Below are 288,358 nucleotides of genomic sequence, written 5' to 3'. Positions count from 1 at the left end.
TGCATATTACCTCAATTAATTATTGTATTATTAAGCCTTAAGAAGTAGATATTATTCTTCTTTTCATATTACAGTATGGAAACTAACATAGAGGAGTGAGTTAACTTGCCCAAAATGAAAAAGATTGTAGGTGGAATGGATTTATCAGTGGAATCAGACATTTTGTTTTCTTTTTTCCTTAGAGACTACCCAGATAACTAGGATGACATATTGCCTCCTCACTTACCACAGAAGCCTTGTTCTCTATCTATAATAAGAGTTAGCGCCATCTTGAGGACATTGGAAGGCATTTAAGAAATACCTGTTTATGTCTGTTTTAGTTCCTCTGATGAGACCATATAAATATATGGAGGTTATTAACAGCAAAATATTGACATAAGCATTATAATACCATCAGAACCACTCACAAGGAACAAAAATAATAATGAGACCTCTTTGGTATTTATCCAGAGGTCTAGTGATTCCTTATGTTTATTTATTATGTTTATGTTTATTTTCCCATTATATGATTTAAAATGCAACAATAGTGCAACAGTAATGGCTCTGTCCAATCATGCCACTAGAAACTCTCCCTGCATATCCCATCTGTTTTACTTGCCAAGCAGTAAGCAGTTTGTGTAATGCATGAATGCACCTCGTCTGCAAAACGATTATCATTTACTTCCTGGATGACCAATTCAGGTACAATAATTAGAAAAGTAACAAGGTCAAAAGAAAATCCATTTATTGTGTGCTTATTTGCACTTTGTAAAATGAGACAAACACTATATATCTTTTGGAATACATACATAAACTCAGTCATGCCAAATTGTTTATTTTTGTTAAGTTATATCTGCAAATGAACGTGTATTAAATAAAATAATGAGCATCCTCAAATCTGTGAAATGAGAAGGTATAGTTAGAGAATAAGTTCCTGCTACCAAATGTTTTCTTAGTTGACTAGCTCAATGTTAAACTAAAACTTCCATAATTTTAGATAGATCCAGAAAATATTATTCCAGATCTTACCCCACAGGACACATATAGAGAATAGTTAGAGTATGTATGTAGAGTAATTATAAAACCACTCATCTGTCTTTCAGTGTTTGTTTTGAAACTTAAGCCTCTCATGAATCTAGTTTGTAACCAGAATAATTGAAATACCTTACGGCTAGCTAGAATACTAAAACAAAGGAGAGATTATTTAGCAAAACAGAAAGTGAGGGGCCAGCCCAGTGGCGCAAGCGGTTAAGTGTGCGCGCTCCGCTGCGGTGGCCTGGGGTTTGCTGGTTTGGATCCTGGGCGCGCACCGACGCACCGCTTGTCAAGCCATGCTGTGGTGACGTCCCACGGATGTTAGCCCAGGGCCAGTCTTCCTCAGCAAAAAGAGGAAGGATTGGCAGATGTTAGCTCAGGGCTGATCTTGCTCACCAAAAAAAAAAAAAAAAACCAGAAATTGGGACCATTAACAACATAAAAGTTAAGGACAAAATACATTTTATAAAACCCTTAGGCTTAATTTAGTTTAACTTTTACATTAAGTTAAAATATGTATGCAGACCTGTAGTTTAGGTGATAAAAGAATGTGGTTTTAAACAACTTTAATTTTAGATGCAATAGTGAATAAACATATCTTGTGTAGTTATCTTTAATCTTATAACATTTTTTTATTTGCCTCAATATGGGTGGCATATGAAAATATGTTTTTCTCAGTAACTTATTTGAACATGAAATAATTTTACAATAAAACTTTAATATGTACATTAAAAACCAACAAAAGTTGTATATCCTGTGTAATGCTTAATTTTATGTGTTAACCCGGTTAGACTATAGTACTCAGTTATTTAATCAACCACTAATCTAGGTGTTGCTGTGAAAGTATTTTGTAGATGTGATGTGAGGTAATAAAAAATATGTTTGATCTCTGCCTCCAGCTCTTGGCACAGAGCTCCTGAAACTCTTGTCATTTCCTAAGTAATAAGAGAACTAGGGGCACCTTTTATTCTAGTATTTGGTCTTTGACCTCAGTTCCTGACACAGGGCTCCTAAAATCTTTGTAATTTATTGGGTAATAGAGACATCTTTTGTCCTAAAGAAGCAACTCTGAGTAGATTCCTGGATGGCTGCTGGATGGGGGCTGGTCACCAGAAAGACCAAGCCATGATTAGAAGCTTGGAATTTTCAGCCCTATCCCCCATTCTCTTGAGAAGGAAGACAGGTTGGAAATGGAGTTAATGATCAATCATGCTTACATGATGAGGCCTCCATAAAAATCCCGAAAATATAGGGTTTAGGGAACTTCCACGTTGGTGAACACATCCACATATGGGGAGGGTGACACACCCAACTCCACGGGGCAGAACCTCCTGTGCTCGGAACCCTCCTAGACATCACCTATGTATCTCTTCCTCTGGCTGTTCATCTACATCGTTTATCATGTCCTTTAATAAACTGGTAAACATAAGTAAGTGTTTCCCTGAGTTCTGTGAGTTGCTCTAACAAATTAATCAAACCTAATGAGGGGTCACAAGAACCTCAGGTTTATAGCCGATTGGTCAGAAGCATAGGTGAAACCTGTACTTGCATAGGCATCTGAAGTGGGGTAGGAGCAGTCTTGTGGGACTGAGCCCTTAACCTGTGGGATCTGATGCTATCTCCAGGTAGATAGTGTCAGAATTGAGTTACATTATGGGACATCCAGCTGGTGTTGCAGAGGATTGCTTGATGAGGGAAAACCCCCACACATCTGGTGTCAGAAGTATTGTGAGTGTGGTAGTAGTGCAAGAGTAAAGGAGAAATACAGGAGGAAGACTGGATTGTTTCCACATGTGGTTAACATCTACAATCGGTTGACTTGAAGAAAAAGAGGTTACCTTCCATAATGTGGGTAGGCTTCATACAATCAGTTGAAGGCCTTACAAGTAAGAAATGAGGTTTCCCAGAGAAGAAAACAGCCTGCCTGAAGACTGTCCCATCAATTCCTGCCCAAGTTTCTAGGCTGCTGGTCTGCTCTACAGATTTCAGACTTGCCAGCCTCACAATTTTGTGAGCCAATTCCTTAAAATAAATTGCTTTATATAGATCCATATCCAAATCCAAATCTACAACTAAATCTAAATATCTATATATCTATATGTTATTGGTTGTGTTTCTCTGAAGAACATTGACTGATACAGATTTGGGTGCCAAGAATTGGGGTGCTGCTATAACAAACACCTAAAATGTATAAGTGATTTTGAAATTGGGTAATGGATAAAGGCTTGAAGAGTTTTGAGATACATGATAAAAAAAACCTAGGTTGTCTTGAAAAGACTGTTGGTAGAAATATGAATGTTAAAGGCCATCCTGGTGAGAGCTCAGGAAAAAGTAAAGAGAGTTGTAGAGAAGGCTTTTAGTCTTCAACAATATATATATCATTGTGGATGGAATATTGGTGGAAATATGAATGTTAAAGGTGCTTCTGGTGAGATCTCACATGGAAATGAGATCCTTGTTAATAAGTAGCAAAAAAATTGTCTAAATTGTGTTCTAGTGTTGGGTGGAAAGTAGAACTTGTAAGCAATGAGCTTGGATGTTTAGCTGAGGGGATTTCCAAGCAAAGTATGGAACACATGACTTGGTTTCTCCTTGCTGCTTATAATAAAATGTGAGAGAAAAGAGATAAATTGAGGAAGAAACTTAAGCAAAAAAGAACTAGGAACTTGAGGATTTTAAAATTCTCAGCCTATTTATATTGCAAAATATGCTAAAGCACGTGCTGGAGGGAACACCTAGAGGGTGTCTAGACAACCTTCTGCTGGAGACATTAGGTGTGTGACTCATGAATCCAAGCACTCACCTGGTAGAAGCCAGAAATAAAGATGGAGTCGTCCAGGAGGGATCTTGGAGAATCTTTGGGTCTCATAACGTGGATCCTTATGACATGCATGGATAATGCACAAGCGTTTTGAAAATGTTATATCAAAACAAAACAAAACAAAAAACTGCCAGTTTGGACTGAAAGGAACAGAAATGGAATAAAATGAAAGAAGGCTGTCAGACTTCTGGGGTTCTGTGGCAAGAGACGGGATAATAGAGTTACTCAGCTACAAACGTGTTATCCTTTAAGGAAAGAGAAGAATGACTCCTAGGGCAGATGAGATTTTAGATTTAGAGTTAATGCTTGAACAGGTTAAGATTTTGGGGGATGTTGGGGTAGGGTGAATGCATTTTGCATGTGGAATGGACTTGAATTTGGGGGAGGGCACTGAGGGCAGACTGTACTGGGTTAAATAGTATCTCTACACATTTGATAGGGTCTCCCAAAATTCATGTCCACCCAGAACCTCAGAATATGAACTTTTTTAGTAATGGGGTGGCAGTTATAATTGCTTAAGATGAGGCCATGCTGGATTAGAGTGGGCCCTAAATCCAATTGAGTGGTGACTTTATAGGGATAGGGAGATTTGACAACACAGAGACACACAAGGAAAGAGGCCCTGTGAAGAGGAAGACAGAGATTGGTGTTATCTACAAGCCACAGAATGCCAAGGATCGCCAGAAACCACCAGAAGCTAGAAGAGATGCATGGACCAGATTCTCCCTCTGAGCCTCCAGAAGGAACTATCACTACAGACACTGATCTCAGATTTCTGGCCTCCTGAACTGTGAGAGAGTAAATTTCCACTGTTTTAAGCCACTCAGTTTGTGGTATTTTGTTACAGCAGCACTAGGAAACTAATAGATCTTGTAGTAAAATTTAGTTTAATTTGAGGCTATCATCAATAAATTTACTATCCAATAAATAAATTTATTACTGCTTTATCAAGTAAAAGTAAGTAAAAATGAATTTTTTATACTTGCTAAGTCATGTACCTCAGGAAGACTAGAATGCATGAAAAACAAAAATTAATATTCTTTGTATTTGCACATTCAGTGGAGAAATATAATATTCTTAAATAATAAAATAGTGGTAAATGACCATGTCAATTTATTGCATTTTGATGAAAGGTCTGTTTAGAAATAATTCAACATGATGTCTTTAAATACTATTTTCCTCTAAACTGCTTTTTACCCACAATCAATCTTTTAATATGTATTTCTTTTATTAAATCCATAAAATCTAAACATGTTTGTATAAATAAAGCTTAGAGCTTAGCAATTTGCTGGAGGCACAGATGTCAAAACGGATACTTTTTAAATGAACGCTCATGAGGAATTTTAGCTGTATTTTTACAAAAGCACAAATTGAGTTTGGCAATAAACTAATCATTAATTAGAGCAGCTATTACACAACTAATAGAAATAATTCCTGATATGAGAATGTAATATATTCAATAGGATGGAAGGTCCCATTAGTATTTTGAGAACTGAAAAAGCACTGAATCTGTATTTTCTATTAAAATGAATAGAAGCTTATTAAAAATATGATTCATAATATTTTGCACTTGTCTCTGAGTAAGAAAAAGGGACACATTTCATTATCAAGCTTTCTTTTTGTCTTTTCCAATTACCTGCAGTGTTAAGAAAACACATTTTCCCAGTTTTAATTAAAGTTACACATGATCAGCTTTAACTGGTAAGCACAAATAAACCTTTGTAACTTTTATATTATTTAATGCATCTACTAATATCCAAAGTCTCTAAAATGTTTTGTTGCTGATAATAGATTGTTAAAATAAATTAGAACAATGTATAGGGTGATCTATTTTAATTTTTCCTAAATATAGATTTAGGGACTGAATTCAACTTGCCATAATTTCACCCAATGTAACAACTTAATCTTTTTAATTTTTGATGCATCACTTTCTTATTTTGACTACACTTTTATGCTGTAGAATGATTTTTAGGATGCAGAGTTTACCATCATATGCACTGTTAAGAAAATACTAACATTAACTACTTATTATGTACTGGGCACTCTGTTACATCCAGATAAATTAATACAAATCCTCTCTCAAGAGATGGATACAATAGATAAGTCATGTCTATGTTACCTTATAAAGGAGATAAATAAAAGTATGGCAGAATGTACTGGAAGCTAAGAGTTAAAATGTACTGAGTTACAAATGTTTACATAGAAAGAGATATACTCAAAATATTTGAAGTCAAAAGCATGGAGCTCAGGTGGTGACTACCACCATAATCTAAACAAGAGAAGATGATGGCTTGGTCCAGAGAAGGTAATGAAAACTTGTTTGATTCTGAGGGTTGAACTAACAGGAAATGGTGATGAAATACATATGGATTTGAGTGAGAGAGAATCAACGATGACTTTCATTTTATTTTTTTGCTTTCGAATATATTGCCTTTTACTGAAATTGGGAGGGCTTTGGGTGGAACGTGTTTAAAGAGAATCGAGAATTCCTTTAGTACATATTAAGCTTGGAATACTTACTAGTTATCTAAGTTGAGACAGAAAGTGGGCAGTAGACTTATGAGTCAGAATCCAAGAGAGATTTAAATTTGAGACTCATCAGCATTTAAAGCTGTGGGATTGAATGAGATCACAAGGGAGTGATTCTAGACCAGGATTTTTCAACTTTAGCAATATTGATATGGCAGGCTGGATGCTTCTTTGTTTTGGAAGGCTGTCCTGTACATTGTGGGATGTTTAGCAGCATCCCTGGCCTTTACCCACAACATTCCAGTAGCGACCCCTAGTTGTGGTAACCCAAAAGGGCGTCAGATATTCCCAAACATCCCGTGGGAGCACAATTGTCTCCAATTGAGAGTCACTGCTCTAGATAGAAAAAAGAAAGCCCCAGGACCAACGTTTATGATCTTCCGATGTTTAGGGGATAAGGAGAACTGGAGAAACCAGCAAAGTATCTGCAGAGAGGACAGAGAGGGAAAAGAAGAATCAAGCAAGAATGGACTCAGAAAGTCAAGTGAAGAATTGGCCACAAAAAGAAAAATAATCTGTGTCAACAGCTGTGGTTTGGTTAAGCAATAGCTGAGATAAGACTTGGCCACTGTTTTAGTAACATCAAGATGTCTAGAAATCTTACCAAGACCACTTTTGGTGGAGTACTGTGGGAATCTGGATATTTACATTATGCCAAATTACACCCCACAGATTGCATAAAGATTGTAGAATTAAAAGTTCAAATTGCAACAGAGATATCAGACTTCTATCACTTGAACCCATCAGTTAATTTCAGCATCACTTTAAGTGTAGCAAGTAGATAGCATGTTCCCGTGATTTGATGTCATGTATAAAGTATTATGTAATATTCTAGCTATCAGTTGAACCCAAATTTAATCAAGCCTCTACATATAGCTTACAGTTTACAGAAATAATATAACTAAAAGAATAAGTTAAATGACAGCCCAAGACAGTTAGAGAAATTTAGAAAATGGAGCATCCTACAGGGCATTTGACATCAGCAATAATTCTACGGCATGGCTATAAAGGGCAGAGGGATATTCAAGAATAAAATAGGCTTAAGAGACATAAAAATGCAATTTGTAGACCTTGTTGGATCCTGACTTTTTAACAAGCCAAGTGTAAAAAAATGAGACAACCAGAAAGATTTGAGTGTAGAGTGAATATTGGGCGATATAAAGAGTTCAATTCTATTTTTTTTGTTAGGCTTGACCATAGACTGTGGTTGTGTTACACAATGTGAAGTCTGTAGGATGTGTAATAAAGAGTCTGCCTCCATTTTTGGATGTTTGACTACTGACTTGACTACTGACATCTTCTATGTCTCACTGCTTCCTCTTCCCTTTATGCTTCCCTTCTGGGCAAGGTGATAAGAAAGACAGAGTGCTTCCTCTTTGGTGCTGGTGGGAGATTCAAAACATGCAAGCCCATGAACACCCACAAGAACCCTCACCCCAGTCCCACCCTCTGATCACAATAAAAACCCCAAGCTAGTCTCTTTTCCTTGCTCTCTCAAGCCATTTTTCAGACCAGCTTGGCACATGTGTCTTCTCCCCAAAATGCCTTATTATGTGACTAATAAACTTTTTCATAGACTTCGTGTGTGTGTGTGTGTGTGTGTGTGTGTATACTGCCATCAGTCTTGGCAACTGAACCAAATTTTGGATAGGGGTCCCTCCCACTTCTCAGAGTGTCTTCACCAGAATGCAATGCTATGGCCTCTAAAATTTATTGTAATGTACTCTGAAAGAAAAAATAAAAGAAGGAAGAAAGGAAGAAAAGAAGGCAGGCAATAAGAAGAGATGGACAAAGTTTAAGTGCGGCAACTAATTGCTAATGTGCTTCAATTTCATGATTTAAGTAATATCAGAGTGATGGTGAGGAGGGTATCGTCTACTGCTCTTCTCCAGTTTCTGGACAGACTTATTGCTATGGCTTCAATTTCTTTTTGTTCGGGAGCTCGTATCTGTTCTCACTACACCTACTAGGCACATTCAAGCATATACTGCTCTATGTTTGTTACTTTGTGTGTTGAAGTTAGACTGTTCTAAGCTCTAATAAGACATGGATTTATTCCAATGCCCAGGTAATTTAAGCACATCCCTGGTCTAACCTCTTTCCTAAGTAATGGCTGTAATTCCTACAGGCCATAAGCAGGCTCTACCCTCTCTACCTACGAAGCCACTCAATTTTTCATCTCTAACTCGGGTTCCCCTGGTTACTCTGAAAAACTCTGCAAGATATTCCCTTTCCCGAGTTCCAATCAAGGGAGTCAGAATAATCCTACTTTACACTAGAATGTTCATATCTACACAATGGTCTGTGTATCAACACCACAGGGTTAAGAGTCATTTAACACTCTCTCAGTCCATTATTTCCCCTCTCACTGGGCTCCTCTCCAAGTCTGGAAAGGGTTGTAGAGGCTTTCCCAGCCTGTTAGAAAGCTGGGTCTTGATCTATGCTTTATGGTATAACTCTATGTTCTGAGTTTACAAAACATTGGTTCTTGCCTCCTCCAACCTTAACAATGCCTTTGTAAATAGAACTTTGGCTTTCACAGCTATTCCTGTCAGAGACTATTTTCAAAGTCTTAACTAGACATCGACTCCTTTATTCTCTGTCAAGGCACCCTCCTTTACCTCTCTTCTCAAACCACTGCAAAGGATGCCTCTGTCTATACAGTCTCAGGTTGCAAGGCAGTAAGAATTACCACAAATTAAAATACATAGGATCTTATTTTAAGATCTATTCTGTCACATATACTTTTAGGCAATCACATTCTCTAATTACATTAAAAATCCTAGATATTCGCCCGTTGTGACATTAATCGCGTAAACAGCTTTGTAAATTAACTTCAAGTATGTCTAGTAAAAAGATCCTTTAATTCTTTGTTCATTCATATATTAATTCATTTATTTTATTTAAGAAAAATTTATGTAGTACCCACTATTTAGATATAATTTAAAAATTTTAAAGCTACAAAACTAAATAAAACACATCTTTTCCCTTCAAGGAACTCACAGTTGGGAGGCAAAACCGTTTAATGAATGGATAATTATGAAGAAACATAGAAATAGACATGTCATATACATAGGGTGGTTGAGGGGACATTGAATATTTGTACTTAACCTAGCCTTGAGGAGTTAAGAGGATCTTGACCTTGCATTTAAAGGAAGTTGGCCAGTTGGAGGGAGAAGAGGCAGTCTAGGGTAAAGGGTTACTGTAACTAGTGGTGGGTAAAACCATAACAGGATGAAAGTCAGAAAATGAACAGAAGGATGAGGGGTAGACTGAGACTTGAGGGACACCAGCAGTTAGGAGATTAGAAGAGGAATAGTAGTCTCGCAGGAGATCAAGAGAGTTTGTCAGAATTTGAACGTGGAATGTGTGGACTCAGATAAGGAAAGAGCGAAGAGCATTTCAAGTAATGCTCTCCCGTTCCTCAGGTCACAGACTAAACGCAAATTTCTCTAGATGTCTTTACTGACTCCCATAGTGAATTACGTCCTTCTCTAATATTTTTTAACAATTATCACAATTACAGTTTTTCTGTAATAACTTGTAAAGTATCTGAATTCCCTACTAGAAAATAAATTTTCTTTTCTTTTTTTTTTTTTTTGGGGAGAAGATTAGCCCTGAGCTAACATCTGCCAATCCTCCTCTTTTTTGGCTGAGGAAGACTGGCCCTGGGCTAACATCCATGCCCATCTTCCTCCACTTTATATGGGACGCCGCCACAGCATGGCTTGACATGCGGTGTTTCGGTGCGCTCCCGGGACCATAACAGGTGAACCCCGGGCTGCCGAAGCAGAGCACACACTTAACCGCTTGCACCACCAGGCCGGCCCCTAGAAAATAAATATTCTGAGGGCAGCAACTAAGGTTTACTACCTTTAGCGGGAGGTATAGTACCTTTCACTAAGATACTGCCTTCAAATATATTTGTTCAGCTAAAGAAAGATAGAAGGATGAGATGAATACATTCAAGTGCAAGTCATCTAGGATAATAAGTTGAAAATGTAACCTAGATTTGAAGTGGGTAAAAATTGGTGCCTTTGACAACATTTCTAGTAAAGTGATGATGATTGGCTTTAGAATGGACGGTTTGGAACATTAATGGGAAGTGAAGAATTGAGATCAAGAAATGTAGACATAGATTGTAAAAAGCTAGATGAGAATAATAAAGACAGAACAGTAGTGGGAGAAAGGAGGGGCAAAGGGAAGATTAAAATTTTGTGTGTGTGTTTTGTTTTCTTCTTAAGGATAGAGGCTTGACAAAAAGGAGTGAGACCAAATGGGTGTATTGAAGAAATAAATTAGCCTTAAACATGATGTAAACTTTATTTTCTAAGGCTAAGGGAAGGAAAATATTTATTTAAATCGAATTGAACTTTTTTGTTGCAATAGATATCACCTAAGGGTGTCAATTTTGTCTATAACACATGAGGTAGGGTGATAATCAAAATATTGTGAAGAATGGTAAATATTTGGAATATAGTCCTGATGGCAATAAGAGGTTAACATATTTGAAAGATAAATCAGAAGAAATCTTGGTGGTCCTAAGATTCTGGCTGCAGTTTGAGTCCACATATTCGTTTTTTCTCAAGTCTGCATCACTGTATAATTTCCTCCAATAGTGCTTAATCTCCCAGGGCTAGTAGCAGAGAAAATGGATTGTAGCATTGATTCAGAGAAGCCTAGATAAACCTGATAGATTGTGGAAGAGCCAAAGTGTTTAAGGTGCTGTGATGTTAATGAGTAAGTGCAACAAGAGTGAAATCATGAAAAAACTAGAAGGACGAGAATATGTGGGATACAAGATACTTATATTTTCTAAATGTAAGCTCTTCCAGATGCAAGGTATGACTGGTATCGCGGCTCAAGCATTCTATCATTTTTGAGAATAGTTTTTAGATAGATCTGCCAAAATTGGATGTTAAACTGTCCCTAAATTATCACAGGCGGGCCGGCCCCGTGGCTTAGCGGTTAAGTGTGCGCGCTCCGCTACTGGCGACCCGGGTTCGAATCCCAAGCACGCACTGACGCACCACTTGTCTGGCCATGCTGAGGCGGTGTCCCACATACAGCAACTAGAAGGATGTGCAACTATGACTTACAACTATCTACTGGGGCTTTGGGGAAGAAAAAAGGAGGAGGATTGGCAATAGATATTAGCTCAGAGCTGGTCTTCCTCAGCTAAAAGAGGAGGATTAGCACGGATGTTAGCTCAGGGCTGACCTTCCTCACACACACAAAAAAAAAATTATCACAGGCATTTGAAGTGATGACAAGAAAATGTTTCCGATTCCTATCTGAAAGATGTCATGGAATGAAGGGTACTAACTGGATTAGAGAAGACAAAGGAGCTTAAGGCCAGATTGCCTGAAACTCACAAGAGTATGTGCATATAACAGAGATCCAGAGAAAGAAATGATGATGGAGGGAGCATTGAAGTCCACTCCCGGCTCTGTGGATCCTGTTTGATGGGAGTAATTCCACAGTGGAAGACCACAGGAGAATGTGTTCTCAGGGGAGAATCAAGTCTTAGTCAAAGCTAGCAGGTGGCAGAAATTTGTGGAAAAGATGGAGAGTGATTGGGAAAGTTTACTTACAATGGCACAGGTGTTGCAAACAGCAGAAGTAAAAGGGTTAGAGGGGAATTAATACTGGAAGCCTCCTCGGGATGGAAGATTCAGTGCTGTAAGGAGATGAGAAAATAGAGAATGTAAAAATTAGTTGAGAATGGGAGGAATGGCTTCCAAAGGACTGAAAGGATGAGGGGCATGTTTAGAAGTCTCTGCATTCAAATATTACAATTCTGGCAGAAGTCGTTTTGGGGACAGAATGACTGAGAGTTGATCTCAAGTAACACTTGGCTTGCTGAACTGGTACAAATGGGTGACAACAGCCATGTTCATAACCAGGGATGTCCTGTTCTCATGGAAGAATCGTGGTAAAGGAGTAGACAGACCCCTTTTCTGTGCAAGGAATATTTCAAAATATTCAGAAGAATAGAGAGGGTGCTACTTTGAGTGACAGATACTGTTAAAACTTGAGAGAAGAAGTGAAACTGTGTCCTAGGATGGGGGTTAGAAATGTGTGTTAATTAAGAGCCATACCCTAAGAATGCTGCTTATTTGAGAAAGTGAACATCATTCAACGTATATCATAAATAAAGAAATAAAGATTAAGGCAATATAAAACCTAAGTTGTGAAAGATAATATTGTTTATAAATAATAAAACTTCAATATTATATAAATGCAATTTCTATCAGTTTTAATGTATGATTTTGCATATGTATAGTTGGGGTTCTCCAGAGAAACAGAACAAATAGGATATGTGTGTGTGTGTATATATATGTATAAATATACGTATATTTATACATATATATAATATACATATTATATGTATGTATAAATATACATATATATATAAAGAGATTTATTTTCATTGGGTCACACAATTATGGAAGCTGTCAAGTCGAAAATCTGCAAAGTGGGCCAGCAGGCTGGAGACTAGAGAGGAGCCAATGCTGTAGTTCAAGCCCAAAGGCCTTTCCTGTAGAATTCTTGATTTCACAGGGGACGTCAGTCTTTTGTTCTATTCAGGTCTTCAACTGATAGGATGAGGCCCACCCACATTATGGAAGGCAATCTGCTTTACTCAAAGTCCAATAATTTAAATGTTAATCTCATCCCAAAACACTCTCACAGAAACATCCAGATTAATGTTGGACCATATATCTAAGCACAGTAGCCCAACCACGTTGATGCATAAAATTAACCACCATACAGTGAAATTAATCTATAATCATTTATCATCACTGAATTTTATAGTTTATGTATATAACAGAAGAATGCCATTTTTAAACATTTGTGTAGCACCGTATACTTGCCAACGGTTATGATATAGATGATTCCAGTTTATCCTTAAAGCTACACTTTGAAGAGAAAGAGGGCTGAAAATTTATAGGACCCATTACGGAACAAGTAGCAGAAGTATTAACCTCACAAAGTTTAGAGAAAATGAGACCAACATGGTTAAAAAAAGCCTGCAAGATAAAACAGCCAGTGAATTAGCAGAACCAAGACTTGAATGTCAGCCTTCTGACTACAAGTCTAAGACTTTTACCACATCGCCACAATTGTGCCATAGAAAGAAATGCAGTATAGTTGGAATCAATTTAAAGAGTCAGAATATAGAGTCCCTTTAAATTTAAGCACAGCATCATCATTCTTCATTGGAGAACCAGCATGTGGTAGGGAACTGATTAACTTACAGCTGCTTTAAAGGCACCCACAGGTATTTATGTCAGCAGTGTGTTATTTACCAGCCACTAATCTAGAGGTGATCTTAATATGGAAATCCTTAATTTGAAAATAAGGATGATTTCATATTACATTCCAAAGAACGTAATTGTCTTTAAATTGCCCTTCTTTTCTCAGAAGATTTGATCTCTGAAGCCTGAAATGAAACTTTACCATTTGCAATTAAATTCAAGCCTTCAAGGTTTGGTTGAAACTAAGAAAATGATTTGTGGAACTCTATCTAAACTCTCTCTGAAATAAGCTTCAAGCTAGTAAAGTTCTAATTCTTAACATTTAGACCAGTTATAAGAGAGAAGCTCCTTAATACTGAACTTCTGACATAACATTCAAGCTGTGCAAAAAAAGAATAAAATATTTTTTGAATTAATCATTAAGATTGTATTTCAATATCTAAAATTTGAAAAAACAGTAAATGGCTTATTGGTTGCATGCATTGTTCAGGAGGTGGAGGCAGTGACAACAAATAAATAACCTTGCTGCCTTCTATTCCTTGACATCTAAGATTGTATGTACTGCACTTATGATACACTACATATTTTTAGTATTCTTTAAATTTTGCTAAGCATTTTGGGATATTTCCCTTTCAAACATCTCACAAAGCTTTTTTCTATCACATTTTTGGTTTACTATTTTCCAAGTGATAACACAATTTTTATCCTTTCAGGAATGAAGTGCTATTATGGGGTGATTTTTTTCAAGATGTTCAAAATGTGAGAATATCATGTAATCATATTCATTACTTCTGTTACCTTCCCTGTTATAACAGAAAATCGGACACTAATACTGATCACAGCATCTGCATTACGTTGCCACCAGTCTGTATGCTACAATACATATATCCTCTTTTATTTCTCCCCTCTTTGACCCTTTATATCATGTACCAAAAATCCTACCATTCCATTTTCACAAGACTTTTATAGAATTGCAAAATACTACTGAAAAATGACATAATCTTAAAGATCTTTCTTTTTTTGATTCTTAGTTTATTGGCTTGTTTATCCCAGAATAGATAGACATTCAATCAATCAAGAAGATTACAGATTGGAATGCTAATTCATAGGTACAAGTTTATGAATTAACTGTAACAGATGTCAAAGGAGAATGCAAAGAAACGCTATTTCATTACTATACTTGGACATCTTGCTAGGATTTGCACCTGGCCTTCCAAGTCTAGTATTGGATTTTTTAGGCTCTCTTGAATCTTGAATCTACATAAAATTTATGAATAAATATGGATACGAGAATATCATTAGACTCAGTGGATTCATATTGCAATGAAGTCTAAAAATCCTCTTATAGAACTCCATAAAACCAAAAGCGAGGTGGTAACAATTTAAGTAAGGAGGAAATACAAGCTTGATGTTTTGGTGCAAGGGAGAAAATAGTGCACAAAACTATGTGTTAAATAGAAATAGTCCATTATTAGTATGTAAACTGGAATAGCTGAAAAAACATTAAATATGAATTTCCAGATTCATCTTAATATATAGACTTGGGTATTATGTGTTATGAATAGTTACCATGCTGACACATTTCATTCTTCTATAACTTGAAATTTGTTATATTGTCTCCACTAGAAATTTCATAAAGAATTGGATTTAATCCTTTGGAAATAAAATGATTGCACAGATTTTAAGCTCCTGTGGCCATTTGCCTGTTTGAAAATAAAAGTCTTTATGATTACTTATAAAATGAAAAGAATAGCTGTGTAAGAAAAGTGTCAACATATTCTAAAGTAACTAATATCACTAGAATTTTCCGTTAAATGATTGTTTCTAACACCTCTCCTCCCTGTGAATTTACATTTCATTCTTTCATATTATGACTATTGTCACTCTACACCAGTTTGTACCATACTAGTAGAATTCACCTTAGAAAGTCAAAGCCTGAAGATTATTGCTCTTATTTAAATTATCAAAGAGAGGTGACCTTCCTACTAGCTTGTACAAAATCAACCTGATAATGGATGTATGCTGTTTCTAAATAAGGTGTTTAATATTCAAATATTTCCAGTGACTGGAATAAATTACCCATTTTATATCTTAATCTAGTACCAAATGCATAGCCATCTATATTGTGTCTAAATATAGATCTACTAGAGGACCAATAATTTAACATGTTAGTTAAATATTCTGGTCATATTAGTATTGATTTAAAGAAAGCTTCTACCCCATATTTTTGCACATTCTGTATATCATGACTTTGAAATGGTGAGTTTTTTCGGTACTCTGAGATTAGCTCAAAATAAAAAAATGGTAAGATTCAAAGTTGTGGTAACTCTAGGTTATTTTCAAAGCGAGAAAAATCTTGCAGTGTGAACTTCCAAACTTTAACATTTATTTTCTCATATACTTAATGCTATGTATAAATTAGCATGCATATGAATATCCTTATTTATGCATAATTTATGATCTCTTCAAAAATAACTGAGACAACTTACCACAAGTCAAACATACACCAGTACAGCACTATTAAGAATAAAGAAGGACATTAGAATTTATTTCTCAACAGAAGAGTTAACTGTAACAGTACTGGGAAATGAAAATAGACACTTAAAATTGAGTACTTACACCACCTATAAGCATTCCGATCAATCAGGAAATAAGAAAAAGAAAAAGGAAAGAAAGGAAAAATGGAAGACAGTTAGAAAGCAGGGAATGAAGAAGAAAAGAAGGGAACAACTACAATGCATTACATTGGACTCATTTTCAGTTTAAAAATTCATAAAAGCTCAGAGGGGAAATTCTTTGGCATTAGAATTTTAGAAGTCATTGATCCTTGCATTGTTATATGAATCCTGTTTTCTTATTTTCATCGTATTCTTATGTGTATTCTATTTTTCCTGGAGAGCTGTTTTCTCTTATATCTCTGAAAATAGCAAAAACACAAAAATTACATGGTCAATCTAAACAAATGGGGAACTGAATAGCCATAACAGTGTCTCCAACATATTTATTTGAGAAATACATAAATATTCTTTAAGTGACTACTGTAAAAAAGCGGTTAAAAAATAAAGAACAAAAGCAAAGCTCATCATGTGAAAGTATTTTGAAACTAAACATGCAAAATATCTTGGTATATTTCTGCCCTCATTCAGATCTTCCTGTCTCTTATCTGGATTAATGGAATCTATTTAATACTACTCTTTATTTATGTACCACATCCAACAATATAAATATGATTGTGTCAATTCTCATGAAAAAGTGGAAAAGAGAGGCAAAGTACTGAAACAACTATCTAGATTGTTATATAATATCTAAATTCTAAAGTTTGAAAGTGAAAATCCTTCACAAAATATCTCACCCATCACACACTCTACCATACCCTCTCCACCCTGGCCACCTTGTACTGCTCTTGGTTCTCTGAGCATGTCTTATACTACCTCCACTCCATGCTTTGGAGAGATGGATACCACAGACTGGAGTGTCCTTATCCCACGCCAGTCTCCCTGCCACACACACCCCAATTTCTTTATCTATCTGCTATATTTTTCATCTTCAAGGACCATCACAAATGTTACCTCTTCAAACTACAAATGGATCTTTAATCTTGCTGAATGACCTGTACAACTTAATATGAGCTGTATTGAATCAGCTCATGTCGTTTCTGGAGTCGAGGGTAGGAAAGTGGGAATGGGCAGGGTCTGAAATCCTGTTTATTGAATTCAAAAGACTCAGAATGAATAAAATGTTTTGTGATATTTTGGGGGAATTTATTTGATCATAACAAAACATTTTAAAGGAAGAAAACCAAAACAAACTACAAATGGAAGTAATCACTGTCTCCCCTGTACATTAACTTTCAAAGAAGCATTCATCAATTTTGATTCATTATAAAACTGAAAACTGCTTAGATTAAGAAAGATATTAATAGAATATATCTAAATAATAAGTCAATAAAAAGATATAAAGGAAAGATATTTAATAAATATAAATAAAACTAGGACTAAAACAAATTGTTTTTAAAATGTAAAATGAACATAAATTTTTCATGCTGTTTTTCTTAAAAGAACAGTAGTAAATTAAATATAAGATATAAGCTAAATACAGTCACATAGAAATTTAAGCATATTTAAGAGGGAAAACAGAAAGTTAAATACACTGAGCAGACATAAAATTTTAAATGCCACCTGTATTAATCAAGAAAGCATTACTAGACTAACAGATAAAGTTTTAGTGCCTGAAGAAAATGGAAATTTATTTCCGTCTCACACAAAGTCCAAAATAGCTCTTCTTGACCTGAGAACAGCTTTCCTACAAGTGATGGTTTAAAAACCCAGCTCCTTTCATCTTGTAACTCTACCTTTTGGGGGCTAGAAAAAGCAAGGCTTCCAAGGATAAAGAACACAGGAAAATAATGTGTGTGGCTTTTTTTATGGGTCATGTTTAGAAGTAGCATACATCGATTACTATTATCTCCTTTATTTTTTACATTAACAAAGCAAAATGGTCTGGGCTTTAGATTACTAGTAAAGAAAGGATAACTCTTCTACAAAAAGATGTTTCAACAACCACAGAAGCCATATGTGATCAGAGATAGTCTAGTTGACAGTGTGGCACCAGAGAAAGCACAACGATTTGATGGCATGGCATAGTGGATGTTGTGATATGCTAAACATACATATATCCTTTCAAGACTAAAGGATTTATTTCTCTAGTTGCCAGCATATATCTGGCTGATAACTCTCAACTGGCAGCCCTGTGGCCAATCTCCTTTGCCATAGAGAGCTAACTTGACTATGGCCAAGCCGCCTTACCAAGGGCAGCCTGCACTCACAGATTGGTTGATACAATGGTATAAAAGTTCGACCTCCTTGCTCCATCTTGGGACATTTCTGAAAGCACATTCTAGCTTGGCTGACACATTTTCTGAGGTTGTATCACATCCCACTCATGGGATGGCCTAGTGCTACTTCTTTTTTCTTATCCCACAGGTAAGCACTCCCTGATAAACCTCTTATATGCTAATCTTTTCAGGAAGCTTTGTAGTAGTTGATACAAGAAGTCAGAGAAAAAAGTAGGATATAAATTGGAACTTTCTAGCTGGTAATCCGTTGGCCAGATAACAATAGGAACCCTACCACTGGTAGTAATTGGAGCACAGTTAAACTCTGGTGCAGGTAGTATGCAATTGTTTAAATTTTCACAGGTGAAGGTCTTACATGATACACAGGAGTTAAATTATCATGCATTTGTTGTGCATGTAAGCAGTAGTAATTATAAGGATAATAGAATTGAGTAGCTGTTGCAGGGGGCAATTGATTTTTGGGCAAAGATAATGAAGACCTGAGAGTGATTAATTATCATCTATGGATCAGTGAGAAAATTAGGATGCCTCCCTCGCAAGATAAAAAGAGACTCTCATCTCACGCAGAGGACAAACAAAGCTAAGGAACAGACTCAGGGCTTAACAGTAACAGTAGAGCTAGAGAGAAGATTGATCTCTCAATATCGAGTATTCTGCTAATCCAAGATTAGAGCCCAAGTTGGGTATACATTTGAAAATCTTGACTCGCCTGATTCTCTTGCACCTGAAGAAACAGCCAATGTCTTCCTGTTAAAGTATGGAGCTGTCCTCTGCTTAAAGGAAGTGTGGCTGACAAGATAATGTACACCTTCCTCTCAGGATCTGCCATTACCTACTTCCCTGTCCACCAGACCAAAAACTAGAGTTAATTTACAATAACTTGTCAAGGTAAGCTGTACCTGTTAAGGAAGACAAGGTACCACGAAGGAGCTGCAGGACCTAGCCAACATGTGCTGGTAGGAATTGGTAGTGTGTATATGTGATAGGATATTGAGGTCTATATTAAGGTGGTCAGAAAATAAAGTTAAATAAGGGAGAATTAACATGTAAAGGAGCATTCTCCCAAGACTCGAGGTTTAATGCTCTGGTATGTAGCCAAGGACATAGTGCCTACAAGTTGCTAACATGGCTTTTAGAACCTTGAAAGACTGAGGGCCTATCATAAGAATTGGCAAAATATCCAGAGCAAATGATAGTAGAGGAAATCAAAAGGTTCAGAGAAGTGGGCAAGCTAGAGTAAATATACAATGTAAGGCCAGAAAATTCAACAAATGACTATGCTCCCTTAGAGGGCCTAAATTTACCAAAACTATAAGGAATGTGCTTAAAACAGTGGCATAAATATCCCTGAGAAGCTCAGTGTTGGCTCTCCTCTACAGACCGAGGCTGACGTTAGAAAATGCCATTATAAAACTGGATTCACTGACAGCAGTGGGGACAATGATAGGATTCCAAAATTGTAGAGGCCAGCTGGTAGTACCTAGCTGTCTGAGGCAAGGCAATAGCAATTATTATAATGTGAGTCAAGGTCAGAGTGACAGCCAGGGGGCCTAACCCACAAAGAGATATGGGAATGATTAGAAGAACAAAGAGTCCTTAAGGGCAAGATAGATGGGCAGCCATCAGGGGGATTGTTTAACCTCTACAAATGAAGGAAATCAAGGATGGATAATCAGGAGGATGAGAACAGCCAGTGTAATAGTCATAACTCCTTGATCACTTTTCAGATCTGAGCCAGTTTTCCAACCTGGATCCCACTGACAGAGGAAAGGTTAGATTTCTAGAAGGAAGGAGCTTGCAACACTATGGCAAGTGTACAAGGTAATAATTCCCCAGTCCTTCCCCCAGGGAATCTATAGTCATTTATTTAGGCAATTATACAGTGAAGAAAAAGGAATACCTGTGAGCTGTGAAAACTATGGAACATAGAATCCAAGTTGACATTTATACCATGCATGTGAAGCATTAATATGGCTCCTTTACTACAATAAGGGCATATGAGAATACTGTCCTAGGTTTGGGTTACAATAGACACACTTGTTTGACAGATTTACCTGGTGATCATTTTTGGTTTTTAAATGCATATTTGTAATGGTATACGTGGCAGTTTGTATAACACCCCCCCGCCCCAACCTTAGTTCCTAAGCAAGTGTACTTTGACTATTATACTGGGGATGACCAAGTGGAAGTTTCTGAAACTCCCTTACTCACTGTCTGAGATGATAAGTCATAACAATATTACATCCTAGGGGTATGACAGAGATCAGAGCCATCCTTAAAGATTTTAAGGATATGTGAGCGGTGGTCCTTTTCTTATCTCCATTTATTTAATGAAATTGGCCACTACAACCTCATTGACACATTAGAGATGGATCACTGAGGATGACTGTAGACCTCCACAAACTCTACCAAGTGAAAAACTCCATTGCAGTTGCAGTGTCAAGTGCTGTATCTTTGTGTGGTCTCAGACTAATAATAAATGGCCACTTATCCAATAAATATGTTCTTTACATTCATATCTGAAAGGCAAATCAGAAACAATTTGCATTCACTGTGCCAGAAGGTAAGGAATAAAGCCTATGAAGCCTTAGGGCCTGCAACATCAATGAAGTTTTCAAGAGGCTAATGATGTGGAGCACACTAGCACATGCCCTCTAAAGCTATAGTTCTCAACTGGGAGGAAGAGAGATTTTGTCTTTCAACAGACATGTGGCAATATCTGGAGATATTTTCACTTGTTAAAGTGAGGAAGTGTATAACTAGCTTCTAGTAGGTAGGGTCCAGAGATGCTATTAAACATCCTGCAATACATAGGGCAGACCCCAAAACAAAGGCTTATCTGGCTCAGAGTGTCAATAGTGCCAAGGTTGAGAAGCCTCACTCTAAAGTAAGGGACAATTTATTCCATCTCACACTTCCCATTACTGAGAAGTACTACTTTTGGAAGACCTCATGTTCTCTCATCTCTGAATAACTCTAAAAGGCTGTCTCTGCTTCAGAACTTCCTGTGTGATTGGCCACACCTTTACTGAAGCTGAGCAGCAGCCAAGTTTTCTCTCTGCCCAGCCCTACTTCCTTTTTTCCTCAATAGCCCTTGATTACAAGAACACACCCTAATAAGATTTCTGCTAATTAATCTCCATCTCAGAGCCTCCTTCCAAAGAGACTCAACCAGCAAGAACAGATAGATTCAAGTTCAATTTCTTACATATCTACTTAGTAGCTGAATGACCCTGATTTAGCTTCTCTGAACCTCAGGTTTGTCATGAATAAAATGGAAATAATAACGGTTTTATCACAGATTGTTAAATGAGGTAATATATTATACAACAGTGAGCTAATAAACGATTGTACTAGATTTGCATTATCATCTAGCTGAAGTCTTTGGGCTGAGAAAGGAACAGGAAAGAGATCCTGAATATTTAAAAGTAAATACAGACTTGATAGGTTTACAGTAATAGCATATATAGTAAATTTAGATAAAAAACACTGTAATTCTTATGAAAATTTACAATTTTGCTTAGTTCATTTAAATTAGCAAATCAATTGATCAAATTCCTTGTAAAACTCTTTAGATTTCGTTAGCAATTCCTTGTGTTCAACTTTCTGTTTCTATGGTGACAAGTGCCAATTTAGTTATTCAATCAGAGAACAATGCTATATTGTGTTTTTCAACCACAAAATAAGTCCTTTTAAATAGCTATTTACAAACAATAATTCAAGTAATAAACTCTAATCTGTGAACTTCTGAATTTTCTAGACAGTTTCTAAATATTTTGAAAAATACTTGAACCATGAAATTACATTGATTTCAAACCCTATCTAAATCAAAAGATTACACAGTTAGAAACTTAATAATATTTTGCCTGTTTGTAAGAAAAGTAAATTTTCCAAACATTACTAGTTTACCTAATTTTCTTTAACATACAAACAAGAAAGTATTTAATTAAATTTAATTAAAACTAATGATAATAAATAATAATAATAAATAAATAAAGAAATAAATAATAAAAAATAGATAATAAATAAATAATAAATAAAAATAATAAAGAGAAAAAATTAAATAAAAAATAAAAATAAAGACCTATTAAGAATAATTACTAAAGTAAATTCAAAAATTGAAAATAGTGTAATAATAAAGATCATTATAACTTTTTTAATTACTTCATGCCATATCATAAGTATAATTTCTAACATTTCAAATAAAGATGCTCTTGTATTATATTAAATTGATAACATCATGGCCTTAATATAAATACATAAAATGAAGAAAGTCTTTAATTTGGCCAAAGTTTTTCACCAAAATGCTTTATTCTAGTAGAAGAAATAGATTTGATAGATATTGAAAGGTGTAATTAAAATATCATTGAAGAGGAAAAATTTTTCTTCTATCTTCTACGCTCTTTGGCTGGTTTAATAATTAAACTGAAGTAAGACAGATTTTTCTTAGGAGAAAAACAAATTTAACTTTGTACATAGGGGAGCCCTATAAAAATATGAGACCCAAAGGCAGTCAGGGAATTGAGGCTTATATGCCATCCTGAGCTAAGGAATGGGATAGGGGCCAGGGGCTTCAATGGGGAAGAGGACAATTCACAGTAAGATGAGAAGAGCAGATGCTTGCTAATCAGATGTTTGTCCTTACGCAGGTAAGTCTTTCAGATAAAAACTTATCTCTGGTAATAGCTCTCTTTCTGGGCTAGGCCCCTGTTTAAATTATTTTAGACAGTTAAAGGAGAGGTAAAAGTTTTCCTGAGTCTGCTCGGTCTTGATTGCCTTCAGCTCAAAATAATCCACATGCCCCAGTAGTACATTTTGGGGTAGCATATTTTGCTCCTCTTCAGTATGACTTGCTAATAATCAGTAAAATGCCTAGTAGGAGAATGAAAGAAATGTAAAATAGTAATAAGGATAACTAAATAATATTGTTAATAGTAATTAGAAATCTTTTGTTAAAAAGTCTTGTCATAAAATACAACTTGATTTAAAAGCTGTTTTAAATTGTATTAATTGCTAATCATTCACAATTTTGTTTTTTGCTTTTTTAGTGTTAAACCTACTAATTATATTGGCATATATACCTTTTAACCAAAACAACTAGATAGTAAAATTCCCTGGGCAGGAAGGAGATGAGGGAAGAAATCTCAGTAAAATTGACCTAGGAGGAAAAGAAACTGCAGAATAATAATGTTGTGCACCTTTACACTCTGTTCTTTAAAGAGTAAAAGAACCTAAAGTTGAATAATGATGTTGGCTGAGAATTCCATTAACAATAAGGAGAAAATTAGTTAAGCACTTACTGAGTACCAAATATTAGTTCCCAGTCACTTAATTCGTTTTCTTTCTAATTTAATACCAACAGCCACCAATAATAATGACAAAGGTATTATTTTCATTAAAGATATGATAAAACTGAGGTTGAGTGAAATAACTCGATGGTACCAGATTGACTTTTTCAGAATTAAAATTCAACAGGCTTGATTATTCAATAGCCCATGCTTTCTCTATTAGACCAAGATTTTTCCATTTTACTTCTTTCATTTTTTTATAAAAATAATAGATTATTTTCTAAAGTTTACCTACAGCTAACAGAGTACACTAATTATAAGGGGGAAAGGTGGACTAGTACAATATGGTATATCATTGCTCCACTACCTGGGGCAAAATAGTAGCCACATGTAAGGCAACTATATTAATATTGTTCTCTCCTAACTTTGAACATTAGCTGGAGCTTGCACCTTAAACAACTCATAACAGAAGAGGGCCTAGGACATCGTGTTTTGGTTAGATGTAGCTAAATTTTGCTATTGCATTTTTGGTGAGGGAATAAAGCCCTATGTTCTCTTCAGCACATCCTCAGCATGAGACAAATTCGCTGATTGGCAGTTCTCCCTTCTCTGAGTTCCCATGACATTAGACCTTAAATATCCTCTTCTTGCTTTGCCTTTTCTTATGGCCATCTGTTCTGTGACATCTTTCCTCTGGAGTTAAAGCTCTTTGACGATAGTTAGGGATTGAGTTTGTTTTCTCTTTTGCATCTCTCACAGAATCTAGCAGTGCCTTGAACAAAATGGGAAACTAACAACATCGTTGATAGCAAACTTAACTGAAATTGCATATTTTGTTTGCTTTTAACCACCAATACTCACAATAGCAAATAACGCCATTCATTTTGTGCAGATAATACATAATAAAATAATAACGCATACTAAGGCAAGGACCATTATTCAAGGCTTTGTTGATATAATCTTGATGATGCTAACACAAAAGTTGCATTATTATGAAGACAGCTTCTCAGTTCAGGAAAAACAACCCTTTGTCATTTACCTTATTAAATGTAATTTGAGCTGTTTTAGACATGAACTCATAACCAATATCAGCTTTTAAAATTTAGCTATACAACAAAAGAATCAGTAAAAATGAAACTCAAAACTTTTGTTCAAAATATTTTCATCAAATTATGACTCTTGGAGAAGATTTGATTTCTCTTAAAATTGTTTTCTTAATTTTTTTCTAAATGCCTTTATTACTTTTTAGATATATGAAATGAAATGAATAAGACATAAATTTTAATTTCTTATCCAAGTTTTGCCTAAAATTTCAAATAATGGTAATGCATTTCTTTCCTGCCTTCGTGTTATTTAAAATTAAATGAAAGAAATGTAAACCAGTAGAATGGAATGAGGACTGGCTTTTAAAATTAGAAGATGTGTTTTCATTCAGTTTCTTCCACTCAATGAAATGTATTCTTAGCTAAATATTTTTTGTTTCCTTCATCAATTTAACACAGTTCGTATAGATTATTTATGAAAAGTAAATAACGTAGCAATGGTGAAAGTGATTTACATGCTGCAAGGTTTACATAACAAGTATTTGATTATTGATATCTAATATTTGCTTACTATGCCTTGGGAAACTAAGTAGAATTTTTGTCATTTGTGATATTAAATTGCATGTAATATTAATGTTGTACAAAAAGTGCTTATATTTCTAAGTTTGTGTTACTTTTGGGCTATTTGAAAGATCTAGGATTTGATTTAGAAAAAATGAGATGACAGTATTCATGTTTAGTTTAAGGCTGTCATCGTTTTATGTATTTTTTCCTAACTACTTTGCAAACAACAGATATTGGTCTTTTACTTCTTTGTAGGAACATGTTGTACTTAACTATGATAATCAGACAACTGGAAGCAACTAGCACCCTTTGAAATTTTGACATTTTATAATAGAGTTTGAGACTTATGGGCAATTTTGCTTTCAATTTTCCCTTAGAGTTGGAAAGATTGTACCTGAGTAATTGCATAATAAGGAAAGAATAGATTAGTCACTCTGAGAAATTAAATCATCAGTGAATATATGTACTTGTGCATTGTATTTTATCAACAAGTTTGGAAAGATATTAGCAATGCAAAACAGTCAGTACCTAGTTCTGTCCTTGAGAACAAACGATATTCATCTTTCTAAACAGCAAATGAAATAAATAAGAATAATAGATTAAATGGAGACTGAGAGTCCTTTAGAAAGTTGGTCCTGTAGAGTACCACTAGGAAGGAATAAATGAGAGGGACAGGCTCTCTCCTCCCAGTGTGTTCACCATTCAAAGGTCAAGATCCCAAAACTCAACAAAATGTTTAGTTTTTATCTGACCATGACTTGGTTCTTCTAAAATTTCCACTTACTCATGAGATAATTTCAATATTAAAAATCATTTTCAAAATATTGGGTTCAGTGTAATTTAGTTCCTTCTTACAGAAATAGATGAAGGAGAAAAGAAGACACACTACCAACTTAATAGCATCTGAACAGAATTAGATATTTTACTTCAAATGGTATCTGGCCTTTGTATTCAGAGTACTAAAAATGAGATTGTAGGTGAAGAAAACTTTTCCCTTCTCCCTTCTAGGTTCTTTGGCTGGTCTAATAATTAAATTGATATAAGACAGATCAATAGGACAATAACAAACAGAAGTTTAATAACATGTATATATTTTGTATACATGGGAGAGACCTAGGAAAACTGAGTAACTCCCTGAAATGGCCAAAAGCATCACCTTGAATACCATCTTCAGCTAAAGACAAAAGAAGATGTTGGGAGTGGGGAGCCCATTATGGGAGGTTACCATGAAAAGCACAGTAAAGAAAGGTAAGGTTATTATGCAGATTTAAGTCATTGCTTTCTCCATTGATAAGAGTTTCTAGAGATTCAGTTATTCTTCTCTTCCTGGTAAGGAGATGGAGACGTTCTTACACACGGAGATTTCCCTTATAAATGTAAATGGCTCTTACAAAAGAGTAACTTTTACTCAGTTTTCAGAGCTTCTCCCCTGTCTGCAGTTTCTTAAAAATAACCAGCTTAAAATAATCTTATGCCAAAGAGGCGTATTTTGGGGTGACAAATTCTGCTTCCCTTCAAGATCATAGAGACAATTCTTTAGAAAACCTATTTCTAAATCTCAGAAGGGAAAACGTGTTTAGTTTTTGTATAATTCAAAAACATCTTGGATAAAAACATCGTATTACTTTCAGTGTCAGACTCAAGCAGGTAGGAAGTTCTCTGAATCGATTTCTCACAATGGCTATTAACATTTTATTGTATTGTAGAACTTCCAAAATATCAGAGAAAAGACCTCCAAAAGTCTACTCCTCCATCAAAGCAGTGAGAAAACTGGCAAAACTTTTAAAAATCATCCTTTTCAGAGCATTTGAAATAAATCAAAAGCTTTCCTGTTTATTCAAAACAACTTTCTAAATCTCTGTAAGAAGAGTGATTTTTGTGGCATTTTAACTTGCTCTATTCAAACCTTTTCCCCAAGTTTTTTGTGGTTTTCAAATCCAATATCAACACAACAGTATGTGTGAAAACCAGCAGAATAACAGCTGCTGGAGGGGACAGAATGAGCATGAAGCTGTTACCGCCCAAAAAAGGAGTTCTATTCACCACAAGACAAGCCGACAGTCTAGAGGCATGGTGGTAGGAAAGAAAGAGTTTTTTATTACAGCTTGCTAGCAAGGTGGAAGATGGGGGGACTAACTTCCAAAAGAACCATCTTACAGAACAAAGACTATAGGCCAGTTATACAGAGGTTCATCTCTGGGGGGGGCAGGCAGACATCTAATCTCTGGGGGGGGGCAGACATCTGGTCCTAGTTCCTGATAACCTTTTATTTCACTGGATATGCATCAGAGACCAGAGCAATGCCCTACACCTTGATTTAGTGTAAAGATAATAAGAACACGATCTTTAATATCTATAGTAAAGATTACTGTTTACATGAGTGGTGCCAACAATTCTCCACAAAAAGTCTCATTCCCAGAGAATTATCACTGCTTGACCTGTCTGACAGCTCCCTGAACTGCTCCATTCTCAGGGCTTGTCTTTATTCAACGTAACTTTAAGCTTGCTCAGTACCAACAGCCTTTTCCTTGGGGTACTTGTCGAAAGAGAAAACATCTGTGGCAATTGTTGAACATTATAGCTGCCTGAGGCAGTGATGCCAGTTGGGGTAGCCAAAAATCTCAGAGGCAAATCAGAGTAATGAGATGAAAATAAGGGGCTTACAAATCAGGATACATTCTTGGTGATCTAAAAAGACATATACATGTACAATGCTTTGGGCATGCCCAGAAAAGTAATAAGGCCCTAATTTCTCACCTCTGGCCAGTGCTGAGGCTCTGAACAAGCAGGAAGTTGAGTCTAAGCCAGAGTTGTGAACTGCCAGAGGATTAAAGGCATGCCCCAACTAAATGCAGAGCTCCTCGGTCAAGTATGGGAGACATTGATTTAGAGCATTTAAGGAAATCTTTGGCTAAGCTGAGAAAATAGAGACTTCAGTGGTTGCACATGACAAAGACACTGACTTGACAGAATTTTCTAGGAAAGTCACTAAATAAACAAACAGCAGCAGCAACAGTAACAAACAGTAGAAACAGACACTGGTTTGGGGGAGGGAGGCAGATTTGAGTACAAGAGTTGCCACATTATGTTATTTAAAATTTCTAGTTTTCAACAAAGAATTATTACATTGTAGAGGAGGAGGAACTATTCCTTTACCTACTAGGTTCTTCTGTCTGGTCTAAGAATTAAATTGACATGAGACAGAATAACAGGAGAAAATCAAAGTTTGAGAACATGCATACATGGGAGAAACCCAGGAAAGTAAGTAACTCACCAAAATGGCAGAAGCCACCACCTTAAATATCATCTTCAGCTAAGGACAAAGGAGGATGTTGGGGGTAGTGGGTTGGGACTTCAAAGGGGAGGAAGGCAATTCACATGGAGATGGAAAAGCAAATGTTTGATAAACAAATGTTGACCATGCCTTGCAGAGACAATGAGAGATGGAGAGGACTTTGAGTCAAAGGCCCTTGTTAGGCTCCTCCCTGTCTATCACACCTAGTTTATATTAGACTACGGTTATTTTACAGTATTAGCTCCTTCCTGGGACAGGCCTTCTATCTTAAATTCTTTTAGGCAGTTGGGGGAAGGTCAAAGTTTCCTTCAGAGTACTTTATTCTCAAAAATAATTAAGCCAAAGAGAAACCTTTTGAGGTGGCCAATTCTGATCCCCCATAACATCAAAGAAACAGGAAAGTGTGGTCCATCAATATAGAAAAAAAAAAAGAGGTTAATAAAAACTGTCCCTGAGGAAGCCTAAACATTGGACTTTATGATAAACGCCCACTTTAAAACATCTATTATAAACATGTTCAAAAATTAAAGGATATCATGTCAAAACAATTAAAGAAATGTATAAGAAAGATGTCTCACCAAATACAGAATATCAATATTCTGTACATTTTTACTTAAAAATATATGCCCTTCAAAGTCTTTTACTTTTCTGATGCCAAAATATTGCGTTCACATTGTGACTTTGAACTATAAAAGTGAATAAAGTAAGAAACATCTTACTCAATTCTCTCAATTTTTAGTTCACTCATTTTAGAGATAGAAAAGTGAGCCACAAAAAAGTGAAGCAAGTAGCACAGATTTTGTGCAATCTACCAACTTACAGATCAGTGCTCTTTCATTACATTACCCTGCCTTCTGACACATCTGAATAATTTGCTAGTTATAGACAGATAAATGGAGGCTATGGATTGCTACAATTTTCAGTCAAGGCAAACTCAACCAATAATGTTACCAACACTATCCCCCACAGACATATTTATTACAACTATTCCCTGTTTTGTTCTGCATCAGCAGGTCCATCTGGCAGTAAAGGATTGACCAGGTGTTCTGGGGAAAAGTTGGCACACAAATGCCTTGATTATTACAATACTAGCAGGAGGGAGAGATTTAGAAAATGAAGGGAAATTAAATTATTCTTAGTATATATGAGCCTTACAAGACATTTTTAGCTGGTAACAATTATGGAACATCTTTTGTTTTATTTGTAGATGTGTTTTGGCTTGGTTTAAAAAATAAGAATGAAGTATAAATATTCAAGAGAAATACAGTGTCATACCAATTAGTGTAGTGAATAAACAAAAGTTTAGGTAAGCATCTTTGACAATTTGTAGCAAAATGAAAAAAGAAAATAATGTATGGCCTGTATCATAAAGTCTTTATTAGACTAAAGAAAAAAACACAACAAAATCTCTCTCTTGATCAGTCTTGATTAGTTGGTACCTGACTCAGATTTTTCCATCTGATGGTCACAATATTATTTACAAATGACTTTTGCCTTACATAATTGAATTTTGTGGCTTGAATTAGTTAATCCTTTCCTCAAAGTGAACAATTTCCTTTGTATTTTAGCTTATCTAAGACAATGAAGGTATTAAGAGAGCAGATTGCACTCTAATACTGCGGGACTCTGATTGAATAGCAAATGCAGCGCATGTCCACTGAGGCTTCAAATATCCCCTAAGAGCCTTTTACCAGGCAAAGAAACAGGGATTGTGTAGTACGTGGTGTAGTGCGTTGGTGTATGTTAATGAGAGACCTCCATCGCTGGTACCAACGCTATACGCCTTTGACTTTTGTTATGTGAGGATTAATACCATGGTCTTGAATGTGCACATGCTATATTATAAAATACAAAGCCATACAATATTGCTATGGTCTTTTAAGTAAGGAAAAAATGATGAATTTTCTATGATTTAGTTAATTTTTATTTAACATTATATATTTATATTTTATTTAACCTTTCTGCCATAACCTTTTGCATTTTATTTAACCTATTTCATCTTAAAGCATTATTTAGTGATTTTAGAAAAACTGAAACAAAATCAAAATTGATGATTCTACTATTTAGAAATAACATTTAAATGTATAGCTCTTTTTCATATATGAGCATATGTATGGGTTCCTCCACATTTTTGTAAATACAGATTTTATCATAATATTGTTTTCTAACTTTTCTCCAACAAATTGTTTATCATATTTTTTTCACTTATTGCTTGTATTAAGATTTTATAAAGTCATTATTAAAATATATACATATATATAAATTGAATAAAAAGGCACCAAAATTACACTTACATATATTCAAATGTAAAAGAATTTAGTGACTCCCTGGAATGAAAGTTTTCAAGGGCTTAGCACTCCTATATTTCTTCAACATCTTTACTGATCTTTAAATTTTGTTGACTCTACTGTTTTTATTTTGTTAGTAATCATAACACTATATTAACCAATCACATTCCCTCCAGGGTTTATTCTTGGTTCTATAATTAAATAGATTTAATGTTTATTCCCAATAAATCAATCAAATTCATCCTGAGTTTGTCATGTTATCTTTTAGATCATTGAATTTAATTACCAAGGATATTTCTCCAGAAGTACTCGTTTTACATTTCCTGAGTCTTTTAAATTATAGACTGTCAGCCAGTTGCTTTAATCTTTTATGAGCATGAGTCTCATATTCTTGGATTACACTTACTTTCCTTCAAGACTTGGCAGTCACTGCTTTCCTTATCTTCTGGTGAAGAGTGCTTATGTGGAGAAATCTAAGGCCAGCCTGATTTTACCCTTATATAGTCATGAGCCACATAACAATATTTCAGTCAACAACAGACTACATATGTGAAGGTGGTCCCATAACATTATAATGGAGCTGAAAAATTCCTATTGCCTAGTGATGTCATAGCCATGTAACATCTTAGTGCAAGGTATTACTCACGTGTTTGTGGTGATCTGGTGTAAACAAACCTTCAGGTCCTTCAGGAGGTATTCCAGAAGAAGGCATTGTTATCATAGGAGATAACATCTCCGTGCTTGTTATTGCCCCTGAAGACCTTCCAGTGGGACAAAATGTGAAAGTGATGTTGATGATCCTGACTCAGTGTAGGTCTAGTCTAATGTGTATGTGTCTTAGTTTTTAACAAAAAAGTTTAAAAAGTAAAAAAAAATTTTAAATAGAAAAAGCTTATAGAATAAGGATACAAAGAAAGAAAATATTTTGGTACAGCTGTACCATGTGTTTGTGTTTTAAGCTAAGTGTTATAAAAGAAAAAAAATTAAAATAAATTTAAAGCTCATAAAGTAAAAGCATTACAGTAAGCTAAAGCTAATTTATTATTATAGAAAGAAAAGTATTTTTTATAAAATAGTGTCCAGTAATGTCCTAGGCCTTCACATCCAGTAGCGTCCAGTAATGTCCCAGGCCTTCACATTCACTCACCACTCACTCACTGACTCACCCAGAGCAACTTCCACTCCTGCACGTGCCATTCGTGGTCAGAGCCCTATACAGGTGTAGCATTTTTTATCTTTTATATCATACTTTTACTGTACCTTTTCTAAGTTTAGGTATGTTTAGATACGCAAATAGCATTGGGTTACAATTGCCTACAGTGTTCAGTACAGTAACATGCTGTACAGGTTTGTAGCCCAGGAGCAATAGACTATACCATATAGCCTAAGTGTGTAGTGGGCTATACCACTAGGTTTGTGTAAGTACGTTCTATGTTCGCACAACGATGAAATCACCTAACAACGCATTTCTCAGAATGTATTCCCATTAAGTGGTGCGTGACTACAGGTGATTTTTTCTTACTACTCGTGATCTGAGAAATTACCTTTGAAATTCAGTGGTGTTGGTGTGTACAGCATGAACCTCAATTTTGATTTTTCTGTGTCATTTTTTCTTGGTATATAGTATATCTTAAAAATTTTCTTGTTTCTTTGTATTATTCTATATATTTATTCTGTGAATTTGTTTCCTATATAATTTAAGATATTTTTTCCTATTGTATCTCTGTGAATATTATTTGTATTGTTCACTTCAGGGACACCATTTATCTTATGTTGCATCATGTTTGTCTTTCATATAAATAATTTCCTTTGTATGGATTTAGTGTCTTTGACTTTTCTTCTATGTTCACTATGATTTCTGAAGCCTTCTTACCATAACAGCAATTTGGTTTTCAACTGTAGTTATTCTGTTTCTAATTTATTTCATAGATCTATATTGTTCTGCATTTCAGTTTATTACTTGTGCTACTTCCCTCTACATAATAGCCTATCTTTTAGGTATCTGTTTTGTGGTTTCACTTTATTAAAGTATAATTATTTTATTATTAATTTTTCTATAACTCAATGCTTCTAAGGAAGATTTCTTTGTCTGTTGTCTGCTATTTGTTTTGTTATTATTACTACTATTTTATGTGATACATTTGCTTATATTTTGTGATACTCTTTTTTCTCATAATCATGGATGGAATGGACAGCTTTCTATAGACCTTATTTTTTTTTATCGTAGGGCAAAGAATTCTCTTTGACACATTTCCTAACTTAGCTAGTGTTTCCAATAGCTCAAGGATCTGTGGGTAAGGGAGGAGGAAAGCTTGGCAAGCATGGCTGGGGACTGTGTTCTGGACTCTGGGACCCACTAGTGTGCTGGCTTGAGGGCCCATCCACTCTGCAAGGTGTCTGTCTTACCCCCTATGAGCTTTCACTCCCCCTTCTCAGCCCAGTGACAGATAATGAATTTAAATGACTAATGTACAAATTTAACACTCTGAAAAAAATTAGGTAAAGATCTTTTGCAACTTGAACTTAGAGTACAATGTATTCTAACTACAAATAAAGAAGTTAATAAATCCAAATACATTAAAATGAAAGACATCTGTTTATCAAAGTCACTTTAATAAAAGTAAAAACTGGCAGAAGTTGTGTCATAATAACTGAGAGAATTAAGATCAATATTATAAAGACTACATAGAATTTAATTTAAAAAAGGTTAACAGCATTAATAGAATATTGATCAGTAAACATGAGTACATTCTTCACAGAATAGTCAATACACATGGCTAATATACATATGAAGAGATTCTGAAACTCATTGGTACCAAGGAAAGTGAAAATCAAGATTATAGTAGGATTTTTTATACCCATTCAACTGGCAAAGAAGAAGTCTGGAAATGCCCAAATGTTGCAGCAGATACAGATAAATGGAATCTCTATGCACTTCTCAGAGTACAAATAGAACAATCATGTGACTTATTTACATCATTAGAATAAGAACAAAAGTGAGTGTATTAATTTGCTAGAGCTGCCATAACAAAATGTCACAGACTAGGTGGTTTAAACAACAGAAATTTACCTACTTATAGTTCTGGAGGCTAGAAGTCCAAGATCAAGGTGTTGGCAGGGTTGGTTTCTCCTGAGGACTCTCTCTATGGCATGTAGATGGCCACTTTCTCACTATGTCTTTGTATGGTCTTTCCTTCCTGCGTGCACATCCCTGGTCTCCCACTTCTATGAAGACACCAGTCATATTGGATTAGGGCCCTACCCTAATGGCCTCGTTTCATCTTAATCACTTCTTTTAAGACTTTATCTCCAAATACATTACATTCTGAGGTCCTGGGGTTCTAGACTTCAACATATGAATTTTGGGAGTACACAATTGAGCCCATAACAGTTAGGTACACCACTTCTGTGCCCAGGTTTCTAAGAAATAGCTGTGAAGCCTCCATATTCTCTTTGTGCTTCTGATAACCATATGCATATAACTATGTGACACAAGAAGAAAGAAACCTTGATCCCTGAATTACTGGATAGAGATTATATACCTGTCTTGGACTACTAAACACACAACAAATAAAAGTTTAATGGATTTGAGTCATTTACATATTTTGGTCCATTTGTTAAATCAGCTTAACCCACCATAATTAATATAATCCAAGCCCCATTGATATCACTCCTACTAAATGCAAATTTTGCGGTTAGCAACAATTGATGTAAAGAAGAACATTCTTCTTTACATCAGTGAGCAATATTACTCATAAGAGGAAAAAACTGGAAACAGTCTAAATACTCATCAACTTGGGAATGGATAAATAAATTGTAGATTATTAAAACAATGGAATATTACACAGCACTAAAAGTAAGTATACCAAAACTACAAACTTCAAAAATGGTGCCTTGTAGAAATATGAAGTTGAGGGAAAAAATTCACAGAAGACTAGGTGGAGTTTCCAATGCTTTTTGTAAACATAAAATATGCAAAACAAGATATATTTTAGGTACGCACATGTATTTGATAATGAAGAATCACAAGGGGATGATAAACAAAGATAGCAGTATCATGATCTCCTCTTTAGAAGAAGGAGGATGGGTTGTGTAGTGCAGGCGCAGAGATTAGTTTTTCTTTTTTGTAATGCAAGTGCCTAACTTAAGCTTTGATGCCTAGGCATCCACTCCAAAAATGGCTATCTTGAATAAACAAGTGGCCATCCACAGGAATAGATGAAGAGCCAGGCTGCCTCCCACTTGAGGGGCCTTTGTTTTAGAGATCTTGGTTGATTTAAATAACTGATCATTTGAGCCCCTTGTTTTTTCTCTTCGTGCCCTTTAAATTCCCACTCTTATCTTTTACATTCACCAATGAAGAGTGAATGCACAAAACTAGGTCACCACCCTTGACCCCAATTAAAGCAGAACCCCAGGCCCACCCTCCCTCTCTCTTTCTTTATCTGCAGCCTCTGTTTGTGACCCCAGGTGTGCTGTGTACCCTCCAGGATTCGTAAGTAATAAAACCTTGGCTTTTGTTTTCAAAGTTTCCTGATGGTTATTGCTGAGAGTTTCTTGCAATCATAAGAAGAACCACAAGAGCAGATCCAGCCACAATATTGGTTATTGATAAGCTGAGACCAGCATGCAACAGGTTCCTCAGGAAGTTATACAAAAAGTTATACAAAAAGTTATTATATCAAAAAGTTATTACAAAAGCTTCCTAGCTTTTGTAATATTGGTAATATTCTGTGTATTAACATTTTGTGTTGGGTTCTACTGGTTTTATTATGCTTCCTAAGTTGCATGTGATATATATGTATATTGTATCCAATGTACCCAATGTACTGTATTCAATATTACATAGTAATCAATTTCATCTGAATAATTTTAAACATGCCAAAAATAATTTGTGTTCTTTTGAAACATAGTAGTAATAAATTATAATTTACATGGATATATTTGTTAAATTCTAATAAAAATTGAAAAAATCAAGTTGTTCTTACAGACTACTCAGTAATACACCATATCATGGTGACTATAATTTTGACTAAAACAAAGTTGCCAAAAATAGCATTCAATATCATTTTTATCTATACATGAAAAGAGACGTAAAAACTAGGGTGGGATTCGAAAGTATCACATTTCTTATTTTAGGTCACAAGAATAGCAATTGATGATTAAAAATACCATACGATTTCACAAAGACTAATTATCTTTGCAAAGAACATTAGTTAACCAGCAGATAAACCTAAATTCTCATACTTTGATTTAATGATTTTCCAGGTAATGCTTATTGACTAATAGTTTACACGGATAAACTATTTGTTATTCTTACTATTCTAATAATTATATTATCAATTGTATATCTTGATTTAAATTAGAAAGGAAAGCGATAAATACTAAATAATTTAAGTATCTAATTGAAGAGTGCATACGTCTACTAGAGTCAGGTAAAATTACTAATGAATTCAATAATATCCATGTTTTCCATTAAGAAATCATGGAACATATACAGTTCTTCAAGGGATTAAAAAGCCAAATCTTGTGTAGAACGGATCCTGTGATAATTGAGATTTAATTGCAAAGAATATCTTATGATTTTATCTTGAAAGATTTTTCTATGGAATAATGATATGTATTTTACTAGTTCAATTACCTTGAAATGTTAAGGACATGAGACTTTCTTGGTTAAAGTTAGTCAACATGTAGGAATTGGATACAATTCATGATTTCTCAGTTCTTTGTAAGGAGGCATGGAGGAAAGTTCAGAAAATGAATATTTATAGGGGGATTTGTCTCAAGAATGCTAGATTTCAGAAAATTTCCATTATACTTTTAAGAAATGTGGTAGTATTTCAGGCTTATAGTAATGTTCAGATTAATTTGCCATCTAGAATATCTGGAGGGATATTTACTAAGGAGTTGAGGAATGCAGTTCCATTATTTCTTAAAAATTATATATATATATGCATATTTCTCAGTGTCTGTTGGGTCACAAAAGTACTCTTCAATATTGATATTTCTTGAACTTCTATTTGCCATCTATTTTTATTTTCTCTGCTCTTCTTTAGACTTCTTTTTGCCTTAACTTCTTCATTTTATCTCTCTTTCTCTAAAATGTTAAAAGAAAAGAATGAAGGAGAAACAATATTGTAGGGGCCATAGCTGTGTTTTGTTTTTGACAGCAAGTATGATATCCAAATGGAAAGTACGAGGTCTTTGATAACATGTTTTCACTTATGGAATCAGATATGTTTTATGTAAATTTGAACTTCAATTTCTTTATCTGTAAAACAGGGGTCAATGATATTAAATCAGAGTTACTCTAAGATTGAAAGAATATATGTAAAGCCCCTGGCACATATTAAATATTCAATTACTAGTAGCTGTTACTGATGACATTATTGGGCTCAGTATCACTATTGAGGGCAGGAAATAGAAATATACTATTCAATGTAGCAGTACAATTTGGAAGTCAACATGGATAATATTCAGCTTTCAGAGATTTTTGCAATTTTGTAGGATGTACCTGAAGCAGGAATTTGGAGAGTAGAATCTCTCCAAAAAGTAAGAACACTGGAGTCTCATTCAAGAGAGGTCTTTCACTGAAACAACTTGATCTTGAAGCAAGAAGATAAACTGATCTGGCCCACATGATCAAGTGCAGGATCCCAGGTGCTCCTGAGACACCTAAGGCTCGACCTTGACAGGCCATGTCTGGTCCTGGGGAAGCATATGCGCTGAGGGATAAGAGATCACTGACTATCAATGTTATTTCTGTTCTCAGAAAGCTTTTAAGAACTGTCAGTTCTTAAACTGTCAGAAGCCCATCAGTTAATCAGATTCAGGAAGAAAAGAAAGTAAAGGTAAAAAGGAAGACAATTTCTGACCTAGATAACACCAAGTCATAACTAACTCATTCTTTCAGTGAGGATTTCTTAATAGAGATTTCTGAATTTACATCTACCTGAACTTAATCTACCTGAACTTTAAGCCTCTGAACAGTTTTTACACTGTTGAAAACATGTATATACAAATTTAATATTATCTCAGACAAAGATAAGTCTTTCTAAAAGAGTAATTTATTTGTAGTGTTATGAGCTGCCAACTATTCTGATATAGAAGGAGTTTGGAGGAGTTAGATATATTGCACATGGATATATAATCCCAGTTCACAGTATTTTATATGCATATATTGGAGAGAAGGCCTATCTTCAGAGAATAGAAATGAGTATCATATTATGTCCAGGATTATTTTTAAATAAATTAAAGCTAACCTATTGAAATTTAGAGGATATACATTGTGAGAGCATTTTCAAATTATAGAGATATAAAATAAATATTTATTTAATGATCTGTTTTAGCATCAAAACTTACATTTACTGTGTAAACATAAAGAGCACTAATAGAAACAATGCACAAAATAAACAAAAATCTAGAAAATAATGTATAGTAATAAGTGAATGAACTTGGAAAGTAGAACAATGACTCAAACTATTTTGAGTATAGTTTTTTTTCTAATTATGAAACAAATGCATAAATATTGAATAGAAAGAGAGAAACACAAGAATCAAAAGATGAAAAAAAATAGAAAAACCCTACTACTCGACAAATGGAATTATATATTATACGATGGAGTTTTTTTCTATTGGTAATTTTACTCTTGTGTGTATTATTTTTTAAATTAATTGTGAAATATTCCAGAATAAAAACAGGTTTGAAGAAAAATATTACTATATCCCATGTGTCCGTGTGAAGCTGAAGAAATAAAACATTACATAAATGATTGAAGCCCCTTTGCTCTTCTCCAGAATTACTTTTGTTCTTTTTCCCACATAAACACTAGATAGAAATCAGTATTCATTGTTCCCTTATATTCCTTTTTACTTTCCCTACACAGTATTATGTGACTATGCTGTAAGTATTCCTCTGTAATTTATTTTTTATGCTTAACATTGTGTTTGAGATTAATCCAAGTTAATATGTGTCGTTCTGGGTCATTCATTTCTACTATTGCATCACATTCTATTGGGTGAATGAATATGCTGCAGTTTTTTCTTGCACAACTATTGATTTTTAATCCTTTTTATTTAAAATTATTTATTTAAAATATTACTAGAGATTCTTTAGAAATAGCATAGTAATGATTGTTTAACATTTAATAATAGGGATATACCATAATATGCCTAACAATCCTCTGATTATTAGATATTTGGAGTAAGGTGCTCTCTCTACTTCTCCCCAGAATTTGGAATATTGTGTAGTATATAACAGATGCTGAGTAAAGAAAATTTTTAATAGAGTGACTTTCCAGTTATTTGTTCACTGATATAATTAATGATTCAAATAGAATTATGCATGAATTTTCATCTGACTACTTGACAATTTTTTTATGCTGCATCACGGAGATTGTAGAAAAAGGAGTTATATAATTAGGCCTTTGCTTTTCTATTCTTATACTTTAGAAGTAGGATTTGGGGTTTAGATGCAGCCCTGTTACAGCCCAAAATGTTAGAAAGGAGAAGTTAACCATTGACTGCTGGCTAAGAATATCTTGTTCTTCTGGCAGATGGGTGATAAGCAACCCTTGGATCAAAGGCGTTGTCCTGCTATTCTGGAAATAAGGCATGAGATGGAATTTCAGGTTGAAAAAGTTGAAAGCTCTCTGCAACTTTTCCAGTGTGCTCAGATCTTTATATTGTAACAGGGAAAAACAAGTGCCAAACCATGTTGGCTTTCTAAAAATAAATTGAATAATGTTGGAAATCTAATTTATAAGAACATGTTTTCCCCTTGTGGCTTAACAAAACACTTTTATTTTCACTTAGGGTTAGAGTATGAGTTGTTGCAAATAAATAATTTTATTTGTCTTGAATTAATTCTTATTGGAAAAAATTTTCACTTCAAAAGAAAGGTTTAGGAGACATTATTGTCCAGCTGAGCTCAACATCTTAGGAAAAGAAAGAGATCCATGGAAAAATTTCCAGCAAGGATTACAAATGTGAATTTGCCTGAAGCAACCTACATGCCCCCCCCACCCCCATTTTATTCCTTACAATAAGTGATAGGTGGCTGCATGTAGCAGCTATCTAGTCAAGGTAAGAGAAACTTCATGAACACCATTCTTGCTATTGTGTACTGTCAGTGTTCTGTTAACCATTTTGACTTACTTTTACCCCAACACTTCCCACATTCTATCTTAGGACACCGTGACCTTATCGGATTTCTTCTCCATTTTTTCATATAACAGTGGTAAGTTGGACATCTTCTGGACTTGATGATCACAATTCCAGCTTTGACAGGTGGACCTTAAAATGGATCCCAATGACTTCCACCTCCTGTTGTTTGTGTCCTGTATGATCTTCTCCCCTTGAATGTGACTTGCTTCTAGCCAATAGGATATGGCAAAGGTGAAGAGATTTTGTAGATGTAATTAAGGTCTCAAATAAGTTGATTCTGAGTTAACCAAAAGGGAGGTTATTCTAGGTGGGCCTGGTTTAAAGAGGTGAAAGACCTTAAAAGAGAGAATGGGCCAGCCCTGAGGTGAAAGTCTCTTTCTCTCTGTGTTGCTCATTTTGAAGAAGTAAACTTCCGTATTGTGAGAGGACATATGGAGAGGGCCATGTGGCAAGGAACTGTGGGTGGCCTCTGTGAGCTGAGGGTAGCCTCTGGCTGACAATCAGCAAGAAAATGGGGACCTCAATTCCAGCAGCACGGAGAGAGTTCTGCCAACAATGTAAGTGACCTTGCAAATCGTTCCTCTCTGTGCCAGCTTCTGATGAGACTACAGCCTCAGTCAACACACGGATTTCAACCTGATGAGACCCTGAAGCAGAGAACGTAGCTAAGCTGTGCCATGACTTCTACCTTACAGAAGCTGTGAGAAAAGTGTGCTATTTCAAGCTGCTAAATTTGTGGTAATTTGCTTTGTAGCATAGAAAACTAATACACTCTGATTCCTCTTTCTGCAATATTTGTCTCCAGTAGTAAAATTCACATTTTGAGTCAACAGATATTTTGTGAGCTCTTATTTTGTACCAGTTCTGTTAAGAATTCATCTCACAATCACAAGTCAGTAAATAATAGAGCTCAGATGAGAGTTAAGGCCTTTTTATTGCTGGCTCAGTGATCATTCCTCTACAATAAAGAGCTGTGGGTTCAGTAATTAAAAAGTCAAGTGTGTAATTGTCTCAAATATTTAACTTATAATGAGTCAGAAATATCATCCCTTTATGTGTGCCTATATGTGTGTCAAATTTGAAGCTGTGCTGATTCTTATAGAGTACTAACCTAGGAATAGATTAAGTAAACAAACCTTTTCATAAATGGTCATCAATGTGTATAGAATACATATGTTCAACTTTTGCTTTGCTTGAAGGTCAGAAGAGAAGTGAGAATCACATGGTAAATCTACCCTCTTGAGTAAAAAGACACTCAGTGATTCCCATTTACAAAAATACTAATATCTATGAGATTTGGTTCATAACACTTCTGGATATCATCATTTAAACAAACTTCCCTATAAATTTTCCATTTTATTTTTGTGGGTTTGTAAGATTCGATTATTTCAAGTTTTAACAGAAGCTTGGATAAGTTGATTTCTCAGTTAAAATTATTTGAAAACTTACAGCCAGAAAATAATTTGAACTATATTAATGGAGCAGCAGTAAAATTAATTGAAAATTTTATGGACAATAAAATCATATATGAAAAGTTAAAACTAGATTTTGTTGTAATATAATAGCTTCTTTAGAAATCTATAATGTCGTAACAAAATACTGTAAAATGAATGATTTGGATTCAATTTCCTATATGATAGGATCTAATGATTATGTGGTGCTGAATAAAAAAGTACATTATAGATTTCTTTTACTTTAAATTTCATTGAGAACTACATGTTAGACTGCAATAAACCAAAGGTCAGATTCAGAGAATAGTTACATCTTACTAGTGGTAGCAACAAAAATATTAACCAGAATTTACTATAGTTTTAAAAACTTTTATTAATACCAATGACGGCACTGGAGAAACAATGATACCAATCAAATTACATATTTTCACCATATTTGATGTTTTGGAATAAATCAGATTATTCTAGGAGTTAAAGTTTATGCTTATTTGGCTGAAGACAGTAAAATCTGTTTCATTAATTAATAAATTGGCACACATGTTCAATTATAAATGATATTGGAAGCTGAAATATTTTGTTTATCAATGGATAAATCTTTATAACGGCTTACTTCTGCAAAGCAAAGAAAATGCATCTTTTACAACATGATTTCACCATTATGTAGATTGTACTGTAATTTAGTATCAGAATTGCTATTTATTCAATCACTTATGATTGACTCAGTCTTGTGATCAGAGAGTCAACTGGGAAAACAATGGTATTCTGACCAGGATGCTGAGGCTATCCTAACAGAGTGAGGGCAAGTGAAAGTTGAAGTCAAGCTGTCAATCACTAAATTTCTTTAGAATGCCTTGCTGCTCTATGAACCTTTAAAATAGAGTGAACTTTGTTGTAACAACTTTTGTTTCTCTGACAGCATATAATTTATTACCATTTTTTAGTTGATGCCTTCAGGATAAAAAGTCCATACACTTTTAGAATGAAGTACCATTAATCTTAAATCCTGAAAAATTATTTTGAGATAAAGAGATAAAATTTGATGAAATTCTACCACTAATAAAAGTGGGAAAACCAGTGAGTTTACACAAGATAGATAATTTGCCCGTGTAATGGATAACTTTTACTTTTTCCAGTTACTTGCCATTTTTGCCTCATACTGTGAGTTTCTTGAGTCAGAACTACATTTATTCCTCTTTGTCTCTTCAGTGATTAAGACAATATCTGACAAGTATTTTGATTAGAATTGAATCAGATTCTTAATCAAATTCCTGAAATGAGCCAAGTTTCCGTAAGGACTATGAAGTAACGAAACCTGTGTAATCGTTGCAAGATTAAAAATATGTTGGGGGCTTAGATCATCTGCTTTGCAATACTTCACTGTTCTTGATGCTCATGGCCTCTAGCTATCTGGAGGAGGAGTATTTTCTTACATGCACTAAGTCCTCTACAGTACATGACAACCTTTATTCATTCTAAAGTTTCATTTTTCTGAATCCCAAAATCTTCCAGCACCTAAACAGATCATAACTATTGTATGTTTTTCCAGCCAATGAGATATGTGCTGCCAACGCAGTAGTAGCATGTTCCTTAGTTCCAGTGAGTGAGATCCAATGGAAATGGCAGAGGAATCTGAATTCCAGGGCTAGCCAGGATTGAATCAGCCATTTGGTTTGTTAGATTCATATCCATTAACTCTTCCATTAACTGCCAATGTGATGGGCAAAACTATGATCTAGTCCATTCTCCACCATTTCCAAAATGGTATGACAAAACCTTACCTACCCTACAAGTGTTTCATGAAAAATAAAATGAGCTTTTTAGTTTGATGCAGTCCCTTTTGTTTATTTTTTCTTTTGTTTCCCTTACCAGAGAAGACATGATATTCAAAAAGATACTGCTAAGACTGATGTCAAAGAGTGTACTGCCTATGTTTTCTTCTAGTTCCATGGTTTCAGGTCTTGCATTCAAGTCTTTAATCCACTTTGAGTTAATTTTTGTGTATGGTGTAAGATAATGGTTTACTTTCATTCTTTTGCATGTGGCTGTCTGATTTTGCCACCACACTTATTGAAGAGACTTTCCTTTCTCCATTGTATGTTCTTGGCTCATTTGTCGAAGATTAGCTCTCCATAGATGTGTGGTTTTATTTCTGGGCTCTCAATTCTGTTCCATTGATTTGTGTGTCTGTTTTTGTACCAGGACCATGCTGTTGTGATTACTACAGCTGTGTAGTATATTTTGAATTCAGGGATTATGATTCCTCCAGCTTCATTTTTTTTTCTCAGGATTGTTTTGTCTATTCGGGGTCTTTTGTTGTTCCATATAAATTTTAGGATTCTTTGTTCTATTTCTGTGAAAAATGTCATTGGGATTCTGATTGGGATTGCATTGAATCTTCAAATTGCTTTAGGTAATATGGACATTTGAACTATGTTTCTTCTTCCAATCCATGAGTACGGACTATCTTTCCATTTCTTTATGTCTTCTTCAATTTCTTTCAATAATGTCTTATAGTTTTCAGTGTATAGGTTTTTCATATCCTTGGTTAAATTTATTCCTAGGTATTTTAATAGGCACATGAAAGGATGTTCAACATAAGCAATTATTAGGGAACCGCAAATAAAAACTACAATGAGATACCACCTCACATCTGTCAGAATGGCTATTATTAAAAAGAGAAGAAATAACAAGTGTTGGAAAGGATGTTGAGAAAAGGGAACCCTCATATATTCTTGGTGGGAATGCAAAGTGGTGCAGCCACTATGGAACACAGTATGAAGATTTCTCAAAAAATTAAAAATAGAAATACCATATGACCCAGCTATTCCACTTCTGGGTATTTGTCCAAAGAACATGAAAACACTAATTTGAAAAGATATATGAACCCCTATGTTCATTGCAGCATTATTCACAATAGCTAAGCCTTGGAAGCAACTCAAGTCCCATCAACAGATGAATGGATAAAGAAAATGTGGTATATATATACAATGGAATACTACTCAGCCCTAAAAGAGACAAAATCGTGCCATTTGTGACAACAGGGATGGACCTTGAGGTTATTATGCTAAGTAAAATAAGTCATACAGAGAAAGACACCATATGATTTCACTCATATGTGGAAGATGAATAAACAGACAGACACATAGATAAGGAGAACAAATTGGTAGTTACTAGAGGGGAAAGGGGGGAGGGTAAAGGGAGTAAAGGGACATACATGTGTGGTGACAGCTGGAAGCTGGACTTTTGGTGGTGAACACAATGCAGTCTATGCAGAAGTTGAAATATAATGATGTATACCTGAAATTTACACAATGTTATAAACCAATTTGACCTCTATAAAATACTTTTAAAAAATTTAAAAAACTTAAAAAATTAAAAATAAAAAATGAGACAGGTCATGGAATTACAGGAAATTTAAACTGTAACAATATATAATTTATTAATACTGTATTATCAGTATGATTATTAGCAATAAAGGGAATACACATATGAACAATTAAGAATCAATTATGAAGCTAACAATTATGTGATTATAATGTTAGCCTAAATCAATTAGGAACTCCATTAAAAAATATATTTGCAGATTTTTACATATTTTAACCTTAAAAGTCATGATTGGAGAGAATTTCCCAAAATTATAAAAGAAAATTATTCATAGGCATTCTGATAATCTCTAATAGTTGCCAGAAAAATGCTACTGGTGTCCTTGAGTGCTCAGTTATGTTATTCTTGTCTGGTATTGCAAGGATATATTTAGTAATATATCTAAAATGTTTGATTCTGTTGTGCATATACATGCATTGACTCTTTAGAACTCAAAGGCAGATATGTGAAAATAAATGTTAATATTTCTTAATATTGGGGATATTGATTACAATGTCTTATTGCTATAGGGTTTCACTTCCTCGGACATTAATGGATTGTGAAATATAGAGATTAAGTTGTCACTGTGAATTCAGTATACATCAGAATAATTATTATAATAAGATAAAGTCTTACTTTTAAAATAATTCAGAAGATGAATTTTTTGGTGGCAAACATTTGTAGGAATATATTGAGTGTCAACGTTGTTTGAAAGGTGATGGTTAAAACCCTTGTTGAGAGAGGCAGTCCTCCATGGGCCCTGAGCATCCCTGCACGTTCTCCATGAGTGTGTCACGTGGCAAGGTTTGTCTCCTGACAATGAGCGGTTTCTGTAGTCAGTCACAAAAGCAACCAAGTAGTTCAAAGTGATCACAGTGTGACTTGTAACTGTTCCTCCCCTGGGGAGGGGGCTGGCTTATTTGTGGCTGGCTACAATATTTGCTGCTTGCTACAATGCTTGCTTGGTGGTCTAGTGGTTAAGGTATGGCACTCTCACTGCCACCACCCAGGTTCATTTCCCGGTCAGGGACTCACACCACCCATCTGTCGATTGTCATACTGTGGTGGCTGCATGTTGCTGTGATGCTGAAAGCTATGGCACTGGTATTTCAAATATGAGCAGTGTCACCTGTGATGGACAGGTTTGAGCAGAGTTTCCAGACTAAGACAGAGTAAGTAAGTGGAAAAACCTGGCTACACACTTCCAAAAAAATTGGTCATGAAAACTCTATGAATAGCAGTGGAGCATTGTCTGATAGAGCACAGGAAGGTGAGAGGATGGCGCATAAAGACCCGGCAGGCTTCCACTCAATGTCCATGTGGTCGCTAGCGGAATTGACTCAACAGCACTAACAATAAACAATGCTGCTGCTTGATGAAAAAGTTTTGAGCCCTTGGCCCTGCATTCCTCACCTGCAGCACAATGCACTGTGTGCATAGCATCCATTTGGGCCTGTAGTATCTCCCCAGGGACTTGGGGGCAGAGGAATAAATACAACTATGCTGGTGCTCCTGATGTTGGCTGTGCTTTGAGTAAAAGACTATCTGGCTCTGATCCATGAAGTCTCATTTTCACTTTTCTTGAAGTAACCAAGCCATTGAGGCAAGCCAACCTTGCATGCCCGGTTATCTGCTTGTAGTCTTGTTATGCTTTGCCATCTTCTATAAAGTTGGGGTTCTTCCTAGACAACTCTGCTAGATATTTCTCTCTTCTATGTAAAAATTCTATCTATTTTTTTACTATCTTTTAATTATTTTGATTTTAGTTACTCTTTAATTATCCTTAACTTGCAACAGCAAACAAACACATAGAGATAGAGATTGGATTGGTGGTTACCAGAGGGGAAGGGGGGAGGGAGGAGGTAAAAGGGGTGATTAGGCACATGTGTGTTGTGATGAATTGTAATTAGTCTTTGGGCAGTGAACATGATGTAATCTACATAGAAACTGAAATATAATGATGTACACCCAAAATTTATATAATGTTATAAACCAATGTTACCACAATAAAAAAATATTATTCTCATCTTGTATCATATATGTTTCACTTCAAAATTACTTTTATAAGAATATTTACTGCAAACTGTAAAAAGGTTAATATGTGAGCCATATTAACATAGATTTTAATATTCAGAATAATGTTACCAGAGAAGCCATAGTTCCCTTGAAATAAAAGAAAAAGTATATAATGGCTCTATAAATCAAAGTGTGAAATGTGGAAATCTGTGGTTCAGCCACTAACTAGCCTGTGATTCTGTAACGCTCTGAAATCCAAATTATTTTTTATCTTAGTTTTCTCAAGAGGTTGCTTACAGCTTAGTGGAACATATAAAAGTGTTAATGATTTACTGCTATGTGTCAGGTGCTGTATTATGCTCTGCACTGTGGGCATTGGAATGAGTAGAGCTCAATGTGGCACTTAAAGTTTTCATAATCTCAAACATCCCTAAGAAATGTCAATTCATCAATTTTAGAACTCTATAAATATCATCATTGTCTTATAAACTACTGTGTGTTATTTATTTATGTCTCCTATTGATATTAATCAAACCCTGATCATGTGCCAGACACTGTGTGTGATGCTCGGGATCCAATCATCATCAATATGAACGTGATGTTTCAGCTCATGAAGCTCCTCATTTCGGTGGGAAGAGACAATTGTGAGACATATCACAAAGCTAAGTCCTGCGTGAAGGGATAAGAGAAGTACAGACTATAACAGTAACACATAATGGAGGCTTCCAAATATTTGGATTTTTAATATAGTAAATGTGTTCAGTGTGTACCTGTAGAATATGTTTATTTTGAGCTCGCTTCCTGATGGTTTCACTACAGTTTTACAATACAGATGTTTCCACTATAGTTTTGCAAAACAATGGTTTGCTACGATCAGTTGATATGTAGTTGCACATTTTTAAAGTTTACTCTTATGATTTTGCTTCTCTCTAATAGTATCTTCAGAGATGTTAAAAAAATGGTGATGTTACCCCTGGGAGGCAATTCCCTGTGGGTTTCTAGTGTTTCTGAAAGTCTTGTAAGCAGAGGAACAATGGCTTTTGTTCTGATTTTTCTTTTCAAATATGTCTGTAGAGCAAACAGCCTTGGATGATAGAGACGGTGTGCCCTGCTCCCCCACCATCAAAGCAGAAGAAGGTTTGTTTAGAGCCTTGGGGGATATAGTACCTCACACTGGAGCAAGGGACAAGCATGCCCACTGCTTGGTAATAAAAAAAGTGGGTTCTGTAACCTTAGTGTTCCTCTTCTATTATACATCCATAGGTGTAACCGGGCCCTCCAGGACCACTTCTACTGACCCTATCTTATCAGCAGAGTAATTAAGAATGGTTTTTTGAGGACTGAGAACCCTTGTCCAGTTCAGAACAGTTGAGACCACCAACCCACCAACACTGGGCCTGTGTGAATGTCTGACAAGTGACTTTTTTGACATCAAAGGGATGAAAAGTCCACCCTCAAATCATGCTAACACCACCATTTTGTGAGCATGAGTCCTATGAAGAGTCATGAAGCTTGACTACGCTTGCATGGATCGTCAATTACCTCACTTCTGCTTACCTCCAATCATCCATCTCCACATTTCAGACTGTCCTGCCCTTCATTCCATAAATTTTGCCCCAAGCCCTGGATCAGGAATGCAGATCTGAGGGCATATGCCCCCTGTCTCCTTGCAGATTGATCTAGCAATAAAGCTGTTTTCTTTTCCCAAAAGCTGATGTCATAAAAATTGGCTTTTTTTTAATGCTCCTCATGCAAGAGAACCCCAATTTTGTGCAGTAACGTAGGCAAGTGTCACTTCTCTTCACATCAGCCTGTGGAAATTGGGGCTTGAGGAACCAACACAAATGCTAATTCTCTGTCTTTTTGTATTGTAGTGAGTAATAAACTGTTCTTTGTTTTTGACCCTGGAATTTTAGGTCTTCTGCTAACATCTCTGAAACTCTGGTATGCTAACTTGTTAGTTTGCAGCAAAGGTAAAATCTCAGACTCTACAGAGTTCTTAACAGTTACATCAAAAGCATCAGCCATTGAGAAGCACGTATATGGGAAATTTTCACAAGTGGTATTACCAATCGTGGATGGAAAAGATATAGACAGATGAGTAAAAAGGTTAAGGAAAGCTGGTCTAGAAGTTTGAAATGTAAATTATAACATACTTCCATCTTTTTTCTCAAATTCTGGGAGGGATAAATATGCATAAAATAGAACTCAAGATTCTTGAAAGATTTCTTCCAGTTGAATTTTTCTTTTCGCCTTCACCATTCTGCTCTCTGTTTCCTTGCAAAGACTTAAGGACACTTGTGAAATTGAACCTGATTTGAGGAGTGTGTGTGTGTGCATGTGTGTGTGTGTGTTTCCTGGTGTGAGGGCAAATCTATATCATCATACCTTTTTTTAACATTTTCTTATTACATGCACAAATATATAAAAATTCTTTAAGCTCTTCATACTACTCTGTCAAGCTCTTGGGGTTTCTTGTATGTGTTAAAGAACCTGTTGGGAACTGGACTTAGTAGAATAGACTACAGAGTTCCCAAACTTCAACCAGAGCAGCTTTGAATTTCTTTACATACTGTATTTTGAAAAACAGGAGAAAGAGCTCTTTAGATTTAAAAAATTAGCAAATCACTACCTTACCAATTCAAAACTCACTTGATTGAATGAAACCAACATGTTTATGAAGCTTTACCTACTATTAGTCTGATGACACAGGTAACCACATCTATTTGTATTCATTTCTTAAATTTGGAAAGAATCCACTTAAAATTTTCACCAAGCAGATAACGGAATTATTTCTCTCTAAAAGACTGCAATTCTAAATTACAGCAGGCCTCTTAGAGATATCTCAATTGTAGGAGGGAGGAAACAATATCTCTGTATGTAAATTCTACACTTCTAAATATTAGTATTTTAGATCTAACAGTAAAATTCCATTGAATGAAGAACACTTTGACAGAGACTCAATTCTCAAAAAATATCACTTCCATTGAGATTAATCTATGAGCAGGGGACAAGCGAAATGCATGATTATCTCACTCACACTAATAAGGTAGATCTGTTTTTGAGAGTTTATCAGTATTTCCTTAGTCTTGTTGAAGATGGTCATAATTAAAATCCGATAATTTATGATTTATAATGTTCACAGCAGTTGCTTTTGATTTTTTAGTTATCCTTATTCCAGCTTCACTATGAATACATTTTTCTAATATTTTGTTTAGTAGTTTTTTCTGAGAATGTAAAAATTCTGTACCAATAATAACTTTTAAAACTTGTTATTTTATTAGGTATATAATGCTCACTTTGGAATGTTTAGCGGCTGTTTCTTTTGCCATCATAATTATTCAACTCTGATTTTCACCCACATGCCAAAAATAGAGGATTATTATGAGCTCCTAACCATAAATGAAAGAAGAGTTGATTTTCTCATTATTCAAGAGAACCATGGATCTTACTGTATATTAATCATTTTATCAATCATTAAGTTCTTTTAAAGTTTAGCAAATTCAAAATAATATTGAAAACTTTTGCAAAGAATGAAATTTGTCCAAAACCACTCAGAATTTCTACTAACTTTGACCATTATAACCAAAAATTAAATATACATATAAATAAAAACAAAAACACACTAAATTGATTTAATGGTCAAAAGTTCAACATGTCAAACACTGTTCACATAAGAGAGAAACTAACTGACAGATGAAATCACAGTCATGTTCATCTGATGGCCGCTAATAATCACACATAATCACCTAATATCCACAGGAAAGTTCTCAGATGTTTTTTTAAGGGGCATTCTATTTATAGCTAATTAAATATATTCAAAAATATTTATTGTAACCTTTTAACCACTGAATTTTTCTGGAACACCTTGGAGACTCCTGTTGTTCCTAGAAACAACTATGCCTACCTCTTATTTTTAAAATATGGAAAGTTATACTGATTTGCCTTACTCTATCCAATAATTACAGATAGAGCAAAGAATAGAATCCAAAACTTTTACATTTATTCCAATATTTTGGGGTACTTTTCCAGCTATATGGTAGTCATTTTAGCATGATAAGTTATTATCATCCAATCAGCATTGTAACTAAGTCTTCAGTAAGTCATCTCAATTTGTATTAGTCTGGGGATACATGGCAAGACCAATGAATTTCATGATAGTAATCTAATTCTCTTGCTTCTTTAGCTGTACAATGATTTCCTTATTCAGGAACAGTGTTGTGTTAATACCTTGATGCTGAATAAAGTATTCAGTAAGTCCAATGCAGGTGGCACTGAAAGAATTTGGGGCAAGCAAAAACACCTATAACCTAAGTCACCATTTTAATGAAGGTCAGTTATTGTCTCTACCCTTCTCCTCTATGTGATGGAAGGAATTAAATGTAACTCAACTACCATCAGGTATCAAGCTAGTCCTCTTGGGAAATGATATCCTATCAGTAATTCAGCATTGGTCTTTGCAGTTGGAGATTGGTCACCCAGTTAGATAGGCCCTTCTTAAGGAAAGTTCTTCTTATTGACTTCATGCATAATATTCATCCCTTCTGAATTTTCATGGGACTTATCTCCCAACGTTTGCCACATACTTCTTACAAATATTTCTAGAGGTTATTTGCTATATCCTGGCCACCAGATCTAATTTCTATGATATTATCAGTATGGTAAGATAGCATTATGTTCAGAGGGATGGTGAAACAATCAAAGTTCCTGTGTACTATATTATGACATAGAACAGAGCTGACATATTCCTGAGGTAATACAGTGAAGCTGTGCTATCTTCCATGCCATATGAAAGCAAACTCTCTGGTGGTCCTTCCTAATTAATACATAGATACAAGCATTCGCCATATTAATAGCTTTATGCCAGCTACTGACTTTCATGCTATTTGCTCCAGGATAGAGAACACATTTGAAATGACAGCTTCAATTGGAGGCAATTTCTAATTAAGTTTACAATAATTTCCTTTCATTCTCCAGCATTGATATTTCTTCACAGCCAAAGTGGCATTTTAAATGGAAATAAGTTAGAACTCACTAGTCTTGTATCTCTCAAGTCTTTGATGGGGGTATAATTCTTTGGGATTGCATCACAGATGATGTATTTTTTTTTTTTTTTTCCTTTCTGGATATAATGGGATCAGAGATCTCCACTTCTCCTTTATAACATAACAACCTTTACCCCACGGGCCAGGAAACCAATGTGGGGATTCTGCCAGCTGTGGAATATGGATATTTCAACTATTCCTTTGGAATTTGGAAAGTAATTACAGAGAGTTTTTGCAGATTTACCAAACACACTAAGAGATGGATTCAGGCCAACGTTTTATTTCTCAACTGACCTCCATAAGCCCCTACTCTGAGTAGAAGTGTACAGTGGCCTTTTGGATGATCAAAAATCCATGTCAGTTCAGAGCCGTGCATTGAGTAATACTTAAAAGGTCTGGATATTTCTCTTTGTCCAAAGCAAGTTACTCTGAAATGTTCACTGGTCCATTTGAGGAAAACTGGAAAGACTATTTCCATTACATATTTGCATTTTTATTACTAGGATCCACCTTTAAGGGAACCCAGTTTCTCCTTCATTCTAGTAGCTGTAGATTTTATTTATTGGTTCAAATCTGAGAATTAGGTTAGAGGCCCTTGATTCTCCAATTTGATGGCTCACTTCAAGCATCTTCACCCCACTTAGATATTTGTATTCCTTGTTCTTTTCTATTATACATATTATGAAAAAATTTACCAGGTTTCCCTTTGTTTTAATACGGGTTCAATCAGAGGAGCAAAATCAGTGGGATATTTTATTATAGGAAATGGCTTATGCAAGTATGGGAGTCTTTGTGAGGTGTTTCTGCTTCTCATGCTGGAGGCCGAAGTCCACAGGCAGGAAGAAAAGATAATAAGAAGGCTGGAACCACAGGAGGACAGACTGAAAATAACACTTTTTCTTGTTGCCTCTGACCTTGGTGATGAGGGCATCCTACAGAACCCAGAGCTCTTTGTCATGGAGTTGAACACACATACGCTAGACATGGCCCAGGAATCAGAGAAAATGAAGGGAAAGCAATTGAAGGGCCCCTTTGGGAGCGTGGTTAGTTTCGATGCATGAATAACGCATGAGGAATCCTCTGCAGATAGCTTCTCTCTCTAAGCACTATCATTTCCCCCTACATTATGTCCCAATTAAGTTCCAATATCTCAAGTTCATTTAATGTAAACCAACTTCAAGTCCAGGTTTCAGTTATCCACCAAGTAAATTATTAGAGATACTTATCACAGCTCAAACTACAATCCATATTAATCATTTGAACTCATCTAATGTTATGATTTTTCCTCCCTAAAATAGTATATATAAAATCCTTTCTTACATGAATTCTCAGGTTTTGGTTGATATAAACAGAACAACGACCAAATTATCTGCCAGATTTTTGTCAATCTCCTCTCAGGTCATAATTCATCTTAATTCTTCTGATGATATGCTGGTCATTTTATTCTGGGTCAAGAAGACATGAGAGATGTTACTTGTGGATCTTAAAAACAATCAGCATCCTCTTGAAAAGCATCTGCCTCAATGAGGTTATTAAAGAATCTTAAAGCAAAGGAATGCTAACAATCTCATCAGAGCAAGAGATTTTTCTTCTTAAAAGCAAAGTTAAAGAGGATTGGAGGTGGTGATGTAATGATATCGATCAGAATCCACACAAATTCTAACATTCTAATTTTCAGGGTTCTACATTTTTCTAAACATTGTTTTCACTTTTCCTTAAGAGCCCCAGAGAGGCTCAAATTTTGTTTGCATTGTAATCTTTTACTTGCAAAATCAAAAATTTGTCTATTTTGTTTTTTTATATCAGCCCCGTGGTTAGAGGAGATAAATATATTCTTTTAGGTTGGTTGTAGGAGCTCACAGAATCATTCATTTCCTTTATGTAGAAAATGTCTCCTCTTATCTTTCTCTCCCATGCATGCTTTTGTTCTCTCATGCTCTCTTTCACATCAATTTTCAAAATGATTTTTATGAATTTCAAGGTGGGATATGTATTTAATTCACTGTTGGAGAAAATATGGAAGGAAAGTTATCAGGCAGGTGATAATATCAGAAAATACAACAAGATGGGAATGAGGATGTCATATTTTTTCACCTATGTTCAATAATTCATGAATTATTTAAGTTCACTGATTATCAATGTTGTTGGCATAATTAAAATTCTAGTATGGTCCCCAAGATTTACACTCTTTGGTGTACATGCTTTCTGTAATTCCCTCATCTTGAGTGTGTTCAGAACCTGAGAATTCAATGGAATATTACTCTCATGATTATGTTATGTTAGATGACAAAGGAGATTTTACAGATGTAGATGTAATTAAAGTTACTAATCAGTTGACCTTCAAGGAATCAAAAGGGAAATTATATGGGTGGGCCTGACCTAAATGAGCTCTTTAAATCTGGATCTAGGGGTCAGAGTGAGAGGAATTGAGTTTCAAAGCATTAGAGGAACAACTGCCGTATTGCAGAGAGTGTGGAAACAGCAGGCAGCCTTTCAGTGCTGAGAATGGCCACTGACCAACAGCCAGAAAGAAAGTTGGAGCCTCAGTCTTATAATACAAAGAAACTTAATTCTAACCACAACTCGAATGAGCTTGGAAGAGAACCTTAAGCTTCAGATGAGATAGCAGTCCCAGCCAACACCTTGATTTCAGACCATGAGCAAAGAATTCAGTCAGATAGTGCTGGCTCCTGACCAATAGAATCCTGGAGACAATAAATTTGTGTTATTTTAAGCCACTTGGTGGTAATTTGGTACATGGCAATAAAAAAACTAACGTAATTAGTTAAGGTATACACTATGATACTATGCAAAGAAAATTACTCTAAAATACTGCTCATGAACACATCTAATGGAGTTACCATTTAATTCATTCTACAGTTGAATGATTGCAGTACTACAAGATTTTAGAAGGTCCGCACTGGTCAACCTTTTTTAAACAATGTTGTTTAAAACATATGGCAGAGCCGCTAACACCAGAGCAGATATTACTTAGGACGTTGAGTAGTTTTATCACTAAAAGGACTTTAGACCAAGTTAAAAGATGTGAAAAGTTCTCCCTTATCTCTATCATCAGTTTGTAAATGGAAAAGTCCCTTTCTCCCAGTTTTCCTCTAATTATTCCCTAACCAATTTAAACCTCTGTACTCCTGTCTTTTTCTTACTGCTCCTTTTCCAAATTTACGCTGTAACCTCTGAAAATGTTATTCCATTACCAACAAACCACCCAACGTCTTATTTAACACAGAGAGATATCACTCTGATGATTATGTTTTGCTACTTTACCTAAACTAAATCCCAGTTCTTTCCTTAATTCCTTTCTCTCTATCCCCACAACTCCCTGTCTAGGTTATTGAAGATTACCTCTTCCTGTTTAAAGTCTTCTCTTTGTGTATACATTAACCCATCCTAAATTCTTCTCCCCATGTGTCCTTTAGCTTATCCTCTCCTGGTTCTTGTAGAAAATAGCTTCATTGATCATTTCCTTTCTTTTCTGTTCTTTCCTATTTTAACTGGCTCCCTTCCCTTAGTGTATACATTCCTTAAGCCTCTTCCATTCATTCACTCCTGCCAAACTGGACCCTGTCTTGACTCTATAGTTCCCTGGATATACTCTCTAGTTTCTCTCCGGCCTTTCCCAAGTTCATAAAGCAGAAAATGACACATATTATGTCCAACATATCACACCTGTTAAACTCCTAAAGGCACTGAAGTTTGACTTATCTCACTAGTTCACCAAAACTGTCCTGCTAAGATCACAATGGATTTCCTAATGAATATTAACAGTTCTTTTCATGGGCTAAGATTTGCTGTAGTATTAAAAATTCCAGTGAAACAACAACATGCATTCAGCTATGAATAGTAGACAATGACTCAGGCATTTTGAGGCTTCATTTCAACAAATACTTTTGTGATTAGCATACCAAAGTTGGGGGGCGAGGGGAGTTGAGCAATTACTGGATTTCACTTGGAAGTAACAGGTCTCCATTATTTACATTTCACTGACCTAATCACGGCTGTTGTCCATGTCTGACTCATAGGGAGTGGGGAGTGAGTACAATCTTCTCACAGATATTAGCAAACAGCAGTAATGTCTTCAACAAGTTGTAGTGTACATAGATATCTCTGTATCTTTTTAAAAACTATTTTCTTCATGATAATCATTTTCTTTGTCCACCCTTTAGGCTTGCTTGCTGCCATTATTCCTTGCTCAGATTACTACCACTTCACTCTGTATACTTTCCCTGAGAAATTCTCTCCATTCTCATGGCTTCATCTAACATCTATTAGATGATGACTCAAAATCTATATTTCCAACCCAGCTATCTCCTTCCAGCCTACACATGCTTATGCCCCTGTTAATTGGGAATCTTTACCACATGCCCAAGTTGACCAACACATAAAATCAAATTATATAAAACTTTATTTTATTTCTATTCAAATGACACAATTTCATTACTACAATATCTTTCTTAAGCAAAGGGAATAACCTCCCAAATCTCTTTGTTTCCAGTCCTATCCCCCTGGAATCCATTTACACCATAGCTGAGAGAGTGATATATTGAAAAGAAAAAAAATATGACCATGTTGTCATAAAAAATTTTTCTGTAAATGTTTCATAACTCCTCATTATGTATAGGTTAATTCTCAAACTTCCTAACCAATTCTTTCATGATTTGGCACTTACTGACCTGTCTAGACTCTTTCTTTTTCAATCCCAGATTCACATTTTACATCCAACTACACAAAATTGCTTGTATTGCATCACCTGTACTATGCTGTTTCTTGCCACATTCATTCACTCTTGTGGCATTTTCTTCCTGAAATGCCCTTGAGCTTTCCCATAACTAACTTCTCTTCACCCTTTAAAAATTAGGTTAGGTACCAATTCTCTGACCAATCCGTACGCCAGGTCCTCTCTTCTCATGACATTCGGTGAATTTCTCTGATGCTGAAATTTGTTTCATAATAGTCTATCTGTGTGATGGTACTTCTTCAGGAAAGAGACTTTGCTTTATTCCTTTTTGATTCTATACTGCTTCATGCAGTTCCCATTAATGGTATACAGATGATAACAAATATTTATTGACTAAATAAATTCAGAGTGAACAGAGATTTTTTTCAAAATAAAGTACCTGAGGAACAAGGCTGCTGATAATCTTTATGATCCTGATTTTTAGAAAAATTATATTATCAAGTTTTATCAAGTTCTTAATGGAGAACCAATGGATATACAGAAATTTTACTCTGGATAGGAGATTTGACAGACCTAGCAGCATATTCTGGTACCAATTTTGCCCAAATAGTACACTTCTCCTTTCTCATTAAAAGGCGCCAAATTTATCGTGTCATCTCACCCCAAACCAGAATCTCAAATATCTTCTCAGGTGGCTCACGTGGCTTGTCCTCTGTATTCGATCAATGGCCATGGCTTTTGTTATATCTCCTAAAAGATTAAAAATCCTTTATAACTTCTCTATCAATATTGTCAATTTCTGTAGTTCATTTCTATATTATCATATATCATCTAGATTTATTCACTATCCATCAAAATATCATCCCTATTTTCACATTTACCTACTCAAATTCATCATCCACATTTTTCTTCTTCTTATCTTTCCAAATGAAAATCGGATGCCAAATGACTTATCCTTTAAGGCGCTTGATGTTCAGAGATCTATACAACTCACATGGGAAAGTGTTGAAAGTAGAGGTTGCAAGTTGACTTTTCCCCAGAGATGTGGCCTAGCTATCCCTGGCCCAATGAGCCTGGGTTGGAAACAACAGGTGAGCTGATTCTTCATTACTGGGAAGGTTGGAAGTAAAAGAATACCAGAGAGCAAAAAGAACTCTTCCATTTATCTCAGTAGAGTGGTGACAATCTGTCCTTAATCCACAGCTCCCCAGAAAAGGAGTCTCATTTGCCTCTGAGACCCTGAGGATTCTGGTTATAAAAGATATTCAAACATTAAAATCTAAGTCTCAATCCACTGGCAGAGTAAAATTGCAGCTTATCTAATAGGTCTCAGGAGGCAGAAAGAGAAAGATAAAATGGAAAATTTGAAACACATGGCAAGAGAAAAAGACCTACTAGAGGAGATAGATGGACATTTGATTTGTTTTAAGCTTTTAGGAAGATGCATTCAGAAATTGGATTAAATGAGAATAAATTGAGACTGAAATTAATGACTTAGGTTCAGGGAAATTAGCGGGAAAAGAATAGGAGTTTCAAAAAGGGAAAGGGACAGGTGGAGGATCAGGAATAACAAAACAATTGATGGAAGAAAATTCTCTGAGCTGAGTGAAGAGCTGTGTCTTTATTTTGAGAATTCCAGGCTGTACTGATGGGAAATAACACCTATTGGGATAAAATGCATGATCTCTAATGATAAAAAAATAATTTCCCAATTCTCTATATGTAAGGATAAGTTACCAGCAGAGGAAAATAAATGTGACTGACATCTTTGCGTTATCAGCAGTTAAACACAGAATATCACTTATAAACTACAGAAAGAAAAAGATTTAAGCCCAGGAATTCCAAATTTACTCGTTTGCCTCTCAGATGCAGAAAGATGTTTGAAGATAGTCAAAAATGTAATCTTCAAGTATCACGCCTAAGGAAAATATTTGGAAATAAAAAGACTACTACCAAACAAAAACTTAACCAAAACTGAAACCTCAAAATGTGCCAATGAAGAGAAAATGGAATAATACAATAATAGTGAATATGAACCTTGATATAAATAAATTGATAGATGTAGGCACATATATCATGTGTCTGTGTAAATAAATACATATATAATATATAATATACATTTTATTTATTATAAATTTATATATTATATGTTTATTCATAGAATAATCTCTTAATGGATAAATGTATACTTTCTGGTATTGTTTGAGTACTACGTAAGACTCACAGACGGCTAATTCTAAAAAGAACTGCACTCTCAGCCAATATCCAAGGTAGGCATGTAGCATGAGAGAAAAGAGGTTCAAGCTTTTCCATAGGTCGCACTTTATGAAAGGGTAAAATAGGAGAGATTTAAAGTGTTCAAACTGTATTATCCTAGAGAGAAAGGGAGTAAGAGAATTAGAGCATGAGGCAATACAAACAGTGCCTCTCAGTGCGAGAAGCAATTGTTATCTTGTAGCCATTAAAAGTAAAATTGCCTGATAGAGAAGAATGGTAAACATTAATTAAATGAGAAAGAAATACAGTAAAAAAATCCAAATTAGCACTAATTGAAAATAGAACGTTTAGGAACTGAGAAAGTCAGCACAGATAGAGTAAAGGAAGTTCCAACCTAAAATAAGTAAAATCAAGCTTGAAAAAAGTCAAGTATATCAATAGCTAAATTAAAAATGAAAGAACTGAATTGACAGACTGATAAGCTTTATTTATGATGATTTCAGCATCCTCTTCAACAAGTGAATGCATTTCAGTTACAAGAAAAATAATTTTACATTAAAGCAGTTAGAACATAAAGATTCGAGTAAGGTATGTCAGGTGTTGAGTGAAAAGAAAAAGGTATGTGCTATAAAATGTGTGAACCTGGAAGAAGCAGATGAGCAAATAAATGAGAGTTATGGGAATGCAATCGCTTATTTGAATAAATTGCAACAACAGAGTGATAAGATCACCTGACTTTAGGATTATAAAATCAGAGACCAGTCCATCTACATGGTAATGGAGTGTGGAAATATTGATCTTAATAGTTGGCTTAAAAAGAAAAAAAAATCCAGCCATCATGGGAATACTAGAGTAACTGAAAAGATAAGTTGGGCACTTCACACAATTCATCAATATGGCATTGTTCACAGTGATCTGAAACCTGTTAACTTTCTGATAATTGATGGAATGCTAAAGCTAATCGATTTCTTGGATTGCAAACCATATGCAACCAACCAGATACAACAAATATTGTTAAAGATTTTAAGGTTGACACAGTTAATTATAGGCTGCCAGAAGCAATAGAAAACATATCTTCCTCAAGAGAAAATGGAAATCAAAACCAAGGATAAGCCCTCAAAGTGATGTTTGGTCTTTAGGGTACATTCTCTATAAATGATTTATGGAAAAATGTCATTTCAGCATATAAATAATCTGATTTCTAAACCACATTCCACAATTTGGCCTAATCACAAAATTGAATTTTCTGATATCTTAGATAAAGTTCTTTAAGATGTGTTGAAGTGTGGTTTAATAAGGGACTCTAAAAAGAATATTTCTATTTCTGAGCTCCTGGTGCAGTGTATATTCAATTTCAACTTCACCAAGGTAATGAAATGCATAAGGGAACCACTAAAGAAATAAAATACATCCTGGACCAACATATTGGTCCAAATTCTCCCAATTCCATTCTGAAAGCTGTTAGAATTTTATGTTTTTATTTGTTTTTATTTCTCTAGAGCTGCAATGTCCTCATTTACATACAACGTACTTGCAAAGTCCATAACTGTTTGAAATTTTCCTCCTTTCTAGTATTAGTTGCTATAAAAATAAAAACCTAAATAACCAAATGAACCACTGCTCTATAGGACCCTTCTTCCCGTTAACCATCGTTGATGACTTCAATCACATCCTCCCAGGTTCCAATCATTTTCTTATAAAATGATTCTAAGGAAACTGTTATTTTTTAATTTATTTTATTGGGCCTTTATTTATTACAATTACCTCCATGCTAGTGAGTGCTGAAATTGTCCACCCTTCCTATAGTAACTACCTTCCTATAGTAACTTCTTCCTTAGTACTTGAAAAACAGCACTTAAACTAACTACCTGCTTCAATGTCAGGACCATAAAGAATGAAAATACCTATCATTCATTTCAGTTATCTACCCCTCCCATGGGCCCAGAGAAACACATAATTGATATTTATCCTTACAATTTTCCTCTGAAGAGATTTTAGCATCAAGACCCTCTTTAGATTATGATGCTGACCAACTTAATGTTTAGTCCATTAACCAAAAAATTTGAAAAGCTACAATTTGAATGTTGATCTACAGAGTCCTTATCCAGTGCCTTTTCCCACAATATTCCATCTCTAATTAGAAGCTATTCACATTCTGACCACTGTGTCTGAACATCGTGTCTTTGATGGCACAAGAAATGGCTTGATAAAGATCAGCCAGAGATGCAGGGAATTTTGAAAGCAAACCTAAGAACACATCAAAACTTTAAAACTCACAACACAGCAAATTTGCGATTATTTTTACCTTTGCTTCTACCAAAAGATGGAAAGTCCACAAGTTGTGGAGAGCCAGCCAAAATGCAATCTTCTGAAATGTGTTCAGACTTTCTAAACAAGATTTAAGAACAGTGAATAATGCTATATTTTCAGTGCTTAATGAAACTCTAGTTAAATTTTCAGGAATAACATCTGAGTAAAACATTTATGTGAGCTATTTTTATTACTCACTAAGAAATAATAAAGAAACACATCAATGAAATCCAATATCACTATCATCACCATCTTAAAAAAAAGATAGGTATGGCATATACTTGTGGCAAATACGCGAAAATTCATTTAGTCTACTCTCTTTCCAGATTGGAAAAAAAAAACAATTTAGCATTTACTGGACTCGGTTTCTAAAGTGTTCATATATACTATCCCATTTTCTATAATACCTTGATTGTCTTAAATAGTAAAAATGTCAACGTAACTGTTACTGCCAACAGGCTCTTCTCTAAAAGTTAATGTTCTACAGATTTTGGTAAGAGGGGAAATTTCAATAGATCTATACAGCCAGCATTCATTTTATTTATAAGTCAATAAACACCATTTGATGTCCTTTACTGCTTCTTTGCTAATTTAGCTTCCAAACATTTCATCTTGACCCTAAGGCAATCATTAGATAATTAAAATAAAGCTGACTTTCCTTCAGGTCTGTATCTATCCTCAATAAAATAAATGAAGGGTGGTTCAATAAGCCCAAATTTATTTGCTCTTTCAATAAATGTTTACCCAGTCTTGACTAAATACTTTGTAGAACAAATGAACATGTGTATGAATGAATGAATGAAGGAAGGAATAAATAGATAAATAAGTAGTTAAATACAGAGAGTTCCCCTTGACAATGAGTAATGTAAGCCAGTTTATAGATAGTTGTCTTAGTCCTTTCAGGCTGCTATAACAAATTACCATAGACTGGGTCACTTATAAAAAACAGAAAATTATTTCTCACAATTCAGGAGGCTGGCAAGTCCAAAATCATGGCACCTGCAGATCTGGTGTCTGGTGAGAGCCCAGCAGACATAGATGGCTGTCTTCTCCCTGTATCATCATATGGTGAAAGGGGCAAGGGAGCTCTCTGAGGCCTCTTTTATGAGGGCACTAACCCCATTCATAAAGGGTCCACCCTCGTGACCTAATCACCTCCCAAAGACCCCACCTCCAAATGCCATCGCATTGGGGCTTAGGTTTCAACATATGGATTTTGGGGGGACACAAACTTTTATCTAGAGCAGTAGAACATTTATAGCACTTAAAAATATTTTCCAGAACTTATTAAACATCTCTTTTGACATCCAAAATGGACATTTTATTAATATTTTCCCTCATGAAAACAATAGAGAGATTTCTTAGGACAGCCATCATTGTCATAGTTCTTAATTAGAGGTCCCTCAATGGGCTATGCGTATGTGTTTACTGTGTTCACAGAGGCAGGGCATGGGTCATGGAGCTATGTGTCATCCATGTGTATATGCATGTATTCATTTCTCTGGAGAGAAAGTTTCAGTTTAATTGAAATAGGGCCTTTTGTTACCTATTGTCTTAGTACAATTATTATTAGCATCCCCTTTGACTATAGTAAGAATCCTGAGTTGGAAGATAAATTAGAGTATCACCCTACAAAAAGGTAACAAAATAAAGCATAGGACCACTGATAATGTGAGCAGGGCAGAATTCCTAGCCATCTCAGTGGTACAACAATTATCATACATTGAAGCTATGAAGGCCTTGGTTGAAATACCACTATATTACATACCACTAAGAACGACAAAATACTGCCAATTAAGCTCAGATACCTCATCAATTTTAATATGAAACTCAAGTTTAGAGACACCAATAATGAAAAAAATGTGTATTTGAGAATCAATTATGTGTGATAATTTAGTTTAGAATGAATATATTTTTGAAATGGTTGAAAATTAATTTTTTAAGAGAAGTATATATCAGGTACTCTTTAACAACTATTAATGGCCTCTCGTCACAGTTTAAATATTAGATTACAATATCAAAAATTATTAGCAAATGTACAATTTGTAAACTTGTAAATGAACCCTAATCATTATTTTCAGTTAAATCTGAATGCATTGAGGCATTACACAATTTTTTTTTCATTCTCTGGATCACTGTTTTCTTTTTGGATTGAATAAATGTAAAGACTGTTAACAGTGAGATTTCCTTGGATAATTAAAGAGGGGTTGGCCCAGGCCTCTGACAGAGCGTTGTGCCCTCTGATTGCAATATTTCATTCTGTTCCCCCTCTTCTTGTCATGAGGTCAAAGGATTGCTCTTCAGTGTACAAAGTGCAGTCAAAGGGCCTTATGAGTAAACATCCTTTAGAAGTGGAACCTCGAGGTAGACCGTAACTTTTCTACCTTGTTGAACTCACCTGACAGGACAAGAAATACTGCTCCAAAGAGCTGTCGCCAGCAGCACTTAACATTCACGGCCAGACTTCCACTTCACTTCCCAGAAGCGATCCTTTTCCTTCAATCAGATACCTTCTCTCTCTCAGGTCTCTTTTGCTTTGAACTGTAAGAACGTAGTAAAATGGATATTTTATAAACAGACACATACAATGATAAGAAATAGATTACTAGTGACATTAGGAAGTACTGCATAGTAAATAATAGGAAGCAAAATGATACTTTTGCTGATCTTAAAGATATACAAGAAATATAAGCTTAAATAAAAGAAACTAAAAGCAATGAGACTGAAAACAGTGAGGTTTTTCCTTTACACCAGTGTTTTCAATTTTAAAAGTATGAAATAATCATTTAAATTTTGTTTTTAATAATAAATTTTATTTTAATAAAATTATTAATTTTAATTATTAAATTTTAATCATTTAAAATTATTTTTAATTTGGGCATTCTTCTTTTAAACTTGAATCTGTCGAAATATAATTTTCAAAATTGAAAACATCATTCTTATATAAATGTAAAATGAATACATATCACAGATTTTGTTTAACTCACTAATGAGGTGACCAGTAAGATGGGAAGGCTGATTCCAAGAACATTTGAGGAATACGTGTTTGCATAGTGTATTTGGAAAGACATTCAATGAGAATATTAGAATAACGTCAATAGGTTAGCTATAACATTGGTTCATATCCTAAGGGTCACTAAAGCCATAATCTTTGGTGATATCTTTTCTACTGGGCAGATGTCTACAAGTAAGCATGTAACCTTCCAGTGTTTAGGAATCAGTCAGCACATTAAGTCAAAACAAAGATCCATCCTTCTAGAAAATCAAATAATCCTTAGGTGGACCTGTTAACAGTGCAACATGACAAAGAAAGGACACACAGATATCCTTTTGCTTTATTTCCTCAGTTTAGATCATGTTTTTTCTTAAAAAGTTCTTCTATTAGCAGGTGATCCTCTGAATGCCACTTAAAAATTCTACTTTACTTTTATGATGGAGGTTGTCAAAACATGTGAGGCTGTTTTATAAAGGAAAAGGAGTTCACTTAATAAAGACCAATAAGTTAGTGTGTCTGCCAAGATACTAAAAAGGTTGTAGGTTGCATCTGCCAGTTACTTGGAAACTTCTGAAACACTAAGAGTTTTATATATTTTACGGGTGCCAATTCAAATCTCAAGAGGACAAAAGACACTCTCAAGTAGTTACAAGAATATCTTGTACAAATCTTGAATATGATGTTTTAATACAGTGGAAAAGGAGAAAAATACTTCATATATTAGGACTGATTGGCCAGGCTAGTGAATTGTGAAATATGTAAGAACTTATAATTTAAATTTTGTGTTTTAAACTTGTATAGTAATCAATATAATGTATTCTAATGAGATGAAAAGCTGTTTTCATATGTTATATTTCTCTGATAGTAGTTCTATGTTTTTTTAACAAATTACTTTTCCTTATGATATGTGTATTACACTAATAAAACTTCATGAAAATATAGACAGGTAATAAAATCATGGTAATTGGTTTCATTCTGCTCCTCCGGAAATAGTATTCTAATTAATATAAGCTTTTTCTTGGCAGAGGATGATGACAAGTACTTTGCTATAATGCCACTATGCTTATTTACATAGTAGAGAGAAGCATAAAAGCTTAATTTATTATTCGGTTATTAAAATTCTTTCCTCAAAAATATTTTTATGATATAGTGTGTTTTTTAGTTTTATTTTTAAACATTATTATAAGCCATGGTAACTTCCAGAATATTATTTTCTTTTTAAAATCCAACAGCAGTGTATTTATTTATGTGTGTGTGTACATCTAACATTTGATCATTCTAGAACAAACAACACAGAAAATAAGTTTGAAAAATATTACATTAATGAATAAGGTGATTGTATACAATTTCTTTTTTATTATTTCACTTCTTAAAAATTTTTGCTCCCATAAACATTCAAATTGACAACAAAAGAAATAAGTAATTGACTTGAGGCCTTTCACACAAAGGGAAGTGTTAGAGTGAACTGATTTTGTTTTCCTCAAGCTGGTGTAGAAGAATGGAACAAATGACGATTTTAAGACATCAGCTCAAACTGAGCTGTATTTTCTTTCCATTTTGGCTGTTTTTAGGAATTAGTCAGTTGAATTAACTAAAGTTGCTAGGATACAGTTTAACAAATATGAGTAACAATTTCTTTAATTGGGCAAAACTCATTTCAGGTTAGAAAATCAAATCAATACTACCACTTTGACTTTTAGTAAATTATTGCTGCTTAAGAGGTCAAGATTTTTGAAGTATGTAACTACTTGCTAGAGAGAAATCTATCTTTTCTTCCCAATGCTATCCTTGACTTCCTTAAACGTAGGGGAGGTTATAAAATACTTTGCTATAGTTGTTTATTTTTTACATAAAAATTACATGTTAAAATAATATTGAATGTTAAGAGCTACTACCTTGAGCTACTGTCTAATAATAACAACATTAATAAAATAATAACCATAATAATAACAGTAACAATAGTAACAATAGCACATATTGTATGCCAGATAACAGTAACAATAGTAACAAGAGCACATATTCCATGCCAGAGATTAACCTAGATGTGTTGTATACATTGTTCTATGCCTCATAATAATCTCTCAGGATGGTATTAGTGTCCACACTTTCAGAGGAAGAAACAGAACATCAAGGAAGTTCAGTGGTATACCAAAGTACCCAACTGGTAAACTGTTCATCCAGAGACAAAACTCAAGTTTTTCTAACTCCAAAACGTATGGTCTTTTTACTTAATCATGAATACAAATTAAAAAAACAGTCCGTACTTGTAAAGAAAATCACTTTTTCTATCACAACAGTCTATGCTGTGTCTGGGTACTCTGACCTCTTAAATGGCCAATTCAATCTTCCTTAAGTGATACTTCCATTTATACTTAGAGTAAAGGTAAACCGAATCTCTTGTAATTTGCTAGAGGTAGGAACTTTCAAATGTATTGTTTAATCAATTTTATATCACTCTCTGCTATACATTTCTTGTGCATACTCTTTAATGATGGGCAAAGGAATTTGGAATTTTTGGCAGTCATCACTGTTTCAGTCATTTACATAAGTTTTGAGTGATCATTTTTTCCCTCTAAAAGTAGCCTCAGGTGAAAGGTTTTCCTATTTAGGAAGAAAAACTATAGAAACAGTAAAAACTAACTTGACATCGTATTTAGCGTCAGGTCTTTCCAAATTCTATCTCAGGTATGCAAAGTGAGAGAGTGTGATCCTTCCTTCCCTTTATTCAGAACGTAACCAAAGAACCTAAATCAAAGAGAGTTTTCAATGAAGTATTATGCAAGAGAGAAAGAATTTTCACATTAAAAGCAAAAAGGCACATGTATGCTTAGATGGGTTTGTAATGTTTATGAATTTCCAACATTTACAACTTCTACTAACAAGCTAAGGGGTAAGTTTCTCCAAAGATAAGGAAATTAGCTGAAGGCCGCTTGTCAAAATGTGGCTGAGTTAGTGTTTTGAATCATGATTTACACTGGAGATGTAAGGTGACCCTGCAGTATATATTTCATGCTCTAATTACTCCTGCCTTTACCTTGTCAGTTAATATGATTGTTGAACTTTAAAGAGCCTGCTTCAAAATATACCTATAATGGAGCCTGGACTGATGGGAGTGAGATTTGTAATATAACTTTGAAAAGTTTGACAGTCAAATGAATGTGACATCTTTCTAAAAAAGAGAAGTGAACTAGATGTGAATTCAAAGAAAGGGAGAAAGAAAATATGCAAGGAAAATTGATTGAAATTTAAATTTACAGTGCCAAGTAGAATGACTGGTACATATGGGAATTTAATGAATGTTTGAGTAATGAACAAATAAATTCAATGCAATAATTAATAGGACTGATCTTTTCTCTGAGGGAAAGTTATCCAACATAGTAAGAGAAATAAGCATGCAAACAATTACCAAGCTCTTGGTTTCTTCTCTGAGAAGATCCCCTCTCCACCCATCACTTTTCACTCCTTTTGAAGACATTCTTGAAAAAAGGTACAATATAAGCTGAGTGAAGACATAAAAGTTTCAAACAGCAAAGCTCTTCTGCTTTATGATCAGAAATAAAGTATAGGCTGGCTTGTAACTTGCTTTCTCCAATTGAGAGTGTCAGAGGTGACGGGGAATCAGTTCTAAGACTGCAAGAGGTCTTTTCCACTTCTGCTTTCTCTTGCTTTTTCATGATCTTGAAACTGAACCCTTTAATCTCAGATCCATGCCCAATGCACAGTAGAGCCCAATCACTGAGACACTGGTGCTCGGAAATGGAGAAAGTTTTATTTGAATTGGCCAAAACAAGAAGGCAGGAGAACAGGTTCTCTCAGATCCACCTTAACAAAAAAAGAAAGCAGGGTGTCTTTAGAGGGCTAAGGGGTTTGGGAGATGGAGTTTCAGGGAGACTAAGGGGAAGTCCATGTTTCTTTCACTTCAGATAAGACCTTGAGCAACTAGACTTCTTGGTGTCAGCGGTAGCTGGGGTTGGGTTATTTGGTGGTCACAACTTCCTTAAAGGCATTCTTTTTCTTCTGCAAAACAAGCTCATAAATCCTTGTGACCATTGAGTCACTCCTCTGGTTAGACAAGAAGAACAGCAAATTAGCAAGCTATAATTATGCATGGGCTGTGAAGCTAGCATTTGGGCTCAACAAATACATCTAATGGGACTGAGGTTATTTATCTAGGATTTATGTGTGTATTAATTCTTCTCATCTGTGGCTGTGTTTGGAACAAGATCGAAGGGTAACTATGTTCTTATGGAACATTTACAGTAACCCCCAGGTACCCAGCTTCAATCTACTGAAACCATGTCTGGGTTAGCCTATTGAAGAGACACAAGAGATCATACGGGAAGAGCTGAGCCATCCAGGAGCAGCTGACCGCCAGCTAACCCCAAACATGTGAGAGAGAGCCCCGCCACGATCAGTAGAGACACCTTCCTAGCCTACAGATAGTTGCAGATATAATACTGAGCCAGCCAGGACCCAAAGAACCATCCAACTGACCTATAGACTTGTGAACAATAAAAATGATATTGTTTCTCTTATTTTGTATTTCTAAGAGGGAAAGCCTGAGACACGCACTCCTGATCAGTAATTATTAGAGGAATAAAGGTAAGCAGGGATATCAGCTAGAGACTATCTTTATTTTGATCCAGAAGGGAAGCCTGAAGCACAAATAGCACCACAGAGTTAATCTACATTGAGGGAAGGGGTGACAATCTCCTGCCCCAGTGTAAATCAGTCATTAGCAGAGGCCTTTCCTCCAAGGGGGATGGGACTGGGGTGAAGGGGTGGAGAGTAGCCTCCAGTGCTGGAAGGCTTCCATTTAGCCAAGGGATAGTCACCATAGACAGGGCAGTTGTAAATGATCAGCCTAAACTCACAGCAGCTGGGGATTGGGCATACCTGCCGCAGAAGAGAATTGTGTTGGGGCACCATCAGCAACTGCTACATTGTTTTAAGCAGCTAAGTTCAGCAGGGATAACTAACTAATACAATAACTATAATGTTTTAATCATCTAGGCACTGCTAAAGCTAACATTTCCATGTTTAACCGTTTTGTGATCACTCAATATTAGAGTAAGGAGTTTAGATTGTTTTTACTATAGAGTTGTCTTTTAGCTGTCTTCATGTTCAGAGAGAGTAATCTCTATTTCTTTCTCTTCTTATAAAACCACTAATGCCAACATGAGAGGCCCACCCTCGTGACCTCCTCTAACCCTAATTGCCTCCCAGAGGTCTCCTCTCCAACATAGACACACTGGGGGTTATGGCGTCAACATATGACTTTTTGAGGGAACACAATTCAATCCGTAGCACATCGTAACCAGTTTGATATGGAGACAGGAGGAGGAATTTACCGCAAAGAAATCAGAGGATACCATTTTAAAAAATTCTATCTGGATAGCAATATAGTAACAAATAGAAGGACTATAGAGGAGAGAATTGACTTGCAGGAGAAGATTATGAGGACCCATTTGGAATTTCTGAGTTTGAGCTCTTGACAATATCCAAGTAGCAATATATTACAGCTATTTGAAACATGATTGTAAAGCTTGGATGAGATTATGGTGTTGGATATTTAGAAATAATTGATTTGTTATGGTTTTAAAAATGAATCTTTTCAATTTAGGCTGATCATTTTGAAAAAATAGGTAGCAAGGATAGAGTTCTTGAAATTTCTGAAATGTTATGATCATGCAGCACAGGAAAAGACAGAATATAGCACTTTTCATTATGAAAAGTCTTGTATAAGTGTTAAATTCTGTGTAAATATTTCAAGTTGATGATCTTTTTAATTCTCACAAAAATTTATTAGGTAAGGTCTAATATTTTCCCTTTAAATAGGAAAAAATTGAGTGGAGGGGTTAATTTTACAGCAAGTTTACAGCATTATTAATTGAATGAGTCAGGATTTGAGCATGAGCCATCCGGCCCCAAGGCCCATGTTATTAATGTATTAAAAAAATCATAAATTTATTTTCTATGTTGACAGGTATATATCTATAATGTTATTTATATCTCTCGTTATATGATTATAAGATAGTTTATTTAATCACTGTTTTGCTTGGATTTTAAGTATTTCCCATTTTTAAAAATATCATAAGGTTTCATTAGCGTTTTATTGGTCATTCTTTGATAAACATATCTTTTTAATTTTCTCACTTATCTGAATATTTACATAAAATATATGTAGATAGAATTATGGGTACAAAGGCTTACAAACTTTTGAAAGCCTTTCCTATATAACGTTAAATTGCACTCAAGAAAGATTATACAAATTATCCAATTCTTTATACAAAATCAGTGATTTCATGAAAACAATCTTATTGGCATGGTGGTTCAGGAGTCATAATGAAACAGGTTTAGGTGTAAATGACAGTTTGAGGGAAAACACTGAGGCTGGTTTTGTATATTAAAGATGTTGATGATAGGAATAATGAGAGCAAATATTAATATAGTGTCAGGCGTAATTCAAAGTGCTCTTGTATTGTTTTTTCACTTAATCTACAAACCCTATAAAGTAGATATTGTTATTCTCACCATTTTTCAGATGAGGCTTACTGAAAAACAGAAAAGTGAGGTAATCTGCCTAAGATCACACAGCTAGAAAATGCTGGAGCCAGGATTCAAACCCAATAATTCTTTTCTGCAGGGCTCACACATTTAACCTCTATCATTAACTGCTTTGGGAGAGAAAGACGGTAGGGAAAAGTTCCGAAAGTTGTTTGGAGGTCCTCAGATATTTGAGAAAGTTTGTTGGCTAAGGTGGGCAGGAAAAAGAGTAGAGACTGAATTTATAGATAATAAAAAGAGAAAATTTTGGGGGCTGGTTTCTGAATACAGAAAGAACTAGCAGATGAAAAAGATAGTGGGATAGTAAACTTTAGAGAAAATACAGGAAAAATAAATCTGAGTAGGTGGATGATAGCTTTAGAATACAGTGCAGGAGAGTTGAGGGATTTATATGAATTCATAAATAAATATTATCAACGGTAGTTCACCTTTTTACAACCTGGCAAATAGGCAATTGAGTGTTCTCTTTGTAAGCTATCTTTGCAATAAATCATTCATTAGCCAGGATGCTTTCACTTTCAGTACTGGTCAGGATCACTAAGATAGTTGAACTAATGCAAAATTAATGAAATATGTACATTTTAAGCAGTGCATTAGATAGTTATTGATTGATAAGGCATTAATTTATGAGCTTAAATTAAATAGCTGCACAGAGAGCATATAACCTCTGTAAGTACTCAGACGCTTAACCTCAAGACTAATACAATAAACCAGAAATTATCAAATTATTTTATTTTTCTCAGTGTAAATGGACTAACAAAGAATTGCATGAGGATTATTTTTTCAATTATCAAAAGAGAACAAGATTCACTGGTAAAAAATATGTGACAGTGTATATTTAATATTATACACTAAAATTTAAAAGTTTAAGGCTCTGCTATAAATTCATTTCTAGATACAGGCTTTTCTGTTTCAAACTATTTTCTTCATTTCAAACTATTATCTTCATAACAGTTAGAATGTAAAAGATTAGGATGGAATTAAAACAAATTTCAGTAACTAAACCAAAAAATATGATTATTGTGCTCTTTTTTATTCTATTTAACTTATGTATTTATTCACTTTTATTTTGTTTAACTAGTACATTTTTTCATTTTTTGTTAAAACCTACAGAGAGCGACATATATCTTTAATTTCTAAAAACTACATTAAATCTGGTTGTGAGCTTTCGTGCTTGATGGGAACATGGCTTAACTTGTATGCATTAACTGTGTGACATTAAAAGGTGTCAAAAGGCAAGTTTGTTTGTGGGCCATTTTATCTACCTTTTCCGTTACAAATATTCTAGAGCATGCCTTTTTACATTACCATCTGTTCAAAACAATTCGAATAGCCTTAGTTGTGCCATGTGTAGTTAAAAATTTTTTGATTACAGTTTTCTCCTAAAAAAACAATAATATGGTATTGTAAGCAGTAAAACATTATGTGGGTGGTGTGTGTGTGTAATGATTTTTAAGTGGCATTTTTGACTGTGAAATTTACTTGTTCCAGCCAAGAAATCATCGACTTCTGCATTTTAATTGAGAGGGTTGCCTGTATGAGTTTAAAAAAAAAAATAATAAAACAAACAAAAAAATTTGCCACAACTGCAACCATTTTCTACTTGAGGTAAGATACCAGGGAACTTCTTGATATGAAAGAATAATGTCTAAATAAAATAATCCTCCTGTTATTGAGAGACAGACAGGGATAATGCTTTGTTGACTTTTACCTATTTAAACTGATCACCACATTCATCTTAAGTGAAATGAAAGGTAGATCTTCCTTTGAAAGTAATGACAGATTTGAAAGAAATTGAATGCTCCAATTTGATATACTATCTCTAAATATAGATTTTATTTTCATTTTGGTACTATTTTGCTCCATAAATTTCTGCAATGTTCTTCACTGGAGGCTCTTTTATTGCCAAAACTTCATATCCAACAGGATTCATTCTCCTGCTTCCCATTTTCCTCCAACTCATTGATCGCCAAACTTGACGGAAAATTCCCTTTATTTAAGCTAATGTTACATATCTATATCACTTTCCAATTTTTATTTACTTCACTTCAGGTCAAGTTCTCATATTACCAAGAATTTAAGAATCTGTTCTAACATCAACTTGTCCATCCTAGCACCAGCTGTAAACTTTAGAGATTTGCATGGCTGTTCTGTCTTTCCTTGGTGTCTCACCATATTTCTTTTTTTTTTTTCTTTTTTGTGGGGAGACTGGCTCTGTGCTAACACCCATTGCCAATCCTCCTCATTTTGCTGAGGAAGATTAGCTCTGAGCTAACATCTGTGCCCATCTTCCTCCATTTTGTATATGGGACACCACCACAGCATGGCTTGATGAGCAGTGCATATGTCTGTGCCCAGGATCTGAAACCCGCGAAAGCTGGACTGCTAAAGCAGAGCATGCAAACTTAACCACTATGTCACCAGGCTGGCCACTCACCATATTTCAATATTTTATTTAATCTATATTTATTGAATGTTTAGTTTTAATCTATTGCTATGTAAAACATAAAGAGGATAGAGTTGAATCAAATAGAATTTCGGACCTCTTCATTAGGAACACAGACAAAGAAATGAATGAAACAAAGTGTTATACAATCATGCACCACATAACGACGTTTTGGTCAACATCATATATGACGGTCATACATGATAGTGGTGCCATAAGATTAGCACCACAGAGCCTAGGTGTGTGGTAGGCTATACCATCTCGGTTTGTGTAAGTACACTCTATGGTGTTCGCACAACGATGAAATCGCCTAACAATGCTTTTCTCAAAACTATCCATCATTAAGCAATGCATGACTGTATATGATAAATACTAATGTACTCAATATTAGATTGAATTACGATTCTTGACATGGTTAAGTTTAAATTGATCGTCTTGATATTTGTCATGTATTTGTCCCATCTGTTCTTTGTTCCTTTTCCCTTTTTCTGCCTCCTTGGATTAATTGATTATTTTATATGTTTCCAGTGTATGTCCTTTGTTGGCGTTTTAACTATACTACTTTTTTAATTTGCTAATTGCTTCAGTGTTTATAGTAAACATCTCTAACCTATCACAGTCTACTTTCAAGTGATAACCCCTTCACACATAATATACAAACCTTACAGCAGTGTACCTCCATTTCTCCCTTCCCAGCGCTGATGGAATTGCTGTTTTTTCATTTTGTTTCTAATTGTCATATAAAACTCACAGTTCACTTTTGTTATTTTTGCTTTAAATTGTCAATTATCTTTCAAAGAGACTTAAGTAGTGAAAAATGCTATTTTATATTTACCCACATACTTATAATTTCCAATGCTCTTCATTACTTTTCATAGTTCCAGATTTCTAACTCGGATCATTTCTTTCTGTCTTTAACATTTCTTCATGTATTTTGGTCATAAATTCATTCAGTTTTATTGTATATTTCAAAAAGACATTATTTTGCTTTAAATACTGATAATATTTTCATTGGGTATGCAATTCAGAGGTGACTATTCTTTTTTTTAAGTACTTAAAAAATGTTGTCCAACTATTTTCTGGCCTGTGTTGTTCCAAGGAGAAACCTGCTATTATTCTGAGTTCTCTTCCTCATAAGCAATGTGTCTTTTTTCTCTGTTTTAAGCTTCTCTGTTTATCTTGGTTTTTAGCAATTTGTTTGTAATATAACTTAATGTAGTTTATTTTATATTTTTTTCAGCTTGAGTTTCATTTAATTTTTTATATATGTGAGTTTATAATTTTCATCCAATTTAGAAAAAATTTAGCCATTTTACTCCTTCCTTTTCTATCTTTCAGGGACTTCCGTTATTTGTAGATTAGGCCACTTGAAGTTGCCCCACAGTTCACTATTTCTTTGTTCCTTTATTTTGTTTTTCCAGGAAGATTGGCCCTGAGCTAACATCTGATGCCAATCCTCCTCTTTTTTGCTGAGGAAGATTGGCCCTGGGCTAACATCTGTGCCCATCTTCCTCTACTTTATAGGGACGTCGCCACAGCACAGCCTGAGAGGTGGTGCGTCGGTGCACGCCCGGGATCCGAACATGGGCCACCAGCAGCGGAACGTGTGCACTTAACTGCCATGCCGCGGGGCCGGACCCCTGAAAGTTTTTTATTGAATGCCAGACACTGATTTTTATTTTGTTGAGTGACGGACATTTTTGTAGTCTTAAAAATATTCTTGAGCTTTGTTCTGAGTGAAGTTAAGTTTCTTGGAAACATTTTCATCCTTGTGAGGGTAGCTAGCTTCCGAGTAGGTTGGCTGATGCCCCATGAATTATATGACTTTCCACTCTGTGTGGGTTCTTGGCACTGTTCTCTCTAATTCTTTCAGGTAGTTCAATCCCGGGATTGGCTGATTTCCTCACACGCATTCCCTAGCCACCACTCAGCTGATAACTTATGGGGGCACCTCTGGAAATCTCTAGAGTTGTCCTTTGATTTTTGTCTCCTCTCCCGTATTCTGCACTGTCAATTCTAGCCTCCTTTTCCTTTCCAGAGTCCCAGCTCTGGCTCCTCAATTTAGAGAGACTGCCAGGCTCCACGTGGATTACCCTTCCTGGCACTGTGGCCTAGAAACTCTCTCGAGACATTAAGTTGGGCTAATTGCAAGACTCACCTCATTTGTTTCTTTTCTCTTAAGCATCATTAAACTTTATTGCTTGGTGTCCAATGTCTTGAAAACCATTACTTTGTCTGATTTTATGTTTGTTTTAGGTGGAAGGAGAAATCCAACTCCTGTTTCTCCATCTTGTCCTGAAAAGGAGGTACAACTTTTATTGTTGAATATTTGTCTTGGAAGCATGTCTTTTACAGACATACGCAAAGAGACACTACTCAATTCAATGATTTTTTAATTCCCAGTACAGAAATGAGTACGTTGTGCCTTTGAAGCTAAAATACATGGCTTCAATTATGTTTCGAAACAAAGCACTTTTGTTTTAAAGTCGTCGTATTCTTTGTTAAATGACTCAGGTTTTAATACAGTTGCAATAATAACTAATGTTACTAATGTCATTATGATCCTCCTGTGTATCACAATGTGTATTTCTGGCTGGATGATGGGACTTTGGGCTTCCTGTGAAATGATTCTAGTTTAATATTCTGGATTGCTAGTTATTAACCTGCAGCTCAAGCAGCCTAATTATTTCTTGCTCCTTGCAAGCACATGGATGATTTTCCATTTTCAGGAAAACTTCCTCACCCCAGAGAATGATTGAGAGGTTGTCTTAGGCCTTTTAAAACCATGGGTGCTTTCAGAAGATGGATCAGCAGTTTTCCGTCTCCATAAAGACTTGGTTAACTCAGAAGATAGCTCCTGGAATTGTGTTGTGATATCTTTTGCTTTGTATAGCCATATCTGTGCAGATAAGTTTCTTATTTTTTTCTATTCAAAAAGTAATGTATTTTAAATATGTCTGTTTATACTTTCTATACCTTACCATCTTTCTATGACATCCAGATTTTCATAATTAATAATACCCCAGATATAAAATTTGTAGAGAATTTAAAAGATATCATTTTTAGTACTAATAGTTTAATTGTAAAAGATACAAGAAACAATCTTCCTCCAGAATCTTCCTGAAATTGTGAAAAGGATAATTTCATAGAGAAGAAATCTACAAGGGTACTTGAAAAAAGCAAGTAATCTACATGTCTCAAATTTGGAGGAATTTGAGCTAAGTATAGTGCAAATAAGCATTATTGAAAAGCAATAAGGAAGGAGCCCACAATTTCCCTTCCTTTAAATAGAGCACATACAGGTAGAAATATAACCATATCCACTATTTTGATGAGCTACAACCTGCAAATGAGGTTACATTTTTGAACAGAGAAAAAAGTTCACAGCTTAAAGCTTCTACCAATACTGAGGAAGAAAATACAGAAGCAGCCAAGACAATAAATCTGATGATAATATTAAGAATAGCTAACAATTATATGGACTAATCAGATTCTAGGAACTCTTCAAATTTTTCTTGTTCATGTAATCTCATTTGATCCTCAAATAACCCTATGAAATAGGTATTATTATTATCAGAGTCGATCTCAATCAGCAGTTTGATTTCAGTAGCTCTTATCAGAAAATGGGCCCTTCTTCTTTATGGGAATCTATGTGAATGACCCAGATGGTTCAGTAAGCAACTATAATCTGTTTCCACAGATGATGGCCCCAAAGAGGGATGGGTTTTTTGTTTGTTTGTTTGTTTGTTTGTTTTTGCTGAGGAAAATTCACCCTGAGCTAACATCTATTGCCAGTCTTCTATTTTGTATGTGGGCCACTGCCACAGCATGGCCACTGATGAGTGGTGTAGGTCTGCATGCGGGAACAGAACCCAGGCTGCCAAAGTGGAGTGCACTGAACTTAACTATTAGGCCACCAGGGCTGGCCTGAGGGGTGGATTTTTAATCTAGTATTCTGTAGTTTCCCATGTGACAGACCAGACATCTAGGTCATTGGCAAAAGAACAAAAGTCAGAGTTCTGCCTTCTGAACAGAGTGACCTCATCCAATGTTGGTTTTGCAAAGCTGGGACTGAGGCTAAACAGCTGCAGCATCCTAGCAGACATCTGGTTTCTGCTTAGCTGAACCATTGGTGAGCCAGGTCCAGGCATTTAGAGGAACCTCTGTGAATCACCACCCTAGTGAGCAAGTAGCTTTGCTTCAGGAGGTGGAGTCACACATAAAGTCATACAACCAAGGGATAGCTGCCAGTTTTTCACATAAAGCCAAGATGCCACTGGGGCCAAGCAGTTGTGTTCTTGAATATACCATTTCCATTTTGGGGCCTTTCATACTTTGTTAATCATTGAGTTTCTGTAGATCCACCACAAAATGGAGATATCAGGCCAGAGGGTCACATGGCCTTTATGGGTCAGGTGTTTATTTTCAACAAGAGCTCAGTAGCAAGCTAATAGCTGCTTTTCAAAAAAGGGGTAGCTGGTAGCTGTGTCAGGGAGACTCCAAGTCCAAAACCCCAAGGAGCATTTCTGGGTAGAGTGCCCTCTGCCAGAGGTGCTGGTCAACATAATCATCAGTCACAGAGACTTGCTCTGTCTCCATACCCAAAATGACCCACAAGGAGCTAGGCCTCCCTTTTGGTGGCAGAGGTCTGAAGAGACAGCAGTTTTTCCTTGATTGCTGGATGAACAATCTTGAATCTGCCCACACAGTCCCAAAAAACTTTGATACTTATCAAAGGATTGGGTTTTATCAGCTACCTCTGCTGACCTAGGTATGATGACATTGCAGTTAAGACAGTTGAGACTGCTACTTCTGATTTGCTAACCAACGGGACATCATCGGAACAATGAAAGAACTGGACAGCAGATGGTAAAGACTCTTATGCTAAATCCTGACCCACCCACTGGTGGCAAATGACTGGGAAGTTTGTCTTGCTGGTCTCTCTCCACTTGCAGTTCTTCCTTGATCAGGTCGATTGTCTGGTACTTGTGGGATGGGGAAGTTCAAGCAACCCATCAATTCCCACTACACATGCAGGTATAGAAGCAAAAAACCCACTGCAATGAATTGGCCCAAAAGGCCCCCATAGAAGGCCATGTTAGATTAGTTTCCCCACTATGAACCTTGCCTCAATCCCGTGTTGCATCCAGATGTTCCCCTCCTCACACAAGTCTGGGTAGGATGGAGATTTGGGCATCTGTGTCTAACGGAATCAAAAAGTTTGAGTCCCTCTTTTCCCCAAAGTATTTCCCCTAAATATTCCCCTAGAATATCCTTTCTCCTTAAAACAGTTGAGAAGAGGAACGAGAGGTCAAGGAGCATGGGGAGGGAGAGCAGCTTCCCACCAGTAAGTCAGTCACATTTACTATCCATTTCAAGCAGACAGATGGCTCAACCAAACTTCAACTGTTCTCAGTTTACCCAAAACCCTGTGTACCAGCTTTGGGACTCCTAGACCTATCCACCTTATGCCTAGAGGAGTAAAGAACAAGCAAAGCCTCATTTGGGTGGCTTATTTGAAGCTTACTTTCCACCTCTTAGCTTCATTAAAAGTTAGGACAGTGAGGGATGGCCTTTAACTGCTGCCCACCACTCCTTGCCCGCAACTTGAGAGCATTTGCCACTGGACCCTGGAGAGTTTTCTCATTTCCCCTAACCTGGCCTTTCCTCTTTTAGAAAGCCATGTCTCTATCAACATCCCATGCTCTAATCATCTCCACAATTGTCAAGAATGGTTTGAGATTTTACCCTACTTGCAAGCTAACAAGTTAAGCTATCACAATTTTATAGATACTGGCAGAAGACATGAGACTCTTGAGTCAGAGACAAAGAACTCTATCAGTCACGCACAGTGGCAGTATCAGCTTCAGATTTGCTTTGATTCTCCTTGACCCATAAATCCCACAGGGTAGGAGCAGAGATGCGCACAGGTAGATGCTGCACTCAGGGAGTTTGTGTCACAGCTGAGGGACTCTGAGCTTAGGAAACTTCCAATTTTATAAAGGGGGCTGCAAGCAAACCTACCTAACATTTGGACCAAAGGGAGACATTGTCTTTACTATTTTGGTCAGGAAATAATTCTGCCCTCTGTCCCTCTATCCTTCAAGGATTTTTGCGTTACAAACAAGGCTTTCTTGTCCAAGGCCTTTGCTATACAAATATCCTTAAAAGATAGTTTTGAACAAAAGCTGTGGTAGAAATATAGAAACACCATGAAGAATTGCCCCCAAAACAATATTTTCCATCCTCTTTCCTCAATAAGTGCCTCCAAGAAGAGAAGGCAAGAAGGGCGAGTCCTCTGGGCTATATTTAAGGTCTCCCCTCCCCACTTCAAATGGAGAAGTCATACTTTCTTATATGCTAGAGCTTTAAGAAATAATTATTGGCTTGTACAAAGTGTTTTGATATAAAAGTAACACTATAAAATTATTGATTTTAGGAAAAAAGGAAACAATTTTTGGTAAATCCATGGAATATAGTCTTTGCAAATATCTGTATTTGATTTTATGCATTTGTTTACACTTTAGACATTTGTGTTCCCTATAATTCTAATGTAGCCTGTACTTACTGTGCGCAGACAAAGTAATGAAAGAAAAAGGAAAGAAGCTAGAGGATTTAGTGAATATCTGAATACGATGAATCATAGGTAAAATTTAATAGAGATATTAAAACATCAGTGTGAAAGAAAAAATATAGATATCTGATTATTTCACAAACATCACATATTATGGATGGGAATAAAAGAGAGAGAAAAGATTTAACACAAATAAAAGAAAGAAAGGGGGCCAGCCCTGTGGCATAGTGGTTAAGTTTGGCACACTCTGCTTCAGCAGCCTGGGTTTGGATTCCAGGCACGGATGTACACCGCTCGTTGGTGGCCATGCTGCAGTGGCGACCCATATACAAATAGAGGAAGATTGGCACAGATGTTAGCTCAGGGCCAATCTTCCTTACCAAAAAAAAAAGAAAGAGAGAAAGAAAAAGTCCACTATGACATCTGTAAATCTCCAGATGTTGAGAGAGTAGCCGAGACGAGGAAGTTTGGGAAGGGTTATATAGGGAAAATATTTTTCAAACTATTCATGCCTTCTCACTCACTATATGTAATGAGTAATGCTAATTATGAAAATTATAAGAACGTGAATAGTATGCAGCCAGACAAAAGAGAAAAAAGAAAAAGAAAAAGTAATATTGAAGAATCACTGACAGGGCATTGCAGAATAACATACATCATTTAAAAAGTGAATTGGCTTCTTCTTCACTGTGAAAACGGGAGTCACTGGTGCCATTGCTGTCAGGGCTGCAAAGGACTCAAGTACTGAGGAAAACTGTACCATCTTTGATGCCCAAGATGTGAGTAAGAGAGGTCTTTTAACTTTTGGCACCCTAGTGCTTGCTTTATTATAAAAGAGGAAACAGAAGTATACTTGGACTTTGTCGTTGACAAACCCCTGAATGGAAAAATATGTTTGTACTCTGCCTAAGATGGCCTGATATGCTTCACGGCAAAGTCACCCTTTCCCCATTGATCCCCAGCATCAAGCAGTACTGTCAGCAAATTTTACCTAAGTGCCAAAAAGATGTCCTAAAATTCATGATTTATCATCTCTCCTTCCTTTTCCACTAAAGAATTATCCTGACTTTGTTTTTGTGCTCTCTCCTTTTCCTGTATCCTGCTAGAATGAGAAAGATGGGAGTGCCAGAAACAGAGATGCAAGCAATTTTTCTTTTCCTGGAGTGGGGGGCTGGAGGAGTGGGGATTCATATGCCTGTGGGTTTTATTCACGCACTTCTGAATATAAATGTTAATCCTTGCGTCTGATCTTTCTAAGACACTATAAAGCCTTTCAAACACTGTTTAATTTTAACGAGACGTTTACCTGTCAGCAATAAACCTTGAAGATGATTAAGCTAATTCCAAATGTGACTTAAAATAAACCTGAAAATACCTTGGAAAAATCAAATGAGATATAGTCATTCGTTCAGTTGCTCTGGAAAAGTAATAGCGATACTTGATATAAAGGACAAACTTGTCAGTCGGTAAACATTCAGTTAATATATACTTAGAGTTTATTTTGTGAGATACTTTGCTCTATGCGTCAGCAATATAACAATGGACAAAGGCAAAGTTCTGCTTTAAGGAGTCAGTATTTTGATAAATTAAGATAACTTATATGATAATACGTGGCACACAGTAGGAGTGAACCCATGCTTTGTCATTTTCTTGATATGTAGCAAAGAACGAAAATTTAGTCATTAAATATTAAGTTAAAAAAATAAAGCAAAGTCTTAGTTATTATTTCACACAATCTTAATTTTAAATCATTTAAGTAAATTTTGGGACAAATTGACTTATTCATATTTTAAGAACAATTGGAGGTTTATAAGTAGCAATTACATGTTTCACAGTATTATACATTGCAGAGTTCATTTCAATTAACCATAGCATCAAACCAATGTATAAAGGAACAACCACACAGTAGCAATTATTCTTCACATTAATGGAAATATAAATGTGTGGTAATATAATTAAAAATTTCAGCTATGAGTCACTCTTTCTTTAAACATCTTTATTGAGATATAATTCACATACCACAAAGTTCACTCATTTATAGTATATAATTAAATGATTATTAATCTATTCACAAAACTGTACACCTATCACTACAATCTAATTTTTGAACAGTTTTGTCACCCCAAAAAGAGACTCATACTCATTAGCAATCACTCTCCATCCCCTCCATTCACATTCCCCCACCATGAGGCACCCACTAATTTACTTTCTGTCTCAATGGATTTGCCTCTTCTGGACATTTCATATAAATGGAGTCATACAATATGCTATCTTTTGTGACTGTTTTCTTTCACTTCTAAGTCATTCTTAAGACATCTAGGAGGCTCTAAGGTAACTAAAGGTGATGCCATCATCTAAATTGAAAAAAAAAAATCCAGTAAGCATTCAAAAATCATTCTGTAGGTTAAGAGTAAAGATGTGAGAGCATGTCCTTTGAGGTACTGAAATTCAGAAATTGTCTGAATTTCTGTAGACACTGGGAATGTGCTTTGTATATCATTCCAGAACAATGCTGAGATGAGTTTCAGGAATACGCTGGTTGCTGCAATCCACATGCGTATAATCAAAATTCCTATGTAAGCAATGTTGCTTGAAGCCTCTCAGGTCCTTTTATTATAGCTTTCATTCTTCTTGACCTCAGTCTTTCCAAAAGGCACAGATGAGTTACAGCATCTAGCACAGTGTAGGAAACAAAATATGAACGAAGTATGAATAGTTTTAATTTATCTAGACTTCCTATAGTATTACTTAATTCCTCTTTACCATGAAATCTCTAGTAAATCTCAGTTGAAGTAGCCTACTCTGATTAACTAATTTAATTTGTAGTTTATAAATTTTGCACGGATTTAACCTTCCCAATCATATTTATAATAAGTAGGAATTTTTTAAAAAAGGATAAATTGGTAAATAGATACAGGCTATTTATTCAACAAATTATTATATACTATGTGCCAACTATTTGTTAGACACAGAGATTGTATTGGTGGACAAGATAAGAGTATTATCCTCTTAGATTTTATAAACAAGAAAAATATAAAATTAAACATGGGCTAGAAATAGTTCTAGATAATTATAAAAATAGGGTAAAGTAAGGAGTGCTATGTGAGCAGATACATTTAGTCTGGTAGGAAAGCTGAAAAATTTCCAAAATCTTTGTACAGAACTGTGTATTGTGAAGAAGTTTACCCTTTAGGAAAATTTTCTGAAAAGAGATTTATTTTCCTACCTGGGAGACAGTAACAATGACAGGGCATTTCTTAACTTTCTACTGCCTAGAGAGTCTTTTTTATATGTGAGTAAATGGTCATATACAAGCTATAAATGACCTTATTTCATTTGATAGCCCCCAGAATTGATCTTAGAAGTATTTGTTAATAAGCAAAGGAGATTTTGAGTTAAATGTGGGAGTTTGAACAAATGTGTTTTACTCCATTCCCTCTTAAAAATAAATTTAAAAAATTAAAAAGTGATATAAAAGGACAAAGAGAATGGGAGAGAAGATCATCATAGACTTTCAAGTGTCCATTTAGAAAACAGAAAGGTCAGTTGCCTGGTAATGCACTTAGCAGAGTTGAGAAAAGCAAAACAATTTCCTGAGTGAAGGAAGCCAACAAGAAGCGAGCAGATTGTCACTTCAGAACAGAAAGACCCAGCACCGAAGACATCAGGGAATGCTGAAGACAAGCGGAGCAAGATGGGGCCAAAAGCATTAAAGCAGAAGAAGTGATCAAAAGTATGAGTAAAAAAAAGTTAGATTCTTCCCTCCCCCATTAAGCCATGCTTCTATACATTTGCTACACGAGGAGAGAATTGGAGTAAAGGCTCATTTCTGAAAGAATGAATCCTAGAAGCTCTGAAATTGGGGACAATAGGCCAGCGGAGGGCAGAGTTTAAGTGCTATTCTTGTTTATGAACAAAAGTCTGTATATCAAGTGGTAAAACATATTCCATCCCATTTAGGATCCCAAGAGTGGGCATTCTGGTTTACAGACCCAAAGGAAGAGTTTAGAGTATTGGTATTTGCAGAAAATGATTGATCCAAGAGAAAAGATCTACAGATACAGGCATCTGAGACTCTCCATCAAGACTTGATTACCCACCCAATCACCACATAGTGAAGCTCACAAATATTAAAGCAGCCCCCATATTTCCAATCAGTTTTTAGTGCCTTCTTCCTAAACATAAGCAGGGAACTAAGAATTGTCATGCATTTCAGGAAAACCTCTGTTGTGAAAGGCAGTGATTAAAACAAAATGAAAAAAATCAAAAGAGAAAGAGAAGATGCTTGGAGCCAAAGAAAGCCTAAAGCAAAAAAAAAAAGCACTCTAATATATTCAAATAAAAGAATTTATGAATCAATAAAACAAAAGTAGAAAGCTATAAATAAAAATAACCCTCAGAAATCAAAGAGCACTAGGAAAATTTAAAAACAATGGCTTTTTTTTTTTAAATGATTAAAAGCTTTTGGGGATCTGAGCAGGCCCCACTGGAGTGCTGAACCAGTTGAGCAACTGACAGAAAAGAATAGCACAGATGGGAAAAAGATTATTACCTTCATTGCTGATAATGCTGATATTGAAGAATGTGACATATTGGTGGGCAAGTCAAGTTTGTAAAGCTAAACACCAGACAGACAGAACTACTCACATCACACTGGTAGCGCTGGAAACCTTTTGCTTCCAGAGATGGGGGCTGAGCCTTAACTAAAAGCATTTCTGGTGTGCAGGAACAAAACAGCACAATCCATACTCCCTTAAAGAAGAAGAAAGAAGGGAAAGAGACTGGTGAGACAGACTCCATTTATTTTTCAAATCAGATTAAATGACCCTTGCTGTCTAGGACAATAGAATGTAGAGGAGCAGAGTACCCAGGAATAAGATGCTAATGGGCATCTCTACAGGGAAGTAAATCAGCAACTGGTTATTTATGTATCCACCTGGGACCGTGGGTGGACTGTGTATCTTTTGGCAGCAGATGGCTCCGACATTCCACAGGGCAGTGCATCCATTGCAGTAATATCAAGCCAAAAGTTTACTGCATGTTGCATTTCTCACTACAAATTATGTCCAGACACACTGACCAAGACGTCAATTAAAAAGCTGTGAGAAAAGAAAAAATGACATCATAAAGCCACTGCAATAATAAAATATCAACATAGGGATGTCACAAATTTGAACATAAACTTCCTCTCATTATAAAATATTATGGAAACATTAAGTCCAAAGATTAAATTCCCTGGCAAGTTAATGTCCAAAGTTATATATTAAAAAAAACAAACAAGATATTAAAGATAAAAATCTAATTCTTGCCTTGATTGTTTAACAGCGCAATGAACTTAAAGGCCCCTCCCTCGCTGTTCAGTCTCTGCCAGAGTGGGATTAATGAGTGCTGGTTCCCTCAGCAGCTGTGTATCTGCCACAAGTTTGGGAGTGGTTCTTTCAAAGTCACAGGATTTAAATTATCTCATGTTGCTGATTCTTTTGGATTCTAAATAGTAAATTAGATGGAAAAGGTTATTACAGCATTAGCCCTGCACACATCAAATAGAAAACAAGCCAGTATCTAGGATTTAAAGTATTTTTGCCCATCCTCCCCCATAAACAGCAAACAAACAAAAAAACTTCCCAAAAGTCAGCACTTCCTGTTCTTGCAAAAGACCAAAGCAGAATCTCAACCATATCTGAACACAGGCAGTTTATGAAGAAATGACTGTTGTTAGCTTGACATGAGGCAGGTCTTTTGCCAGATGACCAGAGTCCACTTAACTGAAACTCAGTTTCTCATCAAGATGTCAAATTTTTCAGTAATTATTGGTGGGGGTGGGGGTGGGGATGAGCAGCATATCTTTTCATACTGTGTCTTCTTTCGAAGTGGCGTTTGGAACATTTCTGTCTTCTGCAAAATTTCAAAATTTATAGTATAAGCAGCTCCAATAAGAGGCCTGATTGCAGGAGCTTTTGTTCTCTATCCAGAATCTCTTAATTTCCTTTCTCTTTGAGCCCATATGTATGGCCACCTCATTACTATAGTGATGATGGCCTCTGTCTAGTGACAGAGTTCCCTGATCTATTTTGATCTGGAGCTTTCAGTTCTGGGAGACAGAGGCTGCTTCTTGCTATAGAGTTGATTAGCGTCTGTAAAAACTACTTCTAAGGAAAAGTTTCTCTCTTTTCCCGACATTTGTTTCAGCTGCAGAATTAGCTGCAGAAATTTCTCTAATTGAAACTTCCATTGATGGGCCGGCCCCGTGGCTTTGCGGTTAAGTGCGCACTCTGCTGCTGGCGGCCCGGGGTTCGGATCCCGGGTGCGCACTGACGCACCGCTTCTCCGGCCATGCTGAGGCCGCGTCCCACATACAGCAACTAGAAGGATGTGCAGCTATGACATACAACTGTCTACTGGGGCTTTGGGGGAAAAAAATAAATAAATAAAATTAAAAAAAAAAAAAAAGAAACTTCCATTGATGATTCAAAGTCCAACAACCTAAAGACAACCGATTACTTTGCTGTGTGCTCCTCAAGATTGCATCTTTATTCATCTTCTGGATAAAATAAATATTCGGAATAAAATATCCTGCTGCCTCTTTTCACCATTAATGGGATGTTCCTCCTTTGGTTTATTTGCCTCTTTCAGGAAAGTTCAGCTAAGGTTATATCAAGTTAACTTATATTATCATTTGGTCAATTTTCTCTAATTTTTAAATTTTCAAGCACAAATATTTAAATTCTGAAAAATTGCTATTAAGTCTGAATTCCTTATTTTTCTTATATTCCCACTTCTTGTAGCCCCATTATGATTTTTTTTCCTAACATGTTTCCATACTGACCTTTGGGCTGGCATAGTATTCACTGTTCAAACAAGTCCTCCCCACCACTACCTTCTTGAGTTGGATAATGGTATCCAAGAAATATGCTCCAATCCATAAAAGACTACAGTTGGTATATTTCTTTCTTTATGATCCCCCCTTAAGACACCTCCTATTTGCCTTAGACTCAAAATTCCATGGCTTAAAAATTCTAAAAACTTCTCAAGCTTAGACTCTCAAGTCCAAAAATTTCTCAAGTATATACCCTCAAAGCACAGGCTTTTCCTGTGTGTACATTTCCATAAGAGTTGTATCATTCTTTTTGTTGTTGTTGTTAGGAAGATTGGCCCTGAGCTAACATCTGTTGCCAGTCCTCCTCTTTTTGCTGAGGAAGATTAGCCCTGAGCTAACATCTGTTCCCATCTTCCTCTATTTTGTGTGTGACATTGCCAAAGCATGGCTTGGTGAGTGGTGTGTAGGTCCATGCCCAGGATCCGAACCCTTGAACCCCGGGCCGCTGAAGTGGAGCACACGAACTTAACCACTATGCCACCTGGCGGCCCCTTCATCACTTTTAAACTTGCCATTAACTAAATATTTTCCAATTCTTGAACATGTAGAAGAATTCAAAGTATCCCAATAATTTATTATTTGAGGGAGGAGAATCAACCTGAGATATAGCCTGATAGAGTTGACCATTATAAAGACATTTAGTTCTTTGCAGGAGACTTCTGTGATAAATTACAAAAGAAACATTAAAAACAAAGGAAATGAGGGCCAGCCCTGGTGGCCTAGTGGTTAAATTTGGCACAGTCTGCTTGGGTGGCCCTGGTTCAGTTCCCGGGGCGGATCTACACCACCCATCTGTCAGTGGCCATGCTGTGGTGGTGGCTCTCACACAAAAAGAGGAAGATTGGCAACAGATGTTAGGTCAGGGTGACTCTTTCTCAGCAAAAAAAAATAAAAATAAAGGAATTGAGAAATAAAGCAATTGTTAACTTTAGAGAATTCTAGATTTGTTCAAGAAAGTAAATATAGTTGTATTTTGATTTGTAACCCAGCTATACAAAATTATTACTTATGAAGATTCAGTTTTAGGGTTTTTTTCCTCTACTTCACTTCAGCCATCCTTACCCTTGACCAAACATGATCATTTCTGAAATCTATCTTATCTCTAAAATCTTCAACTCTGATGTCACACTTCTTATCCACAGGCTCTTTCATGGTTTATCACTCCTATTCTTACTTTACTTAATTTCTGAATTTATTAAGACTCCAGTCTCTTGACCCCTACGTTTTCTCTCAATTAATTAGTCCTCTCATATCTTTTCATATTTTATCTCTTCATCGTTGACCTGTGATCCATAATTTCAACCACCTTTTAAATCCTTTTGTGAACAGCAACTTCTATCTATTGTTCTTCTCCCACACGATCTTAACTCCAACCACAGAGAACTTCTAAATGCCCAGTATTTGTATTTCTACCTTAGGCTTCTGCACACTGCTGGAAAACAAAAGAGAACAAAATTAAACAACTGTGCAGAAAAGTGTCAATAAAAATCCATGTCCTATAACCATGTATGTCAAGGTTACCCAGTGTTCCTAGGAATTCCTGGAAACTTCCTTGTTCACTTTTTTTTTTAATTTTTTGTTTATTGCAGTAACATTGGTTTATAACATTGTTAAAATTTCAGGTGTACATCATTGTACTTCTATTTCTGCATAGATTACATCATGTTCACCACCAAAATACTAATTGCAACCCATCACCACACACATGTACCAAATTATCCCTTTCACCCTCCTCCCTCCCCCCTTCCCCTCTGGTAACCACCAATCCAATCTCTGTCCCTATGTGTTTGTTTATTGTTGTTATTATCTACTCCTTGTTCACTTCTTACTATAACTATTTCAAACTTTTAGTATTCTGTCAACCATCCACCTCCAACACTATCTAGAACAAACGAACTCAACACTTCACCACAATGCCTCTCCATCTGCAGGTTCACTGCATTGACCTCCAGGTCTAGCCATTTATATCTTGTATCAGGGAAAGATGTAGCCATTCTTTCCTTTACCTATTGCCAAATTTTCCAACTCACCTGCCTTCTTTTCTACAATCTCTCCTTTTCTTTCTGTGACAGAAAATAAAGTGTCCCTGCGCCTCTCAAAGACCAAGTCCTTTATTTGTGATCTGGATCCCATGATACCCTGTCTTCTATATATTTTATTTCACCATTCATCTCTCTATTTTACAATATTGATTTCTACTCTCCACTGGATCATTCTCGTAAGACCACAAATCTAATCTATTAGCTCCCATCTTAAAACAATATGCCCTCTCTAGCCCATCTTTCTGTGATGTTTTGTCTTCTCCATTTCTCTGTTCCATTGCATTATCCATTCTTTACTACCTGTTATAGAAAGAAACACCATAAAACAGTCGTTTATAATCCCTGTCTCTGCTTCTTCACCTCTTTGGAGCACATTGAAATCTATTACTCCAGCTGGGGCTGGCTACATGATTTGCAGGTCCCAGTGCAAAATGAAAATGCAAGGCCTGTTGTTCAATAATAATAATTTTAAAAATTCTATTAGAGCTACTAAAATATAAAGCTTTTCCTGAAAAATATGTTATTATTTATAAAATAGGGGTCATAGTGATACATAACAACATAAATTCATTAATTAAAAAATAATATTAATTTTGGTGTCATAATTTTATGTAATATAATAAATAATATTTTATTAATGTGATGATTGAGCATAAGATTTTTCTGACTCATTGTTCTGAAAATTCATTTATCATTTCATCAAAACTTATACATTTAGAAATTTAATTTTCAACTGATGTAATTCACAGTGACATCAGTTGTTCTTGGCAAATGGAAGATGGCAAACAATATTTGATATGTTTTTATTTTAAGAAGGATCCTCCCGCTGATGCAACTGTTACTAGAGCTGGTAAGAATATTTTATAAGTGGTGACAACATTCAATAGGTAAATAAATTCTGATAAATTATTTTTGAAATATAAATTTTAGTACATCTCGAGATGATTGTTCCTGTGGAACAATTCTAAAAAGAAGTAATTCTTCATACATACCAGTCTCGTGTCAATCTGAATTCGATTTTCAGTGTAAATTTATGGAACGACATTTTAATGTTTCCTCTGACATTTCCTATAAACCTTGCAGGTTGTGCAAAAAAACAAAAGTGACTTCCTGACTTACGTGTAATTCAAAATGCCAGTTAATGTATTTTATCACCATGTCTTCAATCACAAAGAAAAATTAATTTCAAAACTGTCTTCCTCTTTAGTTATTTGTTCATCCAAAGCATCTTATGAAAATAGTGTTCTTTTCTATTTAACTTGATGTTCTTTAAATGTAATTTCTATCTTTAAGCCTGTAGACGTTTGTTTTGCAATGTTGCAACAGTTTTCAAAACCAAAGTTCCTAAACTTGTTGAAGAAATCTAAGAACTACCTCATATACATTTGGCATTGTCCTATGAATGCTTTTTTCGTAAGAATGTACGGACAATAGTTACTATTTGAGCACGGTAGTTCCTGTTTTTGCACTGAGTTCATATTTGTGTAGACGCTGCATGGATGCTTCAGAGGAGAGAGGGTCCCAGCACTGCCCGTTTGCAACAAGCTATCTCCAGCAGCTACTGCCACCAATCTGGGCACCAATGACGTCCCAGCACCTCTGGAGGCTGCCTGCAGGCATGAGCCTGCAGACTGGGCCTCCAGGCCAATTGCTCTGTATTCCCATAGCCTGCTGACCTGCCAGCCTGAGTCACTCCCAATACATCTCAGCGGCTCGCACATATCCTCCATTTTCCCATCCTACTTCATATTATAGACTGAACTGTGTTCCTTCAAAATCCATATGTTGAAGTCTTAACCTCCAGTACCTCAGAATGTGACCATATTTGGAGATAGAGCCATTAAAGAGGTGATTAAGGTAAAACAAGGTCACATGGGTGGGCCCTAATCCACTCTGACAGGTGTCCTTATAAGAAGAGGAGATTTGGACACTCCAGGAGACACTAGAGGCACGCATGCACAGAGGAAAGACCACGTGAGGACACAGCACGTGGTCTGCCATTGGCAGGTCAAAGAGAGAGGCCTCAGGAGAAACCAAACCTGCCAAGACCCTGATCTTGGACTTCCAGCTTCCAGAACTGTGAGAAAATAAATTTCTGTTGTTTAAGCCACAGGGTCTGTGATATTTTGTTATGCGGTGTTTGTCTACCTTAGGAAACTGATATACTTCACTTACAACACACATGTTCAAGATAAAATTATTAAGAATTTTAAGACATTGACAGCACAACCATAAACCAAGTAAGCATTAAAACAAACCGTCTGTGTGCTGTGCCCCTTGAGATCGCGTACGTTTCACGCCTGTGAGGCTGGGCCTGACTCCACCAAAGCTATTCTTGGTACATAGCAATGTAACTTCTACGCTGCAACCCTAATGGACATTTTTATTCCTTATCTTAAATGTTGGTGTTCTGAGAGTTGAGTCCTTGGCCCTATCATCTGATTTTACATTGTCCTGCACGTTCTCAACTAGTCCTTTGCTTTGATTACCATTTATTTGCTAATTTGATTAAAGCTACAGCTCTTCATATCCATATGCATATTAAGCATCTCAACTATATCTCAACCCACTTTAACATAAAATCTCTAAAAACGAACGTGTTGTTATTCAAAACAGTGGCATTTTGCCTCTGTTTGCATAAAATAACTAACTTCTAAATATTATTATCTACCTCTTACACAAAGAACTGATTGTTTTACACACATTATTCCATTTAATCTTCACAACCACCCTATAAGTAAAGTACTAATAATATCCCCACTTTAAAAATCATGTAACTATAGATCAGAGATACTAGAAACTAGCCCAAGGTCATACAGTTAATAAAAACTTGAAATCTGGACCCAGAAGTAATATGTATTCAGTACACAAGGTCTTTGACACTCTATCTTTCCTTTTCCATAAATAGAGAAAGGGGGCATAGTATGCCCAAATACTCCAGGCAGAAAACTAAGGCACCACCCTTTCTTCATTCTTCCACATCCAACCAGGCACCAAGTCCCATTTTCTACTTTCCACCTAAGTCTTAAATCCAACCGTTTCTCATTTCCACTTCTGCTACTAACTGCTCCTCATCTTTTCTTGTCTCAATTACTGCAAAAACCTAACCACTTATCCTCTTCAGTTATAAAACCACTCCTAGATTTATAATAAAAAAAGGCAAATATAGTGAGATTCAAATAAGACAAGGTTTCAGCACGGCGTACCAGGCGTTTTGTGATCTGTTTTCTGCTGACCTGTCCAGCTCATCTTTAGCATGACCTCCCCATGCCTCAAACTGCTTTATGCTCCTGTGACACCTTGGTGTCTCTCATATTCTGCATAAGCTGCCTAGTCTCTCAGTGGGCCCCATCTCATGTCTCTCTACGTTGGCTAGCTTATATGTCACCTTCAAAGCAATCTTCCTTAATTCTCCTGCCTTCCAAGTCTGAGTTGGTGTCCATCCTTTATTATGTACAATATAGAGAGAGTATGAGAATCTTAACAGGAATCTTTTTTTTCTGTAATGGTTTAGTTGTCTCTGATATCTTTAGGGAAAGGGCTGTTTGTTTGCTTGTTTAACTTTAGAAATTGCATATCCAAATGTTGAAGTCATCAGCTTTGGAACCAGAATGTGTGTGTTCAAATCTTAACTATGACACTTAATACGTGTCTATTGACATTAGACAAGTTATTTTAATAAATCTGTACCTTAGTTTCCTCATAGGTACCATACGGATACACACTTCACAGGGATATTGTGAGGATTCAATTACTGAGTGCCCATAAAGGACTTTAGAACAGTATCTTGAACAATCTAAGCCCCCAGTAAATGACACCTTTATTTTTACATATCTCCAGTGCATGGAGTAGTATATATCGTGTACAGAAGGAGTTAGGTACTATAAACTCTCATCGATTAAATGAACATGCAAACACACAAAGAAAATGACTTGTTTGTTTATCTTATCATTCCCTTTAGGTATAACAACATAAAATGGGTTGTTGGCATAGTTAGACTGCTGGCAAAATACTCAAGGAGTTAAACAGATATAACACAACAATTAAGATTATTCATTTGGCTCTGGGCAGTAGAAACCAAAATGTGGAGATATCGGTGCTCAATGACAGGAAAACATCATTAGCAAGCAAAAGAAAGTATCTGTCCCCCGGGGAGATGTCTGTGGAACAAAACATTTTGTAGTGAATTCTTGATTACCAGATTTTTTTCCCTTCTTTCCTAGATGATTTTCTTGTCATGTCTTTGCAAACTGGGAAGTCTCAGGTAACCTCAAACAACTTTGAATTTTTAAAAGTAGTATAATAAATATTACATTTAAATTTAGTTTTCATTATTTTAAAAATATATGGTTTTCCACCTATGACATCAGTATATGCTTATAATAATTACACTAATATTAAATAAGAGGGTTGATATTGGCTAGCTATAACCATAATAATATAAAAAAACCAAGAACTCAAAATTTAGTGTTGTAAAAGGACGGCTAATGAAAGATGATCTATAGTCCTCAGCTAGCACAGCTTGATCTTGCTCAAGTGGTCCTCAAATCCTTTCAAATAGGCAAGTCTAAGCTTGCTGACATGGCAACAGGGCAGTTTTCCAAGAGATTGAGCAGAAATGTCCATGGCATTCTGATGCTCAGGCTTAGAATTGGCACACCACCTCTCCCATCGAATTCTATTGGCTAAAACAAATGACAAGACCAGTGCTGGTATAAGAGATGGGGAAAAAACTCTACCTTTGAATAGGAGTTGCTTCAAACTCATATTTCAAAAGTCATTGGTACAGAGAGTGGTGAAAAATTGGGGACATTTTTGCAATCAATCTTCCTTATCAGACGATACTAATCCAGAATGTAACAACAGAAGACTCAGCTTACAAAGTTGCTTATCTTTTGGCAATTGAGCAAGACAGCAAGGCAACAATAAATGATGTTTCAATTATTCAGGATTTGGACAATTCAGATATTTTCTGTATCATTATATTTAATAAATACTCACATGATGTCTACTGTTCTTTAAGTTAGAAGGAAGTTTTTTTGGGGGTACAAATACAATTTCAAATTTAATTTAAATCTATATGGTAACAGTCCTCAAAAAGCAGTAAGAATTATGAACATAAAAATAAAATGTTGGGGCCGGCCTGGTGGTGCAAGCAGTTAAGTGCGCGCGCTCTGCTGCAGGGGCCTGGGGTTCGCCGGTTTGGATCCCAGGCGCGCACCGATGCACTGCTTGGCAAGCCATGCTGTGGCTGTGTCCCACGTGAAGTAGAGGAAAATGGGCACAGATGTTGGCCCAGGGCCTGTCTTCCTCAGCAAAAAAAAAGAAGAAGAAGAAGAACAAGAAGAAGAGGATAGGCAGATGTTAGCACAGGGCTGATCTCCTCACAAAAATAAATAAATAAATAAATAAAAATAAAATGTTTTTAATACATGCATTTGCATCTATCCTCAAGTGATTGGTTTTACTTTGTTACCAAACTATTAATTTTGGTTCTCCATACCTGCTTTTCAAGATGAAATTAAATGTTTTTAGGTACATTCAAGTATTATTTTTTAACTTCTCCATTCAATCACTAGTGAGAAACTTATTTAAGAATCATAATTTGTATTTTCAGAGTCACTCTACAGGTAGTGCTTCCACGTGGTAGATGACATTTCTTATGCCCTTCCCATATATTTGCTTAACCTTCACGTGAATACATACAAACTTTAATTTATTTAAATTTTAGAACTTTATGCCATAGCCTTAACATCTCCTTAAAAGAGTATTCCTGTAAGCAGAACTGTTGTACCCCAGCCTGTACAGACTCGACATTAACGTATCTAGAAATACATGTTATTAAGAAGAGATTGTTCTGTACAACACTGTTTGGAAGTCCTCACCTTAGAAACTTTTCAGTTAATCATTAACAAGATCTAGTTTTATACGGTCCAATTAATTAACAAATAAGTGATCTACAGGAAGAAATTCACTAAGTCATTTCCTATAGTTAGTAGGTAATGATGGTGCTCAGGGCAGGCTGCCCCAGGAGGCACCACTCTGGTATGCAGATTATTTCGAGCTGAAGACAATAAGGACTCAGAGAACTCAGGAAGAATATTTGAGTTTCCCCTCCCAAACTGCCTAAAGAATTTAAAACAAAAGATCTGTTTCAGGAAGGAGTTATTATCATGATGGCTGTAAAGATAATGTAGGATAGAAGTTACAATAGGAAAGGCACCAAGCCCCTTTTATCAAAAACTCTATCTCTCCCTGACCACATTATCTATAGATGACCCTGAAAAGAATTGTCAGACAAACATTTGCATTTCTATCTCCATGTGAGTTGTCTTCTTGCCCTCTGAGGTCCCAGACCACTACCCACCCCCAATACCTTCCTCGCCTTCAGCTACAATACTTAAGCAAGCAGCTTAGACAGAGGGATGAGTTGCTCATTTCTGAGTTTCTCCCATGTATACATGTTATTGAACTTGGTATTATTTTCTCCTGCTAACCTGTCTTGTTGATTATTTGGCCAGCCACAAGAACCTTAAGGGAAGGGGCAGAGGGGGATTCTCCCTCTCTCCCTACAGTAACAACGGGGCTGCTTTTGTGATAGTAACTGAGAAGATACGTGTGTTTTCCATTGGGAAGAGTGCTAGCAAACTCATCCACGCTAAATCACTCTTGTATGAGAGGGGCAGACACAGAGAGAAAACTATAAAATAGGACAAAGAAAGGAAAAAAACTGAATTCAATAGCAGTGCAGTATTAGCCTCTCCCTACCTTTCCTGGGCATCTTCCAATCTGACAATGGCCCAATAAGCCTCTCAGAGCACTTTGCCCATTTCCAGAACTGGACCTTCACTCCCAGGGGCGTAGAACCCAGGAGTCACATACTCTGCACACTCCAGCTCTACGTTACCAAATTCCAGGGCCCTTGCGGGCTGTGTAAGATTATTCAAAGTGGGATGCCTTTAAGTTAAGATGCATCAATAATTAGTTCTAAAAATTGCACTATACTATATTTTCTCTTAAAATCATAAGCATTTGAAGTCAAAAAACATTTTAATAATTTGCAAGTCCTAATACACGTGTCCCATAACACACAACGTAGGTGCTCAGTAAACATTTGCTATAAGAATGAATATATTTGTGAGAAGCAGATCTCTCATGAATTCAAATAAGTGTGCTTTTCTATAAGAAAATTTGTTCATCTACCTGACAAGAACAGATAAAAAGAATGTTAAACAGAGGAGCATTATGAACTACTACCCATCTGCTCCCCAGGTAGAAATAATCATTCTTTCCTATATAAAGAGCCCTTGGTTTGTTCAGTTCGTATCATCCTGCTGGTAATATTTATTTACTTACAAGTCTGTCTTTATCTTTTTGGCCATGAGTTCCTTGAAAATAGGAATCTTTTTGACTTCTGTAGCATCTACTACAACTGCTGGGTATCGAGTGGAAGTTTAATAAACCTGTATGGATCAGAAGTTGGGACTTCTGGCCCACTTAAACTGCTGTTGCCTTAACTCTTATTAATGTGCTCAAATCTGGGAGAAATCACTGATTTCAAAAATCTTTGGTCCCTGGGGTTTGAGTTAGTAAGTCTCAGACATCTACGTTTTGAAATCTTCCTTGAATTATTTTGGCAAAATCGTATCTTACTCAAGTGAGTGTCACATATATCTTAAGCCCATTGTCAGTTGCATAGAGGCCTGATGCCCAAACTAAGACACAGTGTTCATTTAATTATTTTACTTCTAGTCACTGATCAAAAATGACAGAGGATAATACATCTGGTGAACATGGGTTTTATGTATCCTTGAATCTTGCAAAGTTTTATAGTCCCTCTGACCACCCACCCTGAATGAGAAAAGTGTTTTAAAATCTGACATCATAAAACATTAATATTCCAGGGTATAATGGTATGTTTGCAATGTCATTGAAAATCACTTTCTTTCTGGTTCAAAACTTTGTCATTGGGATTCCTCGTTTTGGACACCATCATCTCTTTTCCTTTCCCACAGAAGTTTCTACTTTTTCAAATTCCGTGTTTTCTCCCTCTAACTTGAACTTTAGTCTTCCAGATTAAAATCTAAGGGTGTGATGTTTCTGTTTTTGTCTGCTTCTCAAGGATATAATTCCCAGAATACTGCACTCTACTCTGTGCTGTGTCACATAAGAGGTTCAATGTTTGCGGACTGAATGAGAGATTGAAATGCATCATATCTGGTGGATCTTCATCTCAAGTACCCAATCCTATTTTAAATGAAATGAAAACATGCTCTGGAGTTCTGAGAGTAGAGGCATAACAGATCCACACTTGGGACTTCTGGATCTTAGGTCCATTATTATATTTTCTTGTAGAATATTTCCATTATTTAGATGTTTATATGAGAATCATTTTGAGTTAATTATCTTTATATTAATATACTGCTTGAAACAATAAAATACAGAGTCAGAGAAGAATTAAAGTTGTGATGAATGAAGGAAACTCTTAACCGAAGCATCCAAAACTTTAGAAAGGGTTGTTAAGAACTGAATTATATCATGATTGCTACATAAAAAAAGAACACAAATACAACAAAAAAGGCAACACATACACACAAATAAAATCTATAAGAACTTCTCTTCCCTGGTGAAAGAAGTAAACTATTTTTTTACTGTCAGAAGAGAAATATGGAAAGACATTTTGTGTACATTGAAAAAAAAGCAGTTTATCAAGAATCATGGAGCATTTTTCTATTGAACTTACAAAACTTTCCTCCTAGCTACCATTGGTATTAAATTTGATAAAATCTCCAAGAGTTCTTTGGGGACTCATTATTGGATAGAAAGGAGCAAATGCAAACAGTTTCCAAATGTTTATACCAATTGCTTTATGAATGATGTAATATAATTTTAAGCTTCTTTAACAAAAACAGCGTTCTCAGCAAATGTTTTATTTGAAGTACAATGAATCAGCGTGAAGTTACTTGAAAAGCAGTTGTTATCTAATAACCTCCTGTCAAAAACTCAGATTGAAATTTTCTTGTAGAGAAATGAAAAATATGGCAATTTTTATGATCTATTTTTTAAACCTTGATTACTATCTGTCTGATAAGAAAACACTTTGTAATTAAGAACATTTGATAACAGAGAATTAACTACTTTAAGAGCACATATAAATTATGGGAAAAGAAAAAAGTTGACATATTTTAAATATATGGCATAATGCCATGTTAAGTCTAATTGTTAAAGAAGATTCTTACGGGAACACTAAAAACCAGGAGCATACAAATCTTTTTTTTAAGAAGCAATATTCTTTAAGTGCCATCAAGAAAAGTGTTGCCAGAGAGACTGGTTACTTAAAAAATGTTATTGAAGATAAAAGATTCAGAAGATTATTAAGATTCATAGGGAGAAAGTACAGACTTGGTACTGAGAGCTGAGATGACACTGACAATACATATATGAGGCCTTGAGCCCGGGACACATTGGGATTTCTGACATTGTAAATTCTTAACACTTTCATTTACACATTTAAAACCTAAGAAAGATAAAACATACTGGCATAATAATATAGGACTTTGATACATAGTGATAGTTATATCTTCAAATATAGCTTAATAGTCAGCATGATAAATGATAAAAAATATTTCAGACGCTTACTCACATGGTACAAAGAGGCCAAGAGTGGCCCACCAATCGCATTTATTCTACTTGGTCTCACAGGACATGTAGGAAAACTACATTTCCCAACATCCGTTGCAGGGTAGTTGGAGACTGATTAGTTCCAGCCTTTTAGACATGGGTAGAGGTTTGTACCCCAATTCCAGCTAAATCTAACCTTGATCCGTAAAATTTTCCTAGAGATTATCTCCCCAGTCTTCATGGCTTAAAGGAAGAGCTAGAGTATTGCACAGCCACACAATTAAAGAAGCAGATATCCTGGAGTTACCACAATGACTTCTCCAGGAGGGACATCTGAAATGATGTGACTGTCGGCTGAGCAAGAAAAACACAAGCTGTTTATGCGACTGGAATTTCAGATTATTTGTTTAAACAGCAGATAAGTGTTACCCTAACAGACAAGCATTATCCTCACCATTTAGCAACAGTGATTCCATTACGTGTCCTAGAACCTATAATGTGTCCTAGCAAAACTAGACAAAAAACCTGGCATGGCGTCCAGATCTTTTCTGTCCATTGGTGGCTGTCAGGCTATTTTCATATTTCTCTTCTTCGATGTTAATTTAATTTTTCCTGGGAGCATGTGTTAAGAAATGATTGATTCTGTGGTCATACTTAGATAATCCATTTTTAATCACAATTTCATTGTCAAGGTGAAAGAAAAGGGTTTTCTTTTTTCTCCCTTTTAACAAAATGATTAAAAACCATCAGTGTCATAATCTCCTGCAAGTAACAAGAGTCATCAGAACATACCCTGACAGTACATCCATTTCAGTGTCATATTTCTATCACTTTGAGTTATGACTGAAAGTCATTAGAAAATTCATATTATGCTTCCAACTAATAGTTATGTGAACTTAATAAAGACTTCATTAGGCAACTCTGTTTCAAGAAGTATTGTAGGTATTGAGATACATATTCCTTAGTGGACCTAACTATGTAAGTAGGTGTTAAATATAAATGTAAGTAGATGTTAAATATAAACATTTAAGTCCAATTCAGTTACAACATATCCCATAGCAATAATTGGATGCATTTACAATGATTAGTCAGGGGAAGTATTATCCATATAAATAACTCAGTTCTGCTTAATCTTTGTAAATAGTGTGATATTATTTGAAACATCAAGAGTGTTGTACTTCTAAAATAAATTATATAAAATTATAAAATAATCAAAATAAATATGTCTTTTAGATTATTTCTGCTTCAAAAAATAATTGGTTATATTCTTAACTTTTCTGTCCTAGCATAAAAAAAGGTTATTATTCCCTGGTAATATGATAGACGTATGTACACAAACTCAAATACAGAAACATATATATGTGCGTAAATATACATATCTATACACACACACACATTCTCTCTCTCCCTATATTACACACACACTTTACAGATATGAGTTAGGTTCTATAAATGAGAAAACCAAATATCTCACACAACTGTCTCTCAGAACAAGGTTTCAATCCAAGACATCTGAGTCCTGAGCTCTTCATCACGATGCTAATGTTTTATCTATCCTAAGATATAATGCCATCTTTCCATCTGTAAAATCAGGAAACCTAAATCCTAGTGGCTGTTCTGATAACTATATGACATCAAATGACATGTGTATTTTCTTCCTGGTTCAATTCCTCAAAGAAAGCATTTGGATACCTGTACAAGAGAAATATTATTAATTGATTATCTATCAATGCATTTGTCTATTTAAATAATATATTACTTTATTTTCAAGGTAAAACACATGGACTCTCAACAGAGAAAATAGAAACAAATGTTTTATATATATATATGTGTGTGTATATACATGTGTGTATGTGTATATATATGTGTATATATATTATATGTGTATATATTTTATGTATATATGATTTTTTTGGTAGGAAACATGGAATTCTACCAAATTTGTCTCTCTTTAGCACCCCGGCCCTACACTGAGGCTTAGGGGACCCAATAAACACTAATGGGAAATATTTATATAGCACTTTCCATGTGCTAGACTTTGTCCTGTGTGCTAGACGAATGGATAGATAGATAGATAGATAGATAGATAGATAGATAGATAGATAGACAGACAGACAGATTTAATCCTAATAAAATTCTATAAAGAAAAATTATTATTACATTTTACAAATAAAAAATTGAGGTTATGTAATTTGCGTAAGGTCACATACTCAATAAAAGGCCAAGCTAGGATTAGAAGCTGGGAAATATATCTCCAGAGTGCACTCTCCTCCATATTATGCTATATTGGATCTTAAGTAAGGCTAGTTTATTTTTCCCTAGCCTGAATTTGCAATCAGTTGGGAGAGTTAAAGGAATAGCAATAGACATGAAATAATCATGTTTATTATCAAAAAGGTTGTTAGTGGAGAAATTGACTTTGATGCACAGCAGAAATGGAGGCTCTCATTATTATGCTGGTTGGAACCCCATAACAGACAAACTTATTCATTCTATCACGAGCAGCACTAGATCACCTCAGGCCTCTCCACGTGAGGCATGCCACATCAATCTTACAGCATTAGAAAAGGTGTACATATGCATACTTATTGAGGACAATGTACCCATTGAGAAGAGAAGGGCTGAGCTATTCATGCTTAGTTTCCACCCCCAAATATGTCAAATAGAGGGAGAAAGACCAGGATTGCAGCTCTGATGGAGATTACACTACATGCAAATTAGACATCATAGAAAAGACTGATACTTCCTAAATTCCTTTCTAAATCACAAGGGATTAGAGTGATAGAGGTTGAAAATCACTGCCCAAGAGCATAATAAAAACCCTGCTGATTTTTTTCTTATATATTATAAAGTTTTGAAATAATTTGAGACTTACAGAGTATTACAAAATAGTTCAGAGAATTCTGGATACCTTACACCCAACTTCCCTTAATGTTAAAATCTTAAGTAACCACAGTGCAATTGTTCCAACTGAGGATTAAGACGCTACAGTGTTATTAACTAAACTACAGACTTCATTCAGGTTCACTAGTTTTTTCCACTAATGTCCTTCTACTGTTCCAAGATCCAATTCAGGATTCCACTTAGTATTTAATTGTCATAGCACTTTAGTTTCCTCCAGTCTGTTACAGTTCCTCCGTCTTTCCTTGCCTTCCACAATCTTGACACTGCAACTCAGGTAATAGATAATACGGTATAATAGACATGCCCTACAAATACCATATACTGGAAGGATTAAACTAGATGGGGCACTTACTAGTATATAGTGCATGGTAATTGGTCTAATGCTCAAATAATGGTTAATATCAGTATTATTACTTAAAATGTAAATGTAAACTTTAAATTTGCTGAAATCTTACATATATTTTTCTTTCAACGCTCTCTCGTCTTATCTATAATGCACTTCATCCTGTTTGTTTGTTTTTTGTGAATCATCTTGATGTCTTTTTGTCTTTCCATGCTCTTTATTTTCCAAGTTTCTCATTATTATTGCCACCATGTCTTCTAGGTATCATTAGACATAGCATACAGTTTCTTGAATTTTTAAATTTCTATTCTGTGGTTACGTATTTTCAAAGGTATGCTTTTTTTCATTACGTATCTGCAAAAGCAATGAACACTAATAAATAAAATTACTACAAGGATATTGTGGGAAATAAAGATTAATCTCAAGAGTAAAGACTAAAACATTAACCAGCATTGAAGAAAATGAGCAAACAATAAAGTATTCTTATAGAATTAGGCTTACCTTAAATTACCTCTATTGAATGTTAAACAGTAGATGACAAGTAATCATTGATTAAAGTTTCTTATAAAAAATGTTTGTAACTTAAAGCTATGTAGACAAATTGTTTTTCATGTCAAAGAAAAAGAAACAGAAAAATAGGCTTAAATTTGCAATGTCTCACATTCCCTTCTTGAAAACCTGCTTAAAAATTTAGTCCAGTAAAATGAGAGGTGACCCAAAATCGAGAATTGAAGAATGGGAAAATTATATTGTTGGCAAGCTTTGAAATCTATTAAATAGATGGAATCATGATGGAATGATTTGTGAAAAAAAGTTGCAAAAATTTAACACCAAATCAAAATACTGTTGAAAATATTTATTTGGTATAACAATAATATTATAATAGCATGGTAGATCTATAAGCAGGATTTAATTAGACTATACAGAAAAATCTGGAGTCAGAGGCTGAGAAAAAAATAACACACTGATTTCCTACTAAACCAGAAACCAAAATATTGGTTTGTTTATGATGTATGTCTTTTATTAACTTTAATGGAACTGGAAGATAATTTAAATTAATAACATCATTAAAGAAAAGTAGTCAGAATTTCATAAATTGAAGAATATTGGAAGCTTGCAAAAAACAGAGAAAAATGAAAGTATTTAAATGTTTGAATAATCAATAAATCAATTATACATAGTTAAAAATATGTGATATATATATCACATATATATACACACATAAAATATGTGTGTATATATATATATATACAGTATATAAACATATATACTTATATAACTACATACATAGTTACAATTAATTTATTTAAACATATTTGTGTCACACAAACTTATATAATCTGCATATAGAGTGTGTGTGTGTGTGTGCGTGTGTGTGTGTGACAGGATGTTTATTTACGTCATCGTGGTAATATAAGTATTTTGGCATGAGTGAGAGTAAAAGTAATCCTGGATTATATCTTTCCCCATGTCCTCTCTCTCTTCCACATGCCACAATTTACAGAAAGAGAGAGCAAGACAAGGATAGGGAGTAAGAAAGAGAGAAGCACCGTTTTAACCAATATTCAAAGAATCAAAACACATTTTCTTAAAATAGACACAAAATCAGGGTTATGACTTGTTCAGAATCATATATCAATATGAATATTTTGTTTTCCAGTATTATTAAAAAAAACCCACCCTAAATAAATATTGAATTAGGTTACATGAGATTTATGCAATCTCAAAGTCAAATGGCCTGGTTCTGTGGTAATAGTCCTGGGTAATGAACCATGAAAAACTGGCCATGCTTTCCTAAAAGCTGGAAAAAAAACAAAAAGTGAAATTCTTGCACCTCAATCGCAGTGGTTTACATTCTGCTAATACTAGTGATGCTTTTTGACTGCAATGTCTTGGCTTAGATCAATGTAACATCCATATCCATTGCAAAACACATCCAAGGAAGACAGCTTGAGGAAGATAGCCACATCCTGAGATTCTTCTAACTTGGGATGAGAGACAAGAGGTTAAAATGAAAGCAAGTGGTGCGAACATTATTTTTCTCCTTATTGCCCCCACCACCTCAGCTTAGTTAATGAGCTTTATTCATTTTACTTCTTGTTTAGCGTATAGTGTTAAAGGGTATTTTTTTCATATAGACTACACAGTTTGGCAGGAAGTACATTATCTATAATACATATAAGTTAGGCCACCAACAAAGCCACCTTGTAATAATATACAAAAGTGAAATCTCTTCCATAGAGAGTTCTTTTTTTAATTTCCCATGTTACTATATATATGAACAGGTGAAACTTAAAATCTTTACAAAGAACTTGATAAAAATTCATTTTTCCATCTGTTCATTACAGATATACCAGACACAACAAAATACTAAATGCTATAATAATAACAAAATTGATAAAGATGACAATACACGTAGATAAAATGTATAAATTTTAAGTGTGAAGTATATTCTTTTTAAGCATTACTGAAAAGTTGATACACACATACAGAAACACACACAAAAAACAAGAATATTAATACCAAGAGTAAACTAAGCCATCAAACAAACTCTGAAATAACCAAACGTAAAAATTTTAGTATCTACCTATTAAAAAATCTTATTGATTTAAAGTAGATATTTTTTATATAAACCTTAAAAATGAATAACATCTTACTTGTACACATACTGAGCACTATTGCGTATTGCACTAAATTACATATTTACATACATATTTAAACATATACATATATATTCTTTATATATGTAAATATATATAGACAGAACTCGATGATAATACACCAGAATGTTAACAGTTTTCTTTTCTCAGTCTCTCTAGGTAACTCATTACAATTTGATCAATCTCTCCAGAAACAACAGTGAATGAGAAGAATCAATGTTTTAATTTCCGTGCCTTTAATGACTGCCTCTCTACAACCTATAAGAAGTCTTTCAGTCATGTTGACAAATGCAAGTAGATTAGCCTATGTATTTTCCCCTACTGAAAACTTTACAGTTCTAATGTAATATTATATGTCAATTAAAAACAAACTTCTTTACGGTTCAAACACAAAAAGAAAATGCTTTTTTATATTAAAAAAAAACCTAAATAAAAAGGAAGGACTAGTTAGAATGATTGAATATAATCACAATGAATTCAGTCTCTCTCCTTGAGAACATATAAAATGTGCTTCATCAAGAAACAAATCTTCAAATGTATGTGACTTTCAATCTTTAAAATCCCTAGCATTTATTTCTTTCTAATAGCCTTGAACTTAAGGGCACAGAAGACTACAGAAATAGATTTTTTTTCTGTTTCACTAGATTATTCTTCAAATTAAAAAACAAAACAAAGCATGTTTTATTATAATCAATTAAAATATAGACATATAAAAGTTAATTTTCTCTTACTACACAATTCTACTTCCTGTTAATATAACCAATGATAGGAACTCAATGTGTAACCTATCAATCTTTTTTTAGGTTTATAGAAACTTACAAATATATATAGGGTTTTCTTTGTTGATTTTGTTGTTTTGTTGTTGATGTTTATTTCCAAATCAATTTATCTTGTATAATTGCACTGCAACTTGAATTTTTTTCACTGCATATAGAGATAATTGATAATAGCATAATATAAACATAAGATAATCAACCAGTCCACTATAGATGGACATTAAAGTTGTTTCCATCGCTTCACTACAGCAAACATTTTAGTAGTAAGCATTTACATGTCCTTGTTACTGATTTATATTTCTGTGGGTTAGTTCTCTAGGCGAAATTTCCAAGTCAAAGGGATATAGGTTCATAAATATCCTTAATGTAAAAAGCTAGAGAAAGAGTGTTAGGAAATGAAGTTGAAAGGGTTGGCTTTGTAATTTAATGTAGGAAATTTGCTTTATTCTAAGTACACTGGGAAGTCTCTGGGGGTTTTAGGCGATGAGGTGATGCGAATGAATATCTTTACGAGATCATCATGGTTGTTGCAAGGGGAATTTTAAAAAGCTAATAATCCCTTCTTTGTTGTGAGGAACATTTCTCTATTGAACTGAAAAATTATTTTTGTTTGTTTGTTTTGGGGGGTTTTTGTGTGTATGTGATTCTCTGCACTGATTGCAGCATATCTCTCATATCAACAATAATATTCTATTCCCTTTATTTATTTCTCTGACTGGTTCTACTTACTAGATTTTGAGGTTCTCAAATCACTGAATCTTTGCATAGAGTAGCACAAGGTGTGGTGTCCAGTAAAGATCAGTTTGGTGAATGTTGATCTGAGAACATCTATAAAATAATCGATCAGAATAGTGATATCAAATAGTTAAAGGGATATTTGAACTTCAGTGTTGACTAAGTGAACATTCCTTCTAAGAAACTGATTTTATCTAAGACTTTTATGACCAGAAGGAGACAGACATGGAAAAATGGGGAATGAGGTTTTTAGGCTTAGAGAAGACCTAGTACAACAGATTTAAGGAGACCACAAGCATGGCGCAGAAAGAAGGATAAGCATATTTGTAATAGCCACAGATGTTGCTAGATGGTGTAATAAAAGGAGAATTATTATTACTATCATTTTTTTTTTTGTGAGGAAGATCATCCCTGAGCTAACATCCATGCTAATCCTCCTCTTTTTGCTGAGGAAGACCAGCTCTGAGCTAACATCTATTGTCAATCCTCCTCCTTTTTTTTTTCCCCAAAGCCCCAGTAGATAGTTGTATGTCATAGTTGCACATCCTTCTAGTTGCTGCATGTGGGATGCGGCCTCAGCGTGGCCGGACAAGTGATGTGTCGGTGTGTGCCCGGGGTGCGCGCACTTAACTGCTAAGCCATGGGGCCAGCCCCAAAGCAGAATTATTTATCTTCCTCCCCAAATCTCTTATTCTCTCAATCTTAGTAGACAGCACAACAATATACCAAAATATTCAAACCATCATTACAGGATTTATCCTTTCTTTCTTCATTCTTTCAGGTCACAGATGAATAGGTAATATTAACTCCTTCACTTTTCCGTGACCCTATATTTAGCAAAGGAGCACAGACCATCACCATCTCTCACCTGGTCTGCTGCAATATCCACACTCAGTGGCTTCCTGCAGCTGCCCCTTCAATCCATTCTGCACCCTGATTTGTCCCTCGCTTTTGTCCACTGTACCCCAACCTCGCTGGCTTTTATGTGAGCTGGAATTTGTTCTCCTTATTTATCATTTGACTTTTAAACTTAGTTTAAGGCATCCTTTGTAATACAGTTTTATTTAATTTCAAGTAGCCAAACCCATCAATCTTTTTGTTTATGACTTTGAACTTCTAAATCTTGCTTAGAGGAGGCATTCCACATCATAAGATTAAAAAAAATTTGGTTAGCCTCCTAAGATTTTGAACCCTTTATAGTTTACTTTTTCAAACAATTGTGCTGAGATACAATTTATATACCATAAATTTTACCTGTTTTGAATGGATAATTCAATGATTTTTAGTACATTTATAGAGTTTTGCCACCATTGCTGCAATCTGATATTGGAAAAATTCCATCACCACAAAAGATACCTCATGCACATTTCTACTTAATTCTAGTTTCCATCCCTAGTCCCCACTAATCTGGATTCAGTCGCTATAGATTTTCCTTTAAGGATATTTCATATAAATGGAATAATAAAATGTGTAGTCTTTATGTTTAACATAATGTTCCTGAAGTCCAAATCGGTAGTCAGTTCTTTTCATTGCCGAATAGTATTCCATTGGATAGATACACCTCATTTTTGTTTATTTGTTCACTAGCTGATGAACATTTGGATTCTTTCTACCTTTTAGCTATTATGAATAATGCTCCTATGAACAGTTGCATACAAGTCTTTTTCATTTTTCTTGGGTAAATACCTGAGTAGAATTACTTTAGTAGAATTACATTACTAGGTAACTGGTAAGTTGATGTTTAACTTCTTTAGAAACTGCCAACTATTTCCAAACGTTTGCATCATTTTACATGCCCACTATTAGTTGGTGAGAGTTCCAGTTTCTCTACATCTTTGCCTACACTTGTTATTTTCTTTCTTTTTGATTAAAGCCATTCTAGTAGGTAGGTGTGAAGTAATATCTCGTGGTTTTATTTTTTTATTTTTATTTTTATTTTTTTTGTGAGGAGGACCAGCCCTGAGCTAACATCCAATGCCAATCCTCCTCTTTTTGCCGAGGAAGACTGGCCCTGGGCTAACATCCATGCCCATCTTCCTCTACTTTATATGGGACGCTGCCACAGCATGGCCTAACAAGCGGTGCGTCAGTGCGCACCCGGGATCCGAACCGGCGAACCCCGGGCCACCGCAGCAGAACGTGCGCACTTAACCGCCTGCGCCACCAGGCTGGCCCCTCGTGGTTTTATTTTATATTTCCCTACTGACTGATGATGTTGTGTATCTTTTCATGTGCTTAGTGGCCATTCTTATATATTATTTGGAGAAATGTCTACTCAAATATTTCATTCATTTTTAATTGAATATTATCTTTTTATTGAATCGTAGGAGTTCCTTTTCATATTCTGAATACAAGCCCTTTCTCAGGTACATGATTTACAAATATTTTCTCCCACTCTGTGGTTCATCTTCTACTTTTATTACTCTTGTCTTTTGAAACACAAAGGTTTTAATATTTGTGAAGTACAATTTGTCTATGTTGTTGTGGTTTTTATTTTATGGATCCTGCTTTTGGTACCATATCTAAGAATTCTTTGCCTTGTATAAGGCTTCAAATATTTTCTTTTGTGTTTTCATCTAGAAGTTTTACAGTTTCAGCTCTTACATTTGTCTCTATTATCCATTTTGAATAAATTTTTGCATGTAATGTGAGGTGAAGGTATAAACTCATTATTTTGCATGTGGGTATTCAGTTGTCTCAGTACTTGATGAAAGGACTGTTCTTTCTCCCTTGATTTGCCTTGACATCCATGTCAAAAATTAATTGATCTTACACACAAGGATTTGTTTCTGGGCTGTCAGTTCTGTTACATTGATCTATGTGTCTATCTTTATCCCAGTAACATATTATCTTGGTGTGACAATAGCTTTATAGTAAATTTTAAAATCGAGAAGTGTAAGGCCTCCAATTTGATTTTCTTTTTCAAAATATTTTTGTATTTAATAGATCATTTGCACATCCATATAAATTTTAGGATAAGTTTGTTAATTTCTGAGAAAAACTGTCCTGGGAATGTGATAGAGATCGTGTTGAATTCATAGATCAGTTTGGAGAAAATTGCCATCTTAACAACATAGAGTTTTCAATCCATACACATGAAACTTATTCTTCATTTACTTAAACTCCCTTTAATTTCTCTCAGTAGTATTTTCTAATTTTCAGTGTAAAAGATTTGTACTTTTTGATAAATATACTCCTAAGTGTTTTTTTTGTTTTTTGGAAGCTATAGTGAATGGAATTATTTTCTTAATTTTAAGTTCATTGTTTGTGCATAGAAAAACAAAGTTCCTTTTTCAAACTCAATATATCTTTTCTTGTATAAATAATTATATGGAAAGCAGTGTGTAATAGGAAGAAACAGATTTTCTGGTCAAACAAATATTCTGTCATTATTATCTATGGAACATTGATTGTTATCATATTTGGATCATTTATAGTATTTCTACTAGAATATTAAAAAAAAAAATCTCTACCTTACAAGGATTCAGTAATTACTATTTGTGACAAACTTTGTAAAGCATCTTGCTTCTTTTCTAATAGGCAGTTAATTAAATGCCGTTAAAATTATTTTCTATGTATTTCTCATGTGAGATAAATTCTTAATTATTTTAAATAACTAGAATGAATACTCTTGAGCATATATCTCATTCCAACTTTTGATATGATAAATTATATATTTTATAATAAATAATATATGTATATAATATAAAATTGATATATTAATATAAATATATACAATATGTATCCAATATAAATTGTATAAACATGTGTGTGTATATATGTGTGTACGTGTGTGTAAATGACAGGAACTCAGAAATAGACAATGGATATGAATTCTGATAAAAAACCAACTCCGTTGAACTGAACACAGAGGCAAGGATTTATACAGGGAGGGGACAAGACAAAGTCATTATGACAATGTCATTACAGATGGCAAAAATAGTCAAAGTTGCAATTGACTAGTCAGGAAAAAAGAGTTTTTTTATGTAACTGAAATTCACACATCAAGTATTCCTAAATTCAACTTTACCTTTACAAGACTTGCCCTTATTATTCATGTTTACCTTTATTTCTCATGTACATTAACATAACTTTGTGCATTAAACTGACCCCTGCACTCTGTAGATTTAACTGTTTTTTTTAGCTGGACAGAAAATCCAAATAAAATTGACACATCATGTGAAAATAAATAAAGTTATATTTCTTATTATTTGCCATTTTAGACATCATAGGTAGAAAGAAACAGTGATTATTGTTTTTACTTAAAGTGGAACTATCCCACAGTCTTACTTATGAATATTTATTTTATACATCTCTGTAATTGTTATGTTAATTAGATTACTTATATCTAATCAGCTACTTTGTTCAGGTAACAATTTTCTGTAGAATAGTGTATTTCATTAGTACCTTTTTTTTTCAAAAATTTTATCAGAAGGAATTTCAAAGGCCATATTTTGTTGAAAAAACACTAGCCTTCTTGATACAGTGTTGTCCATTTCAGTCTAAGGCATGAAATAACATTTTGACCTATTTGCGGCTATGAAACTTCTCAGAATCCATCAGTAAAAGAGTCAAGTGCTCCGCCTTCCCAGGAATTTGAGCTTGGTGGAACTCATGCATCTGCACTCATCCTCTTGTGCGAAGGAAGTAATTACAAGTGTTCGAGCCAAATCCATAAAATCATGATGTGGTGAGAACTCTGGTTTCCTCTGATGTCCGTCTTAAGTGAATGCCACCTCAATGGCAGTTGATATCCCTAAACTGCTCTTGCAAACGGTTATTACATTTGATCTTTGAAGACTTTAAAGCAATTTGTATTCTCTGATGGGCTTTTGTCTTTGAGATGCCCTTCCCCTTGTGATCCAAACGGAATGTCAATGTGGGACCTTTGGTTCAGTCACATTCATGAAAGTAGCAAAAATAATCATATATTTTAAATCTCCACAGCAGTGCATTTCAAAAATACCTGTGCACCCACACACACACACACACGCCACGGATGTTTGTTCAAGTATATAGTACATAAATCAGTTTTAGAAATTTTTTTTCAATCTCTCCTTTTGCTTAATTTGCTGCCCAATATTAACTTTCCCTCTTTTGTGCCCTTTATTTATAGCTATTTATTTCTCCTAATTCTTTTTCCTTTGTCAATCTAAATAAAGAGGTAAACAGAGGCAAGCTCAAAATTATCAAAAAGATGAGTTTATTCAGGAATAGCAGAAGAATCGCAATTCGGGACACACAAGCTATAGCTACAGTGAGTCTGTTGAGGGTTTGGGGAGGCTGTATTTATGGGCAGGGAATTGGTCAGTGGTCACCTCATATCAATTTTGGGAAACAGTTCAAGTTTTGCTTATGATTTCCAGAGGCATAAGTAAGAAATGACCCAGGTCAAGTTAGTCTTGCAAAATAAGCTAAATTAAACTTTACATGACTCAACTGGTTTGTCTGCTCAGGGAATTTTCAAGGACGGTTTCTATTTGTTTTTGATTTTAACACCTTCCTGTCTCTAAGAGCAAAATTCTGAACACAAACTGGGCAATCAGCAGAAATAAATTTACGAGAGAGAGTATGGTTTAGTTAGAAGCATTATAGCTTGTATGAATTACAAAGGAAAACAGAGTTGTGCTCAAAACTCAGTTTTTCCATTGATTAGATGTATGGGCTTATCTTTCAAAACCTCAAGACATGTGGACTATTATAGCTTGTGTATGAAATGAATGATTAGACATCCTTTTTATTTCTGGACAGAACAATATAATGTTTGATTAATTAGGAGCGGTAAATCACTACATGTTGAAGATAATTTGCATGTGTCATTTACCACTCCTCTCAAAAAAAATCACCTAATGGAAATATTTTCATAAGAAAAACGATCCTTTCCTTTCTTTTGAAAAAACATTGAAAATGTATTTCTCAATGATATATTCCACTGTACTGACCTGAACTCTTCACTAAAATTAAGTTTATAAATCACAACATAATTTCCTGCTCTGTTTAAGCTCAAACACTCATATTTGAGGTAAAAGTGTAGATAGAAATAGGTAGTATTAAACACTTTTCGCTTCAATGTTTCCCATGGTGTGGTGACCAAAAACCATGTAGACCGCATTCCTCGCAACACTAATCAAGGGGAAAATTGTAAGTCATACCTTCCCTAAATTGCATGTCTTTTCCTTAAATTCTCCTTGGGAATTTGTGCTCAGTCATTAGGGCTAAAGAAGAGGCTTTAATTAATAACTTCCCAGAGCTATTTGTATTTTAAATAGAAAAACATAAGAAATGAAATTATCTTTAAGACTAAAAGAAGTGAAACAATAATGACAAAATTACAATTATAGGAACTCCTTTTTGTTACTGATAGTTCATGGGCGCCATGCTATTTATACATTGTCTTATGTAAACAATAGCCATTAAGCTATCTAGTTATCATATTACAAAGTAGAAAAAGGAAGATCAGGTATGTTAAAAATTTGCTGGGAATCGTATGGGAAATAAATGGAAAAGCTGGGATGTGAACTCGTGTTTGCTTTATTACCATGATTGTTAATTGATACTTTATATGGTTATTAACCCTTAACATACATTAACTTCTTGTCTTCCCAACTGCAATAATACAAAATGAGAACCCACAATACAGATGTTTAATCTGTTACTAATATAATTAGGAGGTAGTTACAAAAGTAAACATTTGGGGGGGGGCAATCCAGGTATTGAAGATGAAAAATGATGATGGGAAAAAATGAAGAAAGTGAAGGGCAAGCAGGCAAGGACATTGTGTTAGGATGTAGAGGTGGCAAGTGGGAAGAAGCAAATAGATTTAATTTTATTTTTTTCCCCCAAAGCCCCAGTAGATAGTTGTACATCGTAGTTTCACATCCTTCTAGTTGCCGTACGTGGGACACGGCCTCAGCACGGCCGGAGAAGCGGTGCGTCGGTGCGCGCCCGGGATCCAAACCCGGGCTGCCAGCAGCGGAGTGCGCGCACTTAACCGCTAAGCCACGGGGCTGGCCCCAGCAAATAGATTTAAAGTGCGATCTATATAAGTCCATAAACATTACACAATGGATTAACTTGCTATTCTGTCATATTTTAAATGTAAAAACACATTGCAAAGCTATCAAAGTTTTATTGATCCTTCAAGTGGATTATATATTAAAATAAAGTTTTTGAGTTTTGAGTCAGCTGGAAGTAGAGACCCAGCTCCCAAAATTTAGGTAGAATTTTATAGGATAACTTTGTTATTATTCCCTGTTTACTGCAAAAATCATAATCATGAAACTAGAGTAAAGACATTATAATACAAATATTTTTTAAATAATAACTTTGAAAAATTCAGACACCAGTTATACTGTAGGAAAATATTGGTCATGCTGTGAAATATGCTGATGAAATTTATTAAATTAGGAAGGCAATAAGAATAATTATAAACAATAGAATTGCACAATTCAAAATTCTTTTGCTTGCACAAAAAGAATTGGTGATTAATTGCACATCGGCAATTATTTACTAAGCAATGATTACCTCCATCTCTGTAAAAGTTAATTCTTCTACAAAGTGCTTAAAATATTCCCAGGGAGTAACTTATCATTGGCATATTCTAAATATTTTCTAAATTGGAAATTGCCTAGAAAACTGTCCGGTCGTTCTTTTTTACTATTTGTCACTGACAAGTTTTAAGTGCATTAGGATGGAAAAGGGGGCAAGCAAGTCATACAGCCACGGAGTGTTATTCACCTTCTTTCCACTTTTCTGAACAGAGTCATCTTGCTTATGTTTTATATGAAGTCACTTGGTTATACGGGATACATAAAGCATTAGTAAAAGTACACCAAGATTCTAGTGCCCTAAAAGGCTTGATTTGTTTGACTGCTTTATTTGTTCTACAAATAAAATTGTTGAGCACCTATGACGTATCTGGATTTGGTCTAAGAGTTTGTAATTATACATATCTTAGAAATAAGGATCTCAGATTGGGGTTCATTGATTCCCAAATGAATATTAGTTAAGCATCTTCTATTCTTCAGAAGGATTTTGATAAATGTGTATTCTTAGTGTCTGCTTATTCCAGGTACATTAGAAGAGAAAATTCATTTACAACTTTACATGCATTTTGCAACAATTAGTGTTAATTAAAACAAATGGCCTGGTTAAGTTAAAGCAATACTCTATTAAGAGCCCTGGGTATCTTAAAAACAATATTGAAGATTAGATATACTCTCAGGGGTATAATTAAGGAATACTAATAGACAAGGGGAAAAAATGAAAGTCAAGAGATCATTTCTACCCTCAACTCTGCAACTTCCTACTATGTTACAGTGAGTAAATGGTGTAGTTATTTAGAAATTTAGTTTATATTTTATAATCTGTGGATTATAGTATCTATTCATCTTAATTCACAGCTTCCTGTGCTTAGTACACAGAATTTCTACTTAGGCTATTTATGTGAAAGGATGCATTTATTTATTACGTAAGTGTTGTATAATGTGCTGGAGAAGTAAAGATTAGTAAAACCCAAAGCCTGCCTTTAAAAGACCCCTTAAAGTTCTCTTTAAGGCTTTTATAGTTTATTGGGGGGGAAAAAAAAGAGTCAATTACTATACCACGTGCCCAAACAATAGAGAAGATCGTGGAGAGATTTAAGAGAACATAAGAGGAATACCTAAACCTTGGCTTCAATTTTACACCAAAGGGATGATGACTCTCAAATATACAACTTAAGCCTAGATCTTGTTATTTTTTCCCCTGAACTGCAGACCTAAATATTCAACTTCTTACGGTATTTATTCCTTTGGATTTTTCACAAGCATCTTAAATGAACAGGTCTATCATTGAAATAATCTATCCTCCCAACAACTACAACTAGTGACTCCTCTAGTTTTCCTTATCACGGTAAATAGTATTAACATCCAACCAGGTGCTCAATTCTTGTCTAGTTTCCCAGCTGCTTCCAAAGCTAATCTTTCTTTTACTTTCTAAACTCCAGCTATATTGGACTACTTTTAGCCCTCTAACGTGCTCTCTCTCACCCCATTTCTTTCTCTCAGACTATTTCCTCCTAGGGAATAATTAGTTACAAATAGGGAAGGGTTTCATTTACTATGAGGCGTACTGCAGTGGCAGCAGAATTTGAAGGGATTTAACAAAGACAAAGTAGAAGACGTCAATAAGAAGGAGAGGTTGCAAGTACTACTTAAAGAAAGGAAGGTCTGGGTTTAGAGAGATTAATAGAAGCATTTTGTCTCATAATAGTAAGAGGATATATCATTCTTTTTAGGATGATACCATAGAAGTTTTAGTGCACTGCCTTTTCTCCTACTCTTCACATTTAAATCCATAAAAAGTCGATAGAGTCTGTCTCCTTAATGTTTCCATATCAATTCTTTTTACATCACTGTCAGAGTAGTTATCATGGTCCAGATCTTATCATATATACTTGCCTTACCTAAAGAAAAGGTTGCTCTATGTGTGTGTGTGTAAGCGCTTTCTTACTTTTGATTTCTACAAGATGCTCCAGGCTGTTTTGTATACTTCCGTCCCCAGTCCTAAAGTCAGCAAATTCTCCACGGAGCCCTGGTTCCTCTGTTAGAGAATGGTATTAGAAATCAAGACCTGGTGTGTTAGGTGTGCTCATGGCTACTAGGGTGTCAGTACTTCTAGGCTGTCTCAGCTGACACCAAATAAATATATGTGTGTGTATTTCAACCCATGTATATACATAAAACTGTACATGTGCCTATAGGTAACCATCTGTTTCTACATTAGTAAGCATGAGTTAATAATGATATATCCAATTCTGGTTCACTGCTACAAGGATTTTTTAGCCTTGTCCTCTTGTTCATCTGTCACCTCCTACTCCAACTATGAGAAACAGCTCCCACCATCTGTCATCTACTTAACTAATCAGTAAATTCCCCTATAAATACATAGTGATGTCTTAATCCATTCAGGCTGCTATAACAAAATACCACAGACTGGGTAGCTTATAAACAAATTTATTTCTCACAGTTCTAGAAGTTGGACAGTACAAAATCAAGGTGCCAGCATTGAACAAGCTGGGGATCTCTCTGGAGCCTTGTTTTTAAGGTACTAATCCCATTCATGAGGGCTACACCCTTGTAATCTAATCACTTCCCAACAGCCCTGCCTCCTAATCCTGGGGGTTTAAAATTTCAACATATGAATTTTATGGGGGCACAAACATTCAGACCATAGTAATCTGTATTAGAATTATTAACCAGAATCTCTATGGGAAACATCTTTATCAAATTGAATGCAGTGCTTATATATAGTTTCTTTAACTTTTAATCTTCCAGATCCCTCATTTCTAAAGGTCAGTGAACTTGTTTTATATACTGTAATATAGTTAGTTATTTTCACATTCTGCGTTCCATTTTGTGATCTCCTGACCGCCTAAATGACTTTTTAAAATTTTTGTACATTTAGGTTCATTCTTTGTGCTATAAAGGTATAGGAATTTTAAAAATGCATCATTTCATGTTTTTACAATTATAGTATTATACAGAATAGTTTTATGGTCCAAAAAAATTCCCTGTGACATAACCCGCAATCTTCTCTTTCTTCTTCCAAACGCTTGGAAACCACTGATCTTTTTACTGTCTCTGTAGTGTTGTCTTTTCCAGAATGTCGTATAATTGGAATCACAGAGCATGCAGCCTTTTCAGATTGGCTTCTTTCACTTAGCAATATGCATTTAAGATTCATCTGTGTCTTTTCATGGCTTGATAGCTCATTATCTATGTATGCATGTACCACAGTTTGTTTATCCATTCATCTTTTGAAGAATATTTTGGTTATTTCCAGTTTTTGGTGAGTATGAATGAAGTGCTATAAACATTCATGCACAGGCATTTTTTGAATATACGTTTTAAATCAGTTGGATGAACACCTAGGAACACAATTGCTGGGTTGTATTATGAGACTATCTTTAAAAGCTTTGTAAGAAACTGCCAAATTGTCTTAAGTGACATTTTGCACTCCCAAGAGCAATGAACAAGTTTTCCTGTTTCCCTACCTCCTAGCCAGCATTTCCTATTGTCAGTTTTTTGGATTTTAACCATTCTAATAGGTTTGTAATGAAGTCTTATTGTTTTGTGGTTTTTTTTGGTTTTTTCTTTTTTCCTTTTTTTTGAGGAAGATTGGCCCCGAGCTAACATCTCTTGCCAATCTTCCTCTTTTTCTTTTTTCTCCCCAAAACCCCAGTACATAGTTGTATAGCCTAGCTGTAGGTCCTTCTAGTTCTTCTATGGGGGCCGCTGCCTCAGCATGGCTTGATGAGCGGTGAGTAGGTCAGCGCCTAGGATCTGAACCAGCTAACCCTGGGCCACTGAAGCAGAACGCACGAACTTAACCTCTCCGCCACTGGCCCGGCCGCTTATTTTTGTTTTAATTTTCATTTCTCTGGTGGTAAATTATGTTGAGCATCTTTTCATATCTTTATTTTCCATCTATATGTCTTGGGTGAGATATCAGTTCAGAAATTTTGCCAATTTTTTAGTTGTCTTGTTTGTTTTCTTATTGTTGAGTTGTGAGAGTTCTTTGTATATTTTGGATACAAATCCTTTAACAGATATGTATTTTGCAAATATTTTCTACCCAGTTTGTGGTTTATTCTTTTATTCTCTTTATAGTGCCCAGTCCAAGAACATGGGCCCCCGTGAGTTACTTGCTTTCATGGCAGTCCACAGTCAACCTCCAGAAATTCATCAAAATTACCATCTAAGTGTTTCTAACAGTTTATGGTTCCAACAGCTTCTGCTGTTGAAGGTAAATTGCTTTCTCTATCATTGATTTGCCTGAGTTCAGCTTGATGTTACTTTTCTTCTTGATCTATTTAACATATAGACTCTGACATAAATGTATGCCTTGGCTAACTAAATATTGAATGTCTGTTAATGGACTGTACTTAAGAGATTCTTATCTCAAGATTTAGTAATATCTGAAAATGTATAATCAAACTATAAAATATTCATGAGTCCATACTGATATATATGACCTCAGTCTAACCATCAGAAAATCATCAGACAAATCCCAATTAAGAGGCATTCCAGGGGGCCAGCCCCATGGCCGAGTGGTTAAAGTTCCACATGCTCCACTTCCCGGGCCCAGGTTCATGGATTTGGATCTCAGGCACAGACCCACTCTACTCGTCAAGTATGCTATGGAGGCATCCCCCATACAAAGAAGGAACCTTGGCACAGATGTTAGCTCAGGGCAAATATTCCTCATGAAAAATAAAGAACAAATAAAAAAGAGTATTCTATAAAATTTCTGACCAAGAGTCCCAAAACAGCCGATATCATCAAAGACACACAAAGTCTGATAAACTATGACAGCCAAGAGTAGCGTAAGGACGCGTGATGACTAAATGTAATGTAATATCATGGATGGAATCTTAGAACAGAAAAAGGACATTAGTTCAAAACTAAGAAATCTGAATAGACTTTAAATAATAATGTATCAATTTTTGGTTCATTTATTTTGACAAATGAACCATGCTTTTTATAAAATATTAGTAATAAAATAAACTGGATCTAACATATACGGAAACTCTATACACTGTTGTTGCCATTTTTCAGTAAATCTAAAACTGTTGTAAAATAAGAAAGTTTATTTAAAAAAAGCAATGGCACGTAAGTTAGAACTGAGGGGAAGGGAAAACAAGGACAGGCAATAAGACAGAGCCAAGTTTGTGTCTAGTACATATAACTCATGTTGTGAACTGGAACATACCTGCTAGAGTTGGAAAACAATATTTAGTCAACTACGTCTGGCAATGAGAAATATGTGATCAGTTACAAGACTGAGTGGCTCAAAGGAAAACTAAACAGAACAAAACAAAATTCTTTAGAAAAAGAACAAAAATACCCTCTACTAAAAACTTATTGAAAGTTTTCAACTTAGTTCCTTACAGAGAGGAAATAAAATAATGTAATGAGCATCACAATCATCACATCTTTATAGTAAATAAATAGACATTTCTTTGCATTATCATTTGGCTTTTTTTAAACTTAACACTGCCATGTGCATTTAAATAATCACAATTAAGAATGTTTCTTTCACTTCTGAAATGGAAATATCTTGATATTATTTTCTGATTCTAAATATAAAACGTCATATAATACAAAACACTGTGAAAGAGAATGTAAATGTCCAACCACACACCCCCACCCAGACCACCACTCAGTCTGATTCTTAAAAGGTCACAAATTTAAGAAGTAAGACCCATCAGAATTTATTTATATGCTTATATTTTAAGTAAAAAAAAATACTTTGGAAAGCAATCATTTTATGCATAATCTTGCAAGCTGATTTTTTTCCCTTATATCTAACAGGATTCTTTCCCTGTCCATGCATAGACAACTGTTTCATCTATCATTCTAATATTTTTGTTTTAATCATTTAATTTTTTTTGTGTGTGAGGAGATCAGCCCTGTGCTAACATCTGCCAATCCTCGTTTTTTTTTTTGCTGAGGAAGACTGGCCCTGGGCTAACATCAGTGCCCATCTTCCTCCACTTTATATGGGACGCCACCACAGCATGGCTCGCCAAGCAGTGCATCGGTGCACACCCGGGATCCGAACCAGAGAGCCCTGGGCCACCGCAGTGGAGCGCGCGCACTTAACTGCTTGTACCACCGGGCCGGCCCCTCATTTAGTTTTTTATTTACATGAATATACTGTAATTTATTTAAGTGACTCCCTCAAAACGAATATTTAGATTGTTTTCAATATATCATTAGTTATATCCGATTAGAATGAATACTCACTAACATACATTTTGCACTTGATGAACGTTCCTGGGGGAGAAAAGACTCAAAAGTATAATTTCTTATTTGAAGGGGAGGCATTTTTTTGTTTGTTTGTTGAGGAAGATTTGCCCAGAGCTAACATCTGTTGCCAATCTTCCACTTTCTGCTTGAGGAAGATTCGTCCGGAGCTAACATCTGTGCCAGTCTTCCTCTATTTTGTATGTGGGTCGCCACCACAGCATGGCCGCCAACCAATGGTGTAGTTCCGTGCCTAGGAACTGAATCCTGGCCACTGAAGCGGAGCGTGCGGAACTGAAGCACTAGGCCATGGGGGCGACCCCTGAAGAGGAAGCATTTTTGTACATACCTGCAAATTTCCCTCTAAAAACTGCCTGTTTCCCCAACCCTGGCTAACACTATATCTTTACCAGTTATTTAATGTTACTAATTGTTTCCAATGAAAATGTTGAAAAATGACAATCAGTGTTGTGTATGTTTTCTCTTTTACAGGTAAACTTAAGAACTCACTATACATATATAAATATGTGAACTTTTTTCCTTAGATAGAGGCTGGAAATAATTAGAAGATATTAATTCTTTTAATAGAAAAATATGAAAATATTTGTAATTTATATTATTATTCAAGATTAATTAAAATACCTGGAGAAACAGGCTGTGTGTTAGTGGCAGAAGTATAGCTTTTAAAGTGTTACATTACTATAAATTTTTTTTAGGTACAGGCGGATCTGAAGGGCCTGAAATCTCTTACGGATTGTAAACACAAATCACAGGCTCTGTCCAAGGGTACAAGTAGTAAAATCTGTAACAGTTGATCCATTGATTCTGCCCACTCAGGTGGAAATCAATTCTTTGTAAGTGAACATGGTTGTGAATTTATATAGAGACTGAAGCATGCAATGAGCAGATGGAGTCACTCTGCCGCTAAGGCCTATTTCAGGATAATATTATCTGGCAGGCAAGTTTGTGAGTATGGTTAAAAAATAAAGGTGATGCATTAGTTAATTCACTTGGCCCCTACTCCTTGTTTCTCAAAATATACGTTTTTAAATTATCTGCAAAAAATTCACAGCGAAGGAAACCATACATTGATCTATGGATTAGCTGAATGTAGTAATCCAAATGTGTGCAATAAGAAATGTGTGAAGTATTTTTAAGAATTATAAAGTGACATTAAAATTAAGTCAAATGGGAAAGTGTGGCAAAAATGCCAACTAGGGCTCACATGTTATCTAAAACATAAAAAAAAAACCCAAGCTAAACCAAAACAAACAAACAAAACTAAACTTTTTTCCCTCCTGAAGGAGGGAAAAAAGAAGCAACAGAATTATTTTTACATCATGAATTCATATTCATGTTACTCCTTTTTACACTCTTCATTTCATACTTGATTCATTTTCATACTATTTTTAGATATCGAATCTATTTCTCTCAAACTACAGTTTTAAAAAATACAAATTTATGGTACATATTTACTCATATTTGTCTATTATACAGTGTAATATAATTTATCTTGTATTTATAAATTCAAAATAGAAAATTTTCCCTTAAAATTATCTTAATGCAATTATTATTGCATTTTTTTAACATAGCCATATTTTTTACTAAATTCAACAAATAAGCTATATTTTTTATAGCCTAAAAATATGATGATTATATCACCTTGTTATTTAATTGAAACTATTCATTCAGCTTGGAACAATCATGTTGATGCCTTAATTCATTCATATTAATATTTCTATCTTTTCTCACTAAACAACCACCTCTCAACATATGATGCATTTCCCAATTTGCTTCTACCACTAACGTCTCATTCACCTCAAACTAAACTTGTGTATCCTAGTCTCTAAAAAAAGAGGAGGAAAAAATTCTCAGCACAGTGGAAAATTAGTGTTTGGGCTTTGTATCAAGCGCAAAAACTGCAGAGTACTTGACATATGTCAGCTCCTGTGTAGCTGTTCTAGAGAATTCTTGGGCAATGCTACCTCAATTCTTCTTTCACTTCAAAACAGATTGGCTTGAAAATTTTTCATTGGTAGGGCAAGGATTGGGCCATTCCCTTCCTAACAGTGTATTTTTATAAATTTCAAATATAGGACTGAAGCTAAGAGATATCCTTCAGGATTTATATCTTGGTCAATGCCATCAAGACATGTAAATTTGCTATGTCACCATATTTCTATAGAACAACAAAGAAAAGATGATCCCAAATAAGAAGGGAAAAGAAGTATTTGGATATTATCAATGACGCTTATATCAGAAATAAAGGAAGGTCACCATACTAAGAGAAGCAATGTCCAGTCTTGCCTAGAGAACATGGTTATGAATTGACTTTTTTATTTTCCTCTAACATCAAGTGTGGAGTGTTGGGAGTAAAGCTTCATTTCTGTTTGATGTATAAAAATATTCAAGAAAAGATATCAGATAGATAGAAAGGGTTGGAAACCAATAACATTAATATCCCGTCAGTGCTTTAAATTATTGTAAGAATATATAAGGATATGTTTTAATTATGAAGCTTTCATTTGAAGCAATATAAAAAGAACCTATTAATTAATTTTGCTCTTGACATGAAAGCTTTTTTAAAAGAGGATCATATGAAAATAAAAATATATGTATGTCAGCAAAATGATGAAGCCCTATACCACAACACACAATGGCATATTGTATTTCTATCTTTAAAATACATATTTTACAGGTTAAAATTTGTTTTCTTTACAAATTATTCCTTGCTTCTTCTCATCCCCTTCTCTTTCTCTTTCTTCATTGTATTTTAACCTTTAGTATTGTTTTTCATTAGAGAACCAAGAGATTTAAATTTTAAAAGAGCTTAGATTAAAAAAAATTATTTCAGTTCTAAAATATTAAAAATATTATTTAATTCCTAATTGCATCTGTTTATTTAATATTCAATCCTAATATCATCATAAGGTCAAATTAAATGGAGATTGCCCAACTTTATTAACATCAGTATAATTACTGAAAGGATAAAATTTTCAGAGGTCATCCAACTCTTGTTCAGGATTATTTCTTATTGATTCACCAGGAAGTGGAACAATTTGTGGCTTTCCTCTAATTATTTAAAGCCCTCTCACTTATTAGATATTTATAATGTTTCAAATTAATGATGATGGTTATATCTTCATAATATTATTATAGAAGATTAAGCCTTTTCCTAATAAAACTTCTATAATTTCTTGAAAATATTAAAATAACAAAAGTAGAAAATACAGCCACTAACTTGGAAAATCTACAATCAAATACAGACTCATCTATGAATAACTTTAGGAAAACATAAAAATAAGAACTTAGAACAACTTGTTTATTTAAGCTTGTTTATTTCTAGAGAACAATAAACAAAAGCTAGTCTGTAACAAAAAGGGAACGATATATTTGCATCATCAGAGTCACTCATATCAGAAATAAAGGAAGGTCACCGTACCTAGATTCTATAATCCATATATAATATTATTTATTTATTTATTTATTTATTTATTTTGGTGAAGAAGATTGGCCCTGTGCTAACCTCTGTCAATCGTCCTCTTTTTGCTGAGGAAAATTAGCTGTCAGCTAACATCTGTACCTCTCTTCCTCTATTTTGTGTATGGGATGCCGTCACAGCATGGCTTGATAAATGGTGCCTGGGTCCACACCAGGGATCCAAAGCAGAGAGCATGAACTTAACTGCTATGCCACGGGGCTGTGCATTTAAAACACGCTATATAAAAATAAAGATGTTAGTACTATACAAATGTAGTACTAAAGCCTTTCTTCAAGGGGTTTACAATTCCCATAGTTGCAAGTGTGCTTACATATTTGCATTTTCAGTCTGTTTTGGGAATTGCACAAATCATTTTAAAGAAGTGATATCCAATAAATTTTTATAAGCAGACTTTTTGCAAATAAAATTTTATGAATAATACAAAATTAAAATACTACAGAAGAAAATGGAGCTATTTCTTTTTAAGTGTGAAAGCCTCAATCAGTCTGCTCCGGTGGCTCCTAATGCTTTGCAGTTGGACTCTCAGGTCTCTTTGGAATGCAAGTTTAGAGATCATTTAAACAAAATTGCATCTGCAAACATATGCGAAAGCATTTTGTCTAATTGTAAAACATTGTAAAATATTTGTAAAAGTATCATTAAAAAAATCTATTTCTGGACAAATAAGAATTTCAGTAAAATGAATAATACTCATATATTGCTTGTTTATTCTTTCTATATTATACGCAATATGTTCAGAGATTGCATTTTAAAGAGAATGCATGTAAAATTTTGTACCTAAGTTAGATATTTGGAGGTCAATTTTAAGCCTATTTTTTTTAACCGTGTAGCACTTTTTCCCATGTGATTGTATTATTAACTATTGTTCTGAAATTGTCAGAAAGGAAGGTACTATGGGTAAAAATGTAAAACTTCTATGACTATGAAATGAATTTTTTGTTTTATGACAGTTTCTATTTAATATGACTAAAGCTAATGAAGTATTCATAAAATTATAGGGATGGGAAAGACCTTGAGATTGCAATTAGTCTACCTCCTTTCCCGAACACTTTAAGACACTTTGTTATTCTATTTCATTCTCAGAACTCCAACGAAGACAACTTCATAATTTCTTTCAGTAATAATACATTTCAAGTCTTTCAAGGCAGTATGACAATTCTCTTTCTTCAGAGGTCTGCTGCTTCAAAGTATGTTTATTCTCTTACAAATGGTTTAAGATCATATTTTATACCCAACACAGCTTTTTCTCCTAGCCCCTCAATATTTACCCTTTACTTTCCTTATTTGTGGTCAAATACTCATTGAGAATGTGATTTCTTATTTTGAATATTTTTCTCTTTGTGTCTTAACATCAGTGACATCATCTCTCAAGTGATTCTTCCACTACTAAATAGATAATTTTATGATTTTTCTAATGTCAGACTCTTCTGCAAAAATCTATGATGGCTTCTAGCTGGAATAAGAACTGGGTTCTAATTATTATTCTAAGTTTCAAAGTCTTTGCAGAGAGTGATGTGTTAAAGGTAAGATTGCAAGGAAAATTCATGGAGTCCAAGAGTTGATGCAAAGGAACAAGCAGTTATATAAGCCATATTGTTCATAGAAACCCGACTGCCATCTAATGATCTGAGGACAGCTTGTAATTGTTAATACTAGTAGCTCAAATTCCAATACAGAGGCTGGCACGTGATGTCCATGTCTATAATTTTTGTAAAAACTGAAATCCAAAGATGCAATGCCTATATTCAAAAGAGTCTACAACAAAACTTTTCTCCCCATACTCAAAAGAAACTCTTTCTGACTTCCATATCATTCTTAAAAGTGGAATTTCCAACATACATTTACTTGAAACCTCTAAAATCCTATTTGGTTCCCAATTCTTTACCACTCTATGCCCATATTCCATCAATCATCATGTGCTGGTAATGTTTTCATGGCAGTTTTTATAACTTTAGGATATATCCTTAAGTTTGACTTTCAGTTTTAATGTTTAATATACAAACATTGAAAAAATATTTTCCAGTTATTATCATGAAGAAAAATGGGAAAAGTAGGCTGCATAATTTTTTACAGATAAGTGACATTTAACTTTTTTAAAAATTACCAGGCTCACTGTGTGGTGATTAATTAACCACTTGATGTCAGTTTCAAAAGACAAAATCTCTAGGAGCTGGATCATAAAGGCTCTGCTTTAATTTTATTCTCTTGATTGAATCAATGAATGATCCAGAGTTGTTCAATGCACAGTGTTGTGCTGAGTCCTTAGTTCAACAATAATATGAAAGTTTTGGAAATTGATGAACGATGGAAACGATTGTGTTTCCTGACCAGAGATAAAGGATAAAGTTGGAATTATATAGCCTTCTCTAGAGGTTGGTTGATTCAAAACATTAATTCTGTGTTATTATCCATCTCAAATTAATTCAGAGCGTGAAAACTGTTACTGTCCACATAGTTCTCTTTCACTTTATTTTGCCAACTCTAATTTGGGTATATAAAAGAAAATAACATCAAGGATCTTAATTTTTGATCATGTTACTTTATTAGAATTTCTAGAGCTTAATATATATGTAGTTATAAATTCTAACAAATTGCTTTTACAGATATAAGCTGTATTTGTACTGTCATCATTAGAATGTCAGATGGTCCAAAATTATTTTTCATGATCATTCATACTTGAAATAGAAATCATATATTTTAAAATGTTACAAAGTAAAGACAAGTATACTATTCTCAAGCCTTATATTTGTTTTCATTGAGGGATTACCATTAAGATTTAATTATTAATTTGTAGTTGATTGATGTTAATTCCTCTTTAACATTTCACTCTACCCTGCATAACAATAATTATATTCCCACCTAGGGACAATTGGTGCAAACCTGGGTAAAATATCACCAAAAATGGGTATTAGTACTAGTCTTAATAACTCATTATTATTTATTTGTTTGGGTTTTCCTAGAGAAGGGCAAACTGACATAACCATAGACAGACCCCCCTTCCTTCTTTTGTATCATTATTCATGCATGTGTCAAAAACCTTTCCATGTACTTCAAATTCAAGAACTTAACTTATCCAAATCTCCATAATATTCTTGTTAACTACAAGATATAGTTATAAGTTAATTTCTCCATTCAGAAAACACTGACATCACTAGGTTCTTTACAGTGTGGGGAAAGAGCCACGAAGAAGTTAGACACAGTCCACGCTCACATGGAAATTACAATCTATCCAGGAATGTAGATATTGAACATATGATTAAGTGCTATGGAGTCAAGCAAGATATTAGGGAAGTGTATAGCTGAGACACTTAGCTAGACTGGGAACCAAGAAAGTCTTTCCAAAGAGCACGAAAGCTCTGGCCTCGTGATGAGAGGGATTTAAGCGAGATAGCTTATGCATATGGTGCAGGGCTAGTGGGAGTTGGGTGGGCAGATGAATGTGGAGAGAAAGTGTGCTCCAGTTGGAAAATAACTGGTAACTGTATGAAGCAGGAGAAAAGCACAGGATATTTGAGGAACTGAAAGAAAGCTACAACTGGAGCATAGAAAACAAGGAAGAAACAAGTGAGATATAAGACTGGAAAGAAAGCAAGCCATAGAGTTTCCAGAAAACGTGTAAAGATGTAGTTCATACGAAGGAAAGGAGACAACCTCTAAAATGTTTTAAACAAGGATGTGTATAGTTATATTTGAGTTTTAAAGTTCACTCACACTCCATTACAGAGAAAAAAGTATGGGTTGTTGAACAAGAGTGGATCCTGTGAGACAGGTTAGGAGTGAAGATGGAGACTTCGATTCAGGGCTTGGCAATTTAGAGAAGGGGAGATGTGGAGGGTTTGAGATATTCAGATGCCAAAATTATCCTAACTTGGTGAGTGGGGGAGGGAGTCAAAGATGAGTCCCAAATGTCTGGCTTGAGTAATTCAGAAGATAATAGTGCCCTTTAATGTGGTAGGAAGCCACTGAAGAGAAAGTTATGTGATATAGAAAATGCCAAGTTTGCCTAGTTAAGGCGTGTGAGAATTCAAATACATAAATTAAACACTCAGATATCTATCTGGAGGAAATCAAAAGACAATTTTGAATAGTGATGCACTTTTGGAAATGGATAACTTGGAAGGAAAATGTTAAGTGAGAGGGGAGCCGAAAGCAGAATGTTCAAAATCTCCCACCCTCTGAAGAATTGGTTAGAAGAGGAGGAACTAAAAAATAATGAAAAAGATGAAAGCCACATAGAGATAAACAAAAAATCATGAGTAGGATGTGACGGAAGCAGAGGAAAAAGTCCACCATGTCTAATGTTGTCGATTTTTTAAGTAAGATGAAAATTAGAAATTACACAAGAAATTTGGAAAATAGTGGTTGAAATTTTGTGTGCCTAAATATTGCTGTATTAGAATAGTTTCATTGAGCACTTTTTTCTTTATGGAATATTACCAGGCTGTGTTTTCTACTTTCCCAGTTTCACTAGGGATATTTGAAGCAGGGAAAAATAACTTACACTCTCAAATTGTATGAGTAGATTCAATTGAGGCAAATGTATTATATTATAGATATATTGAGCTTTAAGTCAAGGAATGCATTTTGACCTTGAGTATTCCCAGGAAATCTCAATATTACAAGATCTTCATCTCAAGAATTTTTGCTAATTTCTTTTCCTGAGAACCTTTGAAAAATCTAGAAGTCACAAGTACTTGCATATTCAACCAGTCAATGATATGTTACTTTTTTTTACACATGTTGAGTATTGGATGTAGACTGTAATTATCTTTTAATCTTTTATCTTTTTCTTGAAAAGCGAGTAAACTATTATGAGTCAAAAGTTTAAGAGCTAGACAGCAGTGGGATTAAATTTTAGTTTTGTCTTCTGAAATTTAACTTAACCCACTCTTAGTTTGTTTATAAAATCAGGATCATGCAACCTCTTAGGTATGCTATAAAGAGTAATTGAGATAAATCCACAAAAAGCTTCTCACTGAGTCTGGAAAAATCAGTGTCCAGTAAAAACTCTAGTTATCATCAAGATTACCATCATCATTATCTGTTTTCCTCACATTGATTCAATTAACTGGTTATGATAGACTATGATTCCTTTATATGCTACTGACTAGGATTGCATATCCTACTTCCAAATAAAGACATATAAAGAAAATAAAATTAAAATCCTGTTTCTCTCATCGTATGGTATTATTACATTTTATGAGAAAGTTATTTTCTTCATCTAATGAGAATTGCAGGAGATTTTTCATACTTTAGTCTTCTGATATCCTAGTTTCTGCAAGTTTGGAGTCAAGTAAAGAATGTAAAATAGAAATAAATATCTGTAACACAAAAGGCAGAAAAGGATGTGTCTTAAGGAAAAAAACAGATAAAATGCTATAGGAGTACACAAAAAGTAGTCATTTTTTAGCTTAGAGAATTGAAGAAGCCTAAATGGAAAAAGGATCATTTGGCTTAATCTAAAAGGATGCTTAGAAATGTGAAAAGAGTTGGGGGAAAGCTATTTCATTTTGACAAAAGTATATTTTCAGAGGCATGAAATCTGAAAATAGCCCAATTTCGTGGGGTACATAATAGTTCAATTTGATTGGAGAATAGGAGACAAGAGGTGGGCCAGTGAAAAATAGTCTGCGTCAGCTTCCCCAAAACCTTAAACTTCAGGCATTATTTGTAACTTATTATATGAGCAATGCAGTAGGTTTATATTTTGATTATATTCCTGGAATAATCAGAATAAGAAAGATAAATCTGGCACAATACACAGGATGGATTGTGGAGGTGTGGACGAGATCCTGGGCTAGGAGAATGCCGATGGAGTAGAGAAGAATAGAGAGAGAGAGAATTTAGTGTTTCTCCAATACTCTTGTCCTAACAAGGAGAAGCCTGCTGTACCTATCCCAGCCTGGGTCTTTCTATCCTTTCTGGGCATGAGTGTCCAAACACGTCCAAAGGAACATTTATAAAGACAAATCTTTGGAAGAAGTAAAATAAAAAGGCAGACAAAGTGTATAAACAGTCATCATTTGTAACGTAAGTTCATTAAGTTCTTCTAGATGCTCCTTGTTCATAACAGTGTTCCCAAATATCTAGAATAAAATAGTATTGCTCAAAAATTTCCTGAATGTTTAGGGATGCTAGAAAGAAAAAATGTGGATATGAAGCAATGAGGTATAAATTGTTGAAACAAAAACAAAATCAGAAAGTTTAAATTGAGATAGAAAACAAAGAAGTTATCTGAGCTAAATAAAGGTGTTATTTGAGCTGATCTTACAGGATATCTGCAATCTCTAGGGAAGGTGGAAGGAAACTGGTAGAGACAAGCCATCCAATGAACCACTGATGTAGTCAGCTATACTGTAACTGCTGAGTTTCTTTGTAGAACTAAACACGTGTTCCACGGAAGGCATGGGCATATCTGGAATTCTAAGTTAAGAACTAATTCAAGGCAAATGCATAAATGGGGGACCAGTTTTGGGGCTTGCTTGCTGGACTTGTGTCAGATGACCTCATCTAACCAACTCTGCATGCCATTGGTAGTGAATGAGAGTACTTTTCATACTTAAAACCAATCAGAATCTCAGGCTAGTGTATACTCTCTACATCCGGGTGAAAGAGATTAGGGCTGAAGTTGAGCCCCTAGGTCAGCAGCCTGCTGCTGGATGTAGAAGCAATCTGTTTCAAACGTGGAGCTAAACTATGAGAAAATACAGAGAACTGCAAGTTAAGGTGAATCCAAGAGTGCTGGTTCTTTGAGCTCTTGGGTGTGAAATAAAGTAAATTCAGGTACTCTAACATAAATCTAAAACTTACCACCAATTATACTTAGAGGATACTCGAGGGTACTCAAAGGTGTAGATGTCTGTATTTTCATTCTGGAAAATATTCAGATTTTTTTCAGGGGCAAAGAACATACCTCAGTATTTTTTAATATTTTGTGATAATGATAGTGTTAAAATTATACAATGCTTTAAGACTTTTTAAAATATTTAAATTTGAAATCTCCAAAAATATGAACAAGATATCTAAACAAACACTGAAAGAAAAAGACATAAGCCATCAATTCCTGCCTTCTGTGATTACTTCTCTGTCATCCGACTTTGGGGAACTTTTGAAAAATGTAGCAATTCAAGAATACTGATGGCTTCATGTATTGAATCTGTAAGGACAAAGTCCCAAGTTTTCATGATATTTCACAGCTTTTTGTAATAACCCACAGTAAGTTTGTCCTCTGGTTGTTCTTAATATAGTTATTTTATTTTTTCTTTTTTTTTAACTTTTCTTAACTTGAAGTGACCCCAGGGAAATCTAGTTCACAGAACAATATTAGTGAAGAATTTTGCTTTTGTATTAAATGATCATTCATGAAAACACACACCCACTAGAGCCGTAAAAATCCATTGTGCTGCCCAAATGTGACATGGCCTCTCACTTGATCCATTCTGGGGGCAGGGCCCTGCAGGCTGTAGGCTCCTGAGAAGTGATTACTGAAGTGAAGTGGATTACTCAGGTAAGAAAAAAAGGTGAACTGTATGGCATTCCTGAGGGCACAGTGCATTCCCACTGCTCCAAAATAATTGGATATTAAAAATAAATTTGATTAAAAATAAAATAAAAAATTTGATAGCAGATATCAGCTCCCAGTAATACCCTAAAATTATATAGTTTGGTTAATCTTTGGAAAGCCGTAACAGCTTACACACACACACATACACACACACACACACACACACACAATACTTCAAATAAGAACAGATCATGTAACCAGAAAAAGCAATAAATGTTAGGATCTCAACCTACCCCGAGCAGGATCTCTACCCAAATTTTTAGCAACCACTGATTTTTTAATGTCTCCATAGTTATACCTTTTCCAGAATGTCATATAGCTGGAATCATACAGCGTTTCATCTTTTTTTTTCTTGTATTGACTTATTTCACCTAGCAAAGACGCATTTAAGTTTCCCCCATGTCCTTTCATGGCTTAATACTTCATTTCCTTTTATCACTCAATAATATTCTAGTCTCTGGATGCACCACAGACTTTCTACCTATTGAAGAACATCTTGGTTGCTTCTAATTTTTGACAATTATGAATAAGGCTGCTATAAACATTTGTGTGAAGCTTTTCGGGCAGTTGCAGTGTTCAACTTATTTGGATAAATACCAAGTAGGGTAATTGCTGGATCACATAACAAGAGTATATTTAGCTTTGCAAGAAACTGGGAAATTGTCTTCCAAAGTGGCTGTATCATTTTGCATTCCCACCATCAATGAATGAGTGTTCCTTTTTCTCCACATCCTTGTCGGCATTCAGTGAATTGTCAGTGTTTTGGACTTGAGCCATGCTATAGGTTCGTAGTGGTTTCTTACTGTTGTTTTAATTTGCAGCTCCCTAATGACATATGAAGTGGAGCATCTTCTCATATATTTATTTTCCACCTGTATCTTCTTTGATGAGGTGTCCATTCAGATCTTTTCCTCATTTTTTAATTGGGTTGTTTGTATTTGTTATTTTTGTTGTTAAGTTTTAAGAGTTCTTAGTATATTTTGGTTACCAGTCCTTTATCAGATATGTGCTTTGCAAAGATCTTATCCCATTCTATGGTGTGTCTTTTCATTCCCTTAACGGTGGATTTCACAGAACAGAAATCTTTAATTTTGCTGAAGTTCAACTTATTAATTTTTTCTTTCATGGATGGTGCTTTTGAGATTATATCTAAAAAGTCATCGCCAAACCCAAGGTCTCCTATATTTTCTCTTCTGTTTTCCTGTAGGAGTTTTATAGCCTTTTATTTTACATTTTGGTCTACGATCCATTTTGGGTCAATTTTTGTGAAAGTTGTAAGATTGGTTTAGCTTTATTTTTTTGCATGTGCGTGTCCACTTGTTCCAGCAACATTTGTTGAAAAGATTATCTTTTCTGCATTAAATTGCCTTTGCTCCTTTGTCAAAGACAACTTGCCTAAATTTGTGTGGTCTGTTTGTGTTCTCTGTTCTGTTCCATTGAACTATTTGTCTATTCTTTTATCAATACCATACTATTTTCATTACTTTATAATAAGTAATAATAAGTAGAATAAGTAGCTTTATAATAAATCCTGAAGTTAAGTAGTGTCAGTTATCTAGCTTTGTTCTTTTCCTTCAATATTGTGTTGGCTATTCTGAGTCTTTTGCCTTCCCATTATATATCCCTTTCTTTTTTTTGGAAATTTTTTTTTTTTTTTATGGATGACTTCAGTTCTCTTAGTTATCCTACTTATCATCCATGGAATATTTTTCATGATAAGATTTGCCCAAAACTCATAGGTATAGTATATCTGTGTAGAAGAAGGAAGACTCATTATATCATGTTTTATACACATTAATTAGTAGAGTATCAGATGCACATATTTATGTATTTTTTGGAAGATCCATTAAATCATTGACTTTCATGAACTTGTCTAGTACACACATTTTTTCCTCACACAAGCTCAGTGAGAGTTACCAAGTAGATATTAGAATTTGATTATTATTAGCTCTTTAGAGTGTATTTTTCAGGAATCTACCTTCAATATTCATCTCAAGGCACAATCGTCTTATCAATGGTAAAACAGCAACAAGAACAGAGCTGACTGTATGAAGTTGGGCTAGGTTTCAGCCAGCTGAAGACCACAATCGACTAAACTACTCTGCCCCATTTAGCACAAATAATAGGACTGCAGGACTGTAAAAAAGAAAGAAAGGAAAAGAAAGGTGAGTAGTTGAGAACAGCATGCCACTATACCTGTCTTAGTAAATGGTAGTAAATGGTTCTACAGGTCTATTCCCCCTTAATCACATTGTCTCCATTCGTTTGTTTTACAAGACTGAGAGGAGATGGAGGCTATGCCGTTTAAGGTGGTTAAGGGAATAGAGTATAGTGATAATTCAATTTTTGCTTTATCATTCTTATAGCCAAAAAGACAGTATCTGCTTTGCAAAACTTATAGATCAAGCAATCAATAGTAGATAAAAAATCCATTTAATTCTACACTAAATGAATGCAGCTAAATAAACAGGAATCTCAAATGTTACCTTTTCTTTGAAGCCGTCCTATCTGGCTCTATGCTAGTTATCTTCTGTGACCTTAGCTTTTTGTTCATGAATTTCTTGTTGCATGTACTGCGTTGAACCATATGTTATCTTTGTACGTAGCTTTTCCTTTCACTAGATACTTAGTTCCTCTAGGATAGCGAATATATCACCACCTAGTGCATAAGAGGTACACATTTATCAGTTCTGAAAGAATAAAGAAATATATGTTCTAAGGGGGACATCTTCAGTTCTAATCATTAGCATTAGCATTTTTCTTTCAATTGTGGCTCATAATATGCATCAATGTGGTCAACTTCTTAATTATATAAGTCTGATTGTATTGATGATAATTGCTTTCCGTGTCATTATTTCACATATTTGGACCTCCAAGGGGAGAATTAATAGCACAAATTTTATATCATTGAGTTATGTATAACTGAGATTCAGTGTTATGTTTTCTATAGGAGGCTTTGAAGAAAAGCTATATACACTCATATGTGCCTTTAAAATCACTAGACGAAATGAGAGGGAATTCATTATAAGAATTTCCAAAACTAACAATTAGTGAAATGTAATGGATTAAAGTATACACATATGCTACAAATATTTGCTATGGCCTATGATTTTGATTTTTTTTTAATTTATTTATTTTTTCCCCCAAAGCCCCAGTAAATAGTTGTATGTCGCTGCACATCCTTCTAGTTGCTGTATGTGGGACGTGGCCTCAGCATGGCTGGAGAAGCGGTCCAACGGTGTGCGCCCAGGATCCAAACCTGGGCCGCCAGCAGCGGAGTGCGAGCACTTAACCGCTAAGCCACAGGGCCAGCCCTGATTTTGAATTTTTTAATATCAGCTTTTCATTACCAAGTAAGCTGGTATAAACTTATAAAAAAAATAAACATATTTTTATATCTTACTGAAATTTTCATTTTTCTATTTTATGTCAGGTGCAAAAACAGTGTCTGTGATTTCTGTGTGTGGCTACATTTCCTAATGCTTTGTACTTGTCTGTGACAGGCTCTCAATAGTAAATAGTAATAGTAAATAGTGTTTACTGTAAAACTGCCAGGACCCGAAAAAAGGTAAAAATAAGGTACAAAAGTCATTCCTGCGATTTGGGAGAAGAAATGGAAATGAATTGACACTGGCTAGTTCACATGCTGTAACATTAAGGGAGGCTGGGACTTGAATCTAAACAGACAGATATAGTGTATATCACTGCTCTTGGAAACAGAGAAACAGAATATTATCTACATCTACTGCTTGCCATATGCCACCACATTTCCCTTGGTTTTTCAATAATAAGTTAAATCTAACGAGAATAGCACAAAGAGGTAAGTGAAAAGGCAAGCTAAAGCATTTGGCAGCATTTAAACAACATATTACAGGCTACACATACAGATGCCTTTGTAAGGATGAAAGGAGATCATATGGGAAAAAATATTCTGATTTTAATAACTGTCTCTACAATACTACATTCAAATGTTTTGCAAATAGATTCATGCTGTCCTAGGGACAACTGTGTCTTAAGGAACTGATTCTGTCTTTTGCTTTGACTTTAGCTTCAGAATTTTAATTACTACCACTTTATGTGGAGTCTGCAACATCAGAATCTCCTGATTAGCCCTCAGTGGCTGAGATCCTATTCATTCTATTTTATTTTTCTCTCTGGATACTTTAAAATTTACCATTAAAGTGTAGACAAAATGTGGCTTCCAAACTGTTAGAGTGCAGACTTTAATGCAAGTGTTGTTACAAGTAGATTTCATAATTAAGTGATGACTACACATGCTCCGTACTTCATAAATAAGTGTATCTGGCTGTTAACACTTTTCCACCCAGACTAAAGTGGAACTCATGTAATCCTTTGCTATTCATAACCTGTAACACAACTTCAGGAAAGTGAGATATACTGAAATCATAAAAGTAGTCCTTTAGTAAAAAAAGACAGGTATTGAATACCCTTCAAAAGAAACATCAGCAAGCATTTTTAGTTATTACTTTTCCAAATATCAATGGTTTAGAATTCAATGAGATATCACCTCACGCCCGTCAGAATGGCTATAATTAACAAGACAGGAAACAACATGTGTTGGAGAGGTTGTGGAGAGAAGGGAACTCTCATACACTGCTGGTGGGAGTGCAAACTGGTGCAGCCACTATGGAAAACAGTATGGAGATTCCTCAAAAAATCAACGATAGAACTACCATATGATCCAGCTATTCCACTGTTGGGTATTTATCCAAAGAACTTGAAAACACCAATTTGCAAAGGTACATGCACCCCTGTGTTCATTGCAGCCTTATTCACGATAGCCAAGACTTGGAAGCAACCTAAGTGCCCATCAAGGGACGAATGGATAAAAAAGCTGTGGTATATATACACAATGGAATACTACTCAGCCATAAGAAACGATGAAATCCAGCCATTTGTGACAACATGGATGGACATTGAGGGCATGATGCAAAGTGAAATAAGTCAGAGGGAGAAGGTCAAATACCGTATGATTTCCTTCATTAAGTAGTAGATAATAACAACAATAAACAAACACATTGGGACAGAGATTGGATTGGTGGTTACCAGAGGGGAAGGGGGGAGGGAGGAGGGTGAAAGGGATAATTGGGTACATGTGTGTGGTGATGGGTTGTAATTAGTATTTTGGTGGTGAACATGATGTAATCTATGCAGAAATAGAAGTACAATGATGTACACCTGAAATTTTTACAATGTTATAAACCAATGTTACTGCAATAAACAAAAAATTTAAAAAAAAAATAAAAAAAATAAAGATTTCCCAAACGAGTCTGAAGAGTTAGATATACCTTCTGTTTCTTGATAACTTTATCCATCTTTGAACTTCAAAATTTCATATATATGCTTCAAAATTTCATGTGATTTGTGAAATTACATAACACACTATATGCATATATACTATTTTGTATATAACTTAACAATAATGTAATTATTCAGTGAAGTAAGAAGAGGCTAATATGAATTAAAATAAATGGAATCATTGGTATATATGCCTATAGATACTCACTTAAATAACCAAAATATCTTCTGATATCCAGGTAAGTGATTATACTGTACAACATGGATGTAAAAATCAGTGCGGTACAAAATACAAAGAATAAATTATAATATTGGGTATATGTTTCATTCTGGGGATAAAAATTGTATTCTAAACTTGCTAATATGTAGTATATTACAGAAGTTACATAATTGTACATGTACATCACTGAGACTATGTTTTAAGTATTTCACTTATTAAACAATATTCCAAAGTCAAAGTAATTTATACCAATCCTATAAATACCAAATAAATAGTAGTAAATATTAAGTAAAGGACATAATAATCAATATTCTTCTCTAGAATTGAACAATAAAAATAATATGAATATATTTCAAATGTTAAAGTTCAATTTTGTGGCATTCAAATTTCCAATTTATGAGACTTTAATGTTGAAAATATGCAATTTATCATTTAACCTTTATGTTAGAGGGTATCCAAATTTAATATATGTTAGTACTAAAGCAATCATAAATATTATCTTGAATGGGAGGAAAATACCAGATGACTGAAGATTTAACCTAAGCTTTATTGATTAGTTTTTATTAATTCATTTCTAATAGACAAATCCAAATAAATGATACTGAGATTTTTAGGTCTGTTAATTGGTAGTGCTACCAGAGAGTGGTAACTGACTTAATACTTTACGGAAGCAATCTTTGGAAGATTTTATTTTACTGCATAATTTTTTCTAGATATCACTGGTCTATATGATATTATAGTTGGCATTTCTATACCATCAAGGATAATTCATTTATGTTTGTAATATGTCATAGAATATATTGTAAACCTCACTGAAAAGAGAAAAAGAGTTATAATAAATAAATAAAAAATAGCTTTGTTCTGGTGTTGGGACACAGTGTCACCATTATCCTCTCCTTTGCCTGTATCTTTAGCCTCTGTTTTTACTAACAGTACTCTTAGCATATGAAAATGTTCAAATCTTCCCATGAAATTTCACTGTTGTCCCTGCCTCCTCTCAAGAACTCCATGTCTCTCTCCTCCTACGAATAGTCAAGTTCTTTTAAGACTAAACTCTATACATTGTACCTACTTAATGTCATATACTGATAGTAGGAGAGTAAATTTAGGCGTAATAGTTTTGGAATCCTGATTGACTGATCTACTAAAGCCAAACATATGCATATCCATTGACCCAGTAGTTTTACTCATAGGTGTATTACTTCTGTTCGTTTTCTTTTTTATACTTTTTCCTAGCTTGGATTCCAAGCTCATTTTTGAGTGGGACTTCTTATTACTAGGATTTGATCACAGTGTTTATATTAATAACACAGCACATTAACTGACACATAATGAGAACTAAATAAGTGTACTTTTTTTTATTCTGGCTCATCATATTGTTTAAACAAGCAGGAAAAAACAAGAGCTGATTTTTCAAAATCAATTCTATGGTTTTGTTTTTATGGTAATTTTCATGTGAAATGAAATGGAATTTATCTCCTACTCAAGATCAGTCTTCTTTGGGCAAGTTTCACATTAGTTGATCACTTTTGTAATCACTGTTCTTGTATAAAATTGCAGCGGACACTGTTGTTGCCCCTTCAGCCTCCATTTCTACACAGCCTAAGCTTTACCTGGTTAATTCCACCCTCAAATCCAGAATTGGTCTGTGACTGGCCCAAGACAACCAGAAACATTCTATTATGCCCACTGCAATGTAATTATTTCAGGGGAAATCAGTTTGTTAAATAAGAATGAAGTTTTTGAACTTTCAATCAATTGTTGTGGAAAACCAGCTTTCTCTCCTTTCAAACTGTGATATAATAATGTGAAACCTGTACAGGTACATTGGTGTCTGTATCACTAACTTGAGGGAAACTCACTTAAGAAATAAAGAGGCCAAAAGAGCAAGACGTAGCTAGGAAGACTGCATATAAATAGAGTGAAAATCTTGATAAAACCGAGCTTAAAACTCATACTTCCTTTGAGATTTTCAGCCAATCAGCAATGATAGTCTCCTGTTTTCATCTATTGGTTTAGGACTGTGCACGTGAGTTAGGATGGCTAAATCAGAGACTATTCCAAGCCTCTTATTTTTTGTTTGGGAAAAAGAGCCTTCTTTTATTCTGCATGATCATGGATACGTAAGTGAGCCCAGGAGCATTGAAAAAATTTTGCTAAAGTAGAGGATAAAAAAAGTTGAAGAATGGAGAACTTGGAGAATCACAGAGAAAAAGCCCTAGTTTCTTATTAAATTTAACTGAAATCTAGCCAATCTATTAACTTTTGATTTATTTAACCTAACAAATTCCCTTTATATATTTAGCCAGTTTGATATTTTTTAAACAATCATGTCCCCTTGTCTGTGAAGATTGATTCATGTTCTATCATATATCATATGTCTAATAATACATGAAAGAGCACCCATCCTTCAAACAACTCTGTTACTGCTATAATTTATTTTTTGAGAAAACTCAGCCTTTGAGTAGTTATATGAGTTTCCTCAAAATCAGACAATTAATAATTGATAACTGTTAGATACAGCATTTGAGACAAAACCTTTTCATTTCAATCTTATGTAAGTTCAATCTTTTATAAATGAGGCCGTCTTATAAAAACCACATATGTGCGCCATCTTCATTATGACGCTGAAGTGGTCCCCACATTTTTGCACTCTGTAATTCGCTTATCAAGTTGTCTATTTCTTAGCCGATTTTAGACAAGATTGTTACTTCATTAAATGATTTAATATCGTTAAATCTAGATCCTCCCCATATTTGAAAAATGTTTTTTAATTTTTATTTTTATTTATTTGTCCATCTATATAAAATTTTCCTCAAAAATATATTCAGTTGAAATTTAAACTAAAATGTCATAATTTTTAAAATTTGTTTTGTTTTGTTTTTGTGAGGAGGACTAACCCTGAGCTAACATCCAATGCCAATCCTCCCCTTTTTTCCTTGAGGAAGATTGGTGCTGGGCTAACATGCATGCCCATCTTCCTCTACTTTATATGGGCCACTGCCACAGCATGGCTTAACAAGCATTGTCTCAGTGCGCACCCGGATCCGAACCTGTGAACCCTGGGCCGCCGCAACGCAGTGTTTGCTCTTAACCACTGCGCCACCAGGCCGACCCCCATTTTTAAAGATTAATTTGGCAAAAATTGATATCTTACAAAAAAATGCCTCAAGCTCCAGAGTCAGAGCTGGATCAGGAGTTAGAGTCTTGGCCAAAGACACTGTCAGAGAAGAGATGGGGTGAATGGGCACTGAGATCCACGGCTGGGGCCCAAAGCACACATTACTGCCAGGGGGATATTGACAGGCTTGATAAGAACAAATGCATGGACAAAGACGGAAGGCAGCCATGGCTGCTGCATCAGTAAAGCTCTGGGCTTATTATTAGTCTGCCAGTTGCTAAACTATTTTTTTTGGAACTCGAAACTCAATGATCTATGTCCTACTTTGCGATGCCGGGGAAGGAAATCTGCAAACTACATTTTCTTTTTTGCCAGATGGTTTCTCCATGATGTTACACTAAGAGAGGACGATAGAGGGAGATTGGAAGTTAGGAAGAGGGACAAGGACTTGCTTCTTCCTCTTTGCTTGCTGTTTCTGTCAGTGGCTCCCCAGTAGCAATCTTCACTGGCAGTAGCAGCTGGTTTTAATCTCTAGCTTATTTTGCTTCTTTCAGCATCAGCATCACCACACCCCTTTGGAAGCCAAGGTATAATCCACCAGCTGGCAAATGGGAGCCCCAGATCTGCAGAGCCACTCTCCATGGTGCTGAGCTCCATCGACATGCTGGACAAATGCAGACATAGTTGATTGATATGAGTTTTATTCCTTGATATCTTCCATCAAGTCTTAATCTTATACTTTAATTGAATGTATATGTTTATGTATATGTATGTAATATTTATTTGAATATATTTTGTAATATTTGGACCCTCTCATATTTGGGCTAAGGTTAAGAGTTAATGTTTTTAGTTTTAATTTGTAACTTTACAACTTATCACGCAATAATTTTGAACCATAGAAGAACTTGATGTGTTTTCAGAAACTTTCAATGTTTAAGACCGATAACATGATAGGAGCTTAATAAATGACACCAAAGGAAAGTCCCTTAAAAGTTGTATTCCAAAGCATGAAAGAACACTATTTTTTATTTATTTTGTTGCTGAGGAAGATTGGCCCTGAGCTAACATCTGTTGCCAATCTTCCTCTTTCGGCTTAAGGAAGATTCACCCTAAGCTAATATCTGTGCCAATCTTCCTCTATTTTGTATGTGGGTTGCCACCACCGTGTGGCTACCGATGAGTGGTGTAGGTCCATGCCCAGGAACCAAACCCAGGCCACCGAAGAGGAGTGAGCTGATCTTAACCACTAGGTCTCGGGGCTGGCCCTGAAAGAACATAGTTTTTAAAGATGACATATGTTATTCAGAGAGTGACTAGAATAAAATTCAAACTATCTGAATAACATCCATGTACTAACCTTTTATTTCAGAAATTATAATGTTATGTAAACCAGTGCCAGGAAAATGGAATTACATGTTTTTTTAGGTGTAATAATGGGAGTTTTATTTAGCCTTTCCAATATAATGGGAATAATGCAATGGTTTTGAAACCTGTAGTCTTTTTTCAACCTAAGTAATAGTACAATCAATATGATAAGTACAATTAAGCTTCTTGAGGAGGGATAATCATTTTATAAATAGAATTTACATGTAGCATTATAGTCAAATAAATTAAGCTAATGATAAAGCATCAAACTGATGGGAGAATTAGATGCAAGAATCAAAACCATAGAATTAATATGTGAAGATGCTCTCTACTTGAAATGTCTAAGAATAGGATTCGTGTTCTTGTCATATTCCACACAACAGTGTTATATGTATAAAAGAAAACAGTGATTTCCTCTGTCCAACAAAGCTATATGTACCCACTGATATTGTGAAGGAGACTGGCTTATCATCAAACTTCCTATCCTGATTCATAAAAGAGGGAAAGAAAGTGAGCAAATGGTTTAAAAAGTGGAAGAGTGGCTTAAGGTAAAATAAAATTTTACATCAGGATTAAGGGAATGATTTGGCCCAGAAGAGTGAAGTACCAATCATTTTTCCCAGGAAATTGGATACTAACTTCAGAACTAAATAAATTTCTGATCAGGTAATGTGCTAGTTGCTCAATGGTTTTACCTTCATTGGTTACTGTTTTCCGAAGACACCTGGATATGGCAGAGATAAACACGGATTCACACACATAGGCAACAATCAAACTCCAGAGTTTATTGAACATAATAATTCAGCCACACAATTCTGTCAACAATTGCATCCAACAAAGACACAAGTAATTTTGTTGGAGCCATAAAGAATTGAACAGACTATTAAAAAAAAAAAAAGAACAGACAGAAGATTCCAACCACAAAAAAAAAAGGTTCTAACATCACAAGCCTTCAAGTAGAACTAGGCAGCGATTTCCTGGTTAATGGGCTGTGTAATGAAAAAGATGCTTGAGCGTGAACTTTTCGATCCACATAACACGAGCAGTAGCCATTAAGGTGCTCCAGAAGTGTTGTCAGGGCAAAATATCTTCAGAAAAAAAGAAAAGCATCCTCTATGAGAGAACCAGACTATTGTTTCTGCATTTTATAAGTGCTGATATAGTAGTTCATTGCAAAAACCATTTTAAAATGAGTACTAAAATTGTGCTATGTTATTTGAACTTAAAAGAGTAACATAACCCTCATTTGTATGAAGCTTCAGTTACAAAAAAAGACAACAAAAATATACAGGGTGGAATCTTTTAATTGAGGTTTTTTATTTGCTTTTCTTTCTGGTAGAGAACATAATTAAGTTTTAAATTTCAGAAGATGTAGAAAGAAAATGGTGTTGACTGCCTAACAATGGAAAGTAATCAGAAATATCTAAAACATTTTAACAATAGCAAGAATTTTTAACAATGAGACTATTTTGTGACAAAAACAATGAGTACTTTGACATATGTAGATAACTTTCAAACTCCTTTCTCATCAATTATCTGTGCTGTTCTTAATGCTGTGGTCTTCCCACTGCTCCCCAATGCTACCTTTAGGGAACAGGAAGCAGGGTTAAGAAGGATATTAAGGAATTAATAACATTAGGGATAATTTTTATCACAAAGTTTTTGTTTTATTCTTAATGCTTTTATATCAGAAAAAATAATCAAGTCTTTGTCATAAGTTGGTAAAACCTCAAACATTTTTTAAACAACTTCTGAGGACACTAGGAGAGAATGTGGCTTTGAGTCTATAGAATAAATAAACTACTGTAGCCTACTTTCTGGAGGTGTGTTATGGATTGAATTGTGTCCTCCCCAAATTCATGTGTTGAAGACTTAAGGACTTGGGGGAGAACTCCATATGAACATGAAGGCAGAGATTGGGGCAACGTGTCTACAAGCCAAGGAGCACCGAAGATTGCCAGCAAACCACTAGGAGCTGGAGAGAGACGTGGAACAGATCCTCCCCCAGCGCCTTTAGAAGGAGCATGGCCCTGCGGATACCTGGATCTGTGAGATAATAAATTTCTGTTGTTTAAGTCACTCAGTTTATGTTACTTTGTCATAGCAGCCCTAGAAAACTAATACAAGGTGTATTATCAAAGAAGTCCCCTGTCTCTGCCAACTAGCCAAGGTTCTCTTTTGATGACACACAACCACACATATACAGTATCCTGAAGGACCAGAAAACTAAGCGATCTTAACATAGTAAGACTAAATCCAATATTCCATACCATTAAATTTTATTAAGAACAATGTGAAAATAATTGAGTACAAAGAGCAAATCCAGAGCATAAATATGAATTAAATCAATAAGATTAAATTAATTCACTTAAGGGGGAAAAAACACAGATGTAATGAACAAATGAAGCATAGTCTATTAATATCTTGAGCCTAAAGTTATATTATTAACTAAAGAGGGTTGGTTTGTTTTTAATTTTAAATGTGTAATGTTTAATAACAATAAAAACAGCAATAAAATTAATAGGACTATTATTTGCATTCCAAATCCAGCCAGATAGCCCATCACAAAATCAATTCCTTCCTGGTAAAATTGTGTTTAGACTCTGGCATCTGAACATATGCTACAAAGTAATTGAAAATTTTTTATTGATTTTTGAGTGAATATAAGGTTTTCTTTTAAACCTCTTTATTAATGTGGCAAAGGAAAGAAAATTTGAAAGACAAAAGAGTAAAAGAGAAAGTAGAAAATATAGGAAAGGATTTGCTCTTTTTGAATAAAGAACTCCGAAAAGCACCTTGCAAAGTTATTATAGTGACTGGTCAGTCTCTTGTGCTGTGAGTGTATTACAGTTGTAACTGGAGATGCCATCTTTAGTCTGCTGTGGTGTGGAAAACAATGCAAGTCACACTTGGGGATTTCAATTTATGTGTATGTCAGTATTGACAATGTAGCCATTTTATAACATGATTATGAATACCATCTAAATATTCTATTACTTACTCATCAACATTAATAGAATAGATTATGAGCCAAATTGTTATTTTCTTGTTTTTAAGACAGGAAGAAGACCCATTGACATAATAAATATTTAAGTGGAAAATAAAGTGTATTATACTTACTCAGTGATCTTAGCCATCCTGATTTCAGAAATGTTAAATGTGAAAAATGTGCATTTGAGAATTAAGAAAATATGGCAAAAAGAAATGTGTTTTTTCATTACAGATCAAATTTTCATTACAGATTAAGATAAATCAACTAGCAAAAACTTGAGGGAAATCTCCAATAAAAAGTATTTGGCAAACTATCTCTCTTTTCTTGGTCCTCACCACATATACTTTCATTTTATTTTATTTTTCTCCAAATTCCTACTACAAGGCAACAAATAAAATATAGGAATATGAAGGAAAAAACACAATTGCGTTAAAGGAGCAATAGTGAAGTATTTGGAGTTTTAACGGGAAACTGCAGAAGGACCCACTCTACTTGTTTTGAGATGTTGGATCATTTTCGTCATTGAAGGTGGGGCATCTGCAACTCCGCCTGTTTCATCCAGGCATCAAATTCTGAATTATTTTCTGTTGTAAATCAGGGTAGATATAAGGAACCCAAAGCTACTTTCAAATGCTCAGGAATGAGTCAATATCATTGCTAGTTTCATTCTGATCTTACAAACCTATTCTCACCCCAACACATCTTTAGCTATCCTTTTTGAAAGGGAAAGTAAAAAATATTTCCCAAAAATATATACCTTCATATTTACAGGAGCCCACATGGTCTTAGTCAATATCCTTTAACTAAGAAATATAATTGCATTTGCCTAGTTTAATCCAAAAACCAATTTATTAAAGGATATTGGGTAGTTTATCAAATTTTTAGGTGGTAAAAACAACTGGCCTTGGAGGACTTCTTATATGTGTTTTCTCACTGTGTCACTGGTGACACTGAACATGGGGCTCTGCGTCCAGGGCTTCTGTCACTACCCCTCCCAAGTCTTCACCTCACTCACTCAATTACAAACAGCAATGGGTTCTTCAACTTTTCTCTCTGCTAAATTGGAGTTTTTAGTGGGTGCCTCTGATTGACAGCACTTAGATCAGATGCCTAAAACCTAGACACAAGGGAAAGCCTGCAATAGGCAATTCTGCTTCTACCCTGAGGAGTGAGACCACAGATTATGGACACCTATTCAAATATCGGAATGGCACTGAAAAGAAAATATGCTTCCCAAAATGTCTGCTAGCGATGTCTTTATACATGCATAAATAGCTATGTCGTCCTTCCAATGACAAGCCTTTTTGGTTGTTAATTCTGAACTGTTGAGATCTCTACTTTCTCAAATATTATTTGTGTTTGACCTGCCTTCCTATTCTGCTTCCGTAGATGTGCCTGGTGTCTCAGTCTTTGTGCATCGTTGGGCAGGTCTTGAAAAGGTCATGCAGTGGTCATCTTGACTGCCACCCAGCTCTGTAGGGCTTCCAAAAGACAGTGACTTTGAAAGGAAGACTGACACAAAGCCACATAAGGAAAAAATATTATCCTGAGAGTAGCGGGAAAATGATCCAGTTGTGTTTTATTTTATAAGACTACAGAATGTGTGGTCCCATCCTGGAATATTCTAACTCTAAGAGAAACAACAAACTAAGATTAGACTGATAAAAATGAGCAGAAACTATACAAAATGATCATGGCTATTTTGGTAAAGCATTCTGTAAAGCAGTAGTCTAATGAATAGTTCATAGTTTATAATCTTGTAGGTAATATAGTTTATCGTCTATATTTTCCCTGCTTTAGCAAGTAATGCAGCTTTAGCATCACAAAACACTCATCATCTACCCAATATGTTCAAAGGTCCCTTGTAGAACATTTTTTAGCAAGTAGATACATTCTTGAGGTCTCTAAAGCTACATGTCATTATATTGTTAACTTCAAATGTTTCTTAGTATTTCCACTATAGAAACCTGTTTAAAGAAAAAAAATATTATAGCCTCTTAAGTGTTATTTCTATAATTTTATTATGTTTTTAAAAAGTATTAGTCCTTGTGACTCATAGAAGTCATATGTTTTAAATAGCTATAGAAATAGTTTACACTTTCTGTACTTGTTGACCACTTGCCTTTAGCTGCGCAACCTAGAAATACTTTAATGGATTAAAAAAAAAAATAATAATTTATCACGATCTGTTGTTCCTAAATTTGATCATACAAGGGAGCGTTAGTCTCAGGAAATGAAGTTTAACATTTTGGCATTTAAATTTGCACTGTTTATAAAAGGCTGTTTTGAAAACAAAAGGTTCATTGTGAATGCGTTGCTCCTGGAGGAAGGCATGTCTTTGCATTGGGATGGCTTTGTACAGGATCATGGAGTAACTAAAGCCTTTTACACAGCGTCTTGTTTTCCTTTACTGACTCCTGGCATTAAAGGCATTCAGTATATGTAAGGAACTCTCTTGTAATTCAGATAGCTTTGTAGCATCTCTCTGTATTCAGAATTTTAACAAGTCTTCAACAAAATATAGCTGACCCTACAATTTAATGACTTTTAATGGATAATCATTGATTAATGTAATGCCTTCCCCACAATGGTTATCAACAGAATAAAAAATAGTTTAAATGTGAGGAATTTGGATCAGGGAATAGTAAAATTATTATTTTACTATTAAAGCAAGCACTGATAAAGTCATTCTTCCGGCTGCCTGCATGTGTCAAAATAGATCTGGGTACACATTTACTTACACTCACTCATAATCCTAACACACACACACACCATTCTCATCAGATGAAAACTATGTGTAAAATGAAGTAAACCAGTTATATTTAAGCATAGTTAAGTCAATTATGTTAGAAGGAGATTGGCTATGACATGCTTTGTGGTTGCTCATACTATCAACAAAACAGGAATATTTGGCTGCCTGTTGATAATTAACGTTTAACATGGGCCTATGTATATGTGTGTTATATGTGTATGTGTATTAACTATTATTTTAATGCCATCGTACCAATCTTCTGCTCGTTTGGCATATATAATAGTATGCTATGTAGAAGTAAAAAACACATTGTATTTTTCATTGAACATACCACAGAGTCATGATACATACTAGCAATTTTATGAAATTGTTAGTACAAATTCTGCCAATTCAAGGCTCATATATGAATTTTATGTCTGTCACCCTTTGTAACCTGGACTATATTTTACATAAGAAATTGTTTCAGCATATTTGACAAATTTCCTCCAAAAGCAAACCTGGAAGCATAGTCATAATAGTACTATAGACACACTGCCATTTCTAAGATATATTGTACTAGGAACTATCTAACCAAGAAGAACATGTAGCTTCTCAAATAGTTCAAAAAAAAGCTATCTAAAAACCAAGAAGTAATATACGAATAAACAAGTGTTATATTTTTAATAGAGCAAAGAAATTGTGCTATTGAGAAAATCACCTATAAAAGTATGTGAATTGTAACAATCTGTACCACTAAAGGCCAATTTTCATTATTTAACATATTGATCTAGCAAAATATACTTTTTATCTTTATTCTTTCATTATGACACAATAAGAAATATTGCATCACTTATAATTGTCTTAAATACTGTACACTTTCAAAAGAAAAAATGATGTCTATATCCTGTTAATGATTAGACAATTCTCATTTATTTCTATTTAATTTTCCTGAAGGTAAGCTTCATTTTATTTATCCTGATATACTGGTCTATTTGAATGCATTCTGTTCTATCAATCATGTCACTGAAAGTAGTCATTTTCTTTTTTCAGTTGCTTCTGGAAATCATTTTTCATAAAAACTCAGATATATATTTCACATGAGTATTGCTGGTAAAACCAGTTTAATAATCTTGTCAATTAGGTAAGCGCCAGTGATTTGGTCTTCATTAAAACAAGCAGGAAGTTCAGGTGCAGCAGAAGCCGCCATTGGCTGTCTCACTTGACTGTAGTTTTATTTCTCTCTGTCAGTAAATGGCTACCATTCTTTCACCATTCTCCATTTCATTACTCAAGTCCCCGTTCTCTAGTCTCCCATTCCAGTACCTGGATAACAGAGAAGACTATGTTGGAAAAACTAGCACTGCTTTTGGTCTATATATTCCACTGAACAGTGGCTGGTCGTGTATTTTGAAGCAGCAGAAGCTGTAATAAATCATGGCGTCTACCAATGACAGTTTCAAATGAACATGTTTATTGGGCCAGACAAGTACATCACTAAGAGTGTTATTTACCTCAGGTACTGACATATAGTGCCAGATGTTGGATTTAAACCCTGACTCAGTAATTGCAGCTGAAAACTGCCTTGGCATTTTAAAAAGCATCTGTTATAAACATTGATCTGAGTAAAACAGGAACCACGGAGGTTAACGTAAGCAATACCGAATTAGAGTTTAAAGCGATTATCTGGGCAAGTTCCACAACTTGGACTGGGCTGAGGTTCAGGGTACTGATCACATTCCTGTTAAAGAGAGCTTGTGTGGAATCACTTCTCTAAGCATTTTCACATGAAAGTATGTAAAATGTGTACAACTTCTAACACAGCATTAAAATGCTAATGTTTTTAAATAAATTTGTCATATTTTTGCATTTAGTAGATTTTAAAAGATACTCTGATAAGTACTGCAGTTGGACCTAGCTGGAGAAATTTGTGAAAAATTAGTGCATCATTTATAAGTTGCACATTGCAAGTCAGGAACATTTTCAATATGGTAGAATGCATATTACTCAAAGTTGTACATGGAGTTCCAGAAATAACACGTAAGGCATGATATTCTTTACATTAGCAACTAGATAGACATTAAATGTTAAAAATATTGCAATAGTTTTGTTTTTAGAAAATATGCAATATGAATTAACAAATCATTGACTTATTTAAATAAATGATTTAGTATTTTGACATTCGTTCATTATAATTGGTATTTTGTGTTTAATTTTAATTTATAATTATGGATATTTTACAAGAAAAATGATGTTATTAAAATCATTTTTATCCTTTACATTTATCATAGTTTGTGTTTGGATAAAACTGTATTCAAATTTTACATAACTTGGATAAAATTCCATTTTATTTTGTAATTCTTTCACTCACTAATTTCAGTAGAGTAAAACATAGGAAAATTTGATTGATACAAACTAATTATTGCTTTTGCCCAATTCAAAGTGATAAAAATAAATTTGATAGATTAACTATAACATAAGTTATACATGTCTTTATTTTATTGTTCATTCAAATATTAATGGTCCATCAACAGAATAGTCTGATATCTACAGTAAAAATAAGTCATCTTTGTTACTTTTAGTAATATAAAACCCATTTATTTAATATATAGTTCTATTTTTTCAATATAAAAGAATACTTTCCAAGGTAGCAGGATAGAACATGTGTTATTTAACTGTTTGTGAGATTGATTTACTAATTTTGAATATTTACACTCATTCTCTATGATCCCCCATGCTCTTGTCCTGGAACCTGAAAATCTTAAGAGGATCTGACCCTGAATACACTATTCAACTTATAAAAATATATCACATTCTATTTCATCATGATTGGTGAACATGAATTATCTTGCTCTTCATATTTTCATTAAGAACTTATACTTCACTCCTTTAGTGGTTAAAAATAGGGATTTGAATGACTGTAACTTAATACTCCGTTTTAAATTATAGTATCACACTTTACTTTGGGGAACCACTGCTCCTCTCAAGACCACAGCTATGGGAACGGGTGTGTACTCCTAAGTGGCAGGTTACCACATTATAGTTCCTTGCTTCAGAGATTAGTTCAAGATGCCCAAGTGACCTAATCACAGCCAGGTGGATGCAGGAGGATTTTGCTAGGACTTTGAAAGAGTGGCTATCTTTTTCTTCCAAATGCAACACTAAAACTGGGGCTAGTGAAAGAAGCTTACAGGGACACCATAAGGAACACACAGGAGCAGCCAACAGAAAAAGAAATGCCGAGTTCAGAGACAAAGGGAAACTGAGTCATTTTCTTATTAATTTGAGGCCTTTTGTGATACTGAGTCTGAAGCTAATTCTGTCCCTGGACTTGACAGTCACGTTAGGCTATATGTTCTGTTTTGTTTTTCCATGTCTGTATTAACTTTTCCTAACAGTGCCAATTAATACAATCTCACAGGAGAGAACTGCCTAGGAGAGACTTTTACATTGCCTCTCCAATCCCCTTACTCACTCATTCCTCTCCCCAGGTGTACTAGCGACTTATTCGAGGGGATATTTGGGTAAAGGTGACCGCTGATGTTCAGCAGAATCATTTGGTTCTGGTTCCCTCTCTCTCTTTCTATGTTGACCATTCAGATTAGTAGGAAGGACTGGACTTCAAAAAGTATGAATATGAATCTTGGCCTGATGCAGTGGCCCTGCGTTTTTCCAGAAGCTATATCTGCTAGTAAGTGGACAATTCAGTCTACAATGCAGAAGGACAATTTCGGCACTGGAGTCAAGCTATAGTCTCTAACAGCTCTTTATCTGCTTTGCTTTATTTAATAATCCATTCCAAGATTTTTATCAACCACCATTTGTGGTTTACTACTGTGACATTATGACATTATTACAATGTCAATATAGTAGTGAACATGCAAATAGGCTGAATCTTGATTTTATGAAGCTGAGTCAATAAATAAAGTATACAATTAATAAAGTAAATAATTTCAGAGAATTATAAATGATAGGAAAATAATAAAGTAGTTTAATGAAATTTAAAATAACTGGAGGGTACTTTAGAAAGGTAGGGAGAGAGAGAATCTCTGGGTTAACATTTGCATTAAGCTCTGTATGGTCAAAATTAGCAGCCATACAACAATGAGGCATAAGAGTATCCCAGGCAGAGGAAATAGTGCCACACACTGAGGTTGAAATGACCTCGGCAAGCTTGAAGAAGAGAGAGAATGCCACCATGGCTGGAATAGTGGATAAGGGGAGAGTGACAGAGGATGAGGTTAGAAAAATTGATCGAGAGTAGATATTTTTTTCCATTGACTATCAACATCCACATGTACCAACTTCATCAGCTGGTAGCCTGGAGGAAGGAAAGGATGAGAAACATAATATGAGTTGAATTTGCAATGGGAATATTTCTTATCAATGTATATCAAAGGAAAAGCACTGCTTGGCAGTCAATGGGAGTCCCAAATAATAGTATATACTTGGTTGCATGAGCTTACAAAAATGTTACAAGAAGGTGGATGCTCACATAAGAAAGAGCATAGTATCCATGATTCTTCCTGTTGATGGAAGTAAATGTTTTGTTGTAAGCACCCTGGTCGTAAGTTTCTTTTCTGCCACAGGCGGTGTAACATAACACTTCCCAAAGCTATAGCATGTCAGAAAACAGAACAGTAGATGTAACTGACCAGAATACAGGACACTCAGATTACTGAGCTAGAAGAGAGTATGAGTGTTAAGTAACCACTTACCAGCTACTTGCTGAAACAGATAATCTACAAAATCTGAATGGTTTAACTCAACAGAGGTTTAGTTCCTTCTCACATGAAATCTAAAGGAGTCTTCCTGATGGGCAGTAAATGTTTCTCCAAGTAGTAATTCAGGTAGTCCTGGCTCTTCTTATCTAGGTTTTAAGAACCCTGTGCTTATCCACATCAAGCCAGAAGGAGAAAGAGCAAGGAGGTTTGCTGGTGAGAAGTTTCTCTGGGCCAGGCCTTGAGATGGCACAGATTGCCTCAGTGCACATCCTATGTCCATACATAACTGATGGGGGCTGGACATGTGATATGGCTGTGTGTCTAGAAAGAGGAGGTAATGAGTCTGGGGTGAACAATTGCAGTCCACCACAGTCTACTTTTCTGGTCATCAAATATCCTTGCAAAAGAGGCTGAAACTGAAACATTTCCACTGGCTCTAGTACCTATCCCTCTTCACTCCTCTTGTTAAATTCAAATTGACGAACTAGCATCTGATAAACTGTGGCACTGTCTCGTGGTTACTGAATCTTGCCACGTGTCCAACGTAACCTTAGTTCCTCATATCTGCCAAGAATTTGAAAGTGAGAAATTCTGGAAATAAAACTGACTACATTTGACCTTTTTCAATTGGACTTGTAAATTCTTTAGGCTACTTACTCCCTGCAGAACAGTCCTCTTCACATTGCAATTTTTTAATAAAAGCTTAATGGCTTCTTTTCCCTCATAGATCTTGCTTTTTTCTGGCCATTTCCATCTGTGACTTCACCTGCTTTGGGTATTTGGAAGCTAAGAGTCAAATGCATTTATAGTTTAAGTTCGTGTAATTTTTAGACATGTACTTCTTTGATTATTATAGGATTCTGATTTTTGATTCTAAGTTCCATATGCCTACAATTTTTCTTAGATATAATTTTCAAGCTATTTTATTTCTTAAATTGTATCTCATGGTGTCTCATTTTAATGGCAGCTAGCTTAAGGCTACCTGTGATATTAGTTTTGGGACAGGTACATTATTAATCCGATCTTTGTCACAGACCTATGTGTTAATGGTCCTTTCCTTCTCAAATTCTCTTTCAGCGTTGTCTCTTACTGTCTGTTATCTAAGAACATTCCTTTTTCCCAATATTTCCTTGTTAAAAACTCTGGATGCTCTTCATCCCTTTCCTATTTATCCCAGCAAACTAGCCAATTATTTCTTGACTTCAACTCCCCTACATTACACCTTCCTAAAATAAATACAGTTTAAAAATCAACACAATCCCTCTTTTGTAAGCCACTACCCTTGGATATAAAGAATCCAATGTCAGTTTGCTCTGTGTCCTAATGCCAGGCAATGTCCCATATTTTAGGACTTTATTGTAGCATGCCTACACTCATCGAACAAATTTCCATATTATAACAGGTGTATAACTTTTACAGCTGAAAAGGTAAATCATAAGAAACCTCAGTGGCTCATTTATGTGTAGTTCACTTGGGGATTCTTGAGCAACAGTTCAGAGATCCAGGTTCTGCTATTTTGTGTCAGTGACATCTTAAGCCTCCAAGTTTATCCACACAAATTAGATACAAAGAATGTGACAGATAACCCTGCCAGATAATTGGGCATGGACACGAGTAAAATAAATTAAATTTAAAAGGGAAACTGGGAAGTCTGGTTTCAGATGTAAGTCCAAAAAGTGCAATAGGTTTTGGTAAACACAAGAAGGCTTTTTGCACTTTGAAAAATGGAAATGTTAAGCATGTACATATTCATAGACTAAAAGTTTCTACAAATAGTCCTAAATGCTCTCAAACAGAGAACTAATATCCCAGAGCAGGCTATTATGAGACCTAAGAACTGCATCTACACAGATTAAATGTACTTGAACTTAAAATATTAGTTATAAAGATTGGAGGGTAGTCTAGCACAATGACTCTTTACTTCATATCTGGAGATGTCCAGAATTCAGTGAGATGAATAGAAAAGGTATGCTTAAGTTAACTGTAGTACAAAATGGATACTGATTTTTTTTTTCGTTATTTGAAACTAAGCCTACATTTGTCCTAATGTTCTAAGTTAAAGAACCAGCACTACCATCATTATAGTAAAAATGTAGACACTAGTTACATCCTGTCTATTGTTTTCAAGATTCTTTTCCCTTTTTGCATTTACAAATTCTTGAAGGTGGTTTATTTTTATCTGAGAGAGCAACACACATTCCAATTATATTTCATGACACAGAGTATAAGAATGTCAAATACGGCCCTTTGCGCTTGGCAGAGGATTTTGCTCAAAAAAGCCCCATAAATTGCTAAAGCAGTAATATTTCCATTCAATACATTTCAACTGTAAAAATGCACACAAGCTTAGGCAGCAAAGCTCTGAGGAAGCTACAAGGAATCAAGCAGTCAGTTTTAACAATAGAAACCAACGTGTAGAAATCAGATTTGATAGGAGGACATGGGAAATTTGATGTAGGAAAAGGCATCTAAGTAATGAGGAAAAAATATTTCAGATAGCGCTCAACACTCCATTGTTCTCATATTATATAAACAAGGGGGGTTTTTGTATTAGCTGCATCAGAAATTCAGTAATGGTCACTTGTAGAAGACAATGGTATACTGACAAGTGAACCACCGAAACTCCATTATTGTCCGGCTGTGTGCTGTAGGAAATATGAAGACTATATAGTTGTGAAAGTATAATTCATAAACAGAATGTGGAGCACCTTAGAAAGACAAAACTCCCTATAACTGTAACTAGCACAGTATGACAAGGGCTGGTATGAAATACAGAGACAGATCCATTAGAAACAGCATAAAGAAGAAAGAAGGGATATCAGATCAGATGTAGGACACATATTTCTTTTAGGGGAAAAGATTGGTAGAGATTCCCTACAAACCATTTGTTGTTTCCGTGTATAGTTCATTCATCCTGAGATAGGTAGCTAGGTAGACATGAGCGGGAGATCATGCTAGAGACCTTGCTGCATCAATGGAGCGTTTTACTGGCATCCAGACAAGAGCAGGGAATTACAGCTGGAGACCTGACTACACCAAAGAAGGGTCTTGCTGGCGTCCCACAAGATACAGATAACACTGGAGTCTGAGACCTTCAACCACCAAGATAAAAGTAATGAGTGCACAAAACAAAGCCTTCTGCTCTACATCACTAGAGGACACTGACCCTTCTTTAATTTACATACAAATTCCATATGCATAGCTCCCCTTCCACCAGGGATGACTGCCATGACAGTTCCAGAGATTCCCTTAGAAGGTCAAGAGCTCCCCCTCCAGAGGTGTGGGTGGAGGAAAAACCATTATTGCCGGATAACCAGATAATGCAAATTTCCTCCAAATAGCCCGAATAAAAATAAAACTAACCCAAGACACGGGGCAGATGCATTCTCTGGCACTGCCACTCCTCACTTGGAGTGTATCTGACCTTTCCTCTAATAAATCTTTGCTTGCTTGCTGTTGCCGTTGTGTCGGTGTCTGAATTCCTCTCTTACACTGACCAAGAACCTGAGTGGTGGGACTTTTCAGTCTGGTTACAATCCTTTGGTTTCTGTCATTCCTAATATACAAAGCTGCCTTTTAATTGCAAAATGAAAAGAACCAGTGTACATACTTTAAAGAGAACCAAGATACCCAATTACGATTGTTACTAAAATGTTGGGGCCCAAAGTAGAAGGAGCCAGTTAACGCAACATCCTTATTTAATGGAGCCTTAACAGAGTTTTCTTCCTTTTGCTGGTGCCACATATTCTACTTTCACTTGTCCTAAGTTACAGAGGTCACAATAGCTCACTTCCTTTCTTCCTTATTAAAAAAGAAATACTATCTCATACTACAGAGAACATTGTAACTAACAGTATTTTTTAAATCAGCTAACACATGTCAAATATTAATAAGTGTATTGCATATAAGAGACAGTGAAATACTGAGCTACTTAAACCAGTATATTTTAAATCCATGAAAACTGTTGAGCATTTTAAATTATTATGCCAAGCATCATGCCAATTAATCAATATATGTATAATCAATATATGTATATGCATTAATCAATCAATGTATAACCTCAACTAAGAAAGACAAAATTATAGTAGAATAGAAATATTAGAAATGATTATTTGTCTTTCTTGAGATGGAAAGCAAGTTCTCATTAGACATTCATAGTATTCTGGGTCTATTGATATTATTACTTGTTATTATTGCAGAAAACGTCAGAAATAGACATGCTTTATTTTCTTAGCAGTAGCAAAACATATTCATAGAGGATATAATAGATTTATTTCTTTCTTCAAGTGGCTTCATCTCAATAGAATTGAGAGTCCTGTAAATTTAACAGTGATGCTGCTCTCACTAAAATACATGTAGCCTCTTCCTTGTCTCTGTAATCGATTCCGTTAAATTTCTTAAGTTTTCACTCTAAGACAAGATGATTAAGGGTAAAGTGATATTAAATGCTTCTTGGCAACAATCGTATCACTTTCCCTGACCTTCAAATTACATATAACATTTGTCTTGGGCAAAGCTATACGCTTGCTCAGTGCTGTGAATAGCAAACTCATCTGGCATTGTTAACATGATCAGCAGTGAAATAAAAAGTTAACTGAGCTTACATTTTTTAAAACTCTGGTAGAAGTTTTAAAACCATATCAGGAGCTTTCATATAGTTGATGATAGACAATAGGTGCCAAAGCACAAATGATACAGCAAATCAAACAAAACATCCTGTTGAAAAGACTACATTAACTCTGCAATGTTCTTATTGCATTTTGAATACATTTTGTACCAAAAGATAAATAAATGGGAACTACAAGAAATAATGACAAAGGTTTGGAAAGCTCAAGTCAAAATGTGTTATATGTAAAATACAGTCTGAATGATTTGAACATTTTCTGTTAATGACATTTATTCAACTATAATGCTATTTTCCAACTGAGATATAATTGGCAATATCTCAAGTTACATATAGATTGGTAAAATGGCCAAGGTCCCTCGAAAATCTTAAGAATAAGTTTGCAGAGTCTCTGGGACAAGCTCACTTAATTTCAGAAAGTAGCAGTCAAGGAAGGAATAGCCTAATTTAACAAAACAAAACAATGAGCTTAATATACGGAAGTGCAGATTTAGGGTTATTATATTTCTTATAAAACACTAAAAAAATTTTTTTGAAAAAGCTGAAAATGTTGAATAAGATAATTTTGAATTAAATACATCCTAGAGAAGACTGGTAGGTATTTCTATATAGACAGTATGGTTGATTAAAATGGCAGGGAATCATCCACTCTAGACATCGAGTTGTATGGAATTTATGGAAACTATTGTTTCTTTTCTGAAAGTCAACAATCTTATGACATTAGTTTATAAAATTTCATTTTCGCTTATTATTTTGAACTGCTTATATATTGAAATGACTTTTTTTGATTCATGGTTCTTTATGCTTCATCAAGTGACTGTTACTATATTTTCAAATAAAAATCTGAGACTAAGAAAGAATTTAAACACAATAGTAAAAGTAACCTAGAGAACTTTCAAAGAAGAAACTTCTAGTTTTATATCCTTCAAATAAATTTTGATTTCAAAATTATTTTATGTGACAAACATCTATTTTATTTAAAAAATATACTATTGTTTTTGAACTGTAATATTTCAGTCTGCCAACACATTTGTAGGACTTAAATTTATTAGAAATATATAGAAATAAGTATAGAAATAACTAGAAATATTCAAATAAAAACTAACATTCTTTAAAATTTTATTTAGTTCTTAAATTTTATGTTAACTCTGAATTTTGATGTACATTTTTCCCTCCTTCAGCTTTTTTGAGAAGAAAATTTTTTGTGTGTGTGTGTGAGGAAGATCGGCCCTGAGCTAACATCTGCCAATCCTCCTCTTTTTTTGCTGAGGAAGACTGGCCCTGGGCTAACATCCATGCCCATCTTCCTCTACTTTATACAGGACGCCGCCACAGCATGGCTTGATAAGTGGTGCGTCAGTGCACGCCTGGGATCCGAACCGGCGAACCCCGGGCCGCCGCAGCGGAGCGTGGGCATGTAACCGCTTGCACCACCAGGCCGGCCCCCGAGAAGAAAATTCTTAACAATACTTTTCTGCATAATTTTTGGCAGCATTCTTTTTCTGCTCTGTAATAGCAAACATTGCTGGAGGAATGGAATTCAGCATTAATTAGTTTCACTACTGCAGGCAGAGAAATTTCCTCAAGGAATCGATTTCCAATGGAGGAAAATATGTTTTGTACCTGGCAGAATATTCACAGAAATAAAATATTTAATGGCCATCTTCTGTGTGTAAAACATTAGAACAAATCATAACTTATTAAAGCATAAAATAACATGCCAAGTAAAAACTTCTTTTATGTATAAAATATAAAGATTACAAAGTTATAAAAAATGTTAAAATTTCATTCTTTCTATACAGTCTTGCTCAGATTATTTAAAATAACAGTAGATTTTCTCCCATAGGTTTGTGAATAGTGCCTACTTAATGCAAAAACTGTCAAAAATTAAAGACAACTATCATATATTCATATATCCATTAAGTTATATCAAATCAAATGTGATTCTGTAATTCTTTCCTGAATTTCTCATTAATAATGTTTGGGACTCTTCACTAAGATGGGTATTTTCTTGCACATACACAATATAACATAATTAGCCCTTGTAAAATGTACTATGCAAAATTAAACTGGTTTTTCAGATTTTTAGTCTACGCAGAGACCAAGAGCACTATATCTTTTGATTTGGGCAGTAAGAATTCATTAAAAATATCCCTTGCACAACTTCACCACATTGTGGTTCTGTGAGGGTATTTCGAGATTTTGTAGCTGTGAATATGATAAAGTGAGAGAGGAAATATTCTCATGTGCTATCCTTTCCACATTTTATTTACTGTGTCAATCTCACAGGTGGTTCCACACTCATGCCCGTGGATACTGATGAGCACATATCTTGATATCTACTACCACCAAAAATACATGTCAACAAGGACTCTAAACAAATATCTAAACGTCATTTGTCCGGAAGTAAATCTATATTACCTTTTGCCCACTAATTTTGTCCAATTAGCAAAGAAATATATATTCATGGTAAAAACAGATAAGAAATAACACAGAAAATATATAACTATAAGCAATTTTTATAAAAACTTTGGATTGTTTTTATGAAGTATTTACACAGCTGAGATAATGTTATATATAATACCATATCCATGTTACTTTACCTTATTTTATATCAGAAGCTTCCCACAGTAATAAGTTCAAATTGCTTTAAAATAATCTATGATACCTACTCAGTAACTTTTATATGAATTAATCTAATTTATGTAAGCATTATCTTGTGGTTGGGCGTTTTGTTTCTTTCTAAATTTTCTACAGTAAATTTAATGGTACAGTGAATATATCTGTATATTAGTCTGTGTTCACATTTATTAGAATTTGGTAGGATGGGTTTCCCTAGAGGATAATGACTAAATTAATTTATTTAAATAATTTAAAAGTTCTTAATATATGTTATTGTCACACTTGCCAGAAAATTATGTCAATTTACTCCCATAACAATGTATGAAGGTTTATAAAATTCTTATCATGATTGGATATTTTTATTAAAAATACAAAATATATGCTCAGACTTTTATTTCTAACACTACAGCATTACAGCTAATTTGAAATGCCAGTATATTATATATCTACATCTATAGCTGTACATGTATCTACATCAAAACTCATTATTTGTAAATTCCATAATTGTGAATTCACCTGCTTGACAAAATTTATCTGTAATCCCCACTGGGGAATCAGCATTCCCCAGGGCTTTTCCTGGTTATTTGTGGACATGCACAGAGTGAAAAATTTAATTCTCCCACTGTGCACGTTCCCAGTTGAGGTCGAACAAGATGATGTTTTTATTATTTGTTTTCATTCCAGCTCTCATGTTGTGAACAAGTGTCCTTTTACAGTCTATTTAGTGTCACTTTTTTTGCATTTTTGTGCTTTTTGTTAGTGATTTTGCTGCTGAAATTGCCCCCACCCACATAGTGCTGAGGTGCTGTCCATTGTTCCTAAGTGCAGGGAGGCCGTGATGTGTCTTACAGAGAAAATGCCTGCGTTAGAGTGGCTTAGTTCAGGCATGAGTTATACTGCTGTGGGCCATGAGTTCAGCGTTAATGAATCAGTAACATATTTTAAATAAGGTGTCTTTAAACAGAACCACACATAAAGCAAGCTTACACAGTGATCAGCTGATAAAAATATTATGACCAGAGGATCACAGCAACCCAACCCCGTATTTCCCCTAACAGCAATGGTTCAGTATTTGCTAATTCAGTGTTTTGTGGCAACATCATAGAACATAAAACTACTGCAAATAACAAGAAGGGACTGCATCTATCTATCCATATGTATATATAAATCTAGTCTTCAAAAGTAAAGGAGCTATTCCTCAGGACTTAACAAGGAAGATAAACCTGAAAACCAGAATGGTAAGCAGATGATGAAACCTTACCTACCATGGATATATTAGGAACAAGGAGATAGGTATTTTAACAGCTGTATGATAGGAGATGGACCTTGGGCTCAGAACAGCAATGGGCTGTAAATAAGACTCTTGGATATAATCAGGACTCTATTTCACAAAGGAATGAGTGGCTAGAATGATTCCATCCACTAGCAAGTATGGAGGATAGAGAAACATGTCTTTCACAAACTTGATTGAAAACTACATCATTTTGATAATAATAGTAATAGTAAGGCCTTATCTTAGTCCTTTTGGACTGATATAACAAAAAATGCCATAGCCTGGACGACTTAACCAAAAAATATTTATTTCTCACAGTTCTGCAGGGTGGGAAGTCCAAGATCACCACGCTGGCAGATCTGGCATCTGGTGAGAGCCATCTTTCTGGTTCACAGCAATCTTTTTGCTGTGTCCTCACACGGCTGAAGGAGCAGGGGAGCTTTCTAGGGTCTCTTTTATAAGGGCACTAACCCCATCACGAGGGCTCCTTGTTCATGACTTAATCACCTCCAAATGTCCCAACTCCAAACATCATCATATTGGGAATTAGATCTCAATATGTGAATTTTGCGGGGACATAAAAATTCAGCCTATAACAGACCCAATGATAATTCACTAACTTTGGGCTACCATAAACCAGGATTGAAGTTCAAATTCACATTGCCTTCATAGATTGGCCCTAGACACTCAAGCCTAGACATTTATATTAATATGGGCCCAATAGGGTAACTCTCTTGAAGTATCTGGTAGTGGTAAAGGCAAACCCCTTTGGTGAAACACACCCATGATACAGGCTTCAAAACATTCCCACCAGCAAAGCCATATAAAGATAAACTTCAATTTTTAAACATGTTGAAAGAGCTTAAAGTAACAATTCACCATGACTAAGAATAAGAAGAAACATAAGTGGTGGAAATATATTCAAAATGACTTTTATAACAAAATTAAATATCTTAATTTTAAAATAGGTATTAAAGGAGAAATTTAATATATGACCAAGTACAAGCGTGGTTTAAAAAAAAAAACCAAATCTTAAAAAAAAGAAACTACAGGGTTGAAATTGAAAATGCGGTGGTGAAAATAATACTCAGTAGGTGAATTCAATAGAAACTACATACAGCAGAAGAATTATTATTGAACTATAAAATAGATTTGAAGAAATCCTCCAGAGAAAAAGAAATGGAAAATAAGAAACAGAGGTTGAAAAACACGGAGGTGGGGCTGGCCTGGTGGTACAAGTGGTTGAGTGAGCCCGCTCCGCTGCGGTGGCCCGGGGTTTGCCGGTTCGGATCCTGGGCACACACCAACACACCGCTTGTCAAGCCATGCTGTGGCGGTGTCCCAGAGAAAGTAGAGGAAGGTGGGCACAGATGTTAGCTCAGGGCCAATCTTCCTTAGCAAAGAGAGGAGGATTGGCATCAGATGTTAACTCAGTGCTGATCTTCCTCACAAAAAAAAAAAAAAAGAAAAGAAAAACATGGAGGCTACAAACATCTCCTCTATCATTTGTCCAATAAGAACTCTGAAAGAGGAAAGCAAATAAATCTAGAGATGCTTAAGAGGAAGTATTTCAAAAGATAACTATTTTGAATATTCCAGAATTTGTGAAAGGCATAGATCCTCATATTTGTTTAAAGCACAGCAAGTCCAAGCATGATTAAAACAAAACAATCATACCTCTTCACACTAAAACCACATCTTTGTACTTATTAATAAAATTCTAGAACACTAAAGAAAAAGAAAGGTTCTTAAAAGCCACCAGAGATAAAAGACATTATAATAAAGAGGCAATAAATAGATCGAAAGGTAGATTCTCGAGAAGAAGAGTACAAGTCACAAGATCATGGAATAAAAAATATATACGGGCATAGAAAATTTTACATTAAAATAATATAAATAAAGGGCAAACATAAGTCAAAAGGAAGCTTGCAGACCCTAATTACTGTCAAACACAATGGAAATACCGTGAAATGTATCTAAATATAAATATTACTGCACAAGAAGAACAATTTATCAAGAACACATAGACCACATAATTTTGAATCTAAATATGATATCTCAAAAGATATTTTAAATATATGAACGTAAAATATTAATTTACATATTAGAGAAATTGACAAAGTCACTATAGCTCTGGGATATTTCAACATACCTGCTCAGTTAGCTCTATATTGAGCCAAAAAAAATCGTTAGGAATAGAGGTTATTTAGGAATAAAATTGACAATTTGATCTAATGTATATAGATAAAACTTTGCACCCAAACAGTGCAACTTTTTTTTGTATGTGTGAGGAAGATCAGCCCTGAGCTAACATCCATGCTAATCCTCCTCTTTTTGTTGAGGAAGACCGGCCCTGAGCTAACATCTATTGCCAATCCTCCTCTTTTTTTTTTTTCCCCTTTTTCTCCCCAAAGCCCCAGTAGACAGTTGTATTTCATAGTTGCACATCCTTCTAGTTGCTGTATGTGGGACGCTGCCTCAGCATGGCCAGACAAGCAGTGCGTTGGTGTGCGCTCGGGATCCAAACCCGGGCAGCCAGTAGCGGAGCGCGCGCACTTAACCACTAAGCCATGGGGCTGGCCCCAACAGTGCAACTTTTAAAGTTATAATGAGTAGTGTACAGAATCTGCAAGCAGGTGAGAAAATTGGACATGGGGATCAGCCTACTTGCTGCTAACATCGTCCCTGTGTACAGTGGGTACTGAGCAGGGGACACCAGTAAAAGGAGCTCTGTACCTGTAGGCTCAAAAAGTTGGAGATCCCCTTACAAAGCTCTACCAACTATGCCAGGAATCGATTATGAGCAGCATCAGAGAATACACACACACTCATATACATATATGGTGAGATTGATTACATTTCAGACATTTCTCAGTTTCTGGTTGAACAGTTTCAGTTTCATAACAAGTACATTTTCTCAGATTATGGTAAATTATTTAAAACTTGTTTTCTCCTAAAACTAGGTTTTAGTATTAGAAAAATATAATAAAATAAAAATGGTTAATTGCAGAAAAAAATTTGATAAAATTCAACAACCATTTATAATAAAAATACTTACCAAGGTATGAATAAATGACAACTTCTGGAATGGATAAAATGTATACACCAAATCCTAGAACAATCCAATTCTTTAACATTGAAACATTAGCAGAATTTCCCTTAAAATAGGAACAAAATGGGGGTCTGCCCAGTGGCGCAAGCAGTTAAGTGCGCACGCTCTGCTGTGGCGGCCCGGGGTTCGTCGGTTCGGATCCCAGGCGCGCACCGAAGCACCACTTGTCAGGCCATGCTGTGGCGGCGTCTCATATAAAGTGGAGGAAGATGGGCACAGATGTTAGCCCAGGGCCAGTTTTCCCCAGCAAAAAGAGGAGGATTGGCAGATGTTAGCTCAGGGCATATCTTCCTCACAAAAAAAATAATAATAAAATAAAATAGGAACAAAATGCTTATATTCAACAATATACTGTTGGCCTTATTCAAAAGAAATAAAGATGTGAGTATTAGAAAGAAAGCAAGTAAAACTGGCATTATTCACAGATAATGAGATCTGTATGTACATAATTCAATGTAAACTACAGATAAAATATTGGAATCAATAGAAGAGTTTATTAATTTTACTGAATGTAAAATCAATATGCAAAAGTCGATTACATTTTCACATACTAGAAGGAATTAGAAAATAAAAATTTTAAGAGACTATTTATAATATCAACCAAAACTATAATATATCCAGCAATACATCTAACTAAAGTGTGTAAGACCTTTGGGTGAAAATTATAAAAATTATTTATAGATACTTAGAAAGACTATAATAATTAAAATTAATATGATCATAGAGAGAAGAAAATACACTAATTATCCACAAATTAATTTATAAAATTTATGAAATTTCAATTAAATCTCAACAAGGTGAAATTTGCCAAGTTAATTTGAAAAGTCATATGGAAAAGCAAAGGTCTAGTAATAGCCATGAATATTCCGAGTCAGAAAAATTGTGTGGGTGAATTTGTCTAGATTGCAGATTTCTAATAAAGCTCTAGTAATTAAAAAAGTATAATATTAGTGCAAAGTAAACTATAGGTCGATTTAACAGAAAATATAGCCTAGACATGTAAGTATGAACATATGAGAACCAGATATATAACAGAGGTGATATTGCAAAGTAGCGAGAAAACAATGTGCTTTGTGCTGAGACAACTGGTTATTCACATGGAAAAAAAGATCACCCAATGTGTTGTGCACTGTGCACAAAAAGCAATTCCAGTGAGCTTAAAGCTTGTATTTGTTCATTTCCCATGCCAATTGGAACAGCTTTGAGAGGAACACCTTTGAGAGTGATAAGAGATGTTTACTGGACAGAACTTCAGAACAAGTTGTGTAAGCTGAGATTTGCTTGGGCAAATGCGGCTATAAGTGAGAATTTAGTCTTGAGTGTGAAAAGATTCTGTATCTAAAAGAAAAATTTGATTGAGGTCTGTGTGTTTGTTTATTCCCTCGTTTAATCCCTGTGAAACCCTATCATCTAGATATTGCTATTATCTTTATTTTGCCAACTAGAAAGGATGTGTTTTTATCTGAGCCCAGAAGGAAGAAAGGACACCGTAGATCCATAAACATTTTAGAGAAGAATAATATTCAGCGTCCTAAGATTTCTTGACTTTGATCTTGCTTACAAATTAGGAGGTAAATGTTTCCGGAGTATGAAAACAACTACTTTCACGGAACTGAAAGTGTATAGAATAGTCCTATAAAAGAGATAATCAAGAGTAAATTGAGAATGAGAAACAAAACTTTGAGCAAAGCCAAAATCTTAGTTGAGCTTGACCTGTTGATATACATTTTTAAGCAAGGGCAACATTATCAGCTGAGATAGGTTTTGTATAAGTAGTACTGAAAAAAAATGCTGTAACTTTGTTTTTGGAAATACGCTGAAGATAGCTAAAAGAACTTATATAGGTTAGCTTTCTATTAGGTTTTCATATCTAATCAAAACTCTGGTAGAAAATTAGAAGTAGAGCTAGCACTTTTTGAATGAAAAGGCCCTGTTTCTAGAAACATTCATTTCTAGATAAAATATTAATTTCTACAACCTGTATGTTTGTGTATGTGCATGACTTGGGAAAAATTCTTAATTTTTGATGTGACCCATTATTATTATTATTATGAGGTTAATTTAATATCTATGTTAGACTGGTTCTTTCTAATTAAATGAATAAATATTTTTCAAGAATTTAGTATCTCCAGGCACTATTTGGGGCACTGAGGTAAGGCTGTGAAGAAAATAGACAAAAATCCTTACCTTTATCAAATGTTAGATAGAAGATTTCTCGTTAAGAGAGATTGCCTTCTTGATGATTGAAAGGATAAAATCCAAATTATTTACAATATAAAACTAAACTTATGTTTTATGTAAAGTATGTAAAGTGCCAAAAAACCCTGATGTTAACTATGCTCTGCCTCAGTCCTTTGGAGAGAATAACATGATTAAATAGTTTATTTATTTTTTTTGAATATACCATAAAATTATTAAAGTATGATGTTTCTCCTATTTATGTATATATATATTAACTGGTATTGTTGTAATAAACTAAGGAAGGTATCTTCTTAAAAGCATGTCATCCAGATGGAGGCAGAATACCAAGAGACTTCTTGGGACCAATTAAGGACACTGGTAAATACTGTGCATATTTTATGCTAGCCGTTAGAGAATGTAAATGGAGACCTGATTATCATTTCAACCAAGAACATTACATAATCGCTCCATTGACTGTACTTACTTTCTGGATATTCATGTTCAATTTAAAACATGCATTATCCTCACATAAAGTTCTTTGTGGCTTCTATCCTGGCGTTGTAATGGACTTTCTCTTACAAATGATTAAATTGCTCATATTTTTCAGTGAGCATTTCTGGTCACTTGAGTGCATTTGAGATATATTCTAATTCAAATTTCCCAGTGACTGATTTTTACAAAAGAATAATTCATTCATTTATGGCTATCAACCCGGATCCAAAGCACTGATATTTTAAAGTAGACCAATATTAATTATTAAAAAGTATATTTCACGTTAATCAACAACTCCTTAATCTACTCTTAGAAAGTGGTTATAATAAGTTCAATTCTGATTAAGATCACACTTGCTTTTTCCCCTGTCTTATAGCATAGACTAATTGACTTAAATAGTTATACATTTGAAAAAGAATAAAGCCAACATATAAGAAAATAACCTAGAAAAATAGTGGTAATTTTCAAATGGGTTTTGGCATTTGAAGGCTGCTGTTGCTTTTGGAACCAGAAAAAGAAACAGAAGCAGCAGATATTATTCCAAGACAATACGAATTGTAACAGACAAAGTGTTGACATTTTAAAATCTATATGAAAAGCCATCCCCTTCATCAACCTAAACATCTATTTAATTACATTTATGCCATTTTCTGCATTCTCTTCCCTCCTTACCGTACTGAGATCTCTCAAAATTTGATGTAAAGGGCACCGAAAATGCACAAAACTCTTAGCATAAAGATAGAAGTTGACAGCCGAGGAACTCTCTTAAGCTCTGTGGTGTCCATTTCAACTCTGTAGACATAGTAATCCACGAACAGAAATGTTCATTCTTAATATGGGACTCGATGAAAATCCTTCTCAATAACAAGACAAAACCTGCAAACACATAATGTGTACTGAAAAGGCCATTTAGTAACACTGGTTTAAACAAAAGAGATTTAAATGAGGGACTAATTTTTTGAATTAACATTTAATTTTGTGTTAAATTTAATGGAAATGCATATTTATTCTAATTAGTATTTTTTTGTGATTTCTTTAGTACTAGGAGTAATATTTTCCCTCTTAAAGAGGGGCAAAATGATTCAGAAATTTTGAGGCAAATACCGTGATCCCTGTATCTATTCATAAATGCTCTCAAGGGAGTGGGTCAATAAAAATGAAACACGTCCTGGGTAGAGTGGTGTCAGACAGTTAGCAAGGGCTGCGTTAAGGACAGTGAATAGATGACAAAAGGAAGGTGAATAGAAGAAGTAGGGTGGGAGAAAGGTTAGGAAAAACTGCATCCTGGAATTTGTTAGTGAATTTGAGACAGCACCGGAACATACTATATATATCTAATCATTCAAACACTGTATGCATACGTACAAACAACAGCAACATAAAACAAAATATATGCACCAGGTATTCTCATCTGGTTTTTGGATTATTCTTTTTGTCTTAAATTTCCCCTCTTCCTCCATTCTCTTTTTTCTGTTCCTCTTCTTCCTCCTCCTCCTCCCTCTCCTTCTTTCTATATCTGCATGTTCATCTCTCATATAATAGTTGCTGCTATTTGCTCTTTGAAATTAAGTTTAACCCATGCGTTTACAGCTTGTAGTTTGGGGATAAAATAAAAAATAGGAACCAGGTATTGGAATATTAACCTGTATGTCTGACGAATTCCCAAATGTCCTGGCTCATAGCAACTGCTCAATAAATAGTCTCTGAGTGAATGAACTGTTTTGCTTGCTTCTATTCTTGCCCTTCTAAAATCTGCCCATCAAAGTAGAAAATTAATTTTGAAACATATCTTGAATTAGAACATACAATATTTGCTCAAAAATCTTTGTTGAAAATGAATACTTAACAATAATCGTGTTACTTTTATATTGAAAAAGCATTTATGGCTTCTTATTGCTCCAAGGCCTGCAAGCCCAAGAATGCCCTAGAAGGTCTCGCCTCAGTCTACTGTCCAACCTCATCACTTTGCTCATTGCTTACTGGCTGGGGCCAACATAGTCCTGTCTGTCTCAAACCTGCCAATTTGTGTTCTGTCCCCAGGGCTGGTCAATTTCATTTGTTTCCCGCTATAATAACCTTCACTCATATATTAGCTTAGCTATTTACTTGGTGTCATTCAAGCTTCTATTCTTCTCATTTCTTCCTCAGAGAAGACATCGCTGGCCAGCCTAACATCGACCTCTTCACAAGAATTATCTCTGATAAATTCATATTATTTAAATATCTGTTTATTATCTCTCTTCTCCACTAGAATGTAAACTCCATTTGTGTAGGTAATTCGTCACTGAGATCCCAGCCTGTAGGTGCTTAATAACAATTTGCTGATTTGCATAATTAACCTGTCTTCATTGTTGTCACTGAGGAATAAGTAGATCCTTTCAAATCCAATCCTTCCACTCGACATCTGGATATCTTTCATGCTTGACTTCTTAAGGACTTCACAGTTTCAATGGACTATTCTTTCTCTTATACCATAGTCTCTTTTTAGATAATTTCCTTCGTTATACAGACATGCTGTAGAACTGCGCTATCCAATGTGGCCAACACTAGCCGCATGAAGCTATTTAAAATTAAATTAGTTAAAATTAAATAAAATGAAAAATCAGTTCCTCAGTCACACTAGCCACAGTACAAGTCTCAGAAGCCACATGTGGCTAGTGACTGCAGTGTTGAACAATGCAGTTCTAAAGCATGTTCTACATTACCGAATATTTCCATCATCGCAGAAAGTTCCATTAGGCAGTGCAGCTCTAGAATTTCCCTTGATCCTGCGATGTTTCCAGCTGATTTCCCATCTCGCCAACACTTTTCACAGACACATTTCTCCAAACAGTTATCTACTCTTCATTCCTGCACCTACCTCCCAGATTTGACACGTTTGTGGTTTTGTATCAGATATGATGCCTATGAGAAATAAAAGTTTATATTATCCCCTTTCCTCTGGAGGAAGAACACTGTATGTAAATGATTGTATGTATTGTTCTGCATTCATCACATAAGACTATATAATAAACAATGTACAAAATATGTCTTACTGTTTGTTTTTTTTTTTTTTTTTTTATTGCAGTAACATTGGTTTATAACATTGCAAAAATTTCAGGTGTACATCATTGTACTTCTATTTCTGCATGGACTACATCATGTTCACCACCAAAATACTAATTACAACCCATCACCACACACATGTACCCAATTATCCCTTTCACCCTCCACCCTCCCCCCTTCCCCTCTGGTAACCACCAATCCAATCTCTGTCCCTATTTGTTTGTTTATTGTTGTTATTATCTACTACTTAATGAAGGAAATCATACGGTATTTGACCTTCTCCCTCTGACTTATTTCACTTTGCATTATACCCTCAATGTCCATCCATGTTGTCACAAATGGCTGGATTTTGTCGTTTCTTATGGCTGAGTAGTATTCCATTGTGTATATATACCACAGCTTCTTTATCCATTCGTCCCTTGATGGGCACTTAGGTTGCTTCCAAGTCTTGGCTATTGTGAATAAGGCTGCAATGAACACAGGGGTGCATGTACCTTTGCAAATTGGTGTTTTCAAGTTCTTTGGATAAATACCCAACAGTGGAATAGCTGGATCATATGGTAGTTCTATCTCATACACTGCTGGTGGGAGTGCAAACTGGTGCAGCCACTATGGAAAACAGTATGGAGATTCCTCAAAATATGTCTTAAACCACATAGTTTTTTTACTTTCTGTGCCTTTTCTTTGCTACTATTTTACTCTTTGCTGCTTTCTATTAAGATAATCAAGTTTTTGTTAGTGCATTTTTCTTTCTTTACTAGTTTATAAGATATACATTTATTTATAATCTACGAAATGTTAATATGCATCTTATGTTAAAATTTAAAGCCGTTCTTCCACAAGAAAAATTCAAAAACATTATACTACTTAAACTGTGTTTATTCCCCTGACATATTTGATGTTAGTTGTTAGATATATTAATTTAAGATTGCTTTTAACCCACCGCAAATTAGTAATTATTTCTTTTATTTTCTCTGGCCATTCTTATTTAGATTTATTCATGTAGTTACCAAGTTCTTTGCTTACTACTGAGTCCTGCATCCTGTTTCTTCCTTTTAAGAGCATATTATCTCTTACTGAAGTTCATCTATTGGTGGTTCTTTCGTCAAGGATACTTAGTGGTAAATCCTTGATTGTTATTGGTCTGAAATATTTTTCATTCTATTGTTGTTAGGATTACTCTCTGAATTTAACAACATGGCTATAATGTTCCCCTCTGCTTGACTAAACTTTAGACAAGATTCTTTCTGACCTTAGGCCCCCGAACTCTCTTTTCTTAGAGCACTTACTTAAGAAAACTTGGAATTGTAAATTATTTCTCTGCCTTTTTGAGATGTAGATCTTTTCCTAGACTCTTGCTAGTTTTCTAACCCAGGAATGTCTTTCTCAAGGACCTGGAAGCTATCCCTTTGGAACGTAATCATCCAGAAAGATAGCGCACCTATTTCCCAGTCTCTGTGGCAGGGTGGGAGCCTAACTTTAACAGGCTATAATTAGCAAGCACAGATAGCCTAATCATATAAACCAGCTTCACCCCTAAATTCTCCTCTAACTCCCCTCAATGCTGAAAACTTCTCCTGCCTTTTGTTTCAATGGAACTGAGTTTAATCTCTTCTATATTGCAAGTCTTAATCTCTATTGCAATAGTTGTGAATAAAGTCTCCTTTGCCTAACTTACCTAGCACAATTTTTCCTTGACAGAATTTGTTACTCTGCAGTTTTCTATGCTTATATTATCACATTTAATTTTACGAAAAGTGTTTCTTCATATGAGAAGTTATGTTTATACTAATTCTGGAAAATTATCAGCAATATTTCTCTTACCTATTACTTTTCCCTACTCTTTCTATTTTTTCTTTTCCTCCCTATTAACACATATTGCCCTTCCCAATTCAGCTTCTAGGTAGTTTCAATTACCTTTCAAACACATTTTATCATATCATAAATTCAAAATCTTTATCAGACCTTAAAATAAATTTAATTGGAAATGAATTCACATCCCAACTATGGATTGTATTGGCTCTTTCCTACCTTCCTTCTTTTCTTCTTTCTTTCCTTCTATCTTTTATTTATTGTGTGCATGTGTGTTAGATTTCTTTGTACATCCAAGCCCAAATCCAGTAGATGATAAGGCTAAATTCCTCTTTGAAAGATAGTGCAGTAAAGTCACTATTCCTTGATTCTCATGGAGTTTGGCAGCATTTTTTTCATCTGCCTTTCAAGATCAGGCAGTCTGGCTTCAGTTGATAAAACAGGCTCAGCCCGTTTGTCTCTTTGGATCCATTTTTATTCCCCTTTACCTACTTCTTGCTTTAGGAAGTGTAGTCTAGCACATACAAGGCTTCATCTCTCTGCTCTGCCACCACTGTATGTTTCTACTCTGTTTCTGGAACACAGAGAAATTTATGTTGTTTTAGGACTCATCAATACTTGTTTAGTTGTTTTCTATCTCCCTATTTATCTACAGTGGTATTTCTTTGGAGGAAAGGATGCACCAAAATGTGAATTCTCTGTAGCGTGGTGACAGGGAGCCCATGAATTAAGTTTACATATTTATACTTTTTTATATTGACTGAAGATTTACATGTTTATACTTTCAGTGAGCCTGGGTTCTAGACTTACTGCCAACTGCCTTGTTGGTAATTCATTTGAATGTTTAATGGACATCTTCAAGTTAAAAATATTCAAATCAGAACTCCTCGCAATCTTCTCCATTTCAATAAATAAAATGGCGCTACATTCCTGCAAACTCACAAGCCAAAATACTTATCCCGGACTTCCTTTTTCTACATCAACTACATCAAATGTAATACCTAGTCCTAATCTATCCACCCTTTTTCATCTCCTCTGCTACTTTGTGAATCTAAACAACCACTATTCGGTTACTCTTAACCACATCACTTTACTTATTTCCTTCATAGCACTTATCTCACTCTGAAATTGACTTGCATTTATTTATGCATTGTCATTTGCCTATTAAAATGCAAGTTTCTTAAATCTAGGTCATCACCCATCTTGTACATTGCTCTCTTCTCTACATGCAAAGCTGTGCCTGTCTCATTGTACAAACTCAATGAGTCTTGGTAAGTAAGAGAAAAATATCCATCAGGATCAGAGAGCTCAATGAGACTCTGAACTCAAGTTTCCTGATGCCAACATCTACTCTTGTTTCTCTATAATTTATAGTATGAAAAAAACCAACTGTTTAATTTGTATTTTCAAATTTTATTTAGACTTGATTTTATATTTAAATGGAAAATCAATTAAAAAATGTTTTACATTGCTATTTCATATAAATTGAAACTATGAGAAGTTTAATTTTTTGATAATCTTGTTTATTTGCTGCAATATATTATAATATTTAACTGTGCGGGTTTGTATCACACGCCACCTTTGAATAACATGACTTTCAAAGTTAGTTGCTGTCTTGACATGAGTACAGCCATGTTTGGCCGCTCCATTGACTTACAGCCACCAGCACAAAAAGAAATATAAAAGCTGCTTTCTGCGTGGTGGAAACTGGCCCTTCTCTCACGGAGGGAGTTGCAAGTTGTAACATTTCAAGGCTCTTGGAGCGTCGTAGCACGGGATGGACTGGCCATCTGTGCCGGGCTAAGACGATAACCAAAGAAAACAATGCACGTACACAACTGCTGGGCTGGGACGCTAGCCAAGGGGCTCAGTGCACGTATGCCACTGATATCCATTTGTGCATGGGAACACTGGATGCTTGCTCTGTAAACTCTGTAACTGCTTATATAAACTGCTGGAGACTGAGACCTGGTGAGAGTTCCACCTGTGGAAGGGACACCCTGCCCAGGATGTGTGATCCTTGCCCAGCCGTGTCGACTGACAGGACTCTCCCGGCAGTGGGGCATGGATGTTGTGAGTAATTGATTTACTGTGAAGTAACTGATTTGATGTGTTCTCTTTTCGGTCAACCTGGTGTTTCTCTTTCCGGTTGATTTGTGTCATTTCCCTTCAGTCGATCTGGTGTTTCCCTTTCCGATCAATCTGATGTTTTTCCCTCTTATTATATGACCTATTCGGATCTGCTGCTATCTCAGCCGATGTGGATGTTTTCCCTTTCCAGTCGAGCTGGTGTTTTTTCCCTCTTATTATTTGACCTATTCGGATTTGTTTGCGGACTATCGCCTTTACTGTCCTCTATATAATAAAATATACCTTCAGTCCATTTGTTTGGAGTAGAAAGTTTTTTTTACGTCTCCGATCGAATCCCCGAACCTCTCATAACAGTTGCTCTCAAGCTTTAGTATACACAGAAATGTTCATGAAGCTTACCAAAATTCTATGTGACCCCGCAACTTCCTCCAGTCTATTGAATCAGATTCTCAATAGGCTTTTGTCTGCTGAACACTTCTGTTTCTTCACATGTAAAATGCAAAAATACCTAGCAGCTGGGATTTTTAAGAGTCTTAAATAAGATGATATATGCAAGTCCTTTGTACAGTGTATGGTGCATATATGTGCTTGAAACTCTTTTGTATCTTAACAAGTTCCAACAGAAGTTTTCGGTTTACCGTATATAAGTCGTTTGATGCCTAATATCTAGAAACTGATTCAAGCATAAGCAATAAATATTAAACTATGAATTCTAGGTTAGCTAGAAATCAGAAATTTTTTTTAAACCTTTAGGTAACACATGGGTCCCATTTGGATAATGGATTATATTTCATGTTTGAACTTGACTGACATAAATCTTGAAAGGTGAATATGAGTTGTTGATGAAATACAATGTAACTCAAAAAAATGAATTACAGCTTTTTCTTGGGTTTATTGATATTTAAATGTGGATGCAAAATGTGTTTTTACTTCATAAATTTTTAAATAGTAGCCACATTGGAAAATGCTGATAAAAATTCATAACTTTAATTCTATGCATCATCTCGTAGTCATACTCCAAATCTTTGATGACAAATGTGTGTGTGTGTGTATATAATTTTGCCTCTTTTCTGTCCACTGAATGAGCAATGAGCAAGCACACGCAATGGCCAGAATTTAGCTTCTAAATATTATTCTCACATAAAAGAAACCAAGACTACTTGGAGAAGTGGCTGATTCCTATTCTGGGGAATGGACATTACATAGTGAGCCTGGGACTTTTTCTTGTGCCAAGAAAGAAATGTTGATCTACCAACGTGATCATATTATAATAACACAAGAACCAGCTTAGAGGAACGCACAGTTGCCAAATTTGAGAAAATTGAAGTGTCAACATTTGCTTTAAAAAACATATCAGCAAAATAAACAAATAATGTCAAATTTTAACTTTAAGAAATTTTGCATTAGTCTTAATATTGTCTTTCTGGAAAGGCCCCATTTCATCCGTGATCTAACACTTCTATTTTCATAAAACTGTTTAATAAAAGTATTTTTCTAAAAACTTAGTAACAACTCAATATTATTTCTGTTTATTCTTAATATATAAAAATAAATTTAATAATCAATAAATCTCAAAGTATTTTTGATGGTTCTATATCTCAGTAACATAAAAAAAGGAATTAGTGTTAACTTCTTAAATGTGCCAATTATTTGAAATAAATACTATAAACTTTATTTTATTCTTAAATATATTTTATGTTTCCCATTTGTTTTCTCTCTTCTACAATTTGGTAAATGAAAACTAAAATTAAAAAAACATATATTTGCAACAGAAAGTTATCATTGTTAAATATATATTTCAACATACATAAGCCTTTATTATGACTTTCACCCTTTCTGTATCTTTCAAATGCGAGATACAATGAAAATTCAGGTCCTTTCTTATATATTATTACATGCATAATGCTAATAAGTTTCTATTTTTTCAGACAATGCTCAATATTAAAGTCTTTCAATTTTTTAAATTATTAGTCAATTCACATTATTTCCAGGAATTTTTGTCAGCTGTAAAGACAGAAATGCAGAATGCTCTGTTCAAAATTTTTGTTAACTTGAGTGTAAGTGCCGTCTTCAAGTTCTGGCCAGCTAAGTTCTAAAGGTCAGAGATTTCTTTAAATGCAAGATGATTGCTCACATCTGAGTACATTCTATGCTGTGATTTAGTGCATATTTTGGATTCACATTTGGAAGTGGAGATCTCTTCAGAGATCTCTACCTATGGCTGCTACACTTTAAACAGATTTGTCCTTTAAAATATTCAGCATTCACAATATCCTAGAAGATAAGTTTTGAAAGTCTTGTTATATGTAGCGAATACTATTTGCTTAGTGTTGGTTTTCTTGGGAGTTGGTAGCAGAAAAAATGAAAAATGAGAAGAGAAAAAGAAAAATAAACAGCTGCCATGAGTTATGGATTGTTTGGATATTGTAAGTGAAACAAGGCCCTTCTTGGTTGGCTTCTCCAGGGAACGTTAAACAAATTTGGTTTCTCATGGGTATTAACACAAAAGAAGAGAACAGAACCAAGGCTCTTAAGCTCAGTTAAACGACAAGTTAAATGTGAAAAATCATTTAGAAGATGGAAAAATTATAGAATATTCAAACTAGAAGAAAGTAAGGAGCATAAAAAAACAGATTATAAAGAAACAAACACTTTTATCAGGATATTCACTAAGACAGGCCTATATTTTTATTCAATTGTGCTCAGCCATATTTTCTTTAGACATTTCAGGGTATTTTCATTTATATATGAAAGAGAAATAACTTTCAATATTTAAAATACATTCGAGAGTGAAAAAAATCATGTTTTGATGAAAATTCCTTTGTAGTAGTATTCAATTTCATCGATAATTCTTGGGATTACGGTTGGTGATGTTATAAACTGAAGCATGTTTCCATAAAGAATCAACTTTTTTTTTTTTTTTTGCTGAGGAAGATTTGCCCTGAGCTAACATCCCCTGCCAACCTTTCTCTTTTTGTATGTTAGCCACTGCCACAGCATGGCCACTGACAGATGAGTGGTGTAGGTCCACGCCAGGGAATGAAACCCAGGCCATTGAAATGGAGCATGCTGAACTTAACCATTAGGCCACCAGGGCTGGCCCAATATTTTATTTTTTGATGGATGTTAGTTAGGAAAGCAATGGATGAGCAGTGACATCGTTAGGGTAGAACTGCTAGTCTACATATTTTATACTTAAATGTTTATGAACTAGTATATAATATCTTGAGATTAAAATTTTGCAAGTAGTGCAACAAAGATTCTTTTTAATTAAATACAAAATGCACTCTTTTACCATATGTTCTAAAATATTAATGACCTGAACTAGAATCTACATTAAAAGATAGGTCATGATTCGTATTCTCTGCAGTCTCCAATAAAAGGAAATATAAGGTATCACTAATCCATGCTAACAGAGACATACAAATTTACTTAATTCCCCTGATACACTTGATTGCTTTCTAAATGTGCTTTTTCATTAGCATCTGAATCATTAAGTAGCCCCCAAATGCAGGATTTAATTAATTTATAGTTCCTAAAATGACAAATTGTTGAACATAATAGTTATATAAACTACCATGTGGAACTTCTAAAGAGGTAAATTTCTTAATTGTGTGAAAGAACATTAGTTTTTTTAGAGAATTATAGCTAGTTTGATAAGGTTAGAGAGTGGAAAAGAGGAGACTAGTAAGACAAATTGTAGGAACTGAGGTTGGAAAAGAAGTCAGAGATTTTTCAGGGACCTTTTCATACTATGTTTAAAAAATCTGAGTTTATTCTGGAAGTAATGGAGACACATCAAAAGGTTGTAAATGGTTGAAGGATGGATTGAGAACAGTGGGTTAAAAAAACTAATTTTTTTATTTGGAAAAATATTAGAGTCAGCTGAGTTATAAGGAAAGAAGGGAAGGAAAAGTGAATGCTTGAACTAAAATCAGTAGCTGTGAGAACGTTGTGTGTTGGAGGTAAACTGGGGATGTATATGACGTTCAGATGACGACGTCTAATAAGAACTGCTTTTGTGATGTCAGAGCTGCAGGCATAAATGTTGGAATTGTTCCCAGACTGATTGCTGTGGAAGGCCAGGACGATATGACCTAGAAATTATGCAGGGTGAGCAGAGAAGTAGAGTAACTGAGGAAAACTGACTTGATAGGCCTGGTGAAAGAATGGGAATTGACAAAGAAAGAGAAGCATTTTGAGATGTAAGTGAATGATTTTACGTTAACCAAGCAAATTTACAATTTTGAGGAGAGACAGATGATCCCCAGAGTCAAATAGCACAATTTCAAGTGAGGAATGGGCTGAATATGGACAATAATGGAAGCCATTAACAATTGCAGCAAAGCTTTTCTTTCCTTCTTTCTTTGCTTTCTTTCCCTCCCTTCCTTCCTTCCTTCCTTCCTTCCTTCCTTTCCCTCTCTCTCTCTTTCCTTTCTTCCTTCTTTCTTTCTTTACACTTTTTCCTCATTTAACTTTCTGTATATTTTCTCACATTAACCTTTATCTAGTTACCAAATGTTCTATTTCTTTGCTTGTTTGTTTGGTTTTGTATATACATTTTCATTAACTGGCCTTTCCTCTCCACATCTATGTTCCCCTTCCTTTTTTCTTATTTGATAAAAACATAAAATTAAAGTCAATCTTCTTCTTTTGTCATAGGAAGTAGCACTTTTGATTCAAGGTTCTCACAAACAGGTTGTGTTTAATATGTAACATTTGTGCATAAAGAAAAACTAGTATATTACCTTACATAATTCATGATCACTTTTTATTGCCAGCATGTAGAAAATTTATCTGCTCAAGAGACAGAGAGCAATTCCTTTAAAAATAAAATAAAGTTAATAATTAAAAAAGTATAATTTCAGAAAATAAAATGTAAATTATATTCATAACATTAGCCACAACAAGAAATATAACTGTTGCAATGGAAGGAATTGGGGATAGAAAATGTATATTATAAGAATTTAATTAGTAAATATCATCTGAATATATTTTATCTTCCTTTTGGCCTTAGGAGAAAGTGTCAGAAAATATATATTTTATGAGTAGTTGTCTCAGTTCTTCTACCATTTAATGTTTTCCAGGGTAAATTTCTGAAGCTAACTAGAAACAAAACCCAAGTCAGGATATTAAGCTTTATAACCTGCATGGAAAGAATGTTTCTTTAAGAATTTCAGTTAGTAGTGATTCTTAGGAATAACTGTCAACAGACCAAATTATAATCAGCTCCTTTAAAAGATATACCATTCAAAGTTTAATGTAAATCAAGACTGAAGTTATCAAAGAAGTGCTCTAAAGAGGTTTTTTTTCAGTGATTGTTCCTGTTTCCTCGTTTCTCACAGTTTGTATTCAGTGCATGTTCGTGGGCTTGTGCTCTGCAGATTCTCATCATACAGAACTCTTCTGTGTATATATGCCTTTCAAACCTGAACTAAAGTGAAGGTTAGAAAGAAATATAGAAGACAAATATTGTGCAAAACTGAGTTTAAGTTGAAATTTTGTAACAAAGTTTCTTGTTTTTAATTCTTCCATTTTCAACAAACACTAATTATGTACTTACCATGTACTAGCCACAGTCTTGCCTCAGAAAATAAGGATAAACCAAAAAATCATGTTTGTCCTTGACTTCATTCGATATCATTCGTGTGTGTGTGTGTGGTGGGGGGAGGAAACAAATAAAACAACATTAGTAATATGATATGGAAAATCGTATGATCATTAGGCATTACGTAATGTGTAAGCCCAAAGAACAAGTGAAGCTGACGGTGGCTATGCACCTGCTCATCGCCCCAATAACATCACTGTAATCTAAATCCATCCACAAGGATGATAACTTCACAAGGACAGGGATGTTTGGCTTGTTTTCTTTGCTGTTCTACTCCAAGTCCCCCCAAATTACCGAACACTCAATAAATATCAGTTGAACTCATGAATGAATTACCTCCAAGTACTTTTTTTTTTGCTGAAGAAGATTGGCCCTGAGCTAACATCTGTGCCCATCTTCCTCTATTTTATGCGGGACGCCTGCCACAGCATGGCTTGATGAGCGGTGCGTAGGTCTGCAACTGGCATCTGAACCCATGAACCCCTGGTGGCCGAAGCAGAGCATGGGAACTTAACCACTACACCACTAGGCTGGCCCCAACCTCCAAGGTTTTGAGCAAAAATCATTTTCTCAGTAAACTCAACTTGCTTATTAGAAGACTTTTAAAGAAGGCAAACGAAACTATGACCATTTATATAACTCTAAGCAATACTCCTCACTTCTCAAAGCCTTCAACTTCTAAATTAAAAATATACAGAAAGGGGCCAGCGCCGTGGCTTAACGGTTAAGTGCACACGCTCTGCTATTGGTGGCCTGGGTTTGGATCCCGGGCGCGCACCGACGCACCACTTGTCCAGCCATGCTGAGGCCGCGTCCCGCATGCAGCAACTAGAAGGATGTGCAACTATGGCATACAACTATCTACTGGGGCTTTGGGGAGAAAAAGGAGGAGGATTGGCAATAGATGTTAGCTCAGGGCTGGTCTTCCTCAGCAAAAAGAGGAGGATTGGCAGGGATGTTAGCTCAGGGCTGATCTTCCTCACCAAAAAAAAATGTATATATATATACAGAAAGAAAACACTCAAAGTTTTTTAAAAAAATGTACTTTTAATGTAGACAAATTTTGGAACTTGTAGATTTCATATTTATTGGGATTTTTTTCCCAGGGATTACCATAGTTTTCATAAGACTTTTTCCTGTGCTTTCTTGGCCTCAACTCTTTCCTTCACAACAAATTTTCGGATTAAGTCTTGAAAAAATATTATCTGGCTGGTGTTTTTGCTTTGATAAACATAGTTGGAGTTTCAGGTTCTAAGAAGTGGAATAAAATAAATGAGTAGCTAGGCAGAAAGTTCAGATGAGCAGTAACTTGAACTTCTAAAAGGGAAGGGGAAAAAGAGGAGGAGGTAAAGTTACCTTTCTCACACATTTTCTATCAGGTGGTCAGCAGGGGAAGTGTGACACACTTGCACCTTAGCACCCATAGAGAGGAACAGACTATGTATTCTATCTTTGAACAAGGGAAGACAAGCATATTTGCAAATCTGAAACTAACAATTTCAATTCCTTTGAACTTAAATCCTAAGGACTTCCATTTCTCCCCTTAGGACATCCTTATAAAATGATCAAAATATTTCAACTTCCCAAAAGTTTCCATATGTAAAGCTAGGAGAGGGAGGTTGAAATGTTCCCCCACCTTCCAGCTGACTGGTTGTCCAATAACTCAGAGTGACTTCCTGAGTTCACTTTTACATAGCTGTGCTCATTCTGCTACAGATACTAATATAGAGAAATACAAAAGGAAATGTATTGAAGAGAGTCCTGCGTACTAAAATAAATACATAAATACACCCCAGAAAAGAAGTCATCACAAAAGATTAATCAGAATGATGGGATTGACTGATTAAAACTTTGAATTAAATAGACATGAGCAGAGCTGATGTATGTAAGACAGGTTGGTTCTGCTTCCGAAATCATTAATTTTGACACTATTTTGGTTTTATAAAAACTTTGTAAAACTTATGTATTCATTTGTTTATTTTTTTGTTGTTTGATCATTTGTTTAAAACGTTACGGAGTTAGAGCACTCTCTACACACTACTTTCTTTGTACAACCAGGTGGAATGAACTCTGGTTCTTAGAGAAAACAACGGATCCTGAATTATTGTGAGAATCAAACTATTTTCTATATGCATAAAATTCAAAGAGCCAACATATTTTTTCTAATTAGTTCTTTCATTATGATGGCTACATAAGTGCATTATAGAATAAAAATGCAAAAAAAATCCTCTCATATCCTGTTTCCTAAAGGGAAAAAAACAATTTTAATATTTTGGAATTTACATATATTTTATATATATTATATATGCATATGTTTGTGTGTCAACTTTCATATTGTTATATTATGTTTTGACTTTTCTTATTCTTAATATTATATTGTAAATATTTTCCAAGTCATTAAATATTCTCTCAAAATTTGATGCTTCTTGCCTGCATGTTAACTTACCCCATGAATGTACCATAATTTTTTAAAAAATATTTTACATTCTAACTTCTAGTTAACCAACCTCATATTTAACAACGTGATAAAGATCACTGTTTAATACTGATTATAACATTTATGTCATGTTTTGTATGCAAAAAAAGAAAAAATAATCAGAATCATGACAAATAAAACTCTTATTTACACGCAAGATGTAGGAGGAAGCCAAAATTATACTCCAAACCACATTCAAAATCCTAAAAGCAAAAGGAAACTTTATTTAAAAGATGATAAGGACACTGCTGATTTTAAAAGGTAGAAAGAATTCTCCAGGAGCCAGAAATGTAAAGGAAATCCACATAAGACAGTAAGAATTAAACTTGTTTACTCCCAGGAAGTAACTGCCTCATATCTACTGCCTCAGTGCTTGGATTTGCAATCCCCAAGGGACATGATATAAATCCACAGACACTCTGGATAGAAAAGCTGGAACTGGACTCCCTGCATCATGTTAAGAACTGGAAAGGGCTGCATGTTAGAACACAGCAAGGACAGTGATTCCTTCTCCTCCATTCAGGTATGATGGAAACCTTTGGGGACAGCAAAGTAACAGGATGAACACAGATTCTCAAAGGAGCCCACGAAGCGAAGCTTGCCCACCAGTTTGGACTGGCTAGACTGTTATGTGATAGAGAAATGAATTTTATCTTATATAACTCACTCTATTTTTAGATCCTTTATTAGGACAGCCTACTTTTTATCCTAATGCACTCACCATTTAAATGATCTTTCTTAACATGTGTTTACAACTGTCCACAGTATTAGAGTACAGATTCAGCGTTATCATGTAGCAAAGTTGGGTTATATTTTCCGTTCCGTTTTTAGCAAGCTTCTTATTAAACTTATTGTTTTGCTAACATTTTTGCTCATGTAAGTAGCACATAATTTCGTAAAGACAAATAAAATATTATCTTTTGAGCATCTTTTGTGGATTTTGCATGGTTGTTTAGTTTTTTTAATTATATATGAGAATGTTAGATTCTATAACCCTCAATGATTGTGTTTAATATAACCTAGACATGAAGGGCAGCTACCTCATGATTTCAATTTACCAAGAGTCCGTATATAGTTGATCGCACACGTGCAAAAAAGATTTTTTCTGAAATATAGCTACTGCAAGTGAACTAGTGTAAAGGATTTCTACTATTCCTCGATCAGTGAACCTCTCCTTTGGATATCTCCACCTCGATCACAAAGTTCTTTTGGTTCTTGACTTCTGAAATTAATTATTTCTTTTTCTACAGCCTGTGCAATCTCTTTCACTTTTCACAAAAATTCAACTCTGGTCCTTAACTGCAATTATCCAGCAAAACAAGAAGCCAGCAGTTAGCCTAGTCTGTCACATTCTCTTAGAAAGCAGTTTAACAACCATTTTTGATCACTCAAGCATATCACCCCTGGTTCTCACTGTCCATACTCAAGCATTTCATCCATTTGTTATGTGCAAATGTGAGATTTCACTGTGATATCCTTTTTGATAGTTTTAAAGTGTGTCCACTAATCCTTCAACACTCTTTCCTCAGAAAGTACAACCTAATTTTGCTGCTCTTGATTATGGACTGGACTTAACAACTCGCTTGCATACAACAGAATACGTCAGAAGTAATGTGTGACATCCAAGTGAAGGTCACAAAACACCTGGAGACTTCTGTCTTGCTCTCTCTCTGGAATAACTCACACTGGAGGAAGCCAGCTGCCATGGTCTAAAGACAGTCCAGTAGCCCTATGGAGAGGCCTGCATGGGAAGGAACTGAGGGCTTCTGCTAAAAGCCATGTGAGTGAGCCATGTTGGAAGCACATCCTACAGCCCCAGCAGAGCTTTCAAATGACTGTTGACATCTGGACCACAACCCCATGGCATACCCTGAGATAGAGGACCCAGCTAAGTTGCTCTTAAATTCCTAACCCTCAATAATTGTTAAGTTGTTTGCTGTTTAAGCCCATAGGTATTAGGGTAATTTGGTATGCTGCTATAGATCACTAACATATTATCTTAAAGATAATTTTAAAATAGGATTATTGAGCTAGCCTTGATGGCCTAGTGGTTAAAGTTCCATGCTCTCCACTTCGGCGGCCCAGGTTCAGTTCTCAGGCACGGAACCACACCACCAGTCTTGTCAGTCGCCATGCTGTGATGGTGGCTCGCACAGAAGAACCAGAAGGACTTACAACTAGAATATACAACTATGTACTGGGGCTTTGGTGAGGGAAAAAAAGAGGAAGATTGGCAACAGATGTTAGCTCAGTAGAAATCCTTCCCTGCAAAAATGAAATGATTATTAATATTGAATTAAAAGAGATGACAGGTACAAAATGTTTAGATTTATACCAGGAGGTGAGCATAATCACTTTTCATTTTTCAGAATCATTTGGAGAGCTATTATTTGTTCAAGTTTAGGGAACTGATTTCTAGCCAAAGAAATGTAATTTTCTTTTATATTTATAGATATAGTTATTTGTTTTAAGACAAGCCTGTTTCCCAGTCAATAAAATGCAGTATATCTAACCTCCATCACCCCTCTCACAGTCTTACCAAATACAAATTTCCACAGTAAATCACTCTATTCTACTTGACTTATTAATAATAAGGATAAAATTTGTCTTCTTTTGATAGGGAAGTAAAAGAAATAGAATTCTACACAACTTTTAAAATGATATAGCTGCAATTTTACACTTCTTTCAATTCTCACTTTTTCTTCAGAGTCATCATTTCATTTAGGTTTATATCACGTTGAGGGTGAATCTACGAAGTCACTTGTTGTCTCTAAACTCTTGACACTAAAATAGACTGTAATGTCTTTACATTGGTTGTTTCTGTCTGATTTGTGTCTGTTTTAAGATGTACTTTTCATTTCCCCTCTTTTGTTGCAATTTGAAGTACTGTAGAGGGTATTACAATTATGTTTCATACTACTGGATAATTTGCAAAATTAAGTCTGATAATAACAATATCATTTAAAATAGTTATTAAAAATTTTAATAGTGGAAGAAATGCTATTGTCTGCCTGGCCATCTGTCCAAAGACAAAATTCCACAATTATATTAAATCATTCAAATATTTCTGTAAAAAGTGACTTCTTAGTTCTTACCAATAGTAAAAATATATTGTATTGGCAAAAACAGTAAATACCAATGGGCGAATGCTGACTTTTATAAATCACTTTTTCAAAAACAGTATACAAGTATTATTTTGTTTTTTTGCTGAGGAAGATTAGCCCTGAGCTAACATCCTTTGCCTTTTTATGTGAGCCACTGCCATCGCATGGCCACTAACAGAGGAGTGATGTAGGTCCACACCTGTGAACTGAACCCAGGCCACCGAAGCAGAGCATGCCCAACTTAACAACTAGGCCACACGGACTGGCCTCACAACTATTTTTTAAAAGGTCACAGAAAGGATAATATTAACTTGGAAAGGGTAAAAACATAGATATGATAAAAATAATATCTAGAGGAAAAATTTCAGTTACAGTGAGAAAAAACAAGGTGATATTTCTTATATGTGCAGGAAAAAAAGTCTCTTTTTTTCTTTGATGTAGCTATATTTTTCTTTTCTGGACTGTTACTTGTTAACATATTTATATGAATTTGTTTACCTAAAGCTTCGTTTATCTTGTTTTTCTTTTTCTTTTTTTTTTTTGTGAGGAAGATTAGCCCAGAGCTAACATCCAATGCCAATCCTCCTCTTTTTGCTGAGGAAGACTGGCCCTGGGCTAACATCTGTGCCCATATTCCTCTACCTTATATGGGATGCTGCCACAGCATGGCTTGATGAGCGATGTGTCAGTGCGTGCCTGAGATCTGAACCTGCGAACCCCAGGCTGCCGAAGTGGAGCGAGTGAATTTAACTACTATGCCATGGAGCCATCCCCTCTCTTGCTTTTAAAATATATAAAAATCACCATTTTTACCCAGTGAATCATATTTATAATCTATTTCTTCTGGAGTATTTTCTGTTTTATATGAAAAATAATATTTTACATATTATCTTTCCAAAAATGAAATAATAAAAAGAGATAATTTCCTTAACTTACTATTCTGAGAGGTATGCCTATAAATTACTTGTTGTCTTTCAGTCAAGAACTATTTCTTCACCACCTCTATGTGAACAGCAATAAACTTACAACAAATTCAGATACTGTCTTTTAGGAAAAAAACAATTCCTTAAATAACTGAAAATATCTGAGTTAATACTTATCTTTTTCTTGAATTAAATATTTATGTTCAATCTGCCCATCTAAGACAAAATTTCAACCAAAGTCATTTTTGACTATGTTTTATGATTAATAAAGAAGGCAGGCAAAATTTGGATGAGAGGAAAGGGAAGAGAGAGCATTTTAAATGGTCCGATTGCTGAATAAATGGGACCAGAATCGAAACGAGCATGGCAGAGTGAAGAACCTGAGAAGGCAAATAAAAGTTAACATTGTAAAATTGGAAGTTTTATTGGCTGCATTTCTAAGTCAGACAGGGAATTTATGAATTATGAAAGAAAAGATCTGTATGTATTAGGAGGAAGTGAAGTGTTAAAAATGACCCTTTAAGAGTTTAGTCTCTCAGCCCTTTGGATGGGGCTGAGGCTGGAGCCAGGGAGATGAAGAAGGAAACTAAAATAGCAATTGCAAAATGAGGGAATGATAACCTTGTTTACTGCAAATTTGATTTTGATATACTGTGTTTATAATACTTGTTCTGCTTCAGGAAATTTAGTAAGCTACGCTGCAGATAGTTTGATATTTTCCAGAACATCCATATGGTAGACAGGGCTACATATTTCTTGCATGAAATGAATTTCAGATTGAATCTGGTAATCAGAGCTCAGTAACAGGAATGTGTATACTTGTTATAAAACTAAGTAGTAAAATAATCTGAAAAAAACTCCTATTGATATTTGAAAGGTGATCTACAATTTAATACTCATATTTCTCATTTTTGCAATCTTGTTTTCTATTTATTATTTACCAATATATTAAAGATCCCACTATTGTCAATTATTTCCTACCTAAATTTTGAAAGCACCCTCCCACTTTTTTGTCACCTATATTTTCCCTAGGATTGTATTGAAATAATGCCTATAATTGGTTATCACCATAAATATGTGTAAATAGAATACTGTTTCCAAAATTTTCCTCTAAAAAAAATTCCTATTTGAGCCCATATATGAAACTTAGAGCATAAAGAGATATGGGACATGATCAAAGTTCTAACACCCAGAAGGAGAGTATAAGAGATGGAGACAGAAATATTTGAAGAAATGATGAAAAAGAATTATCCAAATCTGATGTTAAAAATCCAGATATTCAAGAATCTCAAAGAGCACTAAGCAGGAAAATTCAAAGAAAAACACATCTAAGGATAATACAAGAAAATAAAATGATATGCCAATAACTTCTGTGAACATACACACAAAATTCTAAGCAAAATATTAGCAAATTGAATCCAACAATACGTAAAAAGGTAATAAGTACATAATGCCCAGGAATGTTTATCCTAGTGATGCAGTTTGGTTTAACATTTGAAAGTCAATTGATTTTGTTCATGACAATGACAGAATATAGTAGAAAAAATATTATCATTCTAATAAATGAAGAAAAAGTTTGTGATAAAATTTAACACTCCTTCCTGTTTGATATAAGCTTTCAGCAAACTAGGAGTAAAAGAAAACTGCCTCAGTCTAATAAAGTGCATCTACAAGAAGCTCACAACTAGTATCATACAAAATGTTGAAATACAGAACAGTATCTCTTCAACAAAAGGTAGAAGATAAGATACAGGCAAGGGAGTCCACTACTATCATCACTTCTATTTAATGTTATACTGGAGGTGCTAGCTAGTGGTATAAGCAAAGAAAAGAAATAAAAGGCATAAAAATTTAAAGAAACTGTAAATTATCTTCATTCACAGATAAGGTAACTGAGTATATAGAATATCCAAAGTAATATACAAAGAAACTATTAACCTAACATTTGAAGTTGTCAAGGTCAATATATAAGGTTAAATACAAAAATTCATTGCATTTCTGTATACTAGCAAGGTAGTATGCAAAAAGCCAAGGGTAAACACATTAAAAGCTGCTTAAAATCATTACTAATCAAGGAAAGGCACATCAACACTGCAGTGAAATACTACTGCACCCCCCAACAGAATAGGTAAAAATAATAATAAAAAAAATCAAAGTGCTAGGATGTGAACAGAGGGGACTCTCATATATTGTAGTATGAATGAAAATGGCACAACTACTTTCGGGAAAAAACACTGGAAGTTTCTAATAAAAGACTCGTGAAAAGAAGAGCCTGTTCATTGGTATCAGGGAAATGCATCAGTAATGTAATACCATTTCGCAACCTTTAACTACAACTAAAGAGTCTGATAATATGGAGTGATTTTAATATCCCGAGAAAATGAACAAATATAAAGTAGATACAGTCACCTTGGAGAGAAAAGGGACGGTATGCAAGAAATTTGAAGGTATTTTCTCTCTACAACAACACAAAAATTCTACTTTTAAGTATAAAAGTATGTAGAAAAGATCTTACATAGATCTAGATTTGTACTAAGTAGACTTGGTCTAAAAAAACATGTGCTGAGGATACATCTACTAAAAACTACAAAAGCTTTGGTAATGCTTTTGACTGTTTGTGCTTGCCTGTTATAAAATTGTCTATTTTATTTTTATTGAAATGTTTGTCTTTTCCCTTGCAGGACATTTGGTTCTGTCCAAAACATCCATAAGACATTTGGTCCATGCAAGAAAGTCCTTGATATTGGGTCTTGTCCAAATGTACGCTAATCTTTTCCTTTGCAGGAATTTGGTCCTGTCCAAAACGTCCTTAAGATATTTGGTCTACACCAAAAGATCCTTGATATTTTGTCCTGTCCAAAATGTCCATAAAACATTTGATTCATAGGACATTTGGTCCATGACAAAAAGTCCTTGATGAGAACCAAATGTCTACTGATTGTCTTTTCTTATATTTTGCAGGAATTTTTTATTGATGTTGTTTGACATATGCTTTGCAAATATCACTTTCGATTCTGGGACTTCAGTTTTCTTTATGGTGTCTTTAGGCTTACAGATATTATAAAAAAAATGTATAGTCAACTTTATCTATTTTTTTCTGTTTTATGCTTACCACTTTTAAAACCTGGTTTGGATATAGTTCTTTGTATTTTAGTATAGAATAAGTTAATGACCTAATTTTTTGTTTGTTTCTTTTCCTGATGTTGAGATTCAATTGTTCCAAAATCATTTGTTAAAAGAACTATTACTTCTAAATAGATTTTTAAAGCCACTTCTGTCACATTCAAGGTTTTCATATAGACAGTGTGGGACATCCTTCTAAAGATTACTTCCATGAATTATTAAGCCAGTTACCACTCTGGTGAGCACTATCTATTAACTGTCCTAAAAAATCTCAGTAGCATTTATCTGTAATCAAATCTCTTACAAATTAATAAAAACTAATCAATCAAGCATGCATTAAATCTTCAGCCATCTTAGATATTTTTCATTATTCAAGATAATATTTATGACTGATTTGTACTTTCTTTTGTTAAACTTGGAAACCTTCCACCATAAAGCCTAAATACTAAATTTGACATATTTTCATCCTTAAATTTTAATCAATTGGATATTTGAATGCATCAAGATGAGTATTTATAACATTTTAAACATATTCCTATTTTTTATTTTTCAATTATAGAGAAAAGTATTGATTATAATATCCTTTTCTTAATATGTGCTATTCTTTCATTGGTATTTATAGAATTCATGTAAAAACCTCAAAGTCACTTAACTTTGACTTTGGAATGATGTTGAAAAATAAAAATATTTCAAACACCATAGATATAGTTACAGTGATGTACATGTGCAATTATATAACTGCTATAATGTACTAAATATTAGCAACTTTTGACTATAATTTTTCTCCCTACAATGAAACGTATGTCTAATATATAGTCTCTGCCTTGTATTTTCTATCACACTTAACGTTTGTATCAATGTTTTACAATATAATTACTTACTTGCCAACCCCTGATTTTTTAGATTGATAGGATTATTTGTTTTTACTAGACTCTTTTAAGATGGTGAATTAATTAATTCTAATCTTAATGATTTTGTTTTCTGTAATAAACAATGTCTATCCATAACTAATCTTTCTTACACTATTGAGTTTGTTTTGTAGTGGTTTAATTAGTTGTTTTTCCCTCTATGACCACTAGTAAGGCTGCCTTACAGTTTACCTTTCCCAAACTATCCTTGTCTATTTTTAAAAGATCTATATCTATACAATAGATATAATACATCCATACCTATATTAGACCTATACCTATTTATATCTATATCTGTAGTATCTATATTATATCTATATCTATATTATCTGTGTTCTATCTATATTACCTGTATTCTATGTATAATGTTATATGGCAAATTCAATCCTAAAAGTGTCTGAAATTCTGCTCATTTGTGACTATTTTCTCCCTATTGATTAAGTTTCTTCAGTAGCTGTTGGTATATTTCTGTGTAACTTTTCTGTTATCCTTTTTTTCCTCTCAAAAGTTGTCAATTTCCTCTAAGCCAGCAGTCAGCAAACTTTTTCTGTAAAGGGGCAGATAGAAATATTTTCAGCTTTGTGGATCCCGTGGTTTCTGTCACAACTACTCAACTCTGCCATTGTAGCCCCAAAGCAGCCAGAGACAATAGAAAAACAACGTCTGTGTTCTAATCAAACTATATGAAAAAATCAGATGGAGGCCCAGATTTGATACATGGGCTATACTTTGCCAAAGCCTGTTCTAGATTTTTGAACTTATTGTTACCTCTCTTATCTTCCTGTCTTTTGCTTTGTCATATCTAATCTCATTTGTTTGTGGATCTGTTCTAATATTTTTTGTGATCTAGTTTGAAAGATGTTTATATATTTTATTCATCTTTTATGACATTAGCATTTAGTTTGATAATATTCTTGAGTATTTAATCTTTTCAAATTTATAATTTTTTGGATTTTTAAAATTATTTTTATTGGTTCTTTTTATATTCCTTTAAAGATTCTACTAAATACATTTAAGATTAGCTATTACTTTACAATACGTCCTTCATTACATTGCTCAAATTTTGATTTGTAGTTTTTTATTTTTTATCATTCAATAATACTTACAACAGAAAAACAGGACTCTACATTTCCATAAGGACAATAAAGGGACAATGGTTTCTATATTTATGGTAACATAATTTTTTTCTGCTTTTAACCTTTGCATAGTTTTCATATTTCACTGAGGCTTCCTTAATCCTAGGTGTGTCACTGCAGGCTGTCTTGAAGCTCTGTAGGTTGGCTTTCTGCTTATTTAAAAAGGTGATTGAAATATACTGTCAACTAGGGTCAGGTCTTCTCTAATTAGGCAGCAACATCTGGTCTCCCTCAAGGGTCTATGTTAAATGGTTTATTATTAATTTTGTATGTTAATGATTTGGAACCCCTTTAATTTTATGAAGCCATCAGGGTTATTATTTTTGCCAATGACCCACATTACATGGAAAAGTCTCTATAAATTAAATGATTTTTCAGTAATAGGACATTGACGTGATACAAGTCTAGCTTGAAGTTGGCTATCAAAGTTTTAAAAATTATTTCAATGATTATTGTTTAAATCAATACAGAATATTCTGGATTGGAAATCCAATCAATTAATTATACGATGTGAATCAGCAATGCCAGGATAGTTATTTTATCAAGATCAATTTAAAATTCTATTTAAGAAAGAAATTTGAAAAAATAGATATTCTACAGCAATAAACCAGTAGATCTGGATTTTTTCCAAAATATTTAATATTGGTCATATAATTACATTGACGAGTTTTTTAAAGCCAATATTTTAGGAATGGCTATTAATGGTTCAGAATATGCTTTAACCTTTAAGGAACTGTGGCAAGATAATTACCAGGCTAAACAATAAATTGCAGTTCAGAATATTTATTCTTGGCTAAACACTGCTTTAGGATTATTTTATACCTGTCAACAAAATTTGCTTGGAAACTTTCAAGATCACCTTGAGAATGTGACATAGAAATCTGTTATTTGTGTAAATATATGTATATAATGCTCCCTTATGTTATTGGAACCATGATTAAGTTTAGTATAAGAACTCTTTAGCACTATGCCTCCTATGAGTCATTCACATATTCAAAATGTTAATTTGCTTGAATTCATTTTTATGAGTTTTCTTAAAAATTTTTTCTCTTAAGTATAATTTATTACATGCTGAATCCCTGAGTCTCCTTAAGATCAAGACCATAGATATTTCACATCCATTATACCACATCTGGCACAGGTTAAGTTTTCAGGTCACCCTTCCTTTTTCTCCTTTGACTCTTCTCTCATTTGTATATAGCCAATAAATTTTCATGATTCAACGGAATGCAGCAGCGACTGAGGAGAAATTAAACATCTCTTACCTAGCATTCTCTTATATTCTGAAACCTGAGGTGTTTTTTTGCTTTTTTTATTGAAATTTTTCTTTATATAATTTTTCACATTGTTTAGCAACTCTAATCTTATAGTAGATGCAGCCAATATAGAGTACAGAAATAAAGTAAAGCAATAATGTGTGGTGTTCTTATATAAACGTGTCACACTTCAGAGATGCTGCCAACTCTTTACTCACTTTCAACCTTAAATTAAACCCAGAACCTGGCACAATATGTCTTAAATGCCATATTCTCAAAATCTTAGTGGATATTCTAGTCCATTATGTATATATAGGTATCCATACGGTACAGGATTTTTTTAACACCTAACCTTAAGCATTCAGAATATACATATTTTTTCCAAAGAGACTATGACAAACTCATGATAACCTCAGACCAGCCTTGTCATATAATTCTAAATTTTCTGAACTATGCTCCTGAATATTGGAGGAAAAAATCAGGATTGTTACACTCCTTATAACTCTCATGTGGCAAAATATGTTCAATATATAACACATGAGTTAAATGTAATTTTATAGCAAATCTAAAGATAATTAAAATTAGGTTTTGGTGGATTTCCACATTTACTTCTGTTTTTAGAAGTATAATTAAGGAATATACTTGCTGCAGAAAGATTTCCTGAAAAAGAGTAACTGAGGCAAAAGCTTATGGGTTAGTGTTTTATTGGGGAGCGTAATGCCATTGAAGCTGGAGTGAAGCATGAGAAGAGAGACAGCAAAGGAGAGAGAGCCAATACCAGAAAGTGCGTTACCCAGCGAGCCATGTTTCTCAGCAGCACAGCTGGCCGCTCTATCTTGGGGACTTCTGAAGATAGTCCAAGTGGAACTATCGCATCGTGGAATCTTCCTTTTGAGGCTGGCAGGGAGATTGCAACAAATTGTAAGGCATTTACTTATTGATCCTCCCCTTCTCCTCCCTCTCACTGGTCAAAGTCCACTGCATGATCTTTACCACTCCTGTAATTCTGACTTGTGGTAACTGGACTCACCAGGCTACCTCAGGAGGAATCCAGAACCTTAATCAGTTCATCTGGCAAGTGTGCAGAATGGCCTCTCTCATTGTCAGTCATCAGTATATGGGTGTATTAGTTATCTCCTGAGTTGTAAATTATCCCAAAACTTATAGGCTTAAAACCACAAATATTTATTATCTCAGCTTCTGGGTCCAGGAATCCATAGACAGCTTAGCTGAGTGCCTCCGGGTCAGGGTCACTCACAAGTTTATAGCCTGTCTGTTGGCTGGAGCTACATTCGTCTCAACTAGGGGGGATCCATTTCCAAGCTCACTCATGTGACTCTTGACAGGTCGTAGGTCCTTGCTGGCTGTAGGCCAAAGATATCAGTTTCTGGTCACATGGAATGTCCATGGAACAGCTCACAAACTGACAGGTAGCTTTCCTCAGAGTGACCCCAACAAAACCACAGCCTTTCTTTAACCTAATCTTGAAAATGACATCCCATCCCTTTTGCCATGTTCCATTCATTAAAAGTGAGTCACTAGATCCAGTCCACATTCAAGGGGAGATGAATGCACAAGGGCATGATACCAGGTGTGGGGATCATTGCAGCTTTTGTAGAGGCTATTTTATTATATATTTTTGTCAATATTAATAATTATTTATGAGTAATTCTTAAAGCAACATTTGAATTTATTCATTTACCTTCATTAAATGGGTATGTTGCTCCTCTACCTATGTTTTCTTCCCTGTGGCTTTAGCAACAAGAGATTCTAATAATGAAGGAAAATAGATTAAGGTCACATTCTGGAGGTTCTTAAATTCATATAAGAAGCCCATGTGCTCATCAGTAAAGGATAGAAACTCAGTGACAATTTTGCAATGGAAGAAGGTATGAATTGTTTCGCATGTACAGGGAGGTGATGGCATGGCACTGGAGACGTGGAAAAGTCTAATGTTTTATTTGGCAGCTAGTGAAAGTTGCAGTTATGGCAAAACTTTGCCTCAAGCATGTTGTTTTTAAATATTCAAATTTCTTAGTTTTTAAATTTTTAATTTTTCTGTGGATTTGTATGTGATTAACACCTCCTTTTTAATATGAAAGACATTGAGATTTTGAATATTTCCATAATGTAAAAACCTAGACTTAAATTACCTCATTCTTTAAAAAATTCCTCAAAGCTGAAATTCATCAATAATTCTGTTCATGCTTTTTGGTTACTTTGTCATTGATTACCTAAAAGAGAAAATTACACAAAAATATGTTACCATGTTTGTTGCATGTTGCATCTTTAGATTGAGTTAAAAAAAATGGCTCAGTTTCCTTAAATTTCAAGATACCTTCCGTTTTTTCCTAGTTTAGTAAATTATTTGTGTTTGATCAGTCATTAGAGTTTGCCATTAGTGATTATGTTTGTTAATTTTTGGAGGCCAATCAAAAGCACTTTCCCCCCTACTCAAGTGGTGATCCAATTGAGAAATAAGTGAAAATGTAAGGAGATACACATCAAAACATCACTTTTGTTGCTGAAAATATTGATATGATAGAATGTAGCTTGTATTCATGGTCTTGTGGGTTTCCTTGTTCCTCTAAAATTAGGCAATCATGATGATTGCTTCCAGCAGCGCTGGAAGACCATAGACTCACGTAGTTGAACTTACTCGTAGCTGAAAGAAATTTAAGATACAGATTCTGTGCAGCTAAGACAGACCCCATCCAGAAAAGTAAGGAACTGAAATACGCAAGCCCAGTTCCTTCCTTACCCCAAATTCAGCGGTTAGCTAGATCACTCTTCCAGTGGGTGGAATGGTGGAGGGTCATCGGGATTGCTACCAATGGCCAAAGACTGCAGCAGCACAGGGAAGGAAATATAGGAAGAAAAACAATACATGCATTTAATGAAGGTAAATGAATACATTTAAAAATTGCATTAAGTATGGCTCATAAACAATTATAAATATTGATAAAATATATAACACAAAGCTATTGATTTTGAGGAAAAAACCAGAATTCCACCTAAATAAAAAGGTCATGAGTGTTTATTAAGGTACACTTTTGGAGAAATCTCAGCGAAAGGAACAAATTTATATTACTTTATTCTAACATTCTATGCATTTCTCATTTGGCCTCTTTGAGCTGGTGGCATGTATGTATTATTCAAACTGATAAAATTGAAAAAAAAATTGGTGCTTGCTAATAAAGAAGGAATTACTTGCAACCAATTAGTATTATATGGTTCACCAAGTCTTTACGAAGCTGAGAAATTAACAGCAACTTATTATGTAGAAATAGAAGTTAGCTAAAAAAAGTCTTAGACTACTTTCCAAAGTCTGTTGTGTTACTTTGCTGTGAAATATAAGCCCCAACAACCTTATATTTTTAAAATATTAAATCATTTTAACAATTGTCCTTTTCCTGCATTAATGTAGCCACCTGGTGGCACTGTTGATTAAACTTGGAAAAAAAATCTAAATTTTAAGTCCTTTTAAAGTGTATTTTCTATATTAAAATTGCAAATTATATATGATTCCTGTTGTTATTGTGTTATTTGAATATATCAACTCTGAATGACTGATGCTAGAATAATATATGAAAAATTATTTGCAAAAATTTTAAATGTAAAAAAAATCTTATTGAATATTTATGTGTAAAATTCAAGGACTTCCAAATGGATGTGCCTAGTATTAAAAAGTAAACTGAAGACATTTATAAAGATAAAGACTGTGTACTTGTGATTTCTACATTTAATGAGAGAAATCATTCCAAATGGAATTTATTACCTTAAAAAAAGACAAAAAGTATGTCTCATTTTCACTGGTAGTCATTTTCATGATTCAATTTCAGGTAATTTGACAAGAGTATCTCTACCCTCTGAGAGAAAGATACCTGCATCTCAAACATAATCTTACATACAATTCATTTATCTAAAAGGTTATATTGCAAATTCATTCACAACTTGGTTGTATGCTTGCTCTGAATTTAAAGGACTATGATGAACTACAATAGCACTTAATCTTTTTGTCTCATTATCTTATGTCTCTAATTATGGAATCTTTGAAAAATGTGAAATTATATTCAGGATACATTTAGAAACATCAGTAAATTTTCAATCAACTATTCTTTGTGAAAGCGGAAAGAGACAGAATATCAGTTTACTGAGACATCTTGGAATTCATTTGAGAAATAAAGTGAAAAAATTATCCTAAAATGCTGAGAAAAAACTTTTATAAATATGGTTGGAAAGTAACTAAATTCCTAGAGACAAGATACAGTTGTCTTACATTAATAAAAACTAAAATATATTGGTCATTTCTATTGTCAGGGTTATCCCATACCAATAAGTTCCTGACTTCAGAACTAAAACTTCAGAATTTATCTATTTATTCAAAATCTATTTATTTAGTCTATTTATTTACTCTCATATTCATTCTAACAGAATTGATATAGACTATTAAAATGATTGTTATTCAGATATTTTAAAGGATTAATATTTGAAATTTAATCAATGAATGATTTTTTGAAAGGATGCATTAATTTATATGTTATATGTATCAATATGTTTTATAAATATTAATCATTTTGAGTCATACATTTTTAATAATGGCAAAGAAAAAAATCTTTGCTAAGATGTCATGTGATGGAAAATGCTATCAAATATTCCGAGAAGAATTATAGCAAGTAAAAATAAATGACTTTACCTACTAAAAGATATGGGATAATTTTATGTATGCTCATGTAGTGCTACTATAGACAGCTAATATCAGAATGAAATATTTAAGTTATATTTGCCTGGGCTTTGGGTCCTAAAGAAATTCTGAAGCTAGAGAAGGAAGAAACGTTTATATTATGAATATTTATTCTGTACAAATTTTTATAGTGATATGCCAAAGCAGTGTGAATAAATCCAAGGAAAATTAGAATCATGGTTGGAATTTCTAAATCTCCTTACACACACACACAAACACACACAAACACACCTCCCACAAAAGTCATTACTAGAAACATGTATGATGATTCTGAACACACTACTATTCCTTCTTATAGCTCATAAACATCTACATGTAGTTTTTTCTGTTTTTTTTTTTTTAATTTTAAATTAAGTTTACTGTTGTAAGTTTATTGTACATTTTCTTCTGTAAGGTTATTCCTGGAGCCACAGAATCTTAGATATTTGTTCCACAATACAATCATTGCACAATTGTGCTTGCCTTTAGAAGCTGTTCATTTGGACATATATCCTGGCCTCCTTGGGAGGTATGTCCCCATGTTAAGGAAGGTCATTCTTCTATGATAACTACTTTACAGTCACCAGCTTCTGGAAACCCATTTATAAAATCACAAGTAAATCATAACTCTAATAGGATCCAGTTTTAATAATAGGTGAAGTCTTTCTTTGCAGAAAAACCTACAGCTTAGTCAAATACTGCCTGTTGAATGTATAATAAAGCAAAGAGAGTTCAACAATTTGTATGTTATTGCTTTTATTCGAGATAGTTGGATGCATTCATCTCACACTAAAAACAGGTTTGCCAAGCGTTCCACCCTATTCAAAGTCTGTTAGACAAAGATTTGTCACATATAAAAAGGGTATGGATGGGCAATGAAAACATCTTCTGATTCTTGTTTTCCCAACTTCAAATTCTGCCTGATACCTTCTTCTTCAATGTATGAAAATACTATTACTAAAGTCATTGTGGATGTCTGTGGATCCAATCTATTTCTTCTTTCTGATTGGACCTACTACTGATCTAAAGTCTTGTGCAGTGTAACATGGGGAAATCATATTTCACATTTTGATATCCCCTTAAGAGTTATGCCCATACATTTGCTACACTATGAATAGGGTGCAATACTGCACAAGGTACACAAAATCCAGTTGATAAGGAAAGAAAAAAAACTGAGATCCATCCTACTTCACTGGAATTCTTTTTTCACCAATGATTTTGTTAGTATTGAGATTTATATTCTGTAAAAATTAACAATGGGAAGTGCTTGCTGATGAAATCAATAGCTTTATAATCTCTCGATTATAGGCTCACTTAAACCACTCCAACAGACCTCTGTAATTGTTCTTGCTTCCTGTTTTTCCATATTCCAGATTAACAGGAAATAAGCACAGACTCAGCCGTGACTCTCTGCTGCCCCCTAAATTTCCATAGACTATTGAATTAACCATCAACCTCTCTACCTTCTACTTTAATATTTATCATGCCTGCCTCATATACAATTCTTCCTACAATTACTCTTCATATAGATAACCACCGTCAATTTTAACTAGTACTTTTTCTGTGCATTTGACTGTGTTTTTCTACCTCCAAGCTTTTTCCTTTCAATTGTTCCATGTTGGAATGCCTTATTTTTCTCTTCTCTCTATTGAAATCAATGATTGTAGGAGACAATGACTGGTTTTGAATCTTATACAATTTTAGAAAGAAATGCTTTTGACTAGATCTGATGATAATATGATGCTTGTAATGGATAAAATACCTCTGCCAACTTTCTTTTTTACAAAGAAATCTTAGTTTCCTAAATTATCTACTATTCAAATTTCCTTGACAAATTTTATAAAAATAAGCAGCAAAAGAATGTAATCTTACTGAGGAAAAAACAAAAATCCAAATCACATAAGCAGGATATATTGAGACTGCCACTCATATTTCACAACCACTCTGTTGTCTATTCAGGAGACTTGCCCAACATACTTTTATCATATTGTGATTTTTCAAAATTCAACTTTTTACTATATCTAAGTATATGTATGTCAGGTCTGGTGGTCTAATGGTTAAGATTCGGTGCTTTCACAGCCACAGCTTGGGTTCCGGTCCTGGTGGGGAGCCATGAGCCACACTACCCATCTGTTGGTTGTCGCTCTGTGGTAGCTCCATGCTGCTGTGATGCTGAAAACTATGCCACTGAGATTTCAAATACCAACAGGGACACCCATGGTGGACAGGTTTCAGCAGAGCTTCCAGACTAAGACAGACTAGGAAGAAGGACTGGCCACCCTCTTCTGAAAAACCTGGCCATGAAAACCCTGTGAATAGCAGCAAAGCATTGTCTGATAGAGCGCTGGAAGGTGAGAGGATGGCGCAAAAAGTTCGGCAGGGTTCTGCTCTGCTGTACACAGGGTCGCTAAGAATCTGAACTGACTCCATTGCACTAATAACAAGTATGTGCAGGTTTTTATATTTAAATAACATTATTTCTTAGTGATCTTATAATAAACTATTAGTAAATATTACCAAATAAGCATGAATAAATGCAAAACTTCTTTATGTGTACTTAGTTGAGTCTCTCTACACTTCTTACATTTGTTCATTTAATTAACAAACATTATTTCATGCCAACTCTGTTCCAGCCACAGTTTTAGGTGCTAGGGAAATAGTAATGGTGCTTACACTTACGGGGCGGAGAAGCATGTGAATTGTAGAACATACATTTCTGTAGATATATTTGGCATAATATAAATATTATTGTGCACAATAATGCTAATATTTTATTCTTTTCAAAATTTAAAATATGTTTAGCTTGAGCCAAAGAAATAACATAACTCATACAGCTATTAAATGTTAATCCTAAATCAAACTCAATGCATTCCATACCTAAATTCATGAAACGTTTTCTTTTTCTAGATGCTTTATCTTTAAGTTAATGTTCAGGCAAGGAAATGCTGTGGTTTCATGGATATCAACCCCCTCAAGCAATACAGACTCAGGAGATTTCCCCGTTGAAGAGCACCACAGCTGTGACTTTATTAAATTAAACATAGTTCATGGCAATTAGCCATGGAAGTTTCCTTCAGGCCACTCTTCTGATCACGGAGAAACATGACACAAACGGTTGGAATTCCACCAATGGAACTGCCACTTCCCTGTAAAGTTTCTTCTCCTCAGGGTTCTTCTGCTGCTATCTCTCCAGTTCCAGGGGCTATGTTCTCCCTCAGATTTTTATCACTGTTCCTACTTTTTCAGTTTTATATAAGCAAAACATCCATTAACTACACTTTGTATTTTGTTTTTGTTATTGCTTTCACTATTTGTCACGATTTGGTTTGCAATGGCCATACCCACAAAAGTGTAAATGAAAATCTAAGCCATATGGTATAACTTTTTCAGGAAATATGAACTGTTAAGATTTAGTAATTATTGTTTCTTCTTTTCTATTTCACACTGGCTGGAAACCCTTTTTTCTTTCTTTTGTATTGTCTAACTTCAATAAAATACTTACACTGGATTTTGGTAATGCCAGTTCATTGGTTTCACAGTGGCTATCAAAATGAGAGAATCTCCCTACACAGCATCCACATTGAACTATTTTCTTCTTCCAGCCTCTGTACATTTGTATCTGTAGTTTTCTCTCCCTGTTACTTCCTTCAAGAGGCACTTCTAAGCTGTGAATATGCCCTTTGCTTACTACACGTAATTCTATCTTGTTACTTGGTTTTTTGTTTTTTATTTTAATTATTGCACTTATCGTTTTTTGTTTTTTATTTTAATTATTGCACTTATCAGCCCAGGGAACCATATCTCATTTACTGGAATCATCTGTCTCCCACTGAACATAAAGTGAATGAGAACAAATCCTTATCTGTCATGTTCCCCAGGAAAGAGAGCCTGGCACAAAGCAGACTATACATAAATACTTGTTAAATAAATACAGAAAAACATTTTTTAAAGATGCTAAGATAAAGTTCCTAAGAAATTGTTTTTTCAATTTTTGAATCTTTTAATAGTACCAAAAAAAGTTTGCAAATCACAAACACTATTATACTGCAGTCCTCTCTTTCTTATGGTCTATAGTTTTTAAGATTCTTAAGCTTAGAAAGCCAAGAATTTGGGGAGTTATTTGGAGATATTAGAGGAAAGCACTGGTATTTATATATCTTATAACAGAAAAAGTCAATACTATTCTGTGTAGAAAATGTGCTCTCTTTGAATGTTTACAGAACTTCAAGAGATATGTATATGAAGGTTTGAGGAGAATTGGAAGCATTCACCTTACCAGCCATATCAAAAACTTTACCCTGGTGATCAGGGGTGATAGATGATGCTCAGAATATCCTTCCATCTAATATCAAATAAGTCTTCCTTTGGGATATTGTATACTTCTCTATTCTTGTTTTTGTTTTTATTTTTTGCATTTTTAAAAATAAACTATTTTAGAACAATTTTGGATTTACAGAAAAATTATAAAGATTCAGTTCCCATATACGCTGTACCCAGTCTACCTTATTATTAATATCTTACTTTAACATAGTACATTTGTTACAATTAATGAAGCATTATTGATACATTATTGTTAACTAAAGTCCGTACTTTATTCAGATTTCCTATTTTTGATCGAATGTCCTTTTTCTGTTCCTGAATCACATCCAGGATCTCACATTACGTTTGGTTGTAAGTCGTCTTGGGCTCCTCTTAGCTGTGACAGCTTCTCCGACTTCTCTTGTTTTTGACGACCTTGACAGTTTTGAGGAGTGCTACTCGGGTATTATGTAGAATGTCCCTCAAATGGAATTTGCCTGATGTTTTTCTCATGATTAAACTGGGGCTGTGGATTTTGGAAAGGAAAACGTAGAAAATGATTTCATCTCGTCATATCAAGAGTACATACTATGGACGTGACGTCATCATTGATATTGCTCTTGGTCACCTGGCTGAGGTAGGTGTGCCAGGTTCAGTAGTGGGTAGTTGTCTCCACCCTCTTGAGGGCTGAGTATCTACATCAATTATGTGCAATTCTTCTGCATGGGAGATTTCTATTCTCCCATCTTAATTTATTTAATCATTTATTTGTATCAGTATGGGCTCATGAATATTTATTCTATAGTTTGGGTTATAATTCAAAATATTGATGTATGTATTTTTTTGCTCAAATTGTTCCAGCTTTGGTCATTGGGAGCTCTTTCAGGTGGTTCCTGTGCTCCTTGGGCATATCTTCACTTTTTTTTTGAGGACTTTCTAACGCTATAAGATGCTCCAAAGCTTATGTTGTATGTTTTCTGTCCCAATCCTAAAATCAGCATTTCTCCAATAAACCCTAGCTCCTTTTGTTGGAGAATGGTGTTAGAGACCAAGATTGGGCACTGGATGTATTTGTTGATACTGGGATGTCATTGCTTCTAGGCCTTCTCCATTGACAGAAAAAGGAAACGTATGTACGTATACTAACTCATATCTATAAATGTCTATATGTAGCCATGTGCATATATGTTAGGGTAAACATGAGCTCGTATTGATGTTTCCAGCACTAATTGACTGCTATATGGGTCATTTTAACCTCCTCTTTTTGGTTATCTTTAAACTACCAACCCAATAGTGAGAAACCTGGCTGTCTCCATCTACCATCCATTTACTTAATTGTATAATTCCAGTACACGAGTTTAGTGATATCAGAATTCTTAACCATTACCTCCGTGAAATTAATATAGATACTCCAGCTTTCATTTGATTAATGTTTGCCTGGTATATATTTCTCCAACCTTTTATTTTTAAAAACCTGAGCCTTTGTATTTAATGTGAGTTTCTTGTAGACCACATATAGCTCTTGTTTATCTATTGACTCTACAAATTTCTATGTTGTATTTTGACCATTCATATTTAAAGTGATTTGCAAATATATTTGGATTATCTACCTTGATGTCATTGTTTTCTATTTTTTTTTTAATTAAGACTTTATTTTTTTAAAGTATTTTGGGGTTCACAGAAAAATTGAGGGGAAGGTACAGAGATTTCCCATATGCCCTTTGCCCCCACATTGGCATAGTCTCTCCCACTATCAACATCCTTCCCTAGAGCGATACATTTGTTGTAATTTATGGACCAATATTGATACCTAATAATCCCCCAAACTCCATAGTTTACATTACAATTTGTTCTTGGTCTTGGTTCTGTGGATTAGAGCAATTATATAATGGCATGTATCCATCCTTATGGTATCATACAAAGTATTTTCACTGCCTTAAAAATCCTCAGTGGTCTAACTATTCATCCCTCACTCCCTAAACTGCTGGCAGCCACTGATATTTTTGCTGTCTCCATAGTTTTTCTCTGCGTCCCTCCCATTTCTGCCTTCTCTGATTTTAGTTGAGAATTTTGTATGCTTCCATTTTATGTCCTATCTTAGCATACGAAAATTCTTCTTTTTGTATTTTTTAGAGATTGCCTTTGAGTGTGCAATATAAGTTTTTAAATAATGAAAATCACCTTCAAATAATATTATACCACTCCACATGTAGTGTAAGTATCTAATAATAGAATACTCCTAATTCTTTCCTTCCATCTACTATGACATAAATACCATTCATGTCCCTTTTCCACGTGCTATAATCATCCAGTACATTATTACTATTATTCCTGTATACAAACAGGCATTTTTGGATAAATTAAGAATAAGAAAAATCAAAGATTTTATCTTATCTTCATTAATTTCTTCTCCAGCACTCTTCCTTTCTTTATGTTGATCAAAGTTTCTGACCTAAATCATTTTCAATCTTGCTATTGACGAAATGTTTATTTCCCCTCACAATTCATATGTTGTAACCTAATCCACAATGTGACAGTATTTGAAGGTGGGTCTTTGGAGATCATCAGGTCATGAAGGCAGAGTCCTTATGAGTGGGATTAGTGTCCTTATAAAAGATACCCCAGATCACTTGTCCTTTCCACCTTGTGAGGACAGAGTGAGAAGATGGTCATCTATGAATCAGGAAGTAGGCCTTCATTAGACAACAAATCTGTGAAGCCTTGATCTTAGACTTCTCAGCCTCTAGAACTGTGAGAAGTAAATTTCTGTTGTTTATAAGTCAACCAGTCTAGGGTATTCTGTTATAGCAGCCTGAATGGACTAAGATAGAAATAGGTATTGAGAAGCAGGGTGCTGCTGTAACAAATACTTAAAAATGTGGACATGACTTTGAAACTGGGTAATGGGTAGCAGTAGGAACAGTTTTTAGGTGCATGCTAGAAAAATCCTACATCGCCACTAATGGACCATTAAAGATTCTTCTGGTGACAGCCCAGAAAGAAGAGAGCTGTAGAAGAACCTCAGTCTTCCTAGTGAATACTTACATGTTGTGAACAGAATGTTGGTAGAAGTATGGGTGGTAAAGTTCTGGTGAGTTCTCAGATGGAAATGAGGAACACGTTATTGGAAATTCAAGGAGAAAGAAAATCCTTGTTATAAAATGTCTAAAACTTGGCAGAATTGTGTTCATGCCCTAGTGTTTTGTGGAAGGTAGAATTTACAAGTGATAATTTTGGATATTTGGCTGAAGAAATTTCTAAGCAAAGTGTTAAAGGAGAAGCCTGGTTTCCCTTGACTGCTTATTAGTAAAATGTGAGAAAAGAGAAATGATTAGAAGGCAGAATTGTTAATCAAAAGGGAAGTAGAACTTAAAGATTTGGAAAATTCTCAGCCTATCCATATTGTGAGGAATGAGAAAGTCTGTTCAGGAGAGAACAGACTAAGGGTGTGGCCAAACTACCATTTGATAAGAACATAAGTAAGTATGGATCACCCATCTCAATTGAAGTCAGGAACTATAGTTCAAAGCAATAGCAGAATGACCCTGAAGGAAATTCAGAAATCGTTAGGGCTGCCCCTTGAATCACAGGCCCAGAGTGCAATGGCCTTAGAGGCAGAGAGATTTCAAAGGAGGGGGTGCCACAGCCCATGGGAATTTGGGGTATTCAGCCCACATCCTCTTCACATCGCAGGCTTTGCTCCCTGACCTTTGGCACCATACTCCCTGGTCATCCCAGATGTGGGTCCAGCAGCCCTGGTTGGTGTGAGCTGGGCTTCACCCAGCAGAGCCATGGGGGCATGGCTGCCTCCACTCAGATTTCAGTGGACAGGGACTCACAGCAGTGATGAGAGCTCAAGACCTTAGCCCAGAGAACCATGGGGCTCAGGCAGAGAACTGCACTGGGGACAAGGTACCCAAATCTGTGGGGGCAGGGCTGCCTGAAACCTTAGAGATCCAACTCTTGCCTAGCAAAGTTATGGGGGCAACACTGCCACACCTCAGTGTGTCCAGAAGGCAAGAACTCTGCCCTGCTGGGCCTAGAGGTTGGAGTATTGTTACCATACAAAATGGGATTCTCCTACCTGATGCACATAAAAAAGCTAATTAATTACGGCATTAGCTTTTGGGAAAAGAAATCAGCTTTATTCTGTGAGATCTATCTTCAGGGAGACAGGGGGTGCGTGCCCTCAGATCTTTCTCTCTTATCTAGAGCTTGGAGTATGATTTATGGGATGAAGGGCAGGGTGGTCTGAAGTGTGGAGATAGATGATTGGAGGTAAGGAAAATGAGGTAATTGATGATCTGCACAAGTGTAGTCAAGCTTCATGCTTCTTCACAGGACACAGGTTCGCAAAATGGTGGTGTTACCATGATCTGAGGGTGGAGTTTTTAGCTCCTTGACATCAAAAAGGTCACTTGTTGAGCGTTTTCACAGGCCCAGTTGATGGGTTGGTGGTCTCAACTGGCCTGAACTGAACAAAGGGTCTCAGTTCCTGAAAAGCCACTCTGAATTACTCTATTGATAAGATGGGGTCAGTTGAACTGGTCCTGGAGGGCCCGTGGTTATAGTATTAAGCCAATGAGGATTATTCTCAAGCCTTAATGTCTAATGGAATTTGCCCCATTGGGTTTTGGACTTGCTTGGAACCAGTCACTTCTTTCTTCTTTTGGAAAGGAAATGTCTGTCCTATGCCTATCCCATCATTGTACTTTGGAAGCACATTAAGTAAGTTCTGGTACCAATTCCAACACGTGGAGGGGGGGTTCCTCTACACCAACAAACAATTCTCGAAGATCAGCTGGGAGTCCTACAATTCAGCTCAATTTAATTCAGTTCTGACACTATCTACCTGGAGATAGCATCAGATTCCACAGGTTAAGGGCTCAGTCTCACAAGACTGCCCTCTTCCCCCCACTTCAGACACCAATCCCAAGCACAGACTGTTACCTGTGCTTCTGACTGGCTGACTATAAATCAGAGGTTACCATGACCTCCTCCTTGGGTTCCACTAATTTGCTAGAGCAGCTCACAGAACTCAAAGAAATATTTTACTTACTAAACTATCAGTTCGTTATAAAAGGATAAGCTCAGGAACAGCGAGATGGAAGAGATGCATAGGGTAAGGTATGGGGAAAGGAAGTGGAGCATCCATGCTCTCTCTGAGCTCACCACTCTCCCTGCACGTCCACATGTTCACCAACCCAGAAGCTGTGTGAATACTGTCCTTTCAGGTTCTAATGGAGGCTCCACTACATAGGCATGATTGATTAAATTATTGGCCATTGGTAATTGATTCAACCTCTAACTCCTCTTCCCTCCTTGGAGGTTGAGGGGTGGGACTGAAAGTTATAACCCTCTAGTCACACGGTTGGTTCTCCTGGCAACCAGCCCCCTTCCTTAGGTGTGATCCCAAAGTCATCTTACTAACATAGTAAAAGACACCCTCCCCATCAGTTAAGAAACTCCAAGGGTTTTAGGAGCATTGTGCCAGAAATAGGGACCAATGTGTATTATAAATCACAATATCACACACATATGTGTTTGATTTCCCAAGTTTACAGCTGGAGAGAAATTTCACTCTGAATAAATTATACCTTGAGCCTCACCCATATCTGATTTAGATGATATTTAGATCAGATTTTGGACTTTAAACTTTTGAGTTAATACTGAAATGAGTTAAGACTTTTGGGGCTGTTGGGATAGAATGAATGCATTTTGCATGTGAGAAGTACATGAATTTTGGGGAGTCAGGGGCAGAATACTATAGATTGAATGTTCGTGTCTCTTCAAAATTCACATGTTGAAACCTAATCTCCAGCATGATGGTATTTAGAGGTGAGGCATGTCAGAAGTGATTACGTCCACATGAATGAAATTAGTGCCCTTATGAAAAAGACCCCAGCAAGCTCCCTCCCTCCTTCTGCCATGTGAGATTCCAGCAAAAGATGGTCATGTATGAACCAGGAATCAGACTCTCACCAGACATTGGATGTTCTGAGGCCTTGACCTTGGGCTTTTTCAGTCTCCAGAACAATGGGAAATAAATTTTTGTTGTTTATTAGCCACTCAGTCTATGGTATTCTGTTACAGCAGCCTGAAGAGACTAAGACACATCTCAAAGAAGATTTCCTTTTAACATTTATTGCAGGTAACATTTGCTGGTTATGAATTCCCTTAACTTTTGTTTGCCTGAGAGTGTCTTTATTTCTACTCCATTTTGGAAGGATAATTTCCCTGGATATAGAATTCTAGGTTGGTGCTTCTTTTTGTTTCAACAATTTAAATATTTTACTCTGCTTTCTTCTGACTTGGATGGTTTCTGAAGAAGAGTCTACTATAATTTTAGCCTTGGTTTTCTAAAGGAAGTCTTCCCCTGTCCAGTTTCTTTTACATTTTTCTATTTCCCTTTGATTTTCTGTAGTTTGAATATGATATGTCTAGGTATAGCTTTTATTTTTATCCTGCTTGGTGTTATCTGAGCTACCTAGATCTCTGGTTTGGTAACTTCTCAGTGATTATTAGTTCAAATGTTTCTTCTCTTCCTCTCTCTATTTGTTTCTCCTTCTGGTATTCCAATATGTGTATGTAACACCTTTGAAAGTGCCACACAGATATTGAATATTCTGGGGTTTTTCATTTTTTGCTTTTTTAGTTCCTCTTCTTCCTCCACCTCCTTCTCCTCCTCCTCCTCCTTCTTCTTCAGCACTGCATTTCAGTGTGAGAAGTTTTATTGACCTGTCTTCAAGTTCACCAATTCCTTTCACGGCCATGCCCAGTCTACTAATGAGCCCATTAAAGGTATTCTTCAGTTTTGTTGCGGTGTTTATGATGTCTAACATTTCTTTTTGATTCTTTCTTAGAGTTTCCATCTCTCTGCTTACATTACCCGTCTGTTATTACCTGTTGTCCCAATTTTTGTTGGAATCTTAAACATATTAAGCATAGGTATTTTAAATTTCCTGTCTGGTAATTCCAATAATCTGTGTCATGCCTGAGTCTGGTTCTGATGCTTGCTTTGTCTTTTTAAACAGTATTTCTGCTTGCCTATTAGCATGCCTTGTAATTTTTGTTGAAAGCCACAATGATGTATTTCTGATAATAGGAAAGGAGGTAAATAGGCCTTTAGTGTAAGGTTTTATGTTGACTTGGCTAGGAGTTAGGTTGTGTTTAATGTTTTCCTCAGCTGTAGGTGCCAGAGGCTTCAGATTTCTCCTGTTCTTCTCCTAGTTTCCCTTATTGATTTTAGACTTCCCTGGGAGCTACTCTCCGAGAGAGTCTGTGTCTTCCAGCCTTTCAGTTGTAACTCCTGTCTTTATACTGGAGCCCTTTTGGTGGTAAATTGTGCAGTAGGGGAAAAATGCTATAATCTTATGATTAAATCTTAGTCTTTTAGTGGGCTTTTGTTTTGGGGCTGTGACTTTTACAAATGTTTCTTAGTTCTTTGTTTTTTTCTTTCAAGACAGGAAATCTAAAAGGGACTGGAGTGGGAGAAATGCCCTTTTCCCAGGCGAGATAACACTCTGGTTCAATCTTCTCCCCAGATCATAGGCCTTTGTTATGGGCCACTCTTTGGGGGCAATACAAAATGGTTATTCTTCTCCTTCCCTGCCATAGCAACAGGTATCTTTTTCAGCTCTTCCCAGGGAGAACATGATGGGGTTTCTAACGATAAAACCTATGAAAGTATAGCAGCCTCCTAAGTTGAGGCTCTCATGCATTTTGCACACCATATTAGTCCATATTCAGCCTCCAGCAGTTTGTCAAAATTACCATTTTAGCAGACTTGGGTATGGCCCTCTGGATTCATCTGTCTCTCCAGATTTCAGAGTTCCAGTTTTCCCTGTGACCTCAGTTCTCTGATGAGTCTAAGGAGTCATTTATTTTCCTTTGGGTTAGCTTTTTCTTATGGTAAGGAAAGGAGTGATGACTTCTATGTTCTTTACATGTTGAGACTGAAACCAGAAATTCTCTTTTGACATCACTCTACTGTTTTTCATCATTCTCCTTCACATAAATAATACTGAATGAGTATATAGGGATAATTGTAGATCTGAAAAAAATCAAATGTTTTCTTGGTGATTGAGATTAATTTAGGAGGAAGAACAGACAAAGAAGGTTTCCCTTCCAATAAGCACACATTTACATCTGAAGACATAACTTAACATGAAAATTGATGCTTAGACAGTCCCTATTATAGTAGAGAGGTCATAAACTACAACCTCTAACATAATTAAAGACAGCAAATTTATGAATCAATTAAAAAGGGTAGAAGGAATTGCTGCTAAGATATAAATGCACACTTAAATGACAGTTACAGAAGGAGATGAATTAAGCGTGTGATTAGGTGATTATCATGTTGATTTAATTTGCTCAATTTGTGTCCTGAAAGACAAGACACAAATTAAGATATAAAGAAAAATTCTATAGGACACAAGAAGTCATTTTTAAAACTCTATCTTGTTGTGTCTTATTCAACTTAAAGAGCCTGTTTTCAACATAATGTACAAAATTTTTGTTAAAATTAACCAGTAATCTGCTTTCAATCAACAGCAGATGCTATCTATCTCAAGACATTGTTGATGTATACATTACATAATTTAACAAATATTTTATTTCCATTATCTTTAGCATGGGCAAAGAACAAGGAATCATCTACTATGTGACTGATAAATGAATCTGAATTTTGCAGTGTGGAGAAGAGTAGGAATAGGTAAGAAAAAAACAGAGATGAGACATTTCAGCAATGTATTTGTTAAAGCTCCGTGAGGCTTGTTCAATCCTCTGTTTTAAATAAATAAGATAAGAAAAAAAACCAGGAATGAGTTGATTGGGAATTCAGCAGGACCTGTCACTAAAGACTGACCTATATAAATCTTATATAGTATTTTTGAGAATGATGGTATGATTTATAAGACATCATTCATTCATAGATTGATGAGTAAGCATATTCTTTTAAATACAGACACATTTCCACCGTGTTTGTTAAAGCCTTGCAAATCCTCCATGACAAAACTAGTTTTAATTTCAAGAGTAGAATCAAAAATTCCTCTTTAGTTAATACATCTTCCAATGACTGTTCAGTTCACGCATCATGTGGAAAACATATTAGCTCCTGACACTGATTATTAAAGTCGGATATTACATCCGATTACATTTAATTATTCAGAATCTCTGTAGCATGTAATAAGATAACTTCCAGTATAATTAGAAACACAGCAACATCTAAAGAAAACTATTTATAGAATCTCAACAGCAATTACAGTATGCTATAGGCTTTTCTATACTTTGAGGCAGGATTTTTCTAACCATTTACAGATTGACATTTGTGATAGATGAATTTTCTGCTTATGTAAATTCCATACATAAAGGAATCACCACCCTCCACCAAAAAACATCTTCCTGCTATAGAATTAATTGTAAATATTTGCCAGAACTCATAATAATAAGCTTTATAATCTAGTTAGTTTAGACACAACTCACCTCTCCTGTACATGAACATTATATACAGTTCTTAAACAAACCCACACTTGCAGTGTGACATATTATCTTTTGTTTCCTTTAATAACACTCTATTTATTGCACCTGACACAATGTGCCCTTTCTGAAAGTGAAACATGAGCACTATGTTAAGAATATAATACTCTATAAAATAAACACTAAGATTATATTTTTAATATTATACTATTAACAAATACGTTTTTATAGGTTGGAAGAAACTTATGAGTATAAAGTTTATGATATTGATTCATTATTTTTCTATTGAGGATCAAATTTACTTCTAGTAATAAAGTAACTTTTCATTTATTTGACACCTATATTGTATTATACATATCACAATATATAGGTTAGACCAAGATCTTATCTTATGTTCTTAATTCCAAATAATGACTTGAATGCTCTTTTCTTTGGCAAGCCTAAAAACTGCTACTTTGATGTTAATTGATTTCCTTGTCTTAACTTTACCAGAGGAATACATAACAGTAACAAACAAACAGTAACAAACCACCTTTTTAAGACCTGGTTTTGTGTTAATTCTCATCACATAATCTTGCTTTGTGAAAAGAAAACCAGATTTTACTGATGTTAATCTCTTACTTTAGGCAAAAAACTAGCAGATAACATTTAGAATATAAAACAAGAAAGCAACAGATTTGTGATTTCAATATTGAAATCTGTGTCATTCATTTGACTACTACATAGCTTTCTTGTATGAATGTAAACTTGACATCTTCTATATCTGCAGATTCCAGTCAATGGAAGGTACATTACAACATCCGGCTTCCCAATACAAATTCACCATTCATTTTGTTCTCCCATTCTGCCCCTCCATAACAGTGAGAAAACTTCCTTTTAAAAAATACTTTTGAGGGGCCGGCCTGGGGGCGAAAGTGGTTAAGTGCGCAGGCTCCGCTTCAGCGGTGGCCCAGTGCTGGCAAGCTCGGATCCTGGGCGCATGCCACTGCAACGCTTGTCAGGCCAAGCTGTGGTGGTGTCCCATATAAAGTAGAGGAAGATGGATGTTAGCGCAGGGCCAATCTTCCTCAGCAAAAAAGAAGAGGATTGGCATCAGATGTTAGCTCAGTGCTGATCTTCCTCATAAAAATAAAAAAAAAAAAACTTTTGAGTTTTAAAATGTATTTTAGATATATCTCACAGGTATATGCACTTTACAAATGAGCACGTGGAGGCCCAGAGACTGAGTTATGTTCTGTGATTTCACACAGCTAGAAAACTACTGTATGGGAGCCCAACATTTTGACTTTGAATATGAGAAATCTTAGCAAGCAAATAATATATTTTGGTTCTGTTTGGCTAGTTGGAAAATTTGGTGGAAAAACAAGTTTTGTTAGATCATTAGAGTTTTGTTCTGAAAGAAAAAGATAAATATTGATTTTTTGTATATTTTTTAATATTGATAATAAATATTGATTTTCTAAAGCAGCGGTAGAAAACTCCACAAATCTAATAAAATATTTAGGGGCAGGTTTTTGTATGTCCTATTTCTTTAATTATTGAGGGGAAAACTTAATACCCAGGCATTTCCTGGACAATTTACGGCAGTTCTAGGAGCATTGTGGCATATGTTCTCATTCTGTTCAATTTTAAATGTACTATTGCTACAGACTTCAATTCAATTTGGTTGATGTTGCAATGGTGATGTCAAATGTTCTATTAAATCAGTTAGCCAATTGCCCACAGTATTTATTTCTTGAATTTAAGATGCATGGTTATAGAATCACAGGTGCGTTACCAACTGTGTGATTTTTGATAGAAATTAAGGAAACACTAAAGGTTTGTTTCAGTTATCATAACAAAAACTTTCCCGTAAAGCACTGACACAGCTGTAATGAGGTGTCAATATAGCAGCAAGAATAAAAGGAGAATAAAACAATGACCTTTTTTTTTCTCATTTTCCCCCTCAATTCTTATCAGTTACACATGAGAAACATTAATAGGGTTATTTGGAAATCTTATGGAGCTGTCAGTATTTCACTTCTTAAAAACATGAAATGTGTGTTTTTTAAAAGGTGAATACTCAACTCCCTTCATGGGGGGAAAAAGTGCAGTTTCATGATTAATGGAGCATTCAGATCATGAATAAAACAGAAAAATGAAGGATGTTTATCTTCCTTTTCCACTCATTTTCTCCACAAAAGTAGTTCTAACCTTAAAATAATGTTCTTATAAATCTCTCACTGAATCAATATGTTTTATTGAAGGTGAGATGGGACAGGTTAATGCTCTGATAATAATCTATTGAGTCTTTAATTACCTTTGAGTTTCTTACTACTGTCATCAAATTATGCCAGCAATTTAAATATCATCTTTCCTTAGGATAAAATAAACACCATCCATGCAAATTAAATCTTTTATCTAGATCTTTTAAATATCTATAAGCACAGAAATTTGCATGCCCTCTAGTTGAAAGTTGAGTACTATTGTAAGATAGACTGACATGATAAGCTGAGTTTTATTCTCCCACTCTTTCCCAAAAAAACCATATTGATTAAATGAAATTGAAAGTGCTTCCATATTAGAGAATTTAACGTTTTCATTTATAACAGTTTAAACCCTCGAACGGTAGCCACTGAAAGTTTATTAATGGCACTGATTACAAACCTGCACATCACACCCAGCTACATATGTGTGAGCGCACAAACGTGGCACTAATCTCCTGAAACACATCAGGGACAAAAATGTTTGCAAAAAAATAACTAGGAAGTCACTTAAACTTTTGTGGTGTTGCATGTTTGCTTGTTTATTTAATTTGACTCAGTCCTTTTAATGTTACTATTAAAGTATCAGACTCACTTTAGCCTCAACTTTAATGATTTCAGTGTAGTGGATAAGCTGCCCTTATCAGCCTTGTTATTCCAATTTGCTGACTTTGATACCTGTACTCGTGAGGTTATACTGCCTTATTTGAATCCATTGATAAGGTCTTATTATAACTGCCCCATATCTATTTCTTGCAATGTTTCCACAGTCTGCACTGTTGGTGCAATTATTCATTCCTTCACAAGTGAAATGCCACCGAGTTCTGTTATGATAGTTGCCTTTTTCTAAATGTGTAAAGTTCTCTTCAAGGGCAGGTTTATTTGTGTTGCTTCTGAAAACATTAAATTGCACATTGCAACGTCCATTACGTGGATTGAAAATGTTGCCTTCATGTGGATTTTAATACAAAATGAGATTCCTTAAAAATTGAAGTCTTTTATAATCAAATATTTATGGAACAAATGACATTAAATCTTTTTATGTAATCATCAGGAACTTGGCTTTAGTCCATATGAAAGTTTGTTTCTACGACAACCTGAGATATTTGACGGGAGTTAGGAAAAGGCAATTAGTATCTCAATCTCAAATAGATTCCACCAATTTAACATTATTTCCTTCCCTTGATTATCAAGTTTTACTCTTCTTTCTTAAAGTCATTGATATTAGTAGTACATTTGTGGTAGGGCAGCAAGTAACTAAACAGAAATGACTGTTGCATTGTGCCTCTGTTCATTATCAGGAAGGAATGATAAGCTCCCACAGCTGATTCATAAACGTAAGGGGTTTATCCATATATAGTTATTGAATGTTGATTATTGACAATTTGACATATACTTAAGTTCTTATTCTGGCTGTAGTACTTTTCCTGAATATTGTTTACATAGAACAGTTCCCATTACTTGTCTGCGTCTATCAACTATTCTTTTGTGAAATTCCAGTGTCTATATAGAACTCCACCATTTACTTCAAAGGGCTCATATATTTTGCTTAGTGCAACTTTGCTTCCAACCACAGATTGCTCGTTGGTGGAATTCAATGCTAAATAGTTTGAGCATAACCTTGAAGTAAATTCTTTCTTCCCTTGTACTTAGTTACCCTCTTTGAGCTTTTCATAAAGCAAAGGGCTGTGCAAAGCTACACCGTCAGTGCAGCGAAGACCAAAATGATAGAAGAAACTCTCTGGGGAATAGTGCAAAGGCAATTTCTGCTTCTTGCTTGGAAGTCGAGAACCAGCAACAGTCTAATAGAAACCCTCTGCCTTCTGGATGATCCGTTTACACTGTGATAAGCACTGCCGCGCAGTTAATATCATTTCTCAGAAGCAGACCTTTTCATACAGTTAACTATGTGTAAAATTGTCTTTCTTTTCTTTCTTATTTGACATATATCCCAAATTTATAGCCAATCTGCCATGTACTTCCACTAAACAGCCTGGTCTTCCTTTTAGTGTTTGATTTACCATCACTTGAAAAAGAGATATGGCTAGAATGTCTGATTGCATATATCTTCTTGATACATTTTGGCTACTTTCTAATTCTGACGAGCTTTCTGGTTTTAAATTCATTTTTCTTAACGTTTGTATCTTTCTAAACCGTAAAGTAACTTATTCTTTTTTTTCCATGCACATACTCTGAGAGTTCATGTATTCTGCTCTACAGAGCACCACTTTCATTATCCATGGAGAGTAGTGTACTCTTAATAACTATGTATTGGAATGAGCAGCACCTTATACACAAAGTCTGAGCCATCCTCCCCATCTTCTGCTTCAGTACATCGTGTCAACTCTGTCACCAATAAATCTACTTTGGGAATCTTAGTACACTACAGAGTAAATGATGAGCCTCATTATTGACATAATAGCAGGTTGCTTATCAAAATTATTGCTTTTAAATATTATCTTTTAAATAAGTCATCTATACCCAGTCTAGCCAAGGATAAAAACTATATCATGTATAAGTTAAAAATGAAGATAGTTAAAAATTGTTAACATTGATAAGTTGGTTTGGTTTTGATATTGGTATCCATTTGATGGAATGACTAGGTGAGATTTCTACAAATGTATGAGACATGCTATTTTTGTTTTTGTCTTGTGTGGCTATGCTTAGAAAAGCAGAGAACATTGCACTGGAATTAGTGTCGCCACTCACTAGTTTGCTGAGATGTCTCACAAACTCTATCGTGCCACGGAAAAACAATGATTTTGAAGTGAGAGACTTGGATTTGAATTCTTATTCTGCTATTTGCCTAAATAGAAGGTTTACTTAAACTCTGGATTTCACTGTCCCCACAAACAAAATGTGGGTAAAATAATGTAAATAATTTTGCCTTCATTGGCCAAAAAAAAAAAAAGGAAAAGAAAATTATTGTCGTATGTTATAAAAAGATCTGAGATAAGTATGGCTCCAGAGTTTAATTCCGTGACTTGTGTGCTTTATCAGGAACCCAACTTGCTTTCACTTTTTTGCCCTATTATTTTAGTTTTCCCACTGGTCTAGTAATCTTTATTCATTCAAAATGGTGTAGCAATTCTAGGAGTCAGTCTTGTACTTCACTGCTTTATTTATTTTTATTTTTATTATTTCAGGTGTGTATCATTATGTTTCAATTTCTGTGTAGACTACATCATGTTGACCACCCAAAGACTAGTTACGTCCATCACCAGTAACCACCAATCTAATCTCTACATGTGTTTGTTTGTTTGTTGTTGTTATTTTTGTTTTTATCTCCAACATATGACTGAAATCATATGGTATTTGGCTTTCTCTGTCTGATTATTTCACTTAGCATAATACCCTCAAGGTCCGTTCATGTTGTCACAAATGGCAAGATTTCTTCTTTTTTATGGCCGAGTAGTATTCCATTGTGTATGTATACCACTTCTTTTTCCATTCATTCATTGATGGAAATGAATTAGATTGTTTCCAAGTCTTGGCTACTGTGAATAATGCTGCAATGAACATACTTCGTGGCCTAAAAAGGTCAAAGAAACCCTTCCCAGAAGCTGTACAAGAAGCTTCTACTGATCAGTTTTCATACGGAATTGCATCACACATCTCACATTCAATCCATTCTCTGGCAATTGTATTGAAACAACAATGGTTAGTTAAGGTCAGTAATGACTTAGCATGGTGAATATCCAAACAAACCAGGATCTCTGGTGTCAAAAAGGGAGCAGAAATAGATGAAAAGCAGATAATTAAAATATATTCTACAGATTTACTAGGTTTGTGGTACAAGGTCATGTGAGTACCCAGCACAGTGGCTGACACGAAGTTGGTGTTCAAAAAGGGAAATTTAAACCACTGCATTCTGTCCAAATGTATTGAATGTCTACTGTGTTTCAGGTATCCTGCAAGCCACTAAGAATATAAAGGTATTGAACACATTTGTTGAAATCAAGTATCTGATTATGAGAGAGCCAGAAAACCTAGCATGTAAATAAAACATACAAACAAGTGAAAAGTCTTACAAATTAAAATTACAGATTCTCTAATAGAGGGAAACCCGTATTGAAATGAAGGCAAATGAAAGAGCATTAGTCACAGATTTGGATGGAAGAGTGGGAGGCAAGCTGGAGTCACAATGAATTCAACACCATGTGTGGAGTCCTTTTCTTAAAATGAGTTGTCATTAGCTAGGAGAGAAACATAGATTGGATTTTCCAGGGAAAAGATATAAATAGGAGCATACAAGGAGAGAGAAGCAATTATAGAGGTACAGGTCTCTGTTTCCCATTTGGTACTTGGGTAACAGAGAAGGAGTAGGCAAGAGGTTCTGACTTTTAGACCATGGGATTTAAGATGCATGATTGGTGAAACACCAGCCATTTCACTGTCATTATCTGGGGCTAATTCCAAAGGTGTAAGGAAATGACTATTTTGGAAATAGTCCTATTTTGCCGGCTGAATATTCATAGCAGAAGGAACACTGGTCCCTCTTCTTGCTTGATCAGACACCAAGACCTAAGCCTTGGCTTGTGGTTCATGTAGTAAGATAGATAAGTCACTTGATTTGCTACCTTCAGCTTTCCAGGGAACTGAGTGCCTTACAAGTTGGTTGCAGCAATTTTTCATGGAACTCTTCAGGAGGCCAAACCAGTCTTGGGCAAGTAGACCCTTACCTCACACATGGGTACGGCTGTGAGGTTTTAATTTGTCTAATCATTGCTTTTGAGCATGCTTTTTAAGATCTCCTTTTCTGTTTCTTGGACAGGCTCTATAACTTTCTGGAAACTTTTAGTTTCAAAAAGTTCCATCAAAATTAATCAGTTTAAAATGGAAATTGCTCACTGAATTCAATAGTCATCTCCTCTTCTCTTTCTCCAAAGTTCAAGGAGGCCTCAAACCTTGGGAAACACACAGTGAAAGAGTATGTGACATTCACTTTCCTTCCACCATAATTTCCTCTTTGGGACGCTTTGAACCTTTGGAGCATTTAGGATTCAAGGAAGGGATTATGAAAACAGATCAAAATTCTTACCTAAAAAGTGGTGAAGTTGTCCCTTTTGGCTCTTATTGCTTACCTGATAATACATTCTATACATTATATGGCTAAATGTTTGGGTTCTTGTTGCACACATGTATGAGTTTTTTGAAAAACCTCACTTGAGGGCCTTCCCCATCTCATAGGTTCTTGATTACTATAGTTTCACCTCTTCGCTTCTTCTCACGTCCCACTTTTGTGGTCTAGCTACAGCAGAGCCTCTTCTCTTAGTAGGCAGATCTCTTAATGGTTTGCCTTTACTAACTTCTGCAGTGGCCAATATATTTGTATTATTTGGGGTTCCCTAGAGAAACTATATATATATGTATATTCTGAATATATTTATGTATATAAAATGTCTATTTACATTATAATTTTATATAATATTATACTATATATAACATTATAATAAATATAAATTTATATTTATATATATAAAGAGATTTATCATAAGGATTTGGCTCACGCAGTTATGAAGGCTAAAAAGTCCCAAGATCTGCTTTGGCAAGCTGCAGACCCAGAAGAGCTGATGGTGTAGTTCCGTGTCCAAGTCCAAGTCTGAGGGCAGGAGTAGACCGATGTTTCAGCTAGAAGACGGTCAGCCAGAGAGAAGTTCCCTCTTATTCTGCCTTTTTGTTTTATTCAGGTCTTCAGTTGATTAGATGAGGGCGACCCAAGTTAGGGAGGGTAATCTGCTTTACTTAGTCTACTGATTCAAATGTTAATCTCATCCAAAAACATTCTCACAGACACACTTAGAATAATGTTTGACCAAATATCTGGGCATTCTGTGACCCAGTCAAGTTGACACAAAATTAACCATCATTGTATTTTTTTCTTACTAAATAGTGGTATACTGGCTGACAGTTGAGAGTCTCTTCCATCTCACCTGCCATCTCCTTCAATTTGTCTTATTTTTCTTTTCAAATAACCACAAAAAACAGCATAATCAATACCACAATATAAACCAAAGTACCAAGCCAGACAATGAGATACCAGTCTCTCCTTTGTATAATCATCCACATCTTTATTTGGGATTTTCTTGAGGTCTCCTCGTATGTATTAATGGGGATCCTACTAATTTGTATGTGACAACAACTTGGTAGCTCTACTTAGAATAACAGATAAACATATCTACTGTCTAGTTATGTTTTGAGCTTTGGGGCATATAGTACAATGAGAATTATTTTAGCATTCTACCCTTCAGTAACAGGATCACACATTCACATTCTTTGCCATGCAACTTGAGTGGGGTGCAGTTCCCCACCCCTAGACTCAAATTTCAGCTATGAAACTCACTTTGGGGGTGATTATTCAAGAAGCTAGCCCCATAGGGGTGAAGTGCCTGAGTTTGCATACTCCCTATGTTTGATGTATTTCATAATAAATCGTGTTAAGGCCTTGCACAGTGCCAGGTAAACACTCAAAAAAAAAAAAAGAAGCAAGCCGAGACTTGAAAAATGTTTGCACTATTGCACATGTTCCAGAACATCTGAAATTGCCATGAGAAAACTATACCTGGTCTAGTCTGTTTTTCTCAGGAGGGGAAGAAGGACTCACAGAACAGAATCATACTGCTCCATCTGAGCATGACCTAGATCAGCAGAACCCTGGCTAAGCCCCCTGCTAGACCCTCAGGCATGTGCAGGGGCACCGCAACGCTCAGCAGAACCACCAAATTAAACCCAATCTAGACCACAATGGGTCTGGAAATCCATGAGAAAAAATGGTTATTGTTTTAACTAGTGACTTTTGGAATGGTTAGTTTTTTTTTGTTGTCGTTTGTTGTTGTCACAGCATTTCTGTGACCATAGTAAACAAATACAAGGATTTAGTTCCAGTTATCAGGTCATAGGAAAAATCTAATTCAGCATGCTGTTATACTCAGTTAAAAGTGGGGCGGAATGAATATCTAATATTACTTTCTTTTTACTTTCTCACACAGGTGCTTATTTAAGAAATAGAAAAATAGGGCCGGCCCTGTGGCTTAGCAATTAAGTGTGTGTGCCCCGCTGCTGGCAGCCCGGGTTCGGATCCCGGGCGCCCACCGACGCACTGCTTCTCCCGCCATGCTGAGGCCGTGTCCCACACACAGCAACTAGAAGGATGTGTAACTATGACATACAACTATCTACTGGGGCTTTGTGGTGGGGGGGTGGGAATACATAAATAAAATTATTGAAAAAAAAAAGAAGTAGAAAAATAATGACAAAAACCAGTTGAACATTTCATTTTTCTTAGTGAAACATGTTTTGTCATCAGATAAATTTGCCCTTTTACTGAATTTGATTTTATTATGGAATTCCATCAAGCCTCTTTCACGTGGACACGTGTTTGTGTCTATCCACTGCTTAGATTTCCATTCTGTAAGCAAAAAGCTCTGTAGTTAGAAACTTCATCTTTGTGTAAATTACTTATCATTCCAGCATTATAATTTTTTCAGTCTGTTTTGATTTCATTTAAATGTTACATTTCTTTTTCAAACCTAACAACTTGGTATTGAATACAATATTGAAAATATTTGGATAGACATTTTTTTCCTATTTGTAAATTCCAGTTAAATTTTCTAAGAAACATTGAGAGACACATGATGAATATTTAACATTAAGTTAAAATGAGAGTATTAAAGAGACACATACACTTTAAACAGGAAAACAACATTACATTCAATGAAAAGAAGATTTTTTTATTTTGTTTTAGCCATTTTGTAGATTTTTTTGATGACAACGTTTTTCTTATTTTCAAGTTATCGTGCAGAAATGGAGATAAATACCACAGAGGAATTTTGGCTTCCTAGAGTAAATCAACCTGTGTTTATGGTTCCTGTTTCATTTTTGTACTTCCCAGCCATTTTCAACAGAACAAAAATGCCTTCCGGTTTTTCTTGAAATCATTTTGAAAGTGTGTTTCTGTTATGACCCATCAGTATGAAATACAGTTTTCTGATAACGTGATGGCTAAAATAAGTTTTTGTTTTTTATTTTTTATTTCTTTTATTTTTTGTGAGGAAGATCAGCCCTCAGCTAACATCTGCCAATCCTCCTCCTTTTTTGCTGAGGAAGAGTGGCCTTGGGCTAACATCCATGCCCATCTTCCTCTATTTTATATGAGACACCGCCACAGCATGGCTTGACAAGCGGTGCGTTGGTGCATCCCCGGGATCCGAACTGGCGAACCCCGGACCGCCTCAGCAGAGCGCACGCACTTAACCTCTTGTGCCACCTGGCCGGCCCCAAGTTTCTGGTTTTTTTCATAGGTGGATAGCAAGTTGGATATGTGGAGTCTCTATATCAGATGAATTCAGACTCTATTGAGAATTGATGCTTCAAAATGCAAGTATACAATATATATTTAAAAATGTGTTTACCATCGAAGGTTATGGAATTAGATTTGGCAATTAGGTAAAAGAGAAACTGAAGTTCAAACAAAACGGAAACCTATTCAATGGATAACATATAAATTCTACTATTGAGATAATAAAAATCAATTTCTTAAAAAGTGCGAACTATTAAAACTGAACCAATAATAAATTGCCTATATCTATTAAATAAATCGAATCTGTAGTTAGAAAATTCTCCCCCAAATAAATCTTCACATACCAAGGATTGCACCAGAGAATTCTACTAAAGTTTACAAAAGAAACACCAATTCTACACATCTCTTTTAGAAAACAAAAGAGCAGGGAATACTTCCCAACTTATTTTATAAATCCAGTATTAGCCTGATTCCAAAATGAGACAAGGGCAGTTCAAAAAAAGAAAACTACAGACCGGTATCGCTCATGAACGTCGGTGCAAAAATCCTCAAGAAAATGTACAGTAACTCAAATACAGCAATATTTAAAATAATTATACACTGTAACCAAGTGGGTCTTATTTCAGAGATGGAAGGCTGGCTCAGCATTGAAAAGTTAATCAATATAATTTACCATATTATTAAGCTAAAGTAGAAAAATCTTGTGATTATATCAATTGATACAAAAAAAGTATTTGACAAAATCAATAACCACGAGCAATAAAAACTGTGAGTAAGTTAGAAACAGAGAGAAACTTCTCAACTTGATAAAGGACATCTACAAAAAAACTAGAGCTAACATATTTAATGGTTAATGACTGAATGATTCCTTCTTAGATAAAGAACAAGAAAAGGATATCTGCTGTCACCTGTGACTATGTCACCTCTACATAGTCCTGGAAGTCCTAGTCAGGGTAATAAGGCAAAGAGGAAATAAAAGTCATACAGAACAGAAGGAAAAAAATAAAACTATCCTAATTTGCAGATAACACGATGGTATATGTCAAACATCCCAAGTAATGGGCACAAAAACTTCAAAAACTAATAAGTAAAGTAAGGTCAACACACAAAATTCAGCATATTCCCCCTTTTTTTTTGAGGAAGATTGGTCCTGAGCTAACATCTCTTGCCAATCTTCCTCCTTTTTGCCTTTTTTCTCCCCAAAGCCCCAGTATATAACTGTATGTCATAGTTGTACATCTTTCTAGTTGCTCTATGTGGGATGTCGCCTCAGTATGGCTTGATGAGTGGTGCATAGGTCCACGCCCAGGATCCGAACCTGCGAACCCTGGGCTGCCGAAGTTGAGCACACAAACTTAACTGCTATGCCACTGGGCTAGCCCCAGCATGTTTCTATATACTAGCAATGAGTATGTGGAATCCTAATTTAAAATCACAATGACAGCTACAGCTGCTCAAAAGATGAAATACTCAAGTATCAATATAACAAAAGATGTGCAGGACTTGTATGCTGAAAAGTGCAAAATACTAACAAAAGAAATCAAAGGAGATCTAATAATTGTAGTGATATGATACACTGTGTTCGTGGATTAGAAGACTCCACAGAGTAAAGATTCCATTTCTTCCCAAGTTGATCTACAAATAAATAACAAAGAAAAACTTATCAGCACATTCTCATGTTTAAACACACAAAAACATGGATCAAATAGGTTTACTTTAGAATTGAGTAGAATTGGTAGTTTCTTAAAATTCTAGGCTTGAATCTACCATACAACCCAGCAATTGCACTCTTGGCATATAACCTACAGAAATGAAAACATATTGTCACACTAAAAAACTGTACTTGAATGTTCACAGTAGATTTATTCATAACAGCCCCAAACTGTAATCTGGACAGATGTTCTTCAACAAGTAGATGGTTAAATAAACTGGTACATCTGTATTATGTAATACTACTATCCATACACGACAACTTGAATGGATCTCTAGAGAATTATCCTGAGAGAAAGGAAGCCAATCCCCAAATGTTACATACTTTATGAATTTATTTCTATCACATTTTCCACCCCACCTACCTTGGCCCTAAGGTAGAGGTGGTTTTTGTTTTCTCTCTTGGAAGGAGAGAGAGGGGAGCTTTCCCACTGCACACTAATCTAAGGAAGGGATGGATATGCCCCAAAAGATGGGACCGGAAGAAGAAGGTGATCATTCCTGATCCTTCACTGCATTCACTCTGCTTGGGGTGGAAGCTCTTGCCTCAATGGAGGGAGATATTTGCTGGTGTTCATGAAGAGGAGCAGGGAGCAGGTAGACTGAGTGAGTGAGGAATGGGCTGGGGTGGCCAACTCTACACCTGACTGATGCCTGCCTGGGATGATCACTTTCATAAGGCCTAGAATGTGACTTTTCTCCATCCAACAGCTAGTCCTTCAAATGTCCATCTCAAACTGTGACTCCTGTTTATCTTCTGAGATCTTGCCTAGGTGGTTCTGGCTGGCTTCCATGGAAGGCTCATCACTGGCAGGGCTGGTGACCCCGGGAACGTTGCACAGGTTCTGTGTGTGGTGATGGGTAGGTTGGCCACAGAGGGGTTCCTTCTCCATCAGGAATTTCTGGTCATAGATGGTGGTGCTGAAGAGCATGCAGCAAGGGATGGTTCTGCAATTCCAGGATGGCAGCTGCACAATGGTCACTGAGGACCTCCTGGCAAATGACGGGAATGGCCCAGCTCTGGGTCTAGCTGCAGCTCCTGCCCCTGGACGTGGTTTACCCAGCACTCCACCTGCAGCCCAAGCCTATATAATATTCTTGAAATAGCAAAATTATATAGGAGGAGTACAGATTAGCAGTTGCCAGAGTTTAGGGACACAGCAGGGGGAGGATGAGTGCAATTATAAAAAGATGGCTGAGGGAAGATCTTCACAGTGATTGAACGTTTCTGTATCTTGATTGTGATAGTTACATGTATTGATTCATGTAATAAAACTTCATAGAAACATACAAACACAACACATGCACACAAATAATTAAAAATCTGAATAAATTCTGTAGATTATACCAACATCAATTTCCTGGTTTTGATGTTATTCTATAGTTGTGTAAGATGTTCCAATTGGAAACTGGATGAAGGGCACATAGGAACACTCTGTTCTATTTTTGCAACTTTTTCCAAATCTACAACCATTTCAAAATAAAAAAGTTTTAAAAATTGTGGTAGTTTTGAGATGTTTAGTTTAGAATAAGCATTCACGGATATGCAGTTATCTCTGAAGACAATGCTATATTGCTGAGAATAAAATGACTCCTAATAACAGCGATCACAGAATATCACCATATCAAACTTGGGAGAAACTTTAGAGCCATAAGATATTGATCTTTTTCATTAATCATAAGAAAAGATGATACAATTTAAAATTGAATAGTATATAAAGCACTTTTTTCTTGAAAAGATTTGGCACTTAAAACATCTAACTTCAATTTCCCAAGAATATTTACTCAAAACTGTTTCTTATATATGGATATTTCTGAATACACCTGAGGTTATATAATAATATAGCAGGATGAGACAAAGTCTTATTGTAAACACAGTGATTTTCCCCAGATTAGTAAGTGTATTTTATGATTTACAAGTAAACATTTTGAATGCTTGTAGTCTCAAAAAAAAATGTTGGGGGTTCATGCAAGTACAGTCAGTAGAATACCACTTTCATGTGAGATTTTCATGAATGCATGTGAGAAAGCTTGCAAAGTAGAAAAAATTTACTTACCCAAAGAATTAAATGATCTGATTTTTTTTTTTTTGGTGAGGAAGATTAGCCATGAGCTAATATCTGTTGCTAAGGCCAATTCTTCTCTATTTGCTGAGGAAGATTGGCCCCAGGCTAACATCCGTGCCCATCTTCCTCTACTTTATATGTGGGATGCTTGCAACAGCATAGCTATATAAGCAGTGTGTAGGTCCATGCCTGCGAGCTGAACCTACGAACCCTGGGCCACCGAAGCAGAGCACACGAACTTAACCACTACACCACCAGGTTGGCCCCAACAATCTGATATTTCTGAGTCTCAAAGAATCTAATAGAACTTATACTGCAGTCATGCCAAAATAAAAACAACAAGCTATTGCAGCTCAAAAAGTATTCTATTGTTGGTAACTAGTGCTGAGGGGATGGGTTGAAATGTATGGTGTTTTTTTCAGACTGTTCACCTTGGTTTTGACCCAAATGTTTGTTATTTAATTTTTTTCAATACTATTACACAAAAGCTGTTCCATAAATTTGCTTGGCTACTTATTGCTATTGTCACCATCAATTTTTTATTTTCTTATATATTTTTACGATGTTAAATTACTTAATATTACTTAATAAAATATTTAATATTATTTCACAGTATATATTAAATACGTTTAAGAATAGGAATTTTTAAGGAGGTCAAAACAGTGAAAATATGCAAGAAAATATAGGAAATTAAAAATTCATGAATGGAGGAGAGAAGTCAAGATGGCGGCATAGGCAGACTCGGAACTCACCTCCTCCCGTGGACACAGCCAATTTACAACTACTCGTGGAAAAATTACCCCTGAGACAGAACTGAAAACTGGATAAGAGGAGCTCCTGCAACAAAGGGCAATCCTAATTGAGGTGGAAGAGGCAGAGACTCCCTTCTGGAGAGGAAAAACGCCGCCTTCACAAGCTGCAGCGCCTCACGGCCGCCCAGGAGCAGCCCAAAGGTAAGCAGCCTCCCTGGATGCTTGGGGCCCTGAGCCGGGGAGCGCCCCCATTGTGGGCATTTTGTGGACCCAGCACAATCAAGACGAGTGGCATAATATCTGACTTTGCCTGCTACTAAAACATTGGTGAGTACCCCCAGAAAAGCTGGTTCACAAAGAAATTAACACTGTCTCTTAAAGGGCCCGTGTGCAAACTCACCGGTTTCAGAAAGCATCCTAAAATCACCAGAAAGAAAGGTGCATAGTGCTTTGGTGAAAAGAGACTCACCTGATAGGCCCTGAGTGCATCTCGGTGAGAGGTGAGACCTCTCCAGGGACTGGGACATTGGCGGTGGCCATTGTTGTGGCCTGGTGTGGGCGTGCTGACGCAGACACCATTGGAGTTCTCCCTGAGGTCTGCTAGCCCAGGTCTGCCACACCCACTAGAGCACCGATTTAATCCAGCTCAGCCAGTGTGGGCAGCCCAACCTAGAGACTGGCCCCACCCAACAATAAGCCTTCAGGCAACTTGTGGGCCTGCATAGATTGGTGGCTGGATTCTCTGCAGCCTGGCAACTGAGCCGGCTTCAGTGGGGCAGGGCGTGCACAAGGAGCGGGTGGAGAGTGTGGGGCAGTGGCGGAGTGTGTGGGGCCCCCGCCGTGGAGAGACTGGGTCCACTTTGGGAGGCTGGGGCACACACACGGGGCAGGACTGTGTTGACTGTGTGTGTGGACCTGTGGGCGGCAGGGCTTGTGAGCTGCAGAAGACTTGTGCTTCTCAAAGACCCACATAGGGGGTTTGCCCCACCTTCCAAAGTCTGAAACAATTGGGTGCTCCTGCGCCTGAGGCCAGCCCCACCCAGCTGCAATCCTCAGAGAGCTGACAAGAGACCTAAAGGCTGGAGGCTTATAGCAATTGTAAGGCCCTGAGCCTAACAACCTGCCACTCTGGGGGCCTACTCACTTAAAAGAAATACTGCAACACAAATGTGGTATTAGAACTTGCAGCCAACTGTGCTGGGGCTCCCCACACCTGATAAAGAGACTGAAGGGCCCACAACAACTACAAGCAGCTGAGCATTACAACAACTGACCAGGACCATAACTCAGTCTACCTGGGCACATACAGGGAGAGCAAACAGGCCACAACAGAAGGACACACATAGCCCACATAGGGGTCACCCCTGGAACATTGAGAACTGAGGGAAGCACACTGCAGGACTCCTAAGGCATCACTTGTATAAGGTCACCTATCCGAGAGCAGGAGATGTAGCTGACCTACCTAATACGTAGACATAAGCACAGGAAAAGAGGCAAAATGAGGAGGCAAAGGAAAATATTCCAAGTAAGGGAACAGGACAAAACCCCAGAAAAGTAACTAAGTGAAACAGAAATGAGCAACCTACCCAACAGGGAGTTAAAACTGAGAGTGTTAAGGATGCTCACTGATCTGGGGAGAAGAATAGATGAACTCAGTGAGAATGTCAACAAAGAAATGGGCAATATAAAAAAGAACCAATCAGAAATGAAGAATACAATACTGGAAATGAAAAATTCGCTAGAGGGACTCAAAAGCAGAGTAGAGGATACAGAAAAACGGATCTGTGAGCTGGACAAAAGACTAGAAGAAATTACCCAAGCTGAACAGGTAAAAGAGAAAAGAATTAAAAAGAGTGAGGACAGTCTAAGGGACCCCTGGGACAACATCAAGCACACTAACATCCATGTTGTAGGTGTTCCTGAAGGAGAAGAGCGAGACAAAGGGGTAGAGAATCTACTTCAAGAAATAATAGATGAAAACTTCCCTAACCTAAAGAAGGAAGCAGACATCCAGGTACAGGAAGCACAGAGAGCCCCAAACAAGATAAACCCAAAGAGGCCCACACCAAGACACATCATAATCAAAATGTCCAGAATTAAAGATAAAGAGAGAATCCTAAAAGCTGCAAGAGAATGTCAAGTTACATACAAAGGAAATCCCATAAGGCTATCAGCTGACTTCTCAGCAGAAACCTTACAGGTTAGAAGAGAGTGGCAAGATATATTTAAAGTGCTAAAAGGGAAAAACTTACAGCCAAGAATACTCTATCCAGCAAGATTATCATTCAAAATGGAAGGAGAGATCAAAAACTTCCCAGACAAGAAAAATTAAAGGAGTTTGTCACCAAGAAACCAGTGCTACAAGAAATGTTAAAGGGACTGATTTAAGGGGAAAAGAGAAGACCATAAATAGGAAAATTACCTATTTCCATGATAAGAGGGCAATGGATGCAAATGCACAAAAAAGAGGTTAGATATTATATCAAAAACATAAAATGAGGGAGGAGGGGAGTTAAAGAGTAGAGCTTTCAGACAGAGGTCAAACTAAAGAGACCATCAATTCTGTATAGAAGGAGAAAGGAACAGAGAAGGACTACTAAAACACTGAGAAAAAAAGTTAAAAAATTTTAGTAAGTACATACTTATCAATAGCTACTTTAAACGTCAATGGACTAAATGCCCCAATTAAAAGGCATAGGGTGGCTGATTGGATAAAACACCAAGACCCATATATATGCTGCATACAAGAGACACACTTCAGACCTAAAGACATTCACAAATTGAAAGTGAAGGGATGGAAAAAGATACTCCACACAAATGGCAATGAAAAGAAAGCTGGGGTAGCAGTACTCATATCAGACAAAATAGACTTTAAAACAAAAACTGTAAAAAGAGACAAAGAAGGGCATTACATAATGATCAAGGGAACAATCCAACAAGAGGATATAACACTTGTAAATATCTACACACGCAATGTAGGTCCACCTAAACATATAAAGCAATTATTAACAGACATAAAAACAGAAATAGACAGTAACACAATAATAGTAGGGGACTTTAACACTCCTCTTACACCAATGGATAGATCATCCAAACAGAAGATCAATAAGGAAACATTGAACTTAAATAACACACTAGAACAGATGGACCTAGTAGATATATACAGAGCATTTCATCCAAAAACTGAAGAATACACGTTCTTTTCAAAGGCACATGGGACATTCTCCAGGATTGATCACATATTAGGCCACAAAACGAGTCTCCATAAATTTAAAAAGACTGAAATAATACCAAACATCTTTTCTGACCACAACGGTATCAAACTGGAAATCAACTATAGGAAGAAAATCAGAAAAGCCACAAATACGTGGAGATTAAACAAAATGCTACTGAACAACAACTGGGTCAACAAAGAAATCAAAGAAGAAATCAAAAAATACCTGGAGACAAATGAAAATGAAAATACGACATGCCAGAATTTATGGGATACAGCAAAAGCGGTTCTAAGAGGGAAGTTTATAGCAATACAGGCCTATCTCAACAAACAAGACAAATCTCAAATAAACAATCTAACAATGCACCTAAAGGAACTGGAAAAAGAAGAACAAACAAAGCCCAAAATCAGTAGAAGAAGGGAAATAATAAAAATCAGAGCAGAAATAAATGAAATAGAGACTAAAAAATCAAAAGAAAAAATTAATAAAACCAAGAGCTGGTTCTTTGAAAAGATCAACAAAATTGACAAACCTTTAGCTAGACTCACCAAGAAAAAAAGAGAGAAGGCACAAATAAGTAAAATCAGAAATGAAAGAGGAGAAATTACAACAGACACCTCAGAAATACAAAAGATTATAAGAGAATACTATGAAAAGCTATATGCCAACCAATTCGACAATCTGGAAGAAATGGATAAATTCTTAGAATCATACAACCTTCCAAAACTGGATCAAGAAGAAGTAGAGAATTTGAATAGACCAATCACCAGTAAGGAGATCGAAACAGTAATCACAAACCTCCCCAAAAAGAAAAGTCCAGGACCAGATGGCTTCCCTGGTGAATTCTACCAAACATTCAAAGAAGACTTAATACCTATCCTTCTGAAACTCTTCCAAAAAATTGAGGGGGGGGGGAATGCTCCCTAACTCATTCTAAGAAGGCGACATTACCCTGATACGAAAACCAGACAAGGACAACATAAAAAAAGAAAATTATAGGCCAATATCACTGATGAACATCGATGGAAAAATCCTCAACAAAATACTAGCAAATCGCATACAACAATACGTTAAAAAGATTATACACCATGATCAACTGGGATTTATTCCAGGTATGCAGGGATGGTTCAACATTTGCAAATCAATCAACATAATACACCACATTAATAAAATGAAGAATAAAAATCACATGATTATCTCAATAGATGCAGAGAAAGCATTTGACAAGATACAGCATCCATTTATGATAAAAACTCTGAATAAAATGGGGATAGAAGGAAAGTACCTCAACATAATAAAGGCCATATATGACAAACCCACAGCTAATATCATCCTCAATGGTGAAAAACTGAAAGCTATCCCTCTAAGAACAGGAACCAGACAAGGATGCCCACTGTCACCACTCCTATTTAACATAGTACTGGAAGTCCTAGCCAGAGCAATCAGGCAAAAGAAATAAAAGAGATCCAAATTGGAAAGGAAGAAGTGAAACTGTCACTATTTGCAGATGACATGATTTTATATATAGAAAACCCTAAAGAATCCACCAAAAAACTTTTAGAAGTAATAAACAAATACGGTAAAGTTGCAGGATACAAAATCAACATACAAAAATCAGTTGCATTTCTATACACTAACAACAAAGTAGCAGAAAGAGAAATTAAGTATACAATCTCATTTACAATTGCAACAAAAAGAATAAAATACCTAGGAATAAACTTAACCAAAGAGGTGAAAGATCTGTACACTGAAAACTATAAAACATTGCTGAAAGAAATTGAGGAAGACACAAAGAAATGGAAAGATATTCCGTGCTCTTGGATTGGAAGAATTAACATAGTTAAGATGTCCATACTTCCTAAAGCAATTTATAGGTTCAATGCAATCCCTATCAAAGTTCCAACAACATTTTTCACAGAAATAGAACAAAGAATCCTAAAATTTATATGGAACAACAAAAGACCCTGAATAGCTAAAGCAATCCTGAGAAAAAACAACAAAGTTGGAGGTATCACACTCCCTGATTTCAAAATATACTACAAAGCTATAGTAACCAAAACAGCATGGTACTGGCACAAAAACAGACACACAGATCAATGGAATAGAATCGAAAGCCCAGAAATAAACCCACACGTCTATGGACAGCTAATCTTTGACAAAAGAGCCAAGAACATACAATGGGGAAAAGAAAGTCTCTTCAACAAATGGTGTTGGGAAAACTGGATAGCCACGTGCAAAAAAATGAAAGTAGACCCTTACCTTTCACCATACACAAAAATTAACTCCAAATGTATTAAAGAATTGAATGTAAGACCTGAAACTATGAAATTTCTAGAAGAAAACCTAGGCAATACGCTCTTCGACATCTGTCTTTGCAACATATTTTCAAGCACCATGTCTGACCGGGCAAGAGAAACAATAGAAAAAATAAACAAATGGGACTACATCAAACTAAAAAGCTTCTGCACAGCAAAGGAAACCATTAACAATTCGAAAAGACAATCTAACAATTGGGAGAAGGTATTTGCAGACCATACATCTGATAAGGGGTTAATCTCTAAAACATATAAAGAACTCATGCATCTCAACAACAGAAAAACTAACAACCAAATTAAAAAATGGACAAAAGACCTGAACAGACATTTATCCAAAGAAGATGTACAGATGAATGAACAGACACATGAAAAGATGTTCAAAATCATTAACTATCAGGGAAATGCAAATCAAAACTACAATGAGATATCACCTCACGCCCATCAGAATGACTATAATTAACACGACAGGAAACAACATGTGTTGGAGAGGATGTGGAGAGAAGGGAACTCTCATACACTGCTGGTGGAAGTGCAAACTGGTGCAGCCACTATGGAGAACAGTATGGAGATTCCTCAAAAAATCAAAGATAGAACTACCATATGATCCAGCTATCCCACTGCTGGGTATTTATCCAAAGAACTTGAAAACACCAATTTAAAGGGTACATGCACCCCTGTGTTCATTGCAGCGTTATTCACAATAGCCAAGACTTGGAAGCAACCCAAGTGCCCATCAAGGGACAAATGGGTAAAGAAGATGTGGTATATATACACAATGGAATACTACTCAGCCATAAGAAACGATGAATTCCAGCCATTTCCATGGCTGGACATTGAGGGTATTATGCAAAGTGAAATAAGTCAGAGGGAGAAGGTCAAATACCATATGATCTCCCTCATTAAGTAGTAGATAATAACAACAATAAACAAACACATAGAGACAGAGATTGGATTGGTGGTTACCAGAATGGAAGGGGGGAGGGAGGAGGGCGAAAGGGTTAATTTGGCACATGTGTGTGGTGATGGGTTGTAATTAGTATTTTGGTGGTGAACATGATGTAATCTATGCAGAAATAGAGGTATAATGATGTACACCTGAAATTTATACAATGTTATAAACCAATGTTACTGCAATAAACAAAAAATAAAAGAAGAAAAAAAAATTCATGTATGATAAAGGACTGAAGCAGACATGGTATTTTTACTTACACAATTCAAAATGAAGTTTACAGCAAAGGGAAAAAACTAACTCAATTGGAACTAAAAACTGAACCATTACTAAAATGCAATGATCACTGTAATAATAATTGTTGCAGACAAGCTCCCCTAGTAGATGTTAAAATCAATGGGACAAAGTTTAAGGACAAATAGTATATAAGCACAGTCTCAAAGTGTAGTGTCATAATATTTATCAATTACAAAGGGAAGAATATTGATGTTACAGTGGAAAAAGTCAGAAGACAAAGTCATCAAGGGCAACATCATTGGTCATAAGACATATTAACATCAAGTACCCTCTGATAAGATGCACTGAGAAGGACATGGCATCATCTGTGATATTCTTATCAAAAATTATAACCTCAAACTAATCATGAGAAAATACCAAAAAAAACTAAAACTGAGAGACATTCTGAAGAAAAAAACTTACTAGTACTTTTCAAAAGAGTCAAGGTCATGGATGTCAAAGAAAGACTGAGGAACTGGTAAAGATTGGAGGAAACTACAGAGACACAACGACAAAATGCAATGTGTGTTTCTGGAACAAAAGAACATTAGACAAAAGGAGGATTGAAATTTGAATAAGGTCTTATGTTTAGTTAATATCACTGCAATAATGATAATTTCTGTTTTATCTAATAATTGTACTGTGGTTATGTTAACTTTAGGGAAAACTAGGTGAAGGGTGTAAATGAACTCTATATTATTTTTTTTCAATTTTTCTACAAGTCTAAAATTATTTCAAAATATATAGGTTTGGTCCCTAGTCTATTCATAGGAGTTAACAATTCTGACCCAAACTACTATATTCAATCTTATTTTTACAAAATAAAATAAAATAATAAAGCAGTAGTAGATTCTGTGTGTGGATAGACAATTGTGATGGAATTGTTTTTTAATCTCACCAAATCTCCTCATGAATATTGACAGAGCAACTATATAGCAAATGTAAAAACAAACCAAAAAAAACTGAAGCCACGATAACATTGTCAATAAAATTTAATGTTATCTCCATATTTCTTGATCTAGAATAAGAACATTTGGGGTCAAGATACTGACACCAGCAGGACCTGGTCAAGATGAACAGTGCTATAGGAGAGCAAAGAGGGAAAGAAAAAGCTAGTCTGATGGTCCTAAACTAAAGCCAGAGAGCCCAGAAATTGCCTGCAGGTCCTTATTCATTCCCCCCCAAAAATTAGAAGTAGAAGAGTCAGCAAGCGGATCTGAAAAAGACAATGAAAACTTGGAAAAAGATTGCACAGCTTCCAAACTATAAATGATGCCAAAATTACTGTGGAAAATCTGAAGAGTACTAGGAGTGGAGTGTGGCTAAAAACCTCAAAATACTCAACAGAAACTCTTTCCCAAGAAGTCAGAGACTCATCCTAGAAAAAAATCTGCTGAGAGTAGACTGTAAATTGAACTGAGTAGAAATACTGAAAGTAATGAAGAGAGAGAAGATGCAGAGAAGTCATCACTCCCTTTCTTACAACAAGAAAAAACAAAGAAAACAGAAAATCAATGACTTTTCTTGAACCCATCACAGAAGGGAGATGAAATCCAGAGTGTTATAGACAAGATCTACTTACCTGGAGCAGAGCTGCTGGAGCCATCAACTGGTAGGAACACTTAAATGGGAATTTTGACAAATTGCTGGAGTCTGAGTGTGGACTAGCTTGAGAGGGATGGAGAAGCCTAGAAACTCTCTGTGTAAAGCTGAAGGTGCTTCAAGAACTTGGGAATGTACCCTGATGGCTTCCCAAGTCCTAGTTTCAATTCCATTTTGACGTCCTACTACATACCTCCTGTTAGATTCCATGAGATTCTCTTGTGGAACTTTCTGGAGTTTTACTTAAATTAATTCAAGTTGATTTGTATTACTTGTAAACAAGGGAAGAATTAAGATATAGTTAAGCATAAAACATTTTAAAAAGATTTATCTTGATCCTTATCTTCATTTTTTTTCTTATAATCATCAGAAGATATGAATGGGTTTGGGCTATTTAACATCACCAAATTCTTGTATTATTTTTCTTATTTTAACTAAATGATCATATTATTTTTCTTAAAAAAATACCCTCAGTTGGAAAGTATAAACTTAGATTTGGATGCATATATTATTTCTGTGAGCTTGTTTATTAAAAGGACTATATGGTTCAAGTTTACTTTTGAGAGATTTATTATGAGAAAACCATTATCTAATATAGCTACATTCAGAAAAAAATTCCATTGGAATTTCAGAGGTCTGCATTAAAGATAATATGCTCTCCACTGTGTATGCAAGAGGAGGTTTTACAGCACTAAGTAGTTTAAACTTATTTCTTGGTGCTGATAATTGACTAATACTTATTTTTATTTTTTTATTTTTGGAGAGGAAGATTATCCCTGAGCTAACATCTGTGCCCGTCTTCCTCTGTTTTGTGCCTGGGATACCGCCACAGCATGGCTTGATGAGTGGTGTAGGTCTGTGCCCAGGATCCCAACCCGTGAACTCAGGCCGCCAAAGTGGAACCTGCCAAACTTGACCACTACGCCACCAGGCTAGCCCCAATTAATACTTATTTTTGCATGTGATTGTCAAATCATGCACATCAATATATGAATAAATAAATGCATGCATACATGCAGATGTTCATATATAATTTCATTATTTTTCTACTCCGTGATTTTTTAACTTAAAGGCCTTTGCACCTTCTGAAATTCTAAAGTTGAAATTTTTTGAATAAAATCTTTAGAACTCGACACCGGTGTCATTGTGAAAGGCAAGTACAAAGAACAATACAGGCTAAGGACAACCTCTATCTTGAAATAACACCTTTGACTTAGTGTACAGAGATTTCAGAACCTTATGGTAAAATTCATTAGCATGATTACTTTTTAAAAAAAAGCTTTGAGAGAATCCCACTTAATGTTTTGGCCAACTCTTTTGATTAGCTTGGAGTTAATCAATTCTATCTTCATCTTTTTACTAAGGTAAATGTGTTTTAAAGTTCCCTTTCTATGGAGGGCATTGGTATCAATGGCAGTTCATTTTCTCTTGGGATGCTCTTGCAATTTTGCTGTGCTAAATGCTTCCACTAAGCACTTAGTGAAGGCTGAGGTCACCTCTCTTGTTAAAGAAGAAAAATTGCAACCCTTTAACTCAAAGTTTCCCAAAGTGCAGTGTAAATCGTAATTAAAGGATGGGATTAATTTTTTAAATGACATTGAAGTTTTACCCTTGTTATCCATTCCTGCTGTTTAGTTAGGTAAATATTAATTTGAAGCAATATATTATGACCCAAAGGACATTCATTTTATTCCATAATGTCATATGTCTCATAAAACATAGTGATACAGTAAGAGAAATCATATTTCTTTCTGGTGTCCAGAAACAATGCCGTGTTCCTTGTAAAAATATCTTTTGTGAAAGTAACAGCAAATGCATTGCCAGTGTGAGTTTTCAGTAACTGATAGTTTCTTACTAAGTAGGAAAGCTAATTCCATTGTTGAGAACTCTGAATATCAATGCTGCTATCCTAGATGTTTAAAATGTTCTTTTAAACGTGAAATTGTAACCACAGGACCAAGAACAGAATTTGCCGCCCCAAAATATGCCTCTTTGGTATAAGGGCTATCTTGAGCTGATAATTATTTAAAAAAACAGCAGACATAGAAAAAGCTCTGAAAACCTAGTAGAAGTTATCTTGTACTTATTGTAATTGTAATAGAAATTTACATTTATAAGAGAAATCTCCATTTGTAAGGATGCCTCCCTTCCTGTGCCAAGAAAGGGAGGATGAGCTAAATCTCTGATCTGTGTAACAAGTTTACCCTTGTTTACCGTGCTTTTCCTGGTAATCTTCCCTAACTGATCTCATCTTAACAACAGGATGTTAAGGCTATCTTTTAGGGATAGCGAGCCAGAGCCAGGCAAGCCAGCCAGGAGCATGCACACGCAGAAGAGAAAATTTTGATCTACCAATCAAAACTCATCCTGTTACCACTTCCACACACCAGCCTGCCCTCCCTGATTCCTTAAACCTTACCCCAAACCCTGGGTCGGGGAGACAGAGTTGAGAGCCTGTCCATCTGTCTCCTTACCAATCGACTGAGTAATAACCTGCTTCTGCTCTCAAAGACTGGTGTACCACAGTACCGGCTTCTATGCACGCTGGGTGGCAACCCCTTCCTCAATGGCAAAATCTACATCCTGCTCAGTGTTCCACGTGCATGAGTTATATAAAGTCCTACATTCCTAAGCTCATATGTTGATTTGATCACATGACACTTTTGCCTTTTGGGGAATGACCTAGAATTTCTAAATTAAAAATCACAAATGAACTTTCTTGTCATAGTAATGATTAAATAAGACACTATGAAATAACTTGCATATGCAGTAAATAGCAGGTATTTAATTAATTCTAGTTACCTCTCCTTCAGCTCCTATAACTCCGTAAGAAATACAAAGATTAAGACTGCTCTTTTCTGGCAAAAAAAAAATGCTTCTGCATAAGGTATTCTTTAGAATTAGAAAAAAAAACAACAACGTCTTCTGAGAGTTGAACTTTTAAATCAATACAATGACATCACTTTAAAAATATATGTTTTAAAATAAAATGTGTCTTAGGCAACTGGCTTGGATTCTTACCTGTTTGAGATAATTAACATATATAAAAAATGAATGTTCTGTAGAGACAGTGACTCATTCAACCGTAAGAACATAGAAGAAGAGAAACATTGAAGCAAATAAGATGAACTTTTTTTAAAAGGAGAATTTGACATATAGACTTCAGGGAATTAGTCTAATTAGCTGGCCCAACCCTACTGAGGAGATATATGCATTTGCATGACTTCACGTCTTGACATTAAATACAGAAACAATCTAATTCAATTTGCTTACATCCATATGTGCTGATGGTAATGAGGGCAGGCCACCCCAAGATGCAACACTCTGGTGTGTGGATTATTTCCAGCTGAAGACAATAAAGACTCAGCCAACTCAGGAAGAACATGTGAGTAGCCCCTCCCAAACTGCCTAAAGAGTTTAACGTAACAGATCTGTTTCAGGAAGGAGTTACTACCACAATGGCTGTAATATAATGTAAAACAGATGTTACAATAGGAAAGGCACCAAGCCCCTCTTATCAAAAATTCTGTCTCTTCCAGGCCACATTCTCTAGGTGGCCCTGCTAGGAGTTGCCAGACAAACATTTACATTTATAAGGGAAATCTCCATATGTAAAGGTATCTCCCTTGCTGTACTGGGAAGAGGGGGCATGACCTCATCTCTAAAAACTTATCAATGTGAAGGGTGAGGCCTTAAATCTGCATAATAACCTTACTCTTGTTTACCCTGCTTTTCTGGTCATCTCCTGTAACAGACTCCACCCCCCTCCAACATCCTCCTTTGTCTTTAGCTGAAGATAGTATTTAAGATGAGAATCTCTGCCATTGTGTTGAGAAACTCAGTTTCCCTGGTTTCTCCCATGTGTACATGTTATTAAACTTGGTATTATTTTATCGGGCTAACCTGTCTTTTAATTATTTGGCCAGCCATAAGAACCTTAAGGGAAAGGGCAGAGGGGGATTCTCCCTCTTCCCCTACAGTGCCAAGAAAGATATTGCTTCTCCTAGAGAGAGAATGGATTAGTCATATGCATGTGTTTTTCTGCTTGTGAGGATTGCTTCTCGTTTTTAAGAAGTGGCATTTTTATTTTACAGTTTTCTCTTGAAATTTATTAATTTGATTTCCTTTCTTTTTAAAGAGAGTAACATTTTTGATGCTGTAAAAAAGTTAGGATTGATGGCAAGAATGTGGACTTTGGTAAATTTGCCAAAATAATGAATGTTACATGTGAGGTTTCTTTAGAATCATATCACTAATGTGGACAAAGTCAATCATCATTGTTGGGAAAGGCAGTCTCTTGCGTGCAGTCTTCTGCCCATTACTGCATAAGAATGGGCCTTGGACCTGGAGCACTTCCTTTCCAAGAGAAAGGGAGCCTTCACAGCCTGTGCTGGGCTTATCATCTGTGTGGGAATATCTTTCCCTGTTTCAGACTCAGTGTGTATATCTCTGTTCTGTTTGTAGCCCTCAGGCATGTCCCCAGCTTTCCGTATTTCGGACCCCACAGGAGAGGGGCTGTGCACACACTGAAGCACAGAGTTGGGTGTGTGCAGCTACATTACCCACATCAGCTGTGCGGTGGATCCACTGGTCGTGGGGGACTGATGCATGGCAAGAGGCTGGATCTCGTGCAGTCTTTCTCCTCTCCTGCTGTAAGTAAACGCTCTACCACTTGGGCATGTTATATGTGCTATCTGTTCTTGGGGACCCCACATCATGCACTGGTCTCTTCCTTGGATGGCGCTCATCTGGCTTTTAACTTTGGCTGCACAGCTTGACCAGCTGGTGGAAGGTGAAACAATTGTACACCTATATACACCTGGTCCATCACATACATGCACCTATAATCTCTCTGATACACATACAATTGCAAACATTATGGGAAAATCTCATCAAAACAAAAAGAAAAAGGTAAGATAGTAAAATGGTAAGCAAATATTGGTACCTCAACTACCTCTGATATCATTTGCTAATCTCCGTAATCAAGTGTATTAAGTATTAACGGCTTGGTGTCTGGGAGAAAAGGCCTGGGTTCCACACACACTTGTGCAATGGAAATCAGACACTTGGCTAAAACTTGAGATCTTGAAATCCATCATGGGTCAGCGAACAAAAGGAGACGACAGTGACAATATCCCCAAAATGTCACTCAACAGCAATTTTTAAAGGATAGGATCCTTAGATAATAATAATTCAATTTACTAAAAATGTACAACAAAAAATTATTTGTCCTTGTTAAGTGGTCAAAAATATATGGAGCAAGTGACAGAACTGTATTAAAATTTACACACCCATCTCAGTGGCAATTTTTTTTCATAAATTTTTAGTGAATTTTAAAAAATTCATAATGATTTTTAATGATATGCATACTAAAAAGTGCATAAATTTTGAGTTTGCAACTCAGGGAATTAGCACAGTGAACATTGCCATGCTCTATATCAAAGTCAAGAAACAGAACATTACAAATTACCCCAGAGGCACTCTCCATTCCCTCCCAGGATTATCCCCCATCAACTTAACTGCTATAATGACAGAGCACCATTAATTCACATCACTTGCTTTACAATTTTCCATACATGGAATCATATGTTTTATACTTTTAATTTATTTGGCTTATTCTAGTCAGTTTGTGAGATTTATCCACGTTGTAGATTGTAGGAGTTTTATTGTTCATTCTCTTTGTGTCGTATTCTATTATATGAATATAATAGACCATTTATCCATTCGCCTATTAATGACCATTCAGATGTTTCCAATTTTTGTCTATTAATCTATTATGAACAAAGTTGCCATAATCATTTCTGTACCTGACTGTTAAGTCTATACACAGGCATGGAATTGCTAGTTCACAGGAGAAGGTTCACCTTTAGTGGATATTGTCAAACAATTTTTCAATGTAATTTGTGAAAATTAAAATTTCTACCAGCATTGTATGAGCATTTCCCTTCCTGCCCCACTCCCTTGTCAACACTTAGCGTTGTCAATCTTTTTACATTTAATCACTCTAGTAGGTATATAGTTATATCTCATTGAAGGTTTTTTTGCATTTTCCTAGTGATTAATGAGATTGAGAGTTTTTCATATGCATATTGTCCCTTTAGATATCTTTTTTTTGGGGAGAGAAGTTCCACTCAACACTTTTACCCATTTTTCTATTTATCTATTTTTCTTATTGATTTTAAGAGTTGTTATACATTCCAGATACTAGACATTGTATGCATTGCAGGTATCTTCTCCCACTATATAGATAGCCTTTTCATGCCCTACAAAAATGTCTTTGATGAACATGCATTCTTAAATTTAATGTAGTTCCATCTATCAGTTTCCTTCTTTATGGTAACTGATATTTGTGTCTTGTTTAAAATTTCTTTCACTTCTCTCAGTATAAAGCTATTCTAAGTTTTCTTCTAGAAAATTCATTATTTTAATTTTCATACTTTAATATTTATTTAACCTGGACTTAGTGACTATTCTTTTTTTTCTAATTGGGATATTCAACTGCCTCTTTCTCCACTGATCTGCAATGCCAGTTTTGTTATAACTCCAGTGTCTATGCGTGTGTAGTTGTAGTTCTGAACTCTATTCTGTTCCATTGGTTCATTAGTCTATACTTGAGCCAATACCACTCTTTTATAATCACTATAGTTATATACTATTATTATCTAGTATCATAAATCTTCTGACCTTGTTCTTCTACTTCAAGATTTTCTTGGCTATTATGTTTCTTTGCATTTCTATATCCACAAAAGCATCAGCTTGCATTTTTCCACAAAATAGCAGCTGTAGTTTTGAAAGAGATTAAATTAAATGTATATATCTATTTGGCAAAATATTTTTACAAAATTGAGTATCCTCAATTCGTGAATATTTTATGTTCCTCTGTTATTTAGGTTTCCTTTAATTTTTTGAATATTTTTATATTTTCTTGGTAGAAATATTGCACAATTGTATGCCTATTGATTTTTATGCTATTCCAAATAGCATCACTTTTACATTTTAATTTAAAATTTTTACTGGTGTATAGAAATAGAATTGATCTCTCTATATCAATTTTATATCTGGTAACCTTATTAAATTCAATTATTTCTAATTGTTTAGATTTTTTTTTACATTTAGACATTCACAATCATCTTGTCTTAAATCATAGTAGTTTTAGCTCGCCCTTTCTGATCCTCGCAGTTTTAGTTATTTTATTGCCTTATTCTACTTAGTAAAATCTAGAGTCCATATGGAAGAAAAAGTGGAAATCACAAGTATTTTATTTTGTTTCCAACATTAGAAGTGATTTTGTCAATAATTCATAATTAAACATGATGTTTTTGTACGATTTTGTGTGTTTACTCTATGTTAGATCAAGGAAATTCCTAAAATCAATTCCTTCTCTTCCTTGTCTCCAACGGTTTTTTTTTTATCTTTATTGGATGTTGAATTTTACAAAATATATGTTTTACTTCTATCACCAGAATATTATCCTTAATTTACTTTTAATTTCATTCTTATATGATTTCTATCCATTATTCTGATCATGTAGTGAATCGTATTGATTGAATTTCAATTGTTAAATGACCCTTACATTCTTGAAATATACCCAACATTAACATTAATTAATGACACTGAGTTTGTTCTGCTAATCTTTTGTTTATCACTTTGGGCCTATGTTCATAAGAGACATCAGGCTGTAATGTTTGTTGTTATATTTAATATTCTTTTGTATTATATTTTGCTGGCTTCATGAAAACAATCAGTAAATTTTCTTGCTTTTATTTCCTCTAATATTTTTTTAGTATTACTGTGATTGTTTCACTCAATGCTTGAAAGAATTCACCTATCTAGGCCCTGTACATTACTTGGTAAGTTTTTTAATTGGAATTTTAATTTATTTAATAGGGCATAGCTCTTTGGATTATATATTTCTGTCCATATCGGTTTTGTCTAAAAATTTGTCATTTGCATCTACATATTCATAATTCCATATTTCTTCAGTTCTTAAAAATTATTTCAGCTTGCTTTTTGGCCCACCATATGAAATATTTTGGTTAATATCCCATGCCATGGTCAATGTTCATTACATATCAATAGGTCTATTCTGTCAATCATGTTCATTTGTTTTGTATAAAATACTTAATGAATTTTGTTTCTTTGCCTACCAGTTATTGAGAGAAGTGTGTTACATATTCCTTACCTACTATTCCCTATTTCTTCCTGTTTTTGTTAATTTTGCTTCACATATTTGGAAGCTATGCTATTAGGTGGATGCAGATTTAAATTTGTGTATCTCCCTGGTGGATTGACTTATCCATTTTAAAGAAATGTTTGTGTGTATATCTAGCAATTCTTTTAATCCTAAAGGCTATTCTGCCTTCTGTTATTATAGTAACTCCCACTTTCTTTTGGTAGTGTATTAGTTTTCTATTGCTGCTGGAACAAATTGCCATACACTCAGTGACTTCACACAAATTTTTTCGTTTTATAGTTCTAGAGGTTGGATGCCCAAAATCAGCTTCACTGGGTTAAAATCAAGGTGTTGACAGGAGTGTCTAAGAGGACTACTGTTTCCTTGCTTTTTTAAGATTCTCGTAGCCACTTGGATTCCTCGCCTCATGGTCCCTTCTTGAGATCACTATAATCTTTTACTTCTGTCACCACATCTCTTATTTTCTCTCTGGTCCTTCTGACTCTCTTATGTAAAGATGCCTTTGATTACATCAGGGCCACCTGGAAAATCCAGGATAAGCTTCCCATCTCAAAATCTTTAGCTTAATCACATCTGCAAAGTTCCTTTTCCATGTAAGGTGGCATTTACATGTTCCAGGGATTAGGACATGGACATTTTGTGGAGGGGCATTATTCAGTCTACCATTCAGTGGTTGAATGGTTATATGGTACATCTTTTTCCATTCTATTACTGTCAACATTTCTGGGTCCTTATATTTATGGTGTGCATCTTAACTAGGTTACAGTTGGCCCTCTGCAGGTTCCACATCCTCTGATTCAACAAACCTTGGATGGAAAGATCGAAAGACCTACGATGGTTGCATCTATACTGAACGTGTACAGACTTTTTTTCTCTTATCATTATTCCCAAACAATATGGTATAATAACTATTTACATAGCATTTACATTGTGTTATAATATTACAAGTAATCTAGAGATGATTTAAAGTATATAGGAGGACATGTGTAGGATACATGCAAATACCACGCCATTTTATGTAAGGGACTTTAGCATCCTTGGATTTTGGTATCCGCAGGGAGTTGGAGAACCAATCCCCCAGAGACACCAAGGGAGGACTGTATTTATTCTGTGTATTTTTGGTGTGATATTATTGTGACATATATTTTTAATATACAACTTTACTTTTTGTTTTCTGTTTTTCTACATGTTCTATGTTATTTTTTTCTCATCCTTGCCTTCTTTGAGATTACTTTTTTTTCTTATTCATTTTTCCTTCTATAGCTTGTTAATTAAAACAATCTTTATGGCTCACTTAGTGGTTATCTAGAAACTATGGCATGTCCCATTTCCCTACTAAAGTCTAATATCAATTAGTAGCTCTACCATTTATTGAAAAGTACATGATCTTAGAACACTTTGACTCCTTTTGGCCCTAAACCTGGGTGTTATTTTATGTATATTTTATTTCTATACATATTTTAACCTCTACAAAATCTTATTTTGTATTGTCTGCAATAACATATTTTCCATATATTTACTCCATCTCTTTATATTCATTGTTCTCTATATTTCCATCCCTTCTATCTGATATCATTTTCCTTTATCTCTGTTTGCATAACTGCAGAACTGCTACTGACTAATTCTCTCCATTTTGGGTTGAAAAGATATTTCTATTTTTCCTTCATCGCTGAAAGCCTTTTTTCTTTGCTCATATGGTGTTCTAGGTGGACAGTTATTCTCTTTCAGCAGTTTGATAACATTGTACCATTGTCTTCTGCCTTTAGTTCTATATTTGACTAATCAGTCATCAGTTTTATTATTTCTTCTTTGAAAATAATATGACTTTATTTTCTGGCTTCCTTATAAGAGCTGTTTTCGTTAGGTTTACTATTGTATGCCTTGGGTGGTTTTTCTATGTATTTGTTCAGCTTAGTTTTACAACGAGCTCCTAGAATCAGTTATTTATTGTCCTTCATCAGTTTTTGAAAATTCTTAGCCTTTGTCTCTTCAGTTATTCATCTTCTGTCAGATTCTCTATGTTTTCTTCTTCTTGAACTCCAATTATATGAATAATCCCTAATATGGTGGTTAAGAATAGGAACTTGGCAATCATATTTATTGAATTTGAACCTGGGTTTTTTTCACTTACTAGTCCTGATTTTGGGTAATCATTTACCTGTCAGTTTCCTCATTTGTGAAATGAAGATAATAATTGCACTCACACTATGTGACTGAAATGAACATTAAATGAGAAATACATATAAAGTATTTAGAACACACGTTTTATTTCCTGTATAGCATACTTTCCTATCACTTTCTGGATACCAAATTGGCTGAGAATAAAATAAATTGTTCTGATGAGCATCTTCAGTTAGTCTATGCTTATTGCCCTTTGTTCTGTGAAATGTAGTCAAATTATCATTGCACTTTATCTGTAATGCAGGCCAAATATTTCAATATTAATTTTCTTCTAAGAGGTGAGCTTATAAACTATGATTATACTTTCCAGACTTTATTCATCAGAGTTCTAAGTAAAGGAAGGAAATCAAGGAAATGCTGGGAGATCATAGGAAGGGGGCAGGTGAGTGCATTTTGCAATGGTCCAGCGCATTTTCTCTGACTGCTGGAGTTTGCTAATGGTTGGTCTGAAGGATCTGTTGTCATTGAATAGACAAAGTCAACCAACCACCACTATCACAATAAAAGATTTAGACAAAGTCTTTGCTAGGATAATACTAATATTGACTACTCCTACAAAAACCTGACATTGAACAAAATAAATATTAATAATTAAGGATATTATTTATTTCTCTATTCACAAAAAGAATTTATTTTAAAGAATGTATGTTTGCTAAAGCCAATTAAAAATTAGTGTCTTCAATTAATCTAAGTGTATAATTATCATCTCTCAAAGACTAGTGTAGGGGGGCGGAGTCAAGATGGCGGCGTAGGCAGACTCTGAACTCACCTCCTCCCGTGGACACAGCCAATTTACAACTACTCGTGGAAAAATTACCCCTGAGACAGAACTGAAAACTGGATAAGAGGAACTCCTGCAACAACGGACAATCCTAACTGGGGTAGAAGAGGCAGAGACTCCCTTCTGGAGAGGAAAAACGCCACCTTCACAAGCCGCCAGCTTCACGGCCGCCGGGAGCAGCTCACAGGTACGCAGCCTCCCTGGAGGCGCGGGGCCCTGAGCCGGGGAGCGCCCGCGCTGTGGGCATTTTGTGGACCCAGCACAATCCAGACCAGCAGCATAATATCTGACTTTGCCCGCTACTAAAGCATTGGGTAGCACCCCCAGAAAACCAGGTTCACAAAGAAACTAAAACTGGATCTTAAAGGGCCCGCGCACAAACTCACCCGTTCCAGAAAGCATCCTAAAATCACCAGAAAGAAAGGTGCACAGTGCTTCGGTGACAAGAGACTCACCTAATAGGCCCTGAGTGCATCTCGGTGAGGGGTGAGACCTCTCCAGGGACTGGGACATTGGCGGCGGCCATTGTTGTAGCCTGGTGTGAGCATGCTGACACAGACGCCATTGGAGTTCTCCCTGAGACCTGCTAGCCCAGGGTCTGCTCCACCCGCTAGAGCACCGATTTAATCCAGCTCAGCCAGGGCAGGCAGCCCACCCTAGAGACTAGCCCCACCCAACAACAAGCCCTCAGGCAACATGTGGGCCTGCATAGATTGGTGACTGGATTCTCTGCAGCCTGGCAACTGAGCTGACTTGAGCGGGGCAGGGTGTGCACAAGGAGTGGGTGGAGAGTGTGGGGCGGTGGCAGAGTGTGTGGGGCTCCCGCCGTGGAGAGACTGGGTCCACTTGGTGAGGTCGGGGTGCTCACACGGGGCAGGACAGTGTTGACTGTGTGTGGACCTGTGGGCGGCAGGGCTTCTCAGCCACAGAAGACTTGTACTTCTCAAAGACCCACATAGGAGGTTTGCTCCACCTTCCAAAACCTGAAACAATTGGGTGCTCCTGCGCCTGAGGCCAGCCCCACCCAGCTGCAATCCTCAGAGAGCTGACAAGAGACCTAATAGGCTAGAGGCTTACAGCAATGGTAAGGCCCTGAGCCTAACAACCTGCCACTCTGGGGGCCTACTCACTTAAAAGAAATACTGCAACACAAATGTGGTATTAGAACTTGCAGCCAACTGTGCTGGGGCTCCCCACACCTGATAAAGAGACTGAAGGGCCCACAACAACTACAAGCAGCTGAGCATTACAACAGCTGGCCAGGAGCATAACTCAGCCTCCCTGGGCGCCTACAGGAGAGCAAACAGGCCGCAGCAGAAGGATACACATAGCCCACATAGGGGTCACCCCTGGAACATTGAGAACTGAGGGAAGCACACTGGAAGCCTCCTAAGCCATCACTTACATAAGGTCACCTATCCAAGAGCAGGAGACGTAGCTGACCTACCTAATACGTAGACACAAGCACAGGGAAAGAGGCAAAATGAAGAGGCAAAAGAATACATTCCAAGTAAGGGAACAGGACAAAACCCCAGAAAAGGAACTTAGTGAAACAGAAATGAGCAACCTACCCGACAGAGAGTTCAAACTAAGAGTGTTAAGGATGCTCACTGATCTGGGGAGAAGAATAGATGAACTCAGTGAGAATGTCAACAAAGAAATGGAAGATGTAAAAAAGAACCAATCAGAAATGAAGAATACAATACTGGAAATGAAAAACTCATTAGAGGGACTCAAAAGCAGAGTAGAGGATACAGAAGAACGGATCTGTGAGCTGGAAGAAAGACTAGAAGAAATTACCCAAGGTGAACAGGTAAAAGAGAAAAGAATTAAAAAGAGTGAGGACAGTCTAAGGGACCTCTGGGACAACATCAAGCACACTAACATCCGTGTTATAGGTGTCCCGGAAGGAGAAGAGCGAGACAAGGGGGCAGAGAATCTATTTCAAGAAATAATAGATGAAAACTTCCCTAACCTAAGGAAGGAAACAGACATCCAGGTACAGGAGGCACAGAGAGCCCCAAACAAGATAAACCCAAAGAGGCCCACACCAAGACACATCATAATCAAAATGTCCAGAATTAAAGATAAAGAGAGAATCCTAAAAGCCGCAAGAGAATGTCAAGTTACATACAAAGGAAACCCCATAAGGCTATCAGCTGACTTCTCAGCAGAAACCTTACAGGCTAGAAGAGAATGGCATGATATATTTAAAGTGCTAAAAGGAAAAAACTTACAGCCAAGAATACTCTACCCAGCAAGGTTATCGTTCAAAATGGAAGGAGAGATCAAAATTTTCCCAGATAAGCAAAAATTAAAGGAGTTTGTCACCAAGAAACCAGTGTTACAAGAAATGTTAAAGGGACTGATTTAAGGGGAAAAGAGAAGACCACAAATAGGAAAAATTATCTATTTCCACGATTAGAACGTAATGGATACAAATGCACAAAAAAGAGGTTGGATATGATATCAAAAACATAAAAGGAGGGAGGAGGGTAGTTAAAGAGTACAGCTTTCAGACAGAGGTCAAACTAAAGTGACCATCAATTCTGTATAGAAGAAGTAAGGAACAGAGAAGGACTACTAAAACACTGAGGAAAAAAAAAAAAAAGTTAAAAAATGGCAGTAAGTACATACTTATCAATAGCTACTTTAAACGTCAATGGACTAAATGCTCCAATTAAAAGGCATAGGGTGGCTGACTGGATAAAAAAACAAGACCCATATATATGCTGCATACAAGAGACACACTTCAGACCTAAAGACACTCACAAACTGAAAGTGAAGGGATGGAAAAAGATACTCCACGCAAATGGCAATGAAAAGAAAGCTGGGGTAGCAGTACTCATATCAGACAAAATAGACTTTAAAATAAAAACTGTAAAACGAGACAAAGAAGGGCATTACATAATGATCAAGGGAACAATCCAACAAGAGGATATAACACTTGTAAATATCTACGCACACAATGTAGGTGCACCTAAATATATAAAGCAATTATTAACAGACATAAAAACAGAAATAGACAGTAACACAATAATAGTAGGGGACTTTAACACTCCACTTACACCAACGGATAGATCATCCAAACAAAAGATCAATAAGGAAACATTGGCCTTAAACGACACACTAGAACAGATGGACCTAGTAGATATATACAGAGCATTCCATCCAAAAACCGAAGAATACACGTTCTTTTCAAATGCACATGGAACGTTCTCCAGGATTGATCACATATTAGGCCACAAAACAAGTCTCCATAAATTTAAGAAGATTGAAATAATACCAAGCATCTTTTCTGACCACAAAGGTAGGAAACTAGAAATCAACTATAGGAAGAAAATCAGAAAAGCCACAAATACATGGAGATTAAACAAAATGCTACTGAACAACGACTGGGTTAATGAAGAAGTCAAAGAAGAAATCAAAAAATACCTGGAGACAAATGAAAATGAAAATACGACATGCCAGAATTTATGGGATACAGCAAAAGCGGTTCTAAGAGGGAAGTTTATAGCAATACAGGCCTATCTCAACAAACAAGACAAATCTCAAATAAACAATCTAACAATGCACCTAAAGGAACTGGAAAAAGAAGAACAAACAAAGCCCAAAATCAGTAGAAGAAGGGAAATAATAAAAATCAGAGCAGAAATAAGTGAAATAGAGACCAAAAAAACAATAGAAAAAATTAATAAAACCAAGAGCTGGTTCTTTGAAAAGATCAACAAAATAGACAAACCTTTAGCTAGACTCACCAAGAAAAAAAGAGAGAAGGCACAAATAAGTAAAATCAGAAATGAAAGAGGAGAGGTTACAACAGACACCTCAGAAATACAAAAGATTATAAGAGAATACTATGAAAAGCTATATGCCAACCAATTCGACAATCTGGAAGAAATGGATAAATTCTTAGAATCATACAACCTTCCAAAACTGGATCAAGAAGAAGTAGAGAATTTGAATAGACCAATCACCAGTAAGGAGATTGAAACAGTAATCAAAAACCTCCCCAAAAATAAAAGTCCAGGACCAGACGGCTTCCCTGGTGAATTCTACCAAACATTCAAAGAAGTCTTAATACCTATCCTTCTCAAACTCTTCCAAAAAATTGAGGAGGGGGGGAAGCTCCCTAACTCATTCTACGAAGCTGACATTACCCTGATACCAAAACCAGACAAGGACAACACAAAAAAAGAAAATTACAGGCCAATATCACTGATGAACATCAATGCGAAAATCCTCAACAAAATACTTGCAAATCGCATACAACAATACGTTAAAAAGATTATACACCATGATCAAGTGGGATTTATTCCAGGTATGCAGGGATGGTTTAACATTCGCAAATCAATCAACGTAATACACCACATTAATAAAATGAAGAACAAAAATCACATGATAATCTCAATAGATGCAGAGAAAGCATTTGACAAGATCCAGCATCCATTTATGATAAAAACTCTGAATAAAATGGGGATAGAAGGAAAGTACCTCAACATAATAAAGACCATATATGAGAAACCCACAGCTAATATCATCCTCAATGGTGAAAAACTGAAAGCCATCCCTCTAAGAACAGGAGCCAGACAAGGATGCCCACTGTCACCACTCCTATTTAACATAGTATTGGAAGTCCTAGCCAGAGCAATCAGGCAAGAGAAAGAAATAAAAGGGATCCAAATTGGAAAGGAAGAAGTGAAACTGTCACTATTTGCAGATGACATGATTTTATATATAGAAAACCCTAAAGAATCCACCAGAAAACTTTTAGAAGTAATAAACGAATATGGGAAAGTTGCAGGATACAAAATCAACATACAAAAATCATTTGCATTTCTGTACACTAACAACGAAGTAGCAGAAAGAGAAATTAAGAATACCATCCCATTTACAATTGCAACAAAGAGAATAAAATACCTAGGAATAAACTTAACCAAAGAGGTGAAAGAGCTGTACACCGAAAACTATAAAACATTGCTGAAAGAAATTGAAGAAGACACAAAGAAATGGAAAGATATTCCGTGCTCTTGGATTGGAAGAATTAACATAGTTAAGATGTCCATACTTCCTAAAGCCATCTATAGATTCAATGCAATCCCTATCAAAGTTCCAACAACATTTTTCACAGAAATAGAACAAAGAATCCTAAAATTTATATGGAACAACAAAAGACCCGAATAGATAAAGGAATCCTGAGAAAAAGAACAAAGCTGGAGGTATCACACTCCTGATTTCAAAATATACTACAAAGCTATAGTAACCAAAACAGCATGGTACTGGCACAAAAACAGACACACAGATCAATGGAATAGAATCGAAAGCCCAGAAATAAACCCACACATCTATGGACAGCTAATCTTTGACAAAGGAGCCAAGAACATACAATGGGGAAAAGAAAGTCTCTTCAACAAATGGTGTTGGGAAAACTGGATAGCCATATGCAAAAAAATGAAAGTAGACTCTTACCTTACACCATACACAAAAATTAACTCCAAATGGATTAAAGACTTGAATGTAAGACCTGAAACTGTGAAAGTTCTAGAAGAAAACATAGGCAGTACGCTCTTCGACATCGGTCTTAGCAACATCTTTTCAAACACCACATCTGACCGGGCAAGAGAAACAATAGAAAAAATAAACAAATGGGACTACATCAAACTAAAAAGCTTCTGCACAGCAAAGGAAACCATCAACAAAACGAAAAGACAACCTAACAATTGGGAGAAGATATTTGCAAACCATACATCTGATAAGGGCTTAATCTCCAAAATATATAAAGAACTCATGCATCTCAACAACAAAAACTACCAACCCAATTAAAAAATGGGCAAAAGACCTGAACAGACATTTCTCCAAAGAAGATATACAGATGGCCAACAGACACATGAAAAGATGTTCAAAATCACTAATTATCAGGGAAATGCAAATCAAAACTACAATGAGATATCACCTCACGCCCGTCAGAATGGCTATAATTAACAAGACAGGAAACAACATGTGTTGGAGAGGTTGTGGAGAGAAGGGAACTCTCATACACTGCTGGTGGGAGTGCAAACTGGTGCAGCCACTATGGAAAACAGTATGGAGATTCCTCAAAAAATCAACGATAGAACTACCATATGATCCAGCTATTCCACTGTTGGGTATTTATCCAAAGAACTTGAAAACACCAATTTGCAAAGGTACATGCACCCCTGTGTTCATTGCAGCCTTATTCACGATAGCCAAGACTTGGAAGCAACCTAAGTGCCCATCAAGGGACGAATGGATAAAAAAGCTGTGGTATATATACACAATGGAATACTACTCAGCCATAAGAAACGATGAAATCCAGCCATTTGTGACAACATGGATGGACATTGAGGGCATGATGCAAAGTGAAATAAGTCAGAGGGAGAAGGTCAAATACTGTATGATTTCCTTCATTAAGTAGTAGATAATAACAACAATAAACAAACACATAGGGGCAGAGATTGGATTGGTGGTTACCAGAGGGGAAGGGGGGAGGGAGGAGGGTGAAAGGGATAATTGGGTACATGTGTGTGGTGATGGGTTGTAATTAGTATTTTGGTGGTGAACATGATGTAATCTATGCAGAAATAGAAGTACAATGATGTACACCTGAAATTTTTACAATGTTATAAACCAATGTTACTGCAATAAACAAAAAATTAAAAAAAAAAAAAAAAAGACTAGTGTAGAGTTATTCTCGTAATTCTATGACTGCTATTTTAGTCATTAAGCTATATGTTTATTATATATGCCTGTGAATAAAAACCAGAGGAGCATTTCTATTTCAGTTTTGTGATGATAATTAGGGTTTAATTGAAGGAGAAAGATATAGAAAGTTATCCAGTGATTCCCTACAGATTTTTGCTTAATGTTTTTTTCTCCCCATTCTGTATTTAAGTACAAAGAAAATAAGGGAAGGTTGAGATAGAGTAAGTTGGAAGTTGAGATAGAGTAGGCTGGCTTTGGAAAATTTTCTATGTGATTTCTTTTCTACTGAGCATTAAAAATTTTTTAAAAAAGAAAAGTTTTCAAATGTGTCTGCACTGTGGGTATTATATATTAAACAAACAAACAACTCTGGGAGCAATCTCCCTAAGTATTTTACTTTAAGAGCACAAGAAAAAATTAAGCAGTTTTCATTCAAGTATTTTATGTTTTGATTAAAATGTCTTTTTCTGTCTTTTGTCTAAATCCAAGGAAGGAAGTCAAAAGACAAAGAAAATTATGTCAATAAGTCAAAGCATCAAGTGTAAAGAAAATGATCTCTGTAGAAATTAAATTCTTTTAATTAAGGTATGATACATTTGTAAATTTTAGATACTCTGTCAGAAATATGGTTTTGTGGTATTGATTTTTCTAAATGAGTAATCTCTTCTTGATTTAACATTATCACCATTCATGTTTTCTTACATAATGACCTGTAGACTTTCTAAATAGGATTCTTCATAAAAAAGCTATATATTTGTATTTTAGTTGAATTTGCAGTCTTATAAAATTTGCACTCCTCTCTAAATCACCTTCAGTGTCACTGCTGGTTCTCATTTAGTTCTCAGGAAACCTGACCTTGATGTTTTTAAATGTAAGTGAGAGTGTGAGTGTGTGTGTATGTTTGTGTGCACATTTTTATTAATATGAAACATTGGGCAAGAAAGTAAATACAAACTTAAATTCAATGTGCGTATGCTTAGGTAATGATGAATATACGGCTATTTAACTTCCTGGGATTGTTATTATGTACTTCTATTTAATATTCACAATTTTCTGCCTAAGCTTACTAATAGCTGATTTTATCAAACTGAGAAGTAATAAATTTATTTTTGCATATTATGTTTATATCTATCCGCTTGTAAATTTCATTTTTTATTAGTTTATTTATATTTCAGTCTATTTCAAAAATGAGAAGAAAACTGTTAAATATAGTGTCTATTATAGTAGTAGATTTAGATAAAACAAACAAGAAATCACAAAGCTAGAAAGGTTATCTAGCAAAACTCCTACTTCACATGCTTTTAGATTGTGTTCTTATCATCTCCTTTAAGTGAACTGCTAAGTCATAGTCTTACATAGGCCAACACCTTCTCTCCAGTGGCAAAATTGAGGAACACATAAAAATATTGATTTTTCCAAAATTGCAGAGGAATCACTTCTTAGCGATGGTTTTTATACTTTATTCCAAAGTCATAAAGAGTTCTGTTTTAATAAAGTTCATCTACCATTTCTGTTAGTGGTTCTTTTGTGGAATTAAAGATAAGGACATTTGCCATCATGATGCAAAGAATACAAGTTTTGAAGGTAGGTAAAATCTACATGTGTATCTCCTCTGAGCCTCTCTTTACTCATGTATTGAAATGGTGGAGTAATACACATCTTTGTGTGATTAAATTGCATGAGGTAATAAAGATATTGTACATTAAGCTGCTTGCATATAGCTCACTATATAGCTAGCCTTCTTCTCACCTGGTCATTCACAACTTACAACCATATCTTACCACTTAGTGGATGTATTTATGTTATCCCTGATGCCACGTTGTTACTGTAACTGGGCACAGTTACGGATCAGGTCTTAGTTTTATTAAATTCATCAGATTCTTGGCCCTATCCTTATGGTTTCCTTTTTTCATCCATAATTAATTTCTTCAAATAAGCATCATCTCAAATGACTACATTAATCTTTATCTGACTTTAGAGTGGCTTTAGCCTTTAAAAATATGCTTTATATGTTTAAAACTGGTTTTCCTAGAATTTGCCTCTGTGTTTGCTATCTTTAAAGAAAATTCCTTACCTTTAATAGTTTCAAAAAAAATAATTTATTCAATCTGAATGTCTTAAACATACAAATTAAAATAGACATACAAAAAATAACATATAAAAAATTTTACAAATTTTATTTGTAAAATAAAATACAAAAATGTGATGTAGCTCCAACTTTGGTGCTCTGAATACATTAAAGTCTGTTTACTGTAAGTCACAAGGCCACATCTTATGTCGATGGACTATGGATGTAAATTTCCACCATAGGGAGGGGTAGCAAATATATTGAATTCTAAGTGGAATATTCTAAGTGGAAAAAAGAATAATATAAACATAGTTAATTATGTAGAGTGTGATTAAGGAGATTTGGAAGGGTATTGTGGGAGATCAAGATTTGGCCACCCTGAAATATATCTCTTCACCTTGATTGTTTTCTCTGAGGGACATTTGACCTCCCCCACTAACTGCCTAAAGAATTTGACATGGTGGCTCCTTCCTGGAACAGATCTTCTATCATGATGGCTGTAAAGATAATGTAGGATAGAGGTTACAATAAGAAAGGCACCAAGCCCCTTTTATCAATAACTCTGTCTCTCCCTGACCACATTATCTATAGATGACCCTGAAAAGAATTGTCTTCCTGCCCTCTGAAGTCCCAGGCCACTACCCGCCCCCAACATGCTCCTCACCTTTAGCTGTAATACTTAAGCGAGCGGGTTAGACAGAGGGACGGGTTGCTCATTTCTGAGTTTCTGCCATGTATACATGTTATTAAACTTGGTATTATTTTCTCCTGCTAACCTGTCTTCTTAATTATTTGGCCAGCCATAAGAACCTTAAGGAAAAGGGCAGAGGGAGATTCTTCCTCTTCCCCCGACAGTATCAAGAGCTGTATGTAACATCTGTGGAAGAAATGGCAGTGATGGGAATAGTGGAAAAAGAGACAGTATAGATGAACAGATGATTGAGAATAAAAAAGGACTGATTTTTTTCTCATCATTATCTACTTTAATGAGAACAATCATGTATTAGTAACTTTAAAGTAATAAAACTTCTTTTTTTCAGATAAATGAATAGTGGAACAGTTTGGTATTTTTCACTTCTAATTCAAATCCTATTTCTTTTGCGTGTTCTGCAAACATTTTTGCAATTTCTGGTTGCAGAAGATAAGAAATTTCTTAAAAATAACACAACATCTTTATTAAGGTTAAATATATTTTTACTTCTTAAGTAGCTATATGTACCTTTGCATTTTTCATAAGTAGGCAAAAGAGATTTATAGAATTAAAAAGCTTTTTGATACTCCGGCTAATCAAATTTCTTTGGGTACAATTTATATGTATGTCTCTTTCAATGTTTGAACGTGAGGGAATCACTTTTCATCATTCTTTATTCCCTATGCAGTCTATCTGAATGTATATCTATCTTTAAAGTTTAGCCTCTGATCAGCTCAGAGAGGCGCTTATAAAGATAAGAATGTAGCTCACGTTAATGTCCAAATTTCAGAATTCACAGTTTGCATCAATGGACTGAATTTTTGATTGATTCTGAAACTCCTAAACTATTCTTCTTTGGCCTCTATTTCTTGTTTTGATATTCAAAAGTAGTTGCAAATGTGAAGTCCTTGAATTTTATTTGAATGAAAGCTTAATATATTGAATAGACATAATGTGCAAAAATAGTTGTATTTCTGACTATTTAGCTATATATAAAACTGAAAAAAATAATTGAAATAGGCAATAATTTCATGAAGAACTTTTTTAAGTTAGGTATCCAAACGTGTTTGTCAATCCAAAACCAACAGTAGTAGGTAAAATTTTACACTTAAAGATAGATGTTTTTCCATATTAAACTAGAATGTATTCTAAATATTTGGTTTCTTTAAAAAGCTAGCTCAAGCAACTAGAAGGATGTGCAGCTATGACACACAACTATCTACTGGGGCTTTGAGGGGAAAAAATAAATAAATAAAATCTTAAAAAAAAAAAAAAGCTAGCTCAAACTGATTGCACATAAGAATCGTATATAATGGAGAAGGCATCACAAAGAGAAATACTATTTATAATATGTGCTAGGATATTCAGTGTCATTGAGTATGTTCATGTTTGAGTTTGAAACTATTAAAATTACCTCCAAATAGGGAGCATGCTTATCAAAAGTGTATGAGAGTAATTTTTCTCTTTCTTATATTATGCATTATTAACTTTTTTTTTGACAAATATGGCAATGACATATTTACTTCAGTCAGATTCCTTGAGGATCAATTTATCCAAAGCACATTCGTGTTGCTGTTAGCCCCTGTACTTTGGGTAAATCTAATTAGCAAACGTTCCCATGCATTTCTATGTATTCCCCATTAGACCAAGTAGGAAACTTGAGTAGATTTGCCTACAATGTAGACTCACATCTCTCTTGAAGGACTTGTCCCAAGGATTCCATGGAGGAGAGAGAAGCTGTTACCGAACCAAGTGGGCTCACCTCCTGGTGAGTTAAATAAGACTCTACACCAGGGGAAGTTGTCTCACAAAATAAAGTGTATTTGCAGCAAAGAGGAGGCCATGAAGAATCATTTCCAAAGTCATGGCGTCCGGGAACAAAGGACAGCAGGAACTTTTATTCGGTTGGGGAATGAACATTCAAAGGGAGAGGTGGGTATTCACTTGCACAGGCTCATTGGCAGGACAAGCTTCCACAAAATGAGGCCTAAGCTCCTCCTGGAGAGATCTTTGCATTAAATGTAAGGCAAAGGTCATGAGCATAGCTCTTGTGGTGAGGCTTGGTCAGTTTCCCGATGGCTGGTGGCTACATTTCCTTAACACACAAAAGGAAAAGAAACAACTTGGAGAAAAAGAATTAATAGCTTCCAAACCCACCTTTAAGTTTCTTGAGGACTCTAGTCTGTGACAAAGATAGCCAATCTATTTGATTTCTACTCCAATTTACAATATCCAACTTTATTCAACAGTAATAAAGTTAATATTTTGGAAACCATAATTATTCTATTTTATTCACCAAAGTTTAGAAACTCCCAGAAGAGTAAGGGTATTCTTTATTCACGGTAATCTTGAAACTCTTAATTCCTATCATTTCGTTGTAATTTGAATTCAACAATTCTTAAATTACTAGTGAGGCTGGGTACCTCTTTATATGTTTAATTATCCCTGTCTTTCCCTTTTTGTGAAAAAATGGCTTCTGGGCTTTTTTATATTTTTTATTTGGATTATTGGCCTTTTTTTCCAACTTAAATTTTATTTTTATTGTTATTAAATAAATTAACTACTTTATTATTTTATGAATTGAAATGTTTCATATATTGGTATTTGATTTTACAATGTTTTAATAAGCATTTTATGACACTAAGTTTAAAATGGTGAATAAAAAAGATAGGAAAGTCTCTCAGATAAGATCATGACATTTTCATATTACATTCTATATTTTTAGTTTCAAAATGAACTCATTAAGTTCATGAACCTGCTAAGCATTTCTTAAATTAGAATCTCTTGTCCTATCATTGCTATTTTGGACTTCAGCATATTAGATACATTTTCCCAAGAAAACTATTTTGTAACATTTATAGATTTCATTAAATTATTGCACTATACTTTATAGAAATGGAATGTGAAATGTTGGCAGCCATCCATGAGGTACTTTTATGTATAATCTACTCAACGTTTCTTCTTCCATCAGTTTTATCAGTAAGCTTTTTATAATAAGTAACATATAGTTCCATAACCTAACTGTTCATGCTAGTATTGGAAAAAGTTTAGAAGATGCTAATAATTCACTATGATTCAGAATGCAACAAATACATTTGAGAGAACTTTTAAGCTCAAAATCCTTTGGCTCCTTGAAAAATTATTTCATTTTCCAAAAAACAAAAATTCTGACGATTCCTTAACCAAACTGTGTGAAATGACTTTCATTAAAGTTCTGATTACTATATCCATGAATTAGTCCCTGTAATATGAAAAAAAGAAAAAGAAAATCCCCCAAAAACAAACAAAAAAAACCTATGGCATTATTTAGGCAGTGGTTTAAGAAATCCTAGTTTAGTCACACGTGGGGTCTAGTAATTTTTATTTTCTTCAACAAATTTTGTTAGGCAAAATGCATTGGCAAAGTAAAACTAAAAAAATCGTAAAGAAAGAGATTTTTTTTTTCATCTTTATTAAGATATAATTGATATGTAACATTATGTAACTTTAAGGTATACAATGTGTTGATTTGATACACGTATATGTTGCAAAATGATGACCACTGTAGTTTGAGTAACATCTCCATCACCTCACATAACTACCATTTCTTTTTTGTGGTGAGAACATTTAACCACCATTCTATTCTCTGAGTTCAGCTTTTTTACATTCCACATGTAAGTGGTATCATACAGTATCTGTCCTTCTGTATCTGACTTGTTTTGCTTAGCATAATGTCCTCAATTCCATCCCTGTTGTAGCAAATGGCAGGATAGGAAAGAGATTTTCTAGTGTTTGTAACACTTGCACCTAGCCTATTATAAGCCCAGAACTATTTGTTGGAGTAATGAATGAATATTTACTTACCTCAAGTGACTTCTGTATTATAAGGCCTTCTATAAACCCTCTTAAGAAAAGAAGATGCTCTATCTTCTTAGGGAAATATATTAAAAGGTTAGAAGACAGACAGATAGATAGATAGATAGATAGATAGATAGATAGATAGATAGATATAGATGAATATAAGAAACAAACATCCTTGTGGTCCATAAAAGGAAAGCCTATGAGGAGTGGAGTGTAAAATATTACAGCCCACAGAGTAGAGAATTATTGTGGTCCAACCTCAATAACCCTGATAAACAGAGGCTGTAGACCTGTCTCCAACATGGTTGGGAAAATTCTACTTGCCAATGTTTGAATTTGGAAATGAGCTGGCCTGTAATTTTAGGTAAAACAGTTACTACAAGATCCAAGACTGAATGTTGGCCCCTTGGTGGTGCAAGACTAGAAATGAACTTTGTGTGTGATTCATAGCTCAGGGCTTAGCTGCTAATGTGAGACCAACTTAAGAGCTGTGAACAGTGAAAAGCCTATTCATGGACATTTATACCATCTCATGGGCAAACTTCCTTGGAAGAGAATCTTAGCAGAAAGTGAACTGTCACATAAAAATTTCAAAATACACAAGAGAGACAAACACCACAAAAAAAAGCCTAAGCAAGTCAAACAAAATGGGAGGTGAAGTAATGAGTGGAGATTCTCTTAGGAAACTGAAAACAGACATATTCTAAATTCCATATGGAAGTGTAAAGGGTCAAGTAGCGTTGAGACAATTCTAAAAAGGAAGAATTGAGGAAGTAGTGGTATTAATGGGCTTTGTATTCCAGATATCAAGTCATTAAGTTTGGTGATAATTTGTTACACAGCAATAGATAACTGATATACCAAGATTCTAGTCCTTGTTCTAGATTCTAGATTTTAGTCATGATTCTAGTCCACTAGTAGCTCAATATTCCTGAATGAGTTGTTTATTTGATTTAGATTTTATTTCTCTTTATACAATTGTTACATTTAAAGTGACTTCCAGATATGACAGTGGAATGTATTAACCTCACTGTATAGTTTATTGTGGCCAAAGAACATTTTGTAAACATTTTAATAAAATCTGACTTGAATAGTAAATGACATTTTGAAATAATTATAGGAAAACTAATTATATCATAAGAAGTTACCTGGTGGTAATTATTTCTAAAGAAATAGTCCAGTCACACTGAAAAGAAAAATTTTCCCATCAATTAATTTCCATGGATATAAATCACAAATTCTAAAAAATAAAATGATTTATCTAAATCATAAAATGCAACACCATTTTGCCAGTAATGGTATCAATGTCTTATCATATTCTGCATATGAGAGATGTAGAAGATTTCTCACCTTCCTTTCTATGTCTGTTGATATCCACTACAGTTAATAATGTATCAATTTAAATTAGGAAATAATTTTGCGTTAATAAAGAGTGAAGAAAGAGTAATGCAATATCAGGACATACATATATGTATGTCCTGATGTCCATAAACATATATATTATGTTTAAGTCTTTTCCTATGTTATTTACTAATAGTTGTTTATGAGTTATTTTTAAAATCACATATGCCATAAATATTTTGTAGCATTTGAAACATTATGTTTTATGTTATAATTCTTATAACTAAATAATATACACTGAACTATTAAAAAAACCCCAATGCTGTATGAATCTGTAGCATGATTTTTCAGTTCTTGTTTTAATAATTATGGAGGTGATGTGATTTATCAATATTTTCTTACTCAGTCTCTGTCGATAGCAATGGCATGAATTTTTTTTTCGGTGAGGAAGATCAGCTCTGAACTAACATCTGTTGCCAATCCTCTCTTTTTTGCTGTGGAAGATTGGCCCTGGGCTAACATCCTTGCCCATCTTCCACTACTTTATATGTGGGACACAACCACAGCGTGGCTTGACAAGCAGTGCATAGGCCCGCCAGGATCCGAACCCACAAACCACAGGCCACCGAAGTGGAGTATGCGAACTTAACCACTATGCCACTGGGCCAGCCCTGGGCATGAATTTTTGAGCTTGAGATATCTAGGTAACACAAAAATGGAAACAGCTTTTGTGTAAGTTAAATTTTTCTCCTGGCAATATTGGCATGGAGATCTTACCAAAGAATTAAACACCAACAGTCTTTGTAATAATCATCAACCTTCAACAATCTCTACCAAAATAAATAGGAACATTGGAGAGGAAACCTATATCAAATTCAGATTTATAGCCACATTTAATACATGACAATAATGTAAATTCCTTTTTTTTTTTTTTTTTTTTGCTGAGGAAGAGTGACCCTGAGCTAACATCTGTTGCCAATCTTCCTCTTTTTGCTTGAGGAAAATTGTCCCTGAGCTAACATCTGTGCCAATCTTCCTCTATTTTGTATGTGGCATGCTGCCACAGTGTGGCTTGATGAGCAGTGTATGTCTGCACCCAGGATCTGAACCCACGAACCGCAGGCCACCAAAGCAGAGCATGCAAACTTGACCACTACGCCACTGGGCCAGCCCCATAATGCAAATTCTTAAAAGCTCCTTTTAATATATTTTTACTAATTCTCTTAATTATTTTTTAAAATGTACTGCTCACCTACTGGAGACCAAGAATTCAAGCTGTTTGCCATAAAAGAGAAACAAAAACACAAATTGTGTTTTTTTCATGGAACCTACAGTCTATGAAGATAGAAATAACTGCAAAAAACAACAGAAGGAAAAAAGTGCTTGGATAGTTAACCAGCTAAATAAATGATTTCCTAAATTTGATGTTAAAATGTTTTGATTTTAATTAATGCCTCTTCTTGCTGATGAAAGTATATTTTCCATGCTGCTAGAAATACCCAAGTTAAAGGTTATATTTCATGGAAATAAATTGCTTGGTGTTATAAATATATGAAATACAAGTAGCCTAAAACTGTGTCTAATTTTTTTTTCATTGAGTATATAGATAGATAATTAGGATGCCTATATAACTTTAGTACGAGAGAACATTACTTTTTAAAATCACTCAGATTGTTTTTATTTTTTTAATTCTAAAATTATATGAATCAGATGGCACCCCCCGGTGAGAACTGAGACCTTCTTTGAATAGGTACAGCATTTCAAAGAGTAAAAAATACTATTCCAGAAATATGGAAGAAGCGGCTGTTCAAACTTTCCTTCTCCACCCCAGTGACAAACTGGGAACATTCAGCTAACACTACTGTCTTTTTATTCTCTATAATGCTGGTTACAATTTACTTCAGAAAGACATGAAGGCCTTTTCTTCACAATAGCTGCAGTGAGAGAGGATTGTGCCTTTTATCTGTCTTTTTTTTTTGCAAGATAAATGGAGCAGGTGTAGAGGAATTAATGAAGCAACTGCCAAATTGCAGGGGTCATTGGTGTGTTGAAAGCTATAAATTAGCCAGGTCTTGTGGGAAATTACCCTCTACCTCTATTGAGATTCTGCCATTTCTAAATTCAAGTTCAGGACAAGAGAAAAAGCAATTCGAAAGTGGAAAAGAAAAGCGCTAGTTAGCTTCCATTATTTGGGGTAATTCTAAGTGAAAAACACATACTAGAATATTTCTAAATATTAACCGTACACTGAAATCTACCAATATAAATATAGTTAAAATTGTATTTATTCTATAGAAGAAGATATAGTTTGTGCTTTATTAAAACCATTTTTCTGTTGGTGGGAGAAGTTTAAAACTACGAGGAAGACAATATAAACTTGTGTTCACAGAGATATTGATTTGTTGAGTTCATATTAAATCCAGTGTTTTTCAGGGAGTAGTTAGTGTACAAGACTAAGGATTTGAAGAAATCTGATTTTAAATATGAAATCACAGATGCACTTCTCTTACTTTCTGCCTCAGACACTCACTTTCTCATTAAATGAAACATCCAGAGGAAAGTACTATATTTTTAAAACATATTTGAGATAATAGGATAAAAGCTAAAAGGAGAGAATATTAGAATATCTTTTGAAATACTGTTAAAATTTTATTTTTATTAATTTGTTTAAAAGTTACAAAAGAGCCAAACAAGAAATCTAATGTAGTTGTGATGCAAGGAAAATAATTTTCTTGCACAACAGGCAAACCTGTAAATTAAGTCAATTCTTATAAATATCCTGCTCTTAAAAATATTTACAGTTTTAGTAGAAATGTACGTAAATCCTTGTAAAATAATTTAGAAATAAAACGTTCTATTACTGTGGCAAAGACAGAAAATACGGTTTTGTCTGGAAAATGAAGGAAAAACGTAATGAAACGTGTATATATTGTCTATGTCTTTGTTCAAATGTCAGTTGAGTACAGTTTGTTAATTTTTCTCAATTAATGTCATACTACCATTGTCCACATGAGTCCACTCTAATTTTCTTTTCTTTTTTAGTTCTTTACTCTTATCCACATTATCATTTCTCTCTTCTCCAAAGTATATACTTCAATGTATTTGATAACCATCTTAGAATATATCTGTATCGTTAAAAAATGTATAGTAGGATTTTTTGCGTGTATGCCTTTAATTTTAGTTTATGATGTAGGAAAACATTTCTCATTCTTTTTTTGTTTTTGGTCCCTCAGCATTATGCGATACAGCATTACATAATCTATCCAGCATTGGGTAATATATCTACCATTATGTACTCCAGCCATGTTGCACTTATAAATTCATTGCTTATGATTGCTGAGCAAGTTGTTTTGTGTGCAATCATCCCATTTTACCTATACTTCCCCCTACTGAGGGGATGCATATTGTTTCCAGTAACCAATTACACAAAAGGACACTGAAAGAAAAATCTCCATAAATGTTCCTTATGGACCAGGGCAAGCATTTCCGTTTGTATGTATGCCGGATGAATTGCTGGATCCTAGGGTGTATATTTGCCTACTTTCCTTATATTCTTCTGGGGGTGACCTCTAGAATGGCTATATTGTTCTACAGACCCAAAAGCAATATATTAGACAATTGTTTCCCAAAACATCAATGAACTTATAAGCTTTGCAGATTTCCCCTGTGATGAATTTCCTGTTCATTCGCTATGCCTAATTTCCTAATATTTACTTTGAGTGTACGGAGGAATACTTTTATATTCTGGAGATTAATCCCTTTTCAAATTTAGATGGTGCAAATAACTTCTCTTATACTGATATCTGTCTCTTATTCAGGAGGGTTGTTTGTTGAACAAAAATTTTTAATTTGTATGTATGTAGTCAAATCCATAATTTTGCTTACAATATATTCTTTCGGGTTTTGTTTAATACATCCATCTCTATCCCTAGGTAAGAAATAAGTTCTCTGAATTTTCTTTGATTAAACTAGCAGTTTTCTCTTTCACAGTTTGACCATTAAATCAATCATTGGGGTGTATTTTCTACACAGCATAGCACAAATATGTAGCTCCAATTTTCTCTAAATAGTAGCATTTTTTTCCAAATGACTTGTTAAAAAATCATCCTTTCCCACTGATATGTGGTATCACTTTTATCATGTTACAATTTCGCATATGTACATGCATCTGAGACTAAGTTTTCAATACTGTTTCATTGTTTGTTAATTTCACCATCAAGACTGTATTCTTTTTTACTATGATTTTGTTATAATCAGTTATTCATGGACTTTTATACATCCATAAAATTTATAGGGTAAGTTGTTTAAAGTCATCAGTAAACTCCTGCTATCGTTGTCATAGAGATTACATTTAATCTATTGATCAATGTGGAAAGAAATAAAATACTATAATGTTAAATCATTTCATCAATGAAGAAAGTGTAATTTTTTACTTACTTATCATCTTTTACATATAGCAATGAAGTTTTAAACTATCAATCCTATCAACTTTTTATTGTCCTATACATCCATTCTTTCAACATCCTAATTCTCTACTTAACAGTTTAGATCCTTCAACATCTAAATTGTCTTCTTACTGCTTAGATCCCACATTTCATCATTATAAAACCTCACTTACATACAACCACAACTACCTTGCCACAAACCACTATTTTCATGTTGCAAGCCTGAAGAATCCTAATTCATGTCCACAGTAGGGCAGCCAGATATGGGTGGTTAAGAAAGTATAAAACTTTGTTGAGTAGCTTTACCATGAATCTAGAAACCCTAGCATCAGTTATGCCCTTGCTGATGCCTGTCAATCCTACTGTATTTCTGCACGCCCATTTCCTCTTTCATTTTCCCAATTCATACCCTTCTCTCCCTTTAAATGCCTCCTCCTTGAATCTCACTCTCAACTGATGACCTTGCTTCTTATTTCGCTGACAAAATTATAAGGATTGAAAACAAACTAGCACATGACCTCATCATCCTCATCATCCTTCCATTATGACAGACTTCTCTGTTGATTTACCCTCATTTTCCTGGAGTCAAACATCGGAACATATCAGGGTGTCATCCTTGGTCCCCATCCCTTCCAATACTCACTCTGTAGGCGATTGTAAGTATGATTTATGTTCTGGCTACTCCCCAAATTAATGAGCTGCCAAGGTTTCTCCTTTACCTGCAGATACACACATCCACGTGCCTTATCAACATTTCCACTTAGACATCTCAAATATTTCTACAGCTTCATGTGTCCAAAATGAATGTCTCGAATTTTTTTCCCTACAAAACCCAGCTCCATCTGCATTCTTCTCCTCGGTAAACTGCACTTTCATTAAGTCATCTACTTAGGCTGTGGTAGAAACTTGCCTAAGTGACTAATAAAACTCATTCCCTGTTCTAGATAATATGCCCCAATTTCCACTGTGGTAGACGAGACTATGTTGCTAATTTTAGTCATTAGAATACATGCAGAAATGATGTATACCACTTTAAGTCCTCTCTTGAAAATAAATACCACTTAGAATCCTCTATACTCCTCTGTGCTCTGAGAGCTGGTGTGGAGACAATCCCAGACCACGGGTAAAGAGGGCAGAGTTATATAATGGAAGGAGCTGAGATCCCTACTTCACTGCTAGAATGAGATTCTCCTGATCAAGAAAATACACAGCACATTGACATGTGTGCAGGATATGCACAAATGCTAAGTTTTGACATTTCAAGAGTTAATTTAGGGCCGGCCCTGTGGCTTGGTGGTTAAGTGTGCGCACTGCAATGCTGGTGGCCCGGGTTCGGATCCCGGGTGCGCATTGAGGCACCACTTCTCCGTCCATCCTGGGGCCGAGTCCCACATGCAGCAACTAGAAGGATGTGCAGCTATGACATACAACTATCTACTGGGGCTTTGGGGGGAAAAAAATTAAATAAATAAAATCTTTAAAAAAAAAAAAATAAATAAAAAAAAAAAAAAGAGTTAATTTATTTCAGAAAATAGAATCATAATAAGCCCAAGTAGCTTGACTCATCTGAACTCTACATATTGCATATTCATTCATCAACTATGTTCATAACTTGACCATCTTTTCAACTTCTCTGTTGTAAGCTGCTTCCCTGTTCTAAGCCCCCATTATCTCCAACAGGGCTATTGCAATAGCTGCAGAAATATTTGCCTTGGAAACAGTTTACATCCTTGTCCACCATAATTTTGTTTTGAAATGATCCTGTTAAAACTGAAATCAGATAACGCTACACTTGTGCTCAAAATTCTACAGTGGATTCTCTTAGAACAGCCACGTAGATTTATACGAACTTTCTCTCCCTTGTTACCTCTCTGACCTGCCCTTCCACCTCTTTGCCTCTCCCATTCTGCTGTAATTCTCTGGCTACTTTGTAGGCCCTCAAACATGCCAAGTGCAATGGCACTTTTGTATCTTTGCTTTAGTTATTCCTTCTGCTTGAAAGGCTTTTATCTCAAGATATATGCAAAGCTTTCTCATTCCGCTCATTCGGGCACATGTTCAAATTTGTTGGCGAGCATATAACAATGCATTTATCTTTTTTATTTTTGTTATTTCCATTTCAAGACATAGGAACAGTTTTTAGTTTTATACCTTTATAAACAATGCATGTCTGTGATCCTATTTGAAAATCTTCCAGTACACTATTTACCTAAGTTATATATCTTATGTTATATTTAAATTGGTGGGCCGTGAGATATGGGATGGTTAAAATATGCCAGGTAGTGCCAATTTATACTCCTGCCAACAATGGATAAATGCTCCAGGAGTTCAAATTCTTTACCAAAACCACAAGTTATCCATTTTTTTAATTTTTAATTTTTTTCTGATAATTTAATTGATGGGTTTTAATTTTGAGTGCCCTGATCCCTAACACGTTTGAACAACTTTTCATACATTTATGGACCATTTGTGCAACCCGTTTTGTCAGATGTCTGTTCAAATCTTTAGTCTATTTTCTTCTGTGATTTTCTATCTTTTTTACTGACTGTATGAGTTACTTTTCTTATGTTAGTTCTTTAAAGTGTTATATTAGTTGGGAATATTTTCTTTCAAATTGTGACAGTTCTTTTCAATTTTTTTCTCTTTCTTTCAGTAATGCATGTTAATGATCATAAGTACTTAGGTTATCAATTTTTGTATTTTTCAGTTTTTGTGCTCTGATTAAAAATTTTTAAGTACACCATTTTGATCCGAGAATTGTGTGGAAAATAACAAAAATAATAGTGGAATAAGAAACAAAAATCTTGTTAAAAACCATGTAAGAGTTAGTTTCCAGTGCCCTCTTTTTATTTTTGAATAGTCTCATGAAAGTTTATTACATTTATACATATATTCCATTCATAATATCTTTTATCTTTAAAATGTCTTGAGCAACTTTAAATGTGCTATTTTCACCTTCCTCCCACCCCACGTTTAAGGATATTATTCCATTGTCTCTTGCCTTCTCACTGTTTCTCTTAAGAAGTCAGCCTTCAGTCTTACTGTTGCTTATTTGAGAGTAACAGGTCTTTTATTTTTAGCTATTTTTATGATTTAAAAAATTTTTTATTTTCAGGAATTTTGCTATGATATATGTAAGTATGGTTTTCCTTGTATTTATCCTTCAGGAGGCTCATTTACATTGAATCTGCTGTTTTTCACATCTGTTCCCATCTATTACCTCTTTGCATTCTCTCTTTCATCTCTATCTGTTCTTTTTTTTCTGTTATATTTTTTCTCTTGCTTCTTCAGCCTGAGTATTTTTCATTATTTGTTTATTTTTTTAGTCTGCTAATTCTTCATTTTTGTGTGTTGACCTGATGTTAATTCTCTACCTGTAGCTAATTTCAGATATTGATATTTTCCATTCTAGAATTTGATTATATTATTCTAAAGATATCAAATTTCTGGTAAAATTATCCTTCCTTTTATCCATTTTAGCTATTGCTTCATCTATTTTTTTTACTGTAGTAAGCAAAGTTTTATCCATTTTTTCTAGTAACTCCAAATTCTTGACAATTTGCGCGTATGCATTTACTAATTTTCTTTAAAATATCTGTCATATTTTGGTCTATTTGAATGTCTAGGAATTTTTGTGGTATGCTAAACTGTATATAAAAAGTTATTGTAGAGAATCCATATATTGTTCTCTTTCATCAAAGAAGATTCTCTTGTTCCTCTGTTATGCAGGTAGGGTGAGAGTATCATCATTTCAATTTAAACACGGATGTTGTTGGGTCAGTGCTGGACTGAATTTGAGGATACTTGGCATACCTCTGCCTCCTCCCTGTTCCCTGAGCATGGACTCTTGGGCTTTTCATTGAGACTGTAACAGATTTTTATGGCCTCACCCCTTAAAGACTACAGAATATTCGGGGCTGGCCCGATGGTGCAAGCGGTTAAGTGTGCGTGCTCCGCTGTGGCAGTCCGGGGTTCACCGCTTCAGATCCTGGGCACGCACTGATGCACCACTTGTCAAGCCATGCTGTGGCGGCATCCCATATAAAGTAGAGGAAGATGGGCACAGATGTTAGCCCAGGACCAGTCTTCCTCAGCAAAAAGAGGAGGATTGGCAGGTGTTAGCTCAGGGCCAATCTTCCTCACACACAAAAAAATAAAAGACTACAGAATATTCATTGTTATCTTTAAACATTTTCCCTATCTGTATCTCCAGTTTCCTACCCCTGCGCAGAACAAATGTCCAGGATATATCTGTAGGCAAAGACTAGTTATGTGCTTTGTTACTTGAGCACAGAGATAATGCAGGAAATTTTGCTCTGCCTTTACAAAGACTGTAACTCAAGGTCTCTGGCCTCTTGAGCAGCCTCAGAACTTGGATACTATTCCATGGTGGGATCTCGGCTTGTGGCTGATAATGCTCAAATCTTGCAATTTTGATTACTAAAAGCTTTATTGTTTTTTCTTTCCTCCAGCATAGTTTGTCTGCTTATGCTGATCCCAATTGTCTGACTAAGCCCAGAACTGGAAAAGGCATCAGCTTAATAAACAAAACAAGAAGAGTGCTGGAGAATGTCAGCCTAACTCAGACAGGTTCTAATCACTCTTGAATGAGGTAAAAACTCTAAAATAAACTCTATTAATGTGATGCAGAAACTATAGTAGTTCAATTAAATTAGATAAATAAAAATTATTATTAACTCCTTTTCAGTTTAGCTCAGAATTTGGCACTAAATAAGCTGATACTAATTTTTAAAAAATATATGTTTTCAGAGCTTTCTTATTTTCCTATTTGTGGATCAGTGGCTGTGGGTCTGCTAATATCCCTACTCACCTTCTGATTAACAAATAAAAAGCAAAATACTTTAATTCCATGCACTCCTTGTCAATGCATTTATTATTATTGTTGTATATTTTAATTTCAGTTTAAAATAAAATTTTAAGCCTCAAAATCATTATTTTCAATTTACAAAGTGTTTGTTTATATTTCCTTATACAATCTTTTTCTCTTTATTTCTTCCTCAACATGACCTTTCATCTAAAATAACTTTCATTGTTTTATTTTGTTTGATTATTTCATTTACTAATTATTTATTTATATTTAGTGAGATTTGCTGGGAGCAAACTCTTATTGTTTTCCTTTGGTAAAAAATATCTGTTTATCTAATGTTATTAAAATATGTTTGCACTGAATACAGAATTCTAGCTAGAAATTTATGTACTTTTATCATAGAAGGTAAAATCCCATTGTTTTCTGGATTTTATTTTTGATTTTGAGAAGTTAGTATAACTTATCTCTTTAACCCCTTTATAAAGTTTTTTATAGTCTCTTTAAACTTTTATATAAGTACCTTTGATTATTCTACTTGGGATTTATAGATACTCTTATGTATTTGAATTGAAGTTTTTCATCTGCTCTGAAACATTTTTTCTTCTAGTGCTGCTCTGTCCTGTTCTCTCATTCTTCCTTTTGTAGGTCCAGGTAGACAGATGTAGACTCTCCCAGTATCTGCCGTTCCTTATAAAATCACATTCATATTTCCATCTCTTTGTCTCTTGGAAACACTTTGGGTCCTGTCTTTATTTTTATCCTTGAATCCTCTAATGATGTCTTTATTGATTCTGATATGAAATTATTTGAGTTTATTTTTTTAATATTTCTATTTTACTGAGGTAAAATGTACATATGGTAGATGTACAAATCTCAAGTTTTTTTTAGTATGTAGGCTGCCAGCACTGCATGGCCACTACCAGAGTGATGTAGGTCCACGCCTGGGAACCAAACTTGGGCCACTGAAGCAGAGTACACTACACTTAACCACTAGGCCACTGGGGCTGCCCTCATAATTCTGTTTTTATGACTACGAATTAGCTTGATTGATTTATAAATTATCTAATAATTTATTTAATTTTAATTGTCTATAGTTTATTTACATTAATTTATTTTATTAATAAATTTAAAAATTAATACAAGTATGGTCAGATAAAATGCTTTCAGCTGTAATTATTTTGTCATTACTTTATCTGTTGTATTTGTAAAACAATTCATATTTTTGCTTTAGTATTTTGTGATTCATATTACCTATATCTTTGTAAACGTCTTAAATCATGACTGATTTTACTTTAATTCTGTTTGGTTTATTAATTTTCTTTGTCTCTTGTAGGTAGCCTGTGTATATGTCTAGTAATATTTCTCAAAGAAGTTATATTACGATGGAGTTATTAACTGGTCATATGTGCCCAAGGGCAGAAGCTAAAATCTAGACCATAGCTTATGGTCCTTCGTCTCCCTGTGGTCCTTGCCTTCCTTCTGAATGTGGGACATCGAAGCAGTAGAGCAAGTGGTTCACAGTATAGACCCTCTGCTGTCAGTCTGGACTTCACACTCTTTTTTTGTGACCAGTCATTAAGGAATTTTGTCCTTTAGGGTCTCTACTGGTAGCTCTGCCTAAGATCTTTTTCCTTTCCAAAAATTTTCTCCTTCAAATGTAATACTCTAATCTTTAAGATTTGAAGTGGGAACAGGAGAAGGAAGGCTTTAGTTCTACCAGAAGTTGCTAAACCTCTTGTGCATCCCTCACTCCACCCAGGGTCCGGGGCCCTAGATCTCTGTTGGTGTTTATTTCTCCTTAAAACTAGGTTTCGGGCAGACAAATACCTTTACAATCTATCTTTACTCCCTGGATCTCAACCCTTCTCATCCCCAGAGTCCTTGTAACCCACCTTGTAACCCACCAGCCCAGTGCCATTTGTAATAACTAGCTGTAAGAAAGTCATAAGAAGTTTTTCAATTATTTTTCGGGTTTCTGCCCCTACTTTGATTTTGCAGAATTATGTTAAGGAGGAGAAGCTACCAACCCATGTTAGTCTGTCATATTCTCAGAAACTATTTAAATCATATTTATGGAGCAAATTATATACTATTTTCTAGGGAAAAGGAAAAACAATAAGTCAGATATCGTTCTATAAAGCTTTTTATTTTTTTATTTATTTATTTTTTTAAATTTTTTGTTTATTGCAGTAACACTGGTTTATAACATTGTAAAAATTTCAGGTGTACATCATTATACTTCTATTTCTGCATAGATTACATCATGTTCACCACCAAAATACTAATTACAACCCATCACCACACACATGTACCAAATTATCCCTTTCACCCTCCTCCCTCCTCCTTCCCCTCTCGTAACCACCAATCCAATCTCTGTCCCTATGTGTTTGTTTATTGTTGTTATTATCTACTACTTAATGAAGGAAATCATACGGTATTTGACCTTCTCCCTCTGACTTATTTCACTTTGCATTATACCCTCAATGTCCATCCATGTTGTCACAAATGGCTGGATTTCATCGTTTCTTATGGCTGAGTAGTATTCCATTGTGTATATATACCACAGCTTCTTTATCCATTCGTCCCTTGATGGACACTTAGGTTGCTTCCAAGTCTTGGCTATTGTGAATAACGCTGCAATGAACACAGGGGTGCATGTACCTTTGCAAATTGGTGTTTTCAAGTTCTTTGGATAAATACCCAGCAGTGGAATAGCTGGATCATATGGTAGTTCTATCCTTGATTTTTTGAGGAGTCCCCATACTGTTTTCCATAGTGGCTGCACCAGTTTGCACTCCCACCAGCAGTGTATGAGAGTTCCCTTCTCTCCACATCCTCTCCAACACATGTTGTTTCCTGTCCTGTTAATTATAGCCATTCTGACAGGCATGAGGTGATATCTCATTGTAGTTTTGATTTGCATCTATAAAGGTGTTTTAATTCCAGCTCTTAAAGAATCAATAGATGCCTGTGATAACTTGTAAACAGAAGAGAAAAATTTCATTTTAGAAACTTCTTTATCCTCTATCCTTCTCTAAATAAGTAGTACAAACCAGTTATGAAAACTCTTATATCTTCAATAACTTCAAATGCAGAAAGGGATCATTATAGTCTTAATGTTCTAAGAATGTATGATATCCATTTTATGACTTCTTTACTTTTTTTCTAAATGATTAATAACACCAAAATACGTGTCATTAGAGATTATATTTCTACATGATCCTTTATATACTTACTTCATGGTAACTTTTCATATACTTTTACACTAATTGCATTATTAAATAGTGATTTAACTCTAGTGAATTATATGTGGCAAGACACTTGATTTGATATCTTGTTCTTTGAATTAATAAATACCAAAAAATAACTTTTTCTATTATTTTCCAAATACGAGAAAATTCAGTGAAATAATAGCACTATGAATTGAAGACTGACTTTTATCCATGTCTTCCATATTTTAAAATAAATGTTTAAATATGTTCCTTATTAATTTAGAGTTACTTTGGAGATTTAAATGTGGCCTCTGAATATTCTATGACTGATTTGTTTAAGTTTTATAGCAGTGTCCATAGATTATTTCATGGTTTGCCTATTTCCAAATTCAAGTACAATTTCTCTATTATTTTTATCTGAAATTGGAAGTATCCAAGCAGCAATACTCTTTGTAGAGAATGATTCCTGAGAGAATTTTACTGATTGTGTTTTGTCTTAAAAAGATGAGATATACTAAGATTTCAGTTCCATATTATTTTCTTGATGAAGAAACTGTCCTTATTCAATGATGCAGAAAATATTTAATTTTCTCTTAAATTGATAGATTTCTGGTGAGATATGAATGAAATGGATCTAGTCTTAGAAGATTAATATTTTCATTTTTTATAAACGTGCACTTCCCCTATTAATCTCTCCTTGTTTTTCAGCAGATACCTGCATGAATATTAAGTTGATAACTTTTGTTTTAGTATTTATAGCTGCTAGTGATAGATGAGTTAGGATAGAGTATCTCTAGTAAGATAACCTAATAAAAGAATTCTCAAAGTATGTGGCTCAAATACTAACAAGTATTTAAAAAAAGGTGGGGGGAGGTGCTGTTGAATGAGGAAAATAGTGTAGGAAACATTGTGTTAAAGTTAAGTAGATTTCCTTCCACAACAGAGTGAAAATATTCTAATTTGTTGATGGATATGGTACATTTCCAACTGAAAATGTAAAATTTAACATTTTCTAAACTTATTTGCAACACCTCATAGGACTAGCTGCAGTACTCACTTAGAGAAATACTAAAGGAAATGTAAAGAAAATTTTCAGGAAAATGTGGTCTTTACTGATAATAAACAAGGAAAATAGTAAAGCCAAATATACCAATACATTTTAATGTAAAGAGCAATTATTTTCTATTACAGAATGTGGACTGCAAATAGGAGGTCCTAATTCTAATATCATTTGTATCATTATTTATGGAAGAAATTTTGAGCTGGACTGATGTACAATTTGGGCCATCATAAATATAAGTATAATAAATATACTAGGTTTAATTTTTCCAGTCTTTTTATGTCCATGTGTGCTTAAGAACCCCAGAGGAATGCTGTTAAAAATAAAGATTCCCAAAGTCTATCTATCTCTTCACGTTTTGCTTGAGAACATCAGGGAAGAGTTCAGGCACCTGTACCTTTAAGTTTCTAGGTGATTCGAATGACCAACAAAGTGTGAGAACTAGTGATCTAAATCAAGAGTAGGAAAATTACAGCGCATAGGTCAAACCTGGCCCATAGACAGTTTTAGGTAAGAATGGTCTTCCCTTGTTAAGGTATTATGCACAAAATAAATAAATAAGACAGAAGAGTACATGACAAACTATACATAGCCCTCAAAGCCTAAACTATTTATTCTCTGGCCCATTACCAAAAAAATTTGCTGACCTCAGGTCAGTATCAGTGTTTTTCAATAACAGCTTTACTGAGACATAATTTATGGACCATAAATTCACCCGTTTAAAGTATACAACATGGTGATATTTAGTCTATTCACAAAACCACAATTATCACCACTGTCTAATTTTAGAACATTTTCGTTGTCCCAAAATGAAACCCCACACCCATTAGCAGTCACTCCCCATTCTTCCCTCTGTCCATTCTCTGGTAACCACTAATCTACTTTCTAACTCTATGGATTGGCCTATTCTGGACATTTCATATAAATGGGATGATACAATGTGTATACTTTTATGATTGGCTTCTTTCAACTAGCATAATGTTTTCAAGCTTCATCCATGTTGTAGAATGTATCAGTATTTCATTTCTTTTTATTATTAAATAATATTACATTATATGGTATGCTACATCTGTCTATCCATCTATCAGTTGATGGTGATTTGGGTTGTTTCCCCTTTTTGGCTATTTGGAATAGTGCAGCTAAATATTCATGTACAACTTTTTGTGTGGACATATGTTTTCGTTTGGGGGAATATATATATATATTATATGTATATTATTCTTGAATCATCTGGTACTCTCTGTTTAACATTTTGAGAAACTGCAAAACTATTTTCTGAAGTTGCTGCACCATTGTACCATCTCATCCACAATGTACTAGGGTTCCAGTTTTCCACAGCGTCCTCAATACTTGTTATTTTCTGTATTTTTTATTTTCACCATCCTAGTGGATATGAAGTGATACCTCATGGTCTTGATTTGCATTTTCATAATGGCTAATGATCTTGAGCATTCTTTTCATGTACTTATTGGCCATTTGTATATCTTCTTTGTAGAAGTATCCATCCAAATCTTTTGCCCATTTTTTAATTGTTTTATTTCTTTTTTATTTTTGATTGTTCTTTATATATTCTGAATAGAGTGCTTTATCAGATATATAATTTGCCAATATTTTCTCCTCTCTGTGAGTTGTCTTTCAGTTTCTTGATGATGTTCTTTGCAGGATAAGAGCTTTAATTTTGATGAAGTCTAGTTTATCTGTTTTTTATTTTGTCTTGTACTTTTGGTGCCATATCTAAGAAACCATTGGTTAATTCCAGGTCACAAAGCTTTACTCCTACATTTTCTTCTAAGATTTTGATACTTTTGACTTTTACATTTAGTTCTATGATACATTGTAAGTTAATTTTATGTGTGGTATGAGATAAAGGTCCAGCTTCCTTTTTTTACATGCAGATGTCCAGTTTTCCCAGCATCATTTGTGCTCTACATCCTTTTTAAGGAAATACATAACTACCAGCTGACGCTGTTACATTTCAATAATCATGAAGACTTTGTATGTAAACATATTTTCTTACCTAGTATAGATAGTATTCTTCAATCTAGGTATGTCCGTGTATTTCCTAATAATTGAGTCAGAAATAGCACATAGTTAAGTCACAACTGATAATGCGCAATCAAATGTTTCCTGTAATCAACTAGTTTGGAAGTTCTCTGCTCTAATCTAAACCAACAAAAAAATGGGTAAGAAGGAATATATCAAAGTTTTTTCATTTATAGATGTGGAAGTTATACGGCACATTGGGAATGCATAAAAGTGTGGCAGCTGCTGTGCATGTTTTAAGGATAAACTTCAGCTTCTGTTAGAAAAAATAATAGAATTCCAAAGCAAACAACAAACTGAGCGTGTCCTATTTGGGCAAGAAAATATAGTACGTGATGTAAGCTATTTAATTGCCACCATGTTCTTATTCTTTCTTTTGACTCCACGCAAATAATTTGATACGTTTCTACTGCAGATCACTTTTACCTGTTTGCAATGTCTTGTTACAGCTTGCGGTTCATTAGTGAGTTTACATTCTATACGAACTTGTTATGTCTTAGCTTTGCCTAGATTAGTTTGAGTTAATTATTGAATACAACCCCATCGAAGCACCAAGCTTAATGGTTTGAATTGCTGCTTATATAAAAGGAATTGAAGAGGTTTTATTTGCTGTTTAATACCATGCCGTATATTATTTTCTCCACATGATAGGGGTTGACATAGTTTATTAAGTATCTATAAAAGGATTGTTGCAATCTCACTGTGTGAAATTATTTCTTTTCAAAAGAAAATATTTGGAAGATTTCACTAAATAGAAATGTTAGTTTGCTACAATTTCTTTTACACTGATGAATCACTCTCGTTGTGTTAAAATAATTACTTCAATTTAATGATTCCATTTAATGTATCATGACAACAAGGGTTAAATAAATGTAATAGTTCTCACAATGAGCTAGTGAGGTATTAATATACTAATCATAATGAGTAAAGTATTGGCCAAGTTTGCAGGGTGAAAGCAGAAATCTGGTTGTGAGCTGAGGCTGTCAGATTCTAAATTCTCAGTTAACGCAACAGAAGGTGATGGTGAAAAGTTAAAACCTAAAATTTATTTACCCAGAGAGAGCTAATTTATTTCGTACTCTATGTAGTAAGGGTTTTAAAAGGTTTTTTTCTATTTTATTTTCCAGCCTCTAATAAAACACATACCTGAACCTTAATTTAATCACAATCTTCAATGTTGCTGGAGTATGATGTCTCCATGATCTTTGTGACTGTATTTAAACTTTAGAATAAACTTAGCGCCAAAATATATCATCACCCGAAATATACACCAGATCAAAGCTATAAGAGGGGAACAGGGCCAGAGCCTGAGCTCAGAGACAATGCCGTGGGAATTATTATTTAGAGTCTCACATATACCAAAGCAGCTACAAAGAACACGAAACAAGTGAGGAACTGAAGGGCTTTCTGTCGTTGATGCCTGGCCAAATATCAGTTGGGAAAATGCAAATCAACAATGCATTAAAAAAAACTTCTGAAATTCTAAATAGGATTGAAAGAAGGGCAAATCAATAGAAACCCACACAAAAAAGGGAAAATTAAAATAAATGGAGGGAAACTAAGGGAAAAATACCACTCTTCATGTTTTGCCTTTTAAATGTCACTCAAAACAATCCCAAAACATTTCAACAGAATGAATATCACTGCTGAAAAATTTCAGGTAGTATAAAAGAATAATCTTCACTCTCAGTTTTAGTCTGATAAGTCATTACTCTTAGTATAGGTGGTTGTGCAATATTCTAGTCCTGTTTCTGTGCATCGGCTGTGAAAATGCTTGTGCAGATTTATAATAGATAGATCCATATATTTGTGTACCTTAATATCTAGCAATTCCACTATTGATAGTTCATTAGTTTCTTTCTATTGTTTCATCATTTAAAAACTGCAATGAATATTTTATCCATATATGTGCAGTGACACTGTTTCTATTAGATAGATTTCTAAAAGAGAATGTCTTAGAAAGGGATTTCTGTGTAGAAAGGGATTTCTGTGTTCTCACTGTCATTAAATCAATTGAAAAATCTGTCTCTGCTAGGATTTTTGGAAGGTTTCCATATATTTTTCTTTAGAAAATTGAGGTGCCTAAATGAAAAGAGAAACACTGTTTTAAAAGTACAATAACCTCCACGATTAACAGATCAAAAAGTGCCTCTACTTTTCAAAAGTGAAATAAATATCAAGGAATGATATTGATCCCAAATGTGAGATAATCTTTGTTCTCTTTGTGATTATGACATGAGGGGTATGTATGTGTGTGTCTGTACGAAAAGAGAAAATCATTTTGAAAAATTTGGGGCACATAAATTTTTTTCAGAGACTTAATATTTCATCTATTCACAAATATTATTTTTATTCTATTGTGGAAAGTGCTTCTTACAAAATGAAACATTACACACTTTGAAACAAGAAATAAAAACTAATTTGGAATCAAAGCAATAGAATAATAACTCTGACTGACCAAATACCTTGTCAGAATTAGCAAATGGCAAGAATAAATTTCATCCTTCCCGAGAAGAAGAAAATCTCTACCTTCTATTCTTGTCTTTTCTTAGATCAAGTGTCCATGACAAATAGACATTTTTCTGTGTTGAGGTGATAAAAATAGCATAATTATCTATTCTGCTTTCTCTGTGATTAACTGGAGGAGATATTGCTAATGCTATATCCATCCAGCTATCACTAAGAGATCGTCTGTGTTATTTAATGTTTGATTTAGTTCAACAATTCCAACTGTTTTCCATTGACGTTCTCTTCTGGATAATAGCATTAAAATTTGAGAAAATTATTCTATAGAGGTTTATAAAATGAGTCTAAAACTTCTTAAATTCTTTTTTTTTAACTGTATTTATTTTTTCCCCCCAAAGCCCCAGTAGATAGTTGTATGTCATAGATACACATCCTTCTAGTTGCTGTACGTGGGATACGGCCGCAGCATGGCCAGAGAAGCAGTGCGTCGGTGCGCACCCAGGATCCGAACCCAGGTCACCAGCAGCAAAGTGGGCGCACTTAACCACTAAGCCACAGGGCCGGCCCGAAAACTTCTTAAATTCAATTTCAAGAAAACAAAAGATTAAAAACATGCTTTATTTATTTAAGTCTCAGCATGTTTGAAAGTAAAATTAACAAATTAATATTTGCATTTGGATACTTTACTTGACTTCCAAAAGAAAAAGCATAGTGCTTAAAATTAATGTAAAGAGTAGTAATTTGTGGAAGTAGAAACTCTTAATGTAGAATTAATCAGAGTGCCTTCACATGGCTTCAGAAGAAGTTTCCTTGAAAAGGACTGAGGCAGCTCAAGGCAAGATACTCAATTGTGAGGTGTGGTCACCCTCCAGAGATACATGTTCAAAGAATGTGACTCCTTTTCCAGTGATCAGCATAGAAATAGGCATACGGCTCCCAGATTCAAACTAACGGAAGTCAGGTGGAAGAATTATGGGCAAGATTTCTTCACTAACTAAAAGTAAAAGGTGGAAAAATCTTTTTTCTTTGCTGTATGCACTATGTTCACACGACAACTGGAAATATAGAGCCACCTTATAACAATTAAGTGAAGGACATAAGAGGGTAAAGTCAAAAGAATATGGCATTTTCTTCTTCCATTCCTTAAGCCCAACTTACAAGTTTTGCTTTCCTCACTAAAAAGAATCTCATCCATTCACAGAGGTGGTCATATCCTTGGGCTTTACAAGTAACCAAGCTGGATACAACGTGGTAACCCCAGTATTCTTCATATAGCCAAACAGTGACAAGGGTGTGAAGGGTGACTATTTTCTAAACCTTCTGAATTTTTATATGGAGAAGAAACAGTTATGTAGAGAGAGAAAACATGATAAGAGATAATAAGTTGTTTTGAACATTTAATAATTTTATAAATTGAACAACAGATAGGAATCCTTATAGTAGGAAAATCTTTCATAGGAACATGTAACTATTTCTAAGAATATGTTCTTTTTATTATTAAATACCAATTGATTCAATTATTAATTTGTATGTATCCCTCTTGAAGAGCTTTTTAAAAGGATCTCTACTACTCATATGTCATATTCAGTTCTTGAATGGTTTGTTCTACATTTGGATGTTGTACTTGGAGAATTATTAATAAGAAATATAATTGACACATTTTTAGTATTTCTTAAATTGAAAGGTGCCAATCTATCCTAGATAGTAATTAGCAGATTTTTCTCAATTTTACTGTCACCATAAATGTGATGTGCTGAATATCTTGACTCATGGAAGGCAGAGCACTGTATAATAGCATTTTCAAGATTTGAGAAATCAAATAAAAAAGTTAATTCTTGTTTGAATATTAAAGGATGTCTTGCATAGCACATCAGTATTAGTATTGTCAGGATATTTGTTGACTATTTAGTGGATGCCTGGCTTAGAATTTTTTTTTTCTCTAACGCATCATTTCTCTGCTTTTAAGAGCTCATGTGATTAGATTGGGCCCATCCCAATAATCCAGGAAAATCTCCTTATTTTAAGGCCCATAACCCTAATTATCCCTGCAAAGTCCCTTTTGACATATAATGTAACATATTCAGAAATTCCAGATATTAGTCATGTTTGGGGAGCCATTCTTCTGCCTACCACATGAGTTATAGATTTGTGAGTATGTTCATACATTTTTTTTCACCATGCTTGGTTGAAATTAAATGCAAATTAATGTGTATTTAATAAATTGTTGAATAGTCAACTTTTGAAAAATCCTCAGTTTAACATTGAAATATTAATTTAATATATTCTAGTAGTGCTTAAAATAACATTGCAAATTAAGCAGCTGTGTTCTTTCTAACTTACTGCCCAAATATTTTAAACTCATCTTAGTACTATCATTTGTCTTAGAAGCTCCAAGAATTATGACCAAATTTAGTGCTTGGCATTGTTACCAAGGAATTTATAATCTACTAAAAGGCATAAAGAAAGGTCAGAAATTACTATAAAACAATAAGTGATATGATATGTCTCATAATTTTGAATGTTACGAGAACACGTTTTCACAATGGTGGGAAGAATCAGGGAAAGTTTCGTCAAGAAATGTGACTTGAAAAATTAAATAATTTCAATAAGACGTGATGCCAGGGGAAGTCACTCCTAAATAGAGTAAAATATAACAAAGATATAGAAGTGAGAAAGTGCAGGGCTTGTTTGAATGAGAACAAGCAGAATCTGTGATTTTTCAAAATAGATGGTATGAATAGTGACAGAAAAGTCTGGAACCAATAACATGAACAACGTCTGTTTATTGAGCATCTGTGAAGACCATGCACTCTCCAGTGGGCAGATAACACAACGAAAAACAAATTTCCAGTGGGTGGACACAAAAATAAACAAATATAAAACATATAGCCTATCAGTTAATGACAGATATTCTATAGAAAAATAAAACCATGGCAGGAAAGCTTGGGGGTGTCAGAGGGGTCATGCTGGTTTGTATAAGGTGGTCAGGGAAAATCTTTCAGAGAACAAAACATTTAGGGACATATCTGAAGCAACGTGAAGAACTGAGCCATGCTGGTCTCTGGAATAGTCTTCCAGGAGAAGAAAGAGAATGTGCAAGGATCTGAGATGAGATGGGCCAGGAGCAGGTTTCATTTATTTAGAAACAGAAAGAAGGCTCATATACTAGGAAGAGAAAGATCATGTGTTGGCAAGAACAGTTGTAGGAGACACGGTCATCAAGACATCTACAGCCTTGTTATGAGGGCCTTGACTGAAAGAGTGAAGAATTCTGACTAACATCAATAACAGTGGGTCACCACTGAGTTACACAGAAATTATCTTGAGTTGTTTTTTTTTGTTTTTGTTTTGTTTTGTGGGGAAGATCAGCCCTGAGCTAACATCCATGCCAATCCTCCTCCTTTTTCTGAGGAAGACTGGCCCTGGGCTAACATCCATGCCCATCTTCCTCCACTTTATATGGGATGCCGCCACAGCATGGCTTGACAAGCGGTGCGTCGGTGTGCGCCCGGGATCCGAACCGGCGAACCCTGGGCCGCGGCAGCAGAGCGCGCGCACTTAAGCGCTTGCGCCACCGGGCCAGCCCTGCTTGAGTTGTTTTTTAAGAATATGACTCTGGAAACAATATATACTGTGAAGTCCAGTGGAAAGAGATGAGGTGCAGGAGACATGTTAGGGGGCTATTACAATAATCTGGCGGGGAAGCAGAACATTTGTACTTGCAGACGTGGTGACGGTGTTGAAGCTGAACAGGAAATGAGACACTAAAAGAACAATTGAGAAGAGACAGTAAGGAAGAAACGGGAATAAAATTTGGTGCAGAATTTCCAACCTTAAGTAAATGGAAGTAAATTAGGATGGAACACTCATTTGGGAGAGAGAAAACATACTTCGATTAAAAATATTTTATGAGTTCCTGCTTGCATATTGCATCTGACAGCACTTATGAGATGCACGAGATTCTTGCCTGTATCCAGGTTCTCCTCAGCTTGATTCAGACAGAAGCAGCTGCAGCAACTAACTCACTTTAGCACCTGCAAAATTTCACCACCTGGAGCTGTTGCCCAACATCTTGAACTTCCCTTCCTCAAGACTCTCATCATGAGATGGGGATTTCAAGTATCTCATATTCTCTTGATTAAATGAATTAAAAAGGAAATTAACCAATCACTACTCCAATTTTGTGCCACAAATGATTTGAAGAGTTTGTATAGAAAAAATAAAAAAGAATGAATGAAGAGCAGAACAAGGAACAAAGCACAGATTGGAATAGAAGTTACACACCTGAAGAGAGAGAGATGGAGATTCGGATGCCCATGGCTGAGTCGCATATTTAAATCTTAGCTTATTGGCAGCCTAAATGAAAAGGTTAAGAAAAGCAGTAACAATTTTGTCATTGCTTATGGAGTAAGAACATTATGTTCCTCTGGGGAAGTTAACTTTCCTGGAATTATTTATGATGTTTTTTTCTTTTGTGGGCCTTTACATCAGTGACAATGAATGGCATAATGTGCAATGGCCTCAACCACATTTCCTCAACAAATGTAATTGTGGATTTTAAAATTTGATCTTCATAGGTCCTTTGAAGAAAGATGAGACTATGATGCAAAAGTGAAACCTATAAATTTGGGCGATGGAAGTCAAGGAAAGTAAGAAAATAATCTACCACTATTCTGGTAGAAGATGTAAAATAAAATTATAAATAATATGCAGGATTACAGCTTTCTGATGGTCCAGCTTTTTTCTCTCTAGGGGAGGGATGCACTATTATGCAATAATATGGCCTCTGCTATTGGCAGGTTGGGCATGCAGTTTTTGGTCTAATTTTTTTGAGGGGGGCGGTTGAGAGTATGCCAGAGATCCCACAAATCCTTGGCTACCATTATATTTCTATTACGCGGGATAACCAACACTATTCAACCACCTCTGCTTTCATAATGATAAATCTGTCATGACCCAACATTTTCAGGCATCCTTGGTCTAGGACACTTAAAATCTATTCCCACAAATATTTCCTGTATCTGTAGATACAAACTAGCAAGGTAAGAATTCATTTGTCCATTTCTATGCTTATCGTTTTTCTTGCTTTGTAATCCTCTGGGTTCACTTTTCTTCTTACTGATGTACAACCTTCAGGAGTTCATCCATTGAGTGCTGTGGATGGTAACATTTCTTACTGTTTGTATGTTGAGATTCATTTTAAGTAATATGTTTTTTATCATTGTCAAGTTTTGATGTTTTTTCATTATTAATGTCCATTAGTATTCCTACAACACATCTAGATCTGAACTTATGTTTTATAGTCTTATTTTGAGAACATATGTCTTTCTCTAGAACCCTACTTCTAGACCAATTTTAGCTCTTTTTAACTAGCAAATTAAATTAGAATAATCTCTGAACCATAAATCCAGCAGGCCAGTAGTTTAAGCTCCTAATTTTTGTTTCTTGTTTTAAAAGAGGTTAAATTTTGATTTTCCAGACAAATATTTTTTCTTTTTTGTCTATCATTGCAATGCATTTGGAGATGGGGGTGAGGTTAAACACATGATCTCAGAAAATTCTGAACTGTAAATTCATTGGTAATATGCTAATTTTCTTGTGAACTCTCCAACATGATTTTGATAAAAACAGCTCAATATTTTTTTGAAATGCTTTATCCTTTTATTCAATACCAAAAATAATATTTTGATGTGAATGAAAAATAAACATATTTTAAGGTGAAGATTTCAAATGCAAATCTATTAGGGGAATGTTCTGTTTGGGAGAGGGATTTGCCACCATGCAATTCCACTAAGTATTAATGGCTGTCTTTTCTACTCTACCTTTGCTCTTTTGTGTGTCAAGTATCTAAGCATTTAATTGCTAAGTGTGAGGATTTGAGTGACTGGGTTATTAAAAATGTATATCTACTTATGGCAGTTCAGATGGGTTTTAGCCAGGTTCTGGGGCACTGATAGACATTATTCCGGTAGAAAATTTAAAAATTTACAGGAAGCTATCATCAGAAGGCACAGCTAACAAAGATTCTAATGATAGACCGTTACTTATATTTTAGGGCACTGTCCATACAAGACGCTCATAGTGTTTCTAGATGTAGTCTTCTTGTCTCCGGCTCCAAGCCCCAGGGTCAACCCCCAGCCCCTCCTCTCTACCTATACCCAAGGAGTCCTTCATTTATCTCCCTGGAGCCATAAAGTCTAGCTCATTTCATACTTTAATTTTAATTCTACTGCTATAACATGAACTTAGTGCTTGTTTCCTTCAGGTCTTCCCTTCTGATTCTCAGTAGTTTCTTTTGCAAGTCAAAATTCTAAACAGTGATTTTTATTTCTCTCTTACTTCCAGCTTGAATGATTTTCTCCTGCAGGTATGTGAACATCGTTGATTAATTTGATCTAATGTAAGAATCCATATTCTTCCCACCATGCCAAGCTCCCTTCTATTTGGCCTCAGCTTGTAGTGAATCAGGAAGAGGTTGCCTATAAGACTATGTGGTCTGGAAAAGAAGAAAGTTTAATATTTCAAGTTATTATCTTTCTTCACAATTATCTTAAATATATATATTGACAACATACGCTCTTTACAATTATCTTAAAAGTACGTATTAACAACATAACCTGAAGCTTCTATATGATCTATGAAATATGTGGAGAATCAACAAGTTTTTATGTACTCATTCTTCCAATGAGGATGAAACTTTCATCAGTGTCTTATAGACTGAAATTCTGAAAAAAGCATAAGTATGTATTTTACAAACAATGGAGCAAATTTCAAAAATCAAGGGAAGAATTCTCTTACATAGTCATTTAACTCATGACTCTTTAGTAGAACTGCATCTAAAACAGAGATATAGAACATCTTTTCTTTAAAAGTATATCAAATGTATCAGCATTTTTGCAGATTCAGCAGAGATGTTAGCATTCACCAGACTCAGCCTCTGAGCTGCATACAGCCATTTTATATTTTGGAGGATTTCCAATATCACTACTCACCTAAATGATATTTGAGCTGGTGGCACTGAATGAGGTACACGCAATACAGTACTTAACTCATGACATCCACCAGGCAGAAAATACTTTATTAGCTGATCCTGTTCTATGAATATAAATTGATTTTTCCCCATGGTTTGGAAAATTGGCTCTTCAACTCTACTTAAAGATAGAGTTAACTGGGTCCATCTAGCAAATTAGAGTAGGTTTCCTTGCATAAATGACGTCATAAATGGGAAAGGGCACTTAAGTCTAGTGATCTTTGTCCCTAGGCTTCATGTTTATCGATTGCCCTACATTTAGGTCAGGAAGAAAGGTCTTACCTTACAGTTTGTAGAGACCTTGCAGTTTAATCACTTTGCTTCAAAGCGTTGGGTAATTCTTTTTTGTTTGATAAATGAATTTCTTAAATGTCAGGGTTTTAGCACTAATAGACTAGGACCTTGGAAAAATATCTTTTTCTTCCGAGTTCCTTGTTTCTGAATCACTCTCTTTGATCCATAAAGGCAAATTGTTTTTGGCTATTATTATAGTTACTGATGCTGTTGGGCATGCATTGGAGACCTAGGGCTGTATCATTCAAAACGGGGATGGTAAAAGAAGCATGAGGTTGCTCCTTTTATCAAAAATCTTCCAACAAAAGAGGAGAGATAGATATAGAGGTAGAGGGTAAAGGAGAGAGAGATAGAGACAGAAAGACAGAGACAAGAGACAGAGGATAAAGGGGAGAGAGAGATAAGAGAGAGAAAGAAATATTGAATGCAGATAATAAAAATTCTGTAATCCAGGCTGAAGGACAATGGGTTTTCAGAAAAGAGAAATTTTCATGTACAAGGAGTAAAGAGGAAACAGTAGAAGAAATATGACTTGAGTTCAGTGTTTAAGGATCTATAGGATTACTTGATTGGAGAGGAAATAGAAAGTGCTTCTAGTCTAATAAAGAGTATAAGTAAACTTGCTGAGGTAGAAAAAAAATTAAGAAAGAAAAATGAGAGTTACCTGACTGATGAGAAAGCCAGTCACATGGTACTGCTAGGTTGTCATTTGTCAACTGTCTTACTCTCCTAACTTCGTAAGTGAAGCTTTGCTTAGAAAATGTAAACTCCTATACTTTGTACAAAGAACAGTGACATAGGTCTAGAAATTATGTTATGTGAGGAATGAATAGGAAATGAGATGAAGCTCGTGAGGAGTATGTTTAAGATTATATTTGCTATTTGTTTCTATACATTAATTTTTAGTTAAAATATTGTTTTCCTGGAAAGAGAAGATTAGGAAGAAATATAACTTTCCCTGTTAACATGTGAAGGGCTGCCGTTTAAGAGAAAGATTGGGTTATTATGCGTGATGCCAAAGGGTAAAGCTAAAATAAACTGGCTAGAGATTACAAGTAATTTGGGGTCTAGTAAAATAATAAATAGTTCCCATAGAGTCAAACATTAGAAATAGTATAATAATAAGGAAATAGTATCTCATTACTCAATGTATTTAAACAAGAGGTGAATGATCTTTAGAGAATGGGTGCTATAGAAGTAATCCCTGTTATTTTAGATAGCATCCAGGGTTCTTCCTCTAAAAAATCTAATACTTTATAAGTAGATCCACCAGATTAGGTGAAGTCAAATTGTAGGTGTCTAGGGAATAAGTATTGAGGATTTCATTCTTGGTGCTATGGCCACAAGAAAAGATCTAAATTTTGTTAAAAACATAAACAGTGTGTTTACAGTGATTAAGGGAATATTAATCCAGGAGTAACATAAGAAATTGAAAAGAAATGAAATTTATTTTGAGAATTGTTATTAAATTCTTCTTAGAGATGCATTGATTATATAACTTCAATTATGGGGTATCTTGCTTGATTTTTGGTACTAATTACATGAGTCTTCAATAATCCTATAGTCATTGCTAGGGCCAAAAAAGTCATAAGGCAAACTATATATGAATCTTTTCTCATTTTAAAAAGACATATTTTTCATGATTGTATTTTGAATAATGTTTCTTCTGGATAATTTTAGTTGTTATTAAGAAAGAACATAGGGAAAGGTAGAGAATGAATCTGTAGCGGCAAACAGAAGATGTGTGGCATAGTATGTGAACTGTACACACGTGCACACAAATACTTGGGCACACAAGAGATATTTCAAGAGGGGACATTCATCTGCATGTAACAGAAAGTGGAAATTAAAGTGGTTTAAACAATGACAGCACTCATTGTCACCATAACAAGAAGATCTAAGGTATAATTATTCAGTTTCTTACTTAGACAACCTGTCAACATCATGCCATCACCAGAAATGCTTTTCATCTTTCTAAAGTCTCATAGTCAGTGTATTGGTTTGATTGTCAGGCTGTTTTCCCTTGTGTTTGCAAGATGTCACATCAAGACATGACAACTTCTGGGGGAAGATAAAAGATTGTATGTTCCTTTGTTTTCTTAAGAGCTAGGAGATCTTTTTTGAAGACCTCCATCACATCTCATTAGACAGAAATTGATAACATACCATCCCATAAACCTGTTACCTTCAAGGGAATAGGACTACCAAGATTGACTTAAATAATGAGGATTTACCCATGAAGCACATGTGTTTAATGCAGATACTGGAACAAATTCGGGCTTTACCAGTAAGACAGAAGGAAAGAATGGCAGCCACATAAAAAGTATATGATTACAATTCATCTCTAACTAATGAGTAAATCATATATATTTCTTTTGCGTTCTATTGCTTTAGTTTCTTGCAGAGCCAAAACTCTTGGAATGAAAAATACAAGAATTATGAAACAAACCATACAAATTTATTACTGCTATAATCAAAGCAATTTGCCTTGGCAAATGGAAACTAAAAATAAACATACTGTAATGTGCTCATGATTCTGCCCTCTTTTTAAATGTTTGCTAGATATAAATTCCATAACTCAGTAGGTATCTGCACACAAGAAAAAGTGTACACAACACACATGCATGCGTATGTGCGTACACACACACACACACAGATTTATGCACATTTAATTATCCAACAACTGGCTTCCTATTTATATTTGGCATCTGGGCTATGAAGAAAAAGAAATTATAATTGACCGAAGTGCCTGTAGTTAAATATGAGATAATGTTAGATATAGCACCAGAGCACGTGCTTACCTCTACAATTTATACTTTCTTAATTACAGAATCTGCAAAAGTAGGGAAAAGACTTTTTGCTCATTAAGGAGTCTGATGTGCTGAGTCTATTAAGGAAATTACAAATTTACTATGCTCTTATTTTACATGTGTTCCAGTGTGGTCCAAGTGATACGTTTTGAACACTGCAGATCTGTCATTATGTTTTTACTTTTAAGTTGCTAATATTCATTAAAATATGTAGTTATTTCACTTTCAATGATAAGCTTGAATAAAATTCCTAATCTGATTATTACATTATCCTATTGTTGCTTCCTTATCTTATATAAATTTCCTCTGATTATAATTTTAATATTTAATAATCTCACATTTTTATTTTTTACCAATCTATGAAAAGCAGAGTTAAATTTTTGTTGTTGAGTTATGTATTTTTTTTTAAGTTCTTGACTATGTGAATTCATCACAGATCCCAACATGTCTATACCTTTTATATTTTCAGTTTATTACTATGGATATTTATATTCACAATGATGATCAAATGGTATAGAAAGTTTTAAAATATTTAATGAGTAATTAGAGACAATTAAATTTTGTTTGCTAGTTGAAAAATTTGAGTATTAAAATAGTTTTCAATCAAATAATTTTTAAATATGAAGATATCAGATAATCTTGGTCAGGTCCAGATTAGTGGAGCCTGAAGCTTATATACTTTGGGGATACCTTCTTTAAAGAAAAGGGATACCAGATTATAAAAATAAAATTGGTATGAAAGTAATTATTTATTTAGAATATTTATTTATTTTACGAAAATATTTATTTCAGAAATGAAAACCACAACAAATTACAACTTACCAGAAATGCTTGCATAGAAATGCTTTCTGACTGCAACCAACTTTCCTTCCCCACCTAGAATATTCTACAACTATAGGCAAAACCTAGTGGTACTCATAGAGACCTGTTCACATGAGAGACTCTGAAACTTAAGCTTCATTTGCTCGGTATAGCCTCCTCTGATGTCTAAAATAATCAGCATCTTTGATTTAAAAAGAGAAAACTAGTTTCTCTCCATTTTGGATAAATGAGAATTTACTACCTATCCAAATGGAAATGTATTTAAGCAAATATATTAAGGGAAGATATAAGAGTCTGACTTCAAATTAATTGGTTACTGGTATCCTTCCCTCTTTTTATCTCTCTTGTTTGCCCTTGATGATCTTTACAATCTTTTTAGTTTCTTCATTTCTATAACTGTGATTTAAAAAATAAAATTAAACACATACTTATTCTCTAATTCTTGGATCAGGCTATGGTCAACTAATCCAATAAAATATTAAATAAATATTAAATAATAATGTATTATTAAATAATAGTTTAAGATTTGGTTATTATCATAAAAGAAATAAAAGACTGAAAGTGGCTGCTATCTGTAAGACTAGGGCCAGTGACACTCATGAGAAATGAAATTTCTCAATAAGAGACTAAATGAATAATTCCTTCATTTTTTCTATTTTTGAATAATTTTAATGATATATGTGCACATTTTAATTTTGAATGCTATTAGAATATGTAAAAATTCTTAAACC

General features: G+C 35.0%; 1 long non-coding RNA gene across 2 annotated transcripts; it reads right to left on the bottom strand.

Annotated features, from left to right (window-relative positions):
* Nucleotides 1-81,524: 81,524 nt before the first annotated feature.
* LOC147913452 (uncharacterized) lies at nt 81,525-244,567 on the bottom strand. Of its 2 annotated transcripts, XR_015548675.1 has the most exons (6): nt 244,410-244,567; nt 87,987-88,109; nt 85,113-85,290; nt 84,740-84,902; nt 84,451-84,555; nt 81,525-82,476 (listed from the first exon to the last, which is right to left on the bottom strand). It is a non-coding gene; the product is annotated as an uncharacterized LOC147913452 (long non-coding RNA). The 2 variants fall into 2 exon arrangements; XR_015548674.1 differs by lacking the exon at nt 87,987-88,109.
* Nucleotides 244,568-288,358: the final 43,791 nt, after the last annotated feature.

The sequence above is a fragment of the Ceratotherium simum genome, chromosome 27, assembly GCF_057802395.1.
Source record: "Ceratotherium simum simum isolate JZ-2026a chromosome 27, ASM5780239v1, whole genome shotgun sequence".
Taxonomy (NCBI): domain Eukaryota; kingdom Metazoa; phylum Chordata; class Mammalia; order Perissodactyla; family Rhinocerotidae; genus Ceratotherium; species Ceratotherium simum.
This window is presented reverse-complemented; position numbering and strand designations above follow the sequence as displayed.